This window comes from Eublepharis macularius, chromosome 6 (genome assembly GCF_028583425.1).
Source record: "Eublepharis macularius isolate TG4126 chromosome 6, MPM_Emac_v1.0, whole genome shotgun sequence".
Classification (NCBI taxonomy): Eukaryota; Metazoa; Chordata; class Lepidosauria; order Squamata; family Eublepharidae; genus Eublepharis; species Eublepharis macularius.
In genome coordinates, this window is record NC_072795.1 from 67,465,855 (window position 1) to 67,753,930 (window position 288,076).

The window sequence follows — 288,076 nt, forward strand, 5'->3', positions numbered from 1 at the left end:
AGCACATTTTGAAATTAAAACACCGGGATTATATATACCCCATTTTCATGTAAAAATATCTGTAAACTAGTAGGACTTCATGTTATCAACTAGTAGGACATATACAAAGGAAAGGACATTCATTCTAGAGAGATGCTACAACAACAAAATCACAATAAGGTGTTTTAATATCTGTTGCTTTCCTTATTTTTTCAATTATTTTATCTCTAGTATGTATTTAATATTCAGAATACATCACATAGGAGAATTGGGGGTACTGCAGTAAATATACAGCTACTGTACTTAGCACCACTTGAGGTTTGCCTCTTCATTTTATTAGTAAGAAAGTCTTCCCGTTCTGGCCTGGTATCAGCTGTGTATTTGCATCAGAAGACTTTTCATTCTCATCTCTTACGCACCTGAAGTAGGACATGGGCTCTAGTGGTTAGAAGGTGTACTTTTTATTTGTCCCAGTGTTGGTTTTGTATGATTCTGGTCTAGGTTTAGGCTTAGAGGCACCACTAATTTGGTTTTCACACATGCCTTATAAGAGTAGTGAAAAGAGTACATCCTCTTTTCAGTAAAACTGCCGTGGATTTAGTGCTATGTACCTCTTGTAAGGGACACAAGAATTAATAAAAGCGAAGAGTCCAGTAGCACCTTTAAGACTAACCAACTTTACTGTAGCATAAGCTTTCGAGAATCACAGTTCTCTTTGTCAGATGCGTGGAGGGTAATAAGAAACTGGTCAGATAATTAAGAATTAATATGCACACATGAAAAAGAATAGAGCTCTTTACAGGCAGCCCTGAAGTAAAATTCAGCTTGGGCTAGTGAAACAGAGGATGGAGCCTGTTAAACTTGAGGACCATTTATGGTATCTGCAGTTGGCAGAAGCTTTCCTTCTTTTGCCTAAAGAGTCTTCCTTGATTTCAAGCCCAGGGTGTTGAAATTGGATCTGGCCTGGGGATTCATATCATAACACAATGTCATGGCACTATTTTTTTGCTTGTGAAATATGCTGGTCCAAATTGCAGGGAGGAGTCCAAAATTTGGTTCCTTAAGAGGCTTGGGGAAGGAGGTGAAATTCAGCTCCTTTTACTTTCGTTTCCTAAGTCCTCTGTTTCTACAGCACAGCATGCCAATAATATTTCATTTCCATAGTTGTGAACTTTCTGTTCTAAGCTATTTTTTTAAAAAACCTAAAAATCGAAAGATGAAAGCAAAAGCTGGAAATTCCTGGAAGGGATACACCCATTGAGAGAAGCCTACTTGAGGGTGATCCAGAAGCATTCATTTTGGCAGAATGGTAATTGTTCCTAGTGTGGCCAGCAAGAGTGCAAGTGGGAGAACGTGCTGGAGGAGGATTGGAGAGAAAGGTGGGTTTTCTATGCTTTAGTGCTGATGTTGCCTCAACCCAGAATGGTTTGCTGTGTGAAGGATAGTTGCGGTCACGTCGCCTCCTCCTCCTCCTCCCAATAACAGCAGGGAAGAATCTTCCTTCGTAGTGTGCCTATGTGCATTGCAGGCTTTTCTCGTCTTCTGACAAGACTACCGGGGAAGACTGAGGGCAGGGTTTTATTTATTTATTTAAGGGGGTGGCAAAAAGGCACATGGGAAAGGGAAAATCTGACAACTGGTTAGTTTTGTTGTGAGGGCTATCTAACATGCCTGAGGTGGTTGTGTTTGAAATGAGAAGGGGGAATAGCTGAAAGGTGTTAAATAGGGTTGCTAACAAGTCTGGAGAAAAGTGTCCTGCCCTGGTAATACGTAGAAATGAGCAACTGAAGCTTTTCATGACATGGAGGAAAATAATATTCCATTAATTCTCTGTTAAAAGATTGGGACATTTTTCTCCAGGCAGCTGGCAACCTTTGGAGTGTACCAGCCACGCCACTTCTAAGAACTGGAAGCAAGAAAAGACAGTTTGATTTATTGTCGAAGGCTTTCACGGCCGGAGAACGATGGTTGTTGTGGGTTTTCCGGGCTGTATTGCCGTGGTCTTGGCATTGTAGTTCCTGACGTTTCGCCAGCAGCTGTGGCTGGCATCAGAGGTGTAGCACCAAAGAGAGATCTCTATCTTTTGGTGCTACACCTCTGAAGATGCCAGCCACAGCTGCTGGCGAAACGTCAGGAACTACAATGCCAAGACCACGGCAATACAGCCCGGAAAACCCACAACAACCACAGTTTGATTTCTTTTCCCTACCTGTACAACAATCCTGAATTTTAAGAAATGAGGTGGAAAGAATATTCCAGTTGACTATTGGCAGTACTTCTTGCAGCACTTGTCCAGCCTGGCTGTTCTTCTGTTATAAATAAGTATGCTGTGGGAACCACGATTTAAACACAATCCTGTTTCCTCTGTTTAGCTGATACTGGAGAGCGACAGCAAAGGCCACTTCATGCTGTCTGGAGGGGTGGGAAGTTCTGCAGTTCAACATAATCCTTTGGTAAATTTCCTGTTCACAAAATTAAAGGGTATTTCAGTTGAAGCAAGTCATAAGCTAATAATTCCTCTTAACTCTTTTCTCAAGTTCATTATTTGAGATTTACAATTCTAAATACGTATGCAGTTACTTTGTTTTGAAAGTGAAAATAAGCAGCAAGCTATGCGATTTCTGCTTGAAACATAACAAAGCCTCCACTGTGAAAATGTTTTCTGCCTCTGTCTGTATACTGGACTGTGATTCAGGGGCTTATTGCATTGGAGCCCTCTCTTTTTTCAGATAAAGTCCTTTTTAACTGGCTGTCATTCCAACCTATATTCTCTATCATTTAGAGGCCATTCATAAAGGGTGTCATATATCAATCGAAAGATTTAGTGTTAGGGCTGTGCATACATTCGGCACAAAAGAAATGGCTGGCTTTGGTGCTACTTTTTCTCCTTTAAAATGGTCTCAGTTTCTTGGAAAAACATCATATAATTAATGTCACTGAGGGCAAACAAAATAAACCAGTGTAATGGCTGGCTCATTCTAAATTCGCTTCAGTGATGTCATCACTGAGTCAGATATGTTAAGTTACATGATGACATCACTGCCCCTAAGGTGAAAGAAGTCTAGTGTTCAGCTAATGGTGGCTGGAAAGAAGTTCATCATGGAACACCACTAAATAAATGGTGGTCACCGGTGAAGGGAATCTGTTGCTCCCTGTTGCAATCTCCTCAGAACAATACTGGAATGGGTAGGCTTTTGCCAGGAAACAAATATTTGGTTAGAATAAAAATGGAGGCTTGAAAATGGGTACCATCCTTCATACAGTGCTTTGAATGACTGTGACGTAACTTGTAGTGTAATCTGCAGTGTTTCTCATAAGGGTCCTCCAGTAAAGGGTTTATTAGAAGATACGGATCTGCCTTGAAATTCTCATTTTTTAGAAATGAAATACTGGCTTCCCTTTTCCATGGTGCTTTTCAGGTGCCTGGTAAACAACATGCAAGCCCTCGGAAACCAAACTGTATAATATATTTTAATTTTTATTATTTTATAAAGTGCCTGAATAATTAGTCATTATGGAAAAAATATATTTAAAATATGTTAAATGTGCTGGATTGCATTCTAGAAAGACCATCCTAGGAGGAAGAAGGAAAGGGACACAAAAGGGAGGAAGACAGAACCCAGTTAGAGGTCAAAAGACCTCTGGAGAGAAAACAAAGGTTTCCCAAAGTTGTTTACACAGTCATACAGGGCGAGGTGTCAGTTTTACGGAGAAATGCATTCCAGAACAAAGCAGCAAGGGAGAAAGGATGGAGGCATGAAATAAGGGCATGGGGAGACAATAATTTGGGGCTTACCTATCAGTAGATGTGATGTGAGAAGGGAAACAATAAAGAGGAAGAGAATAGGCCAGATCATTAAAAGATTTTGAGGTGGGGGAGCAATAGCTTAATTACAGTCTTTAATAGCTGGTGAGTCACCATTGTGGACAAAATGGTGGGATATAAAATAATAAAATATCCAGTGGAAGTCGGAAGTCACTAAGTAGGCTTATGTTGCAGTATTTAAGGTGCCAAAAGATTTGTTTTAAATCTACCTTAGCTGCATAGACTCTTCTGGAACCTGTCTTTATAAGGAATGAGTATTGCCTGTCCCATTACAGGAAAAATCGAAGACTGTTCCCTAATCTGAATGCATAGGCTGTTACTCGAAACCCATGGCATACTGTTGGTAGATAAGGGGGCAACATTTCACACAAGGAATTGCATTCCTAAAGACCTCAGAATTTGAATTCTAAAACCATCCAGGCCAAGAGATCAAAGATTCTGGAGCAAGCAGTGAGGAGAAAGCAAAAGTGAAATGATAGAAAACAAAGCAGAACTGGCAGAAGGGACAGTACCTTTAAAAGCAGTACTTTTTGATTATTGGACCTCTGTTCAGTGTTCTACAGCTGGCCAGATGACTGTGACTATCTTCCTTTGACAGCCATTAATGAAAAGTTGGTTTATTTTAAAAAAAAAGTCCCGTGGTACCTTAAAGCCTTACAATTTATTGGAGCATAGGCTTTTGTGGGCTTGAGTCTACTTGATCTGAGGCAAATGTCTACAAAAGTCCACAAAATAGTTGTTGCAATAGAGTTGCTAGTTTTCCATGTGGTACTAGACTCTTGTTTTTGCTGCAAAAACCAGGGCCTTATTTAAATATTACAATGGTGAGGCAAAAGACCTTACCCTTGGGGTTTTAGATTTGCACAGCATTTTGTTTAAATGTGGCTGCTACCCCCACAAAGCAGTTATGCATACTTACTTAGGGCAAGACCCTAGTCCAGTAACACCTTAAAGACCAAAGCTCCCTTCATCAGACCTTAAAGACCAAAGCTCCCTAGAATGCCAGCGCAATACCACTTTGGGCTACCAATCTGTGGCATGCTAAGTAAGTACACGTAGTTGCTTTGCACAGGCAACAGCCCAGTTTAAACAAGATGCTGTAAGAGTATGAAGTCCCAAGGGTGAGCTCTTTTGCCTTCCAATGTCACAATTAAATTGGCTCCAACACAGCTGCCCCACTGGACACAGTTTCAGTGGCATCAGTCTCATTACTCTTTCCCCACATAGCAAGGACAAACGGAGATTGGCTTTTCTCCCATTTTCCTCAGTCTTGCAAGTAGAGCTATGGGAGGAAAAAAAAGAGCTACAAATTCTTTATCAGTGGTTTGGTGTTGTATGTTACTTGTCTGGTGGATTTTTAAACTGCCGTTCATCCAATGGCAGGGGAGGGGAGCTTAAAACAGTTTAAAGTGCAAAAATCATGCATAAATCTTATATGATAAAACTAGATGATAATGATAAAATGCCATATTTGGGATGTTGGGCTGATCCTGGGTTCAGCATCTTATCTGAATGACGTGCCTATGAGGTAACAAAAAGGGTGGAAACTACTGTCACACGCTAAAGAAATGTAACTGTTCTCAGCAGGACTATTATAAATGTGCAAAGACAGATACTGAGAGGCCCCATGAATTCAGTGCCCTAGAATGACTCCTTCCAAGATTCAGCTAAGCCCCAGAGTAGTTTTGAAGCACAGTGTGCCTCCCTAGAGAAGAGTGTGGGGAATGCTGCTTGTTTTTCTCAGGAGGTGCAGATGTGCCAAAACATACAGCTGTGCACATCTCAGATTCAAAACTGAGAATGAGAGGCTTTGTATTTCATCAGTATTTTCTTGCTGCCTTTGTGATGCAGCAAGCTTCCAGTTTCTTCTTTCTCTTCCCTCAGCAGTGATCCCAGCCAAAATCACACTCTCTCAGTGGCCAAGGAATCTCTGCAGTGTGCTCTGTTTCCTGCTGTTCTAGAAATGAGGTTCATGGGAATGGTGAAACTAAAACTGATTTGCTACCCTCAGTGTTTCAAAAAGCATCTTCTCTAAAAACAAACACGCAGTTCTAATGCAGCAAATCAGATGCGCTTTAAGTATGTAATTTTGATGTTTGACTTGTATTTTGGAGTCTTAAAAAATCAGAACTTTTTAAACTATAATATGGAGAATTGTTATAGTTTTATTTGACGTTTGTCTTATTTTCCCTCAAAAAGCAAAACAGTATCTGATCATGTAGAGTGGCCAACCTCCAGGCAGGGCCTGGAGATCTCCCAGAATTACAGTTTATCTCCACATTAGAGAGACGGGAGCCCTTGCTCTGAACATTTCTGTGTGGATTCTACCCTAGTGCCTCTGGAACAGCATTAGACTTGAAATTTTGGAAGGCTAATGAAAGAATTTTCTAGAAGACCCAGCTCTTGTCATAGAGCTACCGTTCCTACAGTTCCTTGGAGAGAAAGTTTGAATATTATTTGTTTGTATTTATATAGTACTTAGAATGTTATTTTTCTTCCTTTTCTGCAGTCCTGGCCCAGACTAATCCAGTACTTTTATTGTAAAAGTACCTCTTCTTTCCCAAGCAGGATCATCTCAGACAGGATAGCAACAAGGGCTAAAATGGAGAAGAGGACCATCGTTGCTAGCTTGAGCTCCTTGGAGGAAAGGGTGATGTAAAACTACTATATGAGGCCTACTTTCCCAAGTGCTAAGAAGTCCAAGGGTAGTGCCTATTTCAAATGGTTCCCTTTGTAGAAGAGAGCACCAAACACTTACAGTATTTTTGTGGTATTTGCTCTGTTTATGTGTAGCTGGAGGCAAAGAGAACCTCCTGCAGGGCTGCAACGGCTCCACTACCCCATATCAGCTCCCAGCTCAGAGAAAGAGAGAGAGAGAGCTACTGCTCCAGCTAACCCCCAGCAGTGTCTCTCCACTTTTCGTATTCTTCTAGCATCTGAAACAGTTTTCTGTCCACACAGACACCCTCATTTAAGAGGGGATATCACCTTTTCCATCCCCAATGGGCATGCAGCCAGAGACATCTGAAACTTAAGGCTCATCAACATTACCATTCTTTTCACATGTAGGACAGACTGATCCCGTAATTGGGATGAAAGCTTCTAACAAAATACTAGGTAGCTATCTCATACTATGCCCGCATTTCATCTAAGGCCTGGGCTAAGCAGACAAAGGGCACAGAGGCAGAAGAGAGAGCCAGGTGGGCCAAAGGAAACTGCTGAAAGATTAATGGAAAGCTACCCATCTCTATCACAGAATCACAGAGTTGGAAGGGACCATACAGACCTTCTAGTCCAACCCCCTGCCCAATGCAGGATGAGCCTAAAGCATCCCTGACAAATATTCATCCAGCCTCTTCTTGAAAACTGCCAGTGAGGGGGAGCTCACCACCTCCCTAGGCAGCTGATTCCACCTTTGAACTACTCTGACCGTGAAAAAGTTTTTCCGAATATCCAGCCAGTACCTTTCTGCATATAATTTAAGCCCATTGCTTAGAGTCCTATCCTCTGCTGCCAACTGGAACAGCTCCTTGCCCTCCTCCAAATGACAGCCTTTCAGATATTTAAAGAGAGCAATCATGTCCCCCCCTCAGTCTTCTCCAAACTAAACATTCCCAAGTCCCTCAGCCTTTCTTCATAGGGCTCAGTCTCCAGACCCCTGAGCATTCTCGTCACTCTCTTCTGCACCCTTTCAATTTTGTACAAAAGTATTGCAGCCATATTTGCAGTTGACTGGTGCTGAATTTGTCCATAAGACCTGACTGTATTAGTGTGTGAACCTTTTTTCAAACTCATCAATGATTTTATTTGTGCATCAATTACTACATTATTCCTGTACCGGAGTACTGGTACTATGGTTGAGAAAGTGTTCACTCTGCTTTAGCCCTTGGACACAGGGCTCGTTTAGATCTTTTTTCATTTCTGCTCACCACCTAGCAATCAAGCACCATCCCAATAACAGCTGCTGAACATCTGCAAGGCTAAAAACACCCCCATAAAATTTGCCCATAAAAGACCTCCCAACATGTCTGATTCCAGCTCAAGATACACACCGGAGCCTACATTAGGATCTCCTAGTTTCCCCAAGGGGTGATACACTTTAGCCATGTGCTATATGCAGCAAATCCACCACCCAGGAAACAGCTTTTCAGACAGGAGCCAAAATTGTTTTGAGCTCTTCCTGCTGTTCTGCTACCAACTATGACAAGTGAGCTTTTGGGGTGGGATGGGGTAGAGATATAACAGCATCCAAAGGCAGGGTGGGAGGGTGGACTGAAGCAAAGTTTGTTCAAACATGATTTATTTCATTGGGCAAAGATCTGTCTGTGCTGCTTTAATTTTATCCCTTACAAGGTGTTCAAGAGGATGGGGGGTGGGGTGGAACAGTAACATACAGCAAAATCCCAAGGAGGAAGAATGTAAAAGAGAAGCAGAATGGAAGCTCTGGGGGACCTTGTTAGGGGGTTTCTGTTCATGTGCACCCCTTTGAGAAGCAAAGGCCGAAATTATCAGTGAGCACACTGTTTCAGAACACATGGGATTGTTCCTCAGAAGCACCTACTGCTTTGATTATTACGAGGATTAAAAACTGCCCTTAATAAGGCTCTTAAAACACACATTATTCTGAATAAGTCCCAGAGTAGGAAGTGAATCATTCTGTGAATTTACTGAAATGTCTTTGCCCTTCCCCACCTGAAATGGCACGCCCTGCTTTGTCCCTTCCAGTTAAATGAGAATGCATTAAAGCATGCATGTAACAACTGGAGAATGGTTAATTTCATATTGCTTTTCTCTTGTCCCTCCCTTTCCAGTCCTCCTCCTCCCTTTTTCATCTCCTCATTGGCTTTCTCCTCTCTGATCCCATCCCCACCATCACCTCTTGAAATCTCAGGTGAAAAGTATGTGAATTAACACACACACACACACACACACACACACGTTCTCAGACACATTCTGCTTCCCTGCCAGCCTTTCCCTCCCCAGTCCTGAGGGAGGAGGGAGGGAAGCTTTGTGTGTTCCTCCAGGGGTTTGTTCTGACCAAGCCTCTGTGAGATTTCAGGGTCGGTCCCTTTAGAGTTCCACCCCAGGCAGAACAGGAAATCAAATGTCCTTTTCATTGAGTTGTGGCTTATGAAAGTATGATAGACACTAGACTAATGGACATACTGTGCAAGGTTTAGGAAAAACTTTTGTGCATGAATGAAAATAAGCCCTTTCTTTGTTACTGGGGAGGTGGAAGACTTACACAATTGCACTAAGCCTTGTCCTTTCTATTAGAACAATAACTCTGATTTTGTATAAGAATGTGCCATAACTCTAAATAAAGTTTATGACATAAAACAACTGAAAATAAGAATAAACCATGAGGGGAATGGAAAGTTATTCTCTGCCTGGTCAGTTGTTCTGCCAGATAGTGAGGAATTTCCTAAGCTGGCCTTGGTCTGGACTCCATCACAAAGATACAGAGTCTTTGTCCCACTGTTGATCTTCAAAACACACAACAGCTGTATCTAATAGAGTAGCTGTTAGTGAGAAGAAATAACCTCTTTGTAGCATAAGGCGAGGATGTAACACAGTCCTGCCGCAAAAAGCAGAGACAAGTATGCCAATAGTTATATATGCACTGGGAAAATCAACAAGACTAACACCCGCTCTGCGCTGATTACCCTGGATGGTGCCGTGTGTTGACTGGAGACTGGCTGCTATCACGCGAACAGATCTTTGCTACAGATTGTTGTCATCATGATTTTGCCATCTATCTGGGATTTTGGGTGATGTTGGACATTCAGCATCACAGTGTTTCAGTCCTAGGGTTCTCCTGTTCTATCAGTGACCATGGAAAGTTCAGACATCTATTTTTAGATGCTCATTTTGAGAAATCACAAGGAGCTTGAATATTCCATGGTGCTAAGCTCCCTTCCCCCTTAGGTTTTCAGACCAACATGCCCTAAAGTCACTCTCATTACAGCATGTATTGATTGGCATAGCTCCTGGTCAGTGCTGCCATTGGCCTGGCCTGCTAGAGCACATGCTGTCACTTCGCATATCCATTCCAGAAGAAGAAATGTATTGCTTTTCCTACATTAGGTGTTCATACTTCTTAACAGGGGCTGTGCACTGAACCATAATGCTGGGAAGCAACCACAAGCTCTGCAGAAACCATGTAGCCTTCAAGCTGTTCCCTACCCTCCAGCATGGGAGGGAGGCAAGTTTCAATCCTGTTGCCTCATTACTATGTTTTAATCAAGAGCCCATTTAAAGAACTGCAAGCTGATGATGTTATATATATGCTAATAGATTGGATATCAAAATGAAGTCTAGAAATCAAATTGTGGGGATGGTAAGGATTTAGAAATAGAACATTCTATGAAATCAGGAAAGGGGGGGGGCTTTATCTTGCTAAGACTTGGTGATGTGGTATCCAACTAGTCCATCAGACTTAGTGGCATAGAAGAATGAGCAAAACAATTGACAGAATTGAGGAGGTTGCCAAATGTTTCACCAAATGGCTTTTTATAGGGCTAAGGAGCATCCTCAGAAGGTTAATTTTATGAAATATAAATGAGATATGACTTGAGTTGAGAATGATTGGGATTGAGGGAGGTGCTAGTTGTGACCAGCACATGCTTTCTTCTCCTGAGCAATGCAGGGCCAACTTGTTACTCAAGAAGACATAAGCTAGGTACAAAATCCTTGGCTACCATTGCCCCTTCCCCAAGTGCCATGGGTAACAAGATAAACATGCATTTTTTCTTTTAAAATGGAGACACAATACAGGGAATTCAGTTTCTAAAAGAAAAATGAGCAGGGGTTGAATGGTTAAGTCCCCCCACCCCCGCATAGTCCCAGTCTGAACTGAAACTGGTCGTGCTCTAAATTTATCTTTTACAGATGGATCAAAATCGGGGGTGGGCAGGCCTTTGACGTACAGGGAAATTTCCAAGTGGGCCACTGGCGGCAAGGAGCCAGCAGAGCCAAGCCACAGCAGCTTCACTAGGGCCTTAGGGTCACTTGGCTCAGGCTGCCAGTTGGTGCTAGTTCACCAATGGCCTCCTCTTTCACTGTCACCAGTTTGTGAGAGGAAGCCAATGTGTATTGTTGGTGCCACAGAGCAGAGTGGTGCTGCAGTGCCGGATTGTAGTGCAACAAAGACCGCTCAGCTTGGCTAGCACCACAGCCATTTTACGCTCCCAGCCCTCTCCTGACAGAAATCCATAATCGTCTATTTGTCCGTGATAGGAATGATGAAAATGCTTCAGCTGGAATTTGTACAACTTTACAGTGGTAATTTAATGATATTTGGGGTTGAATACGGGGCAATTTTGTGGTATGCAAATTTGAGGTGTTGATGATAACTTCAGTTCCTATTTCTTTTGGCTAAAACAGTGAATGTCCAAAAATCGTAATTGGGTCACTTCTATCGGCCTGGGTAGAAAGTGAGAACAGTCTTAATAGAGTTTATCTGCCTTTTCACCATATTTATATTATGTGTCTCCATGTTCAAATTATACATTTATTTTAGAAACTCTTACAAGATAGTAAGTATTATTCCTGCCATATTAGTAATAATTATTTGGTTATGACAACTTACATAGTTCATAATGGAGGTGAAAGTTGAACGGAGGACTTTGTGATTCAGTCTTTAAAGGGTTACAGTGCAATATAAAGCTACCCCCTTCGAAGTTCATTGAAATCAGCGGGATTAGAAGTGTGTAACTTTGCCTAGGGTGGTATTGTTAATCACTGTACTACAGTGATCCCTTATGGTCCCTTTCAGACATCTTCCTTTCTCAATCCTCCAGTCTGACAAGCCTGATGAATGGCAATATACTCAAAATTCTGTTTGCAGTAAAGCACTACTGGTTTAAAGCTCAAGACTAAGAGTTAAAATCACAAGATTTTTTTTTTAAAGAAGCATTTTTAAGTTTCATTTGCCTTCTGGTTGACTATGACTCAGCAGAGCACACGATTCAGTAAATCACATGAACGTGTGTGACACTTTCCCCTGGGTACAGAATCAGCTTTTTCAATGGAAAAAAACAGTTGTCCTCTGTGTGGATGCTCTGTGACCCTTGTCACAGAGAAGAGGCCATCTAGACAAGCCAACACAGTCACTGCATCAAAACCCAGACCTGAATGAGACATGAACAAAAGCAGGTTGTTTGGCTTTTACAGTACTGCCAGTCTTTATTTACCACTATTTTAACTCAGGTATCTAAGATCTTCCTCCAGGAAGCACAAAGAAGAATGCCTGGAACTCTTCCTTATTTAATGGAGAGACATTCCAATGTTATCTGCCAACCTCCTTGGGACTACAGCCTAAGTAGCAGAAGAACTAAACTCAGTTTTAGGACAGAGTTACCAAATCTGCAAGAAAAAAATCTAAAATAGTCTTAAATGATAGCTTCTGATTTCTGTAAATCAAACTCAGGCACATAAGAAAACAAATACAAAACCATCAGATTAGCTAACACCGTCCTTTTCCAGATGCATACAGACTATGGAACACAGGCTATGTGTCACATTGGATGCTAACAATTTACCATGTACATTTGGAAAGAAAGAGGGAAGGGAAAAAAGAGGAGATCAATGAGAATGGATGCATAACTTTCTCTCTGGGCTTGATGCATCTGAGAAAGTGAGCTCTGACTCATGAAATCCCATGCCACAATGAATGTGTTAGTCTTCAAGATGCCATAAGGTTCTTTGCTATTTAATGTGCAGCAGTGTAACACTGCTGTCCCTTCTGGAACTCTTAGCTCTGTCTTCCAAGTTATTTTGAACTGAACAGAGCAGTGATCAAAGAGCTAGGTATTATTTCCAGAAGAACAAGAGTCTCTAAAAATAAAAACTCTTTTGAGTTTAGAGACCAAATATACTGGACGGACAAGATTTGGCTCTCAGATGGAATATCAGATATATCTAAATATTTAAATAATACATTTTTATTTGTGCCATATGGCGATCATCTATGAGATATCTGGATTTGTCAGAGTGAAGGCTCTGATCTCATAATTCCAGAGCTTAGTACAAGACAGGAAAGGAATCTCCAGTTTCTCTGTTCCAGAAAATAAAAGCCACTTCAGTGCAAAATTTTCAAACATGGTTTGGAGGGCAAAAATATAACCAATGGAAAACTGACAAACCAATGAACTGTGCTGCTGCTGTAGTTGTTGTTGTTGATGATGATGTTGTTAATGTTGCTGTAGATTACATGTGTGGAATAAAAGACTGAGTTGGTGTGAAAGGCCCCATATCATATTGCTTCAGATCCTGTTAACAAGAACTTTGCTATGCAGATATGTCATTCTTATGGCATGATAATGAATCATTGTTGGTGCATACATTTTCCACAAAAAGTTAATCATCTTTACAAGTCCAGCCTTTTCTGGACTCTAGACTTGCACATATGATCACTGCTGATTCTCATTGTGTCTGGCACATTTGGGTAACGTATACATCCATAGGATCTTTTTAAACAATAACTTAAAGTATGCCAAAACTGCAATTTGGCCTTTGCATGACGCATCTGCAAGTCTGTTTTCAATGGCACTATCCCTCTTGCTCTGGGGCAGAGATGGGGAATAGCTGTGCTGCTATATGAGCCCCTTTAAAAATCTGGTTACGTGCGCCTTCCAAATTGGTCAATGTGAAAAGTTGGCCTCCCAGGAATTAAAAACAAACAAGGTCCATAGAATGGTAGGTCCTTGTTACAGAGCAAGAAGAGCAATCTTGGTGGTGTCTGCCTTTTAAAAATATCACATATCCTAGGTTGAAACTCTACAATGAGTAAGTCTAAAAGGTTTGGGGGGGGGTTAATCTTAAAGGCTGGGCTGGTTCTTAGATCTAATGACCCAAGTGGCTGCTTAGGATGCAACAGTGAGATGAGGTTGCCAATGTGCCACTGGGGCTCAGCTTGTTCCCAGTGTGCAGTGATGTATGAGAAGGCAATGGGAGTGGCTTGTGCGAGACAGAAGCAGCAGCACATGGGGGTTTTGACAAAAATATATACAGCTGGTGCCACCTGTATATTCATTAAACCCAACTTAGATAATCTCATTCAATAATTTTATATGCACATGCATAAGGGGGGGAGGACCCACAGAACCTTGAAGAATACCCCAAAGCAAGTGAATCTGCCTCTCTGAAGGAAGCTCTTTACCACCGTTCTGATAAAGGACTGAAACCAAAGGATTGAAGGTGCCATGTATCTCAAAACCATTCTCTAAGCTATTCAGTAATATGGACTGATCAACTATATAGATTGTGTCCAATAAATATGACAGGATTAAAAAGGGATGAATTTACCATAACAATTTGAGGCCAGCAGAGATCATTAACAAGTAAGCCAGTGTATTTTAGTGGCTAAAGTGATGAACTAGGGTCTGGGCAACCCAGGCTCAATTCCCTGCTCTGCCATGGAAGCTTGCTGGGTAACCTTGTATCAGTCACACACTCTCAGCCTAACCTACCTCACAGGGTTGTTGTGAAGAAAAAATGGAGGAGAGGAGAATGCTGTAAGCCACTTCAAGTCCCCATTGTGGTAAAGGTGGGTATAAATAAAGTAAAATTTAAAAATAAAATAAATACAAGTGCTATTAAAGCTGTTTCCATTTAATAACCCAGTTGAAAACCAGATTGAAAAGGGTCATGGGAAGAAGCTTCATTCAGGCATGCCTGAAGTTGCTTTTCTACCATCCATCATATTGCCCATCAAAAGACAGGTTAGAAATAGACCTGTAGTTCATCCTTATGCAGTGAGAGTTTTTTCAATGAAAGCGGTACAATCACTACTTCAGCTTTCTAAAAAGTGTCCCTGAACTAAGGAGGACCTGATTGTCTTTGTCAGAGGTACTTTCACTTTCCCCTAATGACCATTAACTAACCAAGATGGGCAAGGCTCAAGTTTATAAATGGTGGCCGAGCAACCCACGGATGCTATCAACTTCAGTCACAGAGATCAATCTGAAATGGTCCATCCATAGAAGCAGATTTTTCCAACAACCCCAGTCTAGGAATTGTCCCCTGGTATTTAAACTATAGCAGATCTGAGAGATTTTATTACTTAAGAATCTTGCAAAGGTGTCATAGTGGACTACAAAAACCTCTTCAGCTTTCAGGTTAGCTTTGGGTGTTAATAGGCCCTGGACAATTTTTAAAAAGCATTTCTGGACAAGATTAAGCTGATGCAATGGTAACAGAGAAGAGTGCTTTCTTTGCCATTACTGCCACTTCATAGACCTGAACATGGGCTCTGTGCCATGTTTTATCTGATTAATCTTGAGTATTTCACCAACATTGCTCTAGTAATCTCCCAAGCCTATTTAACTCCACAAGCTTGTAAATATGCCACGCAGCTGGTATTTTTCAACATGAAGGAGAAGATGCTTGGGAGAAACCCTGCCTATAACTCTGAACAAGACAGTATTCCAGAAGGCCATCAGAGACTCAACAGAATCACCACTGAGATGTACAACATTCCACAGAATATTCTGGAATCTCATTTTTTCCCATAAGTCTCAGGGACTAGACCATCCTAATGAGTCTGTCACACTTGAAGGGGAAGATGCTAACCAACTGGGCCTTAATTGGATAGTGATCTAGCCATGATGAAAGTTTCAACTCCTGCACTCTATCAAATCAAAAGGTTCCTGATTCATACAAAAGCCCAAATCTAAAGCATTCATTTTCCATGCGCAGGACCCAAAACAACTTGTGTCAGTCCTATTGTTGTGATGGCAGCTATGAAGTCCTGAACTTATCCTATACATAAAAGCCAAGCTGTATTGGCAACGATGCACTTTTTATCTGGGTGCAGGTGCACTAAGGGTCCTGTGGTGCGCCTGCACCAGGATAAAAGGAGAGTTGTTGGTGGCAGGCCTCTGAGGCACCATGGAGCCAGTGGGGAGGTGCAACAAACTGGAGAGCCAGTTTGGTGTAGTGGTTAAGAGCAGCAGGACTCTGATCTGGAGAACCAGGTTAGATTCTACACTCCTCTGCTTGAAGCCAGCTGGGTGACCTTGGGTCAGTCACAGCTTCTAGGAGCTCTCTCAGCCCCACCCACCTCACAGGCTGATTGTTGTTGGGGTAATAATAACATACTTTGTTAACTGCTCTGAGTGGGTGTTAAGTTGTCCTGAAGGACAGTATATAAATCTAATATTATTATTCTTGTTGCCTCCTCCCCATGTGGCCTTCCCGCTGCCTCTGCAGCTGCAAGGCTGCACTGCTCCTCCCTGCCACCTCTGCAGTCCCTCAGAGGCCTGCCCTGTGGGGCTGGCAGGGAGGCACAGCATGAGGGAGCCTCCTGTGTGGCCTTCCCACCAGCTCTGTGGCGGCTGTGGGGCTGAGGAGCTGGCAGGGAGATGCAGCATGGTGGAGCCCCCCTCTGCGCAACCTTCCTGCTGTCTCCACAGCAGCAGCGGGGCCTTAGCTGCACTGCTAGAGACCATTGCATTTACTTTTACAATGGGCTCTGTTGCTAGTAGAAATATACTTGCTTGTTTAGATATTTGTACTTCACTTTTCTCCCCAATTGGGACCTAAATCAGCTTACATTATTCTCCCCTGCTCCATTTTATCCTCATAACAGCGACAGGCCCTAGGTCACCCTGCAACCTTCCGTGGCACAGTGGGGATTTCAGCCTGCATCTCTCAGATCCAAGCCTGACACTCTGAACTACACCACATTGGCTAGTATAGACAAGCATAGAAAATCCACTAGACAAAGGGAACTCAGCTGGGTTTTTTAAATCCCCTAGAACATTGAGCCTGGGGGTTTTACAACTTCAAGCTCAAGATCACCTTTGCCAGCTTAGCCAGGTCACTTGCTGGACAGCTATATGGACGATACATCAGCAGGATCCCTGACTTGTCCCTGGAATCCAACATAAGGAAAATGCTTTTATACTACTACTATTTTAGACATTGTTAAGAGCATTGCTCAAGTTTTTCCATGCCTCAGAAGACTGTCTTTGCGGCCATGAAAGAGGAGAGACAAACAGCCTGGTTCTATAAACTGAGGTCAGCTACTGTGGCATACTAAGTATTCGTGCATATGGTGGCCAAACCAGCATCCTGTGCTGAGCAAGGAGGATAATATTCTTTCTAGGATTCCAGGAATGGCACAAGATTGCAGCCACAAGGCTGGGTTTAAAGGCCCCACACCTGGTGCTCAAAGGGTGCAGCCGATTCTTGTGCCAGGTGGGACCTTAAAACCCAATCTTGGGTCATGCTACAGTACGGGAACTGGTGGGATTAGAATGTTAAATTAACATTTTTTCCTGTTTCATATAGGATGCAAGGCCACAATATGTAGCCCTTTAAAAATCTTTTAGCAGCTCCTAAATCTGACTTTTAAAAAAAAGAATCACTGTAGATCCCTTTCTATTTGATGAACCCTACATGTGATCTCAATGACTTTCCGTGCAACCCTAAGCAGAATTACACCCTTCTAAGCACAGTGAAGTTAGTGGGCTTAGAAGGATGTAATTCTCTTTAGGACTCTACTGCTAGTTAATAATTCTAATAAGATACTACATTGTTCCCCATCCGAACAGTTCCTTCTGTGTATCTGTGTTTTTCATGCTTGTAGTCAGCATGAGACCAGACACTGAACCAAATGCCTTTGATTTCCCAAGTCTTCCTTGGGGCCCTAGTTCATAGCTAAATCTTTAAAAAGAAACTACAAGAGAGAGAGATTGGTCCCCAGGAGGTCATTGTTTATGACAGCCACATTGCCCCTTGAAAGCCCACAAAAGATATCCTCTTTCCCATTCACAAGTAATAAACACAGTTAACCAGACTGTGCTTCTTTCTTACAAGAAAAGGCGGGGGGGGGGGGGAGTCTCACCTTAGGCTAACCTGCAAATCAAGTCACACACATAATATGGTCACATCATGCACTTCTGAATACTAGAGGCAGGATACTGGGATGAATAGGACCATATTCCAGAAGCTGTAATGTAAATGTAGAAAATGAGGAATGTTTTGAAGTGAAAGAAACACTATTTTGGCATATAGGCAGTTTCTAATCTACAATGTCTCTGATAGTTTGGTTTACTATTTAAAGACTGAAAGGACTTCATGGAAGACATCAGTTTCACGAAGAGCACTTTCTATAACTGCGTCCCACATCCAGCATAAACCACAGTGGATAAATAAAAACATCCTGCTTTAGCTGGGTTGTGTAAGGGGGGGGGGCTCATGGTGAGTGGTTTGATTGTGTTTCACAATCAGCAGTTTCAGCTTGGTGATGAAAGGCTGCAAGTTTGGTATGAGAATGCTGACATAGCTGATGTATAGGAATGATGCTGTGTGAGAGGTTTGTACACAAAATAGAAACAAGGAAGGCAGGGGATGTTTGACAGGAGAGAATTAAAAGATTAGCACCCCAGTTGTGCGGTAGCTGTGCTAGAATGTGCATGGGAGTGTGCATCCCATTGAAAGCAAAGCAAGATAGCTGGCTGACTGACCTCTGCATTTGTCCGCAAATCTGGTTATGCATCTGGTTTGTGCCATGGCTCCTGATCCAGACAAGATCTGTGCATGGAAATTGCTTTTGCATGTAGATTTTTCATTGGATAGGAGTATAGGATTCAGCATTAGCACAGAGAGAAAAAGCTAGACTCCGAGTCTAGAGGAATGATGAATGATTCGGTCAAACCTAATTTAATATTATTTGCATCTCTGGTTTTCATTTTGGTGTGGGACTCAAATGCCCCTTCGATAGGGGAAGAAGAAAAGAAGCCACATGTGTATCATTGAGGGCCGATTACAGAGTCAGCATATGGAATGAGATGCATCACTTTCCTTTTCTTACCTTTCCTTTAATGGTGGACTAATTTGAGCAGAAGTCTCAAGTCAAACAACACCAAATTATTTCTATGATATTTCTTTATTATTGTTTTTATATCTATCTTTTAAATTCTACATTTTCTTGATTTTTAAAATTAATCCTCTAAAAATTATTCTTAAATTTTATCCTTACCCAGTCATCAAAAATGCTTCTTTTCTTTTAACATAATCACCACAGGAAAAGTTTTTGCCATCACTTAACTAGTTGGGTTCATCTTCCGTGTTTTAAGAGAAGGGGGTCTATTACAGTCTGAATTTATAATGTCGAAGGCCTAAGCCATGGATTTACAATTTCTTTCTGCTTGATTACGTGTGTTGACTGACAACTGGATGTAAGAACAAACATCATGGTAAAGTATTTTGCTTGAAGAGCTAAGTCGTCTGTATAGCAGTTAATCCATGACAGCTCACTCAGATGTGATTTTATTTTTGTTTTCTAACCCCCAATGAATTACTTCATTTTCTTACTACTATTTAAGGTAACCATCTCCCAGGTAGTGCCTGGAGTTCTCCAAACCACAACTGATTGCCAGGCTACAGATATCAGTTCCCCTGGAGGAAACAGCATGTTTAGAAAGTAGATTCTATGTAATTACATTTCTGCTGAGCTTTCTCCTCTTCCAAAACTCTGTCATCCCCAGGCACTGCCCTCACATCTCCAGGAATTTGCCTAGCCGGATTTGGCAACCCTATCTGCTTTCTCCACTTTCCCATATCCACTCCCACTTGTCTTTTTGTTAGGCTCTGGTTTAGTTGCTCTTTCTGCCAAAGATTCTGTATTTCTGCCTGGTCTAAAATCATCCTTCAGCCAGCCAGCCTCTGTCTCCTTGGGAAGCATTTGACTCAGCCCCCAAACAAGAATTGTGCTCCTCTTTCCCCTGCCTTCCCTGTCCACCATGACTGCACGTTTCCTGTGTTGCTGTGGGTGGGAAATTCAGCCTCCTTGAGCCACAGCCTTAGTCTTTCCACAGCTGTGCTGGGAACTGGCATTCAGTCCAGGTCTGGGCCTGCATGCCTGGCCCAGTCCTGCCCAAGAATGTGCTTGGATCCAAGCAGGAGGACCTGAGCCTAGAGCGTGCCCTGGTATCACAAGCAAGCCTAAGGCTAGTGAGGTTTTATTAGATTTTTCATCTCCTAGTACATATGCTGGAGGAGGGGGCAGCTGGACACTGCATAGAATAGGAGAGAGAGAAGAGCAGGAGTGGAGAAACACAGCTGCTTTTGCAAATGGTTTTATTTTATACAGAAGCAAGGGAGGGTGACTGGGCCTCCAGAGTGGTAACCCCATGCCATAGACAGGCAGAATAAATCCAGTATCAAGAAGATAGTTCTAAACAGAAATGCCTCTCTGAAGCAATATATTAACCATTTCCTTCAGGAGCTGAAGCCAATCCGTTCATGAAGAGCACAGAAACTGAGCCACCCAACAGTATTGATTCTGCCTCAAAGCGTCTATATATTTCAAAGAGGGAAAAGATTCTCTACATCAACACAAACAACTAAGCAGAGCTAAAGCCAAGGCTGGCATGGTCAGTCCAAGGCAGTTGAGGGGTGTTCTTGCAAATCTTTTATCTGGGTCTTCCCTTCAGACTCCTTTTTCCGGATACTTGAATCACTTCCATTGTTGTGCCTATTTCAGTAACGTAGGCAGCAGAAGCTGCAGTCTGGTGGCCCTGCAAAACCTTCCATTCTATGGGCAAATTGATATTATGTTGTCACATACAGTAGTAGCAGACTATGGAACTAGGATGGGGTAGGGGGTAAGGGATGGGAGGCAAAGATTAGGTACAGTGGTGATTGTTAGAAGAAGGGACTGGCAATGTCTCTTGCTCAGGCTTTCAGGACTGCCAGCAGAGAAGAAGGAAGGCTATAACCATAGAGTCAGGTAGATAGATAGGCTGCTATCAGTCTCCTTCCTGCCAGAGGAACTTCCTTCCCTTCTCTTCTCCTCCTCTCTCTCTTCTTCCCTGCATGCGCCAGGAGAGGCAGCATGGTGTCTCCTCCGGAGAGAGATGGCCTACTTTCAATCTAAAGCCATCCTAGCTAGTTAGATCAGTTACTAGTTCTTTTTCTCCACTAATCTTATAGAAATATATTTCTTTAGAGAAATAAACAGTTATTGGCTCTCTCACTTGAATGAGAGCTTTCTGCATACAGTTTTAGTTAACATGCCTTAACTAAAACCCAGTAGTGATCTTAACAAATAGCACATCAGGAAATTACCTGGCTCACAATGCACATTTTCTCTTGAGTCAAGTACCCCAAACCACCACACTAATTATTTGTCAGCCACATTCAGATGGCAGTTGGCCAGGTAGATACATGCTCCTCATTATCTTAATTGTTTGAGTTACATATGCTCCAGTGTTACCCAAATAAGTAGTCTCCTAATTAGTTGGGGGAATCAACTTAAAGGAGACAAGCAAGAGAGGGGTAACAGGAATTCCTCACCTATGTCTACAGGGATTATTCCCTTAAGAGAACTCTTGAAATGAACCAGCCAGATGTTCAACCGGAAAGATTTTTATTAAAAGAGAAATAAAAGGGCAAATGTAGGAACATTGCACACAGCACACATAAAAGGCTAACTAAAAGAAAGGCTATTTCCACATGTCCTTAAAGGGACAGCCCACTCACCAAATGCTGGCAGCTTTTCTCCTTCACTCCACACGTCTCTGATTTCAAAGCAGTAGCAGGCTGTTTGGCTTCCATTTTTCGCTGCCTTTTCGGGGATGCAGGAAAATGTGGGAATTTGCGTTCTCATAAAAGACACTGAAAAAATGGAAGCCAAACAGCCTGCTACCACTTTGAAATCAGAAATGTGTGAAGAAGAAAACCTACTAGTGTTCTGTGAGTGCGCTGTCCCTTTAAGGATGTGTGGAAACTGCTAAAATCAAGGAGGAAAGAGGGAGAAAGCAGTTTGGGGGAAGGCAATAGTTACCAATCTCGAGGATAGAGGTCCGCAGAGGCAACAGCAAAACGACCAGCATTTCACAAAGAAGAGGCCCAAACAGCATGTGTTTAGATCCAAAGACACACACACTCACTCATGGCCAGGGAATCCAGTTATAGGGCAAAATAATCCCTGGGGGAAGCTGATGTCTTCTTCCCAAAAACAATAACTTGATGATTTTTCTGGAGGTGGATAATGAGTTAGGGAGAGGCTTCCTGAGGTGGACTATAGGTATACTTGGTGCTTGATGACCCTTTGAGTACTGGTTGGGGAAAAGCTAGCAGGTTTGCTGAATAGTGTTAAGTGGAGCTTAATCAAGGTAAATGAGTGGGGGAGAGTGAGGCAGGGCATGGATGAGATAAGTCATGAACTTCCTGGGAGCCTCAATGTTCTAAGTTAAGCATTTCTTTGGGGTGTAGAGGGGGGCATTAGTCAGTCAGCTGCTCTGACTCCCTTCTAAAATATTTTCCAGGCTCTTGCCCTGCTGGCATCCATTTTGCTTTATTTCAGGCACTGCAGTGCCTTGCACTTACACTATATGAGGGAGGGGGTTATGATTTTATATCTATAAACTGCCCCGCAGGAGGAGGAGGGATCTGACTGCTAAAACCAGGGTCCTCAGGTACAGGCCGGGTCTTACATACATCATTTAAATACAGCTGGAGAACCAGTATGGTGTAGTTTTTAGCATGTTAGAGCTGAGAGAAAACTGTTCAAATCCCCACTCTGCCATGGAAGCTCGCTGGGCAATCTTAGGCCAGTCGCTCTGTCTCTGAACCTAGCTTACCTCTCCAAGTTACTGGCATAAAATGGAGAGATGAAGAACAATGTTGTAAGCCTCTTTAGGCTCCCGTTGGGGTGAAAAGCAGGATAGAAACATTAAAAGAAAAATTAATAAGTTGTTTCCGCTTCTGCGCAGTTGGTGGCATTAATCTATTGGCGACATTCGTCATGTAATTTAACCCAGAATTTACTGGGTTAAATTACAGTTCACAGGTGGCAATGTGAGAGCTCAGCAAGTATTTATCATCTAAGTTAGAAGATCCAATGAACATGCTTACATTGTGGAGTCAGGCAGGCAAAATGGTCAAGGTTGGAAGTGTAGAGAGACAAGCTAGGTAGTTCCCCCACCCCTGCTCTGCAGGATAGATGCAGCCAAGGAAAACACTTTTTTGTGAGTTAGTGGTTTCGCTGGTGGATTGCGAGGATGCAGGAGGAGAAAAGGAACAGCTGAGTATGTACATGCAACCCCCCCCCCAAACCCTGCAATATAGTTTAGAACTATTTCAAGTGCTTCACAAATGCAAATATTTTTCTAGTGTTCAAGGGTACTGATTGCAATTTGCAATATTTATTTACTTATGTCATTTATAGTCCGCCTTTTTCACCGAGACTCAAGGCAGATTACATAGTGTGAGATTAGTACAATCAGTAGCAAGGACAAGGGCAGGCATTTCCATACACTGTCAAGGACATTTCCATAAACAACTTCATTGGGTAAATAAATACAAGTTTACAGAGACATAGCATTAGCAAGGATCCAAAATGGAGTTGAAGAATTGCTGAAACAGAACATAATCAATTCTAGGACTGACATTAGACAACATGAAGCATAGGTAGTATATAGAAGTATGCCGGTCCCAACCCGCTCAGGGCTTTAAAGGTAAGAACCAATACCTTGAACCTGATTCAGAATTCAACCAGAAGCCAGTGCAGCTGGCGCAGGACAAGTGTGATATGTGACTGGTAGGATATACTGGTCCTGCACCACCGCATTCTGGACCAGTTGTAGTTTCCTGATTAGGCCCAGGGGTAGCCCAGCATAGAGTGAGTTACAGTAATCTAGCCTGGAGGTGACCATTGCATGGGTCACTGTAGCCTGGTCCTGGGGCGTCAGGTAAGGGGCAAGTTGCCTGATCTGACGGAGATGGAAAAATGCAGACTTGGCAACCGCCGTGACCTGGGCCTCCATCAACAGGAAGACATCCAGGAGCACGCCCAGACTCTTCAGTTGCCAGTGGTGTCCCATCCAGGGCAGGGAGCTGGATCCCAACATCTGGAAGCCCCCGTCCCAGCTGCAGGACCTCTGTCTTCACCGGGTTCAGTTTCAGCCTGCTCTGTTTCAACCATGCCGTCACAGCCTCCAGAGCTCTGGCCAGATTGTCCGGGGCCGTGTCTGGCTGGCCGGCCATCAACAGAAAAAGCTGGGTGTCATCCACGTATTGATGACAGCCCAGCCCAAACCTCCGCACCAACTGGGTGAGGGGGCACATGTAGATGTTAAATAATATCGGGGAGAGTATCGCCCTTTGCGGAACCCTGCACATCAAAGGGTGACAGGGCGATTTATCTCCCCCAAGTGCCACCCTCTGTCCCCGACCTTGGAGAAAGGAGACCAGCCACTGTAAGGCTGTCCCCCTAATCCCCACTTTGGCAAGGCGGCTGGCCAACAAGTCATAGTCAACCGTGTCAAACGCTGCTGTGAGACTGAGTAACACAAGCAGCGCTGACCCGCCTCAAACCAGATGCCTGCAAAAGTCATCTGTGAGGGCAACCAAGGCCGTCTCTGTCCCTTGGCCAGGACGGAAGCCGAACTGGAATGGGTCCAGGACTACAGCATCATTCAGGAATTCCTACAGTTGTACCGCCACCATACTTTGTAAACCGCTCTGAGTGGGCATTAAGTCATCCTGAAGGGTGGTATATAAATCTATTATTATTATTATTATTATTATTATTATTATTATTATTATTATTATTATTAAATTAAAAATCTTGGGAATGCAAAGACTAGAAATCTGGTTTGGTGTAATGAATACGCTACATTTGTAGGAATGCCCCTCTGCCTCCACCTGTATATTTTTAAACAAAGCAGGTATTGCAAAGATACTGTAAGTCTCCAGTATCTTCTCTTTGCCTCTTAAACAGGCAAACATATTTGCTCCTGGAATTCCTCATAGCTCAAGGAATTGGTGCACATATAAGAATAATAATTTTAACTGAGCAGCACTATTTTTAACAGCTGTTGTTTTAATTGTGTTTGAGCTGGGAGATAATTATAATTTTAGAGATTATTTAGACTGATGCGTTTACTTTTAACTGTTGTACCTTCTTTGTAACAATAGAAAAGAGACATAGTAAACTTCTAAACACTGTATTTACATGCAAGGAAGATTATGCTGAATGTAAAATGACCCCCACCCCACATAGAAAATGATCTTTATTAATGTGAATACTTTTAACTTATATGCAAATGCAAGATCCACCACTTTTTCTTGATGGCACACCTGGATGGGGGGAGACTAGTCTTTCTTTTAGGTAAATACAGGAACGATGCACCATATGGCATCGTTGTATTCACAGCTCTCCAACTAACATTGCCTTGTGTCCCATTGCACTGGGCAATGGAATGTCAATTGTTAGCATGGTTTCTGTATACCACATTTAATAGTGCAATGGGATAGTGCCAAACCCTGGAGCTTTCTACTGCATTCCAGTGCACGATGCAATAGATGCACTGCCAGGCTTTATCACCATCTTGCCACTCTCTGTTGCATGAACATCCTTGTGTTTTCTCCTGTGTAGCCAGCTACTCCTTCCAACCAGGTATCCAGGTCAATCTCTTGTTCCTATACAGGAGCTACTTGGCTCCATCAATTGCAGTCAATTGGTTGTAGGCCTTGATTGTATGCCAAGGGACCTAGCATTGTTTCAATGCAGAAGGTATTTGAAACCAAATCTCCCATGTTCCAATCCAACACTAGACTGATCAAGGATATTTTATTTATGTAGTTATTTAGATATGTATACCCTGTTTTTCTCTCCATTGGGACCCCCAAGTGGCTCACATCGCTGTCCCTCCTCCATTTTATCATCACAACAACCAGGGCTGACGCGCCCATTGAGGCCAGGTAGGTGGTGGCCTCAGGGAGCGGGGTGCTGGAGGGGGCGCTGGAGGAGGCGCCGGGGGGGGGGGGGGCGGGAGCGCGTGCCATGGAGCTGCAGCCTCCTAGCCCTCCCACCCCACCCCACCGCTGCCAGCATGTGCCCCGGCAATAAATAAATAAATTGATAAGAATAAGAATAGCAATAATAAATATCAAACAGCAGCAACAGAGTCACTGTCTATAGCAGCCTGGTATAGGTTCTTTTCTTTTCTCTTGATCTTTCCAACAGTCTCGTCCAGCTCTTTTCATCATCGCACAGGTGATGCAGCTGTTTCCATTTCCAATCCCTTTTCTTCTGAGATTCCTGATAGGTTTCACCTGTTGGAGTGCATGGGGAGGCGCAGGTACAACAAACTTATGGATGCCAGCTCTGGGTTGGAAATTCCTGGAGATTTAGGGGTGGAGCCTGGGGAAGGTGGGGTTTGGAGAGGGGAGGGATCTTGGCAGAGTATAAGGCCATAAAGTCCATCCTCCAAAGCAGCCATTTCCTCCTGAAGGTTGGCAACCCTAAACAAACCTTACCAACATTCATATTCTCAGAAAGACAGCTCTGCAGTATAGAATTCAGGCCTCACAATGGAATTCCACCTCTTCACATTAGCCTATCACAGGCTGGCCATATGAAGCTTCTAGCCTGACTAGGCTTCTATGAATATTAGAATCCTGATCTTCTGCCTTGGTCTGTACAGTAGCATAGCAGTATCCTTTATCTGTTTCTCTTCAGGCTTCCTTTAGGGACCCTGGGTCACATTAGGGATTTGGGTACAGACATCCATAGCCCTGCTCCTTGTACACTGATTCTCTTTGATGACATTCATCCAATTCTACCCATCCAGAGATGAGGATGTCATAAAAACAACTCCTTTCACTGCCCCAGTTATTTGCAATTGCTCCTTGGCTGGATGTGCCACAAATGTAATGATTTCCTCGGCATGTTGGTGAGGAATGGGGAGGGGAAAAGGAATTGGAGGGCACAAAGGAACATTGACATTTCATGTTTTATTGATGGAGTACTTCTTCCTGAAAGGGGGGGGGGCAAAGGCCTGAAATAGGGCATCAATATACAGCTCAAGTTGTAAATGGTGAGAGATGGATTAGGAGTGGGTTGAAAACGTGTCAAAATGCAGGAAGAAAAATGAACAGCTGCCTAAAGATAAATGGGTCTGTGATGAAGGACATAAGACCTGGTGGAGCAAGATACTTGGAGCTGGAAAGTTTGACAAAGAACAGCTGGATTAGGCCAAGGAGTAGCACTTTAGCTATGGAATAAAGGAAGGGGAGGGATGTAGGAGATTCTGGGACACAATAGCAATAACAAGCAATCACCAATAACAAGCTGAGGGTCTGGGTTGCATGTGAAGAAAGGTTTAGGGAAAGTAATCCCCTTGATGGAGGTTGATTGTATACTTCTAGGGGCATGGGCTCCCCATTTTCCTGGTGAGACGCCCCACAGCAACATTTCCAGAGAGGCAGCTGCGTTCCATTAATATTCTGCTATATAAAAGGCAAGCATATTGGCGATGACTCACTTTTTATCCTCGCGCAGGTGCATTGCTGATGACTCTGGCCTCAAGGCTTCTGCGAAGTGCCCTCTTGCTGCCAGGAGGGGGCCCGCCGAATCGATGGGCTAAGCACTCCTCCCTGCGCCTCCCCTCAGCACTCTCCCATTCTGGCCTCCAGACCACTGTGAAGTGCCCGCTTGCCACCAGGAGAGGGCCTGCCAAATCAGTTTGCTAGAACCCATTGTATTTTTTCACACAATGGGCATTGTTGCTAGTTCTAGCATAAACTTCTGTGGATCAGAGTCCACTTCATCAGATGCATGAAATGAGTCCTATCTCGACACACACACATACACACAAGAATATGAAGAAAAAGCTGTAAATAACAGGGTCAAAGGACCATGAAATGCAGAAAGTGCAGGCTGAGATGTAATTTCTAGGCTTTCTGATCATGTGTACTGAAGTGGGAAAATATATGTCTCACCCTATTCACACAAAGTGACAACTTTGCATATAAAGAGGATCATGAGCTCTTCCAGTACATGAGGTAGGAGTGCCTGAAAGGGCTGTTGTTGTTGACACTCTGGAGGATGAGCAAGTGGACTGCCAATGATTGATGATGTTAGGCCCTGTAATAGTATTACTTGAATGGATACAGGGATAGAGCTGCCATGTGGATTTGTTGCATGTTCTGGTCCCTGGGCTTGTGTCTCTTTTTCTCTATTGTTGCAGCTGTACTACTATAATGCACTTTACTTTGGGTTGCCCTTGAAGACTACTCAGAAACCTTTGCTGGTTCCGAACATAGCAGCCTGATTATTGTCAAGGGCTAGCCAGCTGGAATATATCTTGACTATCTTAACACAGCAACGTTGGCTTCCAGTTCATTTCCAAGTACAATTCAAGGTGCTGGTTGTGACCTTTAAAGCCCTTCCCGGCCATGATGCACGCAGGAACTAACTTTAGAAATGTTTAGGAGGTGCTGCAAGGCCTGTTTATTTGCCAGGGCTTTTAATGGCATAGAAACTGCAGGTATCTCTTGGGTGGAGGGGGTTATTGGGTATTTTATTTTGTTGCTCTTAAATTGTAATGTTTTTAATTATGACTAGAAAGCTGTCTTGGGCCAGAAGAAAATGTGTTAAATAAATAAATAATGTGCTGGACAGAAGAAGTGGTTGGATTAGTGATGTTGGTGGTGCCTTGCCTTTTCCAGGTTTTACTGCCATTTAAAAATGGATGTCCCACCCCACCCGCATATAATTTTTGAATAGTCTGAAAGGGGAAACACATCAGAAAGTTGTATGGCCCATGATAATAATGGTGAGGGGAAGCATGAGTTTGTAAATATTGCTTTTGCCCCTTTTATCTGATTGAACATGAGTCAGCAGCACAAAATGAGCCACGTGTGGAAAGTCCCATGGTCTGCACTATCTGTTTTTACATCACTGACTACCTGTCTGGGGATGAGGGCAATCTCAGTACTCTCCTCCAGTTTAATGGGGAGAGAAGAAAGCATGCGACCCACATTTAATCTTCCCCCTACTGCCCAACAGATGGTTGATGCTGTTAAAACTGGCATTGCCACCAATCGCTTGCCTTTGCATGGCCAGTTCCCCATCCAGTGTTCAGATCAGGAACCGCTCATGTGGACCTGAGTCCTGGATGCTAAGATCTAGTGCTGGAGAAAATTTCCTACGTAGCACTGACCACCCTGCTAATGCACAGGCATTGCCTTCTCTGAAGTAGAGCATTTCTTTTTCTACCTCTTTCTCCTGCGCATCCAAAGCTCTTTGCATTTCTTTCCATCTGCACTCTGCACAGTGCAGGTCCTTCTGAGATGAGAATGGTTTTTGAGACCAATGCACAAAACTTTCTAGATCCGCAGCAGGCTATATTGACTCATCTCTCATTACAGCTCTCTCTATTGCAGGGAGGTATTCATGGTTCACTAGAAATTAAACACACAGCCTTAATTGCAAGAGGAAGTATATTTAGATGCCATCAACTGGCATGTATGCATCACCCTTATAAATATGGAACACTGACTGAGGGAGCTTTTCAAGATACCTCATCAGCTCTTGGAAAATATGCAGGAATATTAATTAGTCCCTATCTATTTTCTGGTAATTAACATTCTTTATATAGAGTTCATTTGCTTTTCTTAACACACAGTTTCTAATAGTGTTATCCCATAGGATATGCCACTCTGTGCTCCAGCTCATTGAACAATTTCCATTTCTTCATTGGATGGGAAGGGACAGGGTAAAGTCTGTGGGCCTTTTTAGGTGCAAGGAACTGTGGAGGTGGCACAAACATATGACACCCACATGTTGCATTAATTCAGAAGATGCCTTCAAACAAATAGAATGCAGCTACTACAGCAAGTTAGTTAATAGGACCAGGCTGCCTATCCATTTAAAAAAAAATTAAAAGCATTCTACATTAAAACAGTAAATATACAGCATGATCATAGCACACTTCAAATGTTCAAAGAACGCATGCACTATCAAAGGGGTCCTTCATTTAGCCCAATTAATGTAGGCTGATACATGGGAGGGAAGGGAGATGGGAAAATAGTGGCTTGCTTAAGGTCATCATGGGCAGTGTACAACGTAAGAACAATACTTAGCATTTTCACAGTGCTTTTGGTGTTCAAATCAATACAAGATTACATTATTATAGCTTGCTCTGTAATGTAGGCCAGTATTTCAGGGGAAGGTGAGTGGGTGTGCAGAAACTGTTATAAGAAGTGGCTTGTCTGAGGCTATGAATCAATATAGAGGTGATGGAGAGTGCTGTCAAGTCATAGCTGACATATGGCGAGCCTTAGTGGGGTTTTCATGGCAAGAGACTATCAGAGGAGGTTTGCCATTGCCTGCCTCTATAACCCTGGCCTTTGTAGGAGGTCTCCTATCCAATTATTCATCAAGGCCAACTCTGCTTAGCTTCCAAGATCTGACAAGACTAGACTTGCCTGGGCTATCCAGGTCAGGGCATGAACCAGTTTGGAAGACATTGTTTCTGTTGCTTTATTAGTATAATAGAATGGGTTTTGAAAGCAATATGGAGGGCCAGGATAGTCAGACTTTTTGTTCCTGCAAGGACCCTGTGCCTGAAACTGCAGTTTCTCCCAACCTGCCTCATGTTTAGTGCACCGGATAGCACCCTAAGTAGCAACCTGGCAGTCTACTATCCCTGTATTTACATTTTAGATCCTGTTGTGCCTCTTTCATTATTGGCTATCATGCACTGTAGAAAGGCAAAGGAGCTCAGGAAAAACAACCAGAGGTATGGCTGTGTCTCCACCATTGGCTAGATGGCATAAGCTAATATGCATGTGGGGGGTCAGCATTGCCTCTGAATGGTTTTGGAATGAAAAGAGAAACATCAGGATGGTAAGGAATCATGGGTAGCAGCTAGGGTTGCCAACTGGCCAGAAGAAAAATGTCCTATCCCTTTAATAGAAACTTTAATGTGTGGAAATGGGCCCTTGAAGTCTTCGATGGAATGGAGGTAAATAATATCACCTGATAGTCGCTGCAGATCAAACTGATTTTAAAGAGGCTGTTAGAGGCTGTAGAGGTACAGATGGATTCTGAACTTACATGCACATTGGGTGTGGCAAGTGGGTAGTGGAAGTGAGGGTGTCCCCCTTCCTTGTTTGTCCGTTTTACATTCCTCAGCCCAGCTTCCTGCTAGAAGTCTCACAGAAGTCACCAGTTGGAGGAGACAATGTAGTCATTTGTAACAATACAATATTTGCCCATGCAAAGTAAAGTTGCGTTGTCTGTAGTTTCTCCTTGTTCTGTCCCATGTGTCCCCCCGCCTCCATCCCATAAAAGAGGCTACATCATATGGTGTAGTGGTTAGATTTTGGACTAGGACATGGGAGTCCTGGGTCCAGCCTCATTCTGCCATGAAGTTCTCAGGGTAAACTTTGGCAAGATTTCTCCTCAGCTTAGCATTACCTCACGGGGTTGTTGTGAGAATGAAGTGGGAAAGGACGGAATTTTAAAAATACTAGATAGATGTATCTTTGGCCACCCATAGCAAAAAGCAGAGTAGAGTGCTTGATATTCACTAAGAAAAGTGGCTGTGTTCCCAGTTGGGAGATTACCTTTTGGAGGTTGATGGCCAGCAGAGACGTCCTTACCTTTGTCTTCATTCTGTGTCTTTGGTGTTGAAAAAGGGCAGTGGAGGGTGTTTAGCTAGTGCCGTTTGCTGAATGAAGGGGGGAAGGGGGAGACTCAGGATAGTGTCTACTATAGTGTTTATGTGCGCTTGAGGGAAAGAGATGGAGGATATGAAGGATTCAAACTTTGAGCATGGTTCCTTCTCCATTGTGAGGTTTCCCCCTCTGTTGGCTTACCTGTGCAGAAAACCTTACCCTTGTATTCTCAGTTCCTAGAGTACAGCTGAAGTTCCTGTCGGGTGCCTGCATTGGGATGGAATCCTGCTGCAGAGTACCTGGCAGTTTGTAGGAGAAGTTGACAGTTATTCACTTGCCCTTTCTATAGTGTTGTTGGTCTTGGCTGCTTGTTCAAAGTGCTCCTTTCCACTAGAGATTTCACCAGGGTTCTCTAGACATTAGGAGGGACCAAAGTGATGCAGATAGTTAGGATCCTATCCACCAATATGGCTGTGTAGGATAGCATGGGGAAGTCTTCAGAGGTTCTGCTTTGATTCTGATAGGACTGTTTTTGCTCACACCACTGCTTTAGTTGGCACAACATATTGCTATGACAAGCAGAGACTTGCAAGAGAGGAAAATCCCATCTGCCTACCAAAGAGACACCAGTTTTTCCACCCCATTGCTGCTTCCTCTCCCTTTTTTTGCCTCTCCCAACCACACTCTCTCTCCTGAATTGCCACTTTCTCTCCCTTCTCCCTGTCATGGTGTGCCAGGGTTGCTAGGCAGCCTGAGAATGCCATCTGTGATCTTATGAAGTTTACTGAGATCTCAGTTGACATTCTCTGCTTTGGGGGGATTTACCACCCCCCCCTTACTGTTTTGGGATTTTTCTGCAAAGCTGGGGATTCCCCAGGTATGCAGAAATCTCCCCTGTCTGTACCTGGCCCCATTGTAGGTGGGTGTTTGATCTGTTCTGTAGGGGCCAGATTCAGAATTAAATGTAAGATTGGGAGGGTAGGGCTGACCTCTGAGCAAGCATTGGATTACATTTTTGTTTGTCATGCGCCACACTTCCAACTCCACTCATCCACTCACCCGCTCCTCCAATTCCACTCATCTTTGCCCCTTGTGCTGGCTACCAGATGCTGATATTATGTACCACCAGCATAGCATGATATTTCAAACCTTCTTCAGCTGATGGAACAGATAAATGTAATCAGTGTAAAGGTACATTGCTTAATATTTTGTTCTGCTAGTACAGTGGAATTTAGTAGCAATCCTATTTTATGTCTGGCAAGCATAACTCAAGGGTAGGAAATCAAATAATAGTGTCACTAGTAAACATCTGTAGGCCCTGTGTAAGTTCAAGATTTAAATGGGATGGTCACTGCCCAGGGAAACCAACCTTTGGTTTTGACATGGTGTTGATGCTGTACACTGTAAATGCCGCACATCACAAGCAAACACTAATGAACATCAATGGGCACTAGAGGCAGGGATATGATTATTGTGCTCACACAAATGCTGAACTACATGAAACCTAGAATCTCCTCTATCATATCAACTTTACTGGCTCCTAGTTTGTTTCCGGACCCAATCCAAAGCACTGGAGTTAATCTTTAAAGCCTCATGTGGCCTGCGACTAAAGTGCCTGAAAGACCACTTTTATGCGTATGAACTTGCACGAGACCTCGGATTGCTAGCCTGATCTCTAGGCTCACCCTTTCTGAAGTGAGGCTACTAGGAATGTGTCAGGGCTATTTCAGCCATTCATTTGTATCCAGCCATTTGTGGACTTTACAGTGCAGGACTTTTCCACTTCTCCCTCCTGCTGCAGCCCACTGAACCCTCTAGAATTTTGTTCTAGAGGGCTAGAGTGAGCAAACTCGGTTTAAAAACAAGAGATGCTGGGGGCTTTGACACAAGCAATGCAAAACTGAATCATTCAGGAGGGCTTTTTTACACAGGTAAGGGGGCTGTGCTGTAAAGGGATCAGGACTGTAGACAATGCTATTATGTACTTTCTGTTGCTGTACATATGCTACTACTCTGCAACTTCTGAATCGTCTATGTGTCATGTTTAAATATGCTTATGCTTGGCTTTTAGCTGTGTTTTCAAACTTCTTCCTGTTGTCAGATTTCTGATATCCACACCCTATTGCATTGTTCATCGGATGTCCCAGTCATTGATCATATTTGTATTACACCGTGTAATCCACCTGGAGTCTCAGTGAGAAAGGAGGACAATCACAGTTTGATCCCACAGTTTGATCCCAGCAAGTTTGATGGGCAAACTTACTGGGATCAAACTGCTAATTTACATGTAAATCAAACCCCTCACTGAATTACCTTGATGATTTTGTCCAAAGTTCAAATCAAATGCCATGCCAAGAACAGTTTGTTCCTGTGCAGTAGCCACTTCTACAGGCTTTCCTTCATATATTACTATAAGAACATAAGAAGAATCTTGCTGGATCAGACCAGTGGTGCATCCAGTCCAATATCCTGTCTCACATAGTGGCCAACCGGTCACTCTGGAGTCTGGAGGGCCAACAAAAAGGCTAGAGACCAAGGCCTTCCCTCAGTGTTGCCTCCTAGCACCGGTATTTCGACGTTTTCTTCCTCTGAGCTTCTGCCTTTAATCACCATGGCTTTTGATGGACCTATCCTCCATGCATTTGTCCAATCCCCTTTAGAAGCCATTTATACTTGTAACAATCACTACATCCTGACAGTGAATTTTACATTTTAATAATTTGTTGAATAGAGAAGTACTTCCTTTTGTCCATCCTGAATTTATTGCCATCAACTTTATTGGGTGCCCCTGAGTTCTAGTATTTTGAAAGGGAGAAAAAGCTCTCCCTACCATCTCTCACATGCATAATTTTATACATCTCTATCATGTCCCCTCACATTTGCCTTTTTTCTAGACTGAAAAGTCCGTCTCTTTAACATTTCCTCGTAGGAAAGGTGCACCAATCCTTTAATCATTTTGGTTGCCCTTGTCTATACTTTTTCTAACTCAGCAATGCCCTTTTCAAGATAAAGCAACCAAAACTGCATACAGTATTCTAAATAAGACTACACCATAACTTTATACAGTAGCATTATAACACTGGCATTTTTATTTTCAATCCCTGTCCTAATAATCCCCAGCATGGATCATGAGCACATGAAGGCAGCCATTCGGAGTAGCTGTTCATCATAACTCAGGATACCAGTTACACAGTAACCTTCAAAGTAATAGGGCTTTCTCTGAAAAATTACTATAACTCCCATGAGGCAGTATGAGAATGCACATGTGTGCATTATTCCCGATATGACCTGTTCACCTGGCTTTCATATTAAGACATTGGGTCATGCATGCTCAATATCCAGGAACATTGAAATAACGAGTTATGTAGCCCTAAGACATCTTTTTTGTTACTTGATCAAATTTTGACAAGAAGAATTTGGCAAACATAGGAAGTGTGTCAAAAACCCCCTACAATTCCATGAGGAAGTGTGAGAAAAAACATGCCCATATACAGATTCAGACATTTTGCCTGTCTTTGCCAAATCAGACAGCACTAAAGGACACAAGGGAAACACCTTGCAACTATATGTCACTAATCACAAAACGTTAATATACTGTGTAGTTAAAGAATGTGGCAAATAACAGATGGGATGGATGGAGAGAGAAGCTGTGAGAAAGTGATATATAAATAATCACACAAGTACCACTGAACATGCATGTTCCAATACAGGCAAACCATTTGTGCTGATTGCTACTATTGAGCAGACTGTTGAGCTGAACCGGTGAGTGACTCTCACAGCTGTATTTTGCATCAATTAAAGATTCTGCATCTGCACATTCTTCAAAGGCAGCCCCATGCACAGTGTGTTACTGGAGTCTCATCCGGGTGTTATTAAGGCAAGTGAACTGTGGACAGATCTGCCCAGAATGGATACAGAAGACATATGTTCTGGCTCTGATAGTGAAGGCTTGAAGCAGTCGAAGGATTCCTCAGAAGCAAGGGTTTACCCAGTAGCTGGATTCCAGTTCTAGTCTTTGCATTTATTTATTTGTTTATATCCTGATTTTCTCCCACATTGGGAACTCAAAGTGGCTTAGAATAGCATTCTCCCCTTTTCAATTTTTCCACAATTACCCTGTGAGGCAAGTTGGGCTGAGAATTTGTGAGGGGCCCAAGGTCACCCAGTGACCTTCCACGGTAGAAGTGGGAATTCAAACCTGGGTTTCTCTGGATCCTAGTCCAACACTCTGGCCACTATGCCACCACAGCTCTCTCTCTTTAATCTTCTAAAGACAATTGAGGTCAGGATTGCAGTTTCAGTAGCTGAGTGCTACCGATATTCCTGGTCCTCCCCAGGGTAGTCTGAGGAATCTGTCCCTGAGCCTGAGTCCAGCCAGGAGGGGTCACATCAGCATGTGAGTTTAAACTGGTAAAAGACACCCTAGGCCACCACTATCATTTGTGTTTACAACCAAGTGATTAAACAGAAGCCCCCCTAAATGGCAAAAATTATTTTGATACTTCAACAATACATTATTTTGATAGGTTGTGTAATCCTTTATCTGAATTTGCTTTACTTCTGATCCACAGCATTTCTATCTTGTCTGGATTATGTGTCAGGTTGTACAGCCATACCTAGCCTTTCACTGCATCTGTTTAAAATTTTGCTCACACAAAAAAGTAAAACTACAGAATTTAACAAACAAAACTAGCTATCAGAGGGTTTTTTTTCTTCTTTGTAAATTAGGCAGATTTGTATCATTTTCAGTAATTTATTTTCACGTTGCAGAATCTGGATTCTCTTCATGTAGACTATTCCTTAAGTTCAGTACTTTGATGTCCTATCCAGCTGTTGAGAAAGAATTTCCTGACTTTTCATAATGCATCTTTCTCTCCCTCCTCATTGATGTGCATGTGGCTCTATTTGGCAGAGTGTCACCTGGCTTTCTGCATTGAACATGCGGGGGAACTTCCTTCCTCAGGTCTGAGTGAAGATGTACATTAAAGGGACAGCTTTGCCTTTTGAGGGAACTGACAAAGCCAAGGGACTTCTGCATAACAAAGGCCTGTTTGTTCCATGTTATGACGACATACACAAGGGGTGAGTTCAAACAAGTCCATTTTGGGTGAAAATGTGAAGCAAAGGGGAAGCTGGAGGCAGTTGGGCTGGGATTTCTTCAAGGAATTTTGCCTGAGGGAGTTTTGGTGGTGGTGGTGGGGGGAGATTGCTGAAAGCCCAGCCAAATCCTCCTCTTTAGATGCTGATTACAATATAACCTTCAGCTACGAAACTTTCAGCTGGAAGCTGAACAGTTTCTCTCTCTGCTGTTCCCCCCCCTGAATTTCCCGGCTGCATCCTTTGCTACATCCGGGCCAGGAGATGAACTTCCTGGTTGCCGTAGAAACGGAGATGAAGGCCAGATTCAAACAAAGCCAACCTAAAAGTGCTTCTTTGTCTGCTGGTGCCTGAGTGAGCGTTACCATCCAAGAACCCCCCTCCCTTTTGGCTGATCAGGGGTTGTGTGTGTATGTGTGTAAAGAGTCAGATGAAATCTTCTTGAAAGGGACTGACAGTTGGTAGCAAGCCATCGCATTTGGATGCCTAGGGCAAATATAGCCAGATAATCATGTCAGTAGCTGTATGAATTATGAAGCAACATCCATATTCAAAATTATTTTTAAAATGGGGACAGGGTGAATGCAAAGTTTTGTTTTTTATTTTTGTTTTGCTAACAAGGGGTCATATGTTTCAGTCAAAGGGAATGGGATTTTTCATGCAGAATTCTAGAATAAGAGGGATTTGGGTGGGTTTATGCAGGTCCTTCACTGGTTATGGACTCTTCTCCTTGAGGCTGTTTTACTGTATCTCACAATGACACATACATCTGCATTCATCAGTTGTCAGGTGCTTATCATCAAGTGCTGATTGGTGCTGTGCTTTCAGATGCTGATAACATGGCACCAGAGAACAGACAGATCTGTATTTTCCAGTACTGTATTATTGGTACCCAACAATATGCATTTATGCATTTTACTGCCTTAACATGCCAACAACAGAACACTTTAGGTAAGGTCAGTGAAAGTATGTGCTCATTCTAAAATATGGCATAAATCCATACATTCAAGAGGCAGATAAGAAGAAAAATATACAAGCAGTACAAGTATACAGTCCCATGCCTACGTGCATGCTACCAATGTACGGTCTTGCACAAGTCCAAGCATGACAGAAAGATGATGAAAACGAATACACTTGCAACAGACAGGAGAATGGTTGATTATCCATCAAGAACGGGATGATAACACATTCTGCATTTCACAGAATCCTGGATCATGTGTGGGGCTTCATGAATAATAATGCTCCTTTCTCATATACCATGGATGGGACATATGTCCTTGCTTACAGACCGTCCCCTATTCTAAAACAGCTTCAATTAGAGGCCATCTAAGAGGCATAAACTCAAGGATTAGACCATGCAACCAGCCTAGATGCTAGCCCTTTCCTCATCCCTGCTCAGGCAACATCACTGCTACTTTATTTCCAAACTTCTCGAGACAGGCTTCCTGCCTATTCATTGTTCAGTGTGACAAAAACAATGAGATGGGGGAGGGGAGGGGAATTATTTTTGAAATGGGAAAATTGAGATATTATAGAATTTAGCTAGCCTTGAATGTGGATGCAATGGCATACACCCAGCAAACCTAACTGCAGGAGCTGTGTAAGGTGAAAAATAGGAAAAGGAAAAGAAGGAACAAAGCTGGAATCAAAGAGAATGTTATGCGTAGTACCATTACAGATTAGTACAGTAAAACTTTCTGTGAGATTTCCCACTAATGCAAGCAGACTAGAAATTAAAAGTTTTTTTCTTTAAAAGATCAGTAGTTCTAAAACACATTGTGTTACAGTTTGTATTTTTTTTTTAAATTTAGACTACCTATGCTGCTTCTATATTTATTTATTTATTTACATTATTTATAAACTGCCGTTCTCACTGAGGTCCATTTCACATGATACACTTTAAGCTGGTGCTTCTTAGTATTCACGCTGATCGGCACTGAATCGACTTAAGCTCCTGGCATTCTACACTGCATGACCTCAGGGCGATTTGGTGTCTGTTTTCTTTATTCCAGATGAGTTGAGATGTGTGTTTGAAGCCACCTTTTGTGGGGGCTGGAGCCATCCCTTTTTTTTATTTCTGTGCATGCGTTGTAACGTTGCAATGTTGAAGTCCAGTGTGTCCACCATCCCCCCTTCTCCCTGTCCCTGTATTTGCTGATTGAGCATCTCGTGCCCACCATTTTTTTTTTAGTTCTAGAGGAAATTGGTGGCAGAGTTCTGGGCAGAAACTTACAAAGTACTTTTCACACTTGCTCCTCTAGCTTCTAGCAGATTGCTCTGGTGTAGTTTGAATTGTCTGCTTGGTACAAAACAGAGCCTCTCTGCCAGAGTTAATTGTTCAAATGCCGCTGCCCAAACAAAATAGTGTTCTTATTGGCCTCCTCACATCACATGCCCATATTCTGGGATGGAGAAGGCAGATTCTTGAGACAAGTCCCCCACCCCCATTTCCAAATCACTGTGAACATGAGCCCTGGTTGTAAAGAAAGGAAATAAAAAAGCAAACTCAAGAAGTGATCAGTGAAGAATGTGGATTGCCATCAGGGAATGAGACGAACATTATGCTTAAAGGGATAGAATACACAAATGTAACAACGTTGCAACTCTCCCCTAATTAAAAGAAAGGGGGGGGGAATGGATGCTCAGTTGCTTGGGGCTTGTTTCAGGCTTCTCCTAATGCCAAAGAGGGGGGAAAATAAAGATGTGTGGAGAGCTGGGGCGGGAGGGAGCAGTTTCCATAGTTGTTTCAGAAATGATGCTGCAGTGTTACGACCCTTCCCTTGCTTTAAAAAAAAAAGTGATGGAGATCTGGGGAGGAAGGGAGTGGTTTCCACTAATTAGTCAGCCAATCAGCACACAAGGAAATGAAAAGAGGGCAGGGGAAGAAACGCAGTTAGGGATTAAGAATTCTGCACATGCATAGGGTTACTCAACAGTGGCTTAAAAAAAGTTGCCTTATGTGTACACGGGAAAAAGTCAGGGAAAGGTTGATTCTGTCAGATGCTCAGGATCACCTGTCAGATTTCTGCAGCTAAAACTGATGCTGTTGGGGGCTGGGAAACTAAGAATGGGAAGTGGTTGCTGATTCCTGCTGTAATCTCTTCCTAGCCTGTGAACCTGACCTTGAGACGTCTATGAATCACCCAGCCTGCTTGTAGAGTCAGAAAACTAGCAGAAGGAGGGTGGGGTAGCCGTGGGGAATCTTTATCTGCTTTGAGCTTTTGTGTAATTGTCAGTCCTAGCAAGGATGGCATGAGAGCATAAAACTGGCAATACCAATAAAGAACTTGAACTCCTGAAGTGAAGTCTTTTGAGAGTTGCCTGGCATCCGCACAGATTCTGCATCTCATGCTTCCTTTCCTCTGGAAATATGGAGATTGAGAGAAGCAGAATGAATCACCATAAACTGACCATGCGGCAAACACCTGACACTCAAGACTAATTACACAGTGTGAGTCAGTACAGCCAATATCAGAGACATCTCAATAAGCAATGTAATAGGGTATATAAATGTAAGTTTGCAATGTTTCAAACCAGCAGAAATCCAATACAGAGTTGAAGAAATGCTGAAACAGAGCATAAGCAATTCTGAGACTGACATATTAAGCTACAGAGAAATTACCCAGCAGAATCATACTTGGAGTGACTGCAAAATGGGAGTGATATTCATGCCTCTCCTGGCTCTTGATAATAACTGAGCTGCAGTGTTCTGCACCAATTGGAAATCTCTGAGTTAACTTAGAGGGGAGACCTATGTACAGTGTATTACAGTAGTAAAGTTTCAATGTTTCCATGGCATGGATCCAGGTGGCTAGATTGCCCTTGCCAAATATGGACTAAATTGAAATGTATATGCATATGTTGACAGATGTACTGTGTGAGCAGAATTCTACCATGCACTGTCAGGGTTGGGTCTGAGGAGTCCTCCTCAGAAGATGAGGATTCTAAGGTGGCTAACCTTGCAGAGGTTGAAACTCTGGCAGCTTCTGTGGTTTCTGGGCTCTCAGGCTCCAATGGAAGACAAGCCACCAGCCATAGCTGTTGGGCCAGAGGCCCAGACTGTGTATAAACAGGAGTGGGAGTCAGAGACTGGGACTGCTGAGAAACCCATTAAGTAGACCAGCCTATTGCTAGGAATCTCATGGTCGTCCCATAAGTGAAGAAGACAGAAGCCCCAGACAGAAGTTCAGCTCAGATAGTGGAGTGCTTGGCCATCTTCCCGGGGCCTCTCCTCAGCTCATGACGGCCTCAGAAGACCAAAACAATAACTAGGGATGTTCAGTAAAGAAGCTTAAAAACTATTTACAGGTAAAACACAGCTTTTGCTGGGCTCATTAAGTTATAATGTTGCAGTTGTCACCTCCAGGTTTCACAGAACAGTTAATAGCCAAGCTGGTATTCTTGAGATGAATGTGTGCCTTCCCCCATCCTCAAGATTTTCACAGTGTACATGTGAGCTCCTCTCAAAAACCACAGATCATTAGACAATTTCCCTCAGAAACTGGGCCCTGAGACAGCCACAGTCTCTTTGCATTCATTATGCTAGACTGCTTTCCCACAAAAGTCAGATCCTGAAACTTATATAGTCTCCTGAGACAGGTTCTCTCTCACTTAACACTCTGGCAACACAAATCCTATTGCTACACACTCATTGGTTTAGCCTGCTTACACAAGGGAGATTCTGAGACAGGATCCTTATCTGAGCAAAGCTGACAGTGTAGCAGCTTTTTCTCTCTTACTCCCCCCTCCCATCTGGCTTCTTCAGCCATCCATGGACCCTGATTGTGTTAGCTGCTTTGCATACACACACAAACAGGCATACAAGGGATTGGTGTCTGATGTAAAGAGGCATGACTTCTGCCCATCCATTGATGATGGACAGGGCCCAGCAGTAAGTGACTGAAGGCTTCAGACCACCCATATAGCTGCAGGCTCTAGTTCCTATAATTATCCTCAGTCCAGCTGTGGCTGTTGTGGGATCAACTAATTTGATAGTGCCTGCCTTAACTGATCCTGGGTACAAACAGGACATGCACAGGGAATTTTTGCTAGATTTAAGGTCCAATGTGGGAACTGCTTGGGCATCAAGTTTCTGGATGGGTTAGTGATAGAGATAACTCGGTGCTGCCTTCCCTTATCTATTTTCTGACTGAGGCTTGGCAAATAACCTAGGGCATTGGCTCTTGCCTAGATAGGTCAGCCCAATGTATCTCATGGTTTGTCAACAGCAACAGGCAACTAGTTGCTTCTGGCAGGACTTTCTGCAGCTTGCCTGATGCATTTTTCAGGCTTGATTATTGTTCAAATTCTCTGATAGATAAGAAGGGCCAGTCTTCAGTGGAAACATGCAAATTATCTGGGGATTGGTGTGGAGTATTTTCTCTGCAGAGCAGTGATACTCAGTGGCTTGGGAGCCAAATGCGGCTGTTTGACATGCTATGTGTGGCTCTTCTGGGCACTGTTCCCCAGTGAGATGGCTGCCCCACATACCAGAAAAGTGAGCAATGCCATTGCCCAGTGGGGCTTGAGTATAACAGGTGGTTTACACCTTAAAACAGCTGTTTCCAGAGGGACTAGAGCATAGGTGACCTTATGAGCCTCCCTGAGCTATGAGCTTTGTGCCAGAGATGAAAGTAAAAGGCCCATCCTCTTCAGCTACCCTACCTTTTCCAGTTCCCTTTGCTCTCTCATCTGGACACCTGGGAAGCTGCTGAGAGCAGAGTAAGCTGGCTAACAGTACACTACCACTACCACCACCACAGCAGCCACTTATGAAAGAAGACAGCTGGTCACAGCAGAGTAGGGTGGTTCTATTGCCCCTTCTCCATGACCACCATGTAGGGTTGCCAACATCCAGATCAGGCCTAGAGAGCTCCTCAGTTCCCCTGAAGAAAATGGCTGCTTTGGAGTATGGACTCTGTGATGTTATATTTCACAGAGTCTCCTCCCCAGGCTCCAGCCCCAAATTTCCAGGGCCAGAGCAGGGCAACCCCAACTGTGATATTTTGCCCCCTTTATGTAATCTGTATCTTACTGTCTCCCTGATTTCCTTAGTGTTCCAAAAGGTTTTGGCTGTTACCAAAGGCTGTTACCTTAGCTCTCTCTCAGTTTCATTTATTACATAGGAAGTCTTATATATAGATAGTTGTGTTACAGAATGGGCAGCACATGGGGGTGGTTATGAGGGAAAAAAGGGATCCTCCATGCTAGATGAAATAGGCATTTGCTTAACCAGAGATAGAGTTTATTTATAAGTACATATGTGTAATGGTTCCAGAGTAAGTGTATTGGTTTCAGGATAGATCTTAAGAGTAGTTGTTCAGAAATAGGTGTAGCTCTTTAAATGTTTCTTCACAGACTTGCAGTGATATCCTAAGCAGAGCTACTCCAGTCTAAGCCCGCTGGAGTAACTCTGCTTAGGATTTCACTACTAGTAACAAAGAGTGATCTTCCACACAGTTGTCACTTAAGCTAAAAATATTTCCAAAAAAGAAGAATGTCGAATTCTTTCAGTTCACTTGCCGCATAGGCTGAATTCAGCCACAAAGCAAACACACAAGACTTTCCCCCTCAGCACTCAGGAATAACAAAATAACTCTCTCTTCTCACCATACAGACTTCCACACTGACTGACTCTCTGCAATCTGACTAAACTGCCGTTTACCCTGCCCCCTAGAGTACAGCTACTACCCAATCACAGCACGCTTTACTCACCTATCCAGCCACCTTCTATCTTCCCTAGAGGCCTGCATTTTAAACCATAGGCTTGAACACACATTCAAAACCTCACATTAACCAGCAGAAATAAACACACAAACTATTTACATGGCAAAAATTACAAAGCTCTCCTACAAGAGGTTTGGCAAACTTAGGTACCTTTCACACTTGTACTTTACAGTGTATCTGTACCTGTTTGCAGAGGCTTCACACTTGCAAGCTAGTCATGGGACCGCTCTTAGTCGGCGGTATCCCTGATTTTTCCCTTCTGCCAACTCGCGGTTGACCTGATTAATGCCAGTGTGAACACTTTTGTCCCCTTTTTGCTTCTCTCCCCCTCATCTCCTTGTCCTCGGGAGCTGATTGGGCTGTGCATATCTGACCACTCCCACTCTCCTCAGCTCCCTGACCGCTTTGTCCGCCCCTTTTTTTAACGTTTCAGCATTTGGTGACGGTGTGGCAAAGCGTCCCAGAGTTCCCGGCTAAGCCCCAACAAGCAGCTGATCCAGAGGTTTAAATGTCCCTTTCTCTGCAGCTGCTAAGCGGCCGGAAAGGGGCATTTAAACCCAACGAACCACAAACTGATTCATGAACTTGTCCCAGTTTGTGGGAGTTTGTGTGGTTCCTGGTTTGTGAAAATGCCACGAACCACAAACCGCACAGTTCGGGGTTTTTTGCAGTTCGTGCCCATGTCTGGTCCCCACTTGTACTTTTTTATTAGTTGATGAGTCCCTGACTCCTGAGCTATTTTCTTCCAGAATATCAGAGGTATGTTTTGCCTGAGTTTTTTGCAGCTGATTATTTTGTTTTCTCTGTTATTGCAACTGACTGTTTTTAAGCATAATGGGGACCAAGTGTTATGGGAGAGGGAGCAGATTTAATGTATCTGCTGTATCACCTAGAGGATAGGTTCTATGAAAACATGCACACACAGTGTTTTTAACTAGATCCCTTTTCATTCTATTCCAGTCCTTTTTTTTTTTTTTTTACTGCCTGGTGGTACACATCAAGGAGCAAGTTTGGATTAGGGTCTCCCTGAAAGACTTGACTCTCCCCACTTTGTATTATAGGTAGCACCAGCAAGTCTTCTAGCTGAAATTGTAGCTGCTTAGCAAGCAAACAACTATTTTTCTACATTTTCCTTCTCCCAACAGCACTCACATGTACACGTTGAAACTTGCACCCCTCACCAAAACCTTGTTTGCCCCCAAATCCCACTCTCCATGTGCTACTACTCAGGAAACAGCTAATCAGTCGATCTCAGTACTGGATTCTATCTCCTTCTCCATATGTCCAGGAACGTTTTCTTCTCCCTTTTCTTCTTGATCAGCACTGGATTTCCCTTGTTCCTCTTTCAAAGATTTGCTGATTTTCTTTGGATTTGACCTGGATCCCCCACTTTTATCCAGGCTTTGATAGCACCACCCCTCATTTTGTTATACAACTGGGGTAAGGGAGTGTATGTAGCCTTATGTGTGAAGTACCTTTCACAGTAAAGTAAAATCAGCAGCACCCATCCATATATACAAGCAAAGGGCAGTTGCTGCCTTGCAGCCTTGTGCAGTATGGACATGTGAAGCCTGGATGAGAGTTCCCAGATGCCTTTTTCACTTAGGAATGTAGCCCCTTGCAAATGGTAGGAGGGGCTGTTCTGGCTCCCCTGGGGAATGGGGAGGGGACTTCTTACACAGATACTGAGGATGCAGCATGACTTGTTCAGCAGATACTGCCGATGTGGCAATATTGGAGCCATTCTGTCGGGAAGAGATAAAAGACAAAAAAAAAAATTGTCAGATGAGACACTAGCCAGTACATGATTGTCCCTTGATCTGGGCTTCTTAAAAGGGCAATGCTGTGCCGACAGTTTGCAATTGCTTGGGCCTTTGAATCTTTCCCCCCTATCTGCCCCGCAAGGTCTTCCTTTAGCATGCTTTTGTTTGACAGCTGGGGAAACTGTCTTAAAAAATGAAAGTGGAGATTCTTAGGCCACGCTAAAAGGGAGAGGCTTACTGCACTCCCTGGAATGCAGATAATCTTCATCTTCCCTCTCCTGTTCCCTGTATAAAGCCTGGCTGTGTAATCTAAATTCTAAAAATGAGCATGCCATCACAACAACAATATTTAATCATAGCATATATGAGCTGGAGTGGGGAGGCAGGGTAAAACAATCTTGGATGTTAGTTTCTTTGTATTTAGAGTTCCTGTGTTGCTTCAATAAATCCTGCTGAATATTTGACCCCAGCAACAACATCCTGTGGTCATGATTTCCACAACAACAGTTGCAGCCTGCTTAAGCAAATCTTTCTTTACTGGGTTTTGAATGTGCTATCCTTCTGATTGGGCATTTGGACTTGCTTGTTTTCAGAGAAGAAGAGAATGGTATGATTTTAAAAACTGAGATGATCGTGCTTTTTAGGGGAAGAGGAGGGGGTCTAAACTTTGTGATGGATGAATTGATAATTTTGAGCCCTCTTTAAACCAAAATACAAACAAGGCTCCTTGCAGAAAAGATTCAGCTTGCTGTTTTCCTGCTAGCGATTAAGATAATGGAAGTAGGGTTTTTGTTCTGCTCCTCCCCCTTCTGTGCTATATTTCCTGCTGTTTTGTCTCTTGGAACTATGCTTATGCCTAATGGCCTAAGACTAGGGTTGCCAGCCTCCAGGTAGTGGCTGGAGATCTCCCGGAATTACAACTGGTCTCCAGGCCACAGAGATCAGTTCACCTGGAGAAAATGGCTACTTTGGGGGGTGGATTCTATGGAATTATGCCATGCCAAGGTCCTTTCCCTCCCCAAGCCCCACTTTCTCCAGGTTTCACACCCCAGATCTCCAGGAATTTCCCAACTTGGAGCTGGCAACCCTACCTCAGACAGAATGAAATTCTGGGCTCAGTTTTTTTGTTACCATAGATCCAGGATTGTAGCAGGATCCCTGACTGCTCTGGGAACATTTGCAAGTGTTTTGGGCTAATCATTTAGGAGCTCTTGTATCAACTCTACCGGCCTTCAGAGAAGTGAAGAGCTGGTATGAAAATATCTTCCAGGATGATCCAGTCCACCCTACTGTGATCTAGCCACGGTGGGAGTGGCAACTTACATTTGTGAAGTGATGCCACTCACTTCACATTATGAACGCTATTTTTCTGCACTTTACACCCATGCTCTATCAAGCTAATTACAATGTGTATTATAGCTAGCTTCCTGACACTCTAATTTACAATACCTCTCCAATCCTCTGCCTGGATTATAAAGACTCCTTCCTTTTTCCACTTATTGTAGTGGGAAGGGAGTGCACTGATGACCCTCAAAAGCTCATACCTTGAATCTAGTTGGTCTTTAAGTTTCTACTGGATCTGAATCTTCCTCTTCTTCTACAGACTAACATTGCTACCCACCTGAAACTAAAAAAAAAAAAAAATGAATAGGATGAGATGTAAATCGGAATACAGTGTTTTGAGGCAACAAATGAGTGTTTTCTTAGATCTCAGAAGGAGCTTTTTAAAATGCAGAATAATCAGCTATCTTTAGGGATCCCATTCCCCCAGTGAGGGTGGGGGATCCCCCACTTTAACCCGCTGCCCCCGCCTCCACTTACCTGGCCAGTGGGGAAGGAAGGCATGGGAATGGGCCTTTCAGGTGCACTCCCAGGGCAGCATGACGACATCATTCCCAAGACTAACATCATTGCGCAGCCGTGAAAGCACTCCTGTGCTTTGCAGCGGGCCGATTTTAACCCCAAATGGGCCCGTTTTGGCCTGTTTGAGGCCAAAATCGGCCCGCAGCAAAGCGCACATGCAAGGAGCATTATGGGCCCAGCAATAAGGTAAGTGCTAGGAGGACCTCTACCTCCCACTGGGAGTCTAAGGGCACCTGGTGACCCTAACTATCTTTGAAATGATGCTTTATTTTTAGAATCAGATGTGCCAGAGCTCAAAGACTACTTGGACTTCAGATTGGCTGACTAGATTTTCAGGAAAGGCGCTTTGCCCATGTCCAAAATCACTTTTTCATTACTTTACAGCTCCCAGAATGCAACATTGACAGTGGAAATTGTTTTGTGGTTTATATCTTGATATATTTTGCTCAAATTAAGTCATAAAAAATAATATCTCAGAAAAAATTGAATGGTGAAAGTAATTAATAATCCAGACAACCATGTCACATCTCTCTTTTGTAATTATTCTTAGTAGTTGACTGTTTAATAGAACTCCATTTTAAAACAAATTCAGTCTTTCTAACCACCCCCATTAGATTGGGGCCCTCTAGTGGCAGTTTTGGCACCATCACTTTTTCACTTGCTCACCATTAGTTATACTTCATTAACAGTTGGGTTACTTATGTGTCTGCTTTGCTTATTCTCCAACTATACCATTTTAGCTAATATGTTAACACTTAAGCTTTGCTTGGTTTTCTTAAAAACTACCAGGTTTCTAAATAATTCCAATCTGTGCTGAATATTTCCATTGACTGTAAAAGTTCAATAGAATTTTTTAAATATAAAGTAGAAGAAACAGTAGCAGCCATAATAGCACAAACTAGCCTGATCTTGTCAGAGTGCAGAAGCTAAGCAGGGTTGGTACTTGGACAGGAGACCACCAAGGAAGACAGGGGCTGCTATGCAAAGGAAAGCAATGGCAAACTCTCTCTGTTCGTCTTTTGCCTTGAAAACCATAAGGTGGAACTTCATGGAGTTGCCATGAGTTGGTTGCAACTCACGTGCACACTACTTTTACCTTAGAAGAAACAGAGCTTTTTTTCAGCTGGAACACGGTGGAACGGAGTTACGGCACCTCTTGAAAATGGTCACATGGCCGGTGGCCCCACCCCCTGATCTCCAGACAGTGCAGAGGGCAATCTAAACTCCCCTCTGTCTGGAAATCAGAGGGTGGGGCCACCAGCCATGTGACCATTGATGGACTGTGTTGAAACTGTTTCCCATGTTCTTCTCCAGTGCTCTTTTTATCTGGCGCCACGCCGGGATCTTCTACATCCTATATTAGCCCAACTTTCAGAGTTTTCTGATGATTTTAAGGTTCAGTTTCTGCTTAACAACCCAGATGGGGAAATAACTGAAATAGTAGCAAAGTTTCTCTACAGTGCCATGGCTATACGCCCTGGCAAGTAATATTCTATACTGATTTTGCTGTGCTGCTGCCCTGTTCCTATCTGTAATTTTAATCTCATTCTGTATGGACTCATTTCTGTATTTAAAGTTTTATATTGTTATATATGCCAATAAAGGATTGCTTGAGTTGAAAAAAAAGCCCTGGGAAGAAACAAACTCTACTCTCATTGGACTAAATGTATGGAGAAAAAAAACCTAAAAGGTGAGGGTGAGGATTGGTCCCAGTGTTGATCTGTCCTGGCTTCCTTCTTGGAATTCTAGGAGATACAGTTTTATGCAGTGTTTTCAGTACTCTCATGAACTTTTCACAAAACTACAGTTCCCAGGACTTGCATGGGGCAGAAGAAGACTGGCATAGTTTAGCACAGAATGCAATTAATGGTTTTTCTGTTAAATTTGTATAATTGATTCTATGTTTTTCACAGTTTTGGATCCAACAGATCCATTCTATTAGCAGAGGTTCTTTTCTTTGACAGAAGAAGACTTCTTTTGATACTAGAGGCTCTTTCACTTACAGAAGCTCCTCTTACATCAGAGGAAGATGGTCAAATTAGAGGAAAGCTCCTATGTTAATTGGACAAGCCCTATGGTACTGAGTTGGGTACTGAATCTCCATTCCTGGATCAGTAGAAATAGCCAGCCACTTCATTGCCTTAGGAGATTTAATCAGGTGTTTCTCATACATGGTCCTGCAAGCTTATTTTTAGTCATATGGGCTAGAAACTCTGTTTTAAGGATTAGGGTGCAATATGTGTGTGTTGATAACAGCTAGTGCTTAATTTCTAGAAAAAGATGTAAGGTGTTAGTCTATCTTGAAAACCCCTTTCTGATCTGAAATTCCTTCCTCCTCATCCCCGGGACTTTTTGTAGCTGATGAAAAAAAAGCAGTTTCTACCTGCTCAAAATCTCTTAACGCATTGCAAGGTTGAGCCTAGGCACAAATTAAGCTCTGATAACCTGCTTCCTCGTCTTGTAAATTACAGATACATGTAACAGCTGCTTGGCTGTGCCTGATTAGTTTTTTTAAAAATGAGAAGGCCACTTTATATTGTGGTAGTTTGATTGACTTGAGATAAGAGGCATTCATTATATTGCACAGAACTGTGATGCTGTGGAGTAGGAGATGATGTGTTCAGATAAGACAGAACGTTTTAAAAACACTGCTATGAAGATGCTTCCTTAGCACCAGAATAATCTCAGCGCCAGAATATACCTTTAATGTTAGTCACACCTCTGCTCTCTTCGTGTCCTGTTTAAATATAGAGAGGCTGCAAAATTGTAACCTTGCCTCTTTTGAAAAAGTATAGTCCCAAGGGAGAAGCTGGCTGTGTTCTTTATGGTTCAGTCCAACCTGAGAACTTCTTTTGAATGCTAAGGCTGAAAGCTCAGAAACCTGTGAAATAAACAATGCTCAGAAAATGGGCAGGATACTTCCCTCAGCCCAGTAAGTAACCATAGTTATGCACCACTTGTCTGGGATTAAAGAAGAAAGTTTCAACACTAGTCTGTCAGGCCGGTTGACACTCCATGATCTATTCTATAGAAATGAAGCTGTGTGTGTGTGGGGGGGGGGTCATTTCTTGTAAAACAAACAGACAAACTGTACTTCTCCCTTCCTTTTCACACCTCTATTCCAGCACCTTGGCCCATTTCTGCCGAGTCAGCAGAGCCCCTGAGCTCCTGGAGTTACCATTGTTTACCTTCAATCAAGATGATTCAGTCTAAATCAAAAGCACAATTTGGGATTCGGTTTCGTTTTCTCAGCCATGCCGGACGCTCCTCTCGGCTGGTCCGGGAGGAAACGACCGGGCACCCTGACCGGGCGGCTGATCTGCAAGGATTAGCCCCCAGGACTCCCAGGGAGGGAGCCAGGGTCCGGGACGCGGCGGGAAGAACTCCCCGAAATCAATGCGGGGAGGGAATTGCCCGTTTGTCCCTATGGAGGCCGGCAGATGTGCGCGGCGCCTCGAGTGCCGCCGGGCAACGAGAAACGGCAAGTAAAAGAAACAGGCGGAAGCCTGTAAACAAGCGAATCCCTTCTGTTCTACAAGCGTTTGTGAAGGAGAGGTTGATCTGAAGAAGACTCGCTCTTCCCCTTCGTGGAGTTCCAGAATTTTGTTGGCGCCCCCCCCCCCCAAATGGCAGCAAAGAAGCAAAGTCCCGCTCTCGGTAAGTCAATCTCGGCCACCTTGCAGAAAGGGGAGTCGCTCGAAGAATTGGTGCGCAGGGCGGTGGTGGAAGCCATAAAACCCTTTGTTGACAAGCTGAACGAAACTGATCAAAGGGTGGGCTTAATTGAAAGCGAGGTGAAAACCATTAAGGCAGCAGCGGGGGGGGGGGCAGAAAAGTCTGCTCTGGAAAGTGCGTCACTTGTGAAGGCTACAAAAAAGGAGCTGAAGTTGGTGGAGAACCAACTGATCGGGCTACAAGTGGAACGAACGCAGACAATTTTGCGTCTCCAAAACGTGAAAGAGGAGGAAAATGAGGATCTGTGGGATTTGGTCTCGGAACTACTGGCGACACCCGCGAGGACGACTAAAGAAGAGGTTAAAAGCGCCATTTTGGAGGTCCGTCGGGCTTCTTCAAAATATGCAACAAAGCGACAGTTGCCTCGTGAGATCATTATTGACTTTTCAACTAAAAAGATTCGGGACACCATCCTATATAACTCATACAATGCGGATTTGGACTTTATGGGTTTGAAAGTCAAGATTTTGAAGGACGTTCCATTTCTAGTCCGGAAACGGCGTTTTAAATATAAAAAGTTTGCAGCTCTTCTGAGGGACCATGGAATAAAGTACAAATGGTTATTCCCGGAAGGAATATGGTTCAGATATAAAGATCAGGCCTATAAGATATTATCAGAAGATCAACTAAAGGATTTTGAGAATAAAAACCCAGAACTCTGCTGCACCAAGAACGAAGAAAAGGAGGAGCCGGAGGGGGGGGGGAGGAGGAGAGCATTGCAACAGCAGTTGCACAGAGAGAATTGCGTCCGGGACCCAGAAGGGGGAGGAAAGTTTAATCAGAATTTGAAATGTTTATTCTCTGTATGATTAACCACTCCATCATTATTCTATGGAGCTATTTTTGTATTATGACAGTATGAAGGGAAACATTGAAGTGTAGTGTTTAGTGTTTGTAGTTCATTCCCCCCCCCTTTTCTTTTTCCACTCCCCTTTGTCCCTTCCCTCTTCCCTTTCCTTGTGATAGTCTGGTGTAGTGTTTTGTAGTTATGAAAAATAAAAAAATTTATAAAAAAAAAAAAAAAAAGCACAATTTGGATGAGCTCATTTTGCACAAAAAACAACATGTACCTCCAAACTATGTGAAGTAACTCTCAAAAGAGAGAAGGGAAGCATGCGTCTGAGCTACACTTGCTGCAGAAGAATTGCAGCAGCTGTGTTCCCCATTTATATAGGGTTATGGGGATAATATAGATCCATGTATGAGTATAGCCTTTTACAGCTGTCAGGCCTTCTGTTCATTAGGGCCAACTGTTTGGGAGCCCGAGGAAATGGTACAGCTGAACACAGGGGATTTGTTGGCATATTTGTAGACAAAAGTACCACCAGCAACTGCAGCTCCCTCCTCCTTTCCACCCCCTGCAGCTGTAGTGCTGTTGACTGCTCTTGGGTCAGCAGCTTTTACCTGGCTTCAAGTCATGTCATCTGATGATCTTGTTGCCGTCATCACTGTGGTGGATGCAAGAAGGCTCACCTGGATGGGAGGGGTCAGGGGAGCATGCACAACTCCAGCCAACTTTTGTTGTGGATTTTGAAATATTCGCGGGAGAGGAGGGGAGCAATGAAAGGGGAAGGGGGAAGGGAGACAAAGAAGACCAGAATTATTTCTGAGATCTTGTTTGCTAAGGAAGACCATCCTGACTAAATAGGCAGAGTGATAAAATGAAAACTCCTGCTCACTGGCATGGCTGTGAGGAGCAAGAGAGATCAGTAGCCTGACATGTGGAGGCTTTGTAGGAGCAGTGCAGCCTCATGAATACACTCTGGCACCAAGTAGGAATCCACTATGGACATATAAACTCTTTGCTTGTACATATAATGTTTTAGGTGGGAAACAAGAACTTTGAAGTAGTTGAGTCATCAGTCATATGTATTCTTATACAGTGATTTCTTTTTTAAACCTACACAGCTTCTTTGTATTTCTAAACATTGGCCCCTGATCAGTGTACAAATGAATTGTGTCTTTGGATGCTTTAATAGAGAGCCAGCATGGTGTAGTGGTTACGCTGTCAGGCTAGGATCTGAAAGAACCCCCACTCTCCCACGGAAGCTTGGTTCAAATCCCCGCTCTCCCATGGAAGCTTGCTGGGTGACCTTGGGCAAGTCACACACACTCAGTCTAACCTACCTCAAAGGGTTGTTGTGACAATAAAATGGGGGAGAGGAGAATGATGAAAGCCGCTTTGGGTCCCACCAGGGAAGAAAGATGAGATATAAATCAAGTAAATAAATATATTTTTTAAAAAGTATATGTGCCACATCATATTCCTTTCCAAACACATATGGCTGTTGGGGAGAGTGCCTTTCTTTCACATCTCTTTCACCCTTCCAGGATGATACCAAGGCTTTCACAAAATCTTAATTTTAGCTATGGAGGTAAGTTATTTAAGACCTTATTCAGATGCCACAAACAAACACAGGTTTGTTAATGACAAGTCTGAGCCTGGTTTATTCTTGAGCTTGTGTGCTCCTTCCTCCTCTAGTACATGGAGACTAGACTGAAAACTCCTTGGTTTAGAACTTCATCAATCTAGCCATAATTTATTATGTCATCAAAATTTGGATGCTTCAGTACACTGAAGCTTGGATAAACTAGGAGTCTAAACTGCAGTTCAATCCTAGTTTATGGGCAAGAAACAATTTGTTGAAGTGCCTGAATTTGGGCATCACTGAAAACTTTTTTGGATTAGGAATCCATCAGTCAGTTCTGTACATAAAGAGAGTAAGGAGGGAGTGCACCCGTCCAAAATTAAATCTGGTTCAAGCTCATTATGAACGAATCAGAGTTTGTTCATAGCAACTGGAATCCAGTCTAAGAAGCTGTGCAGTATTGTCCACGTATGCTGTAAGAACAGGAATATGTTGTCCTGTATTTTCACATTGGAGGATTCTGATCAGAAAGACAGTATGATGTAGCAGTTAGAGTGACTTCCTAGGGTGTGGGAGACCCAGGTCTGAATCTCAGTTCTTTGGTCATCTTTGGAGGCCCTGCTTTGGGTGCCCCTGCCATCTGAGGCTAGGCAGGTGGCAACCCAAGAAAAGGCCTTCCTGGTTTTGGTTTCAAAGTGTTGGAACAATCTCCCCAGGGACAGTCATCTCTGTCTCCCTCTATCATTGTCTTCCAGCAGTGGGTGAAAACTTTTTTTGTTTTGCTTGGTATCTCCTTAATAACTTTTTGGCCATCTTCCCTGGTTGTGTTATGATGTGTGCTTGTGTGTTTATATGTTTTTATTGAATTGCTTATTTTATATATATATATATATATATATATATATATATATATATTATTTTAAATGCTGTTTCAGTGTTGATGTTTGATGTTTGCCACCTCGGAGACCTTATTTGAATGGCAGCATAGAAATGTTTTCAATAAAATAAATACCTATCTCACAGGATAGAATATTGTGAGGATAAAGGAGAGGAAAATAATGTAAACTGCTTTGGAGCCCCATTGGGGAGAAAGATGGTATAATAATAATCTTGTGCTTATATTCCACTCTTCAGGATAGATTAGTGCCACGCTCAGAGCGAATAACAAGTCAGTGTCATTATTATCATTAAATGAAGTAAATAAATAAACATTGTACATCTGCCTGGCGGTTCTTTTGACAATGCAAATAGCCATAATGTTTATAGGAGAGGTATATTTGGGGAGGAGCAGGCCAAACGAGCATTTGGAAGTTTTAATTGGGAGATTAACCAGCAAAATCCTTAATAGATCAGTGAAGGTAAATTTTAGTGTGTTGGACTGAGAAGGGTTCCAGGGCACTTGTTTGATGATGTAGACTTTTTTTAAAAAAAAAATGATATGTTACTATAATATGGAATGAAAAAGATATTAAATTAAAGGTGGTGTTTTCTGATTTTTAGAGCCAAACTTCAAGTTACAGGGGAAACTTCTGGTTTTTAAATGTTACAAAGCAGCTTCAAGGCCTAGGGTTGCCAAGTCCATCTTGGGAAATTCCTGGAGATTTGTGGGGTGGAGCCTGGGATGGGTGGGGTTTGGAGAGGGGAGGAGCCTCAGATGGGTATAATACCATATAATCCACCTTCCAAGTCAGCCATTTTCTCCAGGGGAACTGATTTTTGTCACCTGGAGACCAATTGTAATTCTGGGAGATCTCCAGCCACCACCTGGAGACTGGCAACCCTATCAAGGCCGCTGATATGGAGCAGGGCTAGAGTAGGAGAGTTTCCAGAAAGCCAGTTTGGTGTAGTGGTTAAGAGAGCAGGACTCTAATCTGGAGAGCCAGATCTGATTCCCCACTCCTCCACTTGAAGCCAGCTGGGTGACCTTGGGCTAGTTGCTCTCTCAGTCCCACCCATCTCACAAGGTGTTTTGTTGTGGGGATAATAATAACATACTTTGTAAACCGCTCTGAGTGGGCATTAAGTTGTCCTGAAGGGCAGTATATAAATCGAATGTTATTATTATAATAATATTCACTTTTTTCTTCTGCGCGTGTTCTTGATATTGGTACCCCTGAACTAATATTTGCCCTGGGAGTGGGGGAGCAGCTGAATCATACCTGACTTTCCTTGCCAGTGCAAACAACCGCTCAGGAAGGAGGGGAGGGGATTTCTGTTGAGGAAAATGGTGGAGAGAGAAAGGGTTAAATCCCCTTCTCAAGTGCTGTGGCCCAGATTTAAATTTGGGAGCCCCATGGCTTTTTACCATTTAAAGTGTATCATGAAGAACTGTCGTTTGGCTTTAGATTTGGCCATAATGTCGTTTGGTCTCAAATTGCAGATTTTGTTTATTAAATTGCAACCGCTTACCCTTCCAACAGTATCTCAAAAAAGCAGTTCTGCTAAGGTTTATTGTTGTGCAAATGAATTGATATTGAATTGGTTACAAAGTGATTAATCTTTAATCTGTGGGCAGCATCCCTGCTTTTTCAGATCGGATACACAATGCAGGGATTAGAGTGGTATTCTTGTTTGTGCTTGACCTTGGTAGCGTGTGGATTTGGATTGAGTCAGGTGTGTCCTTTGGGGCAGCAGAGCTGCACAATCAGCACACTTGGCCATGCCTGGAGAACATGCCTGGAAGAATACTAGGTACTCCAACCTTCATTGTGTGCCTGTTTCTGACACCCAGCCTGGCTGCTCTTGTAACAGGGAGTTCTGAGCATCATGCCGGGGCCTTGTCCAGCAAATGAAATTGCAACGCAGAACAGACACCAATAAAATGGATGATCAAATGTTAGCCCCCACCATTCCCCTTCACATAGGCATCAAGAGCAATTAGCATCACAAATGAATCACTTGACTAGCTTTGCCAGAGAAGTTGTGTTGTGTGTGGAGACAAGAGACTCGTGGACATACCCTTGGAAGTGGCATGGTGCCATTTAGAGCATCTTTTGTGCAGCTTATGATTCAAGTTTGAGAACTGTGACCATGAAGGTATCTGCTTCGTCACTTTTAGCTGTGAAGAGTGAGAAGAGCTGGATGTAAACAAGGGCACATCTCCCTCCTCTTTCTCCTCTTTATATGTGAGAAATAAATAGTGATATTCTAATGTGATCATCACACAACATCCTTGCAGGAGAACTGATCCCAAGAAGATTGCTGTGTGAGAGAGCTAGCATAGTGGAGTGGCTAGAGTGTCAGACTAGGATCTGGGAGAACCAGGTTCAAATCCTCACTCTGCTGTGGAAGGTTGCTGGGTACCTTTGGGCCAGTTACACACTTTCAGCCTAATTTGCTGCATAGGTTTGTTGTGGGGATTAAATGGAAGAAAGGAAAATCATGGAAGCTACCTTAGGTTCCCATTGGGATGGTAAAATACAAATAAAATTAAGTATCTTCCAGCAAGGTATCCATCTAGATATGTGAATTTCTTCTCATAAATTCTCCTTCAAATTTTGATATTGAATGTCTTCTAGTGTTCTCCAAGTGGTTAAATATTTGACATCTGTGTTTGCTCCTTACTAGTACAGTATTTACTCAAATGCAAGACTAGGGAGTCATCTTAAATTTGCATACAAATTAGTTATATCTAATAATAATAATATTTTGTGTATAAAATTGGGGTGAGGTTGTCTTACATTCAGGGTTGTCTGCCTTTTGAGTAAATTTTTAAATATTTTTATTTGCTTTATTTGCATCCTTTCTTTCCAATAGGGACACAAAGCAGCTTACATTGTTCTCCTCTCCTCACAACAACCCTGTGAGGTAGATTAGGCTAAGAGAGTCTGACTGGCCCAAGGACATGCAGGAAGCTTGCATATTAGAAATAGGGATTTGAGCCTGGGTCTCACAGATCCTAGTCCGACACTCTAATCACACTAGCTATTTGATACTTGACGTTTGATGTTTTATAATATTTAATAATTGGCATGCAATTTGGTGACATGCAATGGTATTTAATATTTGATAGTTCTGATAGCTGATGTCCAGTTGTGCATATCACCATGGTTTTGTGTTTACCTTTGCGGAACACTTTCCACATGGTACAAGTAATTTCTACATAGGCTACAGAAACCCCTCAGAACAGAGGAAAGTTTAAGGGTATATATTCAGTTCACACTGTGAACAAGTCTTCAATAGCCACACAGTGCAAAATTGTCTTTCAGCCATTCTTCTCATTGAAGAACACCCTTCTGAAGAACTTGGGGGGTCTCCAGAAGATAAATTTGAAAACAATTGTTATCAATACAAACTAGATAGTATTTGATGATAATGTATTTGACCTACTGCATTTGATTTGGCAAGCTGCATGCAGTAGCCATCAGTAATGGACAGTTTACAAGATTTTCTATTTGAAGACTACCAACCCCAAACAACCAAAAGGTAACAGCAAGTCTAAAGCATTTGTCTTGGGAGTTAGGCATGTCCCATTCTGAATGCGAAATTGAAATTTCTCATTTTAAAAAGTTGAATGGCAGAATTTGGAAGATTTGGTAAATTTAGAATTTTTGTGTGAATCCCTTTGTCAGTTAATTTCAGTTCAAACATTTTTTTCCAGTTCAATATCCACCCTTTAATTGAAATATGTTACTCCTCACTGTGCCGTTAAGCTGTTCTGCTAGAGAGCTGTGCTTTAAGTAACTTACAGGTTCTTTTCTAGAAATGCCTTCATCTGCCAGGCTTAAAACAGCTGCCACCATCTGGCTGTGGTGAAACAAAACTGACAGCTTCTTTAACCAAGGCTCAGCTCAGTGCTGATTGAGTTAATCCACCTTTCATCATATATTTTTTTAAACATAGTAATTGCCCTCATGTGACGTAAGAATCCCTATGAATGTGCATGTGCATTTGGAGAGTGAGAAGCATTGTGTTCCCAGGGCACTGAGGAACTGGCCTGGGTGTAGTTTGAAATCCTTCTTAAACCATGAACTTGTTGGGTGGCTTTGGGTAAACTTCATCATCTCTCATCTGACAAACAATGATGATGCCCTACCTCACAGAGATATTATGAAGAAAAAATAGATCAAGACTTGTGAGGAGGAAGGATTTGAAGGATATTGTCCAAATATCTGACCTTATAACTTCTGTAGCCTTCCTTATGAAAGAAATGTCTTCAGCTAATACCATGGAGCTTCTTGCCCCAGTAACGTGAAAATAGCAGCTTATGAAGTCCTACTGCCAAGTCCTGTTTAAAGGACTTGGTAACTTGTGCCTGTGATTTCCCCTATCTGTTCAGCTGGCAAAGCCACAGCTGAGTAATTTCTCTGCCTCCAAAATAGTTTACTGAATCAACCAGGCAGCTAGCATCCATTCTCCATATAGCAAGAACAGGAACAAATCTTTGGAATAATTTCCCAAGTACAACCATAGAAGGGGAGAAGACTCTCTCTTTTTAAAGTTGAGCTGGCTAGATATCTTGATTTGAGGCCTAAATAATGGCTTCTTAAGGTCAGGAATTTGAGGTGAGGTATTGGGTGTGGCGGATGTGCTGAACAACAGCTACAAGAATGCTGGTGAAGGCTCAGCCGTCAGGTTTTACTTTCATGTTAAGGTTTTTATTACCATATTTGGGATATGGTAAGGTCAGTGTCTCTTGTTCTTTCCCAGTGGAACTTGGGGCATCACTTTTGCTTGAAGTACCTACATTTGTTTAATTAAATCTGTCCTGCAAGTATTTTTGGCACTTTCTTAGATCTTCCACTCTGCACTTGCAGCACACTTTAATCATCTGGATCACATGGGGACTGGAGGAGGTATGGGACATGAGATTCCTATTATAGTGCAGTGATTGAACTAGAATATTTTCATGACACTTCTAGAGACTGAATGGTGGCTGTCAGTTACAAACTACCCCATGGATTCCATTTTAACTTGGTCATGCATGAAAGCAAATAAAACAAAATGAACATGTCTCTTCAAGTCTTAGATGCGTGAGGAGGAGAAAAAACATTGGAACTAGGTTTGTTCTTTTCAGAGTACTGGAGGACTAAGAAAAAGATGCACTGGCTTTTTTGCTTTGTTCTCTCTCCTGGTCCCTTTGTCCTGCTTCCTTGCTTCAGATGTTAGGCAAAACTAGAGTGGCAATTCCTGGAGAAAGGTGGGAAGAAGTAAAACCATTGCAGCAATCAGGCATGAGTGACAGTGGTCACATGACATCTTCACTTGGCACTTTGAAGCTTTTCAGAGGAGAGGAATGCTCTCTCATGTGGTAATCGAGGTTACCACCATCTTATAAACTAGTGTTTTTCTGCCAGTTCTAACTTTACTTCCAAAGAGATTCAACCAGCACAATCCCTTCCTTGTGTTGCCCCTACCTTCATGAATGTCTCTCTTCTCTCTGTCCCCACTTCCTCTCACCAGCATTCAGCCTAATCCCCCTCGATCTTGCAATACTTTAGAATGTTGTTCAGCTGTCTCCTGTCTCACAGCTGGTGGGTGTGGCTTTGAAAAAAATCTCCCGTTGGAATAAAGATAAAACAGCTGCTCTAAGCGTTTGATGGCTTTAGCCATGTTTGCCCAGTTGTGCAGACATTCACTCTGCTGGGCATAACTTGAATTCCCCTTGTGGTCCACACCTGTTTGAAGGCAGCAATGACAGAAGGCAACAAAAAGGGAAAATGTACCTTTCCTCCTCTTCCTCCACCTCCCTCCTGCTGCTCAGTATCCAAACATCAACAGAGTTGTGAAAGCAAGACAGGTGGTGGTTGCTTGCAGCATCTTCAAGGAAATTTACAGAATTGGTCCAGCTCTTGCAGGCACTTGTCTTCCTCCTGTGTGGTGATAACTTTGTCTAAGTTGTTTGTCACCACAGAAGCCAAAGTTGTGTTAGCAACTTAATTTTTTTAGTAGTGCTCCCTTGCTCTTTTAAACATCTGCATATGATTGAAAAAAATTGAGCAGGTGAAGCATCCATCAGGACTTTATCTGTGATAGAAGTTCAGTTGGTGAACTTTTACATGTTGCACAGAATTTAAATGCACAAGAGCTTTGCTAGATTGAAAAGAAATAGATCGATGATGGGTAGCCATGTTTATCTACAGCAGCAGAAAAGAGCAAGAGTCCAGTAGCACCTATAAGACTAACAAAATTTGGGGTAGGGTATGAGTTTTCGTGAGTCACAGCTCACAAAATCTGAAGAAGTATCTGAAGAAGTGAGCTCTGACTCATGAAAGCTCATACCTTACCACAAATTTTCTTAGTTTTATAGGTGCTACTGGACTCTTGTTCTTTTCTACTGAAAAGAAATAGGTTTGCCTATGGGCACCTAGCCATTGTGGATTGGAAACAGCAACCATTTTGGATCAATTTGAAAAGAGCAACCATTTTGAACCACACAAATACATCCATTTTGAAGCTACAGGGCAGGTGATGGTGGGAGTTTTTCTTAGTATTGTGAGAAAGGGCTAAGTCATAGAACCCAGCTGACAGCACAAGATACACTCTCTCTGACAGAACTGTGCGCTTTCAGCATCTCAGTTCCTAGTGGCAGTAAAGAATGTAGTATCCTTCACTGTAAACATGTGTAGGCTTGGATGAGTGAAGAAAACGTGTACATCTATATAAAATGAGACTGTGTATCTGTGCCTGCCCAATGGTAGAGAAATCTAAAAGTGGAATAGGACCCATGTGTACTTGTTGATCAAGAAACATGCTCAACAGCCCCAGAGACATGGCCTCAACATTTATAGGTCAGATGATAAAACTGTGCTCTGTTTCTTGCATGTTGAAAACAGGCCTGCCGTGTCCTACCAGTAAAATATTACCGAGAAACACTTTAGGTGTTGGATTTTTCTGGCACAAGTAATCTCCATATAGGAGAAAAATATGCACGTGGGCATTCTTCCTTGTTAAGGATGCCGTGCTGCAACTTGCAGAGTATGTATGCAAACATAAATTCCCTGATGCTAGGAGAGAAGAGGTAGCTGTGTCTTCTATCTACCTCACTGCAGCAGCTCAAGGAGGGGGATAGATGCCAGGAACGGAGGGAGAGAAAACAGGCAGGGAAAAATGCGGCTACTGCCTTTTTCTAGTGCAGTGGGGAAATAATGTGCATGTTCTCCAGGTTAGAAACTGGCAGTCCTGTATCTCATCATTTCAAATCCTAGCACCAACACAGGTGAGATGTGTAATGGAGTTTGATTTCCAAATAGTGCTGGGAAAGGAAAACTATTCAACAGCATGTCATTAAAATCCACATACCAGTGCTGCCAGTGGAATCATAACGGAGTGATTTTTACTACAAGCCAGATCAAAAGATGTGCCTCATTCCACTTTGGAAAGAAAGGTCCTCTCTCAGTTGGATTGACTTAGTTGGCACTGCAGCTTAGGCAGTAACGTGGCTGGCAAACTGTAAGAAAAGAACATTCCTGGCTGGGTAACATGACCTAAGCAGCTGTATGGGAAATGAGAGTGCAGGAGTGATTGTCTAACAACTTGGAGACGAGTTTACAGCAGTGAAAACTGACAGTACTGCTGTCGATGTTGTGTTGAAGGGCTCAATCAAGGATACAAGAACCTTTTAGTTCAAGCAACAGAGATGCATCAGCAACCACAGCAATAAAACATGCTGTCTTGTTCAGTTCTGGGTTTCAACATACAGGGCCAAACCAAATCCTTGTCATGTTAAGAGCCCCCAATTTATCATGTAAATTTAAAAGCTTCTGGGTGTATTTCTCCCTACCTGACACACAAACAAGGTCACACAGCAAACCTATCGTAAATTACATAGCATTCTACGGTCTAAAAAAACAACAGGAGAAGAAAATGTAGAAACCTGGAAGCAGACAATAAATAATACTATGACAAGTTCAACTACTCCCAGGGCATTTGTTTGCCAAAGGGGCATTTTCTATATTCAGTCCATTAGGAAAATGAGAAGCGAAAGAATCCGCTCATTTGCCTCAAAAACATCAAGTGAGATAAACCATCCTTCCAAAATTAAGTACGACCATGTAATATTTTTTCTCCACTTATTTGTCATCATGCCAAACATGGTGTGGGTGTGTGAAGAGGCAGGTTCCGATGTTTTATGGCTCTATTTACTGCTGATCTCTTCTTGCATTTTCCTGTACATAATGCAAATTCTTGTAGTTGCTTGATTAAAGCACAGCAAAATAGATCTTATAGGAATTTGCAGCATTCCAAACTTTTTAAAAATCCCAAGAGTTTAAAATAAAATATATGTCAAGCATTTAAAATATAGATCAAACTTTAAAATGATGTTTATACAGGGCATTAAAGCATTCAAAGTACTTTATATACTTCATCTTTGCAATCTCAAAACAGGTTTATAAAGCCAGTTAGCACAATCACATGATCACATGAAATTGCCTTATACTGAATCAAACCACCTATCAGCCCATTAGTGTCAGTATTGTCTACTCTGACTGGCAGTAGCTATTTGGGGTCTTTCACATTACCTACTGTTAATCCTTCTAGTTGGAGATGCTGGGAGCGGGGCTTGAACCTGGGACCTTCAGCATGCCAAGCAGAGCCACACTCCCTCCTGTAAAACCACTCCTATTTTGTAGAGGAGCTTGTCAAAGCAGTCCATGAATGTACAGCTGAGGTGGGCCAGTGTGGTGTAATGGTTAAAGCAGGAGTTGTCAACCTTTTTGAGCCACTGGGCACCTTTAGAATTCTGACACTGGATGGGGAGTGCAACCATAAAATGGATGTCACAAGAGGCAGATCCAATCACAACATCTAAGAGCCAAGCTACAAGTGACGCCTGACACAGGTTGGACACTTGTCAGCTTCCCTCAAGTTTTGATGGGAAATGTAGGCATCCTGGTCTTGCAGCTGTAATGGAGAGCCAAGCTGTAAAACCAGGACGCCTACATTTCCCATCAAAACTTGAGGTAAGCTGACAAGTGTCCAACCTGTGTAAGGTGTCACTTGTAGCTTGGCTCTCAGGGAGTAAGGTCATGCATTTCAAGCAAAAGTTTTGTTCTCTTTGAAAATGAACCTATCGTTTAAAAACATTTTCTTGCATACACACAGCTTATCTTCAATCATATAGTGAAGATCCTTGTGCTGTGGTTGCTGTTGCTACCAATGCAACTTCAAAAAAAAATTGACATAGCCAATCAAAAATACAAGGCCCAACAGAAGCTCCACCTGGCACCAACCACTTTCTGAAAACACTTGGTGGGCACAAGGAAAGGTGTCCATGGGTGGCATTTTGCCCATGGGTACCATATTGGGAATGATGGGTTAGAGCCCTGGATTACGATCTGGAAGTGCTAGGTTCAGCCTACTCTACCATAAAGCTGTCTGGATGACTTTCACTTTCAGTCTAATTCAAAAAACACTTTTGAGGATAAAATGGGTGTGGACATTGCAAATCAGAGAGTGTCTATTTTGCCTGGGGCTAACTGCTGGCCCCACCCTCTGGCAAGTGAGCCTTGAATTAGGCTCCTCCCCACCAGAGGCACATCACAGCCATCTGGGTTCTGAGAGGGAGCAGGAAAGAGGACTGCTGGAGTGGTGAGTCTTTTTCTGTTGCCTTTCTTAACTAAGGGGTGTGTGTGCGAAATTAACTGAGGTTACTGTGTGGGAGAATAGTGTTTGGGGGTTTGTGAGTGTGTAGAGCCTGCTGCAAAGTGGTGCCAGGGAGTGGGGTTTTTTTGTTTGTCTCTTTTGCCTGGGTTGGAACTAATTGTGGAGGGTGATTGTTGCTAATTGGAGAGTGTCTGTTTCCCTGGGGCTGACTGCTGGCCCTAGCCTCTGCTGGGTGAGCCTCAAATTGAATTAGACTCCTTCTCACTCTTCCCTTTGGCTCTTAGCCTGTAGGCCTGGCCTGTGGGCCCTGTTAGAAGCTGAGTATCTCTTACATCTTATAGGTTTTAGGCTTCCCCTCCCCTTCTTCCAACCTTTCACAAGTTGTCTTCTGAGGCAGTTTGGCAGGGGAATTATCAGGGAAGCACCATAACACCTGAACTACCTCTGAAATAGATTGCAACAGCAACAGTATGGCTGGTAAGAGAGTTGGGGCAGTGACATGTACAGTCAGTGGCATGTTTGTATTTTTACCTGAGGGTAACAACAACTACACTTGCAGCAAGTGTAAGTTGGTAGCCCTACTGGAGGAGAAGATTCAGGAACTTGAGGCACACTTGTCCACACTGAATTTAATAAAGGAAGGTGAAGAGTACATGGACAGAACGCATGAAGCACTTTTCAGAGGGCAACATGAGGAGGAGAGAAAGGTATCTCAGGATTTGGAGGAGCACCCAATACAAGAGGCAGGTACATGGAAGAAAGTAACCCCCAGGAGCAGGATAATCAGGAGACATTCTGAGCCTCTGATGCTAAGCAATTTGTTCCAGGATCTCCCCATAGATATTGACTGTGGACCACTGGATCAAGAGCTACTCCCCCAGACTCCTTGAAGCTTGAAAAAATTTCTCAGGCCCCTGCGGATGAGAAGACTCAAACTTCCATTTCTCAATATAGGAGAAGCCATGTGCTGGTAATTGGAGACTCCCTACTGAGAGGGGTTGAGACCAGACTTGTTGTCTCGAGAAGTATGCTGTCTGCCAGGTGCACACATCCAGGATGTGACAGAAAGTGTAGGAAGACTTGTCAAACCCACAGATTATTATCTCTCCTGATTAGAGATGGGCACGAACAGAAAAAATACGAACATCATGTTCGTTGTTCGTTGCCATCCACAAACAGGGACTCACGAACAACCACAAACATGGCCCTGTCTGGGGGCCAGCAGGCTCTCCTCCAGCCATCATCCAAGTTTGGTCAAGATCCCTACTGCACCACTCCCAGAAACCTGACCTGAGCAGGCACCAGGAAAGGTACCAATAATAAATAATAGCTTGTCCCAGAGCCTGGCAGCAGCCTTGGAACTTGAAGGGGTAGATCCCTATCCCACCACACACAAAGAAAATTCAAGCTCCAACGCACACTCTCTATCAAAATGCCAACAGCAACTGTCTCTCCCTCTCCACTGTCTGCAAACTAAGCCAGAGCTGGGAGCCCCCCTCCCACCTGGTCTTTGCTCCCTTGTAACAAATTTGGAGCTCCACACTTGAAAGGAAGACCTGCCTATCAAGCTAAATTGGGCTTAGATTGGGGTTTCCAGGGCAACAGCAGGCGTTCAGACAAAGTTCAGACAATCCCTGCCTAAGTTGCCAAGGGAATTGATTGCAGGTGCGACTGTCTGGCTTGATTGCAATGACCATCTGTTCATTTAGAATGGGGCCTCATGAACAGCAGATTGGGCTGTTCGTGGCTTTTTTTGTTCGTATTGCTGTTCATGCCCATCTCTACTCCTGATACATGTGGAAACAAATGGTACTGCCCAGCACAGTCCAGAATGCATTAAAAGAGACTATGTGGCTCTGAGTAAAAAGGCTAAGGACCTGGGAAAACAGGTTGTGTTTCCGTCAGTTCTTCCTGTCATAGGCCATGGTTTAGGAAAGAAGAATGCTGCAAATAAATGACTGGCTACGTAGATGGTGTCATCAGGAGTGGTTTGGTTTTTTGGACCATGTCTTATGCTTTCGAGATGAAACTCTTCTATCAAGAGATGGTTTGGACCTCATGAGGGTAGGAAAAAATGTGTTTGGTAAGAGCCTTGCAAACCTGATGAAGGCTTTAAACTAAATCCTATGGGGGAGAGAGATAAAAATTCAAAGCCTATAACTGGAGAAGGGAACACTGAAGACCTGCAGGGAATGGAATCTATGCTAGGAAACATTAACTTGCAGATAAGAACAGAAACAAAAACCTCAGGGCATATAACTCATGGTTTTTGATGTCTCTACACTAATGCACAGAGTATGGGTAACAAGCAGGAGGAACTTGAAGACCTAATACAGGAAGGGGACTATGACATAATAGGCATTACTGAAACTTGGTGGAATGACACAATTGGAATAGGATTGAGGGATACTATTTGTTCAAAAGAGATAGACAATTAAGGAAAGGGGAGGAGTAGCATTATAAGTAAAATATATACACACAAACACATGCGCGCGAGGAAATACATGTATCTGAGCATGGAAATTCAGTTGAGAGTCTCTGGGTAAAAATAGAAAGAATAAGAAATAATAGTGATACTATTGTGGGGGTCTGTTATAGACCACCAAGCCAAGCAGAGGACTTGGATGAGAAACTACTAGAACAAATTACAAAGTTCACAAAGAGACAGGACACGGTGGTCATGGGAGATTTCAATTACCTGGATATCTGTTGGAAGTCTAACTCTGCCACTTGTTACAAAGCTATACTGTTTGGGGCTGGCATACATCTTCACCCATATGAACTTATCCATCCACTCCACTCATCTTTAGAAGTCCTGCTTCAGGTACTCCCACCATCTGAGGCTAGACAAGTGGCAACCTGAGAAAGAACCTCTTGGTCATGGCACAGACACTTTGAAACTCCCTCCCCAGAGAGATTTGTCTCTCTCTCTCTATTGCTAAGTCTTCACCTGCTGTTAGAAGAACTTCTTCTGTTTGGCATACCTACAATAAGTGTTACTGGCCTCTCCTTGTTTTTTGTGCTATGTCTGTTTATATGTCTCAAATTATTGTATATATACTGTATTTTAAATGTTTTTTATGTGGAAATGTTTTAATGTTTGCCACCTTGGGGACCTTATTTGGGTGTAAAGTCAGTATAGAAATGTTTTAAATAAATAATACATAAATAACTACAGAATGAATACTGAAGTAGTGAGTTCATGAGTGTCCAGATGTTCTGTCCCCATGTAGTTCATCATACCTGCCTGAAGTACTCCTAGGCAGAGCAGTTTCATTCAACTCCTTAAAAATACCAAGACTCAACAATCTCATAACAATATTTTTAAAAATACAAAATCATTTGTAATTTCTACTAAATTTTATTCAAGTTTGCCAAACATATACACTGAGACTTAAACATCACCAAGTATCACCATGCCCTCTTTTGGTTAACTTCAAAAAAGAGAAACCAAACAGCGCATAAAGTCAGATGTTCCGTAAAATAAGACAGACCAGAAAAGTAGAGGTGGGTATGCAGCTATGGCTTTTACAGCATTTGTGCATCATCTGGCATATCAGCGAGGCCATTTTTAAAGCATATCCAGCCATATATAATCAAAAAGGACAAGAATTTAAACCACATCTGAACCATCGTGCCATTCTCAGTCTAATGTATTACATAACTACCCAGGTCTCTCAAACTGTGTTTCAGCCATTCTAGGTTGCCCTTAATGTATATTGAGATGGCTTGGTAACATCCGAATAGGAAAGGTGTGTTGGTTTTAAAATGAATAGTCATTTACCCTTGTTTCAGCTTGTGAAGGACTTAGTGTGTGGTAAAGTTCTCCATCCTGTGAGTCTTAATATCCAGCAGAATTCATACTTAAGAAAAACTTTCCCCCCACAGTACATACTTACAGTTACAGATCTCATTTTTGGTATTGTGAAGGCCAAAAGCAGAAATTTTAAAAGCTTAGACAAAATCATAAGATTCAGAACTTAGATCAGATGATGAGAATTTTCTTGCTCAGGGCACTCCTTTCTGTTTGATAGGACTTCACCAGCTCCTTGTACATTGCTTATGTCCATCTAGTATATGTCATACTCAGAGGCAGTATGCTGGGCTTCTAGGTCATTTGGTCGATCCCAACATGTAGTTCTTAGAAGCTGTAGTTCACGCAGTAGTTCTGGGATTTGTTGATGATGAACCATGATGGGAGCCCTACTGGCTCAATATGCTATACTTGTACTATCAAGCTCCCATGTCCCACAAAAATATCCTTAGCATGAAAAAGGTATTGAGATGGAACAGGGCAAAAATTGCAACAACTGGCATTCATTGTTTATGGTCTAGGAGAGCTCAGTTTTTATGCCCAAAGAGAACAGCTGTAAATGGTAGGAGGCAGCAAGGTCAGTTAGCTCCAGTTTGCTAGCAGGGTGCTGTTTGAGGGTGCTTTTTTAGACACTGAAGGGAGAGAGCATGCATTTTCCTGAGCTGAACAGACTGACAGATGTCTGTCAGATTTTGGGGGAGAATGTTGCAAACATTCTGATGTGAGCAGTCAGGCACTCCAACATCTGGTCTCAATAGTCTACAAAGGTATTTTATTTCTACTAAAACTGGGCTACAAGTACAAAAAATGGAGTCTGCAGTAGCCTGTTTATAGTGGACTTCCAGAGAAACAGTATCTTTTGGAAAATATGAATAATTAATTACAAGAAGTCACTAGCTATCCAACATAGGAAGCATCTGCTTGCAGTGGCCTTTTATGAGTTTGTGGAAATATATTTTTAGCTGTTCTATGCATGGTTTTTTAAATGGATTGATTCCAGTTGTAACCTGTGTTTTTGTATTGTTCTAATTCTTGTAATGTTTATGGTTTAATTTCCTCACCCCCAGTAAACAGCGTGGACTAGATGGAATATAGATTTAATATATCTAATCGAGAACAAGGAATTAAATTTGCTTGTTAGTAACAACGAGCACAGTAGACTCCAAGTCAAGGCTGATTGCAGATGGCCACTGTTGCTAGATTTGCAATTGCTTCCTCTAGAGTAGCAGGACATAAACAAATACCACAAAGCATTGCATGAAAATGGGTTATGCGATCAAAGAGCAGCTGAAAATAGCTAATAAAGCACACACATTGCTTGAGATTTAAAAAAGTGTTTACTTTCTCTCAGTCAGATCAAGAAATGGCATTATAAATTGCCTAGTCATTTTCAACCTCCCAAACTGCATGCTGAATTCTCACTGCATGCAAGATTGCCCTTACCAAATTTCTCTGAGCTTGGACTTAGTTGATGACCTAGAGGCAAGAAGCAGCTTCTTTGTGTCAGATTTCAGTGTAGTGATGATAAACTAAGATGACTATTTACTCAAAAGGCAGGGTGCTTCCTTCATGCATCAAGTAAGTATTCTACACAGAGGGCTTTACAGGTTGATAAGGCTTTCTTCTCTAGCGCTTAGGAATGATGCAGTAACATTACCCTTCCCAGACATCTCTTTCCCAAAGTCTGTACTAAACTGGATCAAACACTTTCTGAAGGATATCATTTTTGAACATTTTCAGCACAGCTAATTCTGCCATTCATTTCTGAACTAGAAGTGCAAGAAGACTGGGCAGCAGCCACAACTCCTCATCTGGACTAAGTCACAGTAACATTGCTGAACTTATAGTTTACAGGTAGCACTGTCTGGGATGCTGTGTGGCTTACAGGTCCTGAGAACACTAAATCAAAATCTACCTGTAAGCATCCCTCAAATGGCTAAAGCCTAAAACCATTATCAATTCCTTGCAGTAAGCATTTGAGCACAAAAATGACTGTTGCCACCAAGGGTTCTTGGTGGCTCCGGCAACTCAAATGTTTATGTCAACCACAAATGCCATGCTGCATTGCAGCCTGATACTATTTTATCTGAAGAAACTGCAGCATGTCAGTGCTCCACTGCTTCTGACATTCAGATTGTAAAGAATTTTAACTACAACGTATGTGTTGTGACAGGGATACTGAGTCATCTTGCTTCAATAAGGGCCCTTTCATGTACTTGCCATTTTAAAATTGAAGCATACATGCTAGCAAAGCACCAGCATCTCTGAGACCAGCTCTGAATGGTACAAAGAGAGCAGCATCCTGAGTGACTTAAGAACTGATGTGGGTTCCCACTCACACTGTTATATGACCACACTAACTTTATGGAACTCACTGGAGGTGTTTTATTTTTTTTAAAAGTCAGACCGCATGCAATTCTGTTTTCATAACTCACTGTCTAATCAGGTGAATATGGAGACCATTAATACTATTTATGCAAAAAAAGAGAGGGGAGGTGAATTTATTGTGAGGGGTGAACGATACTAGAGAATAGGTAAAGTCCCAATTCAAGCAGTAGGCCTAGCTGCTCTTCCCATTTTTAACAGCTGTTGCTGCACACAGATGGCAAATATTTGGTCAGACACTAGCAGCCAACTAGTGCGTTTGGCTCAGGCAGCCGCTCCAATCCCATGCAACTCAGCTGGACTTACTTCTTCTTCGCATTGACATTTTTGCAGACCCAGTTCATGCCGTCCTTCAAAAAACAAAAACATAATGAAAGGAAATGTTAGGTGGCAGAGAAAAGGAAATCTACTCTGTGCCTAGATCCCAACAACAATAGATCCCCCTATTCCCTAACTCTGTTCTGCTGACCTTCCTATCTTTCCCCCTTTCTACTGGTTCCCCATTCTGATTCATAATTTGAGCCAAAAATGCTTGGCAGCTGTGGTCAGGAAAACTGAGCAGAAAGGCCCATATTTTTTCCAAAATTTTAAATTCTGTGGTCAAGGCTAATTCTGCTGAGTGCAACCTCAGGTTGCAGCAAGCTCAACATTCTTGTGTTTTGTTTAATTTTTTTCCCCTTCTCTCTCAATTGGAGGCTTTTGCATCACTCTTTTTTTATTAAACAGCAAAGTTGCTCATACACGTCTTGATAAATATTATATGGTTGCCAAAAAATGAAGGGGAAAGATTCTGAGATGAGAGAATGGAACAGCTTCCGCTCAAAGAAAGTAATAGATAGAATTAATTAGGGGGGTGCACATCTGCAAAGCTTCATCGTTTGACAAAGGAAAGGGGAGTAAATTGGGCCCAATAATAAAGGAGGAAGGGCACCATAATGGCCATAAAGTGAGACAGCTGGCAACTCTGTCCACACCAATTATTAACCTTTTCAATAAGAGATAAGCTGTTGCATAATAGGAAGAAAAAAAAGAAAACTCAGGAAGTGACACGTAAAGCGTTGGCATGAATTTTGGCAGCAGACCTTATTCAAGTTTCAAAGCCTCTTTTGATTTCCAAAGAGGAAAAAATGAAGGCCACCTTTTAAAAATACTCTATACTTCAGTGTCAGTAAGAATGAATACTCAGGAATATTTGACTGTGTAAACAGTAGTATCTGTGATAGAATTGGGAATCCTCATGATTCCGCTTCCATTTTTTAAACGTGCAGATGGAGCGTGTGAAAGGATGTGCCCAGACAGTACCTTCTTAGGCAGTTGGTTCAGTGCTTAAAATGGAAAATATCCCTAGAAAAGATTTGCCACCACCCCCCTCCTATAATGGTAGCTCAGCAGAATTCCATGGCCTTTATAACTTCAAGGCTCCAAGCCTCTTTTCCTCCTACTGTCAGAGTTTTTGTTACAAAATTCTTGATTATTATGTATTGCAATCAAAATACAGGGAGTAAATGTTATACAAAACCAGCAGAGTTTTCCAGTAGAGGTAGCAAACAGCCATGTCAACTGCCTTTGCTCTACTGCACTTTTTAGAAATCTGCTTGCAAAGGAAAAAATGTTTTTTGCAACAATTCCTGCCTTCCCTGTTGCCTCTAAAGCAATAATCACATTTGCACACATCATGGCATACAAGGCAAGCAGCGCCCCTCATTCATTTTGAATGTAGGTTTATTTGCTGAAGCAGAACAGCTGAGACAGCTTAAGGTAATAAATATCTGCTGAGTGCTGACACCCCTTTGATATTCAGCACAACAATCCCATAAGCAATACATCCCTACAAAACAACAGCCAGTCATCCCATTTCCGAGCATGAAGCCAACCAGAACCTAACGTATACAGAGGGATGCAAACACCACCCGATGCCACAAGGGAACTCAGCCAAAGGGATTCTGGGCTACCTGAACATTATACAGCCGAGGCTCATAAAGCAGAGTTTATGATGGGATTTACTGTGGCTGCGAGCCTAACTGCATTGACTATATAACAAGGGCAAAAGAATGGCAAGACACTATGCAAGAGGAAAGGTGATCTTCAAATGGCTTTTCAATTCATATCTAGGTCACTTAACTTTGAAGGCAGAAACTGATCTTAAAATCATTTTTCTAGCACAAGCTGATTCCAAAGGAATTGTGACTGGGTCTCATTAGTTTGTAGGAGAAGGCTGGAAGTTAACATACAGCCCACAAGAGAGGAGGAAGTACTTTCCATGGGATCAAAGAAGATTAAAAAAAATTACAGGTAAACTGCTTCCCATACTCGCTTCAGATAATAGTATCTGAATGAATGAATAATAATAGTATCATAGTTCAATGGCAGGAAATAAATTTTCTCATCAGATAGTTGAAATGCAGAGAAGAGAGAATGAGACGGAATGGAACCCTTGTAACAGAACCGGGGGTGGGGGGGGGGGGGAGGACTTGCCAGGGATGCAAGAAAAAGGAAGGTGCCATTGCAAAAGCAGGAGGAGGAAGAGGCTCAGCCAAGAGCAAGAGACTTGAGAGGAATCAGTAATGGTTTTGTCACATGTTCTTTACAATTTTATTTTCTTTAATGTTTAAGTGAGGCCTATGGGATGACACCCTGAGTCTACCCAGTTCAACATCTTGTTTCCAACACTATTAGCCAGAAACCCCCGGAAGACTAATGGAGGGCTTGAACACAAAAGATCTGCCCTGCCATTTGTCCCTAGCATCTGATATTCCGAAGCGCATGGCCTCTGCTCTTGGAGGACTCCATGAAGCTATTGCGCCTGATAACTTTTGCTAGACTGATTCTTCATGCCAGTAGGCATCATATGATATGGCAATGAATTTCAGGTTACCGATCCAGTGTGCGAAGAAGTACTTTCATATGCCAATCAAGTTAATGGGGTGACCCTGAATTATAGTATTATGGAAGAAAAAAATTCTCCCTCTCCACATCATTCATAATGTTATAAGCTCAATAATGCCATTATTTGAGTAACATAAATGCTTTGAGTGCTGCAGCCCTTTCCTCACAAAGATGATGCTTTAACCCCTTGTTTATTTTGGTTGTCCTTTTCTCCAGTTCTACCATATTGTTGCCATGACATGCACAGTATTTCAAGTTCAGCTGTACCACAGAATTGTATCATGGCCTTATGATTCTGGCTGCTTTACTTTCAGATGCTTTACAAATAATCCCTAATATGAAATTTGGCCTCTCTCACTGGAAGTGTACAATGAGCTGAGATTTTCATTGAATTTTCCACTATGAGCAGCCTTTGATGCACTAAGACGTTTGGAGGTAGAATTAGGTGTCAAGGGTGGGCTTTGGAGTGGTTTAAATAAGTTCATAGATCAGACTCAAAGCGCTGCTGTTGGAGACCATTTGTGATCAGTGTAGGATTTGTCCTGTGCAGTGCCTCAAGGCTCAGCTTGACCCCCATGTTATTCAATCTCATGTAAAGTCCTTGGGAGAAATCATTCATGCTTTTGGAGTTGGCTGCCATCAATATGCTGATGACACCAAACTCTTTATTCCCTTGCCCAGGTTGCCTAGTGATGTGGTAGAATTCTTGAACCAATGATTGCTGTGGTTAATTGGCTAAGAGTTGAAACTGAATCCTGACAAGGAGGCTGCAATAATAGGAAGGCTAAAGTCTTGAAGGATATTACGCTTCCCACATTCTGTGGGATTTAGCTGACCCTTGCTGACTCAGTTAAGAGTCTAGTAGTTATAATGGTCCCAGCATTACTGCTGGGAATGTAAGTTAAGGCAGCTGCAAAAAAATGCTTTCTTCCATCTTCCTTTAGTCCAGAAGATGGCTTCCTACCTTTACTTGGTCGATCTGGCCATGTGAATCCATGCCATGATGACCTCGAGACTAGACTGCTGTAATGCACTTTACATGAGTCTGTCCCTGAAGAAAACTAGGAAACTCCAGCTGATATAGAATGCTGCAGCCCAGTTACTATCAGGAGCTAGGCAGACTATACATATTACACCCATGCAGTCACTCCATTGGCAACTATCCATTAGCAGGTTCAATTCAAGGTACTGTTTATCACATACAAAGCCTTTCATGACCGCAAGACCTTCGTATCTGTAGGGCTGCCCCTCCTGCTATGCTCCACCACAATAGCTTTGAGCAATGTCTTCTGAAGGCGCCACCCTTCAAACTGATAAGATCTATAGCTGCCTGGATGGGTGCATTCTCTGTTGCAGCCCCCAGCCTGTAGAATGGCTTGCTGGAGGCAGTCAGGAAGGCTCACATACTTTTTTCATTCTGCAGAATGATATATGGTATAAAAAAACAGTGCAGGAAGGCACGTTTATAAAAGGGAACAGGATTGTGGTCTATTTCACTGTTTATGCATCTTACTCATTGTTTTCTACTTTCATAATTCCATTTTTTTACATTGTCTGATACTTTACTTTTTACATTGTTTCTTATTTTTGTAATCCTACTCCTATAGCATTGTTTGTTGGATGTCTCATGTTATTTGATTGTATTGTTTTACATTGTGTAATTCGCCTTGACTCTCAGTAAGAAAGAGAAGTTATAAATATAGTTCTTAAATAAAATACTTTAGTACCTGAACTGTATAAAACACAACCCCTTTCTGTTGTGAACCTTGCCTCAGTATTTGCTATATGTGCAAACTAAATACAACATCAGAAATCCAATCAGAAACTATAAATATAAAAAGTGAGAAAGAAGGAAATATGGTCAACAATATTTTCCAGACCAGCACCACTTAAATCATTTACTGAATTTGGATCAAATGAAACTGAATAAAACAGTCCATATAACACTGCTGGTTTACAAAGATCCAAATAACCCTGGCTCAAATATGTGCACTCAAATTTCTACCTAGCACCTCAGTGTGTCAGGACATGGGGAATGAGATGATCCTACATACCCTGTATAGTCATTGGTATGTCTTGAAATGTTCAATCACAGATCTAACCCTGTTGTTGTTGAAGCAGGGCAAAAGTATAATATGCCTGAGCTTTCTTCTCCCAGAGGACCGCTGTCAAAGTGACATTTTTTATCTATCTTAGCTATGAAAGGTGGATATAGTAGTCCAACCAGAATCAATTACAGGTGCATTTAATGATGTTGTGAATCAGAGAAGAGAGAGGGCAATGGCTGGCCTACAGAGGAGGAGTAGGTTAGAGGCCTGAAATATTCTCTGCTGAGAGCACTGCTTCAACAGCAGCAAAGCAATGCTTTCCGTAGACCCTAAAACAGATATGTCAGCTAGGAATTCATGCCATAAATTAGAAATCAGGCAAGGTCACAAACTTTGACCTTTAACCTTGCTCTATAGGCCAACAAGGCTTAATTCTTCCACAAAGCATGGGGTCTGCCATCATCAGTTAGGTCCAAGCAGTTTAAAAACTGGTGGAGAAAGTATAATAATCTCCTTTGTGCCTCCATTTATAATCACAATCCTATCTCTCACACCTGATGGGGCTGATATTTCTTTGCTGTGACACAGGCTTCCAAGAAGCTACCATTTTTTTTAGCAGAATACGCTTTTCTTTTGTTTCTTGTAGCAATCACATCCTCAGCAATGACATATTATTCAATGACCCCTGTATTTCTTCTACCGTTAAGCCTTTATGAATGTTTTGTGAACAGGCTTCCTAATAACTGATTACTAACGAAGAGTAATGAATAGCAAGATGTGCCTACCACCCAAAGGCTGTGGAGGGAAAATAGCTGGGAGGGAAGGAACTGTAAAAAAAATGTTTATACAAACAGCCACTGCTATGATACAGGACACTGCAAAGAGTAGAACAAAATTTCCAACAAAATTTATCAGGGTATAAGCTTGCATGAGTCAAAGCTTACTTCATCGGATATAACAGTAAGAATAGCCTGGAAACCTAAAATGCAGACTATTCCCTTTATAATAAACTCCCAGGAACAAGGGAGCTATGTTAGGCCTCAGCAGGAACAACATATCTAGAAATGCTGTAGACAAGTGGTCTTATTTTTAGCAAATGATCTGATGCATTTTGAGCATTTACAACTCTTTTTCTAGGATACTATAATACAAAAACAACAATATTTCTTAAGATGTGTAATTATTTTCATTGCAATTTCATACAATGTACACAGTACTGTGTACACGGAATCAGAATTTTTTTTGTTATAAAACCAACATTTTCATGCCACTTAATAAACTTTGAAAGCTTTATAGCCTTTAAATAAAGAGGAATAATGTGCTTATTCTTCCTTAAAACCTTTTCACCACCTATTTTATAACAAAAGAAATTCACAGACAAACTGAAGCAAAAGGAAAAACTTATTCATCAAACAATTCTCTTTAAAATAATATTTTTCTACGTTAGAATTATCTCCATCCATTTTATATCAAGCAGCCCAGACTGAGAAAGCTCTCAGCTTTTATTTTGTTAAAATAATGGTCTGGAATAATTTATTCATGTCTTTAAAAGCAATTTTTTTTCTCTGTGATTTGTATGTAAAAGTCTTTTGTTAAAAATGAATTTAAAGGACAATAAGCAAAATGTAATCCTTTATTTTAAAAATAATAACCCTTAAAGAAATAGATTTTAGCAACTATATTAGACAACAATAATGTGCTAGGATTATTATATTTTTAGTCACAATTATTATAAAGATTTTGATCGGGTCATTTTCTAAAAAGCTGGCCTTCTACGCACTTCTGGATATTTTCCTCATATTTCTGTTTTACAGTAAGACCCTAGAGCCAAAAAGGCATCTGAAAAAAAAACCCCTTATCTTTACTGTAGAAGATCTAAATGTGCCCTGACAGTGATTTCAGCTGAGCTCTGTCAGCTCCAGTTGTCTGTGGTTCTTATTGCTAGGAGGAATTCCACAGTGGCTTCACCCTGAAATGTGAAATTATCTGCTAGGCTTGGGTATAAACTTGCTCTAGAAGGGAACACAATCTCTTCATTTCCCTTTCATCAGATTTGGTACAGAGATGAGGGAACCAGCTCATTTGCACCATGATATATGCCTGTCCAGCATGTCCTATTAAATAAAGGATTGGGGGGAGGGGGGGCAAAATTTCATCTAACATTTCAATTGAAGTAAACTGCTTTAGTCATGGGAAAGCATGCTGAAAGGTTAGGAACAGATGGATAGTCACCTCTATCAATTAAATCATCTAAAATCTGCAGGACAGGGTACAAATTTAAGTGCGGCAAAAATTTCTCTTCTCTGAGTGGTGCCAGAAAGCCTGTCTGGTGTAGTGAAAAGAACAAAGCTGCTTCTTCCATGGTGACCATGAAGCTGCTCTATGGTGGCACATGAAGTGGAGGTGATGCCCATGCTCCAGGCCTTTGATCGAATCCCTTAGTAGGCATCCAGAAGGTTACCAGGATGATAGCAGAATCTCTTCTTAACATTTTTTGTTAAATACACCCAAGTCAAATAATAGTTAAATTATCTAAATTTATATCATTTATTAGCCATAATGTAATCTCATTAACCTTGAAATCCCCAGTTTTAACTACCCAGTTCTACACACTATAGTATCATCCACTGAACTAATTAAAATGACCTTCAAGCTACCTTGTCTTCATTTGTGGGGCAATCCTATGCAGAATTACTCTAGTCTAAGTCCATTAAAATCAGTGAATTTAGAGTGGAGTAACTCTGCATGGGATTTCACTGTTGGTGTCATTATTTATCCTTTTTTTGATACTCTGCCCTGGGGCCTTTGCAAAACCCACCCCTATTAACTTGGTCTCTACATAAATCTCCTTTATCCTGAAGACATGGTATAAAAATTCTTGTGCATCTCAGAGCCACTGCACAAATGAAGTTTTCTTTAAACTCATCACATTTGGAGAACACTAGTATCGATTCTAAGGTAAAAGAGAGGCAGACACTTCTAACCTGATCCAGTTTTCAACGAAACCTCCCTTACTATGGTATGTTTTCAAAAGCAACTAAATGCTAAAGAGACACTTTGGACACCTTCCTTACTAGGGTGATGCACCCCAGTCCTACAAAGAAAGTTCAGTATAGAAGCAATCTCCCATAGGTATAGCAGATGCACATTCACAGAGTGCTTGAATTATGGGGCAGGGGAGGGGATAGGACTCTTATACAATTCACAAGCCTCGCCTTCACAGTTTGTACTCTTTGCAGCTTCCTAAAAGTGGTAACTAATGGGTTCATCTGGAAGCAGAGTTAGCCTCCCTCCTTGTAATTTTTTGCACCACCCTGGCATCTCCATCCACACTGTAGTGCTTACCCAAACCCCTTTGAACTGGGTGAATCTTATGTCAAAGTGAATGGAAGATTTGTATTCACTTACCGTGAAGCTTCCTTTCTTGGTGATCCAGGAGTGGGGCAGTCCATACTCTTGGGATATAGCTCCTCCTCTCTGAAGGCAGAGTCAGTCAGCTGATTTTGATCCTGGAGGGTAGGGGCTTGTCCCTGGAATCACCAATTTGTTTCCAAGCCCTGACTCCTCATCACAATACCAAGAGGAAAAAATACCCCCCCCCCATTTTTTTTAATAAATAGAAAGGTCCATCCCTTGAAGCCAGTGGAAGACTATCGTCTTATCTCTTCATCCAATCCTAGAAGCCGCCCCCCAAGAAACTTAGGTGGGTAAGACTGCACTTCTGGACCACTGAGAAATGAAGCTTCACGGTAAGTGAATACAAATCTTCCATTCTCCCGTGGTCCAGGAAGTGGGGCAGTCCACATTCTTGGGACATACAAGAGCAGTGTGCCCCATGATGGGTAGTCCAACTTCTAGGCCTAGGGGCTGTGATGTGATACCCTCCTGCTGAAGATTGTCTCTAGGGAGGACAACTTATCTATCCTATATTTCTTGATGAGATAATATACTGATTTCCATGTGGCTGCCTTATTAATCGTTTCTACTGACTAAAGGATTTATAGGCTGTCAACATTGCTACCTCCCTTAGTGAGTGTGCCCCAATGTCTAGGGGCATCTCTAGACCTCTGGTTTGACATGCCAAAATTATGTACCCTCTGCTTTACCTACTTAGCCAAGAAAAGGACACGCTCTGTCCCAAGAAGGACCTCCTGAAAACATACATCTAGTGTTCCAGACTTGTGAAAACTGTTTAGTCCTGCCCAAGTGGAATCTCACGTCTCTATGTATATCAAAGTAGTGAGATTCCCTTTCCTTCCCATGCTTTGGATTAGGTTAGTACTATCTCTTCTGTACTACAGGGGAAGGGAAGCACTATCTATTCTGTTCTATGAAAACATGGAGTTCACCTTCGGAAGAAAGTTGATTCTGTTCATAACTTGCTCTACCATCTTGAAGGAAAGGGCATGGGCCTCTATCGACTGCTGGTACCTGCCATTCTGACACTTGTCTAACTGATTTTATTCCACTCTGAAATATGGTTTTAAAGGTCAATTCATTTAGAGGACATGAAGTCATAGACTCAAAACATCTTTTAGGTAAAGCTCTTAATACCAAATTAAGATTTCACGTGAGAAAAATCAGCGAGTTCTTGGAGGATTCGACAATGAGGTCCCCTTTTAGAATCTGTTGCTATGAGGGTGATGTATAAGGGAATGTCCTTCCCTAGAACTCCTAATTGTTGAGATGGTCCAAGGATGCTGGTGTTAGGACTTTTCTTCAACCCTTCTTGAAGGAAGGATAGTAACTCCCTAATTAGCCCTGAAAGGTTACATGCCTCTATCCATGTACTCTTCTGGGAACTTGGTAGGGATTTTTATAGACTCTGTGGAACTCTTTCTGGAGGTTAACATAGTACCAATTAAGCCTTCTGCTTAGTCCAACCCTATTAGTTGTTTGCATTCACCTCCACGCTGTGAGGCTTATCAGAGCTGGTCAAAGGTGTGGTATTATTCCCTGCATCAATAGGTCCTTCTTCATTGGGAAGTGCCAGGGATCCATGCTTGAAAGATTCTTTGGGTTTTGAGACATGTCTTTCTGGACCTTAAGACTGCTATTAGTATCACTTCTACACTTTACTGTGTGATCTTCTGAACAGCTCTGTAAAAAGTTGTACTGGGGAAAGCGTACAGGATGTGTGAAGGCAGCCTGATGCTCAAAGCATCTATCCCTATGGTTTGAGGGTTTCTTCTTCTTGCGCCTTCCCAAAAACTGTGGTAGATGAGTTGGGGAATCTCTCTTTATAGCATCCATCACTCTCTGGCTTAGCTAGTCCACCGGGGAGTTTTCTGGTCTGCTACGTGTACATCTTTCAGAGATTCAAGCTGATCTTATGTCTATATAAACATATGGTGACCTGTGGGAAGATCCTGGGATTCCATCATTCATTCAGGTGCCCTATGCCATTCTTCCTTGGGTGTGGGATTCCCATCCCCAAAGACTCGTGTATGGTCATCACTGTTCTCCTTGGTTCCCTGGGTGGGATACCATCGTGAGACTGAATGAGGTACAGCCATTGGTTGTTCTCTTGTTTGAGGATCTCTAACAACTCAACTATCTTGGACTTCTTGTGCTCTGATACTTCATGGTATGGTAACAGGTCAGGTCTGGAGTGCCCAGGTCTGGAACCTTGCCTCCTGGAGGACATTCTGATAGGATACCCTCATCCCCAGCCACTGAGCCAGGAGCATCACTTCCACCTTCTGTTTTCTTAAGACCTCTGATGTCATCACTGACTGTTCGTTGCCTTTTCTGTGGCAGAAAAAAAACTGACTTGAGCCATGTCTATCACTACCCTGCGGAGCAATATTTATTGCGTTGGGGGTAAAGCTGGTCTTTTCTTCCTTGACCATGAATCCATGGTTCCACACACAGGCTACCATCCATTTTATCATTTTCACCTTTGAAGTAGGGCTGGAACCGTGATCAAGACATTGTTCGGATATGGGAAAGGAGCCACTCTCCATGGCCTAGCCATGCTATCACTGCTACTAGAATTCTGATTAACATCCTGGGTGGCGTTTTCAGGTCAAAAGGAAGGACTCGATGTTGGAGGTGCCTCTGAGAGATCGATGGAAGTCCGACAATCTCCCTTCTAATGGCAGTCATGACAAATTTTAGCCTTTTCATTCTGACTTCTTTTTACCAGGTGTCTGTTTTATTTGACCAAATTCTTTTGGATCTGGAGGAAAATGGTCTAGGTGGCACAGAGTTGAATTCCACTGATCACAGTATCCAGCACCCGCCTGTCTCTTATTGTTGGCTGCCAAAGGTTTGCCAAGCATTCTAAGTGCCCTCCAATCACCATCATGCCTGCTGCCTTTGTGCAGACACACTGAGTTCCCTTCTTTGGTCCTTTGGTATTCTGACCAGATTTGTTGGGGGAAAAGGTACTACCCTCTTCTCAATGTTTGGTCTGCTTTCCTTTATCCATTGCTTTTCCAGATAGGTTGATGTCTTTGAAGGGAACTGTGGTTACTTTGGCTTTGGGGCAAATTGTCCTAAAGCTAAGTGTTGTGCCTGGTTGTCTGCAATTCATGGTTCTTGTTGACCACAGCATAGCATCTAAGAATGTGTAAACAGAATTTCTCCACCAAATGGAAAATACGAAAGTGAAAGCACACCTCAGAAGTCCCAGCCAAAGGGAGGAAAAATAAAAGACAGCTTCCTTTCATTTGGGGCGAGCTGGCTCCAAGGCTTCTGCTACTCTTTTCTCCTCCCTCCTTTTGTGGGCCCCATTCCCTGCTGGATCAATCTTACTGCGGTTCAGTTGGGGCTTCGGGGATTGGAGCAGCTCCTATGCTGCTACTGGAGTCTGCTCCTTCCAAGCCTGAGGGAGTTCCCAATAATATCAGTCTCCATGACAGGCTACTGCGAACTCAAACACTGCACCCTCTGGCCATCCAAGGGTGGTTCCTCCCAGCCCGAAGGTGGAGAACCTTGGTGGAGTTTTGCGGTTCCGGCTGTGGAATCTAGGAGAACCTAGGGACCTCCAGCTCTAATGCTCGCCGTCACTCCAAGTGAAATGGGGGTGGGGTAGGGCAGTAGGGCCTTTTCCTTCCCATGTGAGCTCCACACTGCCTGTTGGCCTCGGCCTCCCTGAGTACTTGGATTACAGGCACACGCCACCATGTCTAGCTCATCTCTGGCAGTTTCTTCTTCACTGGGATCATTGCGCTCTGCAGAGCGCTGCTGAAGACGTCCTGCTCAGCAGGGCCAGAAAGACTGGCGATTCCATGGACAAGCCCCTGCCCTGTGGGATCAAAATCAGCTGACTGACTCTGCCTTCGGAGAAGAGGAGGTATATCCCAAGACTCCTAGGACCACCGAAGAATGTATAAATATTCTCACCCAGACCCACCAAGTAACATGCAGCTGATTATCCACAGCTAGATCTAGATTAGAGCCCTACAGTTATGTTCCACTCAGAGGCAATGTGTTCTGCAGGCAATGTTTCATTCTATTTGTAAGTCTGTATGACCAGCACACTTTCATTGTTCAATTATCATGGCTATGAAAAACTGCCATATCCAAAAACAGAGGCCAGTGAAAAGAGTTTGGATGGCCATCAGCACAGCAAAATAGGTAAAACTAATAAGGTCCAGACTTTTCATCTAAAAAAAGATTTACACGGGCTATACTTATTTAGCATATAGTAACTTAATAGGCATTGAACTAAATCTGCAGAGGATATTGGCATAGTTCTTGTCTTCATGGGGTATAGATTTTAATACAAGCGAGTGCAAATAGCATCGTAAGCCACTGAGAAACAGAGGCACAGTTATTTAGCTTATTCTGGGAGGAAAACATGCCGGTGCCAAATTAGTGTAGTCTTGTTGACATTAACGGTCTAATGGAGTCTGAGCCCACAACTCACTGATTTACTGAGTATTCCTGAGCAAACCAGTATCTCACTCTCACCCGTCTGTGATACTGGAGTTATCACAAAGCTAAACAAGTTTTCTATTTTAAAGCATCTTTGTGTACTGAGGTCAGCAAGGCATTTGTGAATGCTGTAACTGGGATGCACAAACGACATGTGACTGTGCTGATCCTCATCTGATGACTGTAAATCAAAATGGACTTGTAGAATCCATATGAATGGCACTGTGATAGCAGGAGCAAAACAGCTGCTATAGCCAGAACCCCATGACAGATCACACTTCCTCTTTGAAGTGCTTTGTGTTCAACCTCCTGCTTTGGTACTATGGTCATTGGAGAAATTGCCATCAGGGTCCCAACGAGGCTAATTAATGATAAATGGCAGAAAATTAAAATACTTTACTGAGCTAATTCTAACAGCCTTCCTGTTCCCATCACCTATGTGTACAAATATCTGCAAAAGAGTAGGATAAGGATAGCCAAAAAGGAAGATGAGCAAGGCCCGCAATAAACAGTGGGGGAAAAAGGTAAAGGTAGTCCCCTGTGCAAGCACCGAGTCATTACAGACCCATGGGGGACATCGCATCATGACGTTTTCTTGGCAGACTTTTTACGAGGTGGTTTGCCATTGCCTTCCCCAGGAAACTGGGTACTCATTTTACTGACCTCGGAAGGATGGAAGGCTGAGTCAACCTTGAGCCGGCTACCTGAACCTGGCTTCTGCCAGGATCGAACTCAGGTCGTGAGCAGAGCTTGGGCTGCAGTACTGTAGCTTACCACTCTGCGCCACGGGGCAGAGTGTATTAAACTGTATTAAATTTCTTTCTTAATGTGTCGTGGTGGAAAAATATTGTTGGACAGATATTAATTAAGCACCAGTAAGTAATCCACTGAGAAAGTGCGGAGCTTCATATTATCTGGTTACAAGAACATTCTGGCAAAGGCATTGCAAGGTCAAATTTATACATTGCTTGCTATCTGAAGGGTAACGGGTTCATAGGTTTACGCTTACACTTCAGCACTGGGTGGGGAAAAATAAAGAGAATTTGATGACTTCTTGTTTTCCCTAACTATATTTGTAAATGCCATTGAAAAATATTCTGTTGGTATATAAACAGATTTCCAATGTTTGCAACTTAAACATTATGCAGAGCACGAAAGTAAAACTAAAGTCAAATTCTCACATTAACATATTATATATATTACAATGTTATAGGAACAGAAAGCACTTGTTATGCTGAGGGAATGAGAGGGAAGGTAAAAGGGAGAGGTGCATTTCAAACTTCCTTTCAAAATTGGCCAAATCACTTTCATCACTCAGTTAAAGTTTCAGTAGCTGTTCTTTCATAGTTTATGCAAAGAATGTATGCATATAATTATGCTATACTCAATGTTATATTTTGATACCAGGAAACAGGGAGGAATAGGTTGTTTTGTGTATGACTCAGGGCTCATTTCCAGGGGGAACGCACCGAAATGGCATTCCAGCAGTTCCCCCAAGTCAGGTGGCCCTGCCCACCTGACTTTAGGGTCATTTTGTCCCTGATTCAGACTGAAACGGACCCCAAATGGCAATTTTTGGCCCGTTTCGGCCTGAAAAAGGGCCAAAACAGCCCGGATTGGGGCTGAAATGACCAAGATCGGGTCAGAAGCCGCCCCCACCTGGCACCAACCCAGTCCCAGCCGTTTTGGCTCAAATCGGGGCCGAAATGGGCCCAAAATGTCAATTTCTAGCCATTTTAGGCCCGTTTAGGCCTAGATAAGGGCCGACACAGCCCGGATCGGGGCCAAAATGGCTGGGATTGGGTTGGTGCCAGGTGGGGGAAGCCTACCCCTCCCAGCACCGACCCAGTCCTGGCCATTTCAGCCCCAATCCGGGCTGAAACGGGCCCAAAATGGCCATTTTGGTCCTGTTTTGGCCTGGATTGGGGCCAAAAGGGCCTTTATCGGGCCACTGCCAGGTGGGGAAACACTCCCCCGTCTGGCAGCAGCCAAAGGCCGGCCATTTTGGTCCAATCAAGGGATGGGGCATATGCTAATGAGTTATGCTAATGAGTTCCTGCAGCTCTTTCTCTACGAAATGGTATGAGTAATACGATTAGGAGATCAGACAGTCTAATGTCTGCTCAGGGATTATTTCTAGGACAGAGCTGAAATGAAGGGCCCCTTATTACAACACTGCTCAGCTCACATGAAAAGGGGCCCCCTTTTCAGCAATGTTTCTGGGGCCAAACAGAGGTAAAAATATGGGAACTAGGCTTGCCAACTTACAAGTGGGCCTGGAATTGTCCCAGAATTATAACATCTCCAGAAAACAGAAATCAGTCTCCCTTGAGAAAATGGAAGCTTCGGAGGGTGGACTCAATGGCATTACATCCCTGCCGAGGTCCCTCCGTTCCCCAAATCTGCACCCCCCAGGCTCCGCTCCCAAATCTCAAGGGATTCCCAACCCAGAGTTGACAATCAGAGTGGCAACTGCCACTTAAAAGAAGGCAACCTGCAACTAGATGCCCAGCACAATCTCTTTCCTAGCAATTACTTGCAAAGATAAAGGATCCCAAATTTGTAGTGATTTTTTTTTCTAGAGGGACATTAACTTTTGCACATTTTGCTGCATGAAATGACACCTTTCACTGCAAAAAAAAAATTAACCCAATGAAAATCTGGTTCAATACCAGCAGCATCAGCACTATTGGGTCCATCCTGTAAAAAAAAAAAAAGTGCCATATTGGCTGTCTCTCTTGAGAACAGATTTGCTACCTAAGCATAGACCTCTAAGGGCAAGATAATATTTATCAGACATAGTTCAGCCATATTTAGTTAGAAAGTTTGAAGGTTTACCTAATTTACATTTCTTGTGATGTATTTAGAATCAGTATCTTTTCTTACTCAAATTTGTTTCGATTTCGGCTTGGTGGGTGACTGTAGGTAAAAGCTGAATTCACTCTGTGCCCTGACCAGATCATTTTTTCAGCCTAGTAATGGAGAGTACTGTATATTTTAAGACTGGAGTGGTAACATTTGGGAGAGCAAGCCCCTGCTTTGATTTCAACTCCAAGTCATAACGTAGGGACCTAATATATCCATGAGATACTACAGGTAACAGCAGATTATTTTTATACTATTTCATAGATGTTTTAGTCATAGCAGAAAAGTATGAAACTAATTTCTTTTAGCATTAAAATATGATTAAAATATTTGTTATATGGCTATCCTAAAAAGAGTGACTAATTCCAGATCATACATCACATTCATGAAGTCCATAAAAGGAGACCATGAGATCTGAACCATCTCTGGCAGATTTTACTGTTTCTCCGATGTACATACGTACTTTGCCATTTCTCAAGATCATGGCAATCCATTCTTTTAATGGTGGAATTGTGTTCATGCCATTTACTTAGTATCAATGTAGTTATCAATGTTCATTCCATACTCTTCCACTCAAATTTCCAAGAAAAATGATCAGCTATTTAAAGGGTAGTATATTCAAATCATCAAACTAATTGTATATTAAACCTTCTTCCAAAAGAATTTACTGTAACAAAATCCCATTAACATCTAGTTTACCAGTGAAGGATCCTTGGATTTTGGTCATATTACAATTTCCAAAGCAAATATGAATTCTCATGTTGAGATTTTAAACCAGAGACTTCCTGTTCAGATCTCATACTCAACTCTATTCTTGTGTTGAATGGATTTAATGGAAACCAAAGGAACAACTCCATGCAGTTTGTAGTTTCATTATTCTGAGATACATTTGTGTGACTTTAAATTACACTGGATGCACTTGACCCTGTTTCCTTTTGCTTAGCTAGATATTCCTCCATCCTACCACACAAGAATAAGTGTTGCTGCCCCAAATCATTTTTCTGAGCACCCTTTAACAGCCTAGAAAGGCTTCATGTGACAGCTGACCGACATAGTATGAAACCCTTGAAGCAAAACTGACATTGAGAGAAAAATACCCTTGTAGCCAAAATACGGCAGTTTTTAGGGTTAGTAAGAAGACATGCAACTGGCATAATTTACCAAACAATGAGTTGGTTCATATGATACCTTTTTCTTGAACTGACGACAGTTGCATTAGAGGAAGGAGTCTTGTTCTAATTAAAGAGACTTCCTTCCAGCAGAGCAAGACTTCTTACTTAGAGTGAAAGGGAATAACAGAATCCAACTCAATGTCTTTTTACACTACAGTTCCCTAAAATGCCCGACTCCATGTGTGTGTTTGGGTCAGACAAAGAGAGAAACAGGCAATGAGCAAGTGTTATCTGCTAGGGACAGGACACTGGAAAGTGAAGATACCTAGCCATTCTGACTATATGGAATCGGCAGGCAGTGACAGTATTAAAAAACAAAAGCAAGACATCTTTAGCTTAGTGGCTTGATTGGCCAGCAGAATCTAGGTTTAATGAGGAGAGAAAAACTCCTAGGGAACCCTTAACCTATAAAACAGGTCTCCCTTGCAAGTTTTTGATATCTTTTGTCTTACAGTAAATGCATTGTATGCTCTGATTTGGAACAGTGTCCTTCTCCCTCTGAGGCGGAGGACATCTTGATGAGTGATTCCCACACTCTGTTCAGGGAGGCAGGAACAAATCTTCGTTCTTCCTGGTGGGTGTCACCCTGTTTCTCAGTTCTTTTCCTGCCTCAACAGGGAGAGCAGCTTGCCTCGGGAGGCTGCGTTGCTTTCAAACTTTTACTTTCACTTTTGCGTCCCACTCCTTCTCCTAATCTACATCTGAATACTTGCTATTATCTCCTTCTTTCCAGTTCCCCTCTGGGCTTCTTCTAAGCAATAACAGGGAAGGTTTTCTCTTTTTCTCCCTTGCCTTTTGGCCACGGCGGCCGATTCAAAACCTTCGGAGCCTCCCAGATTGCGCCAAATGGAAGATCGTGAGGGAAGTGACGGCTTCCTCTCTGCAGGAGAGTTAGAAGCCCCCTCACAGCTGCTCCTGATCAAGGCATCGGCATTCATCTGGGGAGCATAGCATCTGTCGTCCCCTGCACTGAAACAGCTGCTGCAACAAAACGTGCTAAAAAGAGGCGCCATTTCTCCCTGGCTTCAGAAAATGTGGCAGCCATTTCTGCCCTCACTGATGACGACGTGGTTGCCAACAGAACGGGAGGTGGCTGTGGAGTGGTTTTCACCACATCCATAAGCCAGTTGACAGCCCTAAGACCTAGTGAAGGCCACTTGAATTTTGCTGAAGGGCATCCAGGAACCAGGATCCCAGAATCCAGAGTGGAAGGAACAGATCTGCTCATGAGTAATGCATCTTACTCAGGAAACCCAGTAGTGCCTCAGGACTTTCTGAATGTGATCAGGCAGACCATGAGGGAAGAGATTGCCCATTTCTATGTGAGGGGAAGAGACAAAGATCCCTCTGACTCATCCTCCTGCCCTTCTCCTCCTAGGCAGAAAAATACTGTGTGCCCCACTCACAGAGAGACCTAGCTGGCCCACCAAGGCAGCTAGAAAAGAATCTCCCCCCAGAGAAAAAGAAAGAGAACTTCCTCAATGGGATCCCACAGGATATGAGGGCAGTGAGAATTCAGACAGGGAAGAGGGGGAATTCCTCTCAGATGAGGAAGAGGAGGATATAGAAATACCTGAACAGTCTGCACAATTTTTCAAACCAGAGGACTATCAATACCTTCTTTCCAAGACCATGGCAGTCTTGGAATTACAGGAAACCCCATCAGGCGAGGATACATGTTCCACCTCATCTCAACCCAAAAGCAGACCCAAGGGAAATAAGGAATTCTCCCCAAGGCCTGACACAACAGAGAAGGTCTTTCCATTCCCTGATTTTTTTGAAAAACAGCTAAAGGCAGAATGGGCTAAACCTATGGCCAATAGAAGTTTCCCAGGATCTGTTAAGAAATTGTATGCCTTACCATCTTTCACTAACCAGCTCTGTCAGGTGCCTTTAGTGGACGCTCCTGTGGCAGCATTGCAATCTTCTGGCCTACTATCAGCAGATGGCAAGGGAATGATCTGAGACAATCTTGACAAGAAGGCCGACTTCGCTCTGAGAAAGGCCCAGCATCTGCCGTAGCCTCAACAGTGTCCAGAGCTACCATCGGATGGACCAGGAAAATCTTACAGCTCATTCCTCCAAGTAACCATTGCTTAGTGGAGGGGACTAACAGAGTCCTTAAGGCCAGCTCCTTCATAGCAGATGTAACTTTGGACTGCATCTACAGCAGCTGCCAGAAGATCTCTATGGCTGAAGACTTGGCAAACCAACTCTCACTCTAAATCGATAGTCATGGCCTTTCCCTTCCAAGGAGACAGACTGTTTGGAGATGCCCTTGACAAGATACTCATAGAAACCAGGGACAAGAAAAAGGCGATGCCTAAAACGCTGACTCGCAGTGACAGGAAACCCTACAGCAATTACTCCTTTCGCTCTCACAGAGTACTACCAAAATTTAATAAGGACAGCAGAGGCTCATCCTGGGCCTCTTCCAAACAAGGCTTCAGAAGGGGACATCCATACAACTGATTCAACAAGCAATTTCCAATCAGAAGTGACAAACCAATGCATGACAACAAGCAGAGCAAAGCATGACTATGGATGATTACTAGTAGCGGGGGGGGGGGGGAGGAATGCCTCTGGCACTTTCAGGAGAAGTGGATCAACTCTCAAGCGGACGCTTGGTCTTTGGAGACAGTTACCAGAGGATACTCCCTAGAATTTGCAAGAACCCCATGGACTGTTTCATCTCTTCTCCCCTCCACAAGAACCCAGACAAACTTCACAGGACATGGGCCGCCATCCAACATCTTCTCAGCATCCGTGCCGTGAAGAAAAAATGCTATGTTCAGTTTGTATGAGAAGCCATTTCTTGAGAGTTAGTTCAGAGGCTACATTTCTAAGAGAAATTCTCCCCCCTTGAGAGGCCTCTTTGTCTCTTACTGGCAGCAAGCTACTTTCACTTTTGTCCTTGAGATAAGATAAGCTGTTCTAGCTGGTGTCAAGTTGAGCCTCCATAGCTGAACTTTTTTTTGGTGAGTTAATTGGCAACCAAATTTGCACCTGTGGATCTGGGTCGTGTGCCAAGAGCTGCAGGCTTGACACGCTTCCCTTTTGCACTAGACACCTATTTCTCAGGTGATGTTGGCAAGTTGTAACTGGATTGGCTGTCAGGCCTGAGCTACTTTGGCCTCAACTAGCACAAAATGGCTACTAAAAACATGGAGTCTGAGCTTGTGGTGGGTGTCAGCACCTGCCCTTGCCCTTTTGTTCTATTTCTGGCTTGTTTTGTGAAAGGGAAGGAGGCTCCCAACTTTGAGATTGCTGCTTGACTTTGTAGACTCTTGACCAGAGACTTTGATTGCTTTATCTTTGAGACCAACCTGTTTTGCTGCCTAAGGAATTACTGTGGTATGTAGTGCTAACAGCTATAGTTTTTTTTGTGTTGTTCTCATATTTTGTCTTGTGCTTTGTGATAACCTTGCATGCTGATTAATAAACAATTGTATTTTCACCCTGTGTGGGTTATTGTGACTCTGAAGCTATAAAATCTTTGTTGAACTCACCCTGTGTGTGCTCGAGAACCACCTACCATAATAGTACCTTGTGTTGAGACCTCCGCTTGCAAACCAGCCTTGCATGGCAGACTTCTGTTTGGTTAATTCCCTAATAGGCTCTGGAGCTTTGCTCCCTGACTCCTCAGTCTTGGGATAGATAGGAGAGCTGGTGGGAGCCTACCTACTCAAGAGTGAGACTTTCTCTTCTTGCCTGTTTTGTAATTTGTGTGCTGTTTGAAAAAGGCCTTCCAGGCAGCCTGTGTCCCTTCTCCTTAGCTGGGCCGGGGCTGAGGGGTTTGGAACCCTTGACACCCATCCCCATCACAGAGCAGGGGCAGGGATTGCACGCCATCTTTTTCATGGTTCCAAAAAAGAATGGAGACTGGAGGGCAATTCTGGATCAGAAATTCCTCAACAAATTTATCAGGCTGAGACACTTCAGAATGGAGTCACTGAGATCAATTACAAAATCCCTAGCACCGAGGGGAGTTTCTCACCTCCCTGGACCTGCAGGAAACTTATCTCCACATCCCAATCTTCCTTGGACACAGACGATTTCTCCACTTCTGTCTCGGAGATCTACACCTGCAGTTCAGAGCCCTCCCATTCGGCCTCTGTACAGCACCCAGGGTCATCACAAAAATCCTGATTCACCCGATTGTACAATTAAGAAAGCAAGGGATTCACATTCATGCATATTTGGAGGATCTGCTAATAAGATCAAGTCCAAAGCACAGATAGATACAGAAAGAACTATACAGCCATCCTGAGCCTATTTGTGAGGAGGGCGGGGTATAAATCGAATAAAATAAATAAATAAATAAATAAATAAATACAGTGCCTACAGGACTTTGTCTTTCTAATCAACCTTCAGAAAAGCTCTCTTCATCCCAGTCAAAGATTGCAACATCTGTGAGTCCTGATAAACACAACAAACAATTGCACCTTCCTAACGGAAACGAGCAAAAAAGATAAAAGAAATGTCTCATTCTATCCTCAAAGCCAGGTTCTCATCTTTGATGACTCTTGCCAAACTGATGGCACTCTTAATCTCAAGTACTGACACTATTCAGTGGGGTTGGCTCCATACCAGACCTCTTCAGCAACTCCTGAGACACTTCCAGTTAAAAATTATGAACAAGGTGGACCTCCCCATTCGGGTTCCTACAAATAGTAGTTGCTCCTTACTGGCCCAACTACCATGGTTCTCTGCCCTGCAACAGCTAGCAACACATCCACCACTAGCACTACCAGTATCTCCAGACATGCTTCAGCAAGGTCCAGTCTGGCAGCCACACCTGGAGTGGCTACATTTAACCACCTAGAGATTGAGCGGGAATGCTTCTTAAGATTGGGATACTCGGAGGAAGTGACCAACACACTATTAGCCTCCAGGAGACAGTCTACCACAAGGATACACAATACGATGTGGAAGGCCTTCGCTAGATGGTGTAAAAGAAAGTGAGTTAATGCCCTGAAACCCAAGATCAGATCCATTTTATCATTTCTGCAGGATGGCCATGCAAGCGGTCTCAAATCTGCGACCCTGAGACGACAGGTTGTGGCCCTGGCAACAGTGCTACCACGTTTCCATGGAGTGAATATATCCAGACACCCACACATACATCGTTTTCTTACGGGCACAGCCCTAAAGGACCCACCATGGTTGTACAGGTTTCCAACACACGGTTCTATTCGCCCTAACCAGGGCCCCTTTCAGTCAATCAGAGAGATTCCTCTCAAGTGGTTGAGGATGAAAGCCTTATTCCTGACAGCAGTCACATAAGCAAGAAGAATTTCTGAAATCGGGGCTCTCTCAGTTAGCCCTGAGTTGTGTGAATTTCGTAAGGATAAAGTGGTCTTGAGGATGGATCCTGCATTCACTCCGAAAGTGAATTCCTTGTTCCACAGATCTCAGGAAATCTATTTGCCATCCTTCTGTCCAAATCCCTCCCATCCTAAGGAAAAGTTGTGGCACTTCCTAGATGTAAGATGTGCACTGAAGACGTTTATCTGTAGAACAGAATATATCAGAAAAACCAACTCCTCCTTTATCTCGATCTCTGCACTGAACAAGGGATTGAAGATGTCAAAACCAGCCATCAGTAATACACTCAAGGCATGTATTATAGAGGCATACAAAGCTCAGAAGCTAAATGTACCAACTGGAATTACAGCCCATTCAACTCGGACCACCGCAACTAATGCAGCCTTCAACAGACATGCCACAGTTGAAGAAGTTTGCAGGGCAGCCACCTGGTCGACCATTTCAACCTTTATTCAACATTACAAGCTCAACACTTATGATTCAGCAGATGCAGCGTTCGGCAGAAGGGTGCTGCAGTATATAGTACAAACAGAAGGCGATGCCCCACCCAGTAACTAAGGACACTGCTATGGGAGGTCCCATCAAGATGTCCTCCGCCATTGGATACTCACCGTGAAGAGTCTTTCTCCTCTGAGGAAAGGAGGACATCTTGTCCCTCCCGAAGACATCGCCTCTCTTTTCCTCCTTCTGCCATATTTTTAGATTCACTTCCTGTCCTGTTGTTATTCTTATCTTTCTCTTGTTATCGCCTATTAGAGTGTTGTGTGTTATAGTTTACGGAATGTGATCTGCTTGGGAAGTCACCAGAACTGAGACACCCACCAGGAAGACAGGAAGTGCAAAGATTTGTTCCTGCCTCCCTGAACAGAGGGTGGGAATCACCCATCAAGATGTCCTCCTTTCCTTAGAGGAGAAGGACCCTTCATGGTGAGTATCCAATGGTCCGTTCTCATTCAGACCAATACAAAAGCTATTGTGCCAGCATAAATATTTCCTCCTCACCTGCACGCCCTCTCCTGTGAGGGCCGAACAAGACTGAATCTGCCAGACTCTGTCACGGATTGTGTGCAAGTTCAGACCCTCTGCGATCTCTGCAGCAGGGGCTGCCGTAAGCAAATCTTGTTTGTTAGCAAAGATGAGCACTGGAACACCACTTAACTTTTCTTCATCTAAGAGCTCTGCTAGCTCCTGTAATAACAAAACGGATGTGTTGTGTTTTAGAAAATGCCCTTGAAAGATGACCTTGTCTTTAAATAGTTGTACTTTTCAAACCAATGCTATACATTAGCGTTCTAATAAGTATGGATATACAGCAAAATAAGCAAGTAGTTTATATGATCAAGACCAAGTTTGAAGCAAAGCATTTGATGAACAACTTTAATATTTAGGCTATTCTTTAAGTTAGGGTAGTATAATTTCATACTGGTTAGTTTTAGCAGGAGTAATTATATGCACACATTTTGTTTTGGATTTAATAGCAAATGTAGTATCTCTTTGTACAGGTTTAAACTTCTTTTTTGTATACTGTTCACTTTTCAAGTTTCAATAAAAATTTGTTAAAAAAAAAAAGACCAAGTTTGAAGTAAATTCTTCCAAGGAGACCTTAGCTTATTCTGATCTACCCAGCTGCCTTCAGGGCAACAGTTTTGTGCCTTGCCAATCCCTGTCCCACTCTGGGGACCAGCATTAATGACAAAGCAAAACTAACACATGCTGGACTTGTCAGCATAGTAAAGCAGCCCTTGAAAACAGGTGGTTTTATCCTACAGATGCTTCAAATTCAACAGGAATGCTAACAGCAACCTTTGAACTTTGATCCAGTTTAATCTACTGTAATTCATAGATGGGACAGTACTTGATGGAATCTCTTTCCAGAAACAAAACTCATTTTCATAAAAGGCAGCTGTTATGACTGCTAAAGGAATGGCTGACCATCTGCGTCATGAGTTCATGCACCCAGCATTTGTCAGCAATATCAATTAATGCACTGGGGATTAGACGGCTTAAGAAAATGGGAAATAGAACCTGCCAACCTCATTCTGTGACTAAATAAACCCTAAGAGCACCTTAGCAATGGAAGGCCAGATGTCCACAACTTCCCCAGTGCTGTATCTGCAATTATGGAAGGAATTGAGACCAAGTACAAAATAGTGTTTAGCCAGCCATGTACGTATAATGCAATATGAAGGATTTTTCTCTGTGAACCTCTGCTGTTTATCTCCATCTCATTATCTGGATCCTTATTTGGATCTTTTATTTTCATTTATACCCTGCTTTTTTCCCCAAAGGGGTCACAAAACAGCTTACATTGTTCTTCTTCCCTTCATTTGATTCATACAACCACCCTGTGAAGTAGGTTAGGCTGAGAGTGCCTGAACTGGCCCAAGTTCACCCAGTAAGCTTCCCATGGCAGAGTGGGGATTCAAACCTGGGTCACCCACACCCTAGTCTGACATCCTAACCACTACACCACACTGGCTCTCTTTGCCTAGTTTTGTGCACTAGCTACTATTTCCTTGTATGTTTCATAAATTCCCTATGATATGGATGAGGGAAGCCAGATACTTTGGCTATTTATTGTTCTTGATGAGATCAGTTCAAACAGCTGCTCAGAATTTTAGCGAGGTTTATTCGATGGGGCCATCTCCCAGGGAAGTGTTCTTACATTCGTAGTGTATTGGTATGATACCTCTAACCATTGCTGAATTCAGCCCTATAGATCTTGGATTAAGTTTACTCAGCTGTTGAAAAGGAGCTGCATAAAAATGACATTTTCTCTCAACTTGGACTGACTTACTGGAAAACCCTTCGTACTTCTTACATTGTTTGCAAGGGGCAACCTGCTTAGGATTTCACTGTAAATGTATACATAATAAGCGGCAAGATCTCTTTGTCGTATTCAAGGAAAGCTGAAAAGGACCCTGAAGAATTTTCATTGTAAATTTGGTTTTCATGAATACATTTAGCAGATAACTATCATTTAATGGAAGAAGGACCTTGGCTTTTTCTTAACAAGGCAAACTATAACATGAATTCCACCTGATATGTTCGACAGCACTCTGTAAGCATTAAAGAAGGCATGTATTTATTTCCCAAAGTTGTGCATCACTTACCTGGCCCGTTTCTTCAAATCTCTTTCTATCTGCACTATCAATGACATATATCTATAAAGAAAACAGGAGAGTTACAAGATGAAACTGAAAATACAGTGCTGTTTCCAAGAAACAATCAGTTCCAAATACCAAGCCTTAATATTAGCATCCACTTTGATTCACATTTATTTGGTAAAAGGGGTTTTGCAGTCAAAGAAGCCTGGATTCCAATACCTTTTTAATTTTTTTTTAAAAAGCACAAAATTGTTTCTTCACTTATTTGTTTACCTGAACGGGGCCAATATCCTCTGATAGTGAGATGATACAAATTGCTAAGATTAGGCACAGATTTGGGGATGAATACAGAAAACCATTTATCAAGTGATAACTTGCCTTGGTGTGCCTGTAGTCACACTTGGCAAACCAGTAACTTTCTGCAAAGAAATGGAGAAGAATTTTTATCACACGCCTATACATCATCAGAAGAAGCAAAGGAGCAGTAAAGTTTTCTTCACTCCTTAGCAGGGCATGACCAATGGTCAGCTTACCAAAAGGGGTTACATGGTCAGTTACCACTCTGTAAATAGTCATTTATTTCCACCTTTTGATAGTGTTCAGCATGGAGCCTGGGCATTTCTACTTCCTGGTGCTAGGTGAAGCTACAGCTCTCATGCAGATACTACTGAATGTCTTCTTAAGAAGAACATGCTGTAGAAAGCGGTGGGTTTACCTGCTATACTGCCATTGCTAGTCTTCTGCCCACTCAAGTAATGAACCTGTTCTTCCAGTCCTCCTATGCCCCATGTCTCTCAATGGGGTGAGTGCAGAATTTACTGCCCTCCTAGCTCTTTACAATGTAGCTGTCAAAACAAAGTATAATAAGAAACAGATCCTAAAAGTTTAGTAGACAGAGTTTGTATGACAGCTACCCAGTGAAGCAGCACTGAACACTATGCAGTTAAGTGTATCTAACTGAAAATCAGGAAGTAAACGGTACAGTCCTTATCAGAGTTGCACCCTTCTAAACCCATTCACTTCAATAAAAATAGAAGGGCAGAACTCTGCTTTGGACTGCACTGTAAAACAGAATGTGGAATCCTTCTGGATTTGTTCTAGCCATTAGGCTTCACCAGGCCGATCTTCTGGAGGTGCAGAACTGGTTATGGGAACAAATTTTAGGCATATCATACCAACAATAATACTTGCAGTAATGTGATATTTCTATTACTATGATGAAATATTGCTTTAGTTCTCAACAGGGAAAGGTGCACTTACTGAATTACACACCCATTCTCTGCTGTATCTGGCAGCTCTGTAATGACCTAGTCATCTAAGCTTAACTTGTGAGAACTGTCTCAGTTGCAACTTGAGGCTACAGGCTTATGGCAACCCCACAATGTACGGCATTGCACCAACCAAGGTAGGTACAGGCTAAGTGCCTGCTTCTAATATCTAGAAGGCTCCATGCCAAATGGCTGCAGGTGTCTGTCTGAATATGCAATCATCCAAATATACACACCTTTATTTGACTGTGCATAGCTTCCAAATAGCACAGGTGTGGGTAACTGGAGTATCTACCATTCAAGCACACCTGCACGTTTATGAATGTGCAATCACTTCATGTGTTAAAAATATGCTTGGAGGGGCCTCTCACTTGTGTAATACTCTTCAGCTTGGAGGAAAGGCAGGCATTTTGGATAGCATGCAGTGTGCTTATAAGAGCCTTCAAGGCACACCAAGCTGGTGTGGCCTCTGTGTTCCTGCTTTTCCTTTAAATAGTTATTGCAAATGGTGGATCAGGATAGAGACTGTCTAAGAAACTCTACTGAAGGATTAAAACTTAAAAATGAAAATGGAGTCTAAGATAAGCAGGCTATGAAGGAAGTCTAAGGAAATGAACATAGAAACAAGTGAGAACATTGATATGCAAGTTCTAAAACTGATTTTATGTGGACTGCCCTACTCTGTGCACACAAAATTCAAGAGACTATCTGAAGATCGCTTATGGACATGAATCTTTCTTGTCTCCCCTTTCCCCAGCAGTCCCCTAAGATATCTAAAAAGCCGGTCCAGAAGTTGCAAAAGTTCGTGGGCAGAATGCCACAGGCTATGTGAGCTGCAGTGAGGAGAGAGATCTGGGTGAAATTGCCCTCAATACTTTCTTCTGCCAATGGATCCTCTTGCGCCAGAGGAAACTCCGACACTGCTATGAAGGGACAGAATTTCAACTACACTGCATTAGACCTGGCATAGCAGAAGGGGATAAGATTATCCTGGTAGGGTTTCTTTGCTTCCTGCATCATTTTCAGCAACTATTCCATAGATTTTAATTGCAGTATGTGGGGATACAAGGCATTTTGAAGCTTTACCTATAGTTTTACCTAAGTGTATAGTATTCTGGAACTAAATAATTTGAGGGGTGATTCACATTTTTAAAAAAAAGATTTTAAGGAGTCCACATTACAAAGTAATATCATGTATGTGCAAAACAGTATTTCTGAAGCACTTATGTCCTGTGTTGCTTTGTGCAGGAGCTGTCTCTGGCAGGACTGTCTCCTAGGAAAGAGACCATCGGCAGCACTGCCTCGTTTTCTTCATTTAACCACCAGTATTGAACAAGTAGCTTCCACACAAGCTCTTTTTGCTAGAATATTATAATTTGTTTATCCATTTGTTACAAAGAATCCAAATGATGTTTTTGCGAAACATTTGCATTCCGTAATTTTCCTTCTAGGCATCCTGTCTTTTTAAAAGATTTGAATTGTGCTACTTTTTCTGCATTTTCAAAAAACACAACTGCAGTATCAGCCTTTCAGATGTGGACTGGCTAAGCACAAGATATTTGAGAGCAGGACAAAAGTGCTCTGTGAGGCAGCTGGTTATGTAGTTTCTTTAACTGACTATTTTCTCTCATGAGTGAAATTGGCACGATCAGTTCCTTTTTATAAAATTAAATTAGTATTATCTGCAAAAGTCTGTTGCCCAGACATGTGCTTAGCAAATGACAGAAATAATTCATGCACCCTCCTCAAAGCAGCAGAAACACAGGGGCGGGGTGCTCCAGAGGAGAGTGGCTGCCACCTCGTCCTCTTTCCTGTTAGTCTAGCAGTAGGTCTCTGCAGTCTGAGGCCACGCAGTTGCACAAACCTGCCTGCCTCCTTTTCTTGCTTGCTTAGTCTCTGCCTCCAGGCAGAAACGCCTACAGCACCTTCAAATGAGCCCTGAGGAGGAAAGAGACGGGCAGGAGCTGGGAAGAAAGAGGCTTAGGGCAGAGAAGTAAAGCACACACGGGATGGAGTTGGGGAGGGTTAGAACTACTGCTGATCTGTGGAAACAGCAAAATAGAAGCAGCAGTGCATGCTTGGGAAACACACCCTATATTCTCCATAGCTGCATTTGATCCATTTGTTTGACATGAGGGAGCTTCATTTTATTTTTACACTAAAGAGCACATATGCTAATTAAAATGAAATAACCAGCATTATTATTTTTGCTTAGGATTGCTGTGGCTGATAACTTTTCCATAGGGGCAAGGACTGAGAGATTGTAATAGGGGAATACCAGGATGACCTTCTGGTTTTTAAGTCTCTAGCTACCTCTGCTAATATGCTTTCAAACTTTGCTTCAAAACCGTAATACCTAGAAAGTAAAATGAAAACTTTCTTAGAACACTAATAAAGCCATCAAATTCTGCATTGTATAGCCCAGCACACCAAAAGCTGTATACCTTTCTATATCAGACAGAAAAATCAACATTCTGAATTATAGCCAGAAAGCAAACTTCTGTGGTATTTGGTAAATGGCATCTGCAAAAGATGTCAATGACAGAAGAGCCTCCTAAAACAGAGGCAAGTCTGCAATGTGAATGTACTTTAGTGGCACCTTCTTCTGTATGTTTTGCAGAACACTGGGGAGAGGGAAAAAAAATCTGAGCATACCGATCCAACCTTGTAATTTCAGTGATGCTTTTCAGACCAAAACACCAAGCTATTTGAAAGGAGCGGCTACACCTAACAGAACTGTCACACAGCATGAGTCGAGAGACCAGTTAAAAATAAATGTTTCTGTAGATTTCATAATTCTTAATATGCACAATGGATTTGCACTAGTGTTCAGACTGACTGGCTACTGTAAAACAGATGGCTTTGATAGCGATTAAGAGTGCAGCATTACTTAACTGTTAAAGGCAATGTATTATTTAAAGCAGCACTCAGCACTAGCCCGTACTTACCAGGATATCGGTATTCTCAAAATAATTCCTCCAATATGGTCTGATCTTTCTCTGTCCCCCAATGTCCCATACATTCAGCTTGAAACCTTGTGACTGCACGCTTTTAATGTTAAAACCCTGCAGCAAAGCAAACAGTAAAGCACAGTTAGTGTTAACTTGATGGCTGACCGCTGATTCACAGGCACACACCATTCACAGCTTATATATCACATGTCTGGAAACCCTAACAAGATAAGGGCCTGTGTTGCTATTCAGATGGATTGGCTGTGGGCAAGGTGAAGGATACAACAGCCTTGCGTGGATCAGGGTCTGCTTCTGTCAAAGCTATAAAGATATATGTTGCAGCTCATAACTAGAAAGAAGGGCGCAGTGGGAGGTGACGGAACAATGTAGATAAGAAGAAAGCACAAGCCTGCAAGAAGAGAGCTTCAGCACTTGAAAGCTGAGCCTAATGTGCAGACTAATGAGAAGCAGAAGTCTGTATGTGAGTTGATATGAGAAAACTAGAAGCAACAGCTGCACTTCTGAAGGGCCCATTTCATCAATTAAAGCTCCAAATGAAAGGGGTGTGTAACTGGAAAAACAGGATGTGGTGTGGGCTGGCAGTGAACTGCTATACAATACAGGGGATTGGCTCTAAGCTTGGAATCTGAGGGTGGGCTTTGCTCTGGGGCGTGGGAGCAGCTCAAAGGCAATATGCTCCGTCTAGAGTTGAAGGAAGGAGAGCCAACCTGACACAACCTCTAGCACCACCCACTGGCCAACTCTGAGATGCGGTTGCTTGGGTCTGTATCAAGACAAACCGTAATCTTGAAAAAATCTTTGGGCGTAGGTGTGTGTAAAGAAGACTGAAGGCTGTTTCACGCATTACAGTTTTAGTGGACACGCATACTGCAGAAATAATACTGTGGTGAACTGCAATTGATCTTAGCTCATTAGTTGAGTGTTTGCGGCCTAGGTAAAAGGTAAAGGTAGTCCCCTGTGCAAGCACTGAGTCCTTACTGACCCATGGGTGACGTTGCATCACGATGTTTTCTTGGCAGACTTTTTGTTATGGGGTGGTTTGCCATTGCCTTCCTCAGTCATCTACATTTTACCCCCAGGAAACTGGGTACTCATTTTACCAACCTCAGAAGGATGGAAGGCTTGAGCCGGCTATCTGAACCCAGCTTTCGCCAGGATCGAGCAGGTCGTGACTCGTGAGCAGAGCTCGGGCTGCAGTACAGCAGCTTACCACTCTGTGCCATGCCCCCCTCTTTGCAGCCTAAATGAAGTTTAAAAATATGTAAAACAAATGGGAGGCATTTTCCCCTCCCCCAGCATGTTCTCTTTCCCTTCCCTGCCCACCAAAGCCACTCCCGCGTTTCCTGCTTCCTTCTCTCCTTCCCATCCACCTTTGTCTGCCCCCATCTTCAGCTTTCCCTCTTCCCCCAGCTTTTTCTCCTATGGGGAACCTGCAGTGACTTGCAGGGAGGGGGCATAGGACTTCACATTACCTTGTATCCTCTTTCCTACACTATTTCTGCTTCCCTTCCTCCTGACAGCCACCATATGCTCACCTTTCCCTACGTCCTTCTCTCCTTCACAACTTATCTTTTATCTGCCACCCCATCTTCATCTATATTTACTATTTATTTACGTCATTTATATATTGCCTTTTTCCACAATGGCGACCCGAAGCAGTTTACATCATTCTCCTAGCTTCCATATTATCCTCAGAACAGCCCTGAAAAGTAAGTTAGGCTGAGAGTATGTAACTGAATCAAAGTCTTCCAGTGAGCGTTCACTTCAGAGTGGTGATTCAAACATAGGTCTCCTAGATCCTGCCCTAAAACTCTAACCACTATACTGCACTGGGTTTTGTGGGTGACTGCTGTTGAACAACAGCAAGCAGCCAGGCCTGGATTACTCATGCAAATTGTGTGGTATCAAGTCATCTGGTAGTTGCTTCTGGGCCTGCCCCAATGTGATCTCCCTCAAAGGTCAAAATAGACCTGGAAAGAGCCTTGCCCCCTCCCTTGCCTTTTACTGACAGAAACCAAGCCTGGAATACTGGCTAAACGGTTATGTTTGCCTAGCAACAGTTACTGAAGGCATCTGGTGCTCCTTTTATCATTTCAGGTTTTTTAAACCCCCAATGTAGTTTTTTGAGATTTCAGATTCTTCTGCAATCCTGGGACATTTTTCAGGTATGCAGGAAGATCAGACTTGTTTGTTCATAGCTCCTGGCTCCAGACTGAGTATACACAGATCAGGGCCACTTTGCTATTAGTATATAAGACATACAAATATGTATCTATATACAGATACGTAATATTCTTTCAGGTGATACCAATTCAACTTGTGTCTACTACCTTTACCTTATAGTATCAGTCTGTAAAGCAGAACAAGGTATGAGTCACAGAAGGCCCAGAAATTTGGGCATGCCATTACTAGAACAAAAAGTATATCAGTATATGCAATTTGTAGTAGTTTAATAATTTTTTTTAAGATGAAAGATCAGCTTGTGCTCTTGGTCCCATGACCATAAAAGAAATGCACTTCCAACAAACCAAATTATTTACTCTGGATTTACAACAATGGGTTGAAATTGGAGTGTAATCTGAACTCTGAAAAACACAGTGGCACATTTCCCATGCAACAAACCATGGTTTGTCATAATGGGAACATGCCTGAGGGATCCCTTGTGCCCTAATATTTCTCACCATCTCCCCTTGTGTGTGGCTTAGAATGGAATCATTCCTTCTTTTATGGCAAACCATAGTTTGCAGCTGTGTCCAAATCACAAACTATGGCTCAGCTAAGGCAAAATGTCAAACTATGATTTAGTTAGACCAAGGCTGCAATCCCAAGAACACTTTCTCACTAAATAAAACAGAGCTTTCTTCTGAGTAGATCTGCTTAAGATTGCTCCCTAACTATGGTTACTGTAACTATCAGAATGTAGGCCACTTTGTTAACTATGGCTAGCTCGGTCTGTCAAACCAAGATCCAAGTACATAAACCAAACATGGTTTACAGTGCCATTCTAAGCAGAGTTGCATCATTTTCAGTCCGCTGAAGTCAATGGGCTTAGAACGGTATAACTCTGCTTAGGATTCCACTTTTAGTCTTGTGGTTTCATGGGATGTATGAACACAGTTAGACTGGCTTAATCCTGATTTGTTTCCTGGACTTGTTTTCATGTACTTCCTGACTACAGAGATCCTTGGCTCAAGTGAAAGCAATATAACAGCATTTGTTGATGTTAAACCAGGATTTGAGTGATTTTCTGTAAACCATGGCTTTGTGCTGTCTAAACCAACCCTATGGTTTGTTCTCTTCCCTCTAAACCAGGATTAAATCATGGTTGGTAATCTTGTTTTGGAGGGAAGAGAACAACAACAACAACAACAACAACATTCTATTTCTATACCACCCTTCAGGGCAACTTAACACTCATTCAGAGCAGTTTACAAAGTATGTTGTTATTGATGGTTGTTGTGGGTTTTCCGGGCTGTATTGCCGTGGTCTTGGCATTGTAGTTCCTGACGTTTCGCCAGCAGCTGTGGCTGGCATCTTCAGAGGTGTAGCACCAAAAGACAGAGATCTCTCAGTGTCACACTGAGAGATCTCTGTCTTTTGGTGCTACACCTCTGAAGATGCCAGCCACAGCTGCTGGCGAAACGTCAGGAACTACAATGCCAAGACCACGGCAATACAGCCCGGAAAACCCACAACAACCATCGTTCTCCGGCCGTGAAAGCCTTCGACAATATGTTGTTATTATCACCACAACAAACACCCTGTGAGGTGGGTGGGGCATAACCATTGTTTGCCATGGAAGTAGAAATTATTAATTTCTGAGGCAGGAAAGGGGGAGGGACTGCATTGGCTCAAGAATCCCCCCGTCTCATTCCCATTGTGAAACATTTCCACTGTGCAGTTGGAAATGCAAACCTGGAAGGAACCAAGTTTCACTGAAAACACATTCAATTTGATCCTGCTTTGTAGCTTCAGTTATTTCTTCCCAAACATCATGATTTATGAACTTGACTTGGACAAGCAATTTCTGGCAAACCAAAAGTCTCCTTCCTTACCTGTGTTGGAGTGATGTGGGTGATATCTTCTGATGCTAGTTGTTTTAAAAGAGTAGTTTTGCCCGCATTATCCAGTCCCAGGAGGAGGATTCTTACCTCCTGATCCGGTGCACTCTTCAATTTGCGCAGAATTGAAAGCAAACCCTACATCAGCCAAAAAGATGTTTCTTGTTAAGTATGACTTAGAGAGGTGGCATCACTATAATTAAGCACCTCAAATATATTAGGCACTATACATAAATCATATGCACAGATCTCTGCCTGAAAGTTCACCGTCAAAAGAAGAGGAACTTGGGAGAGAGCAAGAAATGTTGTACTCACTGGATAAAGAAGCAAAAGAATTAAAGTTAAATCTAGCCAATAATTAATTTAACAACAATATAATTTTTTTAATGAAGTAGAAAATCAAAAAAGAAATGCAAGAGATGCGTGTAAAATAGGCGGCCAGCTAACAGTGCAGTCCTAAGCAGAGTTACACCAGTCTAAGCTGATTGATTTCAATGGGCTTAGACTGGCGTAAGTTTGCTTAGGACTGCACTGTAAATATCTAAAGGGAAGAGTTCCATGCAAATGGGGTCACAAACACAGAGAAAAGAGGTTTACTAGGAAAAATTATATATGATGAACAGAAGGACCAAGAAAGAGAAAACATTGAAAGCACTGAGGAAGGGGCATGAGCATGATAAGATCCAGAGATTAGAAAAGGTTTAATAAAGAGGGAGCAACAGGAAAAGTCAGTGAAGAGAAATATTCATCATATTTTATTTACAACGTGCCTAAAATTATTAGGTGCTATAAAATTTTAAAAGACTATTCCCTAACCAGAAGCTCACAATCAACCAATATATTAAAAAGGGTAAAGGTGGCCATAATAATAATAACAATAATAAATAACAACAACCTTATGCTTATATACTGCTCTTCAGGACAGATGAGTGCCACACTCAGAAAGCAGTTAACAAGTCAATGTTGTTATTATCCCCACAATAGACACCCTGTGAGGTAGGTGGGGCTAAGAGAGCTATGAGAGAGCTGTGACTGACCCAAGGTCACCCAGCTGGCTTTAAGTGGAGAAATAAGGAATCAAACCAAGTTCAGATTAGAGTTCAGATTACACCAAACTGGCTCTTAAAGAGCCATAAATGAGGAGGAGGAAGGAAACAGAAGGAAATAGGAACTAAAAGCTAGAATAGCATAAAATTTATTAAAGAAAACACAAAGTAGAAAAGATAGGTTTCTGAAAGGAAAGTGAATAGGAAAGCTGGCTATTAAGAAGAGAGTTCAAAGCAGAAGAAGTCAAAGCAAAAGACTCCAAGTGACAGTGCTGAGAAAAAAGAAGGCCTTACCAGATGATCGGACTGAGAAGAGCAGAAAGAATGAGAAGCCACACAAAGAAAAATCAAGAGAGAGAAATCAGAAAGGGTAAGATCACAAAGAACCTTAAGAGTAATAAGTAGTAGTAGTTGTGGATATAGGCAGGAAAAGGTAGCCAATGAAGAAAAAATAGAGGTGACATGTAAGTGGAATAATGGGACAAGAACGAAATTGAGAAATGAAGGAAGACAAGTGATTGGGATCCCAGAAATAATAGCATCAGCATAATCAAGTAAAGAAATAACCCTGAATGAAAGCCTGAGCTACATCAAAGAAAGAAATGGTGAATCACTGCAATGTTTGTTTAAAACTAAACACAGCAGCAGATCTTTGAAAGGCAATGAATTGGGCAGTACTATAAGGAAACGTGCAGGAAAGGTGATAAATTTGGTTTGGTCCGTGTTCAACTTCTGAATGCCACTTGGTAGATGGAGCCACCAAAAAGCCCTTCCTGAAAGGTGGGAGACCCTCAAGAACAATGTGGGATGCAGCAGGAAGAGGAACTGGCTGAAATTGCCTGCCCCGTCTCTTACAAAACTTGCAGAAAAGCTTACACAGAGTTCCCGAAGCTTCTGTACTTCACATTATCCAATTTGAGGGCTCTCCAAGTCTGAATGGTGGCTTCTTATGGGGTGTAGAGAGCTGCTGAGCGGAAGTAGCAAAAATCCCTTCTACAAAGTTGCCCTATTTGAGATTCTATAGCTCCAGCCTATAAATGTTTAACATTATTGAAGTGTGATGAAAGAAAACAGTGCCAAAGAATTGGGAACACAATGGAATGCAAAACATTACAATAATCAATATGTGTTAGAATGAAATTCTGAGTCATGGGTTGTAACAGAAATGGTAGACAAGAAAGGATGAACTTAGAAATTTCAGAAAAATTTAGAAATATTATACAGAGAGAGCTGGCAAACTTTTGCTAGAGATGTAAACTGAGGGGAAAAGATGAAAAAGTACAAACAAACAAATAAATGTTTTCCCATGCATGAATGTATTCAAGGCATCTTTTAGTAACCCACAAACTATGGTAAAGGCCATATATGTCAGGGTACACATGTCAGGGTTTATATCCCCCTTTTATTTTTTCTAGTTTGAAGTAGGGGTGTGTGCTTCGGGTTCCTAGTTTGGAAAAAAAAACCCGAACCGGGCCCGATTTGCTTCCCGAAGCAATTCAGATTGCTTCGTGGCCTTAAAAGGTGCCCAGCCTCCCACCACCCCACTTACATGGGGCAGTCTTCTGGTGGCGTTGGGGGCGGCGTCGGAGTTTGCTGCTGCCCTGCTGGCCGCTGCTTCAGCCTCTGCGGCGGCGGTGGTGGCGATGCTGGTGTTGGCGCGGGTGGCAGCGGTGCGGGTGGCAGTGTTCGCTGCCACCCTGCCAGTCACCACTTTGGCCTCTGCGGTGCGCGGGCAGCGGTGGCACTGGCGGCAGCATTTGCTGCTGCTTTGCTGGCTGCCGCAGAGGCCGAAGCAGTGGCGTGGGCAGTGGCGCCAGCGGCGTTTGCTGCAGCCCTGCCGGACGAAGCAGTGGTGTGGGCAGCGGTGCTCGTGTTTGCTGCCGCAGAGGCCGAAGCGGCGGTGCGGGTAGCGCAGGCACCGGTTGCAGCCTTCCCCACCACCCTGCTGGCTGCGGCGGCAGAAGGCCTGCTCCCGCCTTCAAGGTAAGTGGGGTTAGGGGAAGGGGGGTCTCAGGGGGGAGGTGGGAATCTCTCTTCAGTACGCTCCGAATCATTTCGAAGCATACTGAAGCGATTTTCGAAAACCCGAACTCGCCGCTTTGGGTTTTGGGTTATTCTGGATCGTTTTCCCGTTTCGGGTAAATCTGAAGCCGGAAAACTGAATCTTGGTACCTCATGCAGCTCCCCCTACTGTTAGGAACCACTATGAATGCCAGTATCAACATATGAAAAAAAATGGAGCCACATCATTCACATCAACATGTTGCATTTCAAGAGAACTGAATTTCAGCCAAGATGCTGAATGAACCAGGCAACCCCACCCCTTATATAAAACCTTGTAATCAATATCACTCTCTCATCTTGACTCCTAGTTACTACAAGCCACAGCATGGATTCCTTACCTAGGAAGGATTCTGATTATCCAAATCCTTTTGTATTTATCCTCTGAACTATTCTGAGCAAATGAGACATTCACAAATCAGCATTTTCTGGATTTAGCTCTTGCAAACATCCCAATTCCCTGCATTGTGTAATTTAGAAAAGTTTAGCATATTTCAGACCCTCAAGCCAAGAGTCCTTTTCAAGGTCTGGAAACAGAATATGCCTGTGAATTTATTTGCAATGCAAAAATGCTAGAAATAATGGTGTGCATCGGTGATGCCAAAGTTTAAACACCTGTGCTGTTATGAAAGAAGTATCAGCTGGAGGGGCATGCTGGGTACTAAATATGTTTCAGCTGTATGTTGAGCTTTCTTATATGGCTATAATAAAGATCAACTAAAATACCTGGATTTCTAGTTCTAGCTTGGCCAGTAATCTGTGATAACTGCAGGTATTACATACTCCTTCCCAGATCTTGCTTCTACCTCCTCCATACATACTGACACTAAAATTCTCAAAACCATGTATCTTAGTAAATGAAAACTAAAGCATATCAAAATGGGGTATTTTAAGTTATGTTTACATTGCAATCCTAAGGAGAATTACACCCTTCTAAGCTTATTGACTTCAATTGCCTTACAAGAACGTAATTTAGGATTTCTATATCTCACCACTCAAATCCCCTAGTGATGCAGTAGACTTGCTAAGTTGCTGCTTGACAGCTGTTGTCAAATAGCTGAAAGCAAACAAATTGAAATTGAACCCAGGCAAGATGGAAGTGATGGTGGTTGGAAAAGCAGAGATCTTGAAGGATATTGTGCTTCTGACCTTTGATGGGGTCCAAATGACCCTGGTTGACTCAGTGAAAAGCCTAGGGGTTATACTGGATCCAGCACTGCTACTAGAGAAGCCACTAAATGCAGCAGCTGTGATGCACGACTATCAAGGGTCAACCTCTCACAGAATCAGAGAGTTGAGTGACAGGCTACTCCAAGGGATCTGATTGGGTAGCATGAGCTTGAAAGAGAGTGGAATCCAGTATGGAGAGTCAGTCTTAACAGTGAGAGCAGTTTTAACACTGACAGAAGAATTGGGGGAAGTTGGCAAGGAGATTTGGGAAGTGAGTGCAAACTCCCAAACAGGACAAGGAAAAGGGGATAATAGATCTTCTGAACAGAGAAGATTTTCCTACCCAGTCAAGCAGGGAAGTAGCTCTAGAGAGTGAAGAGATCCCTGGCTGGGTGTGGTTGGAAACTGTGGAAACGGTCAGATTCAGTTAAGGACTGAAGGGAAGAACTGGTGTGTGGAGAAAAGGGGATTGGGGTACTAGGAAGTGGGTACCAGCATTCCTAACTCCAGAAGAGGCAGAATACTGAAAGAAAGTATACTAGAGAGCTTGGGGAAATGCAAGGGAACCACAGCCTCAAAATAGAAGCCTTTAACTATTTGTAAAGAAACTAAGAACTGAAGTCTGTGAATATTCTGATTATACCTGTGATGTGTGTGTGTTGAATTACCTTATGAATGTTCAACCCTTGATTTCACCTGACCTCTCTCTTCTAAAATAAATAAAATAGTTAATTTTAGATTTTAAAAAATGTCTCAGGTGCCATTTTTCTGTGGCTTAAGGATGAAGGAACGTCATAGGGTTACATCAGTGCTTAGTTCTCGTGGCCCCTTCTTACATGCCCAGGGTAATGCCAATTGCCACCTTGGGGTCAGGTAGCAATTTTCCCCAGGCCAGTTTGGCTACGGATCCTGACAGTATTTTGCCATCTTCTGGGCATGGAGCAAGGGCCACTGGGTGTGGGGTGGTAGTTGTAAATTTCCTGCATTGTGCAGGGGTTGGACTAGATGACCCTAGAGGTCCCTTCCAGTCCTATGTTTCTATAGCAGCAAAAATGCCTTATCACAACTTAGACTAGTCTGGAAGATAGCCCCCACCTCAACACAGCTGATCTGGCCACCTAGATATCAGGGCCAGCACGTCCATGGAGGCGGGTCTGGCAGCTGCCTCGAGCGCTGAGGCGCCGGAGGGGCCGCTGGGGGCAGGGGCGCATGCTGCGGAGCTGGTGGTGGCAGTGGGAGGTCTGAGAAGCCGCCTGTGTGCTGCCCCGGCTGCCTGCCGTACCTGGCCCTCTCTTTTCTGCCGTACCTGGCCAGCAGCTGCTGTGCCCAGGCGGGAGCACATGCTGGCAGTGGCAGCGTGGGGCAGTCTGAGTGGGCAGTCTCCCAGCCCTCCCACTCAGTTGCCCCGTGCTGCCGCCGCCGCCTGCACACAGCTGGGGCCGGCTTGCAGCAGCATGCTGCATGATGACATCACACACAGTGACATCATCACGCAGACCAGGTGCGCGTGGGGGGTGGGCAGCAACTGCCCTGAAGCTGCCCCCGGCCTCAGGCGCCAGAAACTCTGGCACCGGCCCATCTATACTACTGTAATTCAATCTACATAGCTCTCACCTCAGAGTCAACTGGGAGACGCCAGCTGGTGCAAAATGCTGCCGCTCGTTTACTTTCAGGAGCTAAGACAGAGCATGCATATCACTCCCATTCTGCAGTCACTTCATTGGCTACCCATCAGTTACCACACTCAATTCAAGATCATGACAATTAATTCAAAGCCTTTCACGGGCTAGGCCCCTCATATCTGCGCAACCACCTCTCTTCCTATGTTCCACCACAGTAGCTTCGCTCATCTGAACAGGGCCTTCTGCAGATACCACCCTGCACCTGGGCTAAATCAACAACTCCCCATACATGCACTTTCTCTGTGGTAGTCTGCAACTTGTGGAATGGCCTGCCTGAGGAGGTCAGGAAAGCTTTCCACAACTGATGCAAGACTGAATTATTCAGAAAGGCTTTCTACTTATAGAGCTGGATCTTAAGAAATAGCTCAAAAAGATACTTTGGTAAGGAACATGGACTATAGACTAGGCTATTGGGTACTATCTGCTGATGTAGATATGCTCCTATTGGGTAGTTCAATGTTGCTAGAGATGTTATGTTAATTACTTATGCTTTTATTCAGAAAGGTTTCATCTATGTGTTTGGCTTTATGCTAGTTTTCAAATTTGCGGCTACCATGCCCTATTGTATCTGTTTTCATTGAATGTCTTAACTGTTGATCATATTGTATTTTTGCTATTGATTATATCATATTCACTTGCAATATATAATCCAGGTTAGATTTCAAATGAGAAAGCAGAATATAAAACAATAGCAATAGCAACAACAATAATAATTGAAATAATCTATCAGAAACAGTATTGATATAGGTGCTAGACTATGCATTGGATATAAACTAATAATTTTTCATAATACAGGAAAGTATTAAATGGTAACAATATTCAAATTACTAGTAATCCATCTAATGCCTTATAACTATCCATCCAATCCCAGTACTTTCAGCTACATTTGTTATGCTTAATGAAGGCAAGGCATTCTTTCCATTCTACCTTTACCCTTCATGCCATTCATGCTCCTGTTCAGGACCTTTTATGAAGCTTAAGGCAAAGACTTTGAGCTTTTCCTTGAAAGAGGAACTGCAGCATTAGCAATTTAGATCAAAGAAAGACACAGATCATCTACAGCAGTATTTTCCAAACAGTGTTCTGTTGATTCCTTAGAAGCTTTTCAAGGATTTCTCAGTGAGAAGATGTTACTGTCTGACAACCTCCATGGAATCTACTCAGTACTGATTTTCTCCTGATGTGCTGAGTGTGTCCTAGGGATACACCCTCAGTATGTGCAGGGCAATAACAAGGTCCAGCAGGTCTGGCCAGCACCCTGAGTGATCTGGCTGTATACACTAACATACCACAAGAGCCGCTGCCACATGTAAAGATTCTGTGGTGGACGAATAGGGCTTCCTCACCAGATAAGTTGATGAAGAAAGGGTTCCCCGAAGACAGAGGTGGTTGAAGAAGGAGGAGGAGTTGGTTTTATACTCTACCCTTTACTACCTGAAAAAGTCTTGGAGCGGCTTACAATCACCTTCCCTTCCTCTCCCCACAAGAGACACCCTGTGAGGTGAGTGGGGCTGAGAGAGCTCTGGGAGAGCTGTGACTGATCCAAGGTCGCCCAGCTGGCTTCAAGTGGAGGAGAGTGGAATCAAGCCTGGTTCCCCAGATTAAAGTCCTGCCACTTGCAACCACTACACCAAACTGACTCTCCAAGCAGTAAGAAAGGTTGTCATCAAGCAGTTTCTGATCTAGGCTGAATTTGAGAGAAAACCTATGATACGGCTCTCTTTCTCAGAACCAGATACTCATTTAGAGAAATAGGTTTTTCATATTAGGTATTAGGGATGTGCATAACAGAAAAAACGAGCCAGAATTACACATAGAACTCACTTATTAAAGCAGCTTCCAGAATGCTGAACCCAAACCGGGAAACTAAACGGAAACAAGTCCCTCCCACTAAAAAAAAGTCTGTGTGTTTTGGCTTGATACCTTTGGCAGTGGGCAGGCTCACCTCACAGGGCAGCTCAGAAGCTTGTTTTCCTGAACAGTGCCAATCAGATCTCAAGAGGAGAGAGACCTTACGTTATTAATTAACTCTGTTGGTGGGAAGAGGGACTGAGACCAATGCGCTTGAGTGCATCACCCCCTCCCACCACCAATCAGGTCTTCATAAGGGGAGCCCCCTCCCTTCCCTGCTTACCAGCTCTGAAACCAGCTACTGACTTCAATCACAGGCTGCAATTCAAAAGACACTTCACTGCGCTTACTTCACTGGAAGTAAGCACTGTTGAATAACATGGCACTTACATCTGAGTAGACCTGTTTAGGATTGTTCCCCCACATACTGTGTACCTTTCAACTACTCTGCTCTTTCAAAAACAATCGTGCCTGCCCTCACAGCAAAAGGAAAACTTATGGGGAAAATATAGGTCTGTTGGGGGGCAGAATTCAGCGTAAGATTCTGTCTGCCTGCCCACTTACACTCGGGCAATGGAGAAGTTCGGTAGCGAGAACACCCTGTTTTGCAGAGGAACACTGAGCATCAAAAGGAAGGATTTGGATTCACCCCTTATTGTGGGAACAAAGAACAAGGAAACATGAAACCAACAAGCAACAGCAAAATGCAAAGGTAATGAGTTACTGGGACTATTAAAAAAAAGTGAACATGAAGCAGGATAATTTTTGCCCTTGTTGCAGTGCTCTCCTACTTGGGAACACCCCGCTGCCACTGATCTACCTGCTGACACTCGCTTTCTATGGGTCCGTTGTTGTGTGTGTTTGTATTATAGTGCTTTGAGGGATAACTCAGTGGATCAATTGTTTAGACTAGGAGAGGGACTAATGGTTGATGCTGTTTTTGGTTAAGCACAAAAATAGCTGCCCCAGAGTCTCATTTACCCATCCTGAAAAGAACAGCATGTGTTTGAGCATGTGCAGCCAAAGAGTGTGCACTGGACCAAAAGAAAAAACCCCAAACGGGTCAGTTCTGAGCTGGGAACAAACTAGTAATGAAACGGGATTGTTCCAGAACTGAAACTGAAATAGATACAGGGTGACATTTGAGTGTTGACAACTTATTTTCAAATGTTGGCTTTCTACTATTTGATTCAAATGATAATTTAACAACATCTGACAAAATAACATTAACCATATTCAAGCTGTAGGAATTATGTTACCAGGGACTTTCAAATAGCTTCAGGAAGAGCCACTATGTTTGGAAGGGAGAACTGCTTGAGTATTTAAGTACAAAATAATTCAGGTTGCCTTTTCTTTTAAAGTACTAACGTAATATAAATAGCAGCCTTCCATTACTTTCCACGGTTATCAGGCTTCTCAGTCTTATCTCTCTTAGCTGGTTTCCTTATCAAACAGCTAGCTAATATACTGGTCAATGGTCTCAGCAACGAATCCACAACATCGTATTCTAATGATAGCTCTGAGCCAGGCAACTTCTGTGACATCACATCACATTAAGTGATATCCTGCTAAATAATATATAGCCTGCCCCATCTTGAAGGCATGTCAGAACTGGAGTTCTTGTGCAGGGTTCCCAACCAAAGTCTCTCTGGATTCAAACCTGATGGAAACAGAAAACAGACACACAGACAAGCAGAGACAAGGAGCCTAAAGTGCAGGTGCAGGTCCGTAAGGATGAGGAATTTTCTTAGAGACTTGCCATTCTCAGCAAATGGGATGTAAAGATCAAATTACTCAAATTTATATCCTAGCACAGAGATCTGATTCTCTTTAAAGTTTGTGTCTTTCGATTTCTGTATCTTGTGGCAGTCTCATTTTGCTTAAACAGAAAAATGTTAAGACTCTAATTCTGCCTTGCTTGGATCATCCTGACACACTTCTGATACCACAATGTGATAAACATTCCATTCTACCAATTTTCTTTTAACTGAACTATTTTGCTGGAAGACAAAACAGTCTGAGTTGTCATGCACACACAAGTTGTTGGGCTAAAACAGAAGGAGTGAGCAGTAAGAAAACTTGTTTGACATGGTACTTGGAGAGTGCAAATATGTGTGTGTCTTATGTGCTCTCAAGTCAGCTTATCGCAATCCTACGAAATAATGACCACCAAAACATCTATCATTAACAGCCTTGTTCAGGTCTTGCAAACTGAAGATCATGGCTATCCATCTCATTTGGGGTCTCCCTCTTTTCCTACTGCCTTCAGTTTTTTCTAGCATTACTGTCTTGCGCAGGGAATCTTGTCTTCTCATGATGTGACCAAAGTACAATAGCCTCAGTTTAGTCATTTTAGCTTCTAGGGATAATTCAGGCTTGATTTGATCTAGACCCCACTTATTTGTTTTGGGTTTATTGGGGAGGTGTGTCCATGGCATCTGTAAAACTCTCCTTCAATATCACATTTCAAATGAATCAACTCTCTTCTTGCCAGATTTCACATCCAAACATAGTTTTGGAGAATACTACACTATCGGTGCAATCCTAAGCAGAGTTACACCAGTCTAAGCCCATTGAGTTCAATGGGCTTAGACTGGTGTAACTTTTCATAGGATTGCTCTGTAAGAATCATCTTGATCTCAATCTCCAGCAACACTTCCTTATACTTAAGAATCTTTTCTAGTTCCTTCATGGCTGCCTTTACAAGTCTCAATCTCCTTCTGATTTCTCGGTTGCAGTCTCCCTATTGTTTGATAGAATAGTGCAGATAGACAGCAATTTTCACCCACAACACACCATGCTCAAAGCTGAGAAATGTCTATCACATTTTTATTCTGCCTCTCCTTGAAGGATCACAGGGCAGCACATATTTCTCCCCTCTTCCATTTTATCCTCACAACTGTGTGAAGTAGGTAAGGCTAAGCGTGATTGGCCAAAGGTCAAGGAATGAGGGCTAAAAGGAGATTTGAACCATGGTCTTGCCACTCCTAGTCTGACATTTGAAACACTACACAATATTGGCTGTTAAGAAATTAATGAAATGGTTTAAGACAAGTTCTAATGGTGAATGCAGACACAACCCAAGGACTCTGTAATGCATAGTTGGGCAGTAAGTAATAGTAAATACTTAAGATATCCAACCTAGTATACACCATCAGGGCCTGGTCATATACCATTTGGACTATGCTGGCTTCCAGCCACGTCAACATGTAGGGCAATCATGTATATGCACTACATGCTGAACTTAATACACACAATCTATTGGCATGCTACCACAAACCACTCAAAAATGTTTGGGGGTAGCATCCTGTGCATAGTAATGACTGGACTGCTACAGGCTGATATGGCTGGAAGGTCAGTTTGGGTTGCAATGGTCATGCAAATACATCCTCAGCAAAAAAAAAAACACTTATCCTTTCCATCTTCTTGCTTTCCCCCCATTTATCTAGTGTTTAAATTATTAGCTTTTAGCAGGAATCTAGTTTTATAAAATAAAACAGTTTTGATATCATGCAGGTCAGAACTAGCTCTTACTGTGGCAGTTTTAATATGTAAGGACAGACAGACTGTTCTCCAAAAGGGACTGCAAACAGATGCTGCAATTCACAGCATAATTCTTCAGGCTGTGCACCTAGGATGGCAGTTTAAGATGATTACCCAAATGCCTGCAATTCCTGTCTGTTCATTCTCAAATATATACACAACATAGATAAAGACAAGCTTAGCTGTCAATAAATGGCTAACATTTGTCAATAAATGTTTTTGCACCTTACATTGGAAGCTCGTTAATGTGTGTAAACTCTGTTAATAATTGCAGTGCTAGTACTAATTGCATAATAGTTAACAAGTTCAAAAGGACAGCAGTTTTTTGAAACAAAGATTCCTTGTCATTTTTCTTTTAGCCCTGCTGATTAATGACTCAGGTGTATCTGCACCTACTCTCTCAGACTTCAGCAGTAAGATACTTTACATCAGCAAGTACAAGCACACCAAAGTAAATGCCATGTTATCCTGTGGACAGTACAAAAGAGAAGTCCTTAACTTCTGAAAGTACTGCTGGAGAGCCAGTGTGGTATGATAGTTAAGAGTGTCAGACTAGGATCTGGTGCACCTAGGTTCAAATCCCCACTTTGCCATGGAAGCTTGCTGGATAATCTGGGCCAGTCACGCATTTGCAGTCTAACCTACCTCACAGGACTTTTGTAAGGATAAAATGGAGAAGAGAATGTTGTGAGCTGCTCTGGGTAATCACTGCAGAGAACTATGTGGTATAAATTACCCTAATAAATAAATATAAATTACAGTTTGAGCAGAGAGGCACAAACAGACTCCCCGTTAAGACACACTGAAGGGTGTAGCATAGATTCTGAAAAACACTTTCTTAATGGCAAACACAAAAAACTGTCATTTTGGTGATCCTGTCTAAGCTAGTGACAGCGAGTTTATGGATCATGCTTAGTTGCTTAGACTACAGTGTGGAATTTTGAACTCTTAATCTTTTGTGCACAATCATTTGACTAAAGCAGAACAACACAGCACCAGAGCAGAGCCAGATTAAGAATGTTGTAAATGCCAACAGACAAAAACGCCATAAATGCACAGAAATAATTTACAAATAGTCATTTATGTACCCCATAGCCCATACATTACAAGAATGAGTTTATCAACAAGTAGAGCTGACAAATTAAATCATAATCAGTCCCTATTCTACTCAAGGGATTGCTATTTTCATGTTGCTGTCTGTAGGACTATCAGGGCTAGCCCACAGCAAAGGGTATAAAGACTGTGGTATAAATAGTTTGACTGAGGAAACAAGAAGAAAAACAAATCAACATCAAGGTGGTTTCCACTTTAGTAGCTCTACTTACATATATACTTTAAGGCTCCGGTGTGCTGTTAAAATGTAGTACAATTTAAACACAAAGGCTATAGTTAAGTTTATCCTACATCTATTCAGGTCAGAAGTAGGGGTTTTTCCCTAGTGAAAACATCATACAGAAATACTAGTGAGATGTTAAGAAATCTGTTCAAATACAATTGTGAAAGACAGCAACATTCATTTTTAAATGTTTGCTCTAATAAGCACATGAGCTGGTATGGCATTAAGTGATCCTTGCTGGCTTAGCAGGAAACTGAATAAAATATTTATATTGTCTGTCTTTTGTTAAGGGTTTAAAACATTTACTTCCTAAAATATGACTGATTTTACTTGTAACGTAAAATATTCTGAAGGGAGTGGGGAAGGACAGAAGTAATGACAGTAAGCAACAGTGTTTTCTTACAAGCCAAAATCTAGGGGACCAAGACATGCTATCTTAACAGCCTGGAAAATGTAAAGCCAATATATTAAAAATATTTGCTTCAAGTAAGAAAAACCTATAGTAATAATTCTCTTTGGGAAACAGGTTACTGTAAAAGATGATACACTGGAGCCTGAGAAAGGCCCCGATAATAAGGCACATGAGCTGTGTAATCTTGTGGGACCTTTAAATGAAGCCATCCCTTAACAAGATTTACAAAATTCAAATTGGAATATTTTATATTTGACACACAGAAACAAAATAATATTACATTATTGGCATAATTATCTATGGCACTCTTGACTGAAAACTACACATCAGAGAAATTACTCTATTTGTAAAACACACTTTTCAAAAGAGTGATTCGCTTTTTCAAAAAGGCTGATTTTGCCTAAGTAGTCCCTTTCCTAAATGTAAAATTAGGGCATCTATAAAAATAGATAGTACAAACTCAATTACTTGATTTTATCCACTGTGGAAACATCTTATTCTCAAAAGACATCTATAGTTCATTGGTTTCTTCCAAGGGACACTTTTGGTTTGAATTCTGGCTGCCCATAAAATAACCTAAATTTTAAAGCATCCATAGGCTGCAGTCCTAAGAACGCTTCTCTGGGAGTAAACCCGTTTAATAAAATGAAACTTATTCCTAAGAAGACCTGCTTGGAATTGCTCCCATAATGTTTTTCAGATATACGTAACAACTGAATATAATCAATGGCACTTAATTGTACAAAGCTTCCAGCATCTATTATAAGCAACTGTAAGAGTAATCCTACTCAGGTCTATTCAGTGGATTTTACTCCCAAGAAAGTGTTTTTAGGATTGCACTATATTTACCCTTAACAATGACTATGCTGCAATGGATTATATGCGACAGATGTAAGTTATTTGATCATGGATACACAGCTGGGAAGCAAGAGTTATTTCGGGAAAGCCATAAAGGGAACCATAAACATATACTTATTGATCATTGGCTTGATTTAAATGGCAGAAATCTACAAACATGTGCTGCTTCATTCTACTGTGGAAATCCACACTGAATTTTGGCTAGATCAAGCTTCATCTCTCTAGCACTTTCTGCAATGAAAGGCAGTGTTGTGTAATGGTTAGAACGCTGGACTAGGAACTAGGAGACCCATGTCCACAACCCTACTCAGCTAAGGAAGGTCACTGGGTGATCTTGGGCCAGTTACTCCCTCTTAGCTTAACCTACATCACAAGGTTGTTGTTGGGAGGAGGAGAACGATGTTCTAAGCCACTCTGAGTCTCCATTGAGGAGAAAAGCAGGCTACAAATATATAAACAAAAATTGTGAAAAAGTAATTTTTTTTTTAATTGTACAATGCAGAGTGTGTATGAGTTACCCAAGAGCAGTCAAACTGGGAAGTCTGGCCCTAGCACCTACTAGCTCATGCTGACTCTGGATTATGATCAAGAACACTCTGAATCTGCATATATAGAATAAGATCCACCAGATTTTCAAAAATTTATTTTAATAGTTATGTGTAGTAATCATAAATAAAAAATTATTAAATATCTATAGCATCGCTTTTTACAAACCAGCTTCAATTCCAAGCTTTATCAGTTTTCCAGCAGTTGTCAATGCCACATAATGATTGAAATGAAGAATGGTATGTACATACATTCATAGGCCAAATGCAAAGGATTTTAAACATGGGGTTAGGGCTGAGCACAAACACACTAATCAATCCCTATATACTCTATTAGTGACCCATATAAACAATGCCAGGGAGAGAACTGCTACCCATGCTATTGGCTAGCAGTAGGGAAGGCCTGCCAATCATTAAACAGCAGAGAGTGGAATCCCATTAGAGGAGAGAAGCAAATATCTGCTGTTTAGCTGGATTAGCCATAAAGCTTCGATAATGAATTTAGAGCATAAATCCAAAGAAATCTGCCTGTGATGAACAGCAAATGTTTAGCTACTTGATGTGGCATTTATCTAAAGATCAAATACAGCTGTCTTCTAACATAGTTTTTCAGATTGTTTCCACAACAATGGATCACCCTGACATTCACCCTCCATTTTGTCCCAGAACTGCCAATCTGAATAATAACTGGGGTGAGATGGCATACAAGCAAGTAGCCTGTCACGACACAGTTTGTACTGAGGTGTAACAGCATTTTCCTGCCCCAGGAAGTGGAGTTAGGAGGAAACACACACGATAACAATCTACCACAGTACACGTTGGGCTGAAACACGGATAAGCCCTGCAGAGAGAGGCAAAAAAGGAAAGAAGAATAGAGGGAATTATGACGTTTGCAGTTCTGGCTGTCCCATATCAAAAGGATACTGCAGAACTGGAGAAGGTACAAAAGGGGAAGAAGTGCAAACTAGGGAGGAAACTGGATCTTTTTTCCTGACAAAGGATAACGGGTCTGTATCTATTTTACTGGGAATTTTAAAAAAGGGGGGGGGGGATGGTAAAGGTTTATAAATCATGAATAGCGGGGAGAGAGTAAAAGGAGGAAAATGTATTCCTTCTTTCTTTCCAAAATACACTCCAAATCATCCATGGAAATTGATCGCTACTTGGTTCAGAACACAAATAAGAGAACACATCTTCATACAATAAACAATTAAATGCAATTCATTATCATATGAAAAAAGATATGGTAGTAATAGTTAGTAATTTTAAATCAAGATTGCACAAATTTGAATAGGATAAGGTTATTAGCCACGAGAGTTAAAAAATAAAACACCCATATCCAGAACTAGCACTTCTGGTTACCAAGCGCAGGGGACAAAGAACAAGGGGATTGCTATCTCTGTCATGTCCTGGCTGTGAGTTCCCAATAATACCTGGCCAGCCTCTACTGGAGACAGATTGCTACAAGCTAATTAGATGTTTGGTCTGGTCCCATGAGGTGATCCTTATGATCTTACGCAAGTTATACTTGATGTGAATGTAATCGACTTTTCACAATGTCTGCCAAAGGCACTTCTAATAGCTAATGGTCCATTGTGCAATGAGTTAAACAAATTGTGGTAGGATGGATGTGTGCTGCAAATGTGTCCTGACCTCAGCCAACTAGCTGATGCCCTGAAGCACAACATTTGTTATCATACTCCTTCATCTTATATTAGGCCTGAGCTAAATACAATTTGGGTTCTAGCTGCATCAGAGTCATAATTGTATACAAACAAGCTCCAATCAGCAGTGAATGCTAATAATTAACTTCTAGTCCCAGACAGTTTGGTCAAAATATTAATCAAGTGCAGCAATTCCACCATTTACTAAATCTTGCTCAATGGAAATTTCTGACTACAAATAATCCTTGTGCCCCCTCCCCCATCAGTGTTAACCTATAACTTGCAGTGCACTGTAACGGAGAAAGGCTATGGAAACTACGAACAACAATTATGCATATTCCTTCTCAGGCCACTTGGATACATGAGGCAGTTCAGGCTGAGTACAAATTGTTCACTAGTGCCTTTGTATTCAAAGCCCTGACTGATATTTATTGCATGACTATCTCACATATCTCACATATTTTTCCAGTGTTTAAATTCCAGTGCTTCTGGAGTCCTGTAAAAGCTACAGCGGTTGTATTTTTATCTATTATGAGCCTGTTAAAAGTACAGAAAACTCTGCCAGGAAAAAATGGCTACTTGTGTTCCTTGCAAATCCATGCTTGCTGGTACAAAGCCCATCAAAACATGGTTTGAGTAGCAATGAAAGTGGAAGCATAGTAATTAGAATCCACCCGTAAGAAATGTGACAGTTCATATCTCACAGTAACTGTTTCATGCTAACCATCCAATCCTATGCATATTTACTGAGAAACATGCCCCACTGAGTTCAATGGTCCTTATTCCACTGAATGAAATATACGTGCATTGTTCTGCAGCCTTAGACTTACTATTAAAAATCTAGTCTTTATGTTGTAGAGTAGAGGTGGGCACAGACTGGATAACGGTCCTAATTTTCCCAAGGGTTTACCTTGTTCATCATTCGCGAACACGCGGACTGTGGGCGCGTTCTTTTCATGAAAGCACTGAACTTTGGGGCGTTCTGTCCGTCTGTCCATGGGCCTGTTATGCCAGGATTCCTGCCATCCCCGCTCAAACAATTTCCTAGGCAACGGTGTGGCACCACGTTCCCCATTTGGAACACACCAATCTCAGCCCAGGAAACCTTGACTGGCAGCTGTGGCAGCCAAACAGAGAGCACCTAGTGTTTCTGTATAAAAGAGAAAGCGCGCGAAGCCCTGCTTCACTTTGCTGGCAGGCGTGCGAGTTAGAAACTGCTTGCTGCGGAAGTTTTTCTTTTTTCAAGAGCAGCTTGTGCCTTAGCAAGGGCTTTGGGGCTTCAGTTGCAAGAGAGCTTACTCTATCCTCCATTCCTGTTTAATTTTTTTTTGCCTTTCAATTCTTGCTTTAAAAAAAATCCTTTCACTATACTATCAGGTTACTCTGATTTCTTTCCCCTTTCAAATTCTTGGGTTCTGGGGCTTGATTTCCCCCCCCAAACTCTTACTTGTTTCTGGGTTCCCAGTGGGTTCTATTGTGCTCTGACCCCACCCACTCGCAGACCCGCAGTGGGTGCAAGGCATCTTTGGGCACTGTCTGCTTGAGTTCTTTCCTTCTTTCCACTTTCTTCCCAAGCTTTTGAGGTGCCCAAGGGGCTGCTATTGGGCTCTGTGAAACACCCACTCTCTGACGACCGGCAGCACGCTTTGGGGGCTCTCTCTGCTTGAGTTCTTTCAAAGCCTCTCTTCAAATAGTGAGTGCCTCTTGGGGTGCTTTCCTTCCTGGCTGTTGAGGTGCAAGGGGGGTTGCTATCGGGCTCTGTGAAACACCCACTCTCTGATAACCGGCAGCATGCTTTGGGGGCTCTCTGCTTGAGTTCTTTCAAAGCCTATCTCTCCCTAAATAGTGGGTGACTTTGGGGGAGCTTTCCTTCCTGGCTTTTGAGGTGCAAGGGAGGCTGCTATCGGGCTCTGTGAAACACCCACTCTCTGATAACCGGCAGCATGCTTTGGGGGCTCTCTGCTTGAGTTCTTTCAAAGCCTATCTCTCCCTAAATAGTGGGTGACTTTGGGGGAGCTTTCCTTCCTGGCTTTTGAGGTGCAAGGGAGGCTGCTATTGGGATCTGTGAAACACCCATTCTTTGACGACCGGCTGCACACTTTGGGGGCTCTTTGCTTGAGTTCTTTCAACGCCTTCCTTGAGTACCTTTTGGGGTACACTCTTCCCTCTCTTTTGGGGTCCAGCTGGCTGCCACTGGGCTCTGCCCTATCCCGCACCAAGCTTTTGAGGCTCTGTGCTTCATTTAAAATCCTTACTTGAATGCAGAGATCTTTTCTCATCATAGCACCATGAGTGTTGGAATGAGGAATAAGAGTGGTCGTGGGGGGAAGAATTGCAAAGGTTGTCCTGGGTGCCCATCGGTGCCCAGTACCAGCGGTACCAGGGATAGGAGACCTCGGAGGCAGCACCTTCATAGACATCCAGCTCTGTCCCCTCTCCTTGCCCAACGCTGGCACATTCAAGAACTGCTTCTCTTTTTCAGTAACATCTCATATGCCTCCGTTTCGCCTCTTCTTTTCCACTGTTTTCTACTTTTCATCATGACAGCACCACCCTTCTCTTTTCTCATTGCTACCCCATAGCTGACGTGTCTTGTGGTGGTGACCACCTTTCTTCTACGTTGCGTCCCCTAGGGGGAGGGAAGCCCCCCCCCCCCTGCGAGGGGACTTATAGTCACCCTACCTGAAGTTGGGAAGGGCTTTCCTTCCCAACAGCCCCAAGAGGGGACTTGGACACCCCTTTTGTCAGCTGAGCTTTTTCTTGCTGACACTGGAGAAACCGCGCGTGGGAGATTTCTCTGTGGTGGTGCAACCAAAGTTCTTCTCCATTTTATCCTCATAAGAACCCTTTGAAGTGGGCCACTGTGGTGGAGCCTTCTGCTCCACCAGGTGGTGGGGGGCCTAAAATAACTGAACTTGGAATGGAGGGAAACCAGATCGTCAATCCCCAAGGTCCAGTGACAAGTAGGACAGCAGCCCAGATCAGAGCCCTGCCCATAACCCACGTAAGCAGACACACAACGTCACTGAGGTGGGATTTGTTGGCCACTGCCCAAAAAGGCTCCCTCTGAATAGGGTAGCATAAGTCTCCTTCCCCCAAAAGGCATCCTTTCCATCCCTCCCGTGCCTTCCATTCCAGCAAGGGGCCTTTGAATCGCTACACGGTCTCCTGTTGCGGAGTTGGCTTTCACTCAAGTACATCCATTCATTCTCCATTATGGGGAGTTGGTCTCCCTGACCCGGGAGAGGGCATCTGTTGTTGATGCAGCCCCATGTAGCTGGGTTTTGTGGGCAGCCAACTCTCCTGGACAGGAGCACAAGTCTCCCTCCTTCCACCAAGGGCGGGTCAGTTAGAATAGGGGAGGGGAAGTTGTTGTTTGTCTAAGTCTTTGGAAAAGTGATAATTGAAGAGTGTTACATGAAACCCTTTGGGGGGAAAAGTCTACTAAAATGAAAATCTGTGGGGAAAACAAGGCCTACTGAATCGAACCGGTTCTCGAACTGGGACGGTCCATTTAAAAGTCTGTGGTCCGTGGTCCATGGAAGTCCACGGACCACAAACTGGCGGTCCGTGGCCAACTCCCGGTCCGTGCCCATCTCTATTGTAGAGCTAAAAGGAGAATGAATAATATTCCTTCCCAAACAAAGCCCAATGATAAATTCACTCTTCCTACTAGTTGGCCTTTAAACATCCCCTTTTAAAGAAAAGCTACATTTTTCTAAGCTTCCTTCCCATGTATACAAGTTTATGTCCTTTTGTGGCACATCAACAGTCGAAAAAAATAGTAAAGAACAGAGCCTCATCCATTTTACAAATACTCATCTGGAAGCAAAAAAGTGACTATTGACAAACTTGCTTTGATCACCTCTTTAAAAAACCCTCTTATCAACTGGATGAAAAAGTACACAGGTGCTTCTGAACCTAGACTATTTTCCTGTATCAAACATTTTTCCTTGTACCCACATAGATTATGCATATGTGTGTATATGCATACAAACCATTTGGAAAATCGATGCAACAACAACTTAAAGCAAAAGGGAAGATTTGTACAGGACTAGCAGAAATAAAGTCTTTTTAACATCCAATGCATTCCCAGCCTGACTACTGCATAGTCAGCATCCCCACGTAATGAATAAGGTAATGAGAAAAGAGCAATAGTGTTTTTCACCTTAGACCCTATACTATCCCCAATTATTCCTACATTAGCAAAGGTACTGTCAGTACAATGAGGGAAAAGCATAATCAAACCCAACTTTTCCTCTGCCTCTGATCTTTGCTTTTCCTGCCTTTCTTGATGCCATTGGCTAATATGACAGTAGGCTTGTGGGGACAGGGAACTCATGGCCCCAACTGGCTGCTGTTGGCTTAGCCACTGATACCTTAGAAAAACATGCTTGCCCAGGCTTTTGACTCTTGAATCTGAGTTCTAAGATCTATGTACATCCTGCAAGGAATGAGCCATTCTCAGGTATGGCGTCATATTACAGCATTTTGAGTGATAATTAGCTAATGTGGTTGCTGACTTTCTTTGGAAAGGAACAGATAACACTAGCAAGATATATCTTCTTCTAAGTATCTGTAGAAAATCCTGGACCTCTTCCAGTGCAATCCTATACAGTTATGCTCTTCTAACTCCAATGACTTCACTGTTCATGACCCGCTTATAGAATGGGTCATTCCAGCACTAGGATTCTCCACACCACACTCCTTTCTTACTGGCCTACAGTACAATCCTATGCATGCTTGTTTGAAAGTTGTTCAACAGAGCTTACTCTTAAGCAGGTTTCAAGTGGGTAGCCTGTTGGTCTGCAGTAGAAAAGCAAGATGAAGGGAGCTTTGATTCTCAAAAGCTCATGCTCTAGAAATCTAGTTAGTCTCTAAGATGTTACTGGACCCGAATCTTGGTCTACTCTTACGCAAGTAGAAGTAGGCTTGCAGCTTTAGCCACTCTGCCCAATACCTCCCCCTGCTTACAGTTGCCATATGTTCCTAAACATTTTAATCCCCTTGTATAGAAATGGTTCTACTAAATATTATCTTTCAGCCCTATATTAAGAAAAAAGTAGTTTACTTTGACTTGAATACAGTTTTTCGAAATACAGATACTCTTGAGTTCAGAATCTCTCCGGAGCTGAAAGCCTAATCTCAGATTTTCAAATACGAAAAAGACCAGAGAGTTCTTATTTCAGAAATCTTTGTCTCGCAACCCCCACCTTCTCTCAACACCCGTCATCCGGGGAGGTTCCTTCAGCACCAGGTAAGCCGCTTCTCCTCCCCTCAATCAGGCCCCATTCATCCGCAGCCATCTCCTTAGCTGCCCCCCCCCTTCCCCAGCACATCTCTTTGCAAAAACAGATTCCTTCAACGCCGATCCACTGGGGGGGGGGGCGCGATGCTTCGCTTCCCGCTCCCAAGCCCCCCTGCCCCCCTCCCAATCCGACACTCACCATCCTCTACGCGGCTCTCGGTTACCATGGGCAACTGCGTCATGCGCACGCGCGCACTCCCTTCCCCTACGTAAAGCGTCATTCCCAAATACGTTCGCCTTGATAAAGATGGGAGCCGGCGCAGTAAGATCTGAGAGCAACTTCTGGCTGGCGCATGCGTGCTGTGTCTTTGTAAGTTGCAGAACCTTTGACGGGGTTAGTCAGCTTCTCATTGGCCGAGAAAGGCCACGCGTCCCAGACAGGAGGTTGGGCGGGGGGCAGTCATGCCCATGTGCGTCGCGGGGAGTTTGTTGCAGAATTGTGCTTTGAGACCCTCAGGTAGGAGTTGTATTGGATAGACGAAGAGCATTACGAGGCGTGACGGCAGCCTGCAGGACAAGCCACGGGAGGTGCGCCGTTGAATGAATGAAGGTCCCAGAAGGCAGGAAAGGTGCACACAGTTCTAGGAAGCATAGGCTGGCGTGAGATGTGGCAGAGGGGAAATGTGTTGCCTTTGCGAATGGCTGGGGCGTAACACGGTCGAAAGCGCACGGCGGGTTTGGAGGCGCGCTTGGCGATTTGGGCCAGTCCGAGAAGGAAGGGGCTGAAGTTGATTCCAGTTCCTCATTGAGCACAGAGCTCTATGAGCAAACTGAACTGATTGGTTGAGCTGAGGTTGATGCCTCTGTACCCCAAGGTGGACATTGGGAAATCTCGGGTTTTGTAATAACATGACCAGCTGACTATAGCATGACCAGCTGACATAAAGAACTGGGGGGAAAGAAGAAGAAAACAGGGTTTCAGCCCTGTTAGGTAGTAAAACTTTTTTAAAAAAATATTATTTCTGAAATATTTTGAAAGGTGGTGGGGCTATGACAGCCTCATCAGACGTGGAGTGGGAAGGAGTTGCAAAATGAAGGGAAGAGGTTCCAGTTTTTGTTAGGTGTAGCATATGTGAGAAGTCTTCTAAAGCTGGTTTGAGCTCTTGAGTGGAGAGAGGTAAAGGCAGTAGAGCTTCGTGAAACTGCCTTTTTGGTTAGACCAGAGGTTCAGTATTAGGTCTTAAACAGATGCCTGCCATATGCTTTAGGAAAGCTGCTAAGCAGCTAATGGCGGTAAGTATCCCTTGTTTCCCTCTCCTGTGATAATCAAAGGTATATATACTTTCTGATCACATAAGCTGCATGTAGCCACTGAGGCTAATAGCCATTGACAGATCAATTCTCTAGCAATTCATCTGATTGCCCTTAAATATATATAGGGTACAAGGCATTGCCACATCTTGTAAGTAATTCCATATAAATATTGTATATAGAATGAAGACACTTCCTTTTGTCTGCCCTTTATCTGCAAATTATTAAATCAGCCAACTTTAGTATATGAAATGGAGAGTGTATGATTGAGCTACTGTGGTAGCAAAGCGTTCAGTGACTTGGAGATCAATCCTATGTGGAGTTAGTTCAGTCTAAGCATATTGATTTTAATGCACTTAGATTAGAGTAACTCTGTATAGGATCACAATGCCAACTAAATTTATTTTTTATTTATTTATGTCATTTATAGTCTGCCGTTCTCACTGAGACTCAAGGCGCATTACACAGTATGAGATTGGTACAATCAGTATCAAGTACATTTCAATACAGTATCAAGGACATTTCATAAACAATACCATAGGGTAAATAGATACAAGTTTAAAAGACATAGTATTAGTAAGAATCCAATACAGAATAGAAAAAATACTGAAGCCGAACATAATCAATTCTAGGACTAACATTAGACAACATGGAGCACTGGTGGTACATAGGAATACATATTTAAAGCAGCAGATAATATGTTAGGCAATATAGTGATGAAGTCTATGGTCCCTAACTCATTAGCGAAGCATCTGAGTCCTCCTCCCTACAATACAGCCCTCCCATTTGAGTAAAAAGTCTTTTTGAAAATAAATAAATAAACTAAAACAGAGGTGTCTATTTGGCTAACCCTGAGACAGGCTGAAAGAAGAATGTGGTGAAGTAGATTGAGAGGAAACTGGGAAAAGATGAGGTGGAGAATGAGGTTTATGAGGAAAAAGGCTATCAGAGACTTGACTGTAGGCATATTTAAAGGAGTTAGGAGTAAAGGTATGAGGGAATGCCAGAGAAACAAGGTGACTTAAAGTGCAACGCTAAGAAGAGTTATTCTAGTCTAAGCCCATTGAAATCAATGGGTTTAGACTGGAGTAAGTTTGCTTAGGTTTGCACTGTTCGACTGCAATCCTAAGAACACTTTCCTATGAGTAAGATCCATTGAATAAAATGGGACTTATTTCTGTGTAGATCTACTTAAGATTTTTCCCTGAAGGGAACAGTGTAAGCAGTGGTCGAAAAGCAGGATCTTGGGAGAACAATGGATGCTGTTGACAAGTTCAAGACAAGAGGCACTAAGCAGAAAGTAGGACTTGGGCTGTGCACCATGGGCAGACAAGAGAGGAGGGAGGGCCAGAGAGCCAAACCAGTACAGGGTTCTTAAGGTCACCTAGAGAGGGGAATTCTACCAACTTCCTTCTGCTGCTGGAGCATTATGACCTGTTAGGGTTGTCAGATCACTAAGGCTAAACAAGCAATTTCAATGAGTTGAATCAGCCACCCGATTTGGGGGTTATAATCATATCCCTCACTAGTAATTTCCCACCACTCTGCCCTGTGGCACAGAGTGGTAAGCTGCAGCCCAGGCTCTGCTCACGACCTGAGATCGGTTCAAGTAGCCGGCTCAAGGTTGACTCAGCCTTCCATCCTTCCGAGGTCGGTAAAATGAGTACCCAGTTTCCTGGGGGCACAGTGTAGATGACTGGGGATGTCAATGGCAAACCACCCCATAACAAAAAGTTGGCCAAGAAAACATCGAGATGCAACGTCCCCCCATGGGTCAGTAATGACTTGGTGCTTGCACAGGGGACTACCTTTACCTTTACCTAAACTAAGCAATGCTATCCCCTTTAGTACTTCCTAGGTGAGAAAATTTGCCAACTCTTTGACCACTTCTGTATTGTGTTTTGATATGCTTTCTACAGCTTTTATGCAATGGTAAGACTAGAATTATATTATTATTATTATTAAAATTTATTACTGTTATTTAAATTTATAGTTCACTCTCCCTGCAAGCAGGCTCAGAGTGAATAATATCATATATAATAAAATAACAATAAAATCACATTAAAACATAAAATTCAGCAGACATAAGACTCAGGCGACAGCCCATATTGCTTAACCCCACCAAAATTATCCCATGCAATAGGAGCTGGTAGAAGATATCGAATGAGTCAGTGGAAATCCCCCCTCAACAAGAGACCAGCATTCCCACGCCCCAATTGCAACCATATGCCTGGCAGAACATCTCTGACTCACAGGATAGTAAATCACACTGGGCCCTAACTTCAGTAGACTGAGAGTCTCTCTACAGGAGACCTCATAGAGCCAAAACACACGTTAAGAAATACCTAGGTTCAGCACGTGTTCTCTTACCTCAAGGTTTGCCGGGATCTGTAGGCGTCCTGGAAGCTTAAAGTTAAGCATTTACAGAGCAGCAGAAAGGGGAAGGGAAATACAGGCGCCTGTATTTTAAGCTTTAAGCTTCCAGGACGCCTTTAAGCTTCCAGGACGCCTACAGATCCTTTAAGCTTCCAGGACTTTAAGCTTCCAGGACGCCTACAGATCTTTAAGCTTCCAGGACGCCTACTTTAAGCTTCCAGGACGCCTACAGATCCCGGCAAACCTTGAGGTAAGAGAACACGTGCTGAACCTAGGTATTTCTTAACGTGTGTTTTGGCTCTTACATGAGGACAGTCAAATGTAGGGAGATGCAATGTTAGCTGGGAAACGTAGTTTAAAAAGAGAGTCAGCAGAGAGAGCTCCTCAGAGGGGTTGGTAATTTCATCTTCACCTCCCCAACAGGGAGGTGAAATTGACAGAACCTTTGGGGAGGGGAAAAGGCTCTGTCTTTTTAAACTACCCTCTTGTAGGTAGGTCAAATTGATAGAGCCTTTGGCTCTGTCTTTTTAAACTATTCTTCCCAGCTAACATGGCATCTCCCTACATTTGAGCATCCTCATGTAAGAGGTCTCGCTTAGAGAGACTCAGAGAGTTCCACCAAGTTGGTGCACAGTACAGTAAGAAAACAATACTAAGTAGGACTACTCAAAATTCTACTCGGATCTATTCAATGGAGCGTATTCCCAGGAAAGCGTTCTTAAGATTGCATTATAAATGTAGCTTTATCTGGGGGAGTTACGGACTCCAAATACATCATTACTTGCTGTTTTATTTTCAGTTCCGTTCCTAATATTTTCTAACATGGGGCTGAATCTTATGGCATGTTAGCAGAAAGCACAGTTGGAGGTGGAATTTTCCTCATTTTCCTTCCGCCGGCAGTTGCCGGTGAGCGTTAAAAAGGCATTGCTTGCAGTTGGGAACTCAAGTGGCCAAAAAGCTACATGTTGTGGGCAATTGCAGTGAAGAGGAAGAACTTGGTGAAATCCCCCCTTCTCCCTCTTCTTTACACAGAAGGTTTCTTGCAAAGGTGAAAGGGATTTGGAGGATCCAACCCATAGAATTGGTCTCTTTTAAAAACAATAAATCCTGCAGTGCAGTTAGCTGATATTTTCAGTAAGCTTTCCAGTTTGACACAACATCCATTTGAAATGCTAAGCATATTGAAAGTTTTGTTTTCTTGTCTAAATGTGCATCACCTTGCATGGAATTTCATCTGCCATGTAGCTCTCGCCAATATGCTTGGGACTTTACTATCCTGAATAGTCTTCTCTTGCTACCACACCATTCATCTCTGGTTCCAGATCATGTATTTTATAATGTTTTTTTTAAATAGGGGGCTTGTCAACTGGAGCATGGTTAAATAGTGCTGACTAGTAAAGATGCTTGGGAGATCCCTGTGTTAGTTTCCTCCCATTCTGAAAATTGTTTGTTTTTACTAATTTTTTATTCCAGTTATCCATCTGTGATAGGATCTTTCATTCTGGAATTGCCAAGTTTTCCAAAGTGTCCAGTCCAAGTATACAGAATCTACCAGATCACTTCTCTACGAATTTGCTGACTTCCTGTGAATTCTAAAAGGTTGGTTCAGTAAAAACACCCTCTGAAAAAGGATGCTGATTCTTTCTCAGTGAGGTCTGAAGGGCTGGGCTGTGACAAACTACCAAATCAAGGATATTAAACTAGCCAACATGAAAGAAGGGGAGATTTTTTTTCCAGTTGAGAATGGAATGTTAGCTCAGATGGCATATTTTACAGATCCCCTAATGAAGTATATGTGAAACATGTAGGGGTCTCAGAGTTTAACTAAAATTAGTTCTTCCACTTCCCCACTTGTCTCTCTTTTTTGTTCCGTCCATTGTGCCGCCTTCCTTTTCTTGCTATTACATTGGCACCTTGCTAAACCTTGAGAACAGGAAGTACTGAAGTGCCAATTGAATTGATAATGTTTCTGTATTTACTAGTAACTTCATTGGTGAGGGCAGGGACTTCAGCAGCATATAGTGTTACAGAGTCCACCCTCCAAAGCAGTCATTTTCTAAGGGGAATGGATCTCTGTAGGAGGTTTCCAACTGCTACATGAAATTTGGCAACCCTAGTTACCTATCTCTTATGTTTTACTTTCTTTACTTTACATTCTTACTTTAAGGGGCTCAGGATATTATATAGCATTTTTCTGTACACAAGTGGCCATTTCCTCACAGGTTGTCTGCCCCAAGTTCAGCATTTTTTGGCAAGAGGGTTTTTTCCTGCTTCTCCACATGGTTGCAGTGCATTTGTGATCCTCCTAGGGTTTCCCCACTTTTCCTCCAATTTTTCTCAAACCTGGATGGCTCCAGAGTTCTGGGAAAGACCATAGTAAAGTCTGACGTGGCAGCTTTTTTCCTTACTCTGTCCCTTCAGTGGCCATTTCTTACCCCTGCTTCCAAAGGACATTTTATTTGTCCTTGGAAGAGGCTAGAGACTGACTTTTCAAAAAATGAAAGCTGGGGATTCAAAGAACCTGATACACATTTTAGTATAACAATATTCTAGGGTCGATTTTTAAAAAAATTGTTAAAGCCCCAGTGGCCACTGGGAGGTGGAGGTGGCTGCTGCTGGGAACTGGGATAGGGAGAATGTGGGGAAACCTGCCATGTGGGGCCCTGTCGCCGCTGCGTATTATCAGCAGCCACAGTTGGGAAACCATGCAAGCCTGTTCCCATGGGGAAACCACTAATGTGTCATCACAACAACCCTGTGAGGTAGGTTGGGCTCAAAACAGAGAGAGTGAGTAGGGAATTAAACCTTCTTGCCCTTTGAGTCTTCTCATTCCTTGTCTTTACTCAGTAATGCTTGCCTAGATCTTGCTTCAAAGAGATTTCTATAAAGACTGAGATAGATTGTGAGTTTTGCTGCAACTGGGATACAAAGGTAGAGCAACTACAATTTGATCTGAAACAGGGAAATGTAGTATAATAGACATATTTGAGCGGCAGTGCCCTACCATTTGTTGTTCTAGTTTTGCCTTATAAGCTTTAAACATCTTAGTCCTATCATATCTTCACAGCCAATTGTTCTGGTTTATTTACAACTTTCCTACTTAAATTCCTAATCAAAGTGCCTTCAACTATACTTGGACACTTGAGTTTATTCCAAGGGGTTCTGAACCAGATTCCCCATTAGGCAGCCTTCTTGCACTTTAGAAGATGCTGTCCATTTACAGAAGGAGTTGAATATTTATTCAGAGGTCACAGACCATGCCTGGTTACGTGCACATAATTCTGTTTACCTTACCTAGGCCTTTGGAGACCTAATTATTCTGTAACCACAAAGGAAAAATATATTCTTGCTGAGCAAGTTAACATGATTTAATCAGCCTATTAAAGACTGAGCACTCTCTTACTAATAATGAGGATTATTAACGTTGCATAACTTGCACTTTTTTCAAGCTTGGTCCAGATACAGTATCCACACCATGATCTGGCATTGCCTGAATAATCCTGAAGGAACTTTGAGCTCATCCATGTGACATTCTCCCTCCTCTCATGCATAGTGAGACCATTAGTTGCTTCTCTGTTTTTCCCATTAGCAGACTGCAATCCTGGTTTGCAGGGCAAGCACGAACACCCTGGGAAGAAACCATGGTTTACAACACAAGCACAAACCATAGTTTTCCAATCTGAGTGTAACAATAAACTATAGCTTGTAGAAAACCACAAAATATCTTACTACCCTGCCGTGCACCACGGGAAGATGGACCATGTGAGTGAGCCCAAAGTTCCTTCCAGCCATGTTTGCATAGCATCCAGCTACAATTTGGTATCATGTCTGAACCAAGCCATTGTCTTCCTATTCCTGCCTTGATGTTTTCACTCTGAATCTTAAATTCTGATGTGACTTGGATCTTTCTAACGGAGAGTGAGGTTTTAAATTTTTTTGAAACCTTGAAATAAACTTGGGTTCCTTTCAGTGTTCTTGGTCTCACTGTTACTTTCTTAGTAATCTGCCAGCTGTTTTCAAAAGAAGACCTAACATTTTCCTCTCTATCTTCTCTGTCCCTTGCTTGCATCTATCCCTAACTTCCTTGTCGTGAAAATATTTCTCATTTCCCAGAACTACTAGAAGCTCAGTGATGCTTTAGTAAACACTTGCTAAGGGTATTGACCAGTGGAAAACAATTTGGGTAAAGTGCTGGCTATTGAGGGTCGGTCCTAATGCTGTGCTAATACTAAGCAAGGCTGCTGTTAAAGTTTGACTTGCATTACTTTAGAATGTGATAGCAATTATCTTGGCAGGTCCAGCATTGTGGATTCCATCCACCCTCAGTACATAATGCAGGGGACAGCAGAGCAATAAATGCTGTCTGCTAAGTTAATAACATTTTTCTGTGGCTGAACATTCAGTTTTTCATGTCAGATTTCTCAGCTTACACAAGTTAGCAATACATCTTTACAGAACAGGATTTACACTGAATTCCCAAATGCTTGTATTGCCCTTTCTGCACAGCCATTCCGTTTAGAGTTGCCAGGTCCCCGTGCCCTCCCGGCGGGAGGTGGGGGCCCTGGCAAACTACCTGCTTTAGTGCCCATTGTGTGCAATGACATCACTTCCAGGGAGTGATGCCATTGTGCAGACCACGGCTGCCCCAGGAGCACTCCCATGCTCCGTGGAAGGGTCAAATTGGACCTGATTCAGGCCAAATTGGGTCCAAATTGGCCCGGATTGGACCAGAATTGGCCTGGAATGGGCCACTGTGGAGCGTGGGAATCAGCCTGGATTGGGCTGCTCTGGATTGCCCTTAAATATATATAGGGTACAAGGCATGCTCCAGGAGGCAAATGCCTCCCCTGCTGGCCAGGTAAGCGGGGACGGGAGGTGGAGGATGGGAGTGGGGCATTCTCCCACCCCCGGTGGGAGAATGGCAACCCTAATTCCATTCTAGGATCAAGAATGGGCCTTGGATTGCTATCTAAGCTTTCATCTTGTGTGAGCTTTTTAGTTATCCCTTGAGGATCTAGCCTTGCACTTTCCACAACCCCTCTTCAATCAGCTGAAATAAGTTTCCCTATCATGGGTGGGGTAGGGTGGTGGGCAGAAAGACTGATGGATCAGCAGGGCAGTGGCTAATTACATGAATCTTTTTCTATATGCCTTCTTCCCATTTCCAGGCAAGCACCTGGCAACCGTAATCCTTTGTTTATTGCAAATTACAGAGCTATTATGCTGATCTGCAAATTGTCCTTTTTGCAGTAAAATGACAGCTAGCCTTACCATGTTCAACATCGATGCCCCTCGCTGGGACCAAAGCACCTTCATGGGGCGCCTGAAGCACTTTTTCAACATCACGGACCCAAGGACTCTGCTGGTATCGGAGCATGAGCTGGACAGAGCAAAGGCATTAGTGCAGAGCTGCAGGTAGCCAGTGGTTACCAGGTTTTTGAATGGTAACATAATATTTGGGATTTTATATTCTCAGATTATAAATTTGATCCAGCTTCATTAACAAGATCTGTTGTAAAGCAAAAGTCCTTTCTTCCTGGTGTGTGTGTGTGGGGCAACATTAAAAATACTTGTGACATCACATTCTGGAGAGAAGGGTTTCAGGTAGGTAGCATTGTTGGTCTACAGTAGAACAGCAGAATCTGAGTTCAGTGGCACCTTAGAGACCAACAAGGTTTTCAGGGTGTAAGCTTTTAAGAGTCAAAGCTCCCTTCTTCAGATACAGGGAGGAGCGGAGATCCCTGAGCCTTTATATCCCATTCAAGTGGTAGGTGAGGTGAAGCAAAAAAGGGAGTCAGGATGTAACAGCACCACCAAATTCATGACACCTCTGTACAAGTTCATGATGGAAGCTTAAGAACCACCTTATACAGAAAACCTACCAGTTGGCAAACATATCTGCATGCCTCCAGTCACCGTCCTAAGCACACCAAACAATCCATCTTCAGCCTAGCTCTGCATCACAGTTGTTCCAATTGCTCTGGCAGAGTTTCTTACCTGCAGGATCTACAACAGACATTTTTGAAATTACAGTGCCCACCTGATGTAGTAAAGAAACAGATTGACAAAGCCATAATGATACTTGCTGTGAGATAGGCCCAAACAAAACAACAATACAACGCCAGTGGTGGTCACATACAGTTCTCAGCTCAAACCAGTTTAGTCCATCTTTAATGACTTGCAGCCTATGCTGGACAATGACACTGTTCTCATAAACATTGTGAGGCAAACCTTGTCTTGCCCACAGACAGTCCCCTAATCTTAAACAACTTCTCACTCACAATAATGTCCTTCTTAATACCAACTCTGGGACCAGGGCCTGCAATAAACAAAGATGCCAGCTCTGTCCCCATATTCACTCTGACAGTCACTGGACCTAACAACCCCAGTTATACCATCTCGAGTTCATTCACTTGTTCATCATCCAATGTTTTATATGCTATAAAGTGTCCACAATGCCCTTCCACTCCCTACATTGGATAAACAGGTTAGTTTCTATGCAAAAGTATAAATGGACATGAATCTGTTATTAAAAATCACAACACTCAAAAACCAGTGGGAGAATGTTTTAATCTTCCAGGACATCACTGCCTAAAAGTCTTCAAACAAAGAACCTTCAAGGGCAGATTACAATGTGAGATTGTTGAACCTGAGTTTGTTTGCTTGAGTTCACATACAAGTTCAGAGCAATGGAATCCCTGTGGCTGAATAAAGACATATGATTCTTATCTCACTACAAATGCTAATCTCTGCTCTAATCAAACTGCATGACCCCTTTACATCCTTCCTGACTCCCTTCTTTGCTTCACCCCTCCCACCTCCTGAATGGGATATAAAGGCTCAGGGATTTCTGCTCCTCCCTGTATCTGAAAAGGGCACTCAAAAGTTATACCCTGAAAAATCTTGTTCGTCTCTAAGGTGCCTCTGGACTCGAATCCTACTAGAGAGGATCCCACTAGAGAGAAGAGAAATCTTTACAGAGTTTCTCCATCTTGCCATAGCTGTTTGAAATAATGGTGGTTTCATAGAATCTTAGCTTGGGAAACATTTAAAATGCAAAGGGGAGTACAGAATAGTGCAGGGATTCTCAGTGTTTTGTAAAGGCTTTGGGTGCTGGTAAGATTCCTTTGACTGCAAATGTGTTTGCTTTTAGGATAGCGGCTCCCAGTTCTTCAGTGTGTAACTTGTGAGAACTTTTTCATCTGGGAGTCCAAAATTATTAAAAGCTGGGACAATCATATTTTCTTCCTTGTAGGGCAGGTATGGTGCCCCCAGGAACTAGCCAAGAACAGCTTTTCTATGCCAAGAAGCTTTATGACTCTGCCTTCCATCCTGACTCTGGAGAGAAGATGAATTTGATAGGGAGGATGTCGTTTCAAGTTCCTGGAGGGATGGCTATCACTGGCTTTATGCTGCAGTTTTACAGGTATGAGCAGATGGTTTTGTTGATCAGATTGATCAGAACTATGTAAATGCTTGGGAGAATGAAGAGATGCAGGTTATTTTGGAAACCAGCAGAGGTCAGTCAGGAAGACAATACTAGACCTTGATGGCAAAAAAAAAGTCCTGGCCTGATGTTTGCTAGGTGTTTGGCTAGCTATAAGCACTGTTTTATTATTAACTAATTTTACTATTTTTAAAAGTTTTTATATTTGGTGGAGGTGGCTCTTAATACCACTAGCTCTAAAACTTGTAATCCTTCTATTTAAAAGAGTATTTTATAGTCTTCTTTTCATGAAGCAGTTTCTATGAGAGTAGTATGTCTTGATGTAGTACACCTATTACCTGTACTTTGATTAGAGGCAGGCTAACTGCCACGGTAATTGTTTTGGGGCTCGGGTTGCTCATGAGCTACTGGTAACTCACCAGCTCCTGCAGAATAGCCCAGGAAAAGATCATGAAAATATTTACTCTAGGCTTCCCCACCCCCCCTCCCCCCGACCAAAGCATATATTTTGTAGGATTTTTCTTTGTGCTGCTTAGCTGATAACTTCATTTCTGGTGCTGTTCCTAGCCATGAGCCCCAAAACAATTACCATGGCAGTTAGCCTGTTTCTTCAGCAGAGCAAAACTTGGTAGCTTGTCATGGGCAGGAGGTGAGGGGGGATAGTAGCTTGGAATATTTTCCAGGGTAGGCAACCCTTGCTGTAGACTTTAGGTAGCGTAGTAAGTTAATTGTTGGCCCAGCATCTGTCTAAAATCAAGCCTGAATGTTTCTACCCAAATGTAGATCCTGGAACCCTCTATTCTTCCATATGGCCATATTCCTGAGAGAGGTAAAGATGGATTTTTAGGTAGTTTGCATTTTGCATGCAGTAGTTCTTTTAGTATTGACAGGTTAGGCAGACAACTCTTAAGTGTTTGATTAAACAATCTGTGTCTGTTGTTCAAATGAACAATGGGTGATGAGTTCAAGGAAATAGACACTACCTTTTTTCTTACTAGGTAGAACGTGGTGGGCAAAGAGAAAGTCCAGATAAATCATTCATTTTATTCAAAATAAAGATTAATATTTGATTATGGCGTGTGATAGGCTGTTAATATGGATTTAGTATAATGGAGATTATTTAAAAGAAGATAATCAGTGTCTGATAAGGGTGAATTCCTTGGAGCAGAAAGAAGGATGTGCCCTTTTTGACTGTTTTAGTGCATGAAAATACCTATTCCGGTTTCTGGTTGTTTTTTCTTAAACTTTTTCCTTCTAGGACAGTTCCAGCTGTTGTTTTCTGGCAGTGGGTAAACCAGTCCTTCAATGCCATTGTGAACTACACCAACCGGAATGCTGCTAGCCCCATCTCCGTTAAGTGAGTATCAGAGCCAAGCTATCTGATGCTGTGCTCTCTCCACTTATATTTTCCAGTGGCCTGGGTTTAGATGGAATGTGTTCTATGACTTAGGGGAAAACCACTGTGGAAGCCCTATGGCAGACTAATACAAGTGGAGGACTCACAAGGATTTGCAGGGGGGCATCTCTTTTTGTCATACCCCATTATTTCCTTTTTTTCCTTCCATGAAAACCTCTATAGCCTCTTGCTTTTTCCTGCTTCCTACCCACCAGCTAACCTATCTTTATCTACCCTGTCTTCAGTTTTCTGACCTTCCCTCTCCCTAGCAGCCTCTGCCTGAGAAAACTGTGGCCCAGTTGCATGATGTTGGCTGCTGGGCCAGGTTCGGTTGCATGGAGGGGAAACTGCAAGTACTTGTGGAGAGCACTTCATTTCCCTTGCATCTGCTTCTACTCTGATTTCTCTTTTCTTCCTCCTGGCAGACCCCAAATCTCCACCTTTCCTTGCTTCCTTCTCTCCTTCCCACCCACTCACCAACCTACCTTTTATCTGCTCCCCCATCTTCAGCTTTATGCCTTTCTCTACAGTGGGGACCCAAAACTTGCATCATTTTGCTGTCTTCCATTTTATCCTCACAACAACTCTGTGAGGTAGATTAGGCTGAGAGAAGAGTGACTGACTCATGGTCACCCAGTGAGCTTCCACTGCAGAGTGGGATTTCAAACTGGGGTTTCTCAAGTACTAGTCTGAAACTCCCCTATACCACACTGGCTTTTGTGGAGTAGCTGCTGTTGAACAGTAGCAAGCAGCCAGTCCTGGGTAGGTGAAATTTCAGTGGTATCAAGTCACCTGCCTCAGTGGTTTCTGCCAGGTCTGGCCCCAGTGAGTCCTTGTTATGGTCTTGGCATCCCCTGACATACTTGGGGGGCAGCCCTTGACTGGCAGAGCCTGAGTGGAGGACTGGTGGACATTGTGCTCTGATGTTAAAAATCCTGTTTCTGTGAAAAACCTCTCTCTGCAACAGCGTGCAGAGGAGAGGGGTTCCCTCCCAACTTATCTGTCTGTTTCTAGCTTTCGGCCTGGGAAGAGAACCGTTGTCATGGGCACATAACCTTGGAACTCCTGAACTTTCTAAAACGTCCTTTCAGATTTCCCAGCTGCTTTACTTCTAGCTTTACATGTACATTGTAGTTAGTGGGGGATGGGGAGGCTAGACTAGGCTGCTAGCAAAGAAGGTGGGAAATGGGCTGTACTTAAATTACTACAATATAGGCTTGGGGGCTGGGCGTAGATTTTCATTCCTGGCAATGACTCTGTAACGAACTGATCACTGAACTGATAGATTATCAATAAAGCTTTAACTCATGCAGTTCTGGACTCATGTAGTGAAGTCATTGAGATCTACCTGGCATCAGAAGCTTACAGTCCTCCATCAAAGATCTTCAATGAGCCCTCCTTCAAAGGGCCTTCCCCCTGCCTTTTACTGATAGAAACCAAGGCTTGAAGGATGACAATACTGTTGTGGTTGCCTATGAACAGCCACTGAGGGCATTCATTTAGTAAGGTGCTGTTCTGTTATTTTGGGGGATACCCTCAATGTATTTTTTCCAGATTTTTCTGCTTTTTCAGGCTTGTAGAGAGATTTGTCTGTTCGTGGCTTTAGTCTCTGAATTTAAGTATCTACAGATTTGACCATGTTGAGAATTAGACATACTGATGATTGGGAAAGTGCCATGTATCCTTTTTTGTTCATGGTGGTTGTGTAGCACTTCTTAGGCTGTTTTCTGTAAGTAGAGTGTATCAGGAATGTTGGAGAGAGGGATGTGGTCTTACTGATTTATAAATATAGCTGCCTTGAGATACAGGAGGTAGTTTGAGTTATGTGTGATAAGAATTTCTTAGGCATTTGGAAAAATTGCACCACCTCTAGTGAAGAGACCTGGACATTTTGAAGGTACAGCTTCCAAGATCTAAAGTTATTAGGTATAGGGTGGCATGCAAACCAAGTAGGAAGTATTTATTGTATAATCCTGTAAGTATCAGTTCTTACAGGGTGCCTGTATCAGTTGTCCACAGTACATTCACACTTCTATTCCAGAGCCTTAAAGTGGTAGGATGGGTTCTGCCACTCAGCTGAAGTAGGAATGTGGCTACTCAGGAATGACTGATTTTCAATCCTTAACAACTGAATGGTATTTTATGCCTATTTTCACCCCGTTGGATCATAGAGGTAGTTCTAGAAAGGTTGTTTTTCTGCATGTGGCATTCTAACCACACTGTACTTAGGGATTCCAGGCAGGGGCTACTGACCCACACGATTTGTTTGCTTACAGAAAAAAGCTTTACAGTCTACAGTAATAAACAAGTGGATGTGTTTGCAACAAAAATTGCAGGCCTTTTGATGTATATCGTCTGAACTGACATTGCTTATTGATGGATCTCTGAATGACCGTCTCTGTTAATAAGAATTCATCCCTTCTGAATGATTCCAGGCAAATTGGAATTGCTTATGTCACTGCTACCAGCACTGCCTTGGCAACCGCTGTGGGACTCAACCTTTACACTAAGGTACTGTCATAAAATGTGTGTTTTATCCACAATGGTGGGGAGCAGGACAGAGCAGGCAATTGGTTCTCCCTTCTTCCCTTAGATTTTAAAAGGGTGAATGTCATCTTCATGTGATAATCCAGTCCTCTGTCATAGAAAATTAGCAGGGTACTGGATGAATACCCCTTCTTTGTAAGTTCCTTCCATTTTTTGGCTTCATCTATTGCACATTTTTGTAAGCAATTAAGGAGACCCTGCACATTCCTATAGTGATGAATTTTCATTGCAAAAGTGATGAGTGTAATCTTGCACCTTGAAATATCCATTCATATTATAAAAAGTTATAGAAATATGTGACAGTGGAATAACTTAGTAGAAGCGGAAATCATCCACAAGCAGTAGTAAGGTAATGATGGATTTTGCAAGGGGTCTCCAGCATGGTACTCTGGGATACCACCATACCTGTCAACACCTTTCCAGGCACTGCCAAATATTTTTAGAAAGTGGCTGGGGCCAGGTGGGGGTTTTGTCTGGTAGGACTTCTGCAGATTTTTTAAAAAGTTGCTTCAGCCGCAGCTGCCACCATGACACAAGGCTCTTCATTGCATGATGGAAGGTAAAATGTGTGTGTGATAGAATTTTTTAAAAAAACTTATGTTTGAAGAAATGTTCATTTTAAAAGGCAACCTGTTAGAGCTTCTGCCCGAATGTTAGAGTCAATGTTAGAGTTATGCATAAACTTACACCCTGACATTTTGTGGTTGGCTCCCCTTCCTGTGGCAGCCGTTTTGTGATTGTGTCCACCACCCTTTGTCAGAATTCCTAGAGTGCCTACAGGCTCAAACAGGTTGAAGACCCCTGGATTACACCTTGGGAAAAATCTAGCAAACTTAAAAACTTGCTAAGTTTGTGATGTTTTACTTAATCTTAGTAAGGGTCCTGCCCTACTATTGCTTTTGAATTTTTTTCTAACCGGCCAAAAGAACTCCCTTAAATTTTGGTCTGTCTTGGCTTTAAGAATATGATACCCACGATATCCACAGCATTATCACTGAGTGTATACATCTATTTGTGGACTTAATGAAGCAGGATTCTCACTTCTGGCTGCAGCCCACTGAACCCTTGAAATTTTGTTCCTATGGGAAAGTCAGTGGAACAGCCTAGAGGAGCAAAGTGGAACAGCCTGCTGTTAGAGGAGGGAATTGGCGGAAATCATTGCCCCTCTTCCAGCAACAGAAATTATTCTGTTGGAGGAACTGTGCAGTTGGATAATGTCCTCCTTTGGCTTTCCCCTCAATTCTAAAAACCTCCAGGCCTCTTCTAGTTCTAATCCTAACTGGATTATCTCTTTCCATACAGAGAGCTCCATCCCTTGTGGCACGCTGGGTCCCCTTTGCAGCAGTGGCTGCTGCCAACTGCGTGAATATCCCTTTGATGAGGCAGCAGTAAGTCTCCTGGCTATAGACTTGAGGGGCATCATTCTGGGAACCACGGCACTTGTGTTCTTTTCCTGTAACTGATAACAATGCACTTGCTTAGTCTCACACTGCTGTTTCCCAAAGCTACTCCTGATATCAGAACACCAACAGGATAAAAACATACCACTCTGTTAAACTCAGAAGACAAGTCCACATGATAGCTACTTGTTATAGTTTGCCCCAGTGCTTCCTGGTTAGTTCACACACAACTTTGTGATCGTAAAACAGTGACAAGTTTTTATATGAATGGTCTGGACAGATATCATTGACTGCCCATCTACATATTACCATGCGCGTGCGCGCCCACGCACACACACATTCTTAAAATTGTCTAACCTGTTTTAGCAGAATCTAAGAAATGCTTCCCCCCTCAGCAGCCTTGCGTGCTTCACTCCTTCTTGCCAACAGCACATAGCCAATTTGTCTTCTTGACCCTCTGAGTGGTCTGTCTGTCTGTCTGTCTGTCTCTCTCTCTCTCTCTCTCTAACACACACACACACAATTTTCTTTTGGGCTGTTCTTCCATGCAACCATCCTGTCTTTTTAGGCCATTACTTGCTTTCTTCTCCTTCCCCTCCTCTCTTTGTCCCTTTGTTCCCCTGGTACCTAGACCTGCTTTTCGAACCTCTGTATTTCTGCCCGCTTTTCTTACCACCCCCCTCCCAAATATCAGTCCCTTGGCTTTCATCTCCTCTTTTCCAACTGACCTTTGGCTATTCTTATGAGAGCTGTATTGTTAACATTTTATTGCTGTTATCATGGATATTTGTACAGTTACAAGGTTCATTAAAAATTCCATGAACTCCCAGTAATACAGCAATGATTAGGAACTTGCAGGCAACTGGCAATAGCCAGTTTTCACACTGTTCCATAATCTGTGTGAAAATGGTTAGGTCAATAGGGTAATGAGGACATCAAAGATTCTGTGACCAATATAGAATTCAGTTCTGCTAGGTTGAATTCTCATTACCCTCTTTATTACATGTGATGATGCAATGATGACAACCTGACTATACAAAATGTTACTCAAATGACAATTTTCTCCATGAGTGCCCTTTTCATTATGTACAAGCAAGAACTGTTAATAAGAGAGAGGCTCACTTGTGATAAACTTAATTACCACACACAGGAGTTATCTGCAAGTCACCCTTAAATGAGAAGGTTAAAAATGGTAACTGGGCAAATGAGGGCCTTCAACTTGATGTTGCTGTGTGTGTTTACTATAAAATTTTAAGCAAGGCAAAAGAGCTCCCTGTCTCCACCCTGCTGCTTCCAGCATATTCACATTTATTTATAGACTTTCGAAGTGTGGATTGGGGTGTGGAAACTCCAGAACCCAGATTCTGACTTCCAGAGCAGGGGTGGGGCGGATCATTGTTTCTCTTATCTTGCCCTCCAACCAACAGAAGCATGGTGTGGACATTATCGCTTAACCTTGCAGACTTCCACATCAGGGCTTAGTAACTCTAGAACTCTAACTAGATCTTTTCAAGGCTGTATTCCACTTCCCATAGAACTGTTGTTGGGTGGGTAGAGGTAAGAAGTTTGTTTCTCCTTACCCTCCATCACTGTTATCCCTCAAAAAAGGATTTGTAAAATCTTGTGCTGCATAATGCTTCCCACCATCTGCCCAAACAACAGGGCTATGGTAACTTTGCAAAAAGTTGGTTTGTTGCTTTGAAATGTGAAAACTGAGATCCAGACCACTATAAGACTATGGAAATTTCCCCACAACATTCTTTGTTGGGGTCAAAGGGGTGATGGTAAGTGGCTAGATAGTTTGTTCCGCTTTTCTCAACCCCCCCCCCCACACACACACAACAGTGCTGTGGGTTTGATGCCCCATAGCCTCACAGAGGAATGTATCAGAGCTTGGAGTTCTAACCCAGCCTTTTGTAAGGCTGTGAGGCAAGAATTGGAAGATCAGCCGGGGGCAGTTTCCTCCTGATATGCAGAAAACTAGCACTTTGTGGGTGGTCCTGTGGATCTGCTTTCAGAGGGAGAGTGCTGAAGGAATCCTGGTTTAAAATTAACCTGCCCTGATTTCCTGTGACATGCCCTGGAACCCAGGTGAACTGGGGGGGAAGGGAGAACTGAGGCACATGCTTGATGTGAACATGTGCCTAGTGGATTTTAACATGTTCAGAGTTAATGTCAACTTCACATACTATTAGAAGGAATTATTAGATAATAATGCAATGAAAGAAACAGGAGTTGACCTGAAAAATACAAAAGATACGATGGACAGGAAACCAGTGTTTACGCCGCCCTTCCAAAATTAGAGGCTTTTCAGGTTACAAAGGCACACACTTGTGCATTTCTGCATACAAATATCTCTTAAAATACAGTTTTTACAAAATGGCTGCAGTTTCCTGCGCCGAGAAACTCTCCCCAACTTCCCTAGAGGCCTTTGGCCAGAGCGGCTGGGCCCAGAGCAGCTTCCTTCCTGCCTCTAGTACATCAATAGAACACGCTCTGCCTGCCAGTCCCCAGTCTTCTTGCCTCTCCTGAAATAGTGTCTAGCACAGTGGTGGTTGTAGTGCAGTGGTGGTTGTAGTGCTGTTGCTAGAGGATGAAGCTGTCTTGGTCTGTCAAGATCAGTGTTGTTTACTCTGCCTGCCAGTGGCTCGCCAGGATCTCAGGTACGAGTCTTTCACATCAACTTCTGCCTGATTCTAATGCCTGGAGACACTCGGGATTGAACCTGGCACCTTCTATGTGTAAAGCAGATGCTTTACCACTGAGCTGCAGTCCTACCACTGCCAACTACAAACAACACAGAAGCAAAGCAGACAAAAGTAACATTGTTTCCCTTTAAAAGCTCCAATGAGTGTCAATGATTTCAAATGAAATTGCCACTAGCTGATACTGCCTCCCTTCTAGTTACTGTCTAAATATGCCAGCTTCCTGGGCTCTGTGTACTAAATTGTGCATTCTCCAGTTGCATACCACTTGCTTCTCCTTTATGTTCAGGCCTGTTGAGTGTGGTTCATTTCATTGCTTATCTGAAACCCTTGTTCATGTGGCTACAACGAACAGTCAGTGAAGGTGTTAATACCTCCCCCCCGCCCCCCCCCCCCAATGCACCGATGGCCCTTGGCATTGGCACAGAAAGAGGAGCCTTGTTCACAAGAGCCCATCCTGCTGTGCCCAAAGGAGTGTTGCAACCTTGTACTGAAACTTATATGGTCAGGACCTGCTGTCAGCAACTCTTAGGCTGATCTGCCATTCTGCTGCATTCATCCCAGGGTTCCCACTTTAGCTTTTAAGTAATTTTAAGGGTAGGGTCACTTGTCTTGTTTTATCAGATTGCTTTAAATGGTGCAGAGGTAAGTTCTATTTGGAAAATGCTGGTGGTTTCTAGAAACCATAATTTGAGCTTGGTTTATTTATGAACAAGCTGTGGTGCTGTTTGTAGATAAAATAGATTTTATCAGTTAGGGTTTAAGAAGGAAGCATGCCTGCCTTCAGTCAGTGTCTCTTCTGATATATCATCTTCCTTTTAGCCTCCCTGCTAATAGGCTACAAGATGTTACCTTTGGCTTACAATAATCAGTTCTGTCTTTAGACAAGCAAGTGTCCTAGTGAATAGGACATACAAATGCATAATATTTCAGAAATGACCTAGGAACATTACAGGCCTTTAAGTGGTTGGGAAGAGAATTAATTTTGGCTGTAACAAACGTTTCCTTCTGTTCCCCTTGATCTCAGATGTCTTCCCCTTCTAATATAGTCTTACCTTGGCAGAAGCCACTAGGGGGCAGCAGTGTATTGCTTGAGGGATTCACATTGTGGCCCCAAGGGATTCCCTAGATTGAAATGACTGCAGCAATTATTATGTACAGGAACTTCATAGCTCCTCTTCAAAACTTCAGTGCAGCATTCAAGCAAAAAATACAAGTGCCTCAATAAATAATCTTAATGCTATAATTTATTTTTATAATAATAACAGCAAAAAGTCAGAATGGGGAAGACCAGAAAGGCAATTGTAAACCAGTGTTTCAGCCCACCACCTTTGTAATGCCGAATGGACAGGCATCATGTCAAGTTGACACTGAACATGCACCAACTCAGCCTGTTGTGCTGTGTTCACACCTGCATCTTGCTGCTCCCTTCTTCCTTGTCCTTTCAGAGTGCTGAAGGAATCTGAGTTTAAAGCTAGCTAGCCCTGATTTCCTGTGACATACACTGGAACACAGGAGAACTGGAGTTAGTTATACTCCCAGAAACTAGGCATCTTAGGTAATGTTAGGGAGCAGGGGGAAAGTGAGCCACGTGCCAGGTGTGAGCACCGCTGTAGTGAATTCTGGCATGTTCAGAATTAGCGTCAGCTTCATGAAGCATCCAAAAATGAACTTAACATGGAAGGTTTTGATCAATTCATTGGTGGAAAATAGGGCCTTAATTGGGTAAAACCATGCCATGTGGTTGAGAGAAGACTGGAAGAGGTATTACCCTTGTGACAGTGCCACAACACGACCTAGCACCATCCCTGCCCCCTAACGTGTTTGGTAGTTTTATGCCATTTGGACAATGGAGAGTCAACGCACATGACGCTTGGAGGCATCTTCATCTATGTGTAGAACACAAGTAGTCATTTCCTAGTGCAGCAATAAGTGGCTGTGGACTTGTGCAGTATCTAACTAACTTTCTCTTTCGGGGACTCTGTACTTAAGTTACTGTTCCCTGGAGAATGTGGGACTGGAGGCTGAATGTTCCAGCTTTGGCGGGGCTCTCCTTATGCATGGCATAGAGGGGGAGAAGTCCTCTGATTGAGGCATTGAGCATGATGGGCTTGGGAAGGAGGGGCATCTTCTGGGGATGGAGAAAGAGTCCCTGGGGGGGTATGGGGGAAGGGGAGGTCTTTGTGAATTTCCTGCATTGTGTAGGGAGTTGGACTAGATGACCCTGGAGGTCACTTCCAACCCTATGATGCTATGATTCCAAATCCCTAAAGATCAGTCGTAAATCTGAAGTCATGTGTCTGTGTCTGCACTAGGGAACTCATTAATGGGATCACAGTGACTGATGAGAATGACAACCGTCTGGGTGAGTCCAGGGTAAGTGCCATCATCTCAGGAGGAAAAAGGTGGTGTAACTGTTGTTCCCTTCTGGTGAGCACAGCTTTGGAACTTGGCTTGCCAGTGCTGGTGGGGAGCTGAAGGAATCCAGAGGCCTTGATCTGCTGGTGTCTGTGGTTCATTTTCCAGGCCAGCAGAAGCATCTGTTAACAAAGCATAAGCTTGCTCATAAATTCCCCTTCTTTATAGCCTTCTAAGGATTCTGTCCACTTACAGCGCTGCATTTCTTTCCCTCGGCTGTGACCTGCCTCAATATTTACTAACTCCAGAGCTCTTTGCTGCTGCTCGTTATTTCCTGCAAGCATGTGCAGCTTATTCCTTTTTTAAAACAAACATCTGCATGCTCATCTGGTGAGTTGCTGTTCTACGTCTTTGCTCTTGCCAGCAACAAAGGCCACGGCATTTGTTTTTAATTAACACATGGAGCATTTCATGCAGTGTCTCCCCACACCCAATGGCTCTGAAAACATTTTACTGCTTCTGGATTGCTGGGTTTGGGGTGGGGGAGGGACTCCCACCAAGGGATTGTTCCAGCAAGACGGTTCTCTGCTTCTGCACGGCAGGCCTATTTGTCCGATCCTCAGAGTGCTGCCTGATTGGTCTTCTTTTTTTAAAAAAACCCAACCTTTTGTTATAAATAGCAATGTTGTGTCTCCTCATTTGTTTTTGTTCTTTTTTGGGGTTATAAATTTTTGTTTAAGCCATAAACAGTAAACATAAAAGATAAGAAAAAACACATCGATCTTAAAAAAAACCACACTAACAATACATATAAACCTGAAATAACAAACAGAACAAGCAATTTAGAAAGATAGGGGAAAAACTAAACTACAAGTTGAGTTCCAATTTTCTCCATGACAAATATATATCATTTTTAAAGTCTCGCTTATTCTATGTTACACATAAAAGCCCTCTTTTTTTCTATTGTTCATGATTCTTAATCCATAAATCCAGATATCATCAAATCATTGTTATCCGTTTCATGTAAAAAGTCTATAAATGGTTTCTAATCACCCAAAAATCTAGGTAATGTCTTTTCTCTAATCAGGAAAGTAAGTTTTGCCATTGACGCAAACTCCAAAACTTTTATCCACCATTCCTCCATTCTAGGCAATAGTAGATTTTTCCAGTTTTGTGCGTACAGTCCTCTTGCTACCGTGATCATATATAAAAATAAAGTTCCAAAACTTCTTTCCAACTTGCTATCCATTATTCCCAACAAGAAAGTCTCTGGTTTCAACTGGATTTTAAACTGCAAAATCTTCTGAACCAATAATTGTGGCTGAATCCACACTTACCAGTATAGCGCTAAACAGTCGAAATGATAGCGTCTTCCTGGCGCTTTTTCTGACGTCATTTCACCATGAGAGTGGCATCACGGCGCGATGATATCATAAAACGCGCCAGGAAGACACTATCATTCCGACTGTTTAGCACTATGCCGGTAAGTGTGGATTTGCCCTGTATCCGCAACCAGAATTTTTTTGTTTTCATATGTCCACCACATACGATAAAACGTCCTTTCTTGTTTAGCACATTTCTGACATACATTTGAAGCATCCTTATACATTCTAGCCAATTTTTCAGGAGTCATATATCAACGATACATCATCGTATAGAAATTCTTCTTAATACTAGAACTTGATGTAAATTTCAACCCCCTTGTCCACATATTTTCCCATTTCTCCATTAATATGTCATGTCCACAATTTTTTGCCCATTTAATCATACATTCTTTTACTCGCTCTTCTTCTGTCTCAAACATCAACAAAAGTTTATACGTTGTAGAAATAACATGTTCATCACTTGTACAGAGGGCAACTTCAAATTCAGTTTTAGATGGCTCAGAGTCGTAGTGTCTCTTGTCTAACTTAAATCTTTCTGAAATTTGCATATAAGAAACCATTGGCAAACATGTCCTTCTGCTACTAAATCCTCTCTTGATTAAATTTTAACGTGACCTTGAGAAAATCACGATAAGTTAACCATTTAATTGGACTCACCCATTTCCCTTCTAAAATGAATTTCTTGCGATGATAACCAGAGAGGTGTTTTCAAACAAAACCTAAAGTTGTATTCATTCCATACTCTCAAAATGGCATGCCTGATGTAATGATTCTTAAACTCTGCATTAACTTTAGCCTTATGGTACAATATGTTATGGTTTGGAAGGCAAGTGTGATGCTGCTGTTTCTTTCTTCTCAGAGAGCTGCGGTCAAGGGGATAACCCAAGTGGTGATTTCCCGTGTTACTATGGCTGCTCCTGGCATGAGTAAGTATCCAGCATTTCTCCCCCACTGAACTGCTGGCTGGTAAGCTGTGCTGGGGTGGGCAGCTGTGACTTGCTAAGAAAGCTACCTACAGCTGATGAGGATGGCAGGCTTGTGTAGCTGGTTGTCCTTGTGCTGCCTCTGTATGGTCCTTCTCTATTCTAGGGAAAGATCCTGTAGTGGACAGTGGACAGGATATGGAATTGCCTTTGGATCTGGCTCTTGCTGTTATCATGAAGCAACATCTGCTCCCATGGAGAAACTGATCCATTATGCTGAGAGAGGACGTTAACAGAGAGAGGGCAGGGGAGAGTGCAGAAAAATGCAAACTGCATCTTTTTTATTGGGGCATGCCGACATGGTAGTTCTCTAGGGTTTGTACTTCAGTGTACAATCATTGTTTGGGTGTTTATGAAGCATTAAAGTGCATGGTCAAGGGTAGTCCAAGATGTTACCATGCGAAGAAGTTCTTTCCAGCTTCTTGGCAAGTTGGTATTGCCCGGGCTTCTTTTGTATATGGTGAACCTGCTGCCCTCACTTCCTCTGAGCGCAGATGGAGAAGACATTCTAAAGAGTGCAGGCTTCTTCTTAGTGGATCCTAGGAAGAAATATTTGTGTGTGTTTTGGTGGGGTGGGGTAGGTCTCCTGCTGCATTTTACACAGTAAACACCAGAGAGGGCCATGTCATGGGGAAGAGGACTCTTAATATACTGAGTTTGCTATTAATCCTGTCTCTCTCTCTCTCTCTCCAGTTTTGTTGCCCATCATCATGGAAAAACTAGAAAAATACCCCTTCATGAAGGTAAGTAACTCAAGAAATGCCTACCTTTCCTTCTGGATGGGCTGTTGGTTTTGTGTCTTCTAAGACATTCAACTGGATTATTTTCTTCCTAGGAAGACAGCTACAATGGAGACTGCTTCCGTCTGGGGCTGTTTCCATGTGGGGGTGGGAAACACTGCCGCTGCTGTGGATGCAGCAGTGAGCAGGGTTGGGAAGGTACATGGGGACGGGGTCTGTAATCCTGGTGACAAAATTCCTGGAACAACTATGTTGCTATAGAAAGAGAAGCATCAGTGATATAGCTGCAAGCAATAGAGTTAGTTTTAATGGAAAGAAACTCTACAAGAACTGGGCAGTGGAACTTTGTGGAGTTGTTTCCTCATTTTTATCAGAAAGTAATTCTATAGAATCTTGAAGTAGTGGAGGGTGCTGGATAGGTTTCCTTGGCTTTCTGAGAGAGTCTAAATGTCTGTAATTTCCTATGAAATTTTCAGTGCAATTCTATGCAGTTACTGCAAAGTCCATTGAAGTAACTCTGCATAGGACTGTACTGTTTGAGAGTGAATCCCCCCAGAATTGTTCCTCAAAGTTAGTATTGGGCTGGGCTGGTTCCTAAGGCTAACAGTGATGTTCTGGATTACATAACAAGATATGCCAGAGATAAACCCTGCCTTGTAAATTTGTCCAGTACTCTTAGATTCTAGTAGAAGAATGAGGCTTTGTTTTGTTTATTTCAATATGTCAGCACTTAATATCTCTAGAGCTTGAAAGTTTGAGTTCATGCTTTCTCACATGCTGCTTTCTTGTCAGAAAATCCAGGTTCTTCATGCTCCATTGCAAATAATACTTGTTGGGGGATTGTAAGTATGATGCCTCATACTTAAGTATTGTTGCCTTCATAGTTGCTAACCTATGACATAGGCTGCAGATCTTGTTTGTGAGAGTGTTCATATGACTGTCTTAATATGCATTGTAAGAAAATCAGAGAGAGCTGCAAACAGGACATCTGCAAAACTATTCTTTTTTTCAAGTCTATCCAGGCCAGGTTTGAATAGTGTTCTCAAACCAGTAACATTTATGGGTACAGTTCCGTCTCTCTTTTAAGTCATTGGCAAGCAATTCATTCATCCATATTAAGCAGAATGTCAGAAGGAAAAAATGAATGGCTAATAGACTCCCCTAGTGTGCTGGGTCCAGTTACTACTACTGTGCATCTAGTGTGATGTGGGGGGAGGGTTATGGGCAGCTGGTTTGGAAAGGTGTCCACCTTTGGAGAGGCTTCCTCATCAAAGTTGTCAGTACTGGGGCATATGGGCTCTTGGTCTGGCTCCATAGAAAGCACCTTTCCCAGTAAAAAGCATTCTGCCTTTGTCTTGGGTTTCCCCTGGTGAATAGTGCTGGATTCACAGAATGGAATGTGGTTGCTGAACTTTGTAATGGACTGTCTTTAATGTCTTGCAGCCTTGTGTTCATGGTTCCATTTGCCTGTGCACTCTTCCCACAAAGGAGGTAACAGTCTTGTTCTTCTCCCTTGTCTGCCATGCTCTTTCCTTCCTTTATTTATCTGTACACATGTGGTAGCTTCTGGGTTGGGAGGATAATACCTCTACCATTGCCAGACAGCTTTATTTATTATTATTTTATTCAATTTATATTCCGCTCTCCCTGCAAGTGGGCTCGGATCACAGGTGGTAATAAATACAATAAAAACAAAGTGAATAAATTAGATTAAAACATATCAATAAAAGTCTGAAACAGACAGTCGCACCCATATTACACATCACCCAAGCATTAAAACACATCCATGGGGCAGGGTGGCCAGCTACCAGATGACAACAATCTGGGGGTGGCAACACTCCCCCCCCACACCTCGGTAGGAGGGTGGATTTTCGGCCTATCTGCGTCAACCCCCATATGCTTGGTGGAACATCTCTGTCTTGCAGGCCCAGTGGAAAGATGATAAATCCGGCTGGGCCTGGGTTTCCACAAACAGAGAGTTCCAACAGGTTAGGGCCAGGACTGAAAAAGCCCTGGCCCTGGTTGAGACCAGATGAGCTTCTCTAGGGCCAGGGACCATCATTAGATGTTTATCTGCCAAATGGAGCAGTCTCCAGGGAACATATGGCAAGAAGCGGTCCTGCAAGTATGCTGGTCCCAGTCTGCTAAGGGTTTTAAAGGTTAAAAACAAAACTTTGAACCTGATCTGGAATTCCACTGGGAGCCAGTGCAGCTGGCACAAAACTGGTGTTATATGTGACTGAAACAGAGTCCCGGTCAGAATGCACGCAGCCGCATTCTGGACCAATTGTAACTTCCAGATCAGACCCAAGGGCAGCCCAGTGTAGAGCGAGTTGTAGTATTCTGACCTGGAAGTGACTGTTGCATGGATCACCATAGTTAGGTCGTGGGCTGAGAGATAAGGAGCAAGTTGCCTGATCTGACAAAGATGGAAGAACGCACATTTGGCACCTGTCGTGATCTGGGCCTCCATTGAGACATGCAGGACCCATCAGCTTCAGCTGGTGGGCAGAGTCTCATCACCAAGAAACAGGGTGTAATGGAAGGAGGAGCCCATCTTTTACATCTAGGAATGGTTTGGGCTTGTGCTTAACAAAAATATAGCATTCATCTATGCATGTCTGCTGCTCATTAAATCCCACCAATTTTAATGGAAGCTTGTTTTCCACTAAGCGTGCCTAGGAATGCAGCCTTGATGAAGACAAAGTCATTTTGTTGTCATTGATGCATTTGTGGAAGAAAGAAGCCAACAAAGAGCTTCTGGGCTTTATTTACTGCCAAGACCTTTTTTTAACTAAAAGAGCCAGGTCTGGCTTTTTTGCTATGGGAGCCACTGGATCAGTTGCATGTGATTCTTTGAACCCTGGTAGCACCTCTGTCCGTTCACACACACAACAATATATTTCACACAAGGAAGGAAAACCAGCTGTTTGCTAAGGATATTCACCAACAGCTCTTTGTCTGGAATTTATTTTTGTATTGATCCCACTCTTAACTGTGCTTAACTGTCCCCAAAGTGGTATGGGGGGAGCAGGGTATGATCATCACTCAGACTTTTGGGGCCATCAGCTGGGGTTTTCTCCCCACCAGGCAAACTTCACTGTAATCAAATGCATCAGCGCACATGGGCGCTCTCTAATTTGCCAGTATCCATCATGTTAGCTTTGTTCTTGAGAGCAAGGATGCATTATACTGCTTCCGTTTCTACCTCCATCTCACTCTTGTGGAGAGAAGAGAGACAAAGCCGTAGCTTGCTCAGGAGCAGCAGTGATGTATGGCTGAACCCAACAGCTGCCTACTTCATCTCCATCTCATTCAGATTCCTCTAGCAAAGGGAAATGTGTTGAATGGAGATTTAGGATGGTGCTTGTGAGCAAGCCACTAGCTCCTCCAATTATTCAGCTAGAATTAAAATTGTAACTTGGAATCAACGTGAATGGTAACCAGGTCTGTAATATGTGAGTTACACCCCTTCTCCTGGTCTGTCACTCTTGCTTCACACAGGAAGAAAGAAGTGCTATATTCAATGTGAAGTGCTATATTCAGTTTTACACAAAGGTACTCAAGGATGGGACCATGGCAGAAGGTCTCAAGTTCAGTTCCCAGTATCTCCAGTTAACAGGATTATTTATTGGGTGATGGAAAACTGCTCCTAGTGAGAATAGAAAGTACCAATGTTGATGGATCGATGGTCTGATTCAGTATAAGGCAGCTTCATTCATTCAAATCTGATTTGAGTTATCTTTGCAAAATTCTTGCCTTTCCCCATGTTCATTTATGCTAAGCATGGGAGTTAAATATTTTTGTCTCTTGTTTTTTCTTCCAGTTCAATTGCTCTTTCACATCTGGAGCCTGATCTCAGAGTGTCTGTTGTGGCCCAACATGGGGACAAAGTGCCACATGTCTATTTTAACAAAGGCTTGTGAATAGAGCTTCTGTCCCAGAATGGGCTGGATCTGCTCGGCATCTCACCTCAAGTCTTTACCCTGGAGAAGCCCCTGATGGGATGTGGTCTACAAATGAGCTCGAGATACTCCAGAAAGAGCAACAATTTACCCTCCATTCCCCTGTTCCCATTTCTTTGGGGCAAGGTGTATAGTTGGGCAAATATGTAAGAGGTTTAGCCTTGGATCTCTTTTTTGCAGCCCCACTTCTCTGCCACGAAATGGATTTGGGCTTCGGTCTGAACTAATATCCTGTGCTGACCTTTTGCCTGGTCAGAAATGGAACTATAACCTTAAATTCCCAAGTGCTTTTTGACCACGTAGGGCTCTTCCTCTCAGGTCTGAAGTTCATACCTCAGTGTCTTGCCTGCTTCAAGAAAGTATGTTTCCGATCACCTGATATCGTCCCCTGGAGTCCACTCTGCACCCAGAAACGTGGTCTTAAATCTGTGTATGGTGTGAAAAATCAGGTAGATCACAAAGGAATAGAATATTTCTACTAACGTTAGAAAATCCAAAAGGGGATTTAAACTCTTCTTGAACTTCTTGTAAAGCCCCTACTTGTATTCAAGTACACAGAAGGCCAACATATACTTCATATTGCCCACAGGTGATTGAAATATTCTGATCTAAGTACCTACTGCTTAGTTTATTGACACTGAAACTAATTGCAGAGTTTATTCAGAACAGTGCTGTACCTGAGCTGATAACTGCCTCAATTCTGATGTCTTACAAGTAAACCTTATAGAAGTTTAGATTTCATTTCTAATTTAACTTATAGCCGCACAACATATGGCTCATGGGCCTCGTGTGTCCTGAATAAAGATACATTGTGTGGCCCGCAGTCCTTTCCAATGACGTTTGAGGAAGGAAGGTGCCAGCACAGTGACATTCCCCCTCCCCTTGGAGGAATGGTCAGAATGCTGACTTTCAACCCAGACTCTGAGAAACTGTAACTGTAATGCTAGACAGCTTGAATAACTTGCCGAAACAGCTGGCATTCACTACTGCTTTCTTCCTTAGCAAAAGAGTCCAGTAGCATCTTTAAGACTAATCAACTTGATTGTAGCATAAGCTTTCGAGAACTACAGCTCTCTTCATCAGACACATGGAGGTTATGAGGAAACTTCAGAGATATATAGGTGGTGAGGGGAGGGGGGAGGGGGTGCAGGGAGTGAGGGTCATGTAAATGTAAATCATGTAAAAAGTCATGAAAGAGGTGGAGTGTATAATCCAGGCTAGGCGTGGCCCCTTAGCAAGTGTAGCTGAGTCCAGGAGCAGTTTGCCTTAAATGATAGTAGCATTGTTTAGGAAATTATAGTGCAGGTGAAAATGGACCAAACCACAGCAAACTGGCAATCAGTTGTTTCAAATTGGAAAAAGGAGAATTAACTTTGACCAGCTCAAATAGAGCATTCACAGGAACAGTGCCTCGGTGCCTTTAGCCATGCTCTCCCAATGGGGAAAGGCTTATAGTCTTGGAGTTGTAGCATAGTGGCCAAGAGAATGGTCTGAGATCCAGGAGGTGGCTGGTTCAAATCTCATTTCTGCCACAAACTCATTTGGTGGCCCTAGGTAAAGCATTCTCTTCATCTCCCACCCCCAACACGTGGGTAATATTACTGGCCTGCCATACATGCCTGTTGTAAGGTTTACTGTGATAATGTACATGAAGTGCTTTTAACACTGAAAGTGCTGTGTAAATGTTAAGTATTATTACTAGTCAGGCATATTCTCTCCCACTCACAGGCCTCCCCACGTATTCCTCCCATCTATACGCCTCCATTCTTTGTGCATCTTGCAACTGGGTTTTTCTAGTGGGTGCAGTGCCTTCTTTTCAGAAGGCATTTGCTATGTTTGTCCAAGACCAAATTTTTTCTTAGGTGGTTTCCCCATGGGACCAGGCTTGTGTAGTTTTCCTGTTGCTGACGGGGCTGCCCTGCAGTTTCCCTACCCCAGGCCCCCAGCAGCAGCCATCGCTGCTCCCCAGGCCACTGGGGCTTTTTCATTTTTTCCCAGTCATTTCTGAACGAGTACTCCTTGGAGATCCAAAGAGAATGCCTGAGGGGGTCTTTTGAACCAGTGATGTAGAAGAAAGCCAGGACTGGCTCTGATTTGGGGAAGAAGGAAGTGGGTACCAGGAAGCACACTGCCAGGCATCACATTGGGGACCACCAATATAAGCTGTGGGTTGGATCCAGCAAAGGAAAAAGAACTCTTAGTATCGTTCTACTTGTGGAGGGGCTTGCACAAGATCTTGTGCAACATCTCTGTCTCCCATCCTAGTTTGCTCATATTCAATAACATACAACCATCTCCTCCCTCTCCCATAATCTACCATGAGGAGCTATTTTGAAAGTGAAAAAGCTTTTAAGATCACTTCCTGAAACTTCATTGTTGGTTGAGCGATATCTTCTTTAAGCGGAAATGCAAGTGTAGATACAATAAGTTTTACTTAATGCAAGAGGCTACGACTGTATGTGTTTCCCCTTGAGCAAGAGCTGTAGCATAAGCAGACATTTTGTGCTGGATCCATCTCATCTCTAATGTGGTCTGCTGTCAATGAGTAACTGCCTAATCAAAGTCATGTCAGAGAAGTGACTGGAAACAGGATATTGCTGCTGCCATTGCCATTCTTTCCCAAAATCTAAGGTGCCCATGTATATGCACATATGGAGAGTGGTGCAGGTTGCCTATATTCATGTATGCACAGGAATGCAAGATAGATAAAGGATCTTTTCTTCTTTGGTAAAGATGAGTCTTGACTGTCTGCACTGCTGGCCCATTGTTTCATTTTTGAAAAGGGAATAGTTCTCACAAAGGATATAAAGCCATGTTTGGGCTATATTATTTCAGATGGTGATTTGTATGCCATTTCCTCTGCAACCCCCCCCCCAAATTTCCCTGCATATAGAAAACTGGCATGTCTTGGAGAAGCCGAGTGTACGTTTCTTCTCTCTGGCTTCTACTTCTTAGTGTGATTTGGGGGGGGAGGGAGTAATGAGGAGTGTTCAGTCATACAAGACCATACCTCTGCAACCTGAAATGATACAGTCTAGACACCTGGACAGAGTGGACTTGTGAATTAAATCACTCAACCAACTTAGTATAAGGACTAAGTGTTAAACTAGGATTTGGGAGACACAGGCTCTGATCCCCACTGTGCCATGAAGCTCACATGGCTACCTCAGATCAGTCGTCCTCTGCCTAACCTACCTCATAGGGTTATTGTAAAGGTAAAATGGAGGAGGGGAGACCTATGTATGTCACTCCTAGCTCCTTGCAGGAACGTGGAATAAAAATGTACCTAATAAATAAAAACGGATCCCCTCCACCTCCCACATGAAGCTGTTAATCCTTAGAGGGAAAGAAAAGGAGGCTAGTCTTTGCCTTTGAGGGCTACTAATAGTTCAGCACCCTGATTCTAATTGGCAGAACTGCTTGGAGGGAGTGCTAAACCCTCATCTCCCTCCTCCTTGGCCTCAAAACAAATTGGGGCCCTACAATTTTTGTTTAAAAAAAATTCTGGCAAGATTTTGTGGATCTCCCAATGTCTTCCAAAGTCTTGTGTGTAATATATATAATCTTTTTTCTACCCCAAACCAGTAGGCTTAGCTGTTGTGATTGTGGCACATGGTGATTATTTTTCTTGGTAAAGAAAAAAAACACATCTGTCCACAATACATCCAGCTGAACTACCATAGCAGGCAGGGTCCAGGGTGCAGATAGAACATCCCTGCTACCTCCACTGGTTCCTCCTGGCATTCCTCTGTGTTGGAGACAGCCCACTTTGATGCTCCCTGCTTGCATTGCTTGAGATGAAGGGAGGCAGCAGCACAGTAGGGCAAGGGGATCACGACCTAGGACCAGCTTCTCTTCACATCGTAGTCTTAGACAAACTGCTACCATTCATCCTCCTCCTTCCCCATACAATTGAGATGGGGCTAATATTGCTGGCGTACCTTGAAAGTGGTTGTGATGAATTCAAATGCTTTGATCACCTGAAATGTGCTATGAAAACTGTAAATGCTAAATGTTATCATGGATTACTACATGCAGAATGCTTGAAGTGGGCTGGAGTGAAGGAAGAATAGCGCTTTACAGCACTCTGCAAGTCAACTCCCCTGGTTACCTTTACATAAGTCCTCATTTAATGCAGATGGTGCGGCTTATGATGAGGATCTCTCCCTTCCTGCTACTGTTTTTTTATATAATAGGATATTTCTAGATTATTCGCTTGTAGTGTTGAAACTTACCCAATCCTTTTCTAAGCAACGCAACTGTTACTCTTTATGCTGGTGCTAGCCAAAGTGTACCATATATGAAAACAAGGGCTCTCTGCCCTTCTGGCATTTGGCCTTGATCAGCCAGTGTTAAGGGCTGCAGACGGGTGATGAACAGTTTGCTGTCAATGCCTTTGTTATATATGATGGAAGAAAAAGATGCTAAAATAAAACACTGAAATTTTAGAAACAGTCCCTGACTATTGCTTTTTAAGTGTTTGGAAATGCACTGATTGACTGGGTCTTCCATGATGCCTGCTGAGTTTTGCTGTTTGAGGGTCAGATGGATGTCAATCTGTGAATATAAAACAGATTCTTCAGGTTCATTAATGCCATTGATTTTGATGCCATAAAACATCCCCAGTTTTTTTTTCAACAAGACCCCCCATATTCATTAACTGGCCAATATGACATACTGAGCTTCTAAAGAGAATACTCGGTGGTGCATCACTGGAATAAGTGAAGACCCCTCCAAAGCATCCGTTATCACAGACACTGATTGTGGTTTGGTACATCATAACCTTCTAAATCCTCCTTTTCTATTGCTCTGGAGTGTCTTGCCCCTAGCACAGCTGTCCTGACAAGGGTAGATTGCAATCGCCCGAATGGCAAGCCAAAACAAATATGCACATCATCCCACCGTGCCTGCTATATTCACTCCCCTTCAGTCTTGCCCACCCAACCACAGATGCTAACAAACCATTGGTATAGCTGCATTTAGATGTAAATGACCTACTCCAATTAAGCTCAGAGGGTTTACACATGCATATAAATGACATAAATATGACACAAATGCATATAAATTACATAAATGACATAAATATAAATGATATAACTACATATAAATGACATATAAATGACATAAATAAATATAATGCCCAGCACAGCCACTGTTATGGACCTTTAAGGCTAGAACAAACAAGATAATGGCAAACATTTATTATTTAGTTCATATTCTTATTTGTTAAACTATTAGTCACTGAAGAAGCTTCACATAAAGAATATTTGGTTCTGATTCTAAATAAAATCACACTAAATGTGATCATTGCAAGAAAACATCATCCAGTTCATATTCTTACTCCAATATTAAGACTCCCCAAAGCATTAGAAAACTGTGTGTGCTTTGAATTAAATGATTTGAACAAAATGATTTCAGAAAGTAAAACAATTCCTGCTATGAGGTCTAATAGGTTAGATGGAAACTACAGTAAGGAGTAGGAGGAAAATGCCAGAAGGGCCGAAGTAGCCAAAATAGAGTCCACAAGCAGATATCATGCGAAGGGGAGAGGAAGACCCCAAGCCAGTGATCTCCAACGTGGCACCTGCTGGTGGGTTCCTTGTGGTATGGTGGCTAAGAGTGTCATCCTAGGGTCTAGTGGGAGGGAGGGCTAAGTTTGAATACCAGCTCTGCCACGGAAGCTTGCTTGGTAACCTTGGCCCAATCACATAGTCTGAGGGCCAAGCTACAAGTGACAAATGACACTTGAATGGCAAGTGGATTGAGTGGAGGGCAAGTGAACAGGGAGAAATACACTTGCCGTTCAAGTGTCATTCGTCACTTGTAGCTTGGCCCTCAGTTTAACCTACCTGACAGGACTGTTGTTTTGGGATACAATGGAGGAGAAGATAATGATGTCAGCTGCTTTGAGTCCCCAGTGGGGAAGAGGGTGGAAAATGAAGTAAGTAAATACATTCTTTAGGGAAGCATCTCTTTTCCCAAAGCAAATAGCTGGTTTTGCCTTTCTCAATTTCATTTGAGCAGAAAATACTTCAAAAGAATTCAGGAGGCATCACCTTCGTGTTTTCAGCAGGCACCCATTCAGAAACAGTTGCCTCTGTTGTAAGAGTATGCTTGGGTTGCAACCTCTCAACATTTTGCAATTGGCCTCAGCAAAATAGCTCCCTGCAGCAGCCATTTTGTGGTGGCATCTGCCCCCCATCCTCAAAGCTCCAAAAGTGTCCAACGAGTAGGAACCCCTAACCCAAGTTACTAGGTCAGAAAGAAAATAAGCACTTAGATACACAGCAACAAAGATTTGGCTCCTAATGTCGTCTTATCAAGGCTGAACAGGCATTATGTTGACAGATCTTAACAATCTAGATGGCTGAATTAGTTACTGTATGTTACTAAAAGTGTTGCTCTCTGAAAGATGAAATCATTCATGAGTTCAAAAGGTTTCCTGCTGTATGGGAATCCCATGGCATGAGGGTATCTATGATGATTACTTCCACACTGGACATTTATTCTGGAATAAATATCACTTATCCATTCAATTTCGACAGAGAATCTAAATGACGATAACACTAGCTTGTTTCGTTACAGGGTTTTCCCAACTTTCCTCTTCCTTTCTGATTAGAAATAACTCTATTCAACTGCCTATTGCCCAGGGATAGCAGAAAGACACACTGGTCTCTGCCTCCAGTCAGAGGTTCAAGGCCTGCTGTGTGGGTTGGGTTTAATTATATCTGATCTACTGTTTGTAAACTGCTTTTAGGATCATCTGACTGAAAGACTGGTTATCTTTAACTACAAAAGTAAAGAATGGGGTAATTATTGATTTCAGGTGTTCAGCGGCTTTTTGGAAATATCTTGGGTGAAACATAAAGGTTTAGTCAAGGACTGGATTGTTCAGGCAGGATGACTCCTGCTGTATTCCTTTTGCGGGGGGCAGGGAGTGACAAATTATTGGAAGCACAAGGTCTCTTCTCAAGGAAAGCTGGACTCTATTTCTATGGAAACGAGGGCAGAACCATGTCTTCAGAAGCATTCCCCACTCTACTCCAACAGCCTTAGTTGGTGTGTTAGGAACCAAAGAACCTGATTTTTGCTATTATATGTCTGAGACAGCTCCCCTGATATTTCAAAGCTTAGGATCAGGACTCGTCAGGACAAGCTGCCTTTCAAAATATTGGAGATCTCCTAGAATTACAATTGATCTCCCAGCCACAGAGATTAGTTCCCCTGGAGAAAATGGTTGCTTTGCAGGGTGGATTCTATGGCATTATACTCTGCTGAAGTCCCTCCTCTTCCCAAAACCCACCCTCTCTACCCTCAAATCTTCAGGAATTTTCTAACCTGGGAGCTAGTAACACTATGACCAAGGGAAGAAAACTAGGTAAGGAGCAAGTTTATTCACTCTCTAGCATGGACAGCAATATGTAACTTGCAGTTAGGTTTTATTGTGAACAAGTCCTAAACCACTGACTGCCACAGTGAACTGAAGCTGAAGATTCGGGACGGGGGGGGGGGGGCACTAGTGTTTGGAGAGAGGGAACTCAGTGGGGATGTGATACAGACTCTGCCCTCCAAAACTGCCATTTCTTTCAGAAGAACTGATATCTGTAGTCTGGAGAACAGTTTGTAATTCTGAGAGAACTCCAGGAAACCCCATGAAGCTGCAAGGTGACTGAGGGCCAAGCTACAAGTGACGAATGACACTTGAACAGCAAGTGTATTTCTCCCTGTTCACTTGCCCTCCACTCAATCCACTTGCTGTTCAAGTGTCATTCGTCACTTGTAGCTTGGCCCTAAATCACATCATACTTTCTCTACATCGCTCAGGAGCATCTTGGGAGGTATATGGAACATTGGTCTGACTTTCCACTGCTGTTCTTACATTAAGCTGTTAGTTGATCCTTTGAAGAGTATAGACAATGGAGCCCAAATTCTGCTGCCAGATACGAACATGAAGTTCCAATGGCTTCCAAAAGAACACCTCTCCATTCCCTTCTAAGAACCATGTTTGTGAAAAGTAGGTTAATGAACAGGGATTTTTCACGAAAGATCCTGAAATATGTGACCATGTGGCGCACAGGGCAGCTCCCCAAGCACATGCTGATGAGTTCTAGAATGAAGCTGTTCCTCTGAAAGGGGCAGAGCAGCTGTCCAATGTAGCATCATGCAGAGCTAGAACGCTGAATTATATTGCTAGTACAAAACTTACAAGAGACGTGAGGAATGGAAAGCCCTCCTAAAGCCACGGTTTGTGTATTGGGTAAACATATATGTATGGATACAGGGTGCTAAGTTATAAATAAAGGTAAAGGTAGTCCCCTGTGCAAGCACCGAGTTATTACTGACCCATGGGGGATGTCACATCATGACGTCTTCTTGGCAGACTTTTTACGGGGTGGTTTGCCATTGCCTTCCCCAGTCGTCATTGCCTTACCCAGTCATCAACTGGGTACTCTCAGTTATAAATTATAAATTATTTATAAGTTATAAATAAAACACTATAAAACTGTACCTGCATCGGCCAGGGTTTCCACAATTTCTAATGAGTCAGGGAGATCTGAAGCATTAGGAAGGGTTTATGCTTTAATGGGGCTGAAGGGTTTGGGGAATGCCCTGGCCTTCAAGTCTATTAGCATGATATGATTAATTTATGAGATGTCAGAGATAAAACAGGACATTTTCTACCATGAGGTTGGTGGAATCATGGGGGTTTGGGGAAAGGTGTGAATATTACATGTTTGTACAGGGTCCTTAGAAATTATGCTGGGATTTTAGGATCAGGCTGTACACAGCTACTACTTTTATGTATGTATGTATGTATTTAAAATATTGATATGGATTCCTTTCCCCTGAACATCTCAGGACCCAAGACAAGGCACTTTGTTTCTACCCACACCGTATCAATGTGCCCTGATGCTTTCTAGCAAGGAAATGCTGGGGCTTGCTCTGCTTTATTCATTGTGTGAAGGAACCAGTCCTCTCTCACTAACTGTTCTTTTTCCAAGGCTATGTAGTGGCCTAGAGCCAGCTATGTCAGCTACGATAGGCTACAAGAATACGGCTAAGTTAAGAACTTTAAGTCTTTACTCATGGAATTAGGAAAAATCGAATTCCAGCATACTTCTGTCTAGTCAACAGATAAAAGAATCTTGGATTTATAGTTTTAAAAATCCCACAGCCCTGTGCACTTAATTCTTTGGTAGCCATTGTCAAGTAATCTGTAAATGTGCTTTTTGTGTCAATTACAGGCAAATATATTTAGCAAGAGATAAAGCTTTGTTTTTATTTCTCTGACTGTAATCTTATATTCTTTGTATATATATTCCTAACATTTTAGCAAACTTGGGTGACAGGATTCTATTAAGTTTCCCTCTTTTCATATTAATACCTTTATCCTTTTGACCATCCTTCTATGGAAGATCCAGAGGAGTTAGCCGTGTTAGTCTGTAGTAGCAAAATCAAAAAGAGTCCAGTAGCACCTTTAAGACTAATCAATTTTATTGTAGCATAAGCTTTCGAGAATCAAGTTCTCTTCATCAGACCAGTCTCTGTTCCATGCATCTGACGAAGAGAACTTGATTCTCGAAAGCTTATGCTACAATAAAATTGGTTAGTCTTAAAGGTGCTACTGGACTCTTCTATGGAAGACTAACTTTTAGGGGTAAGCGATTGGATCTGGCAGCTTTCTGTCTCAGTACCCAACTTAGATCTTATAACACCTTTGAGATAACACCTCATAACTACATGTTCAGGTTTTTAAAGCATTAGGGCTTTCCTAGACTCAGCTTTTAAAGAGTTAGGTTCCCCAGACCCAACTTGAGTTCCTGCAGCCACATAGCAGTGGTGGGGAATGGATGTTTTAAAACAAAGGAGAGCCTCAAAATGCCACCATGGGGGGGGGGGGGAGAGGAAGAGCTCCTACACCCTCCCCCCCAGCCATTTCCGCATGTCAAATTAGCATGGGGGAGGGTATTTCCCTATTTTTACTGCTCCACATGTGCAGAATACTTCACATGAAGCAACAAAAACAAATACCCCCTCCTTGATATTTTGGTAAACATCTTGAGGAGGGAGGAATGAGACCTTCTTCCCCCTGTGGTGGCATTCTGAGGTCATTTGAGCTCTCCTTTATTTTTTAACAACTATTCCCCATAGCTGCTGTGTGGCTGCAGGAACCCAAGTTGGGTCTGAGGAACCCCGACCCAAGTCTTCAAAACCCTGTGCATAAAGAGAGACCATTAAGGGTGGTTTCTACTAATTTTTAGTGGGTTTAGTCCCAGCATTATGGCTGAAGTACATAAACTCCTGTCTAATCCCATTTACCAAATGATGCCTGGCAGCCTGGGATGTGAGAGGGCAGAGTAAGTGCTCTTGGAAGGATCCCAAGGATGTTGCAACATAGCAGCACAGATCAGGAAATGAAGGTTTGACTAATCCCAGAAGGTGTCCACTCCTAATGGTGATCATAAGGTATTTTGCTTGTCTCCTGTTAGAATGCTCTGCAGACTTAATAGGCACTAGGTGGAGCTGGTATCAGGTTGCATCTTTAGTCTTCTGGATAGAAAGTGAGAGTAGCAGTCAGCAACTGGAGACGCAGCCTTTAACGTGCAGGTATGAAAAACGGGTTAATCAAATGTCTAACACTAGGGTATCTTCAAAGGCTTAGAATGTGTGTGTGTAGGGGAGTCAGTGAGTGGGTGATGTGGTCTTTCTTTAACAATGCCAGAAATTAATTGGGTAATATTTACATAGTCTGAGTCTGCCTTTCCCAGTCATTTCCTTCCATTTGACAAATGTACTCTCTGTAGCAATTAAATTTAGTTGTTCCCCAAATAGACAAAGGTTCCAGGTGGCTGTGTTGGTCCAGGAAGTATCCCAAAACAAAAACCATGTAACATCCGGCTTCTGTTAAGTCTGTAGAGCATACTACATGAGAAGAAGACAGAAGGCCTTAAAATCATAATGACCTGACCCCTTCCTTTCCCCCTCATCCCTGCTCTCTCTTTTCTTTTTTGACATACAGCCTGACATACAACTAGGTTCCGGAGTACTCAAACACTTGCACACTGCTTGTGTTATTTTGTTTGCCCTTAACAAAAGGTATTACATGGCCTCAGAAGCAAGATTCGGGTTTGAGAGTCTCCAAAGAAACCTGTAATTGCCCAAGAAACTGAAACATGAGGTAAAATGTTGTGCTTGTGTAAGAGTGTCACATGTGAAGATGCTGGGCAGGAACCTGCTTCTGATTTCTCTTTGTTTTATTGGCAAGATGCCAGTACCCATGGAGAGGGAAGATGATGAGAAATACCCAGAGGCTGTTTCTGTTGGTGATCATGCTGTTGAAGCATGAAGAAGTACTGGATCAATGCACTCTTTGATCATCCTTGATTTAGGGATCCAGGATGGAGTTAGTGCCTGGACACAAGAAATATAGAGATCTGGCTTTGGTCCATCAAAATTATCTTACTGGTGAAGCATATTTTATTAAGCACTTCAAATGACTTTTAATCCCCTGGATCCAGAGGAACATGCGCTCTTTCAGGAAGTCTATCCAAAAAGACTTCCAAGATACTTTCCAGTTCAAACTCAGTTTCAAGTGAAGTACTATACCTGAATTAGCCGTCACTTGCACCAGCCTGGTATGGAATCCCTCTGCCTTCATCACTGAGGGCCAAGCTACAAGTGACAAATGACACTTGAACGGCAAGTGGATTGAGTGGAGCACAAGTGAACAGGGAGAAATACACTTGCCATTCAAGTGTCATTCGTCACTTGTAGCTTGGCCCTGGGTAAACAGTAGTACTATCCTAAATATTGACCTTTATGGGGAAATTGTTAAGGAGAAATTCATGCTTTTTGCATTCTTCTTGGAGTCCGCAGAAACCTTTGATTCCTGTGATACAGAGAACAGAAAGTGACCTTGCTTCTGGCAAAGAGATAGGGGACTTTGGGCCAAGCTACAAGTGACGAATGACACTTGCCTAGCAAGTGAACAGACTCACGTGTATTCCTCCCTGTTCACTTGCCATTCACTTGCACTCCACTTGATCAAGTGGTGAGTAAGTGAATGGCAAGTGAACAGGGAGGAATACATGTGAGTCTGTTCACTTGCCAGGCAAGTGTCATTCGTCACTTGTAGCTTGCCCCTACATTAGTAGGTGGTCTATGGAGTCCCCACTCCTCTACTTAAAGCCAGCTGGGTGACTCTGGGTCAGTCACAGCTTCTTGGAGCTCTCTCAGCCCCATCCACTTCACAGGGTGATTGTCACAATAACAACACACTTTGTAAACCGCTCTGAGTGAGCATTAAGTTGTCCTGAAGGGTGGTATATAATTTGAATGTTGTTATTATGTTATTATGTCCAAATTAGGGAGTTCTTTCTGGGGATGCTATGAATTCAGATCTAGATGACTGCATATCTGTGGACCAGTACAAATAAAAGTTTTAGGCATGACAAAGTTCAGTGATGCATTTAAGTCTGCAACTTGCCAAGATGCAGGGAGGGAATGAATTTCAGTGGACATTGACACTGTGCCATCTTGGGACATGTGAAAATGAGGCACACTGCTTGCAAATGAATATTTATTCTGTATCTCCCTAAAGCTTGCCAGGTATCTTGTGTACATAGATAATTCCTTGTTATGTTTGGATCACCACTGCCAGGGCAAAGACATTCACAGTGACAACATTGCTTCTGCAGAGAGATTTACTTGGGACCTACAAAAGTATGCCTTGCAGTTCATTCTGAAACCTGTACAGTTTCAAAGTTGCTCAGTGGTATACCTCCCAATGCACTTGTTTCTAAAAACAGGAACCTTGCAAACTGAACATGATGTGCCCATGGACATCATTGCTCAAAGGACACTGAATTGTTCTTGTGGTTCAAGCTGGTCTTGTTAACTTTCCTGCATTATGTTTTGCCTGCACAGGAACTTAGGGGGTCACAATAGGTCTTGATTGAGTACCAACATTTAGAAATGTATTATGTGAGATGATTGCTTCTGACCATGCCAATGGCAAAAACTCTATTGGGTTCAACAGGTTGAGCAGTCTTTGCTTGCTTTGACTGTTGCTGGTTGAAGCAAGCAAAGACTTTATACCATGAAAGTTATTGCCCAGAACAGGATTTTTGTCTTGTTGCTCTCTAAGTGCTTACTACCAACCTGTGTGTTTAAATCTGACATACCTTTATGGCTTCTTGTTTGACTTGCATTACTTATCTGCATTGGCAAGGCTTTGCATGTAAATCATAAGTCTTCTGAGCTAAGCGATGAAAAATTACATTTGTGCTAACCTAAAAAGGAATTGCTCATGACTTGTCAGAAACTATGGAAAAAGGTTTTCCTGAAGTAAGCGCTGCAGCATATTCAATTTTCTGTTGCATATGCAGATTGGCTGTATTTGTACACAACTAGTCAATTGAAAGGGTTTAAATGGAAACCTTGTTGAATGTACTTTTTTGTTACAATTTGTTAAAGGACAATCACTCCGTGTATGCTTTCCCATCAAAGTTTTCTACCTCCTTTGACCTCTGAACTGTACTTTGGAGACCAAACCTAGTTTTTGCCAAAGCACTTTCTGCTGATATCACTGCTGATTGAATTCTGGAATAACATGCAAGGGTAAACCAGCCCGTGGATGGCAATTTTCAGTAGGAAACCAAGGCATGGGGCAAAGGTTAATCAGTTCATTCTTCCTCTCCCTTCTCCCATTCAAATCTCAGCCCCAGCAGCTGCATTTGTAAAAAAGAAAAATGATGGCAAAAAGAATCAAGGACTGCACACCACGTATAGCTCTATCATGACTTGCCTATAAACTCCAGATCATACATACATGGTAAGGAAAACTGAAATGCAGTTATAAATTAACCTTCCTGAATAGCTGCTGGGTCATTCAAAAACTTGATACAAGTGCATTTATAATTGCCCTTCTGATCTTCACATATGCAAAGCTGGAGAGGTCTGCGTAGCACACATGAATTCATTCTCAAGTTGTGCCTGCATTGACCAGAACAGTCTACCTTTCAAAATGTTCAGGAGACATGTAGTTACCACTTGCTTCTGAGATAAGTCCCAAAAGACAGCCATCTAAGCCTGTTTACTTTGAAGTATTGGGTTAAGTACTGGCAAAGAACCCCAAGGACATGACTTTATGTTGTGAGATAGCGAGGAGTAGTTAGTATCAAACTAATGTCTGGGATATCCAGGTTTACATCCTCACTCTGCTATGAAAGCTTGCAACAACCTTGGGCTGTTACTCTCTTAGCGTAAGAAGATAAACTGGAGATGGGGAGAGTGATGATGTATGTCTCTTTGGGTCCCCATTGGAGGAGATAATGGGGTATAAATACATTCTAGCATTTCTATCCTCCATCCCACTCTAATAATTATATTTGTTTACAAAACGCACTACAGAGTTACCTCCATTTTTAGTTCAATGTTTAAAAGGATAACCTGAAGTCTGGGAAACAGTCTCTCCAGAGTAATAAGTATACTGTTTTATGGGGCTTCAAATTCCCCAAAACAAGGAAAATTAAACACACTGTATAGTGCTTGCTTGCTTTCCATACCTGGCTTAGTTACAAAAAATGTTAATTTTCCAGTGTGTGTGTTTGTACGCATGCCACTTGCCCTTATTGCACAAATTAGATCTTGCTTTCTAGGTAGCATAACTTCCTGCTTGACAATCCAGAGATTCACACTGATTTCACTAGGACCATTCTTAGAGTTCCTGCCTTGGACCGCATAATTTGTCTAGATAGTGGCAGATGCCTCAGGAAGAAGGGCTCCCTGATGGATTGGCTAGTAAGTGTTATTACTGCAATTCTACAACTTTCTAAGAATCTCACAGTGCAATTCTTTACAGAGATACTCTACCCTAAGCCCACAGATCTCTACTTCACAAGCTGTAGCTAAGATTGACAATGCAATCCTAGGTAGATTGTGTTGTCTGTCTTAGCTACAGCTCATGACGTTGTAATTTTTTGTTGTAGACACTTTGTGAATGGACTCTGTCTCCAGCTTTGTACAGGTGGCCATTAGGTGTCAGAGGATCTGGGATTATATCCAATGCCTTGGCCAACGTCCTGTCCTCCAGGGAGCAAGTTCTAAGGTCCAAAGTCATGTGAGCTGGTCTCTGACGAAGAGGTTTGCTTACACATGCCTGCTCATCTATCTAAGCCTCTGCTGACTTATTTGACCCTATTTCAAAAAGGATCTACAAGTGACAATCAAGGACTGCATGAAAGAACACACAGGATGGCCACAGCAGCCATAGCTACAGAACAGCAGGGCTTCATGCCCAGTTTAGCAATAAATCCAGGTTTCTGATGAGTTTGCTATATTCTTGTGCTAGCTGTTGGTGAAGGTGAATATGCTGGGGATCAGCAGTCATGTGCTGACAGTCCAGCTGTAGCTCTAAGTCCCAATATTTACCTTCCATTGGCTTGGCTATTGCTCCATGCTGGTGGAATGTTGCAAGAGCAATGATGTTCCCAAACTCTGGTAAACAATTTCCACCTCTCTTTGGCTGGGGCTCAATGGCGTATCTGTTTTGCACCTGTCCCTCCCCCCACCCCTGCCAAATCTTCTTCCCAATATTTCTGAAAAAATATCCATTCCCACCCTGAATCTCCAAAATCTCACCATCTCAAGTAGCAGTGTAGTCTGTAGCTAAATGTATGAGTGCTGCCCATACCTCAGCTGTTCCCATGACAACTGGCACCCCTTCCCAATAGGTGGCAAACATAAGCCCAATTGATGCCCAATGAGTCCCTCGTCAGTCACTCTCCAGGTTCTGCCCTTTTCCCTTTTGGGAATAATACATTTTCCCTAATAGTATATTAAGCAAAATAAACACTAAAATGGAATTTTGACTTGCTTCATTCGGGAGGGAGTGCCACATGACAGCCAGTGTGGTTTAGTGACTAAAATGATGGAATAGGATCTGGGCAACCCAGGTTCAATTCCCTACTCTACCACGGAAGGTCACTGATGACCTTGGCCCAGTCACACTCTCAGTCTAACCAACCTCAAAGGGTTGAGGTGAAAAAGTGGAGGAGAGCAGAAAGATGTAAGCCACTTTGGGTCCCCATTGGGGAGAAAGGCAGGGTACAAATAAAAATAAAATAAATAAAATATGTAGCATCGTATACAAGCTACCATGAAGATGTACGAGGCAAACACAGGAAATAACTTATAGTCCCATGACTACAAACTTGAATTGCCAACAGCCTGGAGGAAAAAAAATCTTGTTCCTTTAACAGGAGTTTAATAGGATATTATTGAGTTCCATGGGCCAAGCTACACATGACGAATGACACTTGAACGGCAAGTGGATTGAGTGGAGGGCAAGTGAACAGGGAGAAATACACTTGCCATTCAAGTGTCATTCGTCATGTGTAGCTTGGCCCCATGCTATGAGAAGCTTCAATCATCCGTTTCCCCACATTAAGCTTCCATTAAAGGAGCAGGGCATTTTTTCCTCCAGGCTGTTGGTAACCCTACTAAGAACAGAAATTATTTAGATTCCTTCTGCCTCATTGTTTTCATGGTTGCTTGGAGGCTGCACAATGGCACCCCTTTAGAAACTGTGGTCCAATTCTTCACCTTCAAGCCTTTGGGATATTCAGCTTCTGATGACTCTTTCCACCTACTCTTCTTACTTTGCAAATATCACCAGCCCACAAGCCTCCTGCTACCTACTCCCTGTTATCCCACTTTTGCTTGTCTCTGTTCCAGCACTATCCCACACAATGCCTTCTTTTCTTGCCTAATTCTTTCCTGTGAATTCTGAATGAAACTGAGGACCGGCAGGATCAATGTTATCAAAGACCTGCTCAATGAACAGATTAATGCTTCTGAGAAGTGTGGCAAAATGATCTTTTGATTTCCTCTGGTCACCCACTCATCCTTTTTGCATTAACTCTCCCTTTGGACATCGTGTTACAACTGATGCCCTATTACTCACTAGATTAGATTGTGATTCCTATGCCTGCACAGGGTTGTGATCTTCAGTGCACATGATAGGGAGTGTATACACCTGTTGTCTCTTCAATATTCAGTGAAGAGTTTGCATTTGGATTTCCTATATTTGCTGCCTGAGGTGAAAAATCAACCCTTTGTACAAAGTACTGGAGGTTTCAAAACTGTAATTGCAGTTCTTACAGAAAAATGTCTCCATTTGGATGCCAAAGTAATACCAAAGTAATTCTCTTGGTACTAGCACCCTTCACTGTAGACAGGTGCATTTTCTATGTCTGTGCAAAGGCAGAGGATATACTTTGTGAGGTGCACTGCTGATACAGGATTATCCTGTGCATTTCATAGACTTTTTCCAAGATGCTGCTAAAGTACACAGTTTACAAATATTCAGAGTTCTCCTTATTCTTTTACATTTTCCTGTCTTGCACTTTCAAGATGATAAAAAGAAACAAGTGGATTGTTCCTTTTACTACCTAGGGATACCTGGCAGCCTCCATTGCTGCTCACAGTGATGAAGTTCTGCTGTGCCCATAATGGCTAGCAGATGTATTTGATTTGAATATTTTATGCATGCAGTAGAGTTTAGTTTTTCTTGGTGCAGAATTTTGATTGCCATCACAGAGTTGGAAGGGGCCATACAGACCTTCTAGTCCAACCCCCTGCCCAATGCAGGATGAGCCTAAGTGTCCCTGACAAATATTCATCCATCCGCTTCTTGAAATCTTCCAGTGAAGGGGAGCTCACCACCTCCCTACACAGCTAATTCCACCTTTGAACTACTCTGACCGTGAAAAAGTTTTTCCTCATAACCTGCCGGTACCTTTCTGCGTGTAATTTAAGCCCGTTGCTTTGGGTCCTATCCTCTACTGCCAACTGGAACAGCTTCTTGCCCTCCTCCAAATGACAGCCTTTCAAATATTTAAAGAGAGCAATCATGTCCCCCCTCAATCTCCTCCAAATTAAACATTCCCAAGGCCCTCAGCCTTTCCTCATAGGGCTCAGTCTCCAAACCCCTGATCATTCTTGTCCTCTCTTCTGCACCCTCTCAATTTTGTCCACATCCTTTTTGAAGTGAGGCCTCCAGAATTGCACACAATACTCCAGGTGTGGAGTACTTATTACAGATCATAGTACTTCTAGAATTTAAAGGACTTCCATTGCATCACCAGGAGACTTGGATAAAGAGATATAGAGCTGGGTGCACAGGCAATTAAACTGCACAATAAATTTCAGACTGGTGCACTTGAGCTCTGATCCAAATCACTATAGGAGGTTACCATATTGTTGCTACATCCAGAGGAGTTAGCCATGTTAGTCTGTAGTAGCAAAATAGATAAGAGTCCAATAGCACCTTACTGTAGCATAAGCTTTCGAGAACCACAGTTCTTGTCACGGGCTGGGCTAGCCCAAGCAAGGTGGTTCCAGTCCAAACCTTAAGGCTGAAGTCAAAAGGGAGTTCCAAGAGTGAAAGCCAAGTCAAACCGGTGGTCAGAGCACAAGATAATGCCAGGAGTGAGTCCAGAGTCCAAGAGCAAGGTCAGGCACAGTCCAAGGTCAGTCACCAATGGCGTCAGGTCCAAAAGCAGGCGCGGGCAAGGATCACAGAACACAGAGTGGTTACAGGCAGTGGACAGATTGCTTCCACACCTGGCAGTCGCTCCTGACTGGCTTTTATAGCCAGGCGTGGTTTTCAGCCAGCTGCTGGGGCTCCATCCTGATGCTACTCATCGTCGCTCTCTAGCAGCTGGCGTTGGCTCAGGAGACGAGCACTGCGCCATCTCTCCTGCAGTTCCAGTCTCTGGCGCTGTCTGCGGTGCTCTCTAGGCATGGATGAACCTGGGGGGGGGGGTGGAAGCCCCTGGCTGGGCTTCCCCTGTGGTGCTGGCAGTCCCTGACTGAGCTTCCCCTGTGGAAGTTCCTGGCTGAGCTTCCCCAGTGGTATTGGGTAGAGGGTGCTGGTGTCTCAGCTGCTGGCTGTGGGCTTTGATCAGCCAGCAGCTGCTGCTCCTGATTGCCGGCTTCTGCTGAGTCAGGGCTAGGGCTGGCTACACAGAACTCTTCTTCTCCTGAAGAGTCCTGGCTGGCTACACGAGGCTCCTCTCCTCCAGAGAAGACCTCACTCTCAGACTGGGCCATGACAGTTCTCTTCGTCAGATGCATGTGGTTGCTGTTTTTAGGTCTCTGTTTCTATTAAAATGTCTAGGTAGGATGCTATTTGATATTTTGAATTATATGATCTAATTTTAACCAGATATTTAAATATCTATATTTGTACCCTTTTAACCGAAGATTCTTTTAACTTGTATACTGTATATCTGATAATGAAATGCTTTGTTTTATAAGTTTAAATCTGGTCAAGGACTGTAAATAAAATGAATTGAATTGAGCTGGGTGTTGTCAGTATATTGATGACAGTCAGCCCCCAAACTACTAATGATTTGTCCTAAGAGCTTTACTCAGAGATTGAAAAGCATGGAGGATAGGATTGTGCTCTGTGGAGCCCCACAGCATAGGTCCCACTTTGAAGACAGGGTAAGAAGTGAAGGACTTACACACTGTCCTTTGTTCCTGGTCTCAGGTTACAGAGGGGGCTTACTATAGAGATAAAGAGATAGAGAGGACGATACACTGTACTGCTGTTCCCTTGATGTGTAGATTGCTACTCTCAGGGAACTTCCTTACTTCCTTCTTCTTCATCTCTCTCACGTGCATACACACTCTCCATCTTGCCCCCAGGGCTTGCTCCCTGTATCTACCAGCATCCTAGTTTAGCTACATTAGATTCTCTCTCTCCTATTCCCTATCCCGAGTGGAGTTTCTAAGTAAAAGGACTCTTATTTACCTTATTGAAGAAAATGTAGGGTTGCTAGGTCCCCTAGAGCCCAACCTGGGGGATAGGGGGTGCACAGGGGGGCAGCAGGGGGGAACTTACCTCACACATATGCAACATTCCCACACACTCCAGAGCTTTTCCTTATCGTGCCAGGAATGACGTCATTCCCGACATGACAAGGAGGGGCTCTGAAGAACGCTTCTGGGCCCATTCCCTGTACTTTCCCCCTCCCCCCGCTAGCCAGGTGGTGAGTGGTGGCAGGAGGCAGAGGCTGGGAGTGGGGGAGACTCTGCTCCCACTGGAGGACTGGTAACCCTAAGTAAGTGGACTCTGTGTGAGTTTATAGCCTCATCAGTATGCTCGCACAAATGCTTAGCTGTGCTCTCTGAATTGCTCTGCTTTACTTATTTACTTACTTATCCTACATTGTCAACTCATAGCTGGTCTTTAACAACAATGCTTGACAACAAAGTCCATGAGGAATGATTTAAATCAGGCTAACCCATATTCCTTGGTACCTACTTCTTCCTCCAAATGCCTCAACAAGATAGCTTGGTCCACTGTAGGCTGCAGATAAATTTAAGCTGTTTCCACATGCCCTTAAAGGGATGGCCCACTCACCGAATGCCGGCGGCTTTTCCCCAGGAATCCGGATATCTCCATTTGGAAAACAGCTGTGGGCTGTTGGCTTCTATTTTTTCTGGGAACACACTTTCTGTGGTCACAAAAAAGACACTGAAAAAATGGAAGCCAAATGGCTCACAAACATTTTGTAAATGGAGACATTGCCAGCATTTCCCAAGAACTGACAATTAGTTGCGAGGGCTTTATAAGTTTTTTGCTGATAAAATAGCACAAATACGCTCTGATCTAGATACTAGCTGCAATGCAAGCGAGATAGAAGAAATGATAAATGCACCATCCAACTTACATTTGGATTGCTTTAAACCAATCACACAATGACAGATCTTAACAGGATCTATGAAAACCACTACTTGTACGCTTGATCCTTGCCCATCCTGGCTGTTAAAATAAAGTAAGGACCATATAAGTGAACCACTGAGGTCTATTGTTAATCAATCACTAACTCAGGGCAGCTTTCCCCAACATCTCAAACAGGCGGTTATCCGTCCGCTACTTAGAAAACCATCCCTAGACAAAAATGATGTGGCCGATTATTGCCCAGTCTCTAATCTGCCCTTTCTGGGCAAAGTGATTGAGAGAGCAGGAGCTGACCAACTCCAGACCTTCTTGGATAACTCTAGTGCTCTGGACCCTTTCCAATCAGGCTTCAGACCAGGGCATGGGACAGAGACAGCACTAGTAGTGTTACTGGATGATCTCCATCTGAATATAGACAAAGGCCATGCCTCCTTATTGCTCTTCCTGGATCCATCTGCAGCCTTTGACACAGTAGACCATGCCATCCTGTTGAGGCATTTAGAAACAGAAGTGGGCATCAAAGGATATACCCTGGAATGGTTTAAATCATTTCTCTTGGAGCGGACTCAAAGGGTGGCCATTGGAGATCAACTGTCTCTAGAATGGGAACTATCTTGCGGGGTTCCACAGGGCGCAATCTTATCTTCCATATTATTCAACCTCTACATAAAACTTTTAGGAGAACTCATTTGCAGCTATGGAGTTGGATGTCATCAATATGCAGATGACGCCCAACTCTATATCTCGCTATCCAGGTCCCTGCAGGATGCAGTAGAAATCTTAGATAGCTGCCTGATAGCTGTGGTGAAATGGTTGAAAAACAACAAAATGAAATTGAACCCAGAAAAGACCGAAGTGATGCTTGTTGGGAAAGCAGAGATCTTGAAGGACATTGTACTTCCCACTGTTGATGGAGTTTGTCTGACCCTTGCAGACTCAGTTAAGAGCCTAGGGGTTATACTGGATCCATCATTATTACTAGAAAAACAAGTTAAGGCAGCAGCAAAAAATGCTTATTACAACCTCACTCTAGCCTGGAAGATGGCTTCTTATCTTGACACAGCTGACCTGGCCACTTGGATCCATGCTGTGGTAACATCAAAGTTTGACTATTGTAATGCTCTATACATTGGTCTCCCATCTAAGTAAACTAGGAGGCTCCAATTAGTGCAAAATGCAGCGGCTCAACTGTTATCAGGAGCGAGCAGGAGCATGAACATCACTCCCATCCTACAGTCACTCCATTTGGCTACCCATCAGTTACCATGCCCAGTTCAAGGTATTAGTTATTACATACAAAGCTCTTCATGGCCTTGGCCCAGCATACCTACGGGACTGCCTCCCTCCCTATGTCCCTCCATGGCAGCTTCACTCATCTGAACAGGGTCTCCTGCAGGTGGCAGCCTGTACATGGGTGAAATCAACAGCAGCCTGTACATGAGCTTTCTCTGTGGTGGCCCCTACCCTGTGGAACAGCCTGCCTGAGGAGGTCAGGAGATCCCCCACTCTCCTGGCTTTCTGCAAATGATGCAAAAAAGGCTTTTTAGTCAGATAGGAGGGCGGTATTGTAGGGAGGGGGTCTTAGATGCTTCGCTAAGGAGTTGCGGACCATAGACTTCACCACTATATTGCCTTACATGTTATCTGCTGCTTTAAATATGTATTCCTATGTACTACCAGTGCTCCATATTGTCTAATGTTAGTCCTAGAATTATGTTCTGCTTCAGTATTTTTTCTACTCTGTATTAGATTCTTGCTAATGCTATGTCTTTTAAACTTGTATTTATTTACACTATGGTATTGTTTATGAAATGTCCTTGATACTGTATTGAAATGTACTTGATACTGATTGTACTAATCTCATACTGCGTAATGCGCCTTGAGTCTCAGTGAGAAAGGCAGACTATAAATGACATTAAATAAATAAATCTGTTTCTCTTCCCCTTCTTGTAAAAGGGTACTACAATTCCAGTCCTCTAGGGTATCTGACCAGTAGAATCTATGTGGAAGAATGTGAAACAACTTATCTGTGTCAAATCTATTCTTCATGATTGTGCCCCTTCACTTCTAGTGCTAAAAAAACCCTGACTGATATTGGGACATTCTGCATGTTACGTGATGTTCAGGGAAATGTGTCAGTGAAAATACCCTTTTTTGTAAACATACTTATAAAATAATATAGCCAGTTTTACTAGGGAGGGGAACTTTAATCTTTTTTTTGGTAAGCTTTCTTTCTGATTAAGGTTGGTAGGTCTCCTGCTCTTTCTGTTTGCGTTTTCAATTGGAAGGAAAATTCTGAGTCCTGACCAATTTGGTCCCCTTCTTCTGTCTTGCTTGGGAAAGGGGAGATTATCAATAGGATCAAAGAAATCAGTTGCTTAAATGTAGGAAAGGTTTATCTTTATGAATAAATTCCAGAGAGGGCTAGCCGGTGGCCAATGGACCAAATATGGTCTCTGAAGCACTCTTTTGGCAATTCTACCAATTTTAACCAAGGTGCGGTAAAAAGTTGTTGACAGTTCTTTCACATAAGGAAAAGAAATTTGTTCTAAAATGAGAGATAGACAACAACTTGTACAAACTTCTTCAGTTAGGCTTGTGGGTAAAGATTATATAATGCCAAAATCATAAACAATAAACACTTACATTAATTTATATATACTTGCAAGTGCAATCATATACATTTAAAACATATTTCAAGAATTCTTTACCCACAAGTAATTTCAGTGTTCAATGGGGATTCCTTATAAGTAAGTGAGAATAAGACTTTAGCTTTAGTTTTGCTTCTGGTGTGTAATTTACATTTGTAAATACAACTTTTTCCATTTTAAAGTGAAAGAGAGATGATCAAATGACAGACAAAGCCCTTGCCCCCTTTTTGGCTTCCTGCAAACAACACCAATTTTTTTGTTCCAAGGCTGCCAACTCTGGGTGGGGAAATTCCTGGAGATTGGAGGTGGAGCCTGAAGAAGACAGGGTTTGGAGAGGGAAGGGACCTCAGGGTATAATGCCAGAGAGTCCACCCTCCAAAGCAGCCATTTTCTCTAGGGGAGCTGATCTCCGAAGTCTGGGAATCAGTTGTAATTCCAGGTGTTAGAAGAGGAGGTCTTAACATTATCCTTTTCCTCAGGTTTTAGAGGGGAGCAAACCAGAAAGTTAGAAAGACAGAAAAGTCAGGGCATCTGTTTATTCCTTTTGCCCTGAACTATCCTTTGATGTATAGATTGCTAGGACTTCCTTCATGTGACATTCTTCTCTTCCTCCCTTTGTCACACAACTATCTCTTCTCTCCGTCTTGCACCATGGATGCCGTACTTCTCCTGCAATCCATGCCCATCCTTAGACTAGATAGGTAGATAGGAATCTCTCTTTCCTTTGGAGTTTCTATAATAAAGAACTATTATTTCTTTTCTAAACCTAAGCTAAGTGTGTTATTTTCTCTCTCGCACTCACACCAGCTAGCCAACTCCAAAACACCCATCATATTCTCTCTGCAATTGATGCTTCTCTGCTACCCTCCTACTAGTTTATAGAGACTCAGGTTTTTTTAATACCAGGAGATCTCCAGGCCCCACCTGGAGTCTGGCAACCCTAGTTGTTTCTTCAGCAGCATTGATTCTAATTTTTTTAAAAGCCTGATTTTGTACATAAACCTGTGTCTGTGCTCAGATCCAAAAAAACTGCATAGAAATTGCATGATAGTCCTTGAATACACAATGTGCCAATGGTATTTCATGCCAATGTGCCAATCCCTAGGCTGGTATGATGTTAATCAGTGAGCTTGTTTACAGAAACTTGGCAAATGCTAGTTTCATTGTTAGTAATTATATATGAAAGGAATATTTCCTCAGAAACTGGAAGCTAAAGGTGATTAAATTTAATTCCAAGTGCAGGTTTTTAAAGTGTTGGGTTCAGATTCAATTCAGCTTCCCCGCAGCTGCAGGGAATAGCTGTCAAGAAATAAAGGAGAGCCCAAACAGCCCCCAAATGCCACTGCAGGGGGAGGAATGTCTCCTGCCTCCCCCACAAGCCATTTTCCAAAATAGCAAGTGGGGGAGGGGTCTATGTTTTTGCTGCACCATGCGGAGTATTCTGTGTATGTGGAACAGTAAAAACAAGGAAATATCCTCCCCCTATGCTATTTTGACACGGGAAAATGGCTTGGGGGAGAAGGCAAGAGCCCTTTCTTCCCCTGCAGGGGCATTCTGAGGCTGTTTGGTCTCTCCCTTCTTTTTTAAACAGCCATCCCCCATATATGCTGCTAAGGGGAACCTGAGCTGGGTCCAGGAATCCAGACTCAACTCTTTTAAAACCTGCATGTCTAGCTTGACCTGTAAAGTGGTCTGTACATGTGTTGGTTTGTTATGTGTCTTGTGTGAACCAGCCAACTTCATAAGAATAGCCAAGCACAGAAGAGAGACTTTTCCTTCTCCCGCTCTCACCTCCTGTCATGACAGGAGTTGCTGACTTAACACTCCACTACCTAGAATAAGTGTCTAGAGTACTTGTACTTTAAGACAGGCACACTTTTATTTTAGGTATCTTTTTTTACATAGTGAATGCAAGGTTGGAATGAAGATGGAGACAAGGATTTAGCAAATTAATCAGAGGATGTTTATTGAAAGGAATCAAAGTATAAACAAGCAGTCAGAATAATATTAAATATTAAGACATTAAAATAATAAGGATGCACAAATACCTGCACTTAGTCCCAACACTCACATAATACTTACCCCCACAGTGAAGCATGTATCTCAAAGAACAGATGACTGAAGAAGGGGGAAATAGAGAGAAGGGCAGCAACAAGAGTGTAAGGATGTCATCTGGGGTGACTGGGCACAGTATTCCAGTGATATGAATGGACGTTGAACCTACATCAGCTCAGAAGATGCAGGAGAGGTCACTTGGCAAGGTTTTTGTGAAAATCCAGGTAGTGATTCAGGAAACAGATCCAAAGAAGACCTAAAGAGAAGAGGGCAGGGAATGGGACTGAGGGAGAGCAAGTGAACTTTGACCCTCAAAGTACACAAACTGATTGAGGAGCATGAGTTGGAAGGCTGTGGGGCAGCTCTTGTTATAAGGGATGGAGGATAGTAGACAAAACTCTTATTCTTGCAAGGATAAATGAAGGCAGGGGAAGGCTCAGACAGAACCAGAAACAAGATCCACTCCAATTGGCTTGGAAGGGATGATGGGGTAGCCTCAAGACTGAGAAAAGTTATTTCTTTATTATTAGGATATGTATGTGCAGGGCTTTTTTTCTGGGAAAAGAGGTGGTAGAACTCAGTGGGTTGCCCTTGGAGAAAATGGTCACATGGCTGATGGCCCTGCCCCTTGATCTCCAGACAGAGTGGAGTTTAGATCACGGCGTGGAGGGCAATCTAAACTCCCCTCTGTCCGGAGATCAGGGGGCGGGGCCACCAGCCATGTGACCATTTTCAAGAGGTTCCAGAACTCCATTCCACTGCATTCCAGCAGAAAAAAAGCCCTGTGTATGGGAAAGGGCATGTCTTGGAATATCCTCCTTCCATTATGAGCTGAGATTACATGGGGTCTTTTCTCTTAGGAAACAGTGAAGCAAGAGAACAGAGTATTGTGTCCAGTAGTATCTTGCTTAGATCAAAATCTGAGAATAACGGTCACAGAGCCAAGCATCCCTGGTTCAGTCGTTTCTCTGTGAGCTTGTAATTTGTACAAGGATTACACTTTTCCATAGATGACCTAGGTAGCCATTGGGTTTCATGGTTAGGATTCAGTCGTGCAAAGAGGTCTGCTCTTGCCTATTCTCCTGCTCATCTGTCTCCTTTGTCTTGTGCACACCATCCTCCAGAAAACAGCTTTTAGAGGACAATGGGCCAGACCTTTCTAAGATGTCAGAAGTAGAGACTGGGGCTTGGAAGAAATCGTACAAGCAATAGAAGCAGCAAAGATTGGAAAGGCACCAGGACCGGATGGGATCACTGCTAAATTCTACAAAGTAATGAAGGAAGACCTTGTACCGATATTTAAAAATATAATGAATGACATACTTCAAGGAAAAGGACTTCTAGATACATGGAATGAAGCGAGTATTGCTTTGATCCCGAAAGAATTACAAGACTTGACAGATGTGAAAAATTACAGACCAATTTCGCTTATAAATAATGACTATAAAATAATGGCAAGAATATTAGCAGACAGGCTTAAAATATGGTTAATGGACTTTATAGGAGAAGACCAGGCGGGATTCCTACCAAACAGACAACTAAAGGACAACTTGAGAGTGGTTATAAATGCCATTGAATATTTTGATAAGTGACCAGACGAATAAGTTGGCTTTTTCTTTGCAGATGCAGAGAAGGCCTTTGACAATTTGAACTGGGACTGTATGTTCGCATCAATGGAAAAGATGGACCTAGGCAAAGAATTTATAGAAGCAGTAAAAACAATATACAAGGAACAAAGAGCGACAATCTGTGTCAATGACAACCTGACAGAGAAGTTTGAAATAAGAAAAGGTACAAGACAAGGATGTCCACTATCACCGTTGTTATTTGTGATGGTCTTGGAAATATTACTAAGGCAGATCAGAGAAGATGATGACATAAGAGGAATAAAAATAAAGGGATCTTCTTATAAACTAAGAGCGTTTGCAGACAATGTGATGTTTATAGTAGAAGATCCACTACAAACTCTGCCAAGATTACTGGAAAAAATTAAGGAATTTGGAGATTTGGCAGGCTTCTATATAAAAAAAAGAAGTCAAAAATAATAACTAAGAACATGACCAAGAAGAAACAACAGGAACTAAGTGAAATAATAAACTGTGAAGTGGTACACAAGACTAAATATTTGGGAATAGAGCTGACAGCTAAAAATATTGATTAATTTAAGAATAGCTATGAAAAACTCTGGACACAAATTGAAAGAGATATGATAAAATGGAATAAACTAAACTTGTCGTGGTTAGGTCAGATTGCCACAGTTAAAATGAACGTGTTGCCTAGAATGATGTTCCTAATGCAAACTATACCAATTGTAAAAGATAAAAAACAATTTGAAAAATGGCAGAAGATATCGGAATTTGTGCGGGCAGGAAAGAAACCAAGAGTAAAGATGAAAGTTCTTTGTGATGCTAAGGAAAGAGGTGGAATGCAGTTACCTGATCTTCGACTTTACCATGAAGCGATATGTTTAGCCTGGCTAAAAGAATGGGTCTCTTTAACCAATCATAAACTACTAACTTTGGAAGGTTATAATAAACTATTTGGATGGCATGCATATATGTGGTACAATAAGTATAAAATGGACGCAATGTTTCAGCACCACTATTTGAGAAGAAATTTATTGTTGACTTGGCTAAAGTACAAAAAATTTATAGACCAGAAGAAACCACTTTGGATTGTACCAGCTGAGGTGATCAACCCAAACTTAGAATATAAAGGAAAAGAATGGCTAACTCTCAAAGACTTAACAGAAGTAACAGACAATGAGTTGAACCTTAAACCAAATGAGGAGTTGCCATTCAAATATGGTTGGTTGCAATATAGACAAATTAAAGACTTGATTCAGACCAAAGAAAAACAGGCCTTAGAACCAAGAATTCAGAGCTAGAAGAATTACTGTTGGGAGATAATAGTAAAATAATTTCTAAAATGTACAAATTGTTATTGAAGTGGTTTACAGAAGATGAAACAGTCAAGGTGCAAATGGTAAAGTGGGCTATAAATTGTAATAACGAAATAACGATGGAAGCTTGGGAACAATTATGGAAAAATACTTTTAAAATATCAACATGTACCAGTATTAGAGAGAATGGCTATAAAATGTTATATAGATGGTACTTAATACCGAAAAAATTAGCCATAGCCAACAAACAGCTATCTAATGTGTTGGAAATGTAAGGAGCATGAAGGTTCTCTATTTCATATGTGGTGGACTTGTCGTAAGGCTAGAGACTTTTGGACCAAAATATGTACTGAGATGTCTTTGATACTTCGTTATAATGTTGCAAAAAATCCAGAAATTTTGTTATCATCATTGCATTTGGAAGATGTTAATAGAAATGATAAGATATTGTTATATTATGTGAGATCAACAGCTAGAATAATATATGCTCAGTACTGGAAGAGAGAAGAAATACCAGAAATGGAAGAATGGACAAGGAAATTGTTGTATATAGCTGAAATGGACAAACTAACAAGAAATTTGAAGGAGCAAGATCCAGAAGCATTTTTGGAAGATTGAAAAAAGTTGAAAAAATACATGGAAAAGAAATGGGATGTTAAGGGACAATTATGGTCTTTTGAGGGGTTAAGAAATTAAGTAAGATAAGATATAAATAGGATCTTTACTAATAAGAAGAAAAGAACAACTTTAGTATAGAAATAAGGTATTATTAATAACGGGGGGTTGGAGTGCTGTTGGAAGTCATTATTGAAAAGGGGGAGGGGAGGGGGTGGGGAAATATACACAGGGGAATTGAAATGGAATGTATTTGTATTTGAAATTGATTATATATTGACCCATCCAATAAAAATCTATTAAAAAAAAGAAGAAGTAGAGACTGGGGCCACAAAACTGAGGCAGAATGTTCACGGCAACACAAATCAATCACAGGTAGAACTCTTCAGCCATTGAAAAATGTGTATCCAATCACTGCAGTCCTCAGATCCACTGACCTTCTAAAGGGCTATTTTTTCATATTTAAAAAAGAGGAGATTGACCACTTTTCTCCTCTCCCTTTACTCAAATTTCTGTGGGTCTCCCAATATGTTTCAAATTTACAAAGCAGGAGGGATGGATCTAAAGATTCTGTTCTTCCAGTAGGGTGGTCAGAAGACCTGAAGAAAAATGACCCATCCCTTTAATAGAGGCTTAATATGTGGAAACAGGCAGCTAAAGCTTCTCATGGCATAGGAGTAAATAACATCAACTGGTAAATAACATCTCTCAGTAAGCCTCTATTAACAAGATAGGACATGTTGGCAACCCTATTCACCAGTATAATGATGACATTTATGCTAGTAGAATAACATTTTCATTGGTGGTGGAGGAAGGAGGGGGTGATTTTTGCCAATTCTCTTCCACTGTAGACCCCCCCCCCACTTCACCTACGGTTACCAGCCTCCAGGTGGGGCCTGGAGTTATTTTAGAATTGTAATGGATCTCTAGACTACAGGTTCCCATGGAGAAAATGGCTGCTTTGGAGGGTGGACTCTCTGGCTTTCTACCCCACTGAGGTCCCCCCTCTACCCAAACCCTGCCTTCCCCAGGTTCTGTCCCAAATCTCCAGGATTTCCCAGCCTGGAGATAGCAACCTTAACTTCACCCCTTCACATTGTTCACAAGGGTCTCTAACTCCCAGGAACAGAATTGGAGGTGGGGGAGAGAGTTGGGTTCAGTACACTGCTGCTAGGGTTGCCAACCTCCAGTTGGGACCTTGAGTTCTCCTGGAATTACAGCTGAACTCCTGACTACAGAGATCAGTTCTCCCGAAGAAAATAGCTGTGTTGGATGGTGGGTCCTATGGTATTATACTCACTGAAGTCCCTCCGCTCCCCAAACCCTGCCCTCCCCGTGGTCCACCTCCTAATCGCCAAGAATTTCCCAATACAGAGTTTGCAACTCTAGCTGCTGCAGGAAGGAGAAAGGCAGGGAAATCCCATTCTGCAAACTTCACTCTGCTCATGGTAATTTGGATTTCTCCTAGCAGTTATGGCTTTTAGCAGTTATGGCATAACATTATCTGTGTTGTAATCCTTTATGTGCTCTTACCTAAGGACATAAGCACCAAGTTCCATCTTTTGCAATATTCCCAGCAAACTAGCAACTGCTAGGTGAACTACCATTGCTAGGTGTCTAATTTTTCCTCAGACAGTTCATTTTTTTCTGGGAAACCAGTTAAAATATTAGACATATAGATGATGTCCAGTATTTTTGAGCATGGGGGAGGAGGAGCAGCTGGTTGCTGGCATCCAGGAGCTAAAAACAAAAAAATGCTGTGACAAACTAACTAAATTAATACAAACAGTAAATATCAATCACTAAATAACAATTTCAACAGATGTAATGTAAATAACTTCATATATCCCTTTAATGCATGTAGGACAAAGTGGTATTTAAAGTCAGCCAAGTCTAAACACAAGAACAAGCAATCACAATAAATTTTGCACCCAAATACAGTAAACTGTTATAAACCTGTCGCGGTTACTACTAGAACACTTACAATTGGAGTTATTGCACAGAGTTCTCATCATACTACACACTGGATTTAATTCATGAATTATATAGTGAACTCTTGGAATGGAATTGTACTAGGGACTATTGTATTCAGGCTTCTTTTGTGGCACTATATATTTATTACACTGAATAGCCATGGTCATCTTGTGAATAGGCACCAGTACTTTGTATATTTATATAGGAATGTACTATTGTTATTGTTTACACCAAGGTTGCAGGCAGCTTTCCTGTTTTCTGAGGAGAATTTCTGACACAGAACCATCAGCACATTTACTACTGGGAGAAATCTAGTTTAGCTCTGTCCTGTATTTGTTGCTTTCTGTGATGTAGAAGGCCAGAGGAACATTGAGTTCTATTCTGTTCTTAATTACTCTCTCTGTTTGAACAGCAGAATTCAGACACTGATAACTTTGTAACCTGCCAACTGGTAGTAAGCAAGCCTGATTTGGCTCCAAACTTTCCTGTAGAAGAGCTGATTCAGTCTTTTTCTGGGGGATCCCTTTTCACGCTGATGTCTTTAATGAGGAATACCTGAATGCTGCAGAACTCTGGGATGCATTCTAAGGCCCGTTCTCAGTTTTAATGGGACACTAAACTGAGTATGAGTGTGGGCACCTAGTGGGACATACAGGGATCTTTGGCCTTGTTGCTGGGGTAGCTACACATAAATGTAGACTGCACCCAGGAGCCACTCCTCTATAGCTTTGCATTGAATGGAGAAGACCTCATCAAGCGTTTGAGAGGATTGGACAGCAGCCATACTTTGGGTTTGTCCTGCCACACTGATTTTTAAAGTATCAACTTTCCACACTTCTTATGGAGCATATGGAAACTGATGTTTACGTATGTCATAAAAATCCCATCTGGTAGGAACCTGCATGTGTGTTAATGGCAGCAGACCACTGTATTAAATTCAGGGGCAACTTGTTCATTGTGTTTGATTGGTCACTAGCTTTCAAAAAACTGGCTGCTCCTTCATGCTGCACAATTATTTTGCACACTAGTTGGCTGGGCTTCCCCGCAGGCTTGATTGTCTGCAGAGTATAGTATGCCTAGCCCCTGGTATTTCTGTGAACTTGAACATAGCAAAATTGTGCATGCTTATATCTTGATATAAGGGTTAAATTGTTAAAAAAATGATTGCAAACGAAACCACTCCTCTCTTAATCAAGAGATATTCCTCCATATTTATTTATTGAATTAATTTAAAGAATTTGCTCTGCTAAATCAACTCATTTAGTCTCTCATAGTGGCTTGAGTCAAAATAGCCCAAGCCTTACCTTTTGGAGGGGAAGATGAAGGAATTTCAGTACAATCCTGTGCTAGTTCTGTTGTTATTAATCAATAGAACAACCACCACATAGATGTCTCTGGTAGGTTGTGAAAATGAGAGTGTTTTCCACATCAGATTAAGTGAGGCTTCCATACTTGGTTTCTTTTAAAAGTGTTATAGCACTTTGAGGTTATGGTATCTAATTATGTAGGTTTTAATCTCTTTAATTGGAATAAGATAATGAAGTAGATAATGACTTGGATTCTGTCCTATATGAGCATAGTAATGTTCACGGAAGGGAATTCTAACTTCCCACTCCTGCTGCAACCTGCCAGGCTCCTGGAAATCCTGCCCCCCAGGTAGGGTTGCCAAGTCCAAGCTGGGAAAATTGTGAAGATTTGGTGGTGGAGCCTTGGAAGGGTGGAGTCTGGGGAGGGATGGAGCTCAAACTCCATAGAGTGATGCTGTAGTCCACGTTCAAGCAGTTATTTTCTCCAGGGGAACTGAGCTCTGTACTCTGGAAATCAGTTGTATTTTCAGAGAACTCCAAGTCCCACCTGGAGGTTGGCAACCATACCCTAAGGATTGGTGGCTACCTGAGTAGTGGGGTGGGCAATGTGGACATCTGTAGTGCAAATCAATGAAAATTGTTCCTCCCCCTTCCTTTGGTAAAAGTACCTTTTGCTGCAGCTAAATTAATGCACAAGTTAACTGTAGTTTAGAGCCTCCGATTATGTTGGGCCTCTAAATACAACTCCCCTCCCCTAAATATGACTAAATTACCATGGGGGAAATGCTAGGGGGCATTTCAAAGCTGACCTAGCTTAGGGCTGGAGTCAAGAGATGAATTACACCTCCAGGAGAACTCCAGGCCCAGACAGGAGGGTGGCAACCCTTAGGGCCTTCGCAAGTCTTAATCTGGCCCTGCTTTCTGTGTGTAAAAAACATAGGATCCAGGCCAATGTATTTTGTTCACTGCTACATAACAAAAATATTTAAACTGATTGGTTCAGAAGATACATTTCCTGCAGCACGGATGTATTTTGTTTCCCTCAAACTAATTTGTCTGGCAAGCACTGAATTAGAACCAGAGTTGTCACCACTTTCCTGGCAATGTGGCAATGTCTAGGTTCCCAGTGTCATTGTAAAACCAAATAACTGCCATGCAATGACGCCATATTACATATAAGACGGGACAGGTTCCAATCAAAGCTATATAATGAGGGAAACCCCAGGAACCTCACATTTGACAAAAATATATCAAACAACTTTAATCACAGATATCCATCTCATTCTATAAGAATACAAATTTAGCTCATACAAAAATACAAATTCAATTCATGTGATAATATTCAATTCATACAATATTGCCTATAGCCCACACTATATATGAATACAGCTGAAGTCCATACAATAGGACTAGGCTCGAGACCCGTGTAAGTCCAGTATATAAGTATCAATAAGTAGCTAATGCACCAATAGCGAGTCCCAAGTAGCTGTAATTCCTGTGTAAATTTCAAAACGACTGCTGCCACGCTACGTGTGTAGGAGCCCCGGTCGGGACTCTCAACGAATGGTGCGTAAATTTCAAAGCGGCTGGATCCGCGCTGAAGGTGCCAGAGCCCCCTCTGGGTCTCCCGGCAGATTACAAGCTGCTTGTAATTAGCATTGATTAAAGAGTGAAAGTGTCGGCACAGACTGACCCACCGGAAAACTGAGCTTTTGACTGTTATGATTATAAGGTGGCCAAGAAGAAGGGTTTCCGAAACGAGCATTTGTAGCTGGCGGGCTCGTTGCCATCTGCCGGGAGACCCAGAGGGGGCTCTGGCACCTTCAGCACGGATCCAGCCGCTTTGAAATTTACGCACCATTCGTTGAGAGTCCCGACCGGGGCTCCTACACACGTAGCGTGGCAGCAGTCGTTTTGAAATTTACACAGGAATTACAGCTACTTGGGACTCGCTATTGGTGCATTAGCTACTTATTGATACTTATATACTGGACTTACACGGGTCTCGAGCCTAGTCCTATTGTATGGACTTCAGCTGTATTCATATATAGTGTGGGCTATAGGCAATATTGTATGAATTGAATATTATCACATGAATTGAATTTGTATTTTTGTATGAGCTAAATTTGTATTCTTATAGAATGAGATGGATATCTGTGATTAAAGTTGTTTGATATATTTTTGTCAAATGTGAGGTTCCTGGGGTTTCCCTCATTATGACGCCATATTAGTCTGCTACAACCAAAACTACTATGTCTGTCGCACATTAAAGACTACTGTAGCAGACGCTTCATCAGCCAGTGCCCATTTTGTCAGATGCCCATATGTTAACATTAAGTTGGGACAGGTACATATACAAACAATGGGTTGAGGGGAATAGTTATCACAAAAATGTCCAAAGGCTAAGTTTCTCCAGCAGGTGCATTACACTGGAGACCACCTATGAGCATGATTCAATCAAGACTAGCTGATCCACTCAGAGTAGGTGTGTGGACCACTACTGATGAATCACCAAAGGATGGTGAATGTGAACCTGCTTTTCTAGAATAACATTTCTATATGCTATTTTTTAATATTTCTAGAATGTGTGTGTTTATGTGCTGCAGATCACTTTTGACTTAGGGTGATCCTATGAATTAATGACCTTCAAAACGTCCTATCATTGATGGGTTTGCTTAGTTCTTGCAAACTGAAGGCTGAGGCTTCCTTTATCAAGCCCATCCATCTAATTTTCGGTGTTCCTCTTTCCTAATGCCTTCAACTTCTCTTAGCTTTACTGTCTTTGTGAATCTTGTCGCATCATGATGTAATCAAAGCCTTAGTTTAGGTTCTAGGGAGAATTCAGGCTTTTGATCTAGAACCCACTAATTTTCTTTTTGGTGATCTATAGTATTCGAAAAACAAAAATCTCCAGCACATTTAAGATATTCTTCCTTGTCAGCTTTTTTCATTGTCCGGCTTTTCACATCCATACATAGCAGCCGAAATACCATAGCATGAATTATCTGGATCTTAGCCTCCTGAGGCAGTCCAGCCTAAGCCCATTTCAATCAATTTTATGTGGAGTTACTTCAGTTTAAGCTCACTGCAATCAACGGGCTTACACTGGGTTGCGTTAAAACCGCCTTTTCTCGCGATAAGTTTTCCGGTCTCTTTCAGTCTCTTTAAACGTGTCTGGGAGGCCGGCGGAACGTCTCTTTCGGCGTCTGAACACGTTTCCGACACACTCAGCATGGCCACCTCCTCGCCCCTTTCCGTTGCGTCTGGCGAGGGGGCAGAACTCCACACCTGCTGGCTCCGTTTCTAAAGTCATGTTTTAAGTAGCAGCGACGAAGGCCTATGAAAAGGAAGAAAGCCCGCCTCCTGTCCAATGGGAGCCGCAGCATGGGCGGGGTAAGCCTCCCGGGTGCCTCAGTTCCCGGGTCAAGCCCACAGTAGCCGGGTGAAGCGAGCCGGGGAACGGGGGGTGGGGGGGATGGAGAGGAGGCTCTTCGGTGCCATGGCCCTGCTCCTCTTCCAGGCCTTGCCCGAGGGGTTACCGGCCAGCGTGGAGCCCGCACAGGTAGGAGGAGGGGCAAAGGGGGCAGAGGGGCGGAGTTGAGGCCTCGCAGGGCAGGGCAGGGAAGCAGAAAGGGGCTGCTGGGGGCAAGATAGTGGATGCCAACTCGAGGGGAACGGAGGGAGACCCTGGGGGTAGGGGGGAGAAGCGGCAGGAGGCCTCGGCAGTGACGGGGGCAAGCTTCGGGAAGAAGTCATTGTTAGAGGCCTCGGGACGATGGGGGATGGGTAGATAAGTAGGCGTAGGCGAATCTTTGAGGGAGAGAAGTGTGAATGGCGTTGAGCAGTAGTCTGTTTAGGGAAAGGATGCGAGTCTTGAAGTATTGTGTCTTCTTGTACAGGATATTTTTGGCCACTTCACGTGTGTAGTTTCATATATTAGGTCACTGGGCAGGGCGAATCAAACATTTAAAGGGGCAAAGGGAACATTCAGGTCAGATGTTATGATCATAATATGTGTTTTGGTGGACATGAGAATACAACTAAGATACACATATGTACTACTTTTCTGTTTCTTATGGGAAGTTTTGCATCTGGGTGCAAGTACCCGAACTCAGAATGTGCAGGTTCTGCTTCCTTTAGGAAGGATGTATATCTGAATTGGTGGTAGAGGGTGCCCTCAAGTCATAGATGACTTATGGTGACCCCTAGTAGAGTTTTCATGGCAAGAGATTAACAGAGGTGATTTGCCATTGCCTGCCTCTGCAACCCTGGTCTTTGTTGGAGACTGACCCTATTTAGCTTCTGAGGTCTGATGAGATTGGGCTTGCCTGGGCTATCAAGGTCAGGGTACATATCTGAATTATTTGTTAGTTTTTCTTATGTAAAATAGGCTCAAGCTGTTCTCAGGTGCCTTTTCTATACATCCAAAAGCAGATGCATCTTAAAGCAAGCATGTGCCTTCCACAATTCACATGTGTTGTATGTGTGTATTTTTGGGTCAGATTGTCAGTACCCAAATATGAAATATTTCTCAAGGCTCTTCCCTATACAAGAAAATGTAGTCTGTGAAGTTCCAGGAAGGGTTTACTTTGCAACAACAAAGAAAACACACTAAAAAAGTGAACAAGTTTAAGAACATAAGAAGAGCTCCCTTGCATCAAATCAGTGTCTCATTTAGTCCAGTGGCCCCTTTCAGACAGCAGGCAATCTGTAGGACTAACAAGCAGATTAATAATGTTTATATGCTGATCTGCTAGACAAATTAGTGCCCCAATAAGAGCAGTATAGAGGTCTAGCGCCCCCTCCCCCCTGCTTTCTAGCACTGGCCAATCACTATTTCTCAGTTTAACTTCACTTCATGGGGCTGTTGTAAGGATGAAAAAGGAAGGGGAAACCATGTATGCCATCCAGAGGTTCTTGGAGGAAGGGTGGGATAAATATGTTGCTGATAATGAATGAACAGAAAGCAGGCACCATAAATGGAAACCTACAGAAATCAGTGGGAGAACATTTTGGTGCCTATGGACATTATATCTCTGACCTCAAGGTCATGGTATTTTTTAAAAAGTTAGAAGACAGAGAAGCTGCAGAAAGGTCAGACTTCTTAATTAATTCTTATCTCTTAGTTGAAGTAATGATTATGGTACAAAAAGGAACTGGTGATTCGAGCTTTGTTTGCTGTTTGTGCATTTCATCAAATCTAAATTGTATACTGCATCCCTGGGTGTGTTGTTGAGGTAGGCTCCTGCCTTTGAAAATGTGTCACACTAAACAAGGTAGTATTTAAGGTGCCAGGGGATGCTTTCTTTTGGGAGGCAGGTATCTAGGGAAAAGTGAGGAACAAACATGAGCAGTTAAAGGAATGGCTTGATACTATAGAATAAAGTGCTATAGTATATAGAACTGACATGTTGGCTTAAACTCTTCTGACCAATGCACTTCTTATTTTGCCTTTCCAAAATTCAACTTAGAGATGGCTTTGTATGCATGACAAGTCTTACAGGGTTTGGTGAAGTATAGATACATCTCATAAGCATCTGCCAGCGAGTGAAGGATGGAAGTAGGTACTACCCATTTGACATGTAGTAAGTTGGATCTTGTGCTTGCCATTTGATTCTGTGTTGTGCATTCCTCAGTACTATAACACAATTGCTCTTTCTTTCTCATGTCTTAAATTGATTGTATGCTAGAGACCAAATTGTGGCTAAGGAGCCATATAACAGAGTAGTTCAAGGAAGAAATTCTTGCACAATGGGCTGTTACAAACATTCACTTTGGTCATGGAAAGTTGAAAATCAGTTAAGGAGGTTTGTTTGGAAGAAGAGGCATGTGCAAGTACTAGAAGGAAGAAATTGTGTGTTGGAGGGATCAGGAAGGCAGGGGAGGTGTGCAGGCTGATGGGCTCAAGAGGCCAATGGGGTGTGGAGTCTCATGCAGGTCTTAAAAATAGAAGGCATCTGTGATAGTGATAGGAACAGGGTAATGGAGTTATTTTTTTCATATTGCTTCTAGTAACAATGTTCAGATCCAAGCCTGTGGGAGTCTGTTGGAAGTTAAACCAAAATCACTCATGATATGGGGTATGCCTTAGTAATTGCAACACATGTTTCCTTTCACACTCTCGTCAATGTGCTCAGGCTGAGGGAGATGATGAACAGAATGTGCGTGGTGGAAACAGTGCATGGAAGTTGTGTGATTCCAGAGATGGCAGGACAGGGAAGGGGCTTGGCAGGGGTGGGGGGGGGTAGGACTAGGTTTACAGAACTAGAAAAACCTATCGAATGTTCACAAACCTTAACTGCTGAAGGGAAGAGTAATTACACTGTTACCTCTATGGAAAGAGTGATTGGTTACTTTGCCTGGAGAAAGATGTCAGAGGGCCTAGGTTTGAGAGAAGGGAGGAAAGTGTGCTATGAAAAATGTTCCCATAGGGTCTGGTGGCCATTATTTAGAAATGAATTTTGGCAAGCACTGGCCATCAGAGAAGGTGGCCTAGCTGGTAAATAATCTTTTAGGCTAGCTAGCAACCTTAATGGACTTATTTGTAAACCTTTCTTATTACTCGATCATCTGCATTTAAAGGCCTCATTTTTCAGAACTGACATTGATTTGTTGATCATGCAATATTTTGGATCTCTCTTTGAGAGAGACTGGGTGTAGTATAATACTCACTTTAGTTAAAACTTATAAGCAGCTTCAAGTGCACAATGCTATCTTAAATGAATGTTTAAGATAGCATTTGTACTGTACTAATAATAAAAATGTTGATTTTGTTGTTAACTGGTGTGATGTGAAAGACGCTCTCATTTAAATTCAGATTGCTGGCCCTAAAGTATGTTTAATATAACTGTATAGCTAATTCATTAAACTGCTACAGTACATGGAAAATAAGGGTGTGTGCCTCTGGTGTATTTTCTTGTAATCATGTAGCAGGGTTTCTTGGCTAACTCATCAATTTGTTTTCAGATGTATCTCGTATATAATATTACCATGAACTTTATCACTGCTGTGTCTGGGAAGTTTTATGAAACAACTATTGCCTTAAAACTTTGAAAATAAAATAAAATTTTGAGATGCAAAAGTTCAGTAATTCTCTTAAATTTAACTTGGATTGCTAACGACTGCTTGTCTAATCATAATTAACATGCAACATGTAACTTACTGTGTGCAGTATAGCAACTTTGTCTCCATTTTGTAAACCTTGTATAGTAGCTGCTTTTAAGCATTGTATAGTAGTTGTTTCATATTACTCAGGATGTTGAATTAGGCATTATTGTATCTAGAACCTATTTGGGCCCTCAAGTATGATATTCTGTTTTCTTTTTGCCAAAATTGTGCAATAACTTCATCTTAGTATGCATTTGTTCCTGCTGTGTTTCACAGCATTCATTAGTCTTGTCTGCATTTGTTTCTTCCAGTAAAGGAAACATGCTTCTATATAAACAAGCAATGCTACTACAGAAGAACTTCTGGAAGTAATCTACTATTAATTTATGCTTGCAGAATGCCTGTTAGAGGTCCCGTCTGTTGCAGAGGCTGGAGTGGGGAGTGCAAACAATGAATCTTTGTGCTGTAGACACAGATGCATTGTGCCCTCCAGGGCTCCATCTTGGTGGAGGCCAGCCTTCCAGTATCAGGCACAGGAAAGAGGTTTTGTTCCTGTCAGAACTGTGTCTTTTTCAGTGACAGCCATTCATGTAGGGGAGAAAGTAAATAGGGGTAGCTGATCAGTTACTGATGAGCCTGGAATCCTTGGGTGAAGAGGTATTGCCTTTTCTCAACAGCAGTGCTGGTTATGTTCCACTTAACTTCCTCTCAAGGATTTTTATAAGATCTCCTTAGAATTGATCCCTCGGGTTCCATTTCTTGACTTCTTCTAGAGTGAGGCAAAGAGATGGAAACAAGGAATTGGCTGTTGTATGCATAATTCTCACGTGCCTTTTGAGAATGCTTACAGATAAATTGAGTTTCTGTGCTCACTGAAAATAAGAAACATCTGTATCTGTATTAAGGAATCATTTTGGGGTAGTCATTAAATGACATTTGGTCTATGAGGCTATTTTCCTTTTAACATGGTTTCTCTCATACTGTCACATTTTTCATGTACAGTAGCATAACATGAATGGTTTAGATTGTTCCTATTGAGATGTTAGCCTGTTCCCTGAAAAAGCCTTGTTTTGACATAGTTCTCTTGTAACTAACAGTTTTTTTTTAGGAATCCATGACCAAGAAAATCTTAGCTTAAACAACCTGTTTAACCATTCAATCTATGCAGCTTTATGCAAGACTGTATTTCAGCTGAAATAACCCTGTCTCTGCTTGACAAGCAGCAATAGTAGTTGTGTTTTCGATCATGCCCAGTCTTGTCTACCAAAGAAGAGTCAAAACAGGTTAATCTTGAAACACCATAATCCACCAGGTGGCATTCTTACCTCAGTCTGAATTAGTAGTTCCCTCCAGTGTTGAGTATATCTGGTATCTGCTCTAGCTATCTGCACAAGTGTATTTCTGTGGAGTAGTGGGAGCTGCCCCATCCTACTGTAGCAGTAGCCTTATTCCAGCATTGGTAGCTTGATAAGTCTAGCAGTAATGGGCATGGTGTGGCATGGGACCTCGTTTTTGCAGAAGAAGCCTCCTTTAGCTCTTCTTAATTTTCATTGCTTTCCCTAGTCCCATACACATCAGTGCTATGGAGTAGACTGGAAACATTTTTTTGTCTAGCAGTTACATTCCTAAGGAAAATGTTCACTTTTTTGTTCCTTTTAAAAGGCTAAAGGAATATACTTGCACTCTTTTTAAAGGAAATATGATTAATATGATGATGCTTCTACCACTAAAAAAATATTTTCAGAGTTCTTTGGGGCATGAAGAGTTGGAGAATACAAACTTGCATAACCAGTGTAACTAAAGACCATAGTGGGAGAAACTGCCACTGAGGCTCCAGCTTTTCTTTAGAAAATGGCATGGTCAGATGAATAGTTAAATTCTTTTTGTACTCTCCTTATTCTCACTGCTTTCACCCCCCCCCCTTACTTCTCACCTAGATCAAAGACAATTTTTTGAATGAACCACTACATCTGAAAAACTAGCACATTTACTGCACGGTCAAATAGCATGATGTTGCTGAATAAGATGTGAGGTTTGGCCCATAAAGGTCTAGTTCTTTTATTCTTTTGATTATGCTGAAATAACATATTAGCATTATTAGCTATCGCTGTAGGTTGCTGAGATCATGGTTCTGCAGTTCCTGTATTTCACAATCCCAAACTTTAAGATGACTTCTTCATTTGCATTTTTAAAAAAATTATTCTTGCACAATTGGGGGCTGATCCAGAATTTGTCAGTCCCTGACCAAAATAAAATGTTTGAGGAAGGAACTTGGCATACTGTAGATAGCAATAGCTGCAAACTGACAGAATGATAGGGATCTGTGGGGAAAGAAGATGAGTGTGGTGTAGTAGTTAGAGTTATGGGCTAGGCTCTAGGGAGTCCTCCTAGCCTTACACCCCTGCGCTTCCATGAAACTCACTGGGCAATGCTGGTTCAGTTACTCTTTCTCAGTTTTGCATACTTCTCAGTATTTTGAAGATAAAATGAGTAGTTAGATCAATTTTAGGGCTATTCTGTAATTTACTTGTCACTATTTAGTAAAAATTGTCATGAGTCATAGAAAAGATTCCTAGACACCTTGGCTGAGGATGATCCAGCTGTAGTGTCGAAAACAAATCTAAAAACCAGCGACATCCTCATCTTTCTATTTGATTGGATCCAAGCTTTACGCAAACAGACCAAGTTTGTGGAAAGGATTTTTGTTGCTGTCTTCTGGAGTTCCCATTGCACCATCTAGAAATCTGGGGTTTGGAGAGGCCACATGAAACACTAGTCAGCGCAGCACAGAGGAATGCTGTAAAGGGTTGCTGCAGGAAGAAGAATTGGAAGACCACCCCCCCCCCGCCACACACACATTCCTCAAGTAAAGCAAAAGCTTGTACAGCAGTCAGCAAAAATGATTTCAGTGATTTTCCCCTTTTTGCTGCACCCCCAAAACCACATATCATACTGCTCTGGGGACTGTGGCTTTTTGAGGGGAGGCAAGAGCTGTAGAGGGAAGGAGAAGGTGGTAAAAATCCCTTCTGTGAACATATTCTGTTCATGGAAAGCTTGGATCCAGCATGTATAGATCACTGATTAAATCAACGTATCCATTACTTGTGTTGGAACAGAGTCTTTGGTTTGATTTATCCAAGATGAGCTATTTTTTATACTGGGATTTGAAATAATATGCAAAATTACAAGCTTGCTGACCATGTGCTTTGCCTCCCTCGAACAGTTATTTTGTTTTAGATGATCTAGAGGTCATTTGGAGTTGCACTGATATGTGAAAAGCATTCTGTTTTCTGAGTAAGTCTAGAGTGAGAGGAGTAAGACACAGCGTTGGTACTGGATTTGTCCTCTTTTTCTTTTCCTTTTGTTAGGAGAGATAAGTGGCTTGTTAATGAAAAATCCAAGGTTGCAGCCCTGGAGTTTGGGAAGTGATCATTAGCCCACAACAAAAAAAGATAGCATTGTGAGAAAATTAGGTCATTGAACCCAACTTAAATGTTTTGGCTTCCCCAAGGACTCTTGGGAACAGTTTGTGGTGGTGGTAGAGGTAGTGATGATGATAAGGTTGTGATCCCCCTTACAAAAGTACAGTTCCCAGAGTGCTTTGAATGGGAATTTTGACATTTAAACAAGCTTGAAATAAAACTAATTTTGTAGTATAGACTTTGTCATCTGACCTTTAATTACTTGAGTGTAGCAAACTGCATTTATCTGCTAAGGAGACACAAATTTTACATGCCTGGAAAGCTTCCAGGGACACAGTGCTCTACTGTAAACAAAAATAAGCACCCCACAGTGCTTAAAATGTCTAATTTGTATGGTCAAGAATTTGGCAGCATGGAGTATGTCTTGCATACAGTATTAATGAATTCCAGAGTGATAGACTGCCTTCCTCAAAGCTATGTTTAGCTTGATCCTGAAGGGAATTCAAAAGCCTGAATTTGTTAGCTTGTATTGTCTTTAGAAAGCAGTAGATTGTACAGTCATACAAATTGGTTTTAAACCAACAGGCTGTGAAATGAGAGGCAAGTGTGTTCATGTTGAACTGGCACAGTGAACATCTCATCAAGCTGCTTTGATTGTGAGAACATTCTTAAAGTCTGGAACAGGACATGTCACCTTGTATTATCTCTTTAGAAAATGAGGTTATTTATAATGTATATAATATAGCTAAGTATGCTCTCTTAGTTAACATTTTGTGTCCATGTAGAGGATGTTATGAGTATGTCAGCAGTTTAGCAAATTACTATTAGAATTGGGGACAGGTGAGTGAAGTCCTGGAACAACAGCAGCAGCAGCAGCAGCAGCAGCAGCAGCAGCAGCAGCAGATTTATATACCGCCCTTCAGGATGACTTAACACCCACTCATAGCAGTTTACAAAGTATGTTGTTGTTATTCCCACAACAAAACACTCTGTGAGGTAGATGAGGCTGAGAGAGCTAGAAGTTGTGACTGACCCAAGGTCACCCAGCTGGCTTTAAGTGGAGGGGTGAGGAATCAAACCTGGTTCTCCAGATTAGAGTCCTACGCTCTTAACCACTACACCAAACTGGCTCTCTTACTGCTTTTAAACATAAACCCCTCTTACTGCTTTTAAGCATAAACACAAGTGTCAGGCTGTCTTCTGTACATGAGGATTTTAACAACCAAGGGTTATTGCTATTTAGATCCTAGTGAGTGAGAGAGATCTTCAGATTCTGTACTAAAATGGGTTATGGCATCACATTAATAAGCCTAAAATGGGTTATGCCATCATATTGCCTTTTTTTCCTAACTAATGTTCTTTGGTGCTAGATGGTGGGTGGCTTCATATGGGAGATCCACATAGATGTCTTGAACCAGTCATGCTTGCAGATATACCTAAAAGGGATCAAAATTCATGCACTTACTAGCTGATATTTGTGGAACAAATATCACCTAATCATTTTTTGCAAAACTTACTCAGTTAACAAAATACTTGGTGTTCAGGAAACAACTCAAGCATATACAGTAAACAAAGAGTAACTTCTAGAGTTAGTCAGTTTAGTATTTGTTGAGGATGTGATGCCTGGCTTTGTGTCCTACAGGTACAATTTGCCAAAGACTATTTATTAGATTAGGGGCTGCAATCTTTTCCCTCTTGCAAAATATCTACCATATCTATTATCTTGGCTTTTGGGGTTTTCTCCAAGCTCCTCTCTTCCTTCCCTATGTACCCTTGTATTAGGAGTAAATATTTGCAGTGTAATTTATATAACATGAACCAGGCCAGGCCTACACCATAATTTAACTGTTCTGCTTGTTTCTGCAGAAAGCCCACTTGTTACCTATAAAAATACTTGTTGACTTTTTTTCTGATTTCATTTCATTGATATGATAGTCAGGGTTGAGGATTTTTGCCCGAAGATGAGTTTATTGAAGCCTTAACTTCAGACAGAATTTAATTTAGAAGCCTCGACCCTCAAGATGGGAATTTTCTTCACTTGTAGGAACTCTGTCCCTGTTGCAACAGAGTATGCCCAAAAGGTGTTATCTCATCATAGACTACTTGTATTTGTTGTCAATGTGCTTCTTAAGGAACTCTTACTGATAATAACTTTCTTCCTGCTTGAGTACAAGCTTGAGATGACACTTATTTTGTGTGTTGGGGAGGGGAGAGAATGGGAGAGAATTATTAATCTGTTCACCAGGTCTCAGAAACTGAATTTTCAGGAGCAACGCAGGCTGCAGTCAGAAGGAAGCAGGTGTCATAATTTGTTTGATTGGAAGTTTCTGCATGGAATTTCAAGTGCAATACTACATGAATGTTTTCCCTAATGGCTTAATTTATTTATTCTGTGTAGGAGAAAAGGGTGGTAGTGTCACAAAATCAAACAACACTAGGGTGTTGCTACTCCATAAAGACTGGGAATTACTGAGTATGCAACCTGGTTTATGTTTTGGGTTCTTCAGATTATTTTCAATGTTCGGGTCGGTTTTACAGTGTTCCAGAGTCTCTCTGCAGGTGACATCTTACATGAGAATGCTCAAGTGTAATGAGACAATGTTAGCTGGGAAGCCTAGTTTAAAAAGACAAAACCGAAGGCTCTGTCAATTTCACCTCTCTACAGAGCTGGCAAAGATTGCTCCTCAGAGGGTTCCTTAATTTCCTTTTCACCTCCCCTAAGGGGAGATGAAATTGATAGAGCATTCTGGGAGGCTAAGAGGAAATTAACAAACCCTTTGAGGAGGGATCTATGCCAGCTCTGTAGAGGTGAAATTGACAGAGCTTTTGGCTCTGTCTTTTTAAACCACACTTCCTGGCTAGCATTGCATCTCCCTACACTTGAGCATTCTCATGTAAGATGTCCCATGTAGGGAGACTCCCAGGTAATTAATTCGATATAGAAGTGCTCTTCAGAAGCCCAAAGTATCTAATTAATTTTCCTATATCAGATCGTTAATCTCCTGGCAAAAGAGCCAGTTTTGTGTAGTGGTTAAGAGCAATGGGACTCTAATCTGGAGAACCAGGTTTTGATTCCCCACTCCTCCATTTGAAGCAAGCTGGGTGATCTTGGGTCAGTCACAACTCTCCAGAACTCTCTCAGCACCACCCACCTCACTGGGTGATCGTTGTGGGGATAATAATAACATACTTTGTAAACTGCTCTGAGTGGGTGTTAAGTTGTCCTGAAGGACAGTACATACATCTGTTGTTGTTGTTGTTGTTATATTTTGTATATATAATATATATGTAAATATTTAAATATTATATATTTTAAGAAGGTATGTAACCTCATTCTTGGTACTTTTTATCATAACAAAGTATATTTAAAAATAGTGATTACAGGCTTTTCATATATATGATATCTGTTGGCCTTCAGCCAAAACCCTCCATATTTGAACTCTGTATTTAGTTGGACATTCTTACCATTCTTAGATGCTTCTTGCATCAAAGCTCAGAAATGCTTTTTATCTACTGATATTAATTATGCTGTTTCAGATCTATGAAGGCCATATTAGTTTGTTACTCCTTTGTTTCTCTCCAAGGCTTGTTCTATTTTGGGTCTCTGGGCTCCCTATTTAGTATTTCTAGCTGAGAGGCCAGGCCAGTCTTGTTTCTGACCCTAGAAACATCCTCCATTATTTTTAGTGAAGGCCAGAAACTGTTCCCCTGTATTCCAGGCCATATTCATGACAACCCTTTCACAATGAAAGCTAAAATGCCTGTAACTTGGAAGCAGTCATTTCTTCTGGCTGGGTATACTACTAAAATTGAACTTTCCTTTCTTCTCTTTTTGGCTACTAGAGTATTCACAATGTTGAATGGTAGTGGGCATTACAAAAATGTTAGTGCAGTTTTGAGTATGTACCATGTCCTGGCATCTTTTTTGCTAACTATTCCAAATAGCTCTTCTAGTTAAGACCTTGCCTGTTTGCATATATGTTGGAAGAGGGGAGCGGTCTTGCAATCATGTGTTCCTATTATGGCAAGTTATGCAAAGTCAGGTGAAATAAATGTGTGTTGGACATTGCTTAGTGCTTTGTTAACAAAATGAGTGAGGACTTGGGTGCAAATCTCTGCAGCCTTTGTTGATGACAGACATGCCTCTTCTGCTTATTATTGCCATTAAAATATGGGAAATCTCTAACTGCTCTTGTTTCACCTTGCAGTGTGACCCCTATCTTTTAAGGATCTCATTGCCAACAGTGTCCAGTAGTATACTGGGACATGGATGTTTTATAGAATAGAAATTCTCTGTGTTAAGTTTAGACCTAATATAATAAGAAGCAAGTGCCCTTTAACTTCCTGATAATAGGGAACATTTGGCAAATATATATTGCAATCTGGAGTGGTTCTAATAATCTCTGGAAGAAAGTAGCAAAGAGAGCTGCTGAACATAATGTTTCTCACTCTCGGCTAGTTATGTGGGGAATCTGTAATGAAATTGTAAACATGGACGTGGAGTTCTCATTTAGAAGTATCAAATGATACCATCCCACTCATGGAAAATTCTGGCTGTACTCTGTTTGCCGGCTCATGCCATATTTCCTGGCACGTATGAAGTTCTGAAATGAAAGGTGGAGGGAAATGTTGATTTTGAGGGCAACAAATATATTTACTTTCATCCTGCCATTCTTAGAGAGATGTGTGAATAGTTACAATTCTGTGAGCTGCTGGATAGTCCTGTTAACTGTGGTTTAGATATCAAACAGCTAAGTTGTTTAAATCTGCTCTCACTGAATTTAGAGATATGTAATGCTGTTACTGCTGTTTTGATCATGTACCTGCCTGATCAGCTTTCATTACTTGAAATGGAATCCATTCGAACATTAGAACAATGTTCTTAATGGGTTCAACTTTTTTTGTTGTTATTGTTCTTGAATACCCTACCAGTTGGTGTGTTGATTTTCCTTTATAGAATTGGCTTATGTTTTTAAGAATATCCTGTCTAAGACTTCCATCCTAAACACACTTGGTAGAAAGGGACCTTCACTGAAAACACTGAAATTGTCTTCTAAAGAAAGGGGTTGCAATACAAGTAATTGTGCCCTTCTAAAACTTGTTAGCTGTGCTTCAAATATTTTAACTGTTCTCTAGTTTTGGGATTTACAGTGCAGTCCTAAGCAAAGATGCACCCTTCTGTGGATTTGGAAGAGTTATACTCTACTTATGATCGCACTGTTAAACTCATAGTTTATTCTAGAAAATAGCAGTTTCTGTATCACAGCCTAGACCAGTGATGGCGAACCTTTTTGAGCCTGAGTGTCCAAACTGCAACACAAAACCAACTTATTTATTTCAAAGTGCCAACACTGCAATTAAACCTGAATACTGAGGTTTTGGTTAAGAAAAAACAACTCCTACAGTTGTCCGAACTAATTAACCTCTCACTCTCTCACTCTCTCACTCAGGAGCCACGAATGAAAATAAAGCAAGTGAAATTAAAGCACCTTGCCCTTCTTTACACCAGCAGCCCAGCTTGCAGTCAGTCAGTCAGTCTCTCACTCACTCGTCATGAATGAAAGTAACGCAAGTTAAATCAAAGCAGTTTGCCCTTCTTTACACCAGCAGCCTGGCTTGCAGCCAGCCAGCCAGCCAGCCAGCCAGCCAGCCAGCCAGCCAGCCAGCCAGCCAGCCAGCCTCTCTCTCTCTCTCTCTCTCTCTCTCTCTCTCACTCACTCACTCACTCACTCACTCACTCACTTGTCATGAATGAAAGTAAAGCAGTTTGCCCTTCTTTACACCAGCAGCCCGGCTTGCAGCCAGTCAATCAGTCTCTCTCTCTCTCTCGCTCACTCAGGAGCCACGAATGAAAGTAAAGCAAGTTAAATCAAAGCAGTTTGCCCTTCTTTACACCAACAGCCCGGCTTGTAAGCGCTCTCTCACTCATTCACTCACTGACTCACTCAGGAGCCACGAACGAAAGTAAAGCAAGTTAAATCAAAGCAGCTTACTCTCCTTTAGAAAGCCAGCCCCAGCAGCCCAGCTGCTGCCTCCACTTCCTGCTGCTAAAGAGACGGGCAGCAGGGAGGCAGCATTGAGGCCCTGTGGGCAGGGCCAAAACCCATGTGATCTCTGCTCAGAGCTACCAGAACACTGTTCCAGGCATTCCCCCTCCAAATGAGCCCTGGACCTAGCGATCCGGCGACTTGGCTTGTGTGCCCACAGAGAGGGCTCTGCGTGCCAGCTGTGGCACGTGTGCCATAGGTTCGCCATCGCTGGCCTAGACCCTCAAGACCTAAATTTGTTATTTATTTGAACCCAGGTCTTAACACCAAGAATTTCTCATTCACTAGCTCAGTTTTACTTTAAAGTAAAATAATGTATTCTAGTTATCTGCCATGCCACATACCTTGTAGATGTTCTTTCATATTTAATATCAATATATTAATTCCCATATTTGTACACATTTTATAATGTTCCACATGGTGAGAATTAGAGTGAACTAGTACCTTACCTCAGAAAGGTGCCTCAACTTGCAGAACTGTTCAGAATAGTTCTGCAGAACAGAGTAGGACTTTTATATTCTGTGTTCCCTCCATGCAAGGAGAGAGTGTTGTAAACTGGTAGAAAAATGCATGTTGCAAATTCCTTACCGCTGTCAAGGTAACCTCTGTAACCATGAGGAACTATTGACTAGAAAGCATTAGAGTGTATGTTCTGTTGTAATTTTTTTTTTTAAAAAAAGTTGAATATGAGGCTATCTGAATTTTAAAGACCCATCTAATTCAACCTAGTAGCAGTTAGCTGAATGCCCTTGGGAGACACATAATCAGGAGACAATGGGGATAGTTTATCCTTGTTCTTTGTCCCTAACATTTCCATTTTTACAGCTAATTCTATCTATATATACAATTAGAGTGAGAAACAATACAAGTTAGAGTGAGAAATAACTGCAATCTGGAGGTGTAACTAATCTAGAGATGTAACTGCTAGTTACACCTCTACAACTATGGGCGAATCCACATTACTCATTCTAAGTCGCATGTTCCCCGCATTCCCCACGCAATCCCGAGTGCCGGTCACATTACCTCATTAAACAGACGCATTTCATTCGTATTTCTCCCGAATATGTGGTCACAGGTTTTCAACGGGAGTTTCACGGTGGCCGTGAACGGGCCAATGTGCAATTTACGCGTTTTTTTAAAAAACCACCCCCCTTCCTGTCTCTCCAGCCGTTCCGAGAGTTCCTATTGGCTGATTCAACTTGCAAGTGCTCCGTAGTCTGCAAAAGACTGTTTTTGACTTCATAGCATTGGATTTATTTTTTTTGAAAGTTTTTTTATTATTTTTTAATATCTAACATAAAAAAACTACAGAAGCGCAGGCTGAAGCTGCCTGCGCTCTGCTGACCAGGGAGGCTACTCCATCGAGGGCTGAGCTTTTCCACCTGCTCAGCCCCGCCCCCTGAGTGCTCTGGCCTTAAAGGAGCTGCTGCCGGGGACTGCTGCTGCTGAAGAACTGGTGCTGTTTATTGCTGCTTAGGATGTTTGTATGCTGTGATAAGGGGATGGATATGAGGAAGGCATCTGAGATAGGGCCAGGGATACCAGTCCTCTGGGGACGGGGGAGGTATGGCGGTGGGGCCTGGTTTAAAGGGAGAAGGTCACGGAGATGTGGAAAGGCTCGGTGCCCTTCTAACCTACGCCCCATCCCGAGGCATGCCGGTGTTGGAGCTAGGAAAAATCCTCCTTCGACACTGATGTTGTGCAATGCCAGGTCCATAAATAATAAGACCAGTATGCTGCATGATACTCTTATGGCAGCTAATATGGACCTGGTATGCGTGACCGAGACTTGGGTGAGGGAAGGAGAAACAGTTGCTCTTGGTGAGCTGACCCCCCCGGGTTATGCGGTCCTTCATCAGTCACGAACTGAGGGTCGGGGGGGAGGGGTGGCAATCCTTGTCCGGGAGGGTTTCTCCTTCAAGCCGCTTCCCGCCCCGAAGATCTCTGGCATTGATTGTGTGGGCCTGGTGTGGAATGCCGAGGAGAGTTTGGCTGTCTGCTTGGTGTACCGACCGCCCAGCGCACCAGCAGACGCCTTACCGCGCCTGCTAGAGGTGGTTGCTGGGTGGGCCTTGGAGTACCCCAGGTTGATGGTGCTGGGGGATTTCAATGCCCATGTAGATGATGCCACCTCGATACAGGCCACGGACCTGGTGTCAGCCATGGCAACACTGGGACTCTCCCAATTTGTATCGGCACCCACACATGAAGCAGGCCACACGCTAGATCTGATCTTCGGGATGGGATTGGATGTGGTTCTGGATAAAGTAGAGTTGGTGCCATGGTCAGACCACGTGGTTGTGAAGGCCCGGCTGGGCGTGCCACCCCCCTCCTGCAAGGGCGGTGAGCAAATTTATGCTCGCCCGCGGAGACTGATGGACCCAATTGGGTTCCAGAATGCTCTGCGGGAACCAATGCTCCACGGTGGTTCATTAGATGAGCTAGTGGAGGGCTGGCAAGTCCGGCTCTCTGAGGCCATCGATGAAATCGCCCCCCGTCGTCCTCTTCGCTGCCGGAATCGCCGGGCTCCTTGGTATACGGAGGAGCTGCGGCAACAGAAACGGGAGCTAAGACGACTTGAGCGCGTGTGGCGGCGATCTCGTGACGAGGAAGCAAGAACATCTTATAGGCTGTTTATGAAGTCCTATGAGATGGCGGTGAAAGCTGTGAAGAAAGAGTATTATGCAGCTTCCATCGCATCAGCTAGCTCTCGCCCAGCTAAATTATTTAATGTGGTCCGTTCATTGGTCTCCCAATCAGGTGGAGACCATCAAAAGTTGAATTTGGAGATAAGCTGTGAGGCTTTTGCGAGCTTTTTTACTGATAAGATCTTGCTTCTCCGCCGCGACTTACCAGCCACAGTTGATACAGTAAATGAACTAGAGGCCCCTTGGCCGTCTTCGGGACCCATATTAGATCATTTCAGCCCTCTTTTCGGGGAAGAGGTGGACAGGATTCTGCAGGTGGTACGGCCTACCACGTGCCCCTTGGACCCGTGCCCGTCATGGCTGGTGAAAGCCAGTGTTGACGGGCTTCGGAATTCCTTGGAGGCGATTATAAACCTGTCCTTGAGCTCTGGGGTTTTTCCCAAGGCGCTGAAGGAAGCTGTGGTACGGCCTCTTCTGAAGAAATCATCATTAGATCCTGCTGACCTGCTCAATTACCGACCAGTTTCCAACCTTCCGTTTTTGGGGAAGGTGATTGAGCGGGCGGCAGAGAAGCAACTGCAGAATTTCCTGAAGGAGACCTCAGCCCTAGACCCCTTCCAGTCTGGTTTCCGCCCGGGACATGGGGTCGAGACATTGTTGGTCGCCCTCACAGACGATCTCCACAGACATCTGGATCAGGGCGGATCAGCACTGCTGATTTTGCTGGATCTGTCAGCAGCGTTTGATACGGTCGATCATGAGCTTTTGACCCACCGCCTTGCCGATGTGGGGATTCAGGGGACAGCACTGCAGTGGCTGGTCTCCTTTCTCCACGATCGGGGACAGAGGGTGGCGCTCGGGGAGAGGGTGTCATCTCGTAGGCCACTGGTTTGTGGTGTGCCACAGGGAGCGATACTCTCTCCATTATTATTTAATATCTATATGCGCCCCCTCGCCCAGCTGGTGCGGAGTTTCGGGCTTGGGTGTCACCAATACGCGGATGACACCCAGCTTTATCTGTTGTTGGACGGGCAGCCTGGATCGGCCCCTGATGCCCTGGAGCGTGCTTTTGAGGCTGTGGCTGGTTGGTTGAGACAAAGTCGGCTGAAATTGAATCCCACGAAGACGGAGGTCCTGTATGTGGGTCGTGGGGAGATGGCTTTGGGACCCCAGCTTCCTACACTTGATGGGGCAGCACTTACACTGGCCCCGAGGGTTAGGAGCCTGGGGGTGATTCTGGATTCCTCCTTGAAGATGGAGGACCAGATCACTGCAGTTGCCAGGTCTTCCTTTTATTATCTTCGGCAGGCCAGGCAGCTTGCCCCTTATTTGTCTCCCCGTGACATGACTACAGTGGTCCAAGCAATGGTCACCTCTAGGTTGGATTACTGTAACGCGCTCTACGCTGGGCTTCCCATGGGCCTGATCCGGCGGTTACAGCTGGTACAGAATGCAGCAGCGCGGGTCATTGCTGGAGCACCGGTGTGGGAGCATATTACACCGGTGCTACGCCAGCTGCATTGGCTGCCAGTGGAGTACCGAATCAGGTTCAAGGTTTTGGTGTTAACCTACAAAGCCCTACGCGGACTGGGACCGACGTATCTGAGGGACCGTCTCTCACCATATGAGCCCCGGAGGACTCTCCGCTCTGGCGGAAAACATCTTTTAAGTGTCCCTGGCCCTAGGGAGGCCCGCCTGGCGTCGACCAGGGCCAGGGCCTTTTCAGTCCTGGCCCCGACCTGGTGGAATGCTCTGTCTTGTGAGACAAGGGCCCGGCAAGATTTGCTTGCATTTCGCCGGGCCTGTAAGACAGAGCTATTCCGCCAGGCATATGGCTAACGCCGGGCAGTGCCCGCCCCCCCCCCCCGTGAAGGGGGGGTTAAACCATCACCCCTATGCAAACACAGAGGCATGTATGAACCACTGGGCAGCATGAATTGTTATATTTAATGTTTTTAAATGTTTTTAAATGTATTATTTAATGTTTTTAAATGTTTTTAAACATGTTTGTATTTGTTATCCGCCCTGAGCCTGCGAAAGCAGGGAGGGCGGAATATAAATATAATTAAATTAAATTAAATTAATTAAATTAAAAGTATAAAGGGGAGGGGGGAAAAAGGGAAGGGAGAACTGGGAAAAGGGAAAATCAACATACAAACAACAAACACTACACTACATGTCTTATATTCCCTTCATGCTGCAATTTTTCTTAAAAGTTAACTTTCTAATATGCTATCAGATTGGTAGGTCTTATACAATACAGATTATATTCAGGATCAGGACTTCTTCCCCCCCCCCCTTGCGTCTCGGTCTCAATTTTCTCTGCGCAGCTGGAGCAGCTGCGCCCGCTCTTTCCTCCCCCCCACTTTCCCCTTCAGACTTCAAACTTTCTTCCTGCTGAAACTCCTGATGGTTGAACAAAAAGTCTGTCAGCTGCGCGTCCGATGTGATCTTGTAAGTTTGATCTTTATATCTGAACCAGACGCCTTCTGGAAACAGCCATTTATATTTTATATCACATTTCCTCAAGAAATCCGCAAGTCCTTTGTACTTGAATCTTCTTTTACGAGCCAAAAATGGAACATCCTTCAATATTTTAACCTTATTGCCCAAATAATCCAAGTCCACATTATACGAATTGTCTAAGATGGTGTCCCGAGTCTTCTTAGATGAAAAGTCAATAATAATCTCGCGAGGCAGCTGCCGCTTCATTGCATACTTTGAAGATGTCCGCCGGACTTCCAAAATATCGTTTTTTATCTCTTCTTTAGTTGCCTTTGCGAATGGCGCCAAGTCCAGACACCAAATCTTTTAAATTTTCACTTTGCTCTTCTTTTACATTTTGAAGACGCAATACCGTTTGGGCACGGTCCACTTGTAATCCTATTATTTGATTCTCCAAAAGCTTCACTTCCTTACTTGTTGCTTTCATGAGTACTGCGTTCTCGTGCGCAGACTGCTCTGCTCCGGTCGCTGTTTCTTTAATGGCTTTCACCTCGCTCTCCACTGAATCAACCTTTTGCCCCATTTCATTCAGTTTCGCTACAAAGGGCTGCACAGCATCGAAAACTGCTCATCTGACCATCTCTTCCAAAGTTTCCCCCTTCCCCTGTAATGTTGCCATCACTGATTTACTCATTGCTGGGCTCTGCTTTCTCGTCGCCATCTTAGGGGGGGGGGGGCGCCAACTAAGTTCCGAAACTCGGTGCAGGGGAAGAAGTCTGCTCCTTTTTAGCTTCAATTCCCACCGATCCTTAGCATACGCTTAAAAATCAGAAGGGATTCGCTTACTTACAGGTCTTCACCTTAAATCTGCTTATTGCCGTTCTCCATGGCCCGGCAGCACACGCGGTGCTGCGCAAGTCTGCCGGCCTCCGTTGGAGCAAGCGGGCAATTTACCCCCTGCATTACTTCCAGGGGGTTCTTCCCACGGCGCCCCGGATCCAGGCTCCCTCACTGGGAGTCCTGGGGGTTAACCCTCGCGGGTCAACCGCCCGGTCAGGCTGCTCAGACAGTCCCCCCCCGGACCTGCGGAGAGGAACGTCCGACATGCCAGGAAAATGAAACCGAATCCCATAGCATACGGTACACTCCTGCAGAGACCCCCTCACCTCTGCAGGAGTATACTGTATACCCTGCAGCTGTGGACAAGTGTACATCGGGACCACAAAGCGTAGCATCCAGACAAGAATAAAAGAACATGAAAGACACTGCAGACTTGGACAACCTGAAAAATCAGCAGTGGCTGAACATAGCCTAACACAAACAGGGCACAGTATCTTATTCCAGGACACCAAAATACTGGACAACACTTCCAACTACTTTGTCAGACTGCACAGGGAAGCCATTGAAATTCACAAGCATAAGCAAAACTTCAACAGGAAAGAAGAAACCTTAAGAATGAACAGAGCATGGTTTCCAGTTCAGAAAAACACCAGGCTAACAAAACACTCTACACCCGACAATAGCCCTGCAGAGAAGATTAGCACATCAAGCACCAATCCATATGCAAAAGAACCTCCTCAGGATACAGTGAAGCCTCCCGCCATTAGCATTCCACACCCTGGGAAACTCTTACAGGATGACTCAGCTCAACCCCACCCCTCCTGAGTAGATATAAATGACCTGCCAACACCTTTTCCACACTGTGACACTGAGAGATCTCTGTCTTTTGGTGCTACACCTCTGAAGATGCCAGCCACAGCTGCTGGCGAAACGTCAGGAACTACAATGCCAAGACCACGGCAATACAGCCCGGAAAACCCACAACAACCATTGGTATAGAAGGGTGTAGAGAATGTATTACTAATGTACTTGGAAGCTTAAATGTCCAAATGTTCCATAATCTGAGTAATTATTTTGAATTTAAAAACGCATTTTGCTATCTGTTAATAAACATTTTAACTAAAGTCTGTTTATATAGGCATCTCACTACAGATGCTAATTTTCGGCATTTCCTCCCCTGCTCTAATCAAGCTAGTTACATTTCACCTGGTGCCTCCACATTTTATTTTATTTCTTTGTAACACTCCTTCACCTTCTGACCGGGATATAAAGATGCACATCTCCATTCCTAATCATAACTGACAAAGGGAGTTTGACTCTTGAAAGCTTATATCCTGGAAACTGTTGTTTGGCTTTAAGGCGCTATTGGCCTCAGACCTTGCTCATCTACTGCAGCTTCTTGGAATTTAAGTTTCATTTCAGTGAGAGAGAGTCTAGCATTTACTGTATTGCAGTTCTTGTTCATAATCCTAGAAACTTTACAATGTTGTTAAATGTTATCTGAAGAACAAAACTTTCTATGCTGAAGCTATTCAAACACTTATACGTTTTCTGGAAACTGAGTTTTGGGTTACAAAGTAAACTACTTTGGAGGATATTGCAGTGACTTCTGTCATTCTTAGTTGTGCAAATACTCTTTGCCTATTCAAGTCCTGGGCATATTTTCCAAAGCAATTTAACAACATGATCAGCAGATGTAAGATGCATATACTGGAGGATTTGAGGGGATCTCTGAAATCTAGGTGAAAATGCATACTGGATTTCATACAGAATCTCATCAGTTGTCCTAGAAGTTTTCTATATGCTGCATAATAAATTTGAGATCTAAGATGATAAAACTGCTAAGGCCTTTGGAGCATAAGGCCATGTCTGACCCCAGTGCTCTGACAAGGCCGTGGGTGCTGACTGACAGCAGACTGTGCTCTATCGGAGTGCTTACCGGTGCTGTTTTGAAAGCAACTCACCATAGCAATGGCATAATTGATCCATGCTAGCTCAGTTTACATTTGGTGTACACAAATAAAGTGACTGGAATGTATGTCTTGTACTTTTAGAGTAAATAAAACTCTTCCACCCTGAAAAACAACAACATAGGTTGATACATTTCCTTTTTAAATGGAAGAACAATAAATACTATATTATAATTACAGCACCCAGACAGTGAAGTAAAGAAATGGGTCAACAAAGCCAGATTGTTCTCCTGGAACAGCATACTACAAGATAACTCAAAAGAGATAACAGAACACCACTATATTTATTACTCCTGTATTTATTCCTCAGTAAGAGGTTTGTATTATATTATGTATATAAGAATGAATTTTAAAAAACCCGCAAACCGAGCCTGGTTAACAATATTTCTGTCACAGAGGCCTTGAGTGGCTGGTCTTTCCTTGCTTATAGGCAGCTACCATATTCTAAAACAACTTCTCACCAAAAGCAACGAACCACTTGAGAGAGACAAACTGAGGAACCAGATTGTGCAACAAATCTAGATAACCTGCTTTGCCCTGAAGCAGTACAATCACAGGACCTATAACGTATTTGCCTCATTCACTTGTTCATCGTCCAATGTGTCATACTCTCTAAACTGGACAAACGGATCTATCCCTATTCAAAAAAATAAATGGACACAAATCTTAAGTTAAAAATAATAGTATTCAGAAATCAGTAGGTAAACATTTTATCTTCCCGGACATTCTGTTGCTGATCTAAATGTCACTTTTCTACAAAAGAACTTCAAAAGGAGAATCCAATAGATAATTGCTTAATTAGGATTCATTAAGAAATTCAGTATGGTTCACTCACCAGTTCTAAACAGGGTCATGGTATTTCTTGCTCACTGTAGTGATAAGATCACTACATATTACCACTTACAGATGTTAGTTCACTTATATCTCTATACTTCTACTCTGTAGTAGACCAAATTTAATCCTGCTCTATCTATCAGCAATTGGGAGTAGATTGGCTACTCTTTTGATTTGCTTTGTAACATTCCTCTTCCCCTTTTCATGTTTTCTGCAGCTAGAATGTGAGTCTGCCTAACTGCTGAATACTTTACTTCATCTGATGAAGTGAGCTCTGACTCTTAGAAGCTTGTGTTGAATGAAATGTTGCTAGTCTTTTAAGGTGTCTCTTCTGTGTTGGTGCTACAGACTAACAGGGCCACTCACCTGGAATTATCAATGCGGTAATATTAGAAATGATCAAATCTCAAATTGTCCATTATGTAAAGTGGTTTAAATCAGTTTATAGAGCCAACTTCTTTTTCTGCCTTAGAGTCTGGTTTTATTCTGAAATATATTTTAAATGCTTATCCTCCTAACCTTATTCCTATTTTGTTGTTTTATTGTAAGTATGTTTTATTATAAGCATCTTTCCAACTGTGGGCACAGTTTATATAAGTGGTTTCACACAGTGGCCAACCAGTTGGCATGGAAGGCCAAGGCCTTCCTGTGGTGGTTGCCTCTTAGCACTGGATTTCAGAGGTTTACTGCTTCAATGTGGAGATGCCCTTTAGTCACTATGGCTAGAAGCCATAGCTGGACCTATCATTGTAAATCGATCTTAAAGCCATCTGTAGTCTTGTCCATCACTATAACCACTTACAGTGAATTCATTATTTGAGGAAAGAAAGAGGAGGTAGTAAGAGGATGAATTTTTAAGAGTGCTCTTTGTGATATAAGGATAAAAGGGGGTAATGGGCAAAGATGTGTGGACTAGGGAGAGAGGAGAATATGTATGTGTGCACGCACGCACACCCACATGCATACTATGGTGTAGAAAGGGGGAAAATGTTTGAAGACAAATCTGGAAAGAAAATTTCTGCAGTTAATTTTGTTAACAAGTTAATAAAAATGGTCTCCAGGGATTTGAGCTGTACACCTTTGCCTTAAAGAGTCATCTGCTGTCTTCTGTTGCCATCTTTAACAATGTAAAAAGCTGTCTCTGAAATATACAGGGACCAAGCTGTTGAAGCCTTTGTAGGTCCAAATCAGCACTTGTCAGTTGTACTGAGAAGCAGCCACAAGTGCTAATCACTGGTATAGTGATTAAAAATGTGCCTGCCACAAATTATGATGCCAATTCAAAAAAACCTGCTGTAATGTAGCTTTCAGCTTTCTTTCCATCTAATTAAAATTCTGTGCATCTTCTCAAGGTCTGGTCAGTACAGGCATATTTCCATATAATAGACGGACGTTGACACATGACTTATATGTAAGAGCTGCAATGATAAATCTTAGCTGAATCTGTATCTAGTGTAAGTTGAGTTGGTGCTGTAGGAATTTGATGGGATAATTAGCGTAACAGCAGCCAGGGCAGTGAGGCTACCTGTAGAGATTGAGCTGATGGGCCAACAGGGAGGAACAAGAGAAAAACAAGAATGTAACTAGTCAGGAATAGACATGGGCACAAATGGGGGGGAAAACCCGAACAAGCTGTTTGTTGTTTGTTGCCATCCATGAACAATGAACAGTAACAAACATGACCCTGTTCACAAACATGTTTGTTGTTCGTGGCCCCTTAAAGATCCCTTTAAATTATCAGCTGGCAGGTGGCAGGGGGAATTCCCCCCTGCTGCCCGCCAGCTGATAGTTTAAAGGGCCCTTTCTTGCCACGTGCAAGGGGCAGGGACCTTTAAACACCCACAAACTGACTTTCCCAATGTCCAATACCCACCAGATTTGCAGGGGACATAGTCCTCACTGTCCTCCAAAGACCCTCCCCAAGTTTCAGAGAGATTGCACCCCAGAAAAGGCATGATCCATTTGTCCCCCCCCCCTTTGCTGTCATTTTCTCTTCACAGTGGCAAAAACGGGACTGCCTGTTGGAAGGCAGCTACTTTGAGGGGTTACAAACTGACCTTCCCAATGTCTAATACCGACCAGATTTGCAGGGGACATAGTCCTCGCTGTCCTCCGAAGACCCCCCAAGTTTCAGAGAGATTGCATACCTGGAAAGGCATGATGCATGAGTCTCCCACTTTGTTGTCATTTTCTCTTCACAGTGGCAAAAATGGGACTCGCTGCTGGAAGTATTTCAAAGGGTTAAAGCCAGAAGGAAAGCCAGAAGGAGTTCAGACAGAGTTCAGTCCCTGCCGTTGCCAAGGGAATTGATTGAAAGACCCCAGACTGTCTGGCTTGACGAATGGGGAGGCTTGCAACATGAACGGCTTGTTCATGAACAGACGAATGGGCTGTTCGTGGGTTTTTTCTGTTCGTAATGCTGTTTGTGCCCATGACTAGTCAGGAACTCACAAAATAGGCTGATAAACAACAGGCAGGAACAGACAACAAAAGTCTGGGAGTACAGGGCTATACAGAATTAACATGGGCAAAAGCTCAAAGCAACAGGATCACCAAGGACCTTTGAACATCACAGTAAGGGATCCTTCCTACAAATAGCCATACTGGTCTATCAAGTCACTACTGTGACTGGCAGCAGTTGTCTAGGGTCTCAGGCAGAGGTCTTCCATATCACTTACCACCTGATCATTTTAACTGGAAATACCAGGAATTGAATCTGGGACCTTGTGCATGCAAAGCCACTGCTCTACCACTGAGCCATGGACTCATTCCTATGGAACGATATCTAATAATTCAGTCTACAGTACTTGTAGTGTATGTGATTACAATCTACAGCCTTATGTGATCCTCATCCTCTTTCTATTATGGATTCTCCTCCCACCCCCAACCCAGTTTCTAATCTTAATCAGTAATTGTTTTACAACTCTAAGAGGCAGCTTGGTTAGCATTGGTACATATATACAACCGACCCATGCTAAGGACAGAGAGAGAGAGGAATTCATGCCAGTAAAGAAAAAGAAGCAAGAGGGTGCCTATAGCTCATTCCCAGTTTCTGGATGATTAAGACATCAACTGCATTGTATTTACCCTGGCCTGTCTGGGTGTTGGAAATCTTAATCTTCAACTAAATTCCAATAATTTTAAAAGTAAATAGCACTTGAAACATTTTTAAAAAGCAGAAGAATTTACTTGGCTGTTGCACAAAAATGCACGACCCTGCAGAACTCTTGATCTAAAGCAATTTGAAATTAGAAGACCAAACAGAAGGGGAAAGTTCCCAGACTCTGGTAAATATGTGCTCAATGTGTCCTGACATGGGAGTGGTGAGACTTCTAGGATGGCATGTGACAGCCAAGAACAGCTGCTGATTTAAGAGAAGCATGAAAAAGATAGCTGAACTTTTAAAGCAGAGGTATATAGCAAAGTTAAATTTAGATCACTTTCTTTTACATCTCTAATGCCGTGGAACCTGCTTTACTCCCTTTGCTTATAGAAAGGTTTTTTTCCTCATGGGGACAGGCTTGTGTAGTTTCCCCATTGCTGTAGCTACTGATGCAGCACAGTGGCAACCAGACTTCCACATGACAACTTTCCCCATAGTTCTTCTGCCCCAATCCCCCAGCAGCAGCTCCCCCCCCCCCACCAGGGCTTTTTAGTGTTTTTTCCATCGGCAATTGTTATCAAGTTCTCTGAATACCCAGCTTTCATTTTCGAAAAATTCTCTAATCCCTTTAATTGCCTTTGCCCTTATATTTTCTGAATGAAACAGGCTAGAGACTAAAGATGGAATTGGATGCTATAAATATGCTGACAACTCCCAACTCAGTATCTCTCAAGTCAGATCCCCTGGTAATGCAGTAGAGGTCTTGAGCCATTGCCTGACTACAGTGGTTGAATGTCTAAGAGTGAACAAATTGAAACTGAATCCTGACAAGGCAGAAGTAGTGCTGGTTGGGAAATTTTGTTAACTGTACTGATTTACGTTCTGTAATCTGCCTTGAGTCCCAATGTGAAAGGCAGACTATAAATAACATAGAACAACATAAACCTCCAATATGTTCAGCCTCACAATAAGCCTAGATGAAACTGATGGGGAGAGGCTTGCTTGTGATGACAGGATTTGAAGCCAAACCTCTCAAATTGAGGTCCTCAGTAGTCATAGTCCAGGGCTTATATGATAATGCAATAGCATTCAAACGTAAAATTCATTCCATCCTATTTTCTTTTTAATTTGTACCTTTCCAGAGGTTTGTCTCTAGAACCATTAGGCTTTCGTCACTGACTTGTACCTTATGCAAATACATCTGTCATTTTCACTGGATATAGAAATTTAACTTTTTGAAGTGTTTCTCTTTATGAGTACTGGGACGGGATCAGTTTTGACTTTCAATTAGGAAGGCAGTATCCTTTATATATACACATTCTTTCTCTTTTGAATAAAAGGCTAAAGTAAATACTCTAAAACAGGTACTATGGAGCCTAGTTCTAACTTTTAGGAGATCTGTAATAAGCATCAGTTTCTTGATAGTCCCTTCTAAAACTGAGAACCAGCTGTTTATCCCTTGAACTCATATGGAATTTCCTGGACCATCAGCTGGCCTACTGAGGTTTGAGATTGGATAATTATAGGCAATGAGGGTTCCCCTGATTATTATGAGATGCTGTCCCTTTGAAAAAGAGGCAACTCTTTTAGTATGACTAAGGTAGCAGCCTGCTATACCTTTTAATGTATCTTCAAGTTTTTACTACCGCAACTGCTGGCAGCAAAAAAGCTGATGGTATAATTAGCAAAACTCTGCCCACTTCCACTAATAGGTCTTCAACATTTTATGTGACTTGGTTTATGTGATGATTAAACCTGTGTGTGGGCTATAACCACTTCAGACAGCAAGTGGTGGGGCTTGCATCATTGAATGTTCCTCTGTGCCCAAAAAAGCTTCTAGCCACAGAAAACTAGTTGGGGAGAAGGGTTCTAATCGAGCTCATTCCTTGACATGCTAGTTTTCTATATAGTTTTTTTGTATGGAGAAACATTTAATCGTTTATTCATTTTTAATTTTTGTGTGCTGCATTGCATCATTTCCCCCCAGATGCACTTAATCTGTTTTTAAAATCTTTTGAGTAATGATAGGGTTTTGAATAGTTGGTGAAACAGCTTTTTATTAGGGGCAATTCTATAACCCATGTGGTTGCTGGGTTTCTCAGATCTATTGGTTATTACTTCCTGTATGGTATTTAGGATGGTTGCTAGTAAATCTAGGACTTTTTCAGTAGTTACTCCTATTTTATGGAATAACTTTCCTGAAGTTAGGATGGATTCCCAATTGTTGAGGTTCTGCAAGTTAAGGAAGCAAAACAAAATTGTTCAGGAGGGCCTTTAACACTACCATATTGTTTTTAATTGAAGCCTGCTGGGTGATCTTGGGTCATTCACAGCTTCTCTGAACTCTCTCAGCCCCACCACCTCACAGGTTTATTGTTGTGAGGATAATAACACTTAGTAAACCATTCTGAGCGGGCATTAAGTTGTCCTGAAGGGTGGTATATAAATCAGATATTATAATATTATTATTATGTTAGTTTTTATAGATTTTAAATTTTATATTGTTTTTATCATCTTTGTAACCCATCTTGAGTCTGGTTTTTGAGAGGCAAGCTAAAATGTTCTAAATAAATAAAATGAAGCAAGAACTCTCTTCTTGGCCCCTTTTACAAAATTCTTGCTGTATTCCAAGTAAAAATATAGTATGTGAAATTTTGCACTCTTGTGTTGTAACTGAACCATGGTTCGTGCATATTACTTGCGCTGCTTTTCAGAGCTAGTTGTGAATAGTGTAAGTGATGATGGTGAGTAAGTTGTTGGGTTTTGTAATTTTTTTTTACTACAACCAACTGCATAGAGACTAACATGGCCTTGCACTTCAAACTTGGCTGATATTGCTCTGTCAACCCAGTTTGAATTATTTAGCACTGCTTTTTGTGGGCACAGCCACTGTCAAGCAATGCGTTATATACCTATTCACATGACTTGTTGACAGGGAGAACAAAAGTGAACCCAGATTAGGAAAAGGTGGTGTGGATCTAGCTTCTTGTCTATAACATGTGAACACTTGCAAGTGAACACTTGCAAGAACTAACCACTTATTAATAAGCAATTGTGACACCAAATGGTGCAGTATCTTATATCATGATAATTTGGTTTCAATGGCTTCTTAAATGCTTTTCAAAGAGAGACCTAGTGCACTGCTTTTTTCTCCTTTCAGGGATAACTAAATATAAGTGAAACTTTGCTGCTTTATTCTTTTAGGAGCAAACCATTAACAGCCCAAGTAGCTGACCATTTTTTCCAGAGTTCCGTTTAAATGCTCTCGTTACGCCAACTACTGTGCGTTTTCTTATAGGCAGTAAGCCTCTTTTGGTTATTCATCAGCAGCTGTCTGAGACTTTTTCCCCCTTTGCAGTGCTGCTACTGATGTCACTTCCCCCTTGGCAAACACTTCAGCATTTCTGCTGCTTCTGAGATTGGTCACGGGGAGGGGAAAGAGAGCAAGAGAGACAGGCTGGCTGGCTGAGTGAGTGCATACAGTGTCCTGGGACCCTGTTTACTTAACATTCCCAGCCAAGGAAGCCCTGGTTTAAATAGGATTGCGGATGCAGCCTGCCCATATCAGATGAGGAAATGATGACTGTGGGATTTTAGAAATTCCTTTGTTTAAAGCCTTAGTGTGGATTATGAGAATGCAGAATGCCTTTCCTTTTGGGCCTGCGGCAGGTAACTTGTTTTTGGTTTCTGTTTTTTTCAATTGGTGTGGGTGGAGAAAGTGAGGTTTTGTTGTGTTTTTAATATTCTCTTGCCTTGTCAAGAGAAGCCACTCAAATAGAATCAAGCCAGATATCTTCCCTGTTGTATGTATTCTAGAAAAAAAGTACTTTCCCCCCTTAATATGCAATAGAGTCCAAGTAGAGGCACAAAACTGTCTTGTGAAATAAGAATCCTTAGGAAAGAGGGGCTTCCCCCTAAGTTCTTTATCTTCTTTTGTGTCTTTTGCTTCTGAGATTCCAATGTGGAAATGTATGTTTTTACAGCTTTTAAACTATCAGCTCATTTCAAAAAAAGCTTTGTGTTGTTTGCTTGAATGGCTTCCGACAGTATTCTGCTTTTAAAGTACAAACAGAAACCAGCCCACAGAACAAACCCAAATGACCTATTCAGAAAATGGCCGAGTTGAGAACATGTGTACATGAGCCATCATGTGTTGTGTTTTGATATATAAAAGTACTAATAACTTTCAGCTGCTGATACAGACTGGAAAGAGAAGCAGTAGTGACTGACCTGATGGCTCCCTGACTGGCGGAAGACATGGCCAGCTTGTTCCATGGAATCTAAAACTTAAGTCCAGGAACCATGGTATCATTACTTGGACCTATCATCTAATCCGCATTATGCAGGAAATAGCCAGTGAAGCTTTGCCATTCTTGGGGTATGTTAATAGTAAATTTCAAGAAACATCCAAAAATCTTGGGTGAGGAGGAGAGTTTTGGCCCTGAATTATGCTTCCAGTAAATATTACTTCCAAGACAAGGCTTCTTCATTTCTATAGTCTGTAGTTAGTCAGATTTTTAACTTTATTTTGCCTTACTTCCAAAATATCTTTATGTAAGAGAACTCTCAGGCACAATGACCTTTGCTGCTGATGCAGATAGTTATCAACCTATTTGGGGTAGGCAGAATAAATGAGATGTGTTTAAGGTAATTTGTGAAGTCCTAATAAAAATTAGAATTGCAGTATTGTCATAGTTCTAATGGAGAAGAAGAATTGTGGTGGATTGAGTCAGTAACAGAACAATTCCAGTTTTGAGAGACAGCATGTTGAGGCTTCTGAGGAATGCTCAGGTGTGTCAGAATTTTTCTGAGCCATCTGACTTATTGAAGTTAGGTCAGCAACAGTTAGTTGTGTGACTTTGCAAATACTTTTAGATCCTTACACGTCTCCCTTAAAGGCACCTTGTTGGGCATCGTCTAGGGTGGGTGTGCTTGTTTTAGCTGCTCTCAAACTCTTGTTTACGGATGAGAGAAATCCCAGAGGAAATAATCTCTCATGTCTTAAGCCAGTTTGCTTACCTATCCTTTTTAAAATATCCCTGTGAGTAAATTTCCTCACTTGCCTTTTTGTTCTCACAGTACAATATCTGCTCTTGGCTGTTGTTAATAGGGTCAAGTCCCCCTTTTCCACAGCCCAGCTACATTTGCCATCTTTCCCAGCAGAAAAAGAAAGCAGACTTTCCCGTTTCCATGCGTTGAAGATACACAAATTTTCAAAATAGCTATTGCCTAACCCTGAACTTGAACTAGAGGTGAAGCAACCAGGTGGCTTCTTGGGCTAGCATAAGCTGATCAAATAGCAATTTGCCCCATTTGTCCCTCCAGGCTCCAGCTTTCATTCTCCCCCCAAGCTTATAATTGCATACCTTGTACTTGAATGTTTAAATGGCTTGACTTTTGGTCCTTACAATAACATTTTTAAAATTTCCTAGATGTGTCAGACTTGGTGAGTTTTCTATTTGTATGAACCAGATTTGTACTATTTAATTTTTTCTGATACAAGAACTGAACAGCACAAATTGGTTGGTTAGTTACTAAATTTTCAGTCAATCCTAAAAAGAGTTACTCCAATCTAAACCCATTAATTTCAATGGGCTTAAACAGGACTAACTCTTCTTAGGATTGTACTATCTGTCCATTATACACAACTTTATATTGTTTAACTACTCTTAAGTATACACTATGCATGGTGTATTTAAGTGTTCTGGTCTAGTGTTACAGTATTAAATTGTCTGATTTCTCCAGTTTACAATAATTACTGTTGTTGGCATTTTAGAATGATAAATAATTAGATCTTGTTCCAGTATGGCTGGCTAAGTAAAGCAAAGGGTAGAAAGCAGTTTTATCAGATGCCACCTTCAGAAGTATAACTCAAAACACCTGCAATAAAATTTTCTAATATTTTCCTTCACATTTCTAAGAGTGAGGATGAAATGTACTTCGGAATGAACTAGAGAGCTTTTTAATGACATTGCAATGATAGTGATGCCTCAGGCACTTCAATTACAAAGCTATAATGTACATATGAATTCATAAAATATCTACGAACCATTGATACTTTTAAGTTGAATTAATAAAGTATACAAAAGAAGAGGTTTGCATTGTTAAGAAGCAGCTCAAACTGGTTTTGAACTTCTTTATTTAAAAAAAATCAGATTGAACCAGATGAAATCTTATGAAAACATTCAGAAGCAAAGTTTGAGGCATCAGAGTGTACTGTGCTGTTAACATTTGGTGGTGGCTAAATCTGGTTACAGTGTTCTTCCCACTGTCTACTTTTGATATTTATTTTTCTATGATCATGTTGACACACAAAAGAAATGGCTGCCTCCTTTGCATCACCCACATGCCTGATGTACCACCTGTCAGACAGGCCTGTGACCTGCCTGCCATACTCAGTGATTTCTTTTTCTGTGGGGGATGGGGGGATAGATTGTAGGTCTGCTGCTGTTTTACTATTTTCTCTGTTGCTGCTCTGTACACAGCTGTCTTATCTTCAGGCGCCTGGGAAGCACCAAATGACCTTGGTGCCTGTCTCTCTCTTTTCCTTCCTCCCAGCTTTCCCGCAAGAACTTGCGTGCCAAGACTAATGGACTTCTGCTTGAAAGAAAGAGGGAGGGGAGAGGAGGGTATAACTAGCCTACTGGGCCTTCTCTTGGTATTCCTGGCAATTACCCTGTACTGTGCTCTAAAGTGGCAGTAATCTCTTAATAAAGCCCTTTAACTCATCCAGCCTGGCCTGATGAAGTGAAGAAGTCTAGGAGAATCCCCTAGCAGAGCCTGACATTTTGCAAGGAATCCGTTTATACCTTGGACCCTGGAGAACTGACCTCGCTACCTGCCATGGCAGAAGGGGCAGGCGTCGGCCCTCCAGTTAAACCTGAGGAGTTACAAAGACCCCGCAACCCCATGTGGGCCCAGTGCGGTGGTGTTGGTGGAGGAGGGAGTGCAAATACCTATATGGTTTCCCCGATGGGATGTCAGTTTTCTTAACTGATTGGAGGCAATGCTGCTGGACGGGACACCCCTTGAGGACTCATCTACAAGAGCAAGGAGACTGAGGAACCGGTGGTGGAGGAGCCTAAGCTAACAGAGTCTGTTCTTGGGGAAAAGATTCCTCAAGACAGAGAAAGAGAAACAAGGGGGAAGTGGAAGGAAGCTCCATGGATGCACTTCGAGAGGAGCTGCATGTGCTGAGATGTGACTTTCTCGCCCTTATGGGACTGACCCACGGAGTGGCGTGGGCAGTAGCCCGAACTGAGGTGCTAGAGGAGCCAATGATCCTTCCTGACCGAGGGGCTGACTGGCTGCTGGGAGAGGTGCTGGGGATACCACCTTAGCCGCCACTGGAACTACGCAGACTGGAAGCTCACTTTGAAGGGGACTCCGATGAATTGGGGTATTTAGTAGTACAAGTGATGGAGTTCCTGAGGGAACGGGGGCACACCTTCCCAAATAAAGCCAGCAAAATGAGTTACCTAAGCTCCCGGTTGGGGGACTTGGCTGCATCGTGGTACGTAACCCTGTATGCTGCCCGAGCTCCCGAACTGAGAAGTGTGGAAGTGTTCGTATACGCGCTCAAGGAGCAGTACGAGGACCCTCTAGAGGCAGAGAGGGCACAGACTTGTTTGAAGCGCCTGAAGCAAGACAACCATCCCGTTCATGAGTATGGAGCCGAGTTCTGCAAGTATGTGGCCAAGTTGAGGGATTGGAGGGAGAGTGTAAAGATTGAATTCTTCAGAGCCAGCCTGAATCCAGACCTGGTAGCCAAAGCCCTGATGCAGGATGACCCGCAGACCCTGCTGGGATGGATCCAAGTGGCCTGCGAGATTGAGAATGCTACTTTGGCAGCAGCATTAACCTGGACAACAGAGGAAACCTGGAGACACACAGCCACGAGAGAAGGGAAGAGGATGGAGCAACCTTCCCCTCCTCAGTGAGAAGGACCCAATGAGGAGGCAGGAGCTGTGCCTGAGATGTGGCGAAGCGGGCCACTTTGCTGCCAACTGACTCCAGTGGAATGAGACCCCCCTGAGGTGGTGCGGAGGCCAAGGAGACTGACGGAGGGGTGGCTAAAGCCTAAAGCCCATCCAAGCCTGAAGAAGGAGGTGGCGGCCACCATCACCAAGGTGCAGGAGGAGACAGAGGCATCCAGCGGGGGATCGTTGTCAGGCAGAGAAGGAGAGCTGGTACCATCAGCAGGGAACGACAGACCTGCTGTAAGAGGCACCAGCCAGCAGGTTGCAGAGGATCCGGTGCCATTGAAGGTGAGGCCAAAGGGAGCTTTATTCTTCATTGTCGTCACCCTGCTAAATCCCCGGTGGGGTACTAACATCTGAGTAAGAGCTTTAATTGACTCGGGGGTACAGTAGAGATTTAATTGCCCCTGCATTAGTAACGGGGCTGGGACTGAACATGGCAAAACTACCTGAACTCCTCATGTTCGAACCTATGGATGGAACAGTAATGAAAGGAACTCCCCTGGGATACGAGACGGAATTGATCCCATTGGGGATGGGGGGGCATTGGGAAGAAAGGACTTTTGTAGTCAGCCCCACCACAAGAATTTCCTCTGGTCTTGGGCGTGAGGTGGTTATATGACCACAATCCGTACATCAGATGGAAGGCGGGTGAGTTATGCTTCCCTTCATAATGCTGCCAGAAGCATGTGTGGGATAGCCAATGGGGCCCCAGTCTCCTTCCCCCCCCCCACTGTGTGTCTAACCATGGAAGAGAGGAATTGGATTCTCCCGGAATATCAGGATCTGAGTTGAGTATTCGAGGAGGAGAAGGAGGATGAACTACCCCCCCCCCGACCCACCAATTGTGCAATTGAACTGATTGCACAATTGAACTGATTGCACAACCAAGGGGGTGGTTGTTTACTTAGATGATGTTCTGGTGTATTCCCGGGATTACACCTCCCATGTAAAACTAGTACAGGAAGTGTTGGAAACCCTGTACCACCACAAGCTGTTTGCCAAGCTCTCCAAGTGTGTTTCACAAAAAGGAATTGGACTTCCTGGGCTATAGAGTGTCCGGCCAGGGCTTGGGAATGGACCCGGCCAAAGTCGAGGCGGTACTGGGATGAGAAGCCCCTAAAACCAGGCAGCAGCTGCAGTCCTTTTGGGGGTTTGCAAATTTCTACTGTCCATTTATTAAGAACTTTGCTCAGACTACTCTACCGATTATAGACCTATTGAAAAACAAAGGGGAGGGGCCCTAGTGGAACCAAGCCGAGTGCTAAATTGACATGGTCGGAGGAGTGTCAAAAAGCCTTTGAGGAACTAAAGACTCTGTTTACATCTGAACCCGTCCTCCGCCACCCAGATGAGGGCTGCAGGTTTATAATACAGGTGGATGCCAGTGACGTTGCCATGGGGGGGTGTCCTCCTGCAGGAGGAAGAGGACGGGAAAATGCACCCCTGTGTTTAGGTATCAAAAAAGTTTTCAAAGACGGAGTGCAACTGGGCGGTATGGGACAAAGAAGCGGCAGCAGTTAAATTAGTCCTCTGCACTTGGAGACGTTGGTTAGAGGGGGGCCAAAGTGCTTTTTGAAGTGTGGACTGATCATAGAAACCTGGAAGCGTTGCAAGAGCTGCATAAGCTAGGAGTAAAGCAGCTGCGCTGGGCGGAGTTTTTCTCGCGCTCCAATTTTGTACTCAGACATTTCCCTGGGAAGTCCAATTTTCTGGCTGATGTTCTGTCTTGCTTCTCCCAACATGACAGTCAAAGGGAGGAGGTGGTGGATATGATGTTCTCCCCTGCTCAGCTGGGAGGGACCATCGACACCAGGAGCCACCAGGAGCCTGCCATACTCAGTGATTTCTTTTTCTGTGGGGGATAGATTGTAGGTCTGCTGCTGTTTTACTATTTTCTCTGTTGCTGCTCTGTACACAGCTGTCTTATCTTCAGGCGCCTGGGAAGCACCGAATGACCTTGGTGCCTCTCTCTCTTTTCCTTCCTTCTAGCTTTCCCGCGAGAACTTGCGTGCCAAGACTAACGGACTTCTGCTTGAAAGAAAGGGGGAGAGGAGGGTATAACTAGCCTACTGGGCCTTCTCCTGGTATTCCTGGCAATTACCCTGTACTGTGCTCTAAAGTGGCAGTAATCTCTTAATAAAGCCCTTTAACTCATCCAGCCTGGCCTGATGAAGTGAAGCAGTCTAGGAGAATCCCCTAGCAGAGCCTGATACCACCTTGAACATGAGCTGAGTATTGATAGCGAGGGTATCTAGATCATGGGCTACTTTGAAGCATGGTTCCTAAATTATATAATGGAAGCATGGGACCTAATATTATATAATATTTAATATTAAAGTCACAGCAAAAAACTTATCCAGAGCCGTTCTCTCCCCCACCCCTTGTAATAGAGAGCAAAGGTTTGGGGTAAGCCAAGAAATAAAAAAGGAAAGCGATAGTGTGAATTTGTACTATGGTATCTTTTGAGATACCAAAGGTAAAACCATAGAATTTACACAAGTACAAACAGTAATTGCCTCTTTACTTCCATGTTAGTGCTATGAGCGCAAGTACTCAACTGCCTGTGCTAGACTGAAAGTTGATGGAGAGTTATGTTTAGGTTGGCACTTTGTCTTGTAGCTCAAAGCCAGTGTAATGTGGGAGAACAGACAAAGAGTTTAACCTTGAAATTTATTTCAGAGGGCAACATAAGGAAACTTTGACTTGGGCAAATATTTTTGACTGATGTTAGCAATATATTACTCTTTCATAACATTGTTGATCATTTGTTTTTATATAGTGCATATGGTATGACTTTTTATGAACTGTTATGAACAGCCTTGTGCTTTAAAAGAAAAAACAAATTGTATATTTTAAAAATAAATAAAACCACTGAATAGGAACAAGAAGTTTGTTTGGTGTTTTACATTTTGAAAGAAATTTGTGTAATTGAAATTTGCATACAGTGATTCACAATTGACTTGAGAGATGTTATGTTGTAAGATCCAAATTGAGACTAACTAAGCTTCTGTCCAGCTGTATCTGTTTAAGTCACTCTAATCTAACCTTATGTATTTCAAGGAGCTTAGACTAGAACAGGAGTGGCTAAACTTGTTTAATGTAAGAGCCACATGGAATAAACATCAGATGTTTGAGAGCCACAAGACATGATGCATTGAAGTGACGTAAGATGAAGAGGTGGATTTGGGGGAGTGTCCTGAAAGTGACATCACAGGAAGGGGTGGGGTTTTGGTGCAGTATGCTGGAAGTGACATCATCGGGAGGGGTGGAGCTTGGGAAGAGCCATCACCTGACCTTTGACTTGGAAGTGACATCACAAAAGTGATGTCACATCCTTGCTAGGCTTCACCCCCAAAGTCCCCAGGTATTTTCTGAGTCAGACCTGGCAACCCAAACATTTTTATTGGAAAGAAAGAAGGAAGGAAAAAAGGAAAAGGGAGGGAAAGACATGGAAGGAAGGAAAGAAAGAAAAGAAGGAAGGAGGGAGGGAAATAAAATAAAATGTATGGCCACGGCCACGGTCAGGAGCCGCACAATATGTTTAGAAGAGCCACATGTGGCTCCCGAGCCACAGTTTGGCTGCCCCTGGACTAGAATAACTCTGCACACTGTTCACAATCTCCCCCTGCCCTGTGTGTGTGTATATTTTCTAACTGAGGCCTCACTTCATGCATCTGATGATCTAACCCCACAAGAGGTTGTTGCAGTAAGTTTGTTGTCTTTAAGAGGCCACAAGACTCCTTTTTGTAACTTAGTGATTTAACAATTAAGAATTCCCCATTGAAACTCATTAGGTAGCAAGACCAATTTATTGTCTAGAATTTTGCAGTTAAAAATAGGAGCTTTGAAGCAAAAGTCCCAAGCAAATTGCAAACTTTATTTTGCAAAACTATGGCTTAAAGATTTGGTAAAGAGAAAACTCTTGAAAAGAGAGAATGCAATAGGTATGGAAACAAAGCTTATACATGATGGATATCACATAATGGATCGTAACATCAGCACAGAAAGAGTTTTCTGTAAACTGGTGATTCCTGACCAGGTAGTGAGTTCTTCAGCTTCTCGTTTCAAAGATATGTTAATAAATGAACATTTAAATAGGAAAGGGCTTTATTTTAGCACTTTCCACAGTAGATGTCCGCTAATAAAGTACTTATAGTAAGGAAATGGTTCAGATAGGTTGATAAAGGGACTGTAGACTACTCTACTGTGTGTTGTTTATTTCTGTGAGTATGCTTCTACCTGGTAACTTCTGCATTGTTTAATATGTTTAATTGCTTATGCTTGTTCATCATTGTTTTAGCTCTGTACAAGATTTCTGCTTTTTTCAAATTTTATGCTATCCACAAACCCTATTGCATGTTTATTGGATGTCCCAGCTGTAGATTGTACTGGTTTATGCTATGTAATCTGCCTTGAATCTCAGTGAGAAAGTTAAACTATAATGTAAATAAATAATAATTTCATTCTGTAACAGCTGTGAAAAGAGCTCTACTATTAAGCTGGTTTTGGTAGATGCTGATCTAAAAATACCATATAGGCATGAAACCAAATAAGTGAAAATTTGTTCATTTCTTTCCTGCATAAGAGAGTATACACAAGTCCAACATTTGTCCCCATTCAGAGATAATTTTCAGTGTCTCCTCCATACTTCTTACTTGACCACCATATTTTTGTTCTTCCATTGTACTACATTTTGATACCATTCTAAAGCAATATGACAAGGTAGATCTTTAAAGAGCTAATTCTTCAATGGAGTTGCATCGTTTGGATGTTGAGGGGTGGTCAGAGCATGCCCAGTGGCTAAATTAGTTGCTTATGCATTCAGGTCTACATTCAAAAATTGTACCTGGAGCTTAAATAGTAATTATAAACTTGCTTGAAAATAGAGGCTCTTTCCTAGAAGGCAGTGGCAAAATAGTAAATATCTCTGTCAGTTCAGATTAATATTTCACTGTATCTAAAAAGTCAAAGCCGCATTTTTGTTTATTTATACACACACAATAGAGTAGAACTTCAGTTAAAACATAAATTGTTGCAATGGTTCAGGCCTGGATTCTTAATATCCATTCCCAAATATATCAATTCTGGGTTGTGATCTAAACTTTGTTGAGCTCTGAAATGAGAGATGTTATAAAGAAACCATAATACAGTTCGGTATAGTACAAAGTTGAGTTGACTTGCCCCAAGGAAAACTTTTTTTGTTTTGGAAATCTCTTAAAATGGCTACTTTTTGGAACATGGGGCCTTTTTACTAGGGTTGCCAGCCTCCAGGTGGTGGCTGGAGATCTACCAGAATTATAAGTGATTTCCAGGTAACACAAATCAGTTTCCGTGGAGAAAATGGTTGCTTTGGAGGGTGGACTCTGGCATTATACACACTGATACCCTTCCCCTCCACAAACCACACTCTCCAGGCTCCACTGCCAAAATCTCCAGGAATTTCACACACTAAGCTATGGAGGTACACTGGAGAGGTTTTAAGCACTTTGAAAAATGTGAAGTGTGAATGTAACAAAAATGTATGTCAAACATGCTGCAGCTCTCTATTGAGTGCATGTTCTGTAGCAGTCCTGAGTTTCATAATAAAATGGCTCTTTAGAGTTCCATGGAGTTGTACTTTGGAAGGTGAAGGGAAACACAGTATATTGCTGCTTTTTGTAAGCTCTCCTGTCTTCTTCCCACTTTCACTAACTGAATCTACTGGCTGTTTGAAAAAGTGCTTTGTCATATAATGTTGGCAAATGTTCAAGGTTACCTGGACAGTACAGATTGTCTTGTTCATTGTTCTAATCCTAACCCTAACCCTTTTTGGATCTTCAGTAATAAAAGGACTTGCAGTTATAGCTGATGGTTCATGGGTCACAGGTAGCCCAGGTATACTTTTTATTTTCAGTTGGATTATTTGTAATTATCATATTTCAGTAGATCTTTGACTGCCTTCCCAGTTGGCATCCTTGATGTCTACAAAATGTTTTTTCTTAGTTGAGAGGGAAACCCCCTCATATGTTTCTATAAACGTGGCTACCCTCCCTTGGAGTTTGTTTCAACATATGCTCAAACCCCTGTTAAAGCCCACGTGGTTTCTTGTTATGGATGAAATGAAGGAGTGTCCCTTTGCTTTGTAAGAGGATGCAAGAGATAGTTTCTAAAAGGGGGCCTTGGTGCTTTTTATGTGGGTTCTTTGAAAATGAAGCCAGATGTCTGGCTTTTCCCGGAGAGTGCTAACTGAGGTAATGGGTGTTGGTAGGAATGTTATTGCTGATGCCTGTCTCTCTGGATCTGAAAATAGAATGCTTCTCCTTTAAGGGAGAAAAAGCATATAGTTTAATTTACGTGATCTAGTGTTATGTGAAAATAAAGGAAACACATTCTGGTGCTGTTAAAAATACATTTAGCGTACAAGTACTCAAAGGATACAAGGTTTTCTAATGATATAGCTAAAATGCTAATGCTAATAATACTGTAGCTACTTTTTGTCTGCCTTGTTGAGCACTCAAGTACACTTAAACTTAACAGAATGCTACTAAAAAAAAGCAAAATGTAAACCTAGTCTTCTGCTTCCTGCTGAAGTATAGCATAGGGGGGCTGAGAACCAGTTCTAATTTTGCCTTAGCCATGAACTCACTTGTATAGCCTTAGACAAGATGCAGTTGTTCAACCTCATCATGCAGCTTTAGTTGGGGACATAATGCTGATTAAAGGATTGTGTTGAAGGATAGTTGAGATAATGTGTGTCCTTTTTAATTTATATATTTCATTTTGTCTGCCCTTCCTCCAAGCAGTTTAGGTGGTGTTTGCCATAACAGGCCCCAGTTTCATGGCTTAGTGGGAATTTGAACCTGGGTCTTTCCATTATCCATTAGACAACTCTAGCCAGTGTAAGTTGCTGCCTATTTGGATATTCAAAATAGTTGTATTAATGTGAAGTCTTATTATTCCAAAATCATTAGTAGCTGTCATGATAAGAACCATTGGCACTGGTTCTATAAAAAAAGCTAATGTTTTGAGCTTTTAAAGTATTAAAGCCATTCTAATTTCACTGTTGCACATCCTAGACAGTTGTCATTTGTGTTGAGCATCTAAGGAGCATTGTAGTTGTTGGTGTCCTCTCAGGCTGGGACAGTAGTAATGTTTGAGTTTTGTTCTTCCTGTATTGTACTTTTGCTTAGATCAGAGATCTATTTGGCCTCTCATACTGCTATAGTTGAGCTGTGCCTTTTCACCCCAAGGCTGTAAGACAAGACTCCAAAAACTGCTAGAGTAGCCATGGTGTCTTAGCCCTGAATTCCACCCTGGATGGGGGTGGCGGATAGCAGGGTGTAGTTTGTCATTGGGTGATCTCATACCATAGTTGTTTTCCATCTTCTAGCTGTCCAAAGAACTGGCCTTCAGGGAGGATTACGTGATGATAAAGTAGAGCTGATCTGGCTTCTGTCCTGGAATACAGGAATATTCCAGGAAGACTCTTTATTGGAAAGCTTATTTTATTTTGAAATGTAATGCTAATTAGGCAAGAATCACTTCAAGAGTGGGATTATATGGCAGCAAATATTACTTGGATCTAAATTAGCCTTATTTTAATTATCATGTTCTCTAATTCTGTGAATATTAGACATGAAGCCAACAACTCACAACAAAATGAAATAGTGGTGATGTATTCCAAACACCACAGAAAAGGAAAAAATACTCAACCAGAAGAGAGAGGGTAAACCAAAGAGGTTGAGAAAACAAAAGACAGAAAAAAAATTATGTGTGATGCAAACACATGAGTGGATCACAATAAGATGTTTTTTTTTAAAAAGCTAACTGTCTGTTGATCTCTATGTTTTGGGCAGAAATGCAATACCAAATCATTTTATCTGTTCATGTGAGCCAGCTCAAAATAATTATTGTAATCCTAACATTATGACTTGTGGGGAAATTCTGAGAACATAATTGTGATGTTGTGCCCTAAGCATCAGCTTCTAAATGCTGGCAGTCAGGAGAACATAAATAACTGGAACAAAACCTAAACCTATCCTTGGGATATTATTGTTTTAAAGTTGTTTGGCAGTATCTTCAGTTGACACAGTGGGTACTTACCACGTTATCTCATGACATATGATGCCATCAGGAAAATCTAGCCTAAAAAAGTATTCAAACTTTCTAACTCTGGATCAGCCTTCTGAATAAAATGAATAGCTTTTCAGGTAAGCCACAGGCTATTTATGACCATGAGCAGGTATTTAAACTCTGAGTTAATATATACTTGCAGGCAGGTAGAGATTTAGTTCGTACATAAAGCTCCAGCGCCTTCCTCACCCTTTAAAATACAATGTCACTAACCTCCTTCTCTTTTACATTGTAGGACAAAGAAACCTGCATAGGAATCAACAATCAAAGTTATATCTGTGAAACAGGCCATTGCTGTGGACAGTCTCAGTGCTGCAATTATTATTATGAGCTCTGGTGTAAGTCTTGTTTTAAAAATAGATTCTTTTCAGATAGCCATTTCATCTTGAGACTATATTTTTTCTTCCTGATTATGAATTCTGGGCAAGCTGTGGGAGCAAGCAGTGGTTATTCAGCTCTAGGCACATGAAATAGCAGATGACCTTTATTGAGAATTCGACCGGGGAGAGAGTCCCTCTTGAGTCTTCTGATCACTCAGCAACCTTCAGTACTGTCAAACCATGGTACCTTTCTGGACCAGCCATTGGGTTTAGAAATGTATGGGTGCTAGGGTTGCTGGCAACAGGTAGGCAGGAGGGCGTGGCACATGTGTGTTCCAAACTGGGGCACGATGATGTCCCTTCTGGAAGTGACATCATCTCACTGGCCGTGAGAGTGCTTGCATGCTTTGTACAGGGCTGATTCTTTAAGAATCAGCCTGTTTGGGGCCAAAATTGGCCCTGCACAAAGTGCAGGTGCCCTTCTGTGGCCAGTGTGATGACATCTCTTCTGGAAGTGACATCATTGCTCCCCAGCCAGGAGTGCATGCATTGCCCATTTGGCTGGGTTGCCTGCTGGTGGTGAGCAATTGCTGGACAGCAGGGGGACAAAGTGGCAGACACCTGGCAAGCCAGGCTACTTGGCAATGATTCCACCCCTAGCTGAAGTTACTTAGCAGGTAACTACTACTTCATGAGAATTATCCTTTGAGGTACCATGAAGTTCCATTTTGTCCCCCATGTTACTTAATAAGTGCATGAAGCTGCTGGTGAAGTCATACAAGGTTTTGAAGTTCAATGGCATTGGTGTGCTGGTGACGCCAAGCTATATCTGGCTTTCTACTCAGTAAGGCAGTAGAGTCCCTGAACAGGTGTCTGCAGTTGGTAATGGGCTCATTGAGGGTCAAGAAATAAAGCCCAGTTGAGATATAAGTTAGAGTTATAGATAGGGAGCCTCTTCTGGGTGGAGTTGTGCTACTTCCTAAAATGGCAGATTCCAGCTTGGTGTTTTTTTAAACACATTATGGCTGGTTGATTTTTAGGAGGTGGCTGTGACTGCTGGTTTCCAGCTACACCTAGTACACATATTATGTGCTGTCCTGTACAAGATAAAGAGCTAACCTCCATCATTAAGGCTCTGGAGATCTCTATGATACAGTAATATGCTGTTTATGGGGTTACCTTTTGAGAGTTATCAGAGATTATATAGAGTCCAGAATGCAGCAGCCACTAACTAGAACTGGCCCAAGACATCATACTGCATTAGCCCTGAAAGAGCTGTGCTGTTTTACCAGTTGGTGTTTGAGCACAACTCAGTGATGGTCTTGATCTTCAAAGTCCTCCATTGCCTAGGTCATACTTCCCTGAAGAAACACATTTTCTCTTATGCTTACATGCTTTAAAAATGTCTGTGGAGCTTCTGTGAGTGTGCTTTCTCTCTCAGAAAACCATCAGGTGACGTCAAGCGTAAGAACCTGTGAACCTAGGCAGATCATGAGAGAGAAGGGCAGGAAGGGTTACATCAGTACTTAGTTCTCGTGGCATCTGCTTACACACCCAGGATAATGCTGATCACCACTTTGGCTAGGGATCCTGATGGTGTTTTGCCATCTTCTGGGCATGGAGCAGGGGTCACTGGGGGTGTGAGGAGGGTAGTTGTGAATTTCCTGTACTGTGCAAGGGGTTGGACTTGATGTCTCTGGAGGTCTCTTCCAACCCTATGATTCTATGATTCTAACCTTGGAAGGATCTCACCTTGCTCTGGAACTCCTATGTAGTATGAAGCCTGTCTATAACCCTCTTTTAGTCTCGTATGGAAAGATTTCTTCATCATTCATATGAAAATGCATAGAATAGGAAGTTGGACTCTGCAAATTTGTGGTTTTAGTTGTTAGGAAATTGGATATACAATTTTTTAAAATATATTAATGGAACTCTATGAATTTTGCATTGTGGGATGTTTTATAAGCTATTTTGAAAATACTGTTGGCAAGTAAGGTGCCAATTTGAATGAACAGATGGGCAAGGGGAGGGATCAGCAGAGTGGAATAAATAGATATACAGCGAAAAATGTCAAGAAAAGCCTATCTTAACTTGAAAATTTTAAAGCATTGTCTTCAAAAATTCTACGAATAGTCATTATCATGTAATGGGACCAATAGACTCCAAAATGCTTCTTTGTTAACAACGTGTAGAAGTTTACATGCTAGAAGTGTAGAAGTTTAAATGTTAGAATTTGAAGGAATTGTGCACTTTGTTTGCATAGCTGAGTCAAAACAGGAGATGCTTTTTCCACAAACCCTTTCTGCCTCTCAAAAATGCCATCTTTTCAATGGTTATGAAAGGGCACAAATGGGTTCACAGTGGGTAAGGCTCCAAGGCAATCAAACGAACTCTGCCATGCCCCAACCAGTTTGCACATAGATAGCTAATTATGGTAGAATGTACATCTGAATGTGTATGTCAGAGTTCTGCACTGCGTTGTTTTCAGTGGGATGAGTAGATTCAACTGTGTTCTGCATGGTCATGTGTAACTGCATTTAATTAGAACTACATCAGAGTAAAAGTTTCACTGCACGCTCATGAGAGACAGCAGCACAACAAGGCAGGGAATATCAGTCGCTTTGCATCAGCAATGAAGACATTTTTCCTCTTATTCCCTCCCCTTCCATTCAGAGTCAGGGCGGAGGTGGTTATGCTAAGAACAAATGTATTTTTTGCTGTTTCGTATCTGTGTGCTTTAATATTAAAGTTTTTGTTCATTGTATTTATTTGTTTCGTGCATTTACATACTGTGCTTTCCCTCCAACTCAGTCCAGGACCCAACAGTAAATAATACAAAAACACTTAACCTGTTAAAACCATTAAAACTGATCACATTTTTATTAGGAAATAGCAGGATCATGGAGCTGTCCACAGCATTGACAGCTTGAGAAATATTTAGTACAGTGCCTTTTCCTGATGTTCTGATTTATTATATGCAGGGAGGCTATTTTTTTTCCTGAGGAAGCATTAAAAATTACACTCTCCACATGTCAGTTTGAAGTGGCACAGTGAAGAACTTTGCTAACACAGTACCTTGTTCTCCATATTCCCAGTTGGCTGTTTGTTTGTTTGTTTTTTGTGTTATTTATAGCCTGCCTTTTGCTCTGAAACCCAAGGCAGATTACATGCAGCCAACAGCTGGGACATTCAATAAACAATACAATAGAGTATGCATAGCAGAATTTTGATAATAAGCATACAGTCCAGGAAAAGCTTCTCTCACCTGTCACTTTGACCTGTCTAGGGGTGAGCAAAAGGGGAGAAAATAAAACATCCTGGTGCAGGGAAGAGAGTCTTTTTGGCTGATTTGAGCTGGAAGCTGAAGGAGCTGAGTGCTGGCTCCTTGCAGGTGGCAGCCATTGGCTATGTGGAGGCTGGAGGTCTGATTCATGAATGGTATGAGTACTTCTCAGTATGCTCGAATTTTCTAAGATAGAGAGCATGCCTTAACAGAAGATTTAAGTTAAGTATGTACAAAGGGAGAGACAGAAGGAATTGCTATTTTACCCATTTCTTTTGAGATCCCTTACTTGCTTTGGTCCTGTGCTAAAAAAGCATGTGTGAGCATTTTGTTCTATTTAATAAATGCTTTTAAAATTCTTAAATGTGGATAGCTGTTTTCTGTACCACATAGACTTCTATTGCTCTACTATGCTATTTAAAATAGGTGCCACAGAAAGGGCATGGCCTGTTAGCCCTTGCTAATCCCCAAGTGGTGTACAAGTACAGTAAGCAGGGCTGAGCGTGGCAGGGCTGCACAGGGGAGCAAGGAGCCTTAGTCAGGCAGTTCCCACAAAGGCCAAGCAGTGGCAGTGGATATAAGACAGAAGGATCAAAAGCCCCTCTGAGAGTTATGGGGGCACCAGCTAGGTGGCATGTGCCAGGCGGAGACTTGAACTGATACTGGTTAACCTCAGAGGGCAAGAAGGACAGTGCTCACAATGAGGCTGTTCCACAAATGGTTTTCAGAAGACCTGGAGTCTCATACAAGATTCCCTTACACAAAAACAGTATGCTTATTACAGGCAAAATGTGGACAGAAGCATGAGCGCAAGGCATTGTGTTTGGTAATTATGAAAGCATATGCTTGGTTAGGTACTTGGGATTCTTTTGAGAAGTAAAGGCACAGGAGACTAGGTGCTTGCAGACCTTACTGAGTCTCTCTCTGTAAGTGCAATAACCGTTAAGCAATTAAAAGGAAATAAAATATAATGCTTTTTCACAGATCTCACTGTTCAGTTTAATTGCATTTGTTCTTATACTGTGGTGACTTATAGAGTGTCAAGTTCGGAATGAAAATAGAATCTGTCTTGGCTGGACATGCCTTATGAAACATGGTCCCACGTTTTAGCTGATGGGAGATGTTCCTATCAATAGGATTTCTCTTCTCTCTGAGAGATGAATTAATTTGTTTTGAAAATTGAAAGGAGAAGGCTAGAAATGTCTAGGTCACTCCTTTCTATCATATTTGCAGAGTACTTTGGGAAGATGAGGTGGCAGAAGAAAACGAGCTACTAAATCAGTGATGGTATGCTAATATAATGGTGTAGTCATGAATGAAGGGCAGGATAGTTTGAGCAGATGGGGAAAAACAGGAGTTCTTGTGGTACCTTAAAGACTAACAAACTTTTATTACAGCATAAGCTTTCATGGACTAGAACCTATTCCTTCATTTTTTTAAGAATAATTTTTATTTTATTAATAAGATTAAAAACCCGATAAAGGGGCAGAGAAAAGAAAAATTAAAGAAAATGGAATAGAAAGAAAAAGAAAAAAGAGAAAAATAAACAAAAATTAAAGAAAGGAAAAACAAAGAAAATACGTTTCATTTTCCATTTTCCTCTACAACTTCTTTAACACATTATACTTGTAGTTTTTATACCTCTAAAATTTATCTTTTCAATTCTGCCCCCCTTCTATTTATTTTTCCCAAGTTTATCTTTTTAGAAATCAAATCTACAAACCATCAATTCATTTTTTCTCGTCTCGTGCAGAAAGCCAATAAGGGGTTTCCAGTTAACCATAAAATAGGCATTGTTTTATTGCTAATCAGAGCTGCAAGTTTAGCCATCTCCGCTAACTCCATCATTTTCACAATCCAGTCATCCATTGAAGGCAATACTGTACTTTTCCATTTTTGCGCCTATAAAACCCTAGCCACTGTTGTCATATATAGAAATAGAATGCCATGTTTTCCAACTGTTTGTCCATTAGTCCCAACACAAAGGCTTCTGGTTTAAATTGTATATTGATCTTCAAAATTTTCTTTATCATCATAGGCATTTGTGACCAAAATTTTTTTGCCTTAAGACAAGTTCACCAAAGATGATAAAATGTTCCTTCATGTTGCTCAGATTTCCAACATTTGTTTGACATACCTTTACTCATTTTTGCTCATTTATCAGGAGACATATACTTGTAAAATTTTGTAAAAAAAAAAATTCGTTTAGTGTGGAACTCAAAGTGAATTTAAGCCCCTTTACCCACATATTTTCCCACTGGTCCATTTGTATTTTATACCCAATTTTTTTGGCCCATTTCACCATACAGTCTTTCACACATTCTTCTTCTGTTTAAAATTTCAATAAAAGTTTGTACATTTTGGAAATAACATGCTCATCATTTGTACAAAGCTCTTTTTCAAACTCTGTTTTATCATAATCAAAGCCCCATAATTTTTTAACTGATTTCTAGCAATTGTGCATAGAAGAACCATTGACATTTCTAGCCTTTAGCTATTAGATCTTCCCTTGTCTTCAATTTATAGTCTCCTTGTGAGAACTCTAATAATTCTCCATATGTTAACCATCTCTGTTTAGTTATCCTTTCACCTCTATAGAAAGCTTCCTGTGTTGAAATCCAAAGCCGTGTCTTCTGTGATATTCTCAGTTTATATTTATTCCAAATTCTCAAGATGGCTGTTCTAATATAATGATTTTTAAAGTCTGCATTGACCTTTCCTTTATCATACCACAAATAAGCATACCATCCAAATCTCACGTCATGACCTTTCAGAGTCAAGAGCCTATCATTTTTCAGAAGCATCGATTCCTTCATCCACATTAGACACAAGGCAGCGATACATAACCAAGTCCGGTAGACCTAAGCCACCTCTTTCCTTTGCATCTTGTAAAATTTTATATTTAACTCTTGGGTTTTTCCCGTGCCATATAAATGTTGATATATCCTTTTGCCACTGTTTAAATGGTACTTCTGAGGTCAAAACAGGTATTGTCTGGAACAAAAATAGCACCCTAGGTAAAACATTCATCTTGATAACTGATATTCTCCCCAACAAGGACAGCTGTACTTTATCCCATCCCATCTTACCATATCCTTTTTAATTTCTGTTTTCTGTTACCATAGTATTCCGATCTTGCAATTTTAAAATCATTTTTCTCTCTCTTTTTTCTCAGTCTATATGCCAACCACCTTCCCAGTTTATTAGCAAATTTGAAGTTTCTCTGCTTAGCAAAGTTCAATTTTTCCTCTGAATCTCTTATTGTTAACATTAATAGCTGTTGATGTAAACATTTTCTCTCTTATACCTTGACATTTCCCGACACCTTTTAAAAATTCTCCTTCCTTTTTAAAAATTTCTTGCAAAATACCTTGCATTTTTGGTGCTTTTTCCCTTCAATTCCGAATTATGATGTATGAAGTGGCCTCTTAAAAATGCTGTACTTGCATCCCAAACCATTCTTAAATATGTACCCTTATTCAAATTTACTTCAAAAAAATCTTTCAGCCTTTTTTTTTACAATCCTCTACAATAGCCTCTTTCTGTAATAAAGATTCATTTAATCGCCACCTAAATGTATTGAATTTGGTTCTATAACTCTCACTTAGAGAATTATGGTCAGAAAAAGACTTTGGCAATTTCTCCACTTTACTAATTTTGGCCACCAGATTTTTTGATACCCAGACCATATCTATACGTGACAAAGATTTATGTCTCTTAGAATAAAACGTATATTCTCTTGAGTCCCCTTTTTTTTGTCTTCACACATCCACCAAACCCATATTATCAATCATGACAAAACAGACCTTTAGTAATTTACTTTGAGTATCTTTTATGTTTTTCTCAGAACATCTATTTATTTGAGGAGAAACTACACCAGTCCAATCCCCCATCAAACAGCAGTTTTCATAGGACAGTTGTACCAATTTTTCCCAAAGATATTTGTAGAACCTCCCCTTTTCCTCATTTGGTATGTAGATTCCCACCACCAAGTTTTGCTCCCATTTAATGTAACTTCTACCCTACAAATCTACAGATATTACAAGTTCTGGTTTCAGTGCTGATTTTAGATACAATACCACCTTCAGATTGCAAGCAGATGGGCAATCTTTAAAGCCAGGTAATGGCTGTATTCAGATTGTGTACCCACTTCATAGTAAAATAAAAATGGAATGTTTTGTTTCCAAAACATATAGCAACACTTGGAGTCTTATTGATTCTAAAAACTAAGAATTCATCATGGAAAACTAAATGGAGGGGTTTGTATGATAATGCAAAATGGAGGGTTCATTATATGAATGTTATGTAAAGTAAAACAAATTTTCATTTATTAAATTTCCAAGTTGATGTGAGCAATTGTTGTAATAAATACTATTATTATTTAGTCAGTAAACATAGTTCTTTGCTGACTAATATAAGTGGAGGGAAATGGTCCCTTCCACAAAGGTTGATGGCTAAATTTTGACTGCAGGGAAAGGAAGCAAGGCAAGGGGTAATGAGGTAAAGATAAGTAAGTGGTACTCCAGTATTTGTTTCCTTCTTGTTTGGGTTAAGCCAGAAGCATGGAGAACTGAGATTTGAGAGGGATTTGAAAGAAGAAGAGATGTCGAAGGGTTTCAGGACTTACTTTTAAGGTAATTGAGGTACAGGAATAAAAGTCATTCAGGGATATAAAAAGAGACAAGAGAAGCAAATGATATCGGCTACGGAGTTCTAGATAAAGGTAGAAGTTCTGAAGCCAGTTAAAAGTAACTGAGACAGGGAAAGAGCTTTTTATAGAAATTCTGACACTGTTTGAAAAGCGAATTGCAAATTGAAAAGAACATACACATCAAAAGAAATTGCAAACTCATCATAATAAGTCATTAAATGTTCATCATGGCAGAAGCATCGTGAAATTGTCAAATTAATTGCTATCTGAAGCAGTTCTGTTGGATGACACTTAAACATAAGAACGTATGAGCCCTGTTGGTTCAAACCAGTGGTCTATCCAGTCTAGCATCCTATCTCACACAGTGGCCAACCAGTTACTCTGAAAGGCCAGCAATAGGGCATGGAGGCTGAGGCTGTTCCTTCATGTTACATTCTGGCACTGATACTCAGAGGTTTACTGTCTCTGAATGTGGAGGTTCCCTTTAGTCACCACGGCTAGTAGCTTCTAATGGAGGATAGATCTGTGAATCTGTCTAATCCCCTTTTAAAGCCTATGGCTATCAAGACATCTTCTGGCAGCAAATTCTACATTTAATGCCTCATTGTGTAAAGAAGTACTTACTTTTGTCTGTCCTGAATCTACTGCCCTTCAATTTTAACGGATGCCCTTGAGTTCTATTATTTTGGGAGAGCGAGAAAAGGTTTTCTGTCCACTCTGTCTACCCCATACATAATTTTATAAACCTCTATCATGTTCCTCCTTAGCCATCCCTTTTCTAAACTGAAAAGATCCAGGCTTTTCAGCCTTTTATCATAGGAAAGGTGCCCCAACCTCTTAATTGTCTTGGTTGCCCTTTCCTGACCCTTTTCCAGCTCTTCATTGTCCTTTTACAGATACATTGACCAGAACTGCACACAGTGTTTTAAATGAGGCTGCACCATATATCTTTACATGGGCATTATAATCATGGCTGTTTTATTTTCAATCCCTTTCCTAATAATCCCTAGCAGTACTGCAGCAGGCTGGATTGACATTTTTATTGAGCTATCTGCTACAATTCCAAGGTCTCTTTCCATCTTTCTCAGCAAGTTCAGACCCCTTGAAGTTGGATTATTGTTGTTCAGTGTGCATCACCTTACACTTACCTACACTGAACTTCATTTGCCACATAGTTGCCTGATCACACAATTTGTGGAGAACCTCCTGGAGGTTTTCATGGTTGTCCTTGGTTTTCCACCATCCTGGTTATTTTGTGTCGTCTGCAAACTTGGCTACTATGCTATTCCAAATCATTTATGAACAAACTAAACGTCCCCAGCCCCCCCCCCCCAGTAACGATCCTTGTGGGATCCCGTTGCTTATGCTTACTTCTCTCCTTTGCAAGAACTGCCCATTTATTCCTATTTTGTTTCCTGTTTCACCAACTTTGAATCTATAGGCGGACTCATACTTTTCTTCCATGACTGCTTACCCAGGAGTTTTTGGTGAGGTGCCTTATCAAAAATCTTTTGAAAGTCCAAGTATATAACATCACTGCTGTCTACGCATTTGTTCACTTTCTCAAAGAACTCTAACGAGTTGGTGAGGCAGGACTTCCCATTGCAGAAGCCATGCTGATTTTTGCAAACAAGAAAAGGATTTCCTTGCCATTTTTATACAGAAAGCTTTTGAGATCAATCTTTGTATGTGTTTTGCCCCCTCCTTGATCTTGCTGTTTTGGCATGGGATAGCGATTCCATACAGTTTTAGTAGTTTAGTTGGAAACAGGGATGGCAAAAAAAAAAAAAAATTATTGCTTGTTTGAGTCTGACAGAAATTCCATGTGATCTTTCTTTCTAACTTGGTCTGTAGCCAGTTCCAAAGATACACATCTGCTAAAACTATCTTCTCAGGGGGGGAAATCACCTTTAAAAAATGGCTCTGAATTGGTTTCCTCTAGTAATACATTGTGGCATCAATCATTATGCCAAATCTGAACATCTTTCTTCTTTCTCCCCTCTCTCTCTCATCAGGAAGGTGCAGGAGATATAGAAGGACCAAATAATCACCCATCATTGCCTTTCCCCCTCTGTTTCAGTGTGACTACATGTGCTCCAAATTGGTCACTCCACTATTACAAATTATTTGAACATTTGTTAGGCAGACAAAGTCGAGCCTACTCTGAGCACTTCCCATCCCCAGTCCATCCCTGTGAGCAGGCTACCCTGGTCACTTTACCATGATTTCAAAGTACATGTTTCATTCTGGGCATGTGTCTGACAGGTTCTGTGATGACTCTGAGTCTCTCTTGACTATGATCTGGCACTATTTTTTTTAAAAAGCCAGAACTAAATTTTGGGAAACAACAAAGCTTTTATGTGTTGTCTAGTGCCCTTAAGATGTAACCACAGCCAGGGCCGCTTTCACGCTTACAGTTTAAAGTGCCATTTTTGAGCAGTTGGGGCAATCACAGTGGCTTCGGCTTGGCACCACTCCTTTCACACTGTTCTCAGTTGTTTCAATTTGGCCTCTTGTGATTCCATTCGGACCTGCCTCAAAGCCTCTGTTCAGTTTCGGGCTTTCGGGGCATTGCAGTGCACGTCACCATTTTTTTTTTTTTACTTTTAACATGCGTAGTAATGTTTCTAGGTTACTACATCTTCTGACCGACAAGGCCCCCCATGCCCATCCTTCAACTACCCACTCTCATCCCACTCTCCCCAGCAGTAAGGCCCGACTTCAATTTGCACGGCACCTTTTAAAAAAACTTTGAGCATGTGTAGTAATGTTTCTACATTACTACATCTTCTGACCAACAAGGCTCCCCATGCCCCCCTTCAACCATCCACCCCACCCTTCCCAGGGGTAAGGCAGGACTTCCCTCCCCAGGGGTAAGGCACAGTGGGGGGTGCAGACTCATACCTACCCCCGGCGCAGATGAAATGTGCCGAGCCACTGCTTGGCTGGGGCACCTGCTCTCCTCCTGGGCTGCAAAGCAGGAGAGCAGGCACCCAGCCAAGCTGCGGCTCGGCGCACCTCAGCTGAGCGCACAGCAAGCCGGGGCTTGGCTGGGGTGGCTCTCCTGCTCCACAACTGGGCTGCAAAGTAGGAGAGCGGGCGCCGCGTGCTTCAGCTGAGCGCACAGCAAGCCGGGGCTTGGCTGGGGTGGCTTTCCTGCTCCACAGCTGGGCTGCAGAGAAGGAGAGCAGGCGCCCCAGCCAAGTCTGCTCCCCCCCCACTGTGCCTTACCCCTGGGAAGAGAAGTCCTGCCTTACCCCTGGGAAGAGTGGGGTGGGAGTGGGTGGTTGAAGGGAGGGCATGGGGAGACCTTGTCGGTCAGAAGATGTAGTAACGTAGAAACATTACTGCACATGCTCAAAGTTCAAAAAAAAAGGTGCCATGCAAATTGAAGTCCTGCCTTACCCCTGGGAAGAGGGGTGGAGGTTGGTGGTTGACAGGAGGGCTGCAGAGCAGCCAAATAAATGGTGGAAAAGGAGTTCAGAGAGCTGACTTTGGTGGGTGTGGTTAATTACACACAAACCAGCATCCAAGGAAAAGGAGAGGGGGGTGGGAAGCGCTGCAAAGTGTTCACACTGGCATTAATCGGGTCAGCCCTGACTGGGCAGCTGATTAAAAATTAACATTGCCATATGTCCGCAGGGAGAAAAATTGGGGTAATGGGGAAAAAAGAGCGGTACCGCATCCCAAGACTAGTTTGCAAGCGTGAAACCCCTGCAAACATGAGTTGTGGAACAAGTATGGACACGCTTTAAAATCCGAGTGCAAAAAGTACCCAGGTGGAAGTTGCTGGTGCATTTAGTTCCAGCTGGCTGAAGGCTGCACATGAATGGCACTGCTGTGTGTTCAATCCCTGGCCGCATTTATTAAGAAAATGTATATGCTCTCTCGCCCAAGAAGTGTTTGAGGAAGCTTACAAAGTAAAAACAATACAATAAAATCAATACAAAAAGAGCCACAGGGCTTTCTCATGAAGTCAGTGCTGCCAACCATATGGATCCAGCTCACATTGTTTCTCTATCAAAATATTTATCATGTTTGTTACTTGAATGTGTCGTTGCCCAGTGCTGGTATGTCATCTAGTTACCCGACTGGGAGGATTTAGGCTTTTTTAATTTAACGCAGTGTTTGAAAGGGATCTCTCTGTGGTGTTTTTACGTGGGAAAACTGTTTAACCAAGCCTTCTAGTGGATGAGTTTATTTTGACATTTTAACTAAGATTCTGTCTAAAAAGGCTGTTGCAGTGCAGCAACCTAATTGGAGAAGGAGTTTGAACCAGGGACTTCCCAGGTCACACCTCAATCTGTTAACTATGTTACATTCACTCCTATGCAAATAACTGAAATTAGACCCACTTCATCTTACTTTAGGCCAAATAGTCTTAAGACAAGGCCATTACCTAGCTTGCTTCTCAGGCAGGCAAAGAAATTATTTGCTGTGCATTTTGGCTTGCCTCTAGTGAGCTTTCCTGCCAATAAAGTAATGGCTTCTTCCCAAGTTTACTGTGAACTCTAGGGCAGACTATTCTGTTCCTACTCTTGAACAGTGAAGGGGAAAACATGTTTTCTGATTTTGCACAGGATAAAAGCCGCTTCCCTCCATAAGATATTTGCCTGGATCCTTGCCATTAGGGAAACATGGAAATGTATCCTTCTGGTATTTCATCTTGTTGAAGTGGAGGGAGTTACTCTAGATTATTTCAGCAATTAGGTTCTTTGGTCAGAATATTACATGTGAATGATGAATTGATTACAGCATTCTCAATAATGTACCTGTCCTTCTCTGTTAGTGGTGAGAAGAACTCTCAGTGGGTAGCAGTGAGACAACTTTTGTCATGGCTGTATATATCCCTAAACATCTGAAGCACTGCATTGCTATGCAAGGACAGAACTCAGCGTGATAAGGTTCTCAACATCCCCCTGATTTTAGAAAGAATAACACACCTTTCTAGTGCTTTATGACTTCAGAGAGAAGACTGAGAACGTTTGTTAACTGGCAGTGTTCTGTGAAATCTCTGAACAGTGAAACCTTTCAAAAACAAAATCCAACGGAAAGCTGCTGAATTGGAACTCATATGTAAATTTGACTCTGTCAAGCTGGGACTGAATAGGGACTATGAATGGTTATCTCATTATCACAGGTAACTGATTTCCTTTACATAGGCGGGGTCGGGGAGAGTCCAGTGGCACCTGGCGTGGGCTTTCGGGGACCACAGTTCTCTTTGTCAGATGCATCTGGCGGGGAGGGCTGTGGTTCTCAAGGGCTTGTGCTGCAGTGGAATTGGTTGGTCTTGGAGGTGCTGCTGGACTCTTTTTGATTTTGCTACTACAGACTAACACGGCAAACTCCTTTGAACCTTTACAGAAGCAAACTGATCCCCACATCAAAAGGAGCTGTTTGCATCTCCATATCAAAGGAGTTGTTTGCATCTCCCCTCTCCTCCCCCCCTCCCCTCTCCTCCTCTATATTTGACCAGTTTCTGTTGGCCCTTCATGCATCTGACGAAGAGAACTGTGATTCTCGAAAGCTTATGCTACAATAAAATTGGTTAGTCTTAAAGGTGCTACTGGACTCTTTTTGATTTCGCTACTACAGACTAACATGGCTAACTCCTCTGGATCTAAAAATAACTTTAACACCTTGCCAAGCTCTTTGTGGCATGCCTTCCCAATCTCAATGTTTCTAACTATCTTCTCCAAACCTTGTGTTAAAAAATTCTAAATTTACAGCTTATTCTACTTTCATACCTTGGAAGTAGAATATCCATATCTTGGAAGTAGAATAAGCTATGCAAAATAATTAAAGACATATGTGAACTGTCTGAGCATAGAAGTCAGATTACTGTTCTGGAGAACTCAGTTTTTGTTTTTGAAGTTATGGAGTAAAGATTGCTGTACATACTGATTCTAAGAACTAACCATTTTACTCTAGACCTTGGTCAAGCAAACTTCCCCCACATCTGGGCATATAATTCAGCAGTCCTTATTTGACACTTGCACTCTGAAACGGAGTTCAAACCTAACTTCAGATATGAACCATACAAGGATAAAAAATGTTTTCACCCTATGCCCTATGGTCTAAAGCAATGCCTTTCTGCTTTCTTTAGAATCTTAGCCAGTGGCAATTTTTGCCAGAAGTTCAAGCTACCTGTGACTTAGGTCCTTTTCTGTTTATGGATTCTGTACTGCAGCATCAAGAAGAGGAAGGAGACAGTATCATGAGAAAGAAGTACCAGCTAGCACTAGGGGTTGGTTGGGGTGTTATGCTACACTTGATATTTTGGCATCTCTACCTGTACTAATCCTGCTGTCAGTCCTTGGCAAGTCAATCCCAAAGTTCTCCACAGCAATCACACAGGTGGTTTGGTTGAAGTAACTTTTATTAGAGATCTATCGGGTTCAAGGTGCTCAGACAGTGGAATTGGCAGAAGTGATGTGTTGAGGGAATGCATGGTTAGTTATAGGTTAAAGTCCCGCCCCAGGTTAGTTGCCCATTGAGATTCTGGCGCAAACGCCAGAGACAAAAGTATCAACGCTTAGACTACGATAGGCAACAATAGCAAGTAGGGAATGAAATCATCCAGTTCTCAGGGAAGAGTGATGAACTGCTTTGATTTTTAGGGTGGTTTGTTTGGTTGTCTTTTGGTTCGTCACTGCAGAAAGCCTGGAGCCGATCAATCTATTCCCTAGGCAACAGGGGGATGGACTTCTGTAGACCTTCTGCAGACCTGGGAACACCAATTAGGGCTGTGCGCATCAGTATTTGCTTCAGGTAAAAATACCTGAAGCGGAGCGAATCCAGAAAGATTCTGGATATCCGAATCAGGGCCAGCAATTCGGAAATCCCAAATCAAAGCTTTCCGAAGCTTTCAGAAAGCTTCGGGGCTGAGTTTAAAGGGCCATGCCGCTGCTTGCAAGCAGCGGTGGGGCCCTTTAAACATCATCCCACCCCCACCCATCCACCCCTCTACCTTGTTGGCGGCAACTGTCGCCACCTGAGCCTGCAAGGCATTGGGAAACACCAGAGCTGCCTCCTCCGGCCTTTCCTGCCCCTCAAATGGCCATTGCGGTGCCAGCGTGCCACGGCCATTTGAGGGGCAGGAAGGGCCAGAGGAGGTGGAGAAAGCCCCTCCTGCCCCTCAAATAGCCACTGCGGCGCCAGCGCGCAGCGGCCATTTGAGGGGCAGGAAGGGCCGGAGGAGGTGGAGAAAGCCCCTCCTGCCCCTCAAATGGCCGCTGCGGCGCCAGCGCACCGCGGCCATTTGAGGGGCAGGAAGGGCCAGAGGAGGCAGCTCCGGTCTTCCCCAATGCCCCTGAGACTCAGGTGGCAGAAGTGGCGACAGCACAAGGCTGCGATGGCCTGGAGCCTCCTCCTTGTGCTGCCGCCGCCACGGCAGCAGCCTGCAACACAGCTAACCCGCCAGGTAAAGTAAGTGGATGGGGGGTGGAGGTGTTCCCCAGGGGGGTGGGGGGGTGGAAGGGTTGCCCCAGGGGGTGGGGGGGTAGGGGGGAGTTGCCCCCCCCTTGCTTCAGTATGCTCCGAATATTTACGGAGCATACCTAAGTGAGTAAAGTACCTTAATTCCGAAGCGGCTTGCCACTTCGGAATTAAGGTATTTCCGAATTTTTTTCCCACTTCGGGTAAACCCGAAGTGGGAAACCTGAATCAACCCCCTCCTGCACACCCCTAACACCAATGCCAGCCCTCCAAAGCTCTGGCTACCAACCAGAGAGCTCCCAGTCTCCTCTATGAGAGCAGAAGGAGTATAACCTCCAGTTCTTAGGCAAGTGGTTTCAGTTTCCAGCAAACAAAGAGGAACTGCTGTTGGATTTTCAGTCACAGAGGGAGCTATTTGAAGCTTGTGCTTGACATTTGGTGCTTTAGGGCTCTGAATCACCTGCTTCTGTTCCATAACCAGGCTCAGGGGTTACTCATCTGAGGAGGCTTTTATTATTATTTTGTGCACCCCTCCCTTAAGGTTGCCAGCTCCAGGTTGGGAAATTCCTGGAGATGGGGGGGGGAGCCTGGAGAGGGTGGGGTTTGGGGAGGAGAGGGACTTCAGCAAGGTATAATGCCATAGAGTTAAGGTTTGCCAGGCCCAAGTTGGGAAATTCCTGGTGATGTGCAGGGTGGAGCATGGAGAGTACAGTATTTGGGGGAGGGAGGATCACAGCAGGGTATAATGCCTCCACCCTCCAAAGCAGCCGTTTTCTCCAGGGGAACTGATCTCTATGGCCTGGAGATCAGTTGTAATTCTGGGATATCTCCAGCCACCACCCGGAGGCTGGCAACCCTACATAGCATCCACCTTCCAAAGCAGCCATTTTCTCCAGGGGAACTGATCTCTGTCACCTGGAGATTAGTTGTAATTCCGGGAGATCTCCAGCCACTACCTGGAGGCTATCAACCCTACCTTCTCCCCAGGATTGACCTTCCCTCATGGATCACCTCTGTCCTTTCCTGTATGAGAATATTCCTGTCTCCCCAAAGAACATCTCCTTCCCCCAAGATTAACCTCCTCTCATAGATTGTCTCTGTCCTCCTGTCCTTTAAAAGAATATTCCTGTCTCCCCAAGAACATCTCCTTGACTGTCCCCTCAGAGAGTACTTCTGTCCCCATTCCTGCCCCAGAGCAGTTTTTTTGCTCCCAGGAACTCTCATTCCACTCTGGGGGCCGTTATTCCATTCTCAGAGGAAGGTTCTCTAACTCCATCCCATGTTTTCATTGCAATTTTTTGGTGCTGCAGTGTATTTCAATGAAGCCAATGCAAGTCAATTGGCATTCGTGGCTCCCATTATATCTAATGGAACTTTCCTGGGGGCACCCGCTTTGGGGGTCTATAACTTGAACATCCAAAATCCAATCTTCGTCAAACTTGGAGGGTTGCTGGAGGAGAGCCTGTTGAAAACTCCCTGTGAGTTTGGCATCTCTGACTCTCAAGGGGGGCACTCTACAGCCTCCAGAAGTGACGTGACGAACTGAACAAACCGGGCAAGTTAGTGTAGGTTCATGGTTTATGAAACACGACAAACCACGAACTGCCATTTTCCCTGTTTATGCCCATCTCTTGTATCTACACTTTCTTCCTTGGTATCCAGACTTGGTAAGTTGTCATTTATCAATTCCCTGTTACCTTTTTACACTGAATTGCATAGGGAACACAAAGGATCTTACCTGAAAGATACTAATGTATTTGTAATTTCATATCTTTTTTTAACTTACATGAGCGGGTGCAGTTCCTTGCTGTCTTTGAGAGAGGCCTTCTTTCCACACTACCGGCCATGTAGGTGTGACTTAGTGCCAATGTAGGGCATACTTGTGCAGATGTAACAGGAACGCTCTTGTGTAACTATGTCCAAAAGATTTTATACTCCCTTCCCTACATGTTTACGGTAAGGGTAAGAAATAGTAGGCTTTTTAGTCACAACTATAAGAGCTGTGGCAATTAGTAGAACATGATGGTCTTAAGAAAGCACTCAGTGCTATGCAGTAACAGGGCAGTTTCTAGCAGGCTCTTTATCTGAATAGGTTGGTCTTCTGTGGATTGCAGCATTGGAGCAGCAGTCCCACTTCCTGCTTATTAACACATAAAGAGGGAAAAGGAAAAAAACCAGGATGGTTTCAAAGTGTATTTAAAAAAATCCTCCCAGGTCAATTCAGTCAAACTCTTATTCTAAACTGGTAGCTCAAATTTGGGAAGGAAGGATGATAAATACTGATTTGGTATCTGTTATGCTGTTTGGAAAAATAGCAATTCAAGGTTGGTTGACTCCAGCATTTTGAGTGAGCTGGCCTCATACCAGACAGACTGCTAAGAAATATTGATAGAGCAAGCTGGTCCCCTGAGGCCGTTTTACTACACATCCATGCAGCTCTAGTTGGCTTTCAAACCCTGCACTGCATATAGAGATGTTGGTGCTACAGCCGTCGCTGATCTCTGCTTGCTAGTATGGCTTACAGCAGCCATCGCATGTTGGTAATCTTAGTGGCTAGTTTTTTACTTGGTACATAGGTGTCCTAGAGGGAAAAGATGCCTGCCTTAATAGCAATGCAAGATTTTAAAAACTCTGTAGAGGGTGGTATAACCGGAAGCAGGCACCAATCAGAAAGAAGGCACTTTTAAACACTTTTAAGTGTTCTTCCTTCCCGTGTATGGAAGATATTGGCTTACCTTCCTGGCCAGCTACACTGGCCAGCAAGGCAGTTTTGTTCCAAGCAGTAGGTAAGTGGGCTGTCCCTAGATCACACAACCCTCTGTGGTGCCACTCATAGGGGGAGAGGTGTTGGTTCCTGGTGCCCTCTTCACTAATGGACTGGGAGCATAACTTTTCAGTCAGTCTTTAGCTTGCTGTGGAACAGTTAACTATGTACAGAAGGGAAAGGGGGAAATAGATGGAAGTAAGTGTGTGGATGCTTTGTAGCTTTGCAGGTATCTTCTGTTGCTTGTGAATTAAAGCAATAGGATACACTTGCATTATTGCCTGGTAACCACCACACGTGTAATCCTGACTGTTTTTCCTTTTCCCTCCCATTCATAGCTACCTGCTTCTTAACTCAACTGGCATGGTTGACTTGAAAGTTATGCCACCACTGGTTCATTTAAAATTATGCCAGTTGCAGGAGTGCCCTTAATGATGACTGCTTATAGCCTTTCCCATGCCACATTCTGTCTACAGACTACCAGTAACTGGCACTGTATGCTACCTGGGAATTGCTGTGTTAACTCTGCATTTCTACAGAGTTGCACATTCTCTTCAAAATGAAAGCAAATTCATGTCTTCATTCTTATGTTGCTGCCATCATCTGCTTCTACTGAGACTAGATCTCTTGGATCTACATTCCAAAAAATTATCTCCCATCATATCCCACAATAGATGGACTCATGATGATAGCACTGCCAGTGCTATCATCTCTCTTCTTCTACAAGTGACCTCTGTGGTTGACTTCATAGATATTTCCTGTGAATATTTATTATAGCCTGAGCTGCTTCTGGAAATGTGATAACACTTTTAACTTGGGCTGGTTTTCTGTACCCGTACTTGTACAATTGCTAAGTGGTTTCAGTTTGCTTATTTTATGGAGGTTTTTTTTCTATATTTGGGGTTTGTTTCTAAAACAGAAGGATGAGATGGGCTAAACTGATAGCAAATGGAAATAGCATCCTTCATGATGTGTCACTTAAATCCTCTTTTGCTTGCTTATTGGAGGATCCGAAATGGAGACATGGTAAATACAACAGAAACTCTCACAGATTTCAGTTGTGAGCATGCCATAGTACACTGGTGGTAACGTGCTATCCAAAATATTCATTTTTTTTGTCAGTCATGGATTAAATGTAATGACAATACCTGAAAACAAAATATTTTTATGTATACCTCATCTCCTTTGCTTAGGTCTCCACCTTTGGTCCCTTCACTGTTTCTCTAAAATGGCACATTCTTCTCTCTTGCTTTCTCCACAGGGTTCTGGCTAGTGTGGACGATCATCATTATACTGAGTTGCTGTTGTGTTTGCCATCACCGACGCGCCAAACACAGACTCCAAGCACAACAGAGGCAGCATGAAATTAACCTGATTGCCTATCGCGAAGCTCATAACTACTCCACCCTGCCATTTTATTTCCGTACGTACTGCATGCAAGGAGCAGACTGGCTTTTAAAGAGCAAAGCTCATTACTATTTTGGGCAGGGCCACTAATGGGGCTATCCAGCAGAGACAGTAGGGTCTGCTGATGGATGGTGAGGACAAAGTGAACACCTGTGGTGCCTTGAGAGACTCAGTTCTATCCTTTGTGTCAGCTTGACTTTGCTAGCTGTAGAGCCATCCTAACTCACCCTGTTCTGTTGCTTATGCAAGCAGGATCTAAATATTATGGATAAATATCCTGGCTGCGCTGCACAAAAAGATGTTTGAAATTATTTTACCTCAGGTATCTTAGAGCCATACTTGGCTCTGACTCTTTCAGCTTTAGCAGCTGACATAGAAGGAGGAAGTGGCTTATGAAAAGTTTGGTCACATGCCATCCTGGCAGCAGCGACAAAGCTGAAAGGTTTTTACTTCCCCTGCCTTTTCCTCTGCAGCTGACACAAAATAATCAGTGTAGGTGGCAGTTTTATTAACCAAAAGATGCAACAGATCAGCTGTAAAGTCCTGTGAACATATGAAATAGTCTTCTACCTAGCCAAACCATTGGTCCATTTAGCTTGGTATTGTCTAATATAACTGGCAGTGGCTCTCTGAGGTATCACAAAAGATACTTGTCTCAGAAGTCACAGAAGAATCTTTCTCAGCAACTGCTCTCTGAGAGACTTTTAGTGGAGTTGCCTTTTCCAGAGGTTCAGCCAGGGAGCTTTGGCATGCAGAGCACGTACTCCTGGTATTTACTTGTTTTGAGAACGTATGTGCTGCCTCTCCAGTAGAAATGTTTAAGGCAATGCACAATAATATACGATGTTTTAATGTTTTTATAATGTTTTTACTGTTTTTAATTTGTTGTCAAACCGCCCTGAGCCCGTCTGACGGGGAGGGCGGTCTAAAAATGCAATAAAATAAATAAATAAATAATGTAAACATAAACAATTACATTAAGACAAAGAGCCAGTAATAAAACTAACCAGGTCAGCTTTAGGCTGAACCACAAAGCATGTGAGATTCTTTTGTAAAAAAATATCTGCAATGATGGCTGATCGGACTTCATTTTTGCTTCTTTTTTTTTAAAGGTTTTTATGAGGGTCTTGTTAAAAAAAAAAGATGACTTACATAGTGCATCCACCCAAAGGAGACAAGTTGGGTGGTAGACTATGAAAGCATGCAGCCAGGTAATGGCAAGGGAGAAGAAAAAGTTGAGGGTATGGAGGGGAGTGAATGGGGTACAGAAGAAAGGTGAAGAGGAGAAGTGCCTGAGTTGAATTAGTCCTATGAAAAATGTTCATGAGGAGAGCCCTCCAGTGTCTGTGAGATCTAGAAGCTTCCCATTTTTAGGGATTCCTGAAGCAAGTCACAAACATGCTTTGGATGACTACTGAAGCATCTGGACTATGTATTGTTCACTTATGTTATGCTGTTCTTTGCTGCATTTGTCTCCGTTTCTGCATCTATAAAATAAGAGTAATGACTCTTTCCTAAACATGATCAGAATTAAAGCTTTTTGTGTTCATTTTTTGCTAGAGTAATTTCAAAGCAAGTTGACCACAAATGGCCCAGGTGTTGTATTAAACATCCTAATAGTGTTTTAGTTTTTTATCTAACCAAGTAGCTTGTAAGTAACTTGTCCTCCCTGCCTCCCCATTTAGGATTTTTGCCAAATTATTTACTACCTCCCTATGAGGAAGTGGTGAACCGACCTCCGACCCCTCCCCCACCATATAGTGCCTTACATCAGCAATGCATCCCACCTGGCAGTGGCAGTGCAGCACCAGACTCAAGAAACCTCCAGCCAGCCCAGACAGGCTCTCTGACCACAGCAGGAAGCAATAATGGAAGCCTAGACAGCGCTGCACCCCCCAGCATTGGGGGCCGTGAATCCTCTACTCCGCTAGTTGAGCGATCAGCTGCAAAAGCAACAAGTGGTGAGCCAAGCGGTGCAGGATTAGAAGAGATGGATGATCACATGTCTTGTTCTGATAAGGAGCCAGAGTGCAAGGAAGAACTGCTTAAGGATTACAACTCTGAAAGCTTAGACCACAACAGCGCGTTCCCTGATGCAAAGGACAAGACACCTGGCAGGCACCGACGGTTCACAGGTGACTCGGGCATTGAAATCTGCATCTGTAACCAGGACCACCATGATGGTGATCTCAAGGAGTTGGATGGGTTCCTTGACGATGGACCCATGGACTTCTGCGACAGCTGCAGTGGCCGCCCGCTGCATGGAGATGAGGAAGACGGGCTTTTCAGTGCCTCTGATGAACAGCACAGAGAGCATAGCCACCACCATCTCCCGCGGCAGCCTGTTTGTGTGCTTCTGAACACCATAAACGAACAGGACTCCCCAAACTCTCATGCTAACACATCCCCTAGCTAAACCAGCAGAGTCAAAAGGGAGGATCTACAAAAGGATAACCATTACTTCAACCAAAAACAAAGCAGTTCTTAAGATGTTAACTGTGGGAATAGTCCTAAGTGGATGGAGGGAGGGAAGGGCAGAAGTTTCTGGGCCTTCTTTTCTAAATGGCCTCCCTTCTCTTCCATCTGACTAGGGGCTTAAGATTAAAAATGAGGGTTTTAAAAAGAAAAAGGGAAAAAAGAACCTTTTCCTATTGCTGATTTTGGTGATGGTATATTTGGTTGGTTGGTGTGTGTTTTTTTAAGTTTTTCAAGACATAATCCGAACAACTTAGTCTGAACTTACAAGAACAAGGAATACTAGTGTATTCCCTGCCCGTTCCAGGTGTCTTCCTAGAAGCCGGTGGCATTTGATGGCCCTGGCAGTCTGTTCAGTTAGTGCTGTTGGAGGGTTACTATGAATCCCCTGCCATATTTTTATTTAAATCAATCCTTTCCTGTGATCGTGTGTGTTGTTGGTTACAGCAACCTGTAGGACACTTTTTTCCTCTTGAAGCTGGCAACTCTAAAGGACCAGTTTCTTCCAGTAAAAGAAGTGTTTACCTGAACCCCATAAGACTTGTACAAAATGGGGGTGGGCTCTGCAGGCATTGCCTTGTGTTTAAAGGCAAATGTATTCTTAAGCTGCAGACACTAAAGAGCCCAGCTATGAGTTGAGACACCTGGCAGAAGAGCTGTCTTTCTGGTACTGTGGTCTCCGTGTGACATACACCTGGGGCATTACAGTGCAAAAGGGAAGGCGGGGCTTTTTGATTTCAGGCCAGCATGCTAGTTTAAAATGATAGAATTTAAACCAAACTCACACAGAGAAAACAGGGCTGTCTTTTTGGCCAGTGTGCCTTTAGGTTTCAGCGATGCTTGTTGAACAAATGGAGACCAGTACTCCGTCCATTGCTACAGGATGCCTTACAGCATCAAGGTGGAAGACTTGTGCAGTATTTCCTCTTTTTTTAAAGTCCAAAAGTCTAGCTAGATTCTTACAGTGACCACTGAAAAGAATTGAGTGTCTGTATTTCTCTCTCTCAATAGTGGCAACTCGCTACTGTATAACGTCTGTGAGTGTGTGTGTGCGTGCGTGTCTGACTGCAGTACATGCATGTGTGTTTCCTACTGATGATATGAAACTTGCTGCTGTAAGACTGCAAAAAAAGAAAACAAACGGTGAAAAAAGGACTTTAGCTTTGCTTTAAAGAAACAGTGAAGCTTTTGTTAGTAACAGCCCCGAGGGGGGAAGAGAAAAATACCAAACAGCTGAAACTAACATTCCCCGGAGTGTTCCTGTGGAAGAGAGCAGGCCTTGGTTTCTATATTGAGTGTGTTTCCTTCCCCCTCTTTTCCCTCTTTCTTTGATTATGATTGTCTGGGTCATTTAATGTCATAATATGGACTTTCAGTTACGATTGCTTGAAACCAAAATCAGTTTGAAATCTGGTGTAAGCCCAAATACAATGCCTCTTTCTGATAAATTCATGCCCTTGTGTCTCATTTTCTTCATGGGGGAAAGAGTAGTTACATATGATGATAAAAGAAGAGAATTCTTTCTGCACTTGCAAGGTGAATTTTAAGCAGGGAATGAACTCTGTATAATTCTTGCCATGGGTTAACACAGGGTAGTGAGATGAACGCCACCTTCATGTTTAAAAATATATATTAAGAAGGGTTGATGTGAATGTGTATTCACATATGAAAGGCCAATAGAGAAGCCATTTCTGTCCTCATCTCCTGTCTGGCAAGCATGGCACTGAATTATTCTTTGCATATCACCTACAGGCAGGGCCAGCCCTATCACTTAGCAGCCTGCTTCAGAGAGCATACTTTGGGGTTTCATTAAAGGGCAGCAAATTGTCAATCCACTGAAAAGCGGGGGGTATCCTTCTTTTAAAAAAAACACAATTTAATCCCAATCCTTCCTCCAAGAAACTCAGTACATGGTTTCTTCTCACTCCACCTCTACATTGTTGCCACAACCCTGAGAGGTTGGTTAGACAATTGGGCCAAGGTTACCTACTGAACATCATGGCTGAGTGGGGATTTGAACCTAGGCCTCACTTTTCTTAAGTCCAGCACTTTCAGTGCTAAAACACAGCTTTTGCAGGCCAAGGGCTGATAACCATTGGCCAGAGTTGGGATTTGCATTATACTTCCAGTGTCAATAATCACACAGATGGAAAGAGAAGAGCTACTAGGAAGCTCAGCAAAATCCCTCCCCTTTCTGCTGAGAAATGGCATTGAAAGAAAGCATCCTCACAGGTATGGATAAGGAGATGACACTGTTAATTTTATTGCTTCCTGTGAGAAAAGGGTTAAAACTAACATTGTGAATACAGAGGACCATAGCCACTGCCTCTCACGTAACACAAAATCAGCTTTATGTTGGGTGGGCTTGAGCTCAGCTATAGCTGTGGGAGAAATGTGAAGAGAACCTCATACCTGCCATCCAGTTGTCCTCTTTCTGTTTGCTGAATGAATACATGAACCGTGTTTTGATTTAGTGCTTCATTGGTCTTGAGCACTTCTGGTGTTACATTTCCCTCTTTGTCACTACATGTATTTTCAAACTGCAAATAGAGTTTGAAATAAATGGTTCCTTTAATTTTTTTACAAAAAGCTCTATGCAAAGACCTTTTGTGTGTCCCTTTTGGGCTCAAACCAGTCCATTGCTGGCCAGTGCTTGTGTTCAGATGGGATCCCCATAGGGCATAACAGAATGCTGTTATCTGTCCCATGCATTGCTCACACACAAGCATTATGCTAGGCTATTGTGCGAGATGTGAAAGGTACCCTGCTCCTATTCTTCTGTCTCTTTTCTATTCAATCAAGGTATAGAAGCTCTGAGCCACATCCTCTGACCAAATAGAACAGAAAGGATGATTACAGGAGGAATCATTCTCCAATAGCCTTGCACATGATTACATTCTGAAGGAGCATGTGGAAAAACAGGACATGATTATGTTCCATAAGAGTCCCTCTATGTGCAGCTCTGATCCACAGTGGACTGGACACACCCTTGAAAATAAAGTGCAGTCATGTTTGTGCTCATATGTCCCATGGGTACACTCAAAGAAGCTAGGATTGGCCATTGCTGCAGGATATTTTATTCTTCTGTAGGGGCAACTTCTGCATAATTCAGTCAAAAGGTTAGGATATAGGCTAGATTGTTCAGAAATGCCCCCTGATTAACAGCAGTTTGAAGTACACAATGCATCATATTTTTATGGTATTTTGCAGTCTTTGGCATATTTTTTTGTTGAAGAATTGGTTTTTTCTCCCCCATAATGTGTAAAATGGCCTGCAATTCATGGTAATCCATTTTGGAAAAAGAGTTGAGAGGTCTGATCCTGACAAGGTGAATAAACTTGTCTTCAAGAATCAAACTGCTGTTAGAGTACTGGTAGAGATACTAGCCTTACAGTACCAAGCTTAGCAACATGGGAGATACAATAATTGTTAACATAGCAATAGTGCCTGGAGTTTTAAGACGTATCCTATGCAAATCCTGCAGCTGGCCAAGAATTGAGAAACTGTTCACTATACATATGTTCTCTAAGCAAACATAGCAAATTATTTCTGAGTCCGAGGAGAGCTCTGTGGTGTGAACACACAGATCTCAGCTCTCTAATTTAGGCTGTAGCTTCTGGGTGTGGGATTCCTGATACAAGCCCCAGAGTCAATGGAAGCCTGCTTGCTTTGTATTATAGAACTTTTTCTGATGTGAAGGAAAATATGGGGAAGAAAAAAGCAAGGGCTGTGAAGAATGCCAGAGTTTATAAGAGATCAGGCAGAAAGTTGCCAAGCTGAATGGTGAGTTGTTTGGTTAGTAGTACATCAAAATATTTGTACCTGTATTAGCTCTAGAGTGCATTTAACATAGTATCTTTATGCAGGCCACCCACAAGAGTTGCAGACAGTTCTCCTAGCCTGACAGGTGAGGGGAGGGGGGAATGGTCTTGAAATACCTTTTGTGGCAATCCTAAAGGTTCTTTGGGTAGCCACAAATAATACAAATGACTATCTCAGTGGAAAGCTCATGGGGCATTAAGACAAGCCTGGCTCACATGAAAGAACCCAGTTTGCTTAGTTCTGTGGAACATATATCTGATGCACATATCCAGAGGTAAGTAAAAACAACAATAACAACAGTGTCAGTGATACATTATGGAACACACGAGAGCATTTCTTTCTGGTTTTTTTTTTAAATCGAACAGCTGTCTTCTGAGGGTACATGATTTTCCAGTTCATCTGGCTGCATGCCTGGCTCAGAGGGCTCACAGGTATTATTCTCTACCCTGTATTGCCTGTGCTTTGTGTCTGCTGCAAGAAAATAATCACCTCCCTCCTCCATTGCTTAATATGTTTCCTGAGGCTGTTGTGTAACTTGGTGTAATTGCCCAGGGAACATGATGCATTCTACACTCAGGGGAGGGGGTGGAATATTCTTGGAAGAAGCCAGTAGTTAGAAAGATGGGTTCCAGTGCTCGTTGACTTGAATAGCATTAGGTTGAAAATTCAGCGGCTGCACATGGGAACTGCATTTTCTGCAAAATGTTTGAGAGACCAGAATAGTTTAGAATGCTAACCTGTCAATAATCATGGGTTGTCATGTTAAGAACTTGAGTTCATTCTTTAAGAGCCTTTGGAGCTCATACATCAAAGTACAGATGTCAACAAACAGTAAAATTTATTCTGGGAAGTTCTGAAATTCATTTTCCCAAAGGTCTGTAAAGAGAGCCAATCTCTTCCATGCCTTGCTAGTTCCTGATAGCACCGACAGTTGTCCTACAGTGGATCTGTTCATTGCTCCTTATGAGTTCTTGCTGTACTTTTTAACATCCCCATCCCATTACAGACTCTGTAGCTTCAGAAATTCTTTGGGAAATTGGATTTTAGAGGCTGAAATCTGCCCCTTTTTTGTACCTGAAGCTGAGCACTATAAAAAGGCTGTTGTTGGTGCTCAGGTTGGCCCATGATGCTCTTAAATGGCTGCTTCGTGCAATTGAAGTGGCATGGCTGAAGATTCTTTGCAGTGTCATAGAGGATGCCAGAGTGCATTACAGAGCATGTGCTTTGTTACTGCTTTTGAAAATATTGATACTCTAAGAGACCTTATTAGTGCATACAGCTCAATTGATCAAATCAATATTAAAATCTCATACCCCTACCTGAACTTGCTACTGTTCTTTAAACGGGCAGGTTGATGAGTCCTATGTTTTTGGAATAAATAGAAAACAAAACATGGGGTTGATCAATCCCCAGAATTCCTTTCTTGATTTGAAGAACACACAGAGCTTGCCACTGACTGAGGTTGGGAAGTTTGCATTCATTAATACCAACCAACTTATTGTGGCTGAATTGTAATAGGTAGGTTGTAGGAATGACACGACACAGGGTTGCGATTCTGAGCATCAGTCTGCGAAGGCTAGTCTCTCCTAGCCAGGCAGTGGCTCCTTTATTTAAGCACAGCATGCATACACAAGGACTGATGACCAAGGAAATAATGTTTATCTGTGCTGGCATCCAGTTAACCAGTTACTGACATAGACGGCTGGAACTGCACGTTGCATTGTTAAGCATTTACGAGGAGAGGGGAGCAGAGTGCCCTTTCGATCAGGGTAGGCTTTCCTATCCGCTGACCTAAGGACCCACAGTAGGTACCTCTGTAAAACATGTATTCTGTTTGCAAGCTGCACTTTTGTTTTAATTGCAGTGGCATTGTTTCCCTAAGATCCTGGGAAGCTTGTCAGTTCTATTAAAGAAAAAACATACTGGCACAAATAAATGTAATATAATGAGTATTGTATTGAGTTTCTGGGTTTGTGTATCCATTTTGCAGGATGTTTTGTTGGAGCACAAACAAATGCAAACCATAGAAATAATAGACGTTTATAAGTAATTGCCTTATTTAGAATGACTTTGATCCAAGGTGCTGAGATAGGAGGAATTATGAAGGATGAGCACTGAACAATCCGGCACTCTGCTTTGCATCCCACCATGGCTTCCTCTTTGTTCTTCTTTTCCCCATATAGCTCAGCTACCTGTTCTCATGTAATTTGGTGTCATTTCTCTCTTACCTTAGCAAATCTTAACCTGGCTGTTCTAGCAGGTGATTAGGGAGATCATGTCTTTATTGCTGGTCAGCTGGAGGATGCATTTGCTAGCTATCTGGGGTAACTAAGGCTGTAGCAACTGTGTGTGCAGAACAACAGGTGGCTCTAATTCCTCATAGTTACTGGCTGCTGGGAGGGACGCTTTTAGAACCGTCCCTCAGAATGAAAACTCAGATGAGTCTTAAGACTACAGTTTTCTCTTGCCCTTAGACATTTGCAAAGCATCCACCATTTTGCCATGTCCAAAAGATTTTATAAGCTTGGGAACATTTTGACTCATTGACTTCACCAGTAGTCTTTCATCACTGTATTCACTTACCAGATTTCTCAAGTTGATTTGAGAAAGAGGGTTCAAGAAGACATGGCCACACTGAACTGGAGTTCAACTTGATCCTAATTTGTTCCCTTTTATCAGACTGTATTGTGTTCAGTAAGCCATCTCTAGCTGCCAGCTGTTTCATGGGTCCAGGCTACAAAAAGCTATTAGCAGTAACTCCGCCACTGGAAATTTCTGGTCTTAATTGTTCAGTTTTTAGCTTGAGGCCCTGAGAATGCATTAACACATTTTTACTGCAAAGAATTAAGGCTTTTCAAAGTCAAGCAATGTCAACAATGGAGAGAAGACAGTATGAAGGCAAAGCATATAAAGGGAAACAACATCCTTGCTATCTCTTAAAAGAAGCAGCAAGGGGATGCTGAAAGGGTAGCAGATGAACAGACAATCACATTGTCTTGCTCCATGCTGCAGAGGCTGCTGAGATCTGAGACTTTGGAAAGATTCAGAGGAGGGTCATATAGCTGGCATGGCTCCTATTTTCAAAAGCTACCACTTGTAGGGACAAGTGATCTGTAATTCGGAATGAGGATGGGACCTTCCAGGGAAGATTGTCCAGCATCTGTTTGATACATCTTTACCTCTGCTTATATTGCAATGGCTGCTGCCTGACAGAGTATAGATAGCAAAAAATAGGTAAATCCATAAAAATACTACTTTCTGTGTATTTGTAATTTTTTTTTTAAAAAATGGTCTGGAGTAGGAAAGTGGGAAAATACACACTGAATATGGTGCTCGGCAAGCTGTTGGATAATTGCATAATGCCTAAGAGCTACAGCATTGTAAAAGCCAGCAATTATATTGTTAAAATTGCAGAGTTTCACTTGGAATGCTTTATGGCTTTCCATGTTTCCCACTAACTATGACCAAAGCAACAGTGTGTTGAAAGTCCTACTGACATGACATCATGAACAGTGCAAATTTTTTTAAAAAATTGTTAGCACATTCTCTCTAGAAAAATAGACTTCTAAAATTGTCCAGTGTGCCTTCCTTCAGTGGTACTGAGGACTGACTTCCTGTTTTTGTGTTGATGAAAATAATGTATTAGCAAGAATTGTGATGGCTTTTCAATATACTAGTACAATAAGTTGTCATGGAAGTGGAAGAGCATCATGGAATTTCAAGAACTGTTAACAATGAATGCCAACATTTGTATGTGAATACTGGCAAAACAACCCACTGTGATGGTTGTGGATGTCCATGTAGATTTTACACTTTCTCTTAGAATTCACTTGTGTGTGTGTTCCATCACATTTAGCTGCAGCAAAACTGGTATAATGCTGCTATAAAGTACACTGTTGGAAAAAAGCAGTAAGCCACAACCCTACCTACTATAAAATGGAGGAGACAAAAATTATATAACGTGTTTTAGATCCCTGTTGGGGAGAATGGTGGGAGTATAAATGAAGTAAATAAACAGATATTCAATCTGAACTATGCTGCAGGTCAGTAGCATCACAGATGTGTACATCAGAGCAGTAGGAAGATAGCTGACATCCCCCACCCCCCACCCCCTGGTGCTTCGTTCCATAGTCAGGCAACAAATTAAGAAAGTATAAGAATACAGCTTCTTCAAAAGATATTACAATAGCCCTATGAACATGCTAACAATTATGCAAATTGGGTGAGTTGGTGTAGTCTTGTTTTTTTATCTGCAGGTTCTCATTTTTTTTACAGTGGATCTGGATCAATAGACCCTTTCTTTCCCTTGGTGGCCTCTATATTTTTCTGTGTGTGCTAAAGTATGGGAAACTTGGAGAGCAGCTGGTATCCATTATAGTCTTGTTTTTGCCTAGCAATTGTCCTCAAGTGAATATAATTGTGCCTACACCCATAGCAAAATTGCTAAATCTGAGATTCAGCAAACCAGGGCTGTAAGAGACTGAGCTCTCAAGGGTAAATATGGGAATTTAAGCTCTGAGGCAGCTGTTTGGGATATAAATACTGATGGAAATGATTCAGCAAGATCCTCTCGACAATCTGACTGATCAACATTCCGTGAGCAAGATTTCACAGGGGATGTTTACCTCCAAAGAGACATCTGAGGACATTTAAATCAAAGCCCAAAGAGACATCCAATTCTGGTTATTAAATCTTCTAGAGGGATAGTTCATTTTATGCTCTCTTGATTCGGAAGAAAGAAGGTTGAGATTAGGTGGAACAAGAGGACGCAGGCCTCAGTAATGACATTTTTGGAGCCACGAAGTTCAGCAGGCAATGGAAAAGAAGAAACTGTAAATTCAGAAAGTGTTGAAGAGATTTAAGACATCTGTTCACCTGTTCCCAGCAGCTCTGGCAGTGGAAGTCCTTGATCTGTTGGAAAATACTTAAAAATGAGATGAAGAAATCAAAATATCCTCTTTATAGATAAAGAAAACAGCCCACCCTGAACTATTTCTGACCAGTATCATGCAGCTTGATAAACTCACGACTAGATGGTTTGTCCCACACAGTCGCAAAGTGCACTCTCTTGATATAAGCCGTAGTAAAGACAACACTGGCACTAGCCGGTGTCTAAGCTTGTCACTTGCCTAGGATGATCTATGGCATGGCCTCATGGAGAACCACTGCCAGTCTCAGTAGACAATGCTGACCTTGATGGACCAAGAGTCTGATTCAGTGTAAGGCAGTTTCATATGTGACCACTCATTGGGTCCAAAAGGGCATCTCTCGTGTTTTTACCTTTAAGCCGAGTTCTCTGGTGCCCTTTAAGCCTTTGGGTGAGGTAGGAGGCTGGATAAAAGAAAGGCAGCCTACATTGTTTATTTGCCATCTGACTGAACTAGGTATTATGTTTTGTAATCCACCTTGCGCCTCAGTGAGAAAGTTATAAATGAAGTAAAAAAATAGATCTTCCCAGTCTTTACTGAGTATTGGGTTAGCTATGTATCAATGCTATTATTATATTTAATATTATAGTGGATGGCTTGCGCCATTCCCAAAATAAGGTCGCCCACAACAGAATAAGGTCAAAATAAGGTAGGTGTTCTCACGTGAATGGGGGACTCCTTAGGAATGCAGAAAATGTTACTCTGATTGTAAGAAAAGAAAGCCCAACAAGCTCATAAGAACTGAATACGAGGCACAGAATGTCGAGAGCAGTCTATGACGGAGGTAAGGGAAGGTCTCAGTCACAGACAAGATGAAGTCTTCTTCCAAGTTTTGCTATGAAACTCTTTGCCCATAGAATTGTGGCTGAGAGTGAGTTGAGGAAAACAGTCTTCCCGGTGTGGTTGCTTCTGAGGAACTTTACAGACCTTGAGAGGTGTTTGGTCCATCTTGATTACTGATCTCTTGCATCTTGGTTTGCCCTAGTCTGTTTCTCTTGTTTTCTATTATGGCTTGTGTTGCCCACCTGTTTAAGATGGCAAGGCAGATGTTGCCTATTGGGGGGAGGGGTTAAAGTGTAGGATTGCTTTCATCTCGCTCTGTATGCCAGTACAGTAGAACATTTGCTCTGTGCTTAGCAGGCATAGCCCTAGAAGAACAGAATAGCAATCAAACAGGAGAAATCAAAGCCCTCCTTGCCCTCCCGAAGCCTGTGCTCGCTGAAGATACCACTCTGGAAAGACAGACATTTCAGGGAAATCTTCTTATGTTGCATAAACATAACTCTTGTTTATTTCTGAGCATTCCTGTTTGTTATTCTCTTCTCATTCTGGCCTTCTCTAAGCTAGGCAGTCAAGCATTAGAACAACCAGAAAAGCCAATTATTTCTGAATACTTCCAACTCTCGTTAATATTGCCTACTTTCATTAGTTTTTCAGTTGGGGCTTATGATAAACTGGGAATTTACAATTCAGAGTGTGCTTAGGTAACATCTAAATGCTTGTCCTTAATTGTCTGCTTTTGCTAGTTAATCAGTAAATCTGCTATCAGTTGTATGTGCCTGTGTATGCACGCAAACTGAGATATTACATAATATATGTTGTGTCACTTGTTTTATCAATGACATCCTTGGCAAACCTTTTTTATTCATAGTCTGAGGACTGGCTATATGAAAGTAAAAGGACTAATCTGAGCCATCCTCAGCTCTCAGTCATAAGATGGAGCACATCTGCTGTCTCTAGCCTCTGATCCCTTGTTTGATTGTATCACATTAAGAACATCTGAACAAAATTTAGGAATGACCTGTACGATGCTAAAAGCTGTGATTTGGATAGTTGTTTTCTTCCAGTTGTTTCATGCTGTTAGCAGGTGGGATTGATGATGCTTGACAATTCACTTCTCCACCCTTACCCACATCATGTCTGGTACTGTTCCTCAGGGTTCTCTGATTCCTGGATGCAGCAGTGGATGGGAAGACATATTGGGCTACAATGGGAGAGGCAAGACAGTAAAGTTTTGTTCCAAGAGCTCTGCTCTCTACTCACTGATGATTAGAACTAACTTGCTGATAACTGGATCTTTAAAAACAACACAATTTCTCATTGCTACAATATACCTTTGAGTTGACCATAATTTGATATTTTCATTTCATATCAAATTATGGTCAACTCAAAGGTATATTGTAGGAATGAGAAAGTCATCTGCATCCAACTTTCTCTAAATAGACTGCTCATAATAAAAGGTTTTTCTTTTCTTGCAATCTGCTCTTTATGGTCAAATGAGACCAGGAGACTCACTTCAAACATCACAAAGTTTGATAAGGTAATTTAGCTATGATCTGGATCTGCCATAATGCCTGAATTAACAAATCCATAGGTACAGTCCCTGCTATGCCTTCAGAGGCTGCCACACCATGAAGACAGGAGAGGACGTCTGAAGCTGAAGGCCAAGAAGGGTGGGGAAAATGAAAGCCGACAAGTACTTGCAAACCAGTTTTATCTATTGCATGTTTAGAAGCTCACACTGTAGCTCGGTCCTTAACTATTGTCGGTACAAACCATGATTTGATATGATGCCAGTGAGAGAGTTCAATATAAGAAGGCCCCATTTACATTGTGGTCCCACTCTTTCCCTAGTCTCTTGCCTGTTTTCATGGTTTTGCAGTTGTTATATCGTTTCAGTACTTGGTAAACAGAAAATAATCTTCAAATTTTTTAAAAAAATCAGCATAAAGGTGACTTCTGTTTCTTTCCTCTGTGAACTGCAATTGATCCCACTTGAATCCAAGATTGCTGATTCCATGTTTTTGTGTACATGTCTTTGTCTCTCCTGTAAATATTGTTTTCATAGTATCTAACCTAAATAATTGATGTTAATGCATTGCCTGGAGTCTATTTAATATGCCAAAAGAAAAGGCCAGAAATATAGGCTGTTGCTACAGAAACAGGCATAGTTTTCACCTCCAGTTGCAAGCACTATTGATCTATAGGCAGTTATTGCTGAAGTGGGGCAGAGTGGAGAGAGTGTTCCCTAGTGCATCGTGCTGTATTTCATGTTTCCACCCCACCTTTACTTTCTGATCAAATTGGCTAGGAAAGCTAGGAAATGTTGTCTTCCTCAGCTTATATGTTTGAGCTGTCTGAGAGCTCGTTCACATGTTACAAGTTTGTCAGTGACTTGCAGTCTCTTTGGACAACGGATTATTCACACAATAACGCAGCACAAAAGGGGTATACAAAACAGTGCTAGGAACTAAATTTGCAGGCATGCAGCAGTCTAGTTCTTTTTGGAACCATGGTGAATGAAGAGGAGGCTCTACATATACTAATCGGGTAAACATAGTTTTTTCCAACAGGACAAAGAGCACTCCTAAGAGCTGTTTCAGGTTGGGAAAAGGGTGTGGTTAGGGTTCACAGCCCTCTAGTTGTGCCTGGAGGTCTGGACATACAACAGGTGACAGAGATCAGTTCCCCTGGGGAAAATGACTGCCTTGGAAGGTGGTATCTATAGTATTATACACTGCTGACATTTCTCCCCTCCCCAAATCCCGTCCCCAAATCTCCAGGAATTTCCTAACCCGTAGCTGGCAGCCCTAGGCATAAGCCCCCTTCTGACGTGCATAATGGTCTGCCCTGTTAGGGCAGAATTGCAGGGTAAAAATTTTGTAAATAAGTAAATAAATCAAAATGCTCTTGGGAATTACCTGGCAGTTGTCAGTGAGGGAATATCAAAAGATTATTAAAAAATATTTGCTGGAAGCTTACTCTGAACTCCCAGTCTTCGTACTTCAAAGTGATTATTTGGTCCAATAAAATAATATAGCTTCACGTATTTCCAATTACCCATTTTGGGTTAAAAGCACTCAAAGTGCCAAAGAGTAAAAAAATTTCCGAAGCATTATAGCCTCCATCTTCTCAGATGTTACTCTGCCCAAGTCCATTTCCTCTAGGGCTTATGTCTTGGCTGCTTATTGAAGATTCTGCTAAAATAGATGTCATACCAAGTATATCCCTCCATTTATGTATGTTTGTTAGCTGCTTTTCTACCTTACAGTACTCAAGACAGCTTGTTTCTGGGGTTGTTTTAAGTGATTTTTTAAAATAAGAACTTGTTTGCTTTATCTTTTGACATGTGCGCAATGAAATGGTAACATCTGTTTCTGAGAACCAGCCGCACAATATCAGTAACAATTTTAATATAGGCCTCCCTCAGCCCTAGACTGGCTCCTATTTTGCTCTCAAAAGGAAATGCAGCTAGTCGGTGTGAGCCTAGCGCCATCTAGTGAATACCCTAATTACCGATAGCAATAAGGCCTTCAGAGGGTCACATTCCATAAACATTATTCCTGAGGAATTCAACCTTCCCTTGACAGAGAGAATGTGTCCCCATCACTGAGACAACCATACCCATCTCACTTGCTCTGATCCAGACTTTCATTGTGGACTTTTTTGGAGCAAAATGTGGATAAACATTAGATGCTCATGGGAATGTGCATCTCACTGAATGTAATATAATACCATATGGTTTTAGGAGCAGCCTTGAATGCTATATTTGTAGTAGAAAGGCAGAATACAAGTACTCCAAATAAATAAAACGGAAACAGATACCATCATTTCCCTCTAAATGCTGTTGTTGTTTATCTGTGCTTCTTTACTTTCAACTAACTAGATGTACATTGTGATGCATATCTTCATTAAAACTTCCATATTCTTCCCCAACTAGCTACATTAACTACATGTGAGTAAAGCAACTGGGGAAATTCTAGTCATCCAGAGTTAGAAGGGAACAGTATCACCAGCGCAGCACAGCAACTCAGGGAGCGTTAGCTCAGTTGCCTGGATCACAGATAAAGTTGCTAACTTACAGGCGGTACCTGGCCTTCTCCCAGAATTACAAATGATTTCAGACCATATTTTGACTTTGCCAGGGCGGAGGCTGCAACAGACCCTCAAAATGACAATGCTCTGGCTTGGCACAGTGAAGAAGACATTCAAGAAAAAGGAGGTGAGTGGGTAACTAAGTGACAAATGGGGAACAATATCTGTGAACAGATATGAAATATGTGCAAGAGTGAGAGGTAAGGCTGCTTATTTTTATGAACATTTTTGTTCTTTCTTCTCAGACATCAACTTTCAATACCCACTCACCCCTCCAAATTGGTGCAGCATTCGTTACTACAAGCTGCAAAGTTACAAGGCATTGCAGAAGAGAACCCTTTTGCAATCTTTCCCACCAGGACTCTCAGCTGACAACCTCCTAGTAAGAAAATGGTAACCCTGGGTAGGTATTAGCTCTAGTGGGGGAGGGAGGAACAGACAATCTATCCATCTCCCTGCACTGAGTCAAATAGCTGCTCAAATGGAGGGAAACTTTTATTCAGGAAATAGCTCTGGTGGTGGAGGTTAACCTCCAAGTCCTAACTACCCACTCAGTCCTTCAGCCCTGATCCATATAATACTCCCTTCCCCACGGCAATCTTTAAATTAAAGGGGGAGGACTGATCATAGGTCTCTCACACTCATCTAGTTGACACCTTGGAATCATGCCTTGTGTTAGTAAAAGGTATATACATCAAACCATTGGCTTTTAAATAGATGTTTATAATTATACATTTCAAGCTAAAAAAAATGTAGCTTTAATCATCTCAGTTCTGATCAAGGATCTATTCTCTTTCAACATGTCCTATGGAATGCATTGCTGAACATACTTAACCTATTAATGTGTTTGTTTTAATAATTAACTAAAATTGGAAAAGGTTTATTAAAATCTAAATGCAAAATGTGCCTGCACTTATATAAGCATAACATTTCTCTGCTTTTGCATATAAAATAGTTGCCCCCACCCCCTTGCTGAATACAGTAAATAGCTCATTAAATTTTGAAGGCACGGAAGGAGGTAAAAAAAGAGGCACTTGCTAGTGTTCTAAAGTCAATGGTCAAAGGACATAAAATATCATTCTTACAATGCAATCCTCATACCCTTTAAACCCACACAGTCAGTCTGTTATTGTATTCAGCAAGGATTGCATTGTTATCTTAGGTACTTAGTTCACCCAGCCTCACAACAGTTCAGTGAATCGGGATGTTTCCACACCTGCCTTACAGAAAAAGGCCAGGTTCTGTGTATCATTCCAAGTCCAGCAATTTAAATACAGTTTTAGATACAGATCAACTAGGATTTTCCCCATGTAATTGCTACTAGGCTCCATTATGAGGAAAATTTCTTTCAACATCTGACTAGTCCAGTAGGAGGCAGATTACACTTTCTCTCTGTCCTTTCTATGTGGTTCTGCAAGCAGAAGTGTCTTTTGTAAGACTGTCATAGACCCAGGAAAAAAGAGACGTTCAAAGCAGAGCAAGGTTTCATTAGAACAAACTTCTGTTCCAACAATTATGTTGAGTGAGCCCCACCAGAGTCTTTCATAACATAGATCCAGAGGAGTTAGCTGTGTTAGTCTGTAGTAGCAAAATAGTAAAGAGTCCAGTAGCACCTTTAAGACTAACCAACTTTATTGTAGCATAAGCTTTCGAGAACCACAGCTCTCTTCGTCAGATGCAGTGACAACATCCAGCTTGCAGGAAAGGGAGACTCATCCATAACTGAAATCCAGACTAGAAATGCTCCAGCCTCTGGTATAATAGAGGAACTATAAATCAGGGAGATAATTCATTTCCCCCTAATATTTATTCAATACAATAAAAAGATATAATCATGGAGGGAATTTCAAAACAAACCATCCTTCTTCATGTGGTGTTACAAAGATGTAGAAGGGTGTTTGTAGTATCCATGTTTTTAGTTTGGTGAAGGAAAAGTTACGGTAACTCAATTCTTGGATACATATAGTTGAGCATTCAAGAATGGTGTGCGTGGTGTATTTTGCTGTTTAACAAAGAGAATTTAACGCATTGTGCAGACACTTCATTTTACATCATAACTGAGGACAAAGTTACGCTTATCTCTCCATTATTTGCCTTCCTCTTTTAGGCTGCCTCTTCCCATCTACTTTCCATAGTTCCCCTCTTTACCAGCCTGTATTCGTCCTTCTTCCCTGCACTTGTCCTGTGTTCTTATTCCTCAGGTCACTGTAGCAGAAAGCTATTTATCAATGTCTCCATCAGCAACATTTCCATGGCCTTGTATGCTTCCTTCAGGGAATCTTTGGGCTCTAGGTTGGTGGTAGGTAACTGATGAAGAGAGTTGCACCTCTTGAGTAGAGATGGATCATCTTTCAATATTTTATAACTTGCAAACATTAAAAACAAAGTACCTACCATATACATACAGACAAGAGAAAACGAATAGCACTATCAGTTTTTTCCAGATTTATTGCGCACATGAAAAGTGCAGCTCTCTGGATTCAATAAATGCCTTGGTTGCTCAGGTAAAATGTTTAGCTGCCTAAATCACCAGTGCTTCTATAGCTACTAACATATTCAGAAAAATAAACTAGGTGTTTTTCAACTTTCCTTTTAATGGACACCTCTCTCACTAGGTGAACGTAGGATTCCCTAGTGTATGGTGTGAACTTTGAATGGCTGATAGAGGCCTATTTCGACACAAGCTCAAAGATTCCTCAAGAACCGCTGCCAGTCCACACCCATCTCCAAAAGAAAGGCTGGCGGTAGATGGGGGGAAATTAGCAGGGGCTGAAGAAGCAAAGGAAACAAATCCAATAAGGGTGTGCAAGATCTAGCAAATTTAGAATTGGTGTGTGAACAGTTTGTGAGATACTTAAGCTGACAGCCTTGAAGCACATACTTTAAGACTACAAAAAAGTTACAGCAGGGGCTTTAATACACAGCTTCAGTGATGGAAACTAACCAGAAGCCCTACTTCAATCCTACAAATGCAGGTTTGTTTGTTTGTTTGGTCATCGAAAGCCTTGATGGGCTCACAAGGCTTCCCTAATTACATCTTCCACGAAGAGAGTTTCAGGTGGGTAGCTATGTTGGTCTGTAGTAGAAGAGCAAGATTCAGGTCCACTAAGGTACAACTGGACCCAAATCTTGCTCTAATCACACCTGATATATAAAGTGAGGGGTTTTGTTTTGGTTTGTTTCTTAAAGCAGTCCCTTCATAATTCCTCTCATCTTACTGTCTCCAACACTTCTATCTTCATAGGAAACAGCTTTTTTCCCCTGACGACTTCATAAATCTATCCTAACACACTTAATGCAGTTTCCTTCTACAATTTCCTTCTACAGAGAATATACTAGAACATAAATGAGTTAGGGATTTGGGACTGTATCTAAGATGGTGGCATTTTGTTGCTACCTGGCATCCCAGAGACCAGTGTCTTCTCATCCATCTCTGCTGTTTGTTGTTAAACCACATATTACTCATTACTCACATATTACTTTCTCTTGAAGAGACACTAGACACTAGACAGATGCTCTTCTTTTACAATACAACTATTTCTAAAAAGAGGATGTGATGTCCTGCTAGAGGTAATACTGCCCCAAAACTTGCTAAATCATTGCCTTACTTTTTAGTCTACACAGACGAGGATCCTGTGTTAAAGTCAATATGCCCCTGTCTTCACTGCTGACACCTCAGGTTTGTCAATGCTTTTTATCACACAAGAAGGCAGAGTCTACAGCTATTGTTGTCAAGACCAAAATTAACAGTAATTATCCTTTCTGTCTGAATCCTACCAATGACAATCCAAACAGCACTGTGGCTGCTGCACAGGGTAGTGAAATTCCCATTCTTGACAGTCCTCTATGTACAAACCTCTCCAGTAAACTCTTCACTGGTCCAGCTGAACAGACTTCCAGTCTCTTTCTTTAGGACAACTGCTCTAGTCCAAAAGTAACATCACTAATAAATTACCAGGCCCTGCCAAGCTTCCCGCAGTGCGGCCTTCACCCTGAACTTTGGTACTTGGAGAACGACTCCAAATTTTCCCTCTGGTGCAGGCAGTGTTTCGCCTTCAGGAACACTGAATGTGAATCTTTGCAAGCTCCAAGCCAGAAACAGGAAAAGCTCCATCTTAGCCAGTGCTTCTCCCACACAAACCCGGATACCAGCTCCAAAGGGTAGATAGCTCGGTGAAGGAGAGTAGACTCTTTTCCCTTGCTCATCCAGAAAACGACCTGGGGTAGTACAGATAGGATTTTATTTAATGTTTCCATGGGAAATAGGACAAACTTTCAAAATTCAATTATAGAAGAAATTGGCTGGGAAATCCACATACCAAGTTGGCTGAATCTATACTTACTGGCATAGCGCGAAACAGTCTAGACAACGTCTAGAAACATAGCGCAGAACAGTCTAGACAAAGGCTGGATCCACACTTACCGGCATAGTGCGGAACAGTCGGAATGATAGCACCTTCCTGGCGCGATGACATCAGAAATCGCACCAGGAAGGCGCTATTATTCCAACTGTTCCGCACTATGCCGGTAAGTGTGGATTCAGCCATTGTCTAGAGATCAGGATGTTGGACTAGGACAGAAAACCTGGATTCAGATCCCAACAGAGAGCCGAACTAGATGTTACAGGTTCCATGAGTCTGCCGCAGGGGTGCAAGAACATACTGGGCAGGGGTCCAATTTGGCCCAGGACCACAACACAGAGGGAGGAGGGGCTCCTACCCCCACATCATTTCCCCAAGCTGAAACAGCACAGAAGTGAGTTATTTGCTGTGTTGGACAGGTTCCACAAGCAAGTGTCATTGCACCTGCAGACCCTCCAATGGGGAAAGTAATGCCCCCACCATTTCAGCTCAGGAAAATGGTATAGGGGAGGCTGGAGCCTCTCCTGACCCCCATGCTACAGTCCTAGGCCAAATCTGGCCCCTGCAACAATTTTAAAATGAGTTCTTACTGGGAGCTCCAAGCTCCAATGAGTCTGCGAGCCCCTGTGGCAACCTCACAGAAGCTATAATGCCCAGCTAGGCTCTGAACCATGAAGCTCACTGAGTGACCTTAGGCCGGTCCCAGTGCCATCCTAAGCAGAGCTGAACTATTTAGGTCAATGGGCATAGAAAGGTGTCACTCTGTTTAGGATTACACTGCTGGTTTCTGAGCCTAACTTACCCCACAGGCTAGTTAAGATAAAATGGAGGAAGGGAGAAGCACCCTGAATTCTTTGGATGAAGCATAGGATAGAAATAAAGCATATATACCCTTCCCAAATTTGGATAGGAATTCAACATGCCACTTTGAGCTTCTGTTGAGGTTTCAGTGCCATTCAAAACAGCAGCCTTGGGGTGTGGATAGGCACAGCCCGATTGCCAATGGGCTAACAGGGAGAAATGCAGATCAGGAAGACTATGGGAACATGGTTAGCCATAACAACAGTCACAGCCTTGAGAATATGAGAAATTTAGAAAGCTGGGCTGGGCAGAGAGGCACGGCAGCTGGAGCAAAAGGTGATGCTAAAATGCAGCTGAAAGAGCACTGACCTGGATTAAATTCCTCTGGCTTATCCCATTCTTTCTCATCGTGGTGAAGGGACCAGAGATTGATCACAACTCGCGCTCCTTTAGGGATGTCATATTCCCCGATGCTGCAGAAAAACACCCAAACCCTCTTAAGTCTCTTATTTAGAATCATTCCTATCCCCTTTCGTGGCTTTGCAGCAGACTTCATCCTTGGACAGAACCCTCACCTGGTATCTTCTAATGCTTCATGTGGGATGAGGAGTGGAGAGACAGGGCGGATACGCAAAACCTCACTAATGGTGGCTTCCAAGTAAGGCAGGTGCTGCCGGTCATTGAGCTGGGGATGTCTGTTAAAGCCTACTTCCTGATCAAGTTCCTCTTGGATCTTCTGTTGCACCTGCGAGAGCAATGATATGGGCGAGTCAGATGGTGAAGACCGTGGGGTATAGAATAGGCAAAGGCAGCTGTGTCCTCCTCCCCCATTACTTTAGCTATACGCTTTGCATCCTGTCTCATTTCCCTTTGGTCGGCTAACCAACAGTCAGCGGACATTATTGAGAAGAAAGAAATGCCTACCACGCCAAGTAAGTTTGCTTGGAATGGAAGGCAAAAAGCTTGTGGGGGGGAAAGGAGTATTATATATTATTCCTTTGCTCTAAGTGGCAGTGGAAAGCTGTGGTGCCTCTCACTCTCTCTGCACAAAGATCTGCTGTGTTAGCCAACCCACACAGGAAGCAATAATGTTCCTCTAAATGTTTTCGGTATTGCAGTGGTAGTGTGTTTCTGGTGAGATTAGGTATCCGCAGTATAGCTGACACAAGGAAGCCACTATAATTTGCAGCATACTGCAATTGTTCATTTGTGCTCAGCCATTAGAATGCAGTGCCTCATTGCATAGATTTTCTTTAAGCCATTGCAAACGGCAAAGAAAAGCTGTGATACCACTGAGAAAGTCACTGTGTCATGCAATACACTTGCAATGTGTGCACAGATCCTGCTCAGCACATTATGAAGAAAAATATCATATAATATATGCAATATTGCTCAAGTTTGGTTTCTATAGAAACAGAATGATATAATAAGGGCAAAGAGTAACATTGTGCTGAACAGGGCAGTTCCTTGCAAAGAAGCATTGCACCCATGACCCAAAGATAAATGAAAGATAGTATTTAAGTCTATCAAGATAGAAAACACTTCTAAGGGAGGAATTTATGTCCTTTTGTGTGTGTGTAAATTCCTGTTCTCCATCAGACTCAGATTGTGGGGTAGCAGTTTGAGTAACAGACTAGGATGAGAGTGACCCAAGTTTGATTCCCTGCTCTGCCATGGAAGCTTGTTGGGTCGCATATTCCCATCCTAACTTGCTTCACGGGGCTGTTGTGAGGACAAAATGGAGGAGAGGAGAATGACATCAGCCACTTTGTATACTCACTGGGGAGAAAGGCAGGGTATAAAGGAAGTAAAATTAAAATAAAGACTGCTCATTCTCATAATGTAAGGTGCTTGATGGAAGCAAACGTGAGATGTAAATGGATGGATGCAAACGTGAGATGTAAATGGAATAAAAGAAATAAGACCCTCTCTTTTCCCAAGACACGAAGAATGGCTAGAGGGGCCAGTACCTCTGGGTTGTGCAACAGATACAGTAGACTCCACTTCAGTACAGTCGTGGTGGTCTCAACACCAGCCCCAAAGATGTCACCCACAGTCATGAGCAGGTGATCGTCCGTCAGGTCCATCCTTGGCAATAGATGGCTGTTGTTGTTCTCCAGGTTCAGCTTGGCTCTCAGGAGAGAGCCCATTAAGTCAGTGACTGAATCACTGCTGAATGCTTCCTGGGAAGGGAAACATGAGAGCAACTGTGAGCTGAGCTTGCGGAACATCAGAAGAGTGGGCAGAAGCTTATGTCTTGGCTGCCACTTGGGAGCACTGCCTCAAAATGCGAACATTTCAGCTACTGATGACTAGTGAAATGCCCCTTTGTTATGATGGGATGGGAGATGTGGAGGAAAGCAGTTGTAGAAGCCACAGGGATGAGGGGCAAGGTCAGGTCCTTGTTAAAAGAAAACGGCTGCCCAGGGGAAGGGGAAGAGGCAGGTTTTGCCTTCCACCTGGATTGGCATTCCCTTCCTCCCCAGTGAAACCCATTTGCTTGGTCTCATACAACCCTATGGTATTCCTTTGATGTTTATGAAGAAAAAGTGGAGCAACAGTGTTATGAAACAGACTTTGCTGCTCTGGATCCAGCAGTCTCGCTGCTACACCAGCCTGGCTTTCTTGACTGCATGACTAGGTTGGAAGGACACAGCAGGAGCGGAACTGGAGCATGTTGACTCTATTTCACATGCCTTGCCGACTCTTGCCTCTTCTCCTCATCTTCCAAAAAGGTTTACAGTACCCAGGTGAGAGATGGTATCGCTTTCTACTTTTCCTCTTTTATTTCTTGCTGTTTCAGACTGGGAAGAATAACATACCTTCCTATCCCTCACTTTCATCCCCCTCATCCAGAACTGCATTCAGGTTCCCAAATTGATGCTGGAATGCTGTTCCATTCCCTTTCATCTTCCAAGTGATGCCTCTAGACTCAGGTATTCACACTTCCCCCCAGTACCCCAGATGCCGCTCTGGCTTTCCCACTCTGTATGTCACATCTCCTTCCTGAAGGACTTACTTTATGTTCTACAAACTGCTGTTGCAGGAGCTGGTCTCTCTTCTCCACACACTGTTTCAGCAAGGCCAAGTCCTTATTGGGAAAGAACTGGAGAGGGAAACAAGACAACAACCTTTGTCTACAGAATATGCTTCAGAATCCACCTCCTCAGAACCCTTGGGCCAGTCCCTGCCATTCAGTTTCACACAGCAGCTCTTTCTGGACCACAGCTCCATCAGTGACCAACCACTCTACAGCTTTCCATGGGTTTGCCTGATCCAGCTAAATTTGGTCACTCCATCAACAGCTAGCCACTCAGTAGAAGAAGAAAAGGGGAGAAGTCTGCTCTCACCAGCTGGCGTTTAATACTTTATTAGATTTCTTGATTTTTTCTTTTAAAAAAGAAATCTGGGATATAAATAAAACAAGCTAGGGACTCATAAGGAATCATGAGAGTGGGGAATAATTTGGAAATCCCACCTGAGAGTTCAATTCTTCCCCTCCAGGATTCACAAAGCTCTCAAGGGTTTCAGCCAGCTGATTTCCCTGAACCCCCAACTTTATCCTTCAGGCGCATATTCAGTCTTCATCAGACCATTTGGTTTTCTTTTGATTTTTTCTTCTGTTGATTTACAAAAATATATTTTCCCTGTATTCCTGATTTCCCTAAGCATAAAGAGACCCATACTTTGTCTCTGGGTGGCTTTTGTCATCCACACAGGATCCAGTCTGTTTAACATCAGATAGACTGATAAATATTATGAAATAAGGGCTATGATTTTATAGTGCTACTGTAGGTGTGTTTGTCTGACACCTACATCCTGCAAGACCCCCCAATACCTTTCAGTCCCTATATACCTCTTTATGATTTCTCTTCCAGCAAAGATTCATAGGTCTCCTTCCTAATTTTTCACCTCCTTCTAAAAATGCTTATACAAAGGCAAAATCTTTGCATTGATAAGGGTTTTTCAAAATAGTTATGACTTTTTCCACGTGAGCAATGTATTATTTCTACTGAAGGAATTTGAAGATCCCTCCCCTCCATGGAGCACTAACCAATCTGGGATATCGTATCCTGGTGCCAAATTAAAGCTGATTCTTTATGTCTAAAAGAACATTTATCTTTCCTTTCCTAATCCTTTTAATGAAGCATTGTAAATCAGAGGAAAAGCTTAATAAAGTATGATCAATTAACCAGTTTGATAATTTTAAGACAGTGGAGCTAAAGTAGATTAAGGGTCACAAGTATACCACCCACAGATTTGAAGATCATGGTCACAGTGCTGCTTTTTTTTTTTTTTTTGAAATCTTGCCTGGAGGAAGATTACATGTGTTCTTTATTTTCCTGCCCCCATCTCTCACCTGAAGCCAAGGGAAGATATCCACAAGGCTCTCCTTGGCAACGGTGTCTACAATGCCTTGGCTGTACTGGAGCATGTCCTCAAACTCAGGGTCTCCACGATGGTAGGATGAGTTGAAGCAAAGGGAACACACCACATTAGTAACAGCACGTGTCAATTCAGGTGCCATGTCCAGGGAGGTGTCCTGCTCAGAATTCAGCGTTCTGCACAGGGTTGCTGCTTCTCGACAGACTGGAAGAGAAGCAGAGAAGAAAAGGTACATGAAGGGGTGAGGAACCCTTTAGGAGCAGAGGGGAGGGAGACGGAGGGATATTGACAGAGCAGTCATGGTGTGAGGGTACGACTTACACAACTAGAATGAGCCAGTGGATTTGGTAGTACATTGGTTTTAGATCTCTTAGGCTTGAAGCTTTGCTTCACAAGCTTCTTGTACGGCCTTGAGGAACTTAGTTGCCTAACTGTAAAAAGAAACTGCTAACGTTGATAGGCCAAAGTCAATAGGCGAGATCCTATGACTGTTTTGCTATCAGCAGAGCTCTTCTCTGAAGAAAGGCTGACACCAGTAGAAGAATATTACCGCTATGGTGTTTGTTTTTTTTAACTGATGTTTATTTTTTGGTATGTATTTTAGTCTATTTTACTTTTTTAATGTATTATATTTTACTTTGTCCCTAGAGAGCCACCTCAGTAATCTATTGATTGAGAGATTGTCATGTAAGTAAATAAATATATATTTTTAACTCATCTTGTTCTTTTTAATCCATTTCTGTTTTCCATGCTTCTAAACTGAATGAAGCACTGGTTGTGGATTTACTGATGAGAAAACACTCGTACTGGAATCTTAAAGCAAAAGAGGAAGCAAACTAGGCTGAGATGGAATGCAGTCCTATTTAGTTCAAGCCCTTTATAATCTGTTTAATTTATAAAATTGGCAGTAGACCAGCTAAATATGGAGGTTTTTGAATGTGGCTTTATCTCTGTGGACAGACCAGCTATGTTATTAGATGACTAATCCTGTATTTGCTCAGGAATAAGTCCCCTGAATTCAGCAAGGCTTACTCAAGTGTGCTTAGGACTTCAGCCTACCCCACATTCACTAATTCTTAAACTGTCTCCTGATGCTCACCCAAAGTACAGAATTCCATAGCCTGGGTGCCTCTGCCTAAATGGACATCGGACCTCAGATAGAGAACATACTAGGGTCTCAGCTAAATATGCATAAGCTCAGTAGGCAGTTGATGTTAGCCGCCCTGAGCTGTTCACAGGGAGGGTGGGATATAAATCTAATAAAATAAATTGAGGGACTCCTAAGCCAAGATTAACCCTTTTAACTGAACAAACTAGAAGCCCATGAAAACTGGAGTTATATGATCTGATATGCCCCTTGCCCTGTTAGCAGAGCTGCATTCTGTACCAACAGAAGTTTCCAAACACTTTTCAAAGGCAGTGAAATCTGGATGTAACCAATGCGTGCATTACAGTGACCAGATATATTACAATACAATAGGTGTCCAAACATTCAACTAATATTACAAAATCGAAAACTTCATAAGATCACATGGATTTTATTAATGAGAACAAGGACTATGTAATGCAATAGATTGGGCTGAGTTTTGGTTTTGGAAGTTCCAGTTCTTACCTGTCTTAATGACACAGAGAAAGTTGCTAAGTCTAACCTATCAGATAGGTTAACTGTAAAGTATATTAATCAAGGCCAGCATCCTCAGTTGCCAAGGTCCAAGCCTTGCAGAGAATTGACCCTTGACCCTCCCTGGCATAGCAGCATCTGTCATGGCCACCTTCCCTCTGGTGGTGTGTAGCAATGGCAGGATCAGGCACCCTCTCACTGCCATTCATTTGTCTAGCAGTCATTAGTACATGCATACTGGACAAATGAGCAGCAATGGAGCCTCCAAGCAGCAACATCAGCTGCCAGTTTTCAGCCTCTCTACTGAATGAGGAGGAGGAGGTGGGGCACAAACAAGGTGTACTTAGTGTTGGGGAAGCCACCATATCTTACATTGTCCTGACTCCCCTTCCCCAAGCTAGGAACCAACTGTGGCTTTAATGCTGAAATCTGATATGAATATATATGACAATAATCTATGGACAGCATTTCTTCCAACATAGGCAGGATCATGGTGACCTTTCACTCTTTGACATCAGAGTAAAGCAATGTAACATCTTTAAGCAGCACCACTATACGATCACGGCCATGTAACATCTTTAAAAGACACACCTAAAAATTAAAGAGCATTATGTGCTGAAAGTTTTTGTATTATGCCACTATCTGAATAAATTAATGCTGCTGTCCGTGCACTCTGTACAGCTGTTCCATTGTTCCGGACCCGTTCTGTATAATTTGGAAGCTTGCATAATACCAACAGAAACAGTCCCTGAAAATATATTCCCATAACCAATTTACTGCTGACAGTTACCACTAAGTGGCAGTGAAGAACAAAAGTGCTTCTCTTGTTTGACTGTGATTCTGTCCATGCCCCTTCACACTCCACTTTTCAGTTGAGACTCAGGACATACAGATATGCCCTTTTTACTTCTAGTTTTTGCATAGTGGCATTTTTCTCACCAATTTTGGTTGCCAGTGTTCCCAGTTGTTCCCCCCCTCCCCAGCATTTTGTATCATTTTAGCGATTTAAATGCCATTTTGTCACCATTTATAAGCTAGTTACTATTTTTACACCGTATTATGCATTTATTGTGCAAAATTTATTGTACAAAAACAGGCATCAATTTTATTGATAGTTTCTATTAAATTTCATTAGTATATTGAGAAAAAAGATGACTATAGTTTCCAGAGTGTTCAGAACCTATATCAGAAATTGGACCTTTCAAATTAAAATTCAGTTATAATAAGGCATTTTGCATCTGCCTTATATGCTGAGTAAATAACAGATGGGAGATCCATTCTGATAGGGACTTAGAAAAAAATTCTTATACAGAAAAGGACCCCAGAATAATACCCACAAAGTGTCTTCCCCCCATCTGACCCAAACTTTGGACACAATTCATTTGTGAGGAGGGTCATTAAGACATACTTAGGAGAAACATGGTCCAGTGATATCTCTACTTCCATTCAATCCAGTTATCATGCCTTTCCTATAGACTGAAGCAACCTGTTTTATATACAACATACCTTTGTTGTATTTTTAAACAAGCTCTTTACATTTTGTAAAAATTCTTCTCATATTTTACAGTTCTGTCAAGAAAGCCATTACACTATGAAGCAGGGGTCATTTCATAGAAAAAGAGCTGGAGGAACTCATTAGCATAACTTATTAGCATAATTAATTAGCATATGCCATGCCCCTTGACATCACCAGAAGTGTGGCATTAGCATAACTGATTTGCATATGCCACTCTCCCCTGACATCACCTATCCTGGCTGTTTTGGACCCAATCCTGACCATTCAGGGCCGAAATTGGGCCCAAAATGGCAAAAAGAGGCTGAAAATGGCTGGAAAGGGGCCTAAAATGGCCAGGATCAGGCTGCTGTTGAGTGGGAGTGTGATCCACCACCTGTCAGAGGCCTGATCTGGGCCATTTCAGCCCCAATCCAGGCTGAAACGGGCCCAAAATGGACGAGAGTCAGGTGGGTGTGGCCACCTGACATGTGACCTCTTTGGGGAACTGCCAGAACTGTGTTTCTGTGCATTCCCCCTCAAAATGAGCCCTGCTATGAAGTAATGCAGTGTAATGCTAAGGAATCAATCTAGCTATAATATAAATACACACGACAGCTTTCATTGAACAACTGAGCAATTAACTAATACAAACCAAAGAGAAATAACAAATTTGCCATAAACTCATAATGAGTAAATAAAATTACTTTCTGGTATTTAATTTAGCTTTTCTTCTGTCTAATAAAGTATAACAACAGTCATGCATAAATGATATTAATAAATACACCAGGAATTTTCCATCTGGATTACTATACCTTTTCACAACATTTCTAGAACATCTTGGCTTTAAAAAAAAATTAAAATGTGGATCTGTCCCCTACTTTATCTCACAATTATGCAGATTCACCAGGTTAATCCTAATAGTCTGTGCATTGAAGATATTTTAAAAATTGTATATAGTTAAAAGCAACTCTGATTACATACTATTAATGTTGCAATTGTGTATATTTGTATAAGAAATCATGAAAAATGTGGACTTAATGAAGGTGCTGCTTGTTTTCTCAAAAAGTGCCCAGTTTCTGTGGAATAACACTATATGTTCTGTAATTCTGTCACTAGATTCTACAACTGCACTCAAAACAATACTGTATCAAAAGGTGAAAGCAAATGTAAATTTTTAAGTTGTGGTATGAATAACTTATCAGGCTTGGTTCAATGCTGAACCATAGTTTGGCATGACATGAACAAGCCCTGTGCTTACATGTTCCTTCCTTCCTTCTTGAGGTGCCACATGTGCTTATAGGCCAATTAGTGATTTCCAGTTTAGTATAAACTGGAAATCACTAATTGGCCTATAAGCACATGTGGCACCTGAAACCAAGATTTCAAGCCATGGTTTGAATAGCATTTCAATTAAATTAGTAAATAATTCATTGGCTCTGAGCACTTGAGAGGATGAGATTGACTAACACTGGGTCATTCACATAGTGTCAAACTATGATGTGGTGTGGTGAGTTCATGGCAGTATTGGGATTCAAACCAGCAGAGTGTTGCTTTGCAACCCAACCACTTAACCAATATGCTAGAACACACATTTAATACAAATGACTAGGAATGCCACTAATGCATGCTCAGCCCACTTAAAATGTTGTTTCTGTCCTCACCCAAAGATAAGTTGATCTATAATACTGAAATTATCTCATTACTTTTATGTTTTGGCTATAAGCATTGTTACCAAGATCTTCTTACTGTCCCCCCATACAAACACACTTGTTGCTATTGCCTTGGAAACTAAACCAACATGGCTTGGGTGTCACTTACTGATGTTTTCCAGGAGCAGAGTGCCTTCCCCAAACATGGAAAGTGCAGAGTGTACCAACTTCCGCTGAAATTTCCAGACAGGGCTGTAAGAGGCAAAGGCAATGTCTTTCCCATTCCGTGTCAGCAAGTCTGTGGTTACCTTGGATCAATGAAAAAAGGCTTCAGGACACTGTAGTCTCTTTTCCAAAACACCTCATGATGCAATAGACTGGGCCATAGTTTGATTATGCTTTGAAGGGGAACATACACAATCTCACCCTTGCAACAGGAACAAAAATGCAATGGATTAAATTAGCCTTTTAAAATCCACATCATACTTAAAATATAATGGAGATTTGTTGTCCTTGTATGTTCAGCATTAAGAAACTCCTCCAATAGGGCAGAGCTGTTCCCCCCACCCCACACTATTCTTTCAGAGAATATGTGGAGTCTTGAGTCTAATCTATTTTAGTAACTTTAACTACACTTCATTTATTTAGCATTTTATTCTGGAACTGACAGGATTCATTCACTCAGTTTCTACAGACAGTCCAATCACAAACTCCCCCCCCCCCGCTCCCTTACAGCTGTTTGTCTCATGGGGAAAATACATGGCAGGGCTGACATCAGCCTACCCTGAGAGGGGACAGCTCCCAGGGGGCAAGTCTTCTGGCAGAGGTCACTTCTCCTGAACGCCCCCCCCCCCCCGCCGCCACCACCATCTACACCTTTGTTTGGCAGTTTGTGAGGAAAGGATGGCAAGAGGGGAGCAGTGCTGGAAACTCTCTGCCCAGATCCACAAAACCTGGAACTGGTGTCAATATGATTTCCCCAGTGAGACATCAATTCTGGAGGCCTGTTTCAAGTGAGTTTCATGTGGGTAGCTGTGTGTAGGGGCTGCAGAAGAAGAGCAAGATTCAAGTTCAATAGCACCTTAAAGATCAACCAGATTTCCAGGGTATAAGCTTTTGAGAGTCAAGTTCCTTTTCTCGTATACAAGGAGGAATGCAGATCCTTGAGCCCTTATATCTCCATTCCTACTTGTATCTGATAAAGGGAGCTTGACTCTCAAAATCTTATACCCCAGAAATCTGGTTAGTCTTTAAGGTGCTACTGAACTTGAATCTTGTATTTGATGTCAGGGAGTTGAAGTGGGAGGAAAGAGTCGATCTTTCCTCTACCCTGCTGTCTCTTTCTTAATCAGAGCCTGTCACAGCAGTTATTTACAAAAGAAAAACAAGTTAGAGATCCAATGATGGATATTGCAGGGTTTCATTTGGGTTGGGCCTAAAGATTCATAGGGTTGTAAGAATGCACCCCTATAGCCCAAAGTGGTTTTCCTGTAAACCAGTGCTGGGTTTATACCTATGTTCTCCTATTAGCTGCCATGTTTGGGTGTGTATTTGTATGTTTATTTGTGCATTCCTTCTAAGGCACAAGGCTGAGGTGGATAAGAGCAAGGGTAACCTCTGACCCTAAACAGCAAAGAAGGAAGAGAAAATTTTGGTTTGCATCTGCACTCTGTCAGGCACCATTTCACAAACAGGCTTGCCATCCTCCAGGTGAGGCCTGGAGATCTCCCAGAATTACAAGTGATCTCCAAATTAAAGGAATCAGTTCCCCTGGAAAAAACGGCTGCTTTGCAGGGTAACCTCTACGGTATCATACCCTGTTGAGGTCCCCTACCCTTCACAAACTCTGCCTTCCCATGGCTCCACCCCCAAATCTTCAGGAATTTATCAGCCCAAATTGGTAAGCCTATCAAATTATATAGAAACCAAAATTATATGTGCATTGTAAAGCACAGGAGGATTGATATGTGATTGTAAAAACTTTCTAATCAGTTAAGAAACTTGATACAAATGCATTTAAACTGCCTGTTTTTAACATGTGCATACCAACAGTGCTAGAAGAACCAAAAAGCATTTTAAGTGCCACATGTCAATTTGGCCAAAGGCAATGTTGTAGAGAATATGGTCCTTGTTCCTAGAATGCTAAGAATTATGCAAAGGCATTATTGCACGCATACTGAACAGGAACATAGGCACAGTCTAAGAGGTACAGTGTCTCAGGGGCATTGGACAGGAAAACACTCTGGGGTATCATCTAATCTTGCACATGACCCAGAGGACAAAACCAGTGACTTCTAAGCATCTTTGGAAGATGTTAATCTAATCTTATATTTGCAAAACTTGCCAACACTGTAGATTCCACGCTTGACTCCTTGCTAATATGTCAGTTAGATTTTTAAAAATATGTACTTTCCAATTCAAGTATCATTCTATGACAAACAAAACAGAAATATAGCAAATGAGGCCTCAAAGTTAGAAAGGTGGGAAAACAAAATATATGAATGAATACAGTACTAGTAGATAAAAGGAAGGTAAAAAGCCATGCAGTAAGTACACAAAACTGGCAAGCACCTATTAATTATTAGTGATGTGTAGCAAAGCTGTACTTAACCGGCCATTAGGTACATTGGTTTGTTGTTCCTGTCCAAAGATTGTATTTCTGCAAGACAACGGGCAAATCCACATGTCCTTGGACATGCTAAACACCCAGAAGTATAGCGTCTTTCTAGCGTGATTCAGAAATTGCGCTAGAAAGACGCTGTACTTCTGGGTGTTTAGCGAACATTTAGCGCAACGCCGGGACACTCCGAGGGCGTGTGGATTTAGCCAACTTCATGCATGAAGTTCCTCTTGGGAGTCACACTGAAGTGGTTCACAGTGCACTTCTATGCAGTTACTCCAATTTAAATCCCATTGATTTTTGTTGCGCTTAGACTGAAGTAACCCTGCATAGGATTGCACTGCTATAGGGGATGTTTCAAAATACAAAGTCCAGGGAAGTGAACATCCTCTCTTAATAACAGCCTCTTCCATAGTTTCATAGGAACTGTTAAGAAATTCTGTCTTCTCTGCATTCTCTTTCTGAAACTAATTATATCTATTGCTTACATATTTTTCATAGTTTAGGATTCTTAAAACGTTATTTTTTAATTGTTGTCTCTTGAACAACTTTGTGAACCTGTTCCAATCTATTGTTTATATTCATAACATTATTGTCCTTGATGTTACATGCCCAGACTATACAGTTCAGAACTAGACGTAAGCAGTTGCTCTCAGCACTGATAGGTAGTTTGTGTCCGGCAGAAGACATCTGCACTTGGAAGCAGGCTTCCATACATGCAGTTGGTGCAGAAGTCTCTGAATTCTCTTAGTAGTGCTTATTGGGGCTCCACTGAATAGGCAAACTGCATCTTTTAACATTGTCTCTGGTTGTTGCATGTAACTAGTTGCATACAACTGGAGCAGAATGTCGATTGGGGTAATAATAATTAATAATGCTATCCTATACAAATTATTCTAACAGGCACTTAAAATAAATAAGTGGGCTTAGACTGCAGCAATTCTGCAAACATATTATGTGGATTAAAGTTTGATTTAACCCCTTTCTGTAGTTTATCTATCACAATCTTCATTCCTCGATTAGCCTTAACCACTTCTTCTCACCCTTTGGCCTTTCCAGCCCCAAAATACAATGGATTGAGGAATTATCAATCTTCCTTTTCATATATGGATTTGTCTCATCATTCTGGCCCAACCACACTCTTTTCTTGTTTTTGTTTTTTCATGGTTTTTGCTCGAACAACTACATTTCAGACAAACACTCAATTTGCTTACCATATGGGGCCTCCCCGCGAAGATCTTCCCTTTCTTAAGCAGCACTTCCTTGGCATGGACATAGTTGTTAACTATTACTACATAATGGGAGCCCATATAGAGAGCGTAGAGCTGGCCGTACTTCTCTTGCAGTCTGCAGAAAAAAAGGTGGAGCTGGGGGTGTCCAACAAGATGCAACAAGCTGCCAACGACCGGCAGAGAGGGCAGGCTCTTGGGGTAGTTGTAGTGGGGTTCCAGCTTCCCCTTTGCCACCCTCCAGAAAGACAGGAGAACTAGTATCAGGAACAAGGCAACAAGAAGAACCATGGTTGTCTCTTGATTTGCCTGGGGCTTGATTAAGATCCAGGCACAACCGACAGGGTTAAGAAATCTCCCTGGAACATCCCAAGTGTAGGCTCTTATAAAGGCTTGTGATGACCTCACCTTGCCTTGGCATTGCTTCTTGCTTTGTGCTATAGAAGATAACTGTAAGTATTTTTTTATCAGCAGCTATGGGAGATAACTCCAGCACAGCCAGCCTTGCCTTATTCCAGAAGAGCAAGAAGCAGCAGCGGGGACATATGAACTGAACAGAACCAAATAAACCATCAAAATGTTTCATTCCTTGGGGAAATACAGTTACAAAATTTACTAGATATGCTGTGCTTTAGAGACTCTTCCATAAGACTGGAGAATTTCCCTTATCATAGAACTTCAAGGCCAACTGGATTAGTCTTTTTAAAAAACAATCCAAATGAAACAGTGTAACAGAACCAGATTCTGCATAATGTAACCATTTTTTACAATTCCCACCTCTTTATTCATACGCAGGCATGAAAGGGGAGTTGGGACCGAGGGAGAAATAAAACACAGGCTTGGCTTAAATGACAGACAAAACTATGGTTTAATTAAAATAAAGTTATTCTCACATGAGAATGTCTTTGCTTTTCTGGGGAGTTTCCACTTTATGTCATGCTCTTTCTGAGCCTGACTTGTGAAACTCCCAGGGCTTTTGCTTTTGAGCCATGGCACAGGGTGGCAATGGAGAGGACAGAGTCGCCAATCACCATGTGGGGGCTGGAGATCTCGCAGAATTACAGCTGATCTTCAGTCTACAGAGATGAAAATGACTGCTTTGGAGGGTAAAATTAATGGAATTATAACCTACTGAGGTTCCTTGTCCCCCAAACTGTCATCTCCAGATCCAACCCCCCAAATCTCCAAGAGTTTCTCAACCTGGAGTTGGCAACCTCACAGCCAGTTCAGGAGGGCACTCAGCTCTGCTGTCCTTCCTTTCCCAGTCCTTTAACAGGCTTTGGTTTGTTTTTTTTAAGTTCACAGTGAAGGTACAATGTCCCTTTAACCATGGCTCAACTGTGAAGGGAAAAAAGGGACTTGCCATGCTGTGAGGGGGTGTGTGCGCAATTGTTGGCATGTTGGTGCGTCTCTGCTGATGTGACAGAGGGTAATGCAGGGATGGGCCTGCCTCCACCTCACTTGCTGCAACATCCATAGGAGGAGCAGCTTCCGCAAAGGAAGCAGCCTCACTATGGTTAGCGTGATCCTCTGAATATAGGCCACTCCACTAACTGTAATTAATAAAGTACATCATGCCAGGATCTGAAACCATGGTTTGAAGTTAGTGTATTAACCATAGTTGGTCAACTGTGGTTTCATATGAATGCAGAAATCCTGGATTAAACATGGCTAGTTCCCTGATACTGCCTCTGCTGTAATGCAGGCTGGGATAACAGCTGAGTCCCTACAGAGGAAAAAGGGAGAGCAATGAAACCAGCATTTTTTGAGGCAAACCAGGATTTAAACAATCATCTGCAACCTGAGTCCAGGTTATACAAACTAACCATAATTAACATAAATGTATCTAATTCTGAACAATGTCCTAGAATGTAGATGAAAAATCCGTACAATGTGGCCAGGCGCAATAAAGGAAGTTTTTTTCTACAGACTTGAGGGAAGACTCAGCTTTGAAAAAATATCTTAAATAAAAAATACATTTGGGGGTTAAAACCCACCCTAATAATAGAACCAGTGTCTGTAGTTTTAAGAAGTGACTGCCCATTGAGATCATGCAAGAGTTTGTTTTTTTAATTATCAGTGTCCATTTTTTGGTTGGCTTTGGTTAGTAATTGGATGGGAGATCACTAAGGAAGACTAGGGTTGCTATGCAGAGGCAGGCCAAACCACCTCTGTTAGACTCTTGCCTTGCAAACCCTAGCAGGGTTTGCCATAAGGGTGGATGATATGGATATGAACAGCCATCTTGGAAATAGTAAACTGCAAATTTTAAATTGTATTTATGATTGTCATGATTTTATTGTGGTTTTAATTGTATTTATACTTGGATGTAACCTGCCCTGAGCCTGTTCATGGGGAGGGTGGGCTAGAAATTGAATGAATAGAATAGAATGGAATAGAATAGAAGTCAGCTATGACTTGATGGCACTCTCCCCCCCCCCCCCCCCAAAACAGGCAACCACAAGATTGCCAAGTTTTCCAAGCCTTGGTTTCTTAGTCAAAGGGGATGCACTGAGAAAGGTAAAGCATTGATGGGAGGGGAGGAAGCAGGACAGAGGGGGAAAGGAGCCTCTGAATAGGGGAGAAACAAAAAGTTAAGTGGGTAGGAGACAAGAAAAGGAGAAGCTGCCAGGGGGAAGCAAGGTGGGAAAGCTGAAGACTGGGGATGGGGGGAAGGGATAGACGAAAGCAGGGAGAGCCTATCACAACTGCCAGGGGAAGAGAAAGAGGAAACAGCATGGGAAAGGGGATACAGGAGGAAAATATGCCTCCCACTTGTGGGTCTAGGGTTGCCAGCCTCCAGGTAGTGGCTGGAGATCTCCCAGAATTACAACTGGTCTCCAGGCCACAGAGATCAGTTCACCTGGAGAAAATGGCTACTTTGTGGGGTGGACTTATGCCATGCCAAGGCCCTTTCCCTCCCCAAACCCCACTTTCTCCAGGTCCCCCCCCCAGATCTCCAGGAATTTCCCAACTTGGAGCTGGCAACCTTATGTGGGTCCCCCACTTGTATACCATGATCTCATGTTATGTCTGAACCGAACTACTATGTGTGAGTTTAATGAGAGCCCAAGATAGGAACAGCAAGAGGCTGTAAGTTGGGGGCTTGAACTCACATCATGCTGTGTGAAGTGATTTGAACATGCTGGAGAATATGGATATCATTCTTAATACAACTATGAAAGGTTACAATGTCATGAACAAAATTAATAGTAAAGTACTATGAAACTACATTCAGTAACAAAGTCATATAGTAATATCTTTGACCCTGTCAGATCCAGAGAGTTAATGTGAATCTCAAAAATAATAGTATAGAGGAACTATTACCCAAAATAGAAAAGTTAAATAAAAAACTAGTATTAATATCTGTTTACTATAATCTGTGACAGTGCATAAGCCAATGAAACACTCAAAGTCATCCATGCAAATTCATTTTTAGGGGATAATAGGTGAATGGACAGAGTTGCCAGACTGATTTCAGACAGTTATGTTATTATTTAGCTAGCTTTACCTGTATGCACAGTGCTTTACAGAATACAAAAGAAAAATTTCTGTCTCCCAGGTGTTTACATTCTCATATTTAATATTAGGAAAGGGGAGGGAAGGAGGATAGGTGGGCTAAATGTGCGGAAAGGTTTATATTCCAATTGCTGTTGACAAAGGCTAAAGAAAGGTCAGGTTCCTCAGATATCTCAGGTCTTGTCATAATACTAGCTTCTCATAAAGCAGTGGAATTTTGTCTACAAAAAAGGCATCCTAGCGAGTGGGGAGTGAGCTCAAAGCCTCTGAAAAGAAAGAGAAAATGGTGGAAAAGCAATTAACATATGTAAAATAGCATCGCTTGGTGGAAGAGGGTCTGTTGATACATCTTGCAATGATAACATTGTTGTCATGCAATAGGTGATTCTGACATTTGCACAACTGGCATTCTTATAGCAAAATATACATTGTTGTTACTGAACAGTTTGAGTACTGGGGAGAACAAGGGTTTTAGGATGATGAGAACAACTTCTGAGCAGATCACTGATAGTTACA

At 42.4% G+C, this 288,076-nt stretch overlaps 4 protein-coding genes across 11 annotated transcripts; 2 read left to right on the top strand and 2 right to left on the bottom strand.

Annotated features, from left to right (window-relative positions):
• Nucleotides 1-1,294: 1,294 nt before the first annotated feature.
• Nucleotides 1,295-157,594, top strand: SFXN2 (sideroflexin 2). Of its 6 annotated transcripts, none has more exons than XM_054982321.1 (13): nucleotides 1,295-1,358; nucleotides 129,696-129,821; nucleotides 133,473-133,637; nucleotides 135,478-135,648; nucleotides 136,928-137,026; nucleotides 139,501-139,576; nucleotides 140,915-141,000; nucleotides 146,033-146,093; nucleotides 148,320-148,386; nucleotides 149,137-149,186; nucleotides 149,976-150,025; nucleotides 150,627-150,674; nucleotides 153,010-157,594. In XM_054982321.1, the coding sequence occupies exons 3-13, from the start codon at nucleotides 133,477-133,479 to the stop codon at nucleotides 153,107-153,109; spliced, it is 969 nt and encodes a 322-aa protein (XP_054838296.1). In that variant the 5' UTR covers nucleotides 1,295-1,358; nucleotides 129,696-129,821; nucleotides 133,473-133,476; the 3' UTR covers nucleotides 153,110-157,594. The 6 variants fall into 6 exon arrangements, with proteins under 6 accessions (XP_054838296.1, XP_054838295.1, XP_054838290.1 ...); XM_054982320.1 differs by lacking the exon at nucleotides 1,295-1,358 and adding an exon at nucleotides 111,263-111,641; XM_054982322.1 differs by lacking the exon at nucleotides 1,295-1,358 and adding an exon at nucleotides 124,986-125,052 and having other exon boundaries at nucleotides 133,436-133,637.
• On the bottom strand, nucleotides 66,671-124,788 carry ARL3 (ADP ribosylation factor like GTPase 3). The gene is made up of 6 exons (XM_054982323.1): nucleotides 124,735-124,788; nucleotides 103,114-103,257; nucleotides 99,035-99,151; nucleotides 94,825-94,875; nucleotides 92,714-92,899; nucleotides 66,671-69,878 (listed from the first exon to the last, which is right to left on the bottom strand). The coding sequence occupies exons 1-6, from the start codon at nucleotides 124,735-124,737 to the stop codon at nucleotides 69,831-69,833; spliced, it is 549 nt and encodes a 182-aa protein (XP_054838298.1). The 5' UTR covers nucleotides 124,738-124,788; the 3' UTR covers nucleotides 66,671-69,830.
• A 31,151-nt stretch (nucleotides 157,595-188,745) lies between the features above and the next one.
• Nucleotides 188,746-253,706, top strand: WBP1L (WW domain binding protein 1 like). 3 transcript variants are annotated; one of them, XM_054983614.1, is made up of 4 exons: nucleotides 188,746-188,800; nucleotides 230,153-230,255; nucleotides 249,634-249,795; nucleotides 251,465-253,706. In XM_054983614.1, exons 1-4 carry the CDS (start codon nucleotides 188,747-188,749, stop codon nucleotides 252,193-252,195), a joined length of 1,050 nt encoding a protein of 349 aa, XP_054839589.1. In that variant the 5' UTR covers nucleotide 188,746; the 3' UTR covers nucleotides 252,196-253,706. The 3 variants fall into 3 exon arrangements, with proteins under 3 accessions (XP_054839589.1, XP_054839588.1, XP_054839590.1); XM_054983613.1 differs by lacking the exon at nucleotides 188,746-188,800 and adding an exon at nucleotides 188,855-188,969; XM_054983615.1 differs by lacking the exon at nucleotides 188,746-188,800 and adding an exon at nucleotides 217,291-217,492.
• A 16,116-nt stretch (nucleotides 253,707-269,822) lies between these two features.
• Nucleotides 269,823-284,332, bottom strand: LOC129332683 (steroid 17-alpha-hydroxylase/17,20 lyase). The gene is made up of 8 exons (XM_054983913.1): nucleotides 284,027-284,332; nucleotides 280,362-280,500; nucleotides 275,402-275,631; nucleotides 274,061-274,147; nucleotides 273,012-273,224; nucleotides 271,617-271,786; nucleotides 271,411-271,514; nucleotides 269,823-270,097 (listed from the first exon to the last, which is right to left on the bottom strand). Exons 1-8 carry the CDS (start codon nucleotides 284,330-284,332, stop codon nucleotides 269,823-269,825), a joined length of 1,524 nt encoding a protein of 507 aa, XP_054839888.1.
• Between the last annotated feature and the right edge of the window lie 3,744 nt (nucleotides 284,333-288,076).

Coding starts and splice junctions, on each gene's coding strand:
- SFXN2 (XM_054982315.1), top strand. CDS start 111,610: ATGAAACCAACAAGCAACAGCAAAATGCAAAG. Junction 141,001..146,032: donor ATCCCTTTGATGAGGCAGCA/GTAAGTCTCCTG, acceptor TGTCTGCACTAG/GGAACTCATTAATGGGATCA. Junction 150,026..150,626: donor ATAATACTTGTTGGGGGATT/GTAAGTATGATG, acceptor AATGTCTTGCAG/CCTTGTGTTCATGGTTCCAT.
- ARL3 (XM_054982323.1), bottom strand. Junction 99,152..103,113: donor CCCACATCACTCCAACACAG/GTAAGGAAGGAG, acceptor GCTTTGCTGCAG/GGTTTTAACATTAAAAGCGT. Junction 69,879..92,713: donor TCACAGGAGAGGGCGTGCAG/GTGAGGAGGAAA, acceptor TGTTTTTTGAAG/GACGGCATGAACTGGGTCTG.
- WBP1L (XM_054983613.1), top strand. CDS start 188,883: ATGGAGAGGAGGCTCTTCGGTGCCATGGCCCTGCTCCTCTTCCAGGCC. Junction 188,970..230,152: donor CCAGCGTGGAGCCCGCACAG/GTAGGAGGAGGG, acceptor TTTACATTGTAG/GACAAAGAAACCTGCATAGG. Junction 249,796..251,464: donor CACCCTGCCATTTTATTTCC/GTACGTACTGCA, acceptor CTCCCCATTTAG/GATTTTTGCCAAATTATTTA.
- LOC129332683 (XM_054983913.1), bottom strand. CDS start 284,332: ATGGTTCTTCTTGTTGCCTTGTTCCTGATACTAGTTCTCCTGTCTTTC. Junction 273,225..274,060: donor AGCAGTTTGTAGAACATAAA/GTAAGTCCTTCA, acceptor TTCCCTTCCCAG/GAAGCATTCAGCAGTGATTC. Junction 271,515..271,616: donor GAAGCATTAGAAGATACCAG/GTGAGGGTTCTG, acceptor GTTTTTCTGCAG/CATCGGGGAATATGACATCC.